This window comes from Eretmochelys imbricata, chromosome 25 (genome assembly GCF_965152235.1).
Source record: "Eretmochelys imbricata isolate rEreImb1 chromosome 25, rEreImb1.hap1, whole genome shotgun sequence".
NCBI lineage: Eukaryota > Metazoa > Chordata > Testudines > Cheloniidae > Eretmochelys > Eretmochelys imbricata.
The window spans coordinates 12,977,202-13,265,559 of record NC_135596.1 but is presented as its reverse complement, the minus strand read 5'-3'; the positions used below and the strand labels follow the sequence as shown (position 1 = coordinate 13,265,559).

General features: G+C 50.3%; 2 protein-coding genes across 6 annotated transcripts; both read right to left on the bottom strand.

Annotated features, from left to right (window-relative positions):
- Positions 1-70,826: 70,826 nt before the first annotated feature.
- LOC144280181 (ephrin-A2-like) lies at positions 70,827-268,861 on the bottom strand. The gene is made up of 5 exons (XM_077842007.1): positions 268,539-268,861; positions 266,527-266,643; positions 95,115-95,407; positions 78,016-78,081; positions 70,827-70,945 (listed from the first exon to the last, which is right to left on the bottom strand). The coding sequence occupies exons 1-5, from the start codon at positions 268,811-268,813 to the stop codon at positions 70,827-70,829; spliced, it is 870 nt and encodes a 289-aa protein (XP_077698133.1). The 5' UTR covers positions 268,814-268,861.
- Positions 268,862-278,425: 9,564 nt separating this feature from the next.
- On the bottom strand, positions 278,426-283,920 carry CIRBP (cold inducible RNA binding protein). 5 transcript variants are annotated; one of them, XR_013344550.1, is made up of 8 exons: positions 283,832-283,920; positions 282,526-282,634; positions 282,338-282,444; positions 281,705-281,846; positions 281,531-281,615; positions 281,272-281,339; positions 278,817-278,902; positions 278,426-278,568 (listed from the first exon to the last, which is right to left on the bottom strand). XR_013344550.1 is itself a non-coding variant. In XM_077805445.1 (7 exons), exons 2-7 carry the CDS (start codon positions 282,626-282,628, stop codon positions 280,828-280,830), a joined length of 522 nt encoding a protein of 173 aa, XP_077661571.1. In that variant the 5' UTR covers positions 282,629-282,634; positions 283,832-283,920; the 3' UTR covers positions 280,100-280,827. The 5 variants fall into 5 exon arrangements, 2 of the variants coding, with proteins under 2 accessions (XP_077661571.1, XP_077661572.1); XR_013344551.1 differs by having other exon boundaries at positions 278,426-278,565; XR_013344552.1 differs by having other exon boundaries at positions 281,272-281,336.
- Positions 283,921-288,358: the final 4,438 nt, after the last annotated feature.

Sequence of the window (288,358 nt, the reverse complement as noted above, 5' to 3'; positions counted from 1 at the left end):
ACCCTTGCTCCCATTGACTACAATGGGAACTAGTATGCTCACCACTACTCACGTGTCATATCCAATGGGGTAGCCCAGGAGTAATGTGATGCATTGACTTCAATGGGCCAAATCCTCAGCTGGACCTGACTGGTGTGAAACTCAACAAGCCTTATTGTTAAGCTTCTCACTGTGGAAAACACCACCACAAAAGATAGGCTTTGATTATGATCTGAAAATAGTCTTGAATAGAAGCTAACAGTGCATGTGTCAGCATTGGGAAAAAAAAAAACGTCTGAAGAGAATATTATTTTTAAGGTCCTCAGAGCTTTTTAACCAGTAGTCATTTAAACTGGCCTGCTGGGGGCGCAACTTCCAAGCTTTGCAGGCCGGGATGCACGCTCTGAAGCTACTATGCCATTGTATCATGGAACAATTAAGAAGAGTTTAGGAATTATAGTGGGCACTTGAAATTAATGGTCTCAATAAAGGTGCACATGCCATGTGATCAAGTATTATTTAAAAAACCGGGCATGGAGAATGCCGAGAGGGAAAGTGAAACCCCCCCAGGACCCCACTAGAAACTCTTTTAATACATTTCACCCAAACCGTTGATTTGTCCAAATTTAATTTCTAAGAATGATAGAAGCAGGCCTCAGATCCGGGAGCAGCTGCATCACTGGCTGTTTGTCAATTTCACCCTCTGTTTGCAGTGAGTTATTTATGTTTTCACTAGAGGGATTGCATTGGTGTCGACATGAGGAGATCAAAAAGAGCAGCTCTCTGTAGGCGTTACTCTGGGTGTCACATATTTACAGAATAAGCATGACACCCAAACCAAAACAACCCCCCTAGAGTGACTGAAATCCTTACCTGGTGTAAATCTATATGGAAGCCTTTAAGTCAGGATCCGACACTGCATGCATACACACAACAGGCCACGTTATCACTATTATTATGTATTTAGATGATCATAGCACCGAGGAGCCCTGGTCACAGACCAGGACCCATTGTGTCAGGCACTGTACAAATGCAGGACGTGCAATCTAAGGATGGCAAGAGACAACAGATGGATCCAGACCGGCAGGGCAGCCCAAGGAACCAGTGCAACAGTGCTGGTCAGCGTGAGGGGCAGTCCCTCAGCCCACCAGAGGTCTAAGTGTTGTCAGTTTTGTAGCATCACCTCCAAGGAGCGTTTTAAGGCGGGATCGGTGCGGATGTATAACCACCTCTAACACAGCCTGCTCCTGTCTAGAAATGCTTAGGACACCTGCTAATGCTTCTAATGCCTTTTCTAAACTGGGCCAGCACCTCAGCTGCTGTAAACCTGCATAGCTTCACCGATGGCAATAGCCTGTTGAAACCAGCTGAAGACCCAGCTGGCCTGTTGACGGCCTTGGAGTCTCTCCGTTTGCAGCCGGAGTGTAACTGAGATTGAGAACTTGCTCAGCACAGTGCTGTCTGGAGCCATGACTAAGGCTCCTAGCTGCTACCTCAACACAAAGAGCAGAGATGGTCAGAAGCACAGAAGGAGGAAGGGTGATAGATGGTAATCAGCCACCTATTGACCTGCTGGACTCCATAGGAATCTATAACCAAACAGTCGGCCATTTTAATTATTCATCATCACCCTTTGCAGGCATATGTCACCTTTCATCTGGGGCACGTCAAAGCACTTTCCAAACATTGATTTATTAACCCTCCTCCTCTCATCATGGGGATGCAGATTTTCTAGTGGGAGCACCCAGCACCTGCTGGAATTTGATTCCATCCTAGTTCGTGCTGCAGCAGCAGCATACCTAGATGCCTAGGGCAGCATTTTAACATTATTATTTGTTATTTCTGTTGCAGCAGCACGTATGAGCCCGGTCCTGGTCCCTGTCCAGAGGCGCTTTTCACACATCACTTCTCATTGGCTACACTAGGGTTTCAAAAATTCACACTGGGCAAAATAAAACAAACCCTCCCGTGGAAGATACACGTTCCCCCGTTGCTCTGCTTGCACGTAGCATTGTATCAGGAACCCAGCGTGTGAGTTTTCTGGGGTGTGAACTGTCTTCTTTGTTACTTGCCTGTACAACGCCTAGCACAGTGGCATTGATGGGGATTTGTAGGCGTTACTGAGACGTAAACAATAATTCACTATCCTGTCCCACAGCGCACCCACGACTAGCACCATTTCATTGTCCAATAAGCAGTTACTAGCAGCCATGTGGATTTTTAAATTTCAGTTTGCAGAGAGGGCAAAACAATCTAAATATGAAAGCCAATTGAGAGCAGGTCTTCAGCTGGTATAATATGGGGTCATGCCAGTGAGGTCTGTGGTTGGAAGTTGAAGCTAGACAAATGCAGACTGGGAATAAGGTGTACCTTGTTAAGAGAGAGGGAAATTAGCCACTGGAACAATTTACTGAGGGCTATGGTGGGTTCTCCATCACTGGCCATTTTTAAATCAAGATTGGATGTTTCTTCTAAAAAGTCTGCTGTAGGAATTATTTTTGGGCAGTTCTCTGGCCTGTGCTATGCAGGAGGTCAGGCCATATGATCACAGTGCTCCCTTTTGGCCTTGGAATCTACAAATCTACGTTTGCCAATTTATTACTGTTACTGATGACTTGTATTGGAGTAGCCCCTAAGTGCCCCACCTGGAATCAGGGCCCCATTGGGCTTCATGCTGTACAAACCCAGAGTAAGAGACGGTCTTGCCCTGAACCACTTACCAGCTAAATAAGCAAGACAGACAAAGGAAGGAAGACTACAGACGGGGAAATGCGGACCAGAGAGGTTAAGTGACTTGCCCAGGAAGCTGGAATTAAACCCAGATCTCCTGAGTCCCAACCCAGTGCCTTAACCACTCCCCCAAAAGCAACAAAAGGTTCCTACTGCAGCAGAACCCCCATGAATCTGTTGCACAGGAGGGGCCAGGTGCAGAGGTAGAGCTGGATGCTGCCAACTCTCCATAGCCAGTGTAGAGGGAAGGTTTGAGGAGGTGCAGAGGGAGGGTGAGGGGATGGTTTGTGGGTGGGCTGGTAGGTGTTTATAAATTCCCACCTGGGCATGGGTCTTGGCCAATGTTCCAGTCCAGGACATGGAGGGTTGTGGCATCTCACGCCCACAGCCTGTTGCCTGGGTGTGGAAAAATTCCACCCCCACGGAGGTGCCTGCCCAAAGCTCATTGACATGGGCAGTGGGGTAATTACACCTGTTAAGCAACACTGGGCAACGTCATTGACCCTGGAGGCTCTTCCCGCCCTGGATTTCAATGAGGAGCTCTGCTTTAAAACAAAAAAATCAATGACATGCTCTGGCCGTTTGCTCTTAGGAAGGGCAAACCAGTGGCAAGGAAATTTGGCTACAATTGTGCATTGGGAGGACGAGAAGGTGCCAAGAGGGAACTAGCTGGTTCGAAACATTAGTTAAAGATTACCTTAGTGGTTAAAGTCACTTTTCAAACCCTACAGCGAAAGACACAATAATTACTTCTCCCCCCCACACACACACCAATCCCCTGCCCTGCTCCCACTGTTCTCTCCCAAGCAGCTTGTCTGCCTTGTTAGGTAAACGACTTGTATTATTAATAATCCTATCTAGATGAAAAAGTGCTTTTGTCATCTCTGGATTCTGTTCCTTTCTTGGCCTCCCTGTTCTGGTTCCACACGCCTGCTCTGGGAGGCAGGAGGTATAAAGGAAACTAATTAAAAATTGCCAGTGTCTTATGTTGGAGCATTTGGGTGCGTTCGGTGGTGAAAGACAAGCGTCTTGTTGCAAGAAAATCAATTTTACAGTTACAGGAGCAGAATAAATAGAGGTGGTGCATTAAAGCAAGAGAGCAAAGGAGCTCGGAGCATGGCGGATGACAGCACAGGGCAGCCCAGCTCTGTTTGCTCTCATCAATGGGAGAAGAAAAGAAACCTTCCAAGAATAAACTGCCTCCCTCCTCCCCCTGCCACATCTCCTTGTTTGGAGCTGATTATGGATCTTCCTCCAATGACACGGGAACATTTCGTTTTGCATCATCCCTAATAAGGATAATAGTGTCTCTGCTCTGAGGAACACAGGCCTCACTGGACTGGATCAGCCCCGTGGTCCTGCTAACGTGGTAGCCTGGCTCCCACAGTGGCCAGCGTCGCATGCTGCAGCCCAGCTGCAAGAAGCCCTGCAGTAGGTAGTTCAGATGACCTGGTCCCAGGGGAAGTTTCTTCCCAGTTCCCAGTTCCCAGTAGTTGGTCCAGGCCATAGAGCGGGAGGGTTTATAGCCCTTCCTTTGTTAAACGCTTCATTATTAGACAATTCTAGAGAGGAAGGGAGGTGCAGCGGTTAAGGCATTGGGCTGTGACTTAGGCTTTGCCTACACTTATGCTGGTGTGGCAACATACAGGGCCTACCTGAGTATCTACCTGCCACGGTGAAAGGCTCTGGCAGGCGGCAGGGATGGGGGAGGCAGTTGGACACTACGCTGCTAAAAATATCAGTATAGGTGTAGGAGGTGCTGCTTGGGCTTGTTGAGAGCCAGGTAGGGTATATACCCTGGGGCCTGAGTTCCCCCTCTGTACAATGGGCATAATAGCAGTGCCCTGCCCCAGAGCTGGGGGGATGGATCCTTGTGAGGAAAATACATTAGAAGTTGTGACATGCCCAGATGCCATGGTGGCAAGGCCACATTAGTACCATCAATAGTTATTCTTGTGATCCATAGAAATGGCTAGCCTTTTTCTGAATCCCTGCCAAGCTCTTGGTTCCCCCTATCTGGTGGCAATGAGTTCCACAGGCTAACAGAGCAAAAATAGATTTTCTTTATCACTTCTATATCTGCTGCCATTCACTGAATGTCTCCTTGTTCTTGCAGTCTGAGGAAGGATGGAGAGCATCAGATCTGCCCGCTCTATACCAGGCACTTTGCTCAGGCCAAGCTCCCATTGGCTGGGGCCTAGGAAAGCAAGTGTGAATCGACTGTTATAAAGGATGATGATGGTGGTGAGGTTGATGGTGATGGATAGAATGCTCTACCATAGCAGCTTCCATTCAAGAATTTCAAAACACCCCACAAGCATTGATTAATTAACCCTTGTGTTGCTGGCCCTCACCTGTTCCAGATGGAATTCACCCCTGTGTAGCGAGGTAGCACAAGTCCCTAGGGCCTGGGGTGTTCATGTCTCAGTGCTTGAGGTGCTTGCAAGAGATCGAGTTGGTCTGTATCTGGTTCCACCTGGCTGTGCACAACAAGAGCTTCACAGCACCATGTCCAGACTCTGTCTGGGAAGCTCAGCCCTTAAAGTTACAGTCTTCAATATCACAGGGCCAGCCCTTAAATCCTATTTTGAGGACTCCGCTAGGACTTCAGTGAGGTAGAGGCCTCACGCTGGCCCCTCTGAATTGCATTCTGCAGAGAATAAACTACCCTCCAACTTCATAATTTAAAGATGTACTGCAGAAGCTTGAGTGCTGTGTGTTTCACCAGGGAGCTGGCATAACGCAGCTTTGTAACAGCACTCGGTTGCCAATAAGAAACAGACTTTCCTGCAGTAAACTTTACCATTTGCACTCAATGAATCACATTTCTGTAGTCACACGAGTAATGCTGTGATTCTTAACGGACTCCGATTTGATTAATCTCCAGAAGAGCCTCTCTCGCCTGCACAAGAAGGTGGCGGTAAATCTGGGAATACTTGGAAGTGTTTCACTGCACTCGGCATTGCGAGATGATGCTGAAACCCTTTTACATACACCTAGAAATCTTTGTCTAACCTGACCTCTTATAATAATATTTTGTACCATTGTAAACTAAGAACATTATAGCCTGTATCTACCTACCTGCCTATCTATCCAGCCTCCCCACACCCATCTATCTATCTGATCTCCTTCAACTCTGACTCACACAAGCAGTCTTATTTAAACCATGAGATTACTTCCGGGAGTAAAGACTACTCGTGTGATTCCTGTAATAAACGTGGCACAGAAATGCCGGTAAGAGACGGAAGTTTATTCCCTGGCCCTGGTTACCTGACAGCAGACTGGGTTACGAAAGGTTAATGCCCCTGTCTTATGGCAGAGGTCAGGACTGAGCTGCTGTCTCCAGCCCTGTGTGTGTTTGTGCGTAACAAATAAATGATGGGAAAAGACAGGTGGGGACTAGAAAGCACCTTTGCTTTGCACTGGTTTGTATATGGCCCGACGCTGTTCTGCTGCGTGGTGACGGATAGGTACAGCGTGGGCTGACACAGCCCCCTGACCTAGCAAATCTGGACATGGAGAATTCCAGGGGAACGATTATGCAAGGCACTCCATCACGGTGCCTCAGAGGAGCAATGCCTTACGCTAACTGTTGGCCTGCCCCTGCTTGAACATGCTGCTTTAGTCACTGGGTAGATTTATGGAGCTAGTTAAGCAGCCCAGGCAAGCCCTTTCAATGTCCTCCCTAGGTGATGTGTGGGAGAACAACACTGCTCCACAGCCAGGGAACCGCAGCGAGGCTCCACTCGGGTAGCCGTCCAAGTGAGCAGCAAAAGCATGTTTGCTAGCAGGCGCCAGGAACCCTTTTGTGCTGCTCGTGAATGCTTCTCTGCTCCTATTTCTATCCAGCCAGAGGGACCCTTGTTTATTACACGAAGGGAAGAGGTGGATGATTAACTCTCTGAACTTCATTTTCCTTTGCACACAGACGGCGAAATTCCCTTCTGTGGAGAGGGGCCAGCAAAAGGAATGTGTCATCTAAGCCCAGGTGTATGCACCAGCCTTATGAGGTTCAACTAGTCTTAGGCAATGCCTGTGCCCGGAGGCGAATGCCAGCCTCAGAGCCTTAAAGATGCATTTGCAAATAAAGACCCGAGCAAGATTTAGGGCAGAAAGAGGGCAAGAAGCACATTTGCCTCCATCCGTGCCCCACTCCTTTTTGGAATTAGAATTTTCCTCCATCCTCCTTCCCATTGATCGGGGCCACTCCCCAGTTTTGCAACATCAGTGGGTTTCATCAGCAGGCCATTGATATGTGAAGTGAGCAAAATTAATCCTTCTCGAGCCATATTTCACTCAACAGCCAAATCGCTGCTGGGGACATTCTAGTAGCATTCACGTCATCCCCCAGACATGTGCATGGGGCGGGGGGGGGGGGGGTGGTTTGTGATCCAGCACGTTGGCCCTAGGCAGAAGGCCAGCAAATGTCTCGGCAACACATAAGTCCCATAATCATCCACAAGGAGCTTTTATTTAAAATGTTTCGTCTCTTGACAGTGTCCCTTTGACTGTACAGATCGAGCGAGTTATCGAGCTTATCTAGTTCCATGCACACTCATCAGGCCCAGTGGCTCACACACTGTACTGGGATGTGGGATCCCTGGCTCTATTCCTAGCTGTGCCACTGACCTTGGGTTTAGCATGTCCCCTCTCTTTGCCTCAGTTTCCCCATCTGTAAAATGGGCAGTAATGATTCTGACCTCCTTTGTAAAGCTCTTTGAGATCAATGGGTGAAAAAGTGTTCCATAAGAGCTCTGTATTATTATTAATCTATCTAGTGCTGCATTTCTTTCTTTCTTCTAAGGTTCTTCTAGGTCCCTTGTTAAATATGAACCCATTGCATTACTTTCCCATCCTGCCTTCCTAACTTCAAACAGGCTTTAAATATATCCGCTGAAGAGCCCCCTCCCTCCCATCCTCCTCCCGAATTCTGTCAGTTTCAGACACTGTAATATCTATTTCATGCCGCCCCATCCTATCCTTCTCATTTACCTCCTTGGTTTATTACTCTCTGGTGTATTCCTAGCCTTCCCGCCCACCCACCTCTGAAAAAAACAACCAGGCACACTTATTTTTATCCTGGAGCTTTGCAGAGTGTGCCTATTACTTGAAGCTGCTTGTACCAGTCTGCTAAGAGGGGCTGGTGATGAAGGGCTTGGTCTCCTCAGCTGAGCAAAGGCTTGCGGCAACGGTCCCGTAAGGCCACCCGCCGTATAATGTCTCACGTTCAGGTCGTCACAGCAGCTGTCGAGCAAGAAAACGAGGTATTTCCCAACTATGGGGGAAAGGTGACTTGGCAGGGAGCAAACCTGATTGGGGATTTTTTTTTTTTTTTTTAAGGGCAGCAGGTAGGAATGGCTTTCTATACCCCTGGATGCTGCACGTAGCACAGGGCTGGCTGACTGCAGCTCTACCCTGGCTCGTAAGTCCGGCCCTCTGGTTAGCTGGGCAGTGCCTGTCTGAGAGCCAGAAGCAACACACACCTCATCAGAGAGGCCGGAAAGGTCATTACACTGCAAAGAGCTGAGATCATTCTTCAGCATTTACTGCAAAAACCAGCCTCTTCCCCCTTCCCCTGCCCAGTCACCTGGAACAAGCAGCGAGCCTTCCTCCAGCTTACGAGGAAGAGGAGTCATCAAGGATCATGAAGAGCCTGAGTGAGCCATTGTTCCTCCGGTCCCTGCCATCACAGACACACAGATCCCCAAACGCTGTGTCCGGCCCTGGCGCTGCCCTGCCCGGCGGTGGCTGTGAACATGGCGTGATTATGTATGAATATCAGGCTTTTCGGGCCTCTGCCCAGCCGCACAAGAGCCACTCCAAGCTTGAGTGCCAGCTAATTTGCTGCCACTTCTCCCCTCTGAGATGAAGGATTCAGCGGCCGGGCTGTTTCTTTTCTTACCTTCCTCAAAGAAAGGCAGCGAGAGCCGCTCACTTCATAGAATCATAGAATATCAGGGTTGGAAGGGACCTCAGGAGGTCATCTAGTCCAACACCCTGCTCAAAGCAGGACCAATCCCCAACTAAATCATCCCAGCAAGGGCTTTGTCAAGCCTGACCTTAAAAACCTCTAAGGAACACAGTACTCCAGATGAGGCCTCACCAATGTCGAATAGAGGGGAATGATCACGTCCCTCGATCTGCTGGCAATGCCCCTACTTATACACCCCAAAATGCCGTTGGCCTTCTTGGCAACAAGGGCACACTGTTGACTCATACCCAGCTTCTTGTCCGCTGTAACCCCTAGGTCCTTTTCTGCAGAACTGCTGCCGAGCCATTCGGTCCCTAGTCTGTAGCGGTGCATGGGATTCTTCCATCCTAAGTGCAGGACTCTGCACTTGTCCTTGTTGAACCTCATCAGATTTCTTTTGGCCCAGTCCTCTAATTTGTCTAGGGCCCTTTGTTTCCTATCCCTACCCTCCAGTGTATCTACCTCTCCTCCCAGTTTAGTGTCATCTGCAAACTTGCTGAGGGTGCAATCCACACCATCCTCCAGATCATTAATGAAGATATTGAACAAAACCGGCCCGAGGACCGACCCTTGGGGCACTCCACTTGATACTGGCTGCCAACTAGACATGGAGCCATTGATCACTACCCGTTGAGCCCGACAATCTAGCCAGCTTTCTATCCACCTTATCGTCCATTCATCCAGCACATACTTCTTTAACTTGCTGGCAAGAATACTGTGGGAGACTGTGTCAAAAGCTTTGCTAAAGTCAAGGAACAACACATCCACTGCTTTCCCCTCATCCACAGAGCCAGTTATCTCGTCATAGAAGGCAATTAGATTAGTCAGGCATGACTTGCCCTTGGTGAATCCATGCTGACTGTTCCTGATCACCTTCCTCTCCTCTAAGTGCTTCAGAATTGATTCCTTGAGGACCTGCTCCATGATTTTTCCAGGGACTGAGGTGAGGTTGACTGGCCTGTAGTTCCCAGGATCCTCCTTCTTCCCTTTTTTAAAGATGGGCACTACATTAGCCTTTTTCCAGTCGTCCGTGACCTCCCCCGATCGCCATGAGTTTTCAAAGATAATGGCCAATGGCTCTCCAATCACATCTGCCAACTCCTTTAGCACTCTTGGATGCAGCGCATCTGGCCCCATGGACTTGTGCTAGTCCAGCTTTTCTAAATAGTCCCGAACCACTTCTTTCTGCACAAAGGGCTGGTCACCTCCTCCCCATGCTGTGCTGCCCAGTGCAGTTGTCTGGGAGCTGACCTAGTTCGTGAAGACAGAGGCAAAAAAAGCATTGAGTACATTAGCTTTTTCCACATCCTCTGTCACTAGGTTGCCTCCCTCATTCAATTAAGGGGCCCACACGCTCCTTGACTTTCTTCTTGTTGCTAACATACCTGAAGAAACCCTTCTTTTTACTCTTAACATCTCTTGCTAGCTGCACCTCCAGGTGTGATTTGGCCTTCCTGATTTCACTCCTGCATGCCCGAGCAATATTTTTATACTCTTCCCTGGTCATTTGTCCAATCTCCCACTTCCTGTAAGCTTCTCTTTTGTGTTTAAGATCAGCAAGGATTTCACTGTTAAGCCAAGCTGGTCGCCTGCCATATTTACTATTCTTTCTACACATCGGGATGGTTTGTCCCTGTAACCTCAATAAGGATTCTTTAAAATACAGCCAGCTCTCCTGGACTCCTTTCCCCCTCATGTTATTCTCCCAGGGGATCCTGCCCATCACATCCCTGAGGTTGTCAAAGTCTGCTTTTCTGAAGTCCAGGGTCCGTATTCTGCTGCTTAACTTTCTTCCCTGTTTCAGGATCCTGAACTTGACCAACTCATGGTCACTGCCTCCCAGGTTCCCATCCACTTTTGCTTCCCCCACTAATTCTTCCCAGTTTGTGAGCAGCAGGTCAAGAAGAGTTCTGCCCCTAGTTGGTTCCTCCAGCACTTGCACCAGGAAATTGTCCCCTACCCTTTCCAAAAACTTCCTGGATTGTCTGTGCACCGCTGTAGTGCTCTCCCAGCAGATATCAGGGAGATTGAAGTCTCCCATGAGAACCAGGGCCTGCGATCTAGTAACTTCTGTTAATTGCTGGAAGAAAGCCTCATCCACCTCATCCCCCTGGTCCGGTGGTCTATAGCAGACTCCCACCACTACATCACTCCTGTTGCTCACACTTCTAAACTTAATCCAGAGACACTCAGGTTTTTCTGCAGTTTCGTACCGGAGCTCTGAGCAGTCATATTGCTCCCTTACATACAGTGCTACTCCCCCACCTTTTCTGCCCTGCCTGTCCTTCCTGAACCGTTTATATCCATCCGTGACAGTACTCCAGTCATGTGAGTTATCCCACCAAGTCTCTGTTACTCCAATCACTTCACTTCTCGCCTCCTTTTCCCTGTTTACACGGGGTCAGAGGCATAGGTGATGGAACTGGGGGGGCTGCCCCCCTGGCTTGAGGTGGTTTCCATCACAGACAGGGTTTAGAGTTTGGTTCAGTGGCTCTCAGCACCCCCCACTGTACAAATTGTCCCGGCGTCCCTGATCGGAGGTGCCCACAATCCTTCGCCACTCCTCCCGGTCCATGGCAAGGTTCATAGGTCTTGGAGTTCCAGTCCAGTTCTGCATTAGGTTGAGAGCTGCAGCTTCTTATAACCCCAGGACAGGTACAAGACAGCCAGCTGCAGGGTGAGTTTCACACACACACACACACACACACTAACCCACAAACACACACACACATGCACTGTGTCCCCCCTAAGCTGTGACTGACCCGCAACATGAGCACCCCTGTGGCACACCTAGGCCTGGGCCAGCTTTGTCTACGTCAGGAAAGGAGGTGAGAATAGGAGAGCATCTTGCCGATGGCTTGGGTGCTAGCCTGGCCCTATAGAGACCCACTTCAATGCTGTGTGACTGTGGCCTCTCTGTACGTCAGTTCGCTGTCGGAAGTGGGGCTAACAGCACTGCCCTGCCTCCGGGGGGGTTAGGAGGATAAACACATTGAGGACTCTGAGATACTACAGTGTTGGGGCCATACAGTCCCATCAATAGCCGTATTTAATCAGATTTGGCCTTCCCAACTCATGGATCCTTCTAGCCGACGGGGAAGCTCGTTCCCTCCCATGTGGCTTATGCCACAACACAGCTGGTCGCGCGCACGCCGCCCCGCCGCCTTCAGAGCACAATCCAGCTGTGCTGTACGAAGGCGGGTCGGTATTGTTATGCCAACATTACAGATGGGTCAACTGAGGCAAGGGCAGAACTAGCCATGGGACTAGAGCCAGGTCAGTGGGGCGGGGGAGAGATGTGGGACATTCTCCCCATCTGCGCCATGGCGTCAGGAGAGGTGACAATTGAGGTCGTGGGTTACAAATAAACGACTCCCCTGAGCTGGAGTTGAACGGGTGACTTAGAGCATGGGGTCAGGGGCCACAATCATCTTGCCCATCTCCTGCTCTTAGATTGGAGGAGATTCTCAATGGATGGCAGGGGAATCCCAGGAGGTGGGATGGGGAAGGATGATCTCGTGGCTAGAAGCACTGGCCTGCCAGTCTGGAGAGCACAGTTCAGTTTCTGGCTCTGATACGCACATGCTCTTTGACCGAGGGCGAGTCACCGGATCTCTCAGTGCCTGGGGAAAGGGCTGGGAGCCACTGACTTGGAGGAAAGATGTTTAGCCTGAACCATGCAGCCCATCTGCCCGAGTCCTGCTTTAGGGAAGTGATATGGAACAAGTTCCCTTTGATCATGTTTCTTGCTCCCCAGCTCTCATAGATCACAGCACACAGAAGGCTCACTTTCTCCCATCTTCCCACCCTCCGTCCAGAGTTGCCTGATTTTGTGCGTGTGTGGTTCCAGGGTGTTTTGTTTTGTTACAGTGGCCAGTTCTCTCTGTGGGACGCCAAGGGGACTTCCACACCGAACACTGCCTCCTCGAGTTCGCGCTGCTTCGCTGCGATAACGCACAGCGTCCCTGCCAGTTACGGTGTAATTCACCAGTGCTCTCCCTAAGGTCATGGGGACTCCAGCAGCAGATAATGGGCTGCACAGTGACTTCTAGCAAGTTTCCATCTGCCCATAGAGCCTCCCAAGAATGAAACTGATGCTATTAGAATAACACGGGCAGACACATACACGTGGATTAAATTAATAATGGCTCTTGGTCATCATGTTCTGGGAAAAATGTAACCCTCAGGGTATGAGATTTCACAGTCTAGTATTAATACTCCAGTCGTGCCCATATTTTGCTCTCTCTCTTCTCATCTGACCCTCATCACCTCACATAGATTAGCATCATTACTACAGCAGAGGTGCCATCTGAGATCAAGGCCCCGTTGTGCAAGGCGCTGTACAGACACAGCAAGGTTTCGGTTCAGAAAAACACGTAAGTGTTGGCTTAACTTGAAGCATGTGGTTAAATCCATCTCTATTCAGCAGAGGATTGTCCTTTAAGCTAAGCACATGCTTCAGTGCCTTCCTGAATCTGGGCCTCGGAGATGATCCTTGCCCTCAAAGGGTTTATAATCTAAATGGGTAAAGCAAAGGGGAGAGTATTATCCCCATTTTACAGAAGGGAAACTGAGGCACAGAGAGACCAAGCAACTTGCCCTAGGTCAAACGGCACATAAATACCAGAGCCAGGAACTCAATGCTGCACTGGAAACACTTTTAGCCATAAGACCATCCTTCCCCTCTGAGATGAGACTCTGTGCAGCGCAGATGGATATTGGTCTACTCCTCATCCGATGCCTTCATCATTAGCCACTGAAGGGGACAAGATGCTGGACGAAGTGGGTCATTGGTTTGACTCATCTGGAAAAATTTTTAGGTTCTTAACATTCTTAAAACCGTGCCTTTATAGTTTTTCAGGCTTACCCACAAATGTTCTCCAGCCAGCGCACAGGGACTTAGCTACATAATGGCCCGTGGACTCTAATAGGAGACAACACCAGAAAGTCCCTGTTCACTGCTTTGTAAGGGTAGGAGTGGGAAGCCAAAAAAACAAAACGTGCCAGGGTTTTTCCCTTAACAGTGTGTTCTATGAACAAGAGCGAGCAGCTAGAGCCAGGGAGGCAAATGTACTAAAACAATCAATAGCATGATAAAAAAATCGGATTTGCTGTGGATAGGAAGAGGAAACCAAGGCTAATTGTCTAACGTCAATGCTCTGTCTGTGGATTTCAGATTCATCCAACGCCATAATATCTCGAGCTGGATGGGGGAGAGGAAGGGAAAGAAATGTGCCATTCTTTTTCAAGTTTTCTTCCCTCAATTTCAAATTTCGAAATGTAGACACTTGAAAAAATCCAGCCAACTCTCTGGTTGGTTCTCCCATTGCTCACAACAAATGCTTTGCCTCTTCCCCCTGGAATTTCCTCAAAGTCCTGACTAGTTCTTGCAGCCTTTGGACACCACCTGTTCCTTAATCTTTGCTTGTATCTGCCTAACACGGTGTTGCTGAGGACCTAGCTAAGCTACTAATATGGCCCCCCATTACCAGAACACCTCACAGTCTTCAATGTATTTGTCCTCACACCGCCCTTGTGAGAGAGGGGGATATTGCCACGTTACAGAAGGAGAACTGAAGCATAGAGAGGCTACGGGTAGAATCCCCCAAGCAGCTAGGTTCTTAACTTCCATCCTAAGTGACTTGCCCAAGGTCCCACAGAAAGCCTGCGGCAAAGAGTTGAATCTAGTTGAACCACATCCCAGGCTAGTGCCCTAACCATCGGGTCTCCCTTGTTCCTGCTGCTGCCCCGAATGGGAGTGTTGCTGATGACTTTGACGCAGCATTGGGGGCCCTATTCAGGATCCTGCTGCTCTCACTGATGCCAGGTGCTCAGCGCCTCCCATGGTGAGGCCTTGGTCCCAGCAAAACACTAAGGCCCAGATCCCCTAAGGGGTTTGGGTACCCAGCTCCCATTAATTTCAATGGGGATTAGGCACCCAAATGCCTTTGGGGATCAGTCTCACTGCCTCCTGCAAGTAGGGTGACCAGATGTCCCGATTTTATAGGGACAGTCCCGATTTTGGGGGCCTTTTCTTATATAGGCACCTATTACCCCCCACCCCCATCCCGATTTTTTACACTTGCTATCTGGTCACCCTACCTGCAAGGTGCTGAGCACCCTCTCCTGCTGTTGAAGTTGATGGGTGATGTGGGCCTGGGACCTTACAGGATGGCACCCGGAGCATTTCCTGGAGCCGAGGAGCATCTTCGGCCCCCAGTGGGAGCCATCAGCACTTTGCAAGATAAAATCTCAATGGCCAGATTTTTCAAGTGCTCAGCCCCCATAAACGGGGCAAGATTCCCCCCAAGAGTTTGTCTGCTGTGTAGGCACCAACATAAGTCAGCTGAGCATCCAGCCACTAATGCTGATGGCGGATTCTGGGAGCTGAGTTCTTTGGCATGTCCACCCTTAAGCGTCCCCATCGGAACACCCAAAGGTGCACGAGGGGCATTCTCCCAGATGGCACCTCCAGCGGGCAATTGCTTCAAGGAGGGGAATTGTGCTGGGCAGCTAAGCTGACTGAAGTTCCAGGGAATAGACAGCTCTACCGACTGCCCCCTCCACGGCGAACATTATGGAGTCATTATCCATCCCTGCCGTACAATTCTGTACCTATATTTTATTTATATATCCACTCACACCGCAGGCATGTGGCTAAAATCTATTGGTTTCTTGCACAATGTTATTGTCTTTTTGGGGGTCAGGAAAATGGTAAACAAGCCGATTATCCTTGGCGGAGGGGGTCAAATGCGTTTCACCCTGCACAGCTATCTGCACCGAGCCAGTGGGTTTCATTCCATGTTCAAGAAAGTTATCATCCGCCTGTAAATAAGTGAGTAGCAGACAGGGGGCCTGAACTAAAATTACTTTTATGCTAAATGGTGCTGCTGAATGTTCTCAGTCAGAAAGCAAGTTTAGAAGCCCATGTAAGAGACCATGACGTACTTTTCCTTGGCTGGGCATTTCCGTTGCTCTCCATTAGCGGGTAGAAAGAACAGATTGAACGTGGATGGAATTAGCTTCAGCTGGACTGCCCTCTCCTCTTTCCATTTTCATCCCTCCCATCTCTGTTCCCCGGAAAAGAAGGGCGAAGAGGATTCGGAGCTCGGCCCAAAGTTTTGAACACTGAGGGGTATCCGGATGTGGGGTTTTATCTGAGTCCATTAAAGAACCAGCTGCAAAAATCCAGCCTTAGAACACCCAGATTTGGAACACCCCATGTTCAGATCCGGAATTTTGGTTCAGTCCATTTGAGAATTATGGGGCCAGCTGCAATATCCAGATCTGGAGCTAGCTTTGGCTTGACAGCCTTAAAGCTCAAGGGGTTTTGGTTCAGCCCATGACAGATAAGGGGCTAGCTGCAAACTCTAGATGGGTGTTCTGATTCTGGACACTTTCAAATGGTAGGGGTGGTTGGCTGCAGGATTTCAATTTGGGCCAGTTTTGGGTGACGAACTCTCTCCACCCCAAGCAAAGAGAATCCTCATGTCCTCTTAGGCCAATCAAAAGATCAGGAATGTGTATGTAGGGGCATTTCTTTAGCTCCTGAGGTCACCCTGGGCTTGATTTTGCTGGATTGGCTTTGAGCAACAATGCCACAATAGGTTATGTTCCTTGGTCATCACAAACAGACCTCACACATCCCACCCCATGCTGCACTGCAAGCCTCATGTTGTATTGCTGGCAGGTTTGTGCCACACGGCATCCTGTGAATAGCTCCTCAGGGCACAGCCAGTGATTTAAGATGCATCCGTCATGTTCCCCACTGCTGATGTCTTTACCCCCTTCACCAGTGCTTAATTTGTGCCAAGGCTTGCCAGGGCTGAGCCCCGACACCTAATTGCTTGAGCCCTGGCACCTCTTTCATTACAAATTAAGCACTGCCCTTCACCCTGCCGCTGACTTCTGGACCTCACCCCATCTGCCCTTCAATCACTGCTTTTGTGGACCAAGGGAATGATGGAGACGTTAGTCTCCTGTCCATCTAAGGACAACTGAGTGGCACATTAGTCAGCTCTGACACTTGATCCCCTTCCTTCACCACAGATGGGCACTGAAAGCGTCAGAGAGTCTAACAGATGGGGCAGAAAGTGGGGATGCATCTCGTACCACGTCCACCAAAGATTCTCCTCGGTCTTACTCCTCTGCCCTGCTTGGAGTCATCCTCTACCTTCCTCAGAGCTGCAGAAGCAGCCATGATCCTGCCTCAGCGCAGTGGGCTGGACTAGACGACCTCTTGAGGTCCCTTCCAGTGCTGCATTTCTATGAGTCTATGACTAATTGTTTACCCGTTGAATGGGCCCAAGCCTGACTGGTTTCCACAGGGGAGGAAAGGGAGCACTGGAGGATGGTGGCGGGTGTCTATGTCCCAAGATGGCCGCTTTCTGATTCACCAGAGATGGAGCCAACCTGGCTCATGTGCCTTGTCTGCCTCCAGAAATGGTTTGTGTTTGGGAATAGGTCGAACTGGACCATGGCTGGCTGGCCAGACCCACATAAACTGGACCAACCATGTTTCACAGCCAGTTCCACCCTGGGCCCCATACTAGGTCTTGAGAATGACTTGTGGACAAAGGCTCGAACCCTCACTAGGTTCCAGCCTACCCAGGCCAGCTAGTCATGGCCCAGTATAGTGCAGGGGTAGAGCAGGGAGGAGCTGTGCTTGGAAACTGTTGTCAAGGTGGGCTTGTTTCCAGGGGCAGATGTGGCCTCGTCTCCCCGTATTTCCACTTTGGAACTCAACAGCACACACTGGGAAGGGCTTTCTGCATACCTCATGCCTTCTACCCCCCAGATCCCTCTCTGCCCCACACTGGAAGGGGTTGTCTCTGTCCCTCTCACCCTCAGAGCTCCGTCTGAATCACCCCACAGAGCCCCCTCTCACACACGGCAGGTGGGTCTATATATCTGCTCCCTGCAGAGCCCTCAATATCCCAATGTGGGGTATAGGAGGCCCTGGGGTGTGAGGTACGGAGGGCAGGGGCTTGTGACTCTTTGACCTGTCACTCGCGCCTCCCCCGTCTTTTCTTTGTCCCGCCCTGGGCGGAGACCAGCTTCTCCAGTGCTCCGAGCGCTCTGTCCGGTGCTAGGAGCGGAGGTAGGGGCTGCTGCTCCGTTGTCTTTTATAAGGAGTAATTTCCTTCTTTGTAACCTCTCCTGAACCCTTCTGTTCCGCGCCAGAGACAGGTATCTCTCCTCCCTCTCTCACTGGATGCAATATTCCGCTTTTTATTCCCCCAGCAGGATTTTCTTTTCTTTGCTTGTCACACGTGGAAAGTTCAGCTTCCTAATCCCCGAATTGTCCCTGGCCGGTTTTACATACATTTATAAGCTCTTCATAATGGATTTATTTAAAAAAAAAAAAAACAACCCTCAGAGGGTTATTATAGGATATTTTCGTTTTAATTGAAAACTATTCCGAACTCAGAGGGGCTAGATCCGCAGCTGGAGTAAATCAGCACCGCTATGTCAGTTTCAATAGACCAATGCCCATTTCCACTAGTGGAAAGCGCGGCCTGTTGTGTCCGGCTCTGCCACTGCCCCTTTCCCGGCATTCTGCACGCATGAGTCTCGCTACGGCTTAACCGATCGGGAAGTTGGATGCCACTGAGCAATAGCTCAAGTGAGCTCAGATGAAACTATGTACAATAGCAGGATGTTAAGCGGCTCACCCCCTCCTGGCTGGCAAAAAGAAATAGAAATTTAAATAGTTACGGTGCACAGCTCTGCATGGGAGCCAGTGATCCCTCCCAGAACTGGATTCTTTTCTCTGTGATGGTGGTTAAAAACTGGATTAACTCCATTAGTTGGAATTCGTTTTACACTGGTGTCACTGAGATCAATATGGGACCCCTTGCGGTTAACAGGTTTTAATATATGTGCCATCGCGTTGGTTCCATGGTGACCCCTGGGGAATTTTCTCAGTGTCAAAGTCAGAAGAGTGGAGGGTTGATGGCCAGTCATTTCAGGAGACTTTTGGCCATAGACAAATGCAAACATGTCAAAGAGGCCAGACATAGCCTTTGCTCCAGATTTGCTTTTTAGCAAAGCAAGTCAATGGAGCTTGGTTAGATGTGAAATCAGGCAGGTGATGAGCCTAAAAGTACAGTGCTCTGAAAACTGACTGTAAATGTGGCATCAGGGGCTCCAGGTGTATTGTAAGACTCCAGAGCCAGTGTTCAATTTATAAATAGAAAGGTGCTTGAGCAGATCCTTAGCAGGTGTAAACTGGTATATCTCCAATGAGTTCAAGGCAGCTGTGCCCGTCTACAGACGCTGAGGATCCAGCCTGCTCTTCCTAATGGCAGGCCTGCTAACGTAGCCTGGGATCTGACATTCAAGCTGGTTCTTTCCTTCCTACACATCTCCTCCAGTAACAGAGGCTATGTAGCTCAGAAGATGTCTGCAATGACACCTGTGCGAGTCCATTGCTGTCAGTGGGGTCGCACAGGTATAACGGGCCGTAAGCAATTGTGCTGATGCACAAGCAGGACCAGATCCCAGTTTCCTGCCTCTCCAGGATGTTAATTCTGCAGGGATTGCAATAAAAATCCAGCAAAGTAAAAGCCACTATTTTTGTCACTGAAGTCAGCAGATCGGACTCCCATTCGCAAAGGTGCAGAATCCACTGAGTCAGAGGGGAGCATTTTTACAGTCACTTTTCAGAACAGAATTACCCTTGGAAAGGAAAAAGAAAAGGAGTACTTGTGGCACCTTAGAGACTAACCAATTTATTTGAGCATGAGCTTTCGTGAGCTACAGCTCACTTCATCGGATGCATACCGTGGAAACTGCAGCAGACTTTATATATACACAGAGAATATGAAACAATACCTCCTCCCACCCCACTGTCCTGCTGGTAATACCTTATCTAAAGTGATCATCAGGTTAGGCCATTTCCAGCACAAATCCAGGTTTTCTCACCCTCCACCCCCCCACACAAATTCACTCTCCTGCTGGTGATAGCCCATCCAAAGTGACAACTCTTTACACAATGTGCATGATAATCAAGTTGGGCCATTTCCTGCACAAATCCAGGTTCTCTCACTCCCTCACCCCCCTCCAAAAACCCACCACCATACACACACAAACTCACTCTCCTGCTGGTAATAGCTCATCCAAACTGACCACTGGATGAGTTTGGATGAGCTATTACCAGCAGGAGAGTGAGTTTGTGTGTGTATGGTGGTGGGTTTTTGGAGGGGGGTGAGGGCAGTGGTCAGTTTGGATGAGCTATTACCAGCAGGAGAGTGAGTTTGTGTGTGTATGGTGGTGGGTTTTTGGAGGGGGGTGAGGGAGTGAGAGAACCTGGATTTGTGCAGGAAATGGCCCACCTTGATTATCATACACATTGTGAAGAGAGTGGTCACTTTGGATGGGCTATTACCAGCAGGAGAGTGAGTTTGTGTGGGGGGGGGGCGGAGGGTGAGAAAACCTGGATTTGTGCTGGAAATGGCCCAACTTGATGATCACTTTAGATAAGCTATTACCAGCAGGACAGTGGGGTGGGAGGAGGTATTGTTTCATATTCTCTGTGTATATATAAAGTCTGCTGCAGTTTCCACGGTATGCATCCGATGAAGTGATCTGTAGCTCACGAAAGCTCATGCTCAAATAAATTGGTTAGTCTCTAAGGTGCCACAAGTCCTCCTTTTCTTTTTGCGAATACAGACTAACACGGCTGTTACTCTGAAACCTTGGAAAGGAAAACACCAGTGCACCCAGGACAGATATTTTAACCCAAGCAAAGACGAGCTATTGGCTTTCCAGTAGCAGTTTGGGCTGTTGAGTGCCTAAGTCTGGTCACTGTCTACCTATGGCAATAGCCTGTCCATGATGTCATGGAGGAAAAAAGGGCTCACCCAATCCCTGCCAAAACAGGTGGCCAATTGTGCACGGTTGTGTTCAGGTAGATACGGGGTGGGAAGCCAGGTGAACTAGACTGGGAAGGGTGGAAATTGCTTCATAACCCCCACTGCACAGCTGATGGCTTCTGTATTAGTCCCAGAGCTATTGTTATCGATTGTAAAGTAATAACACCTAGCTCTTACCTAGCACTTGTCATTCATGGATCTCAAAGCGCTTTATGAAAGCGGTCACTGTAATTATCCCCATTTTACATATGGGGAAACTGAGGCACAGAGCGATGCAGTGACTTGGCCAAGGTCACCCAGCAGGACACTGGCAGAGCCAGGAAGAGACTTCAGGTCTCCTGCATACCGGGCTGGTGCGCTATCCTCCAGGCCACCCCCATGTTTAAATCCAAGAGTCAGTCACTAGCAAAAAGATGGTTCTCTCTCGGACATGCAGTTTCAGTTGTAGCATTATGGTAACGCCTAGAGGCCCCAGATAGGCTCAGGTCCCCAGGGTGCTAGGCACTGGGCATCCACAGGAGAGCTTACAGTCTAAGACCCTAATCTTGTAAAGACTTAAGCAGGTGCTTAATGTTAAGCACATGCATAATCTCACTGAAGTCAATACAAGGACTCACGTGCTTAAATTTAAGCACTTGATTAGGTCTTTGCAGGTTCAGAGGCTAAATAAACAAGACAGACAAGGGTGCAGGGGAAACCAGCCCAGGGGGATTAAATTATTTGCTCAAGGTCACCCGGCAGACCCAGGAACAGAGTCTGAGTCCCGGGCCTGTGCTCTGTCCACAGGACCTTTAAAAACCATTCACATCCAAAGCCCTCATCTAGGCAGCCTGATGCTGGAGACTGGGACCCAGGCGCTACCTGAATGCAGGAGTCACTCAAGTTTGCAAGGACGGGTCTATTTCCTTTAATTAGCACTGTTAAATGAACCCAATATATTCCTCCCTCCCCTCAAAATAAGAGGCCTGATCCTGCAAACGCTGAAGCCCTGGGAGTAAGGACGATTGATGTCAGATCTTATGGGGTGCAGAGCAGCCTCAATTCCAGCCCAAGTCAAGAGCGCTTTGTACCTTGATGGAATCTGGGGGGTTAATACAGGTTTCCTTCCTGGCTGCACCAATGAGAGCTTTGCCAAGAGCCTGGATGGCGAAAGGACCCTTACAAAATCACTGCTGCTCCTAGTTAAAATTCAGATCTGATTGCAGTGAATAAATTACTGGAGAAGGGGAGAGCGTGTGGAGCTTGGGAAAAGTACTAGATAACCTGGGAACAAACGAGCCAGGAGGAGGGAATCGGATGAAATGGGAAGGGAGAGGAGCAGAGTGCAAAGGCAAAAATGGAAGGGGAGGCAGGGAGTTCCCTTAAGGCTAAAAATCGGAACCAAAAGTGACCTGAAGGAAGGAGCGATTGCTTTTGGGGAAGGGGAATTGTGGCATGGTACAAATTCGCTCTGTTTATAAACAGGGCCTAGTACAATGGGGCTGATCTCCAGGGGGGGCTCTGCCAAAATACAAATACATATATTACTGAGACTACTAACTCCGCGGAGAGTAGGAGAGAAGCTGGCAAGAGGTTTCCTCTCCTTTAACTGTGCATTTGAGATGAGTGTGAACCAAAAAACCACCAACAAACAAACAAAAAAATCAAGCCCCCCAGACATGAATAAGTCTGAATCTGGATCCAAATCTTGCAGCAGACCCTGGCTGTTTCAATTTTGCAAACTCCTGCGATTGTCTCACAAGGTGTTTTTCTTAAAGCTCCAGCTCCTAGAGCTTGGTGATGAGATCAGAATCTCTGCTTTCGTTTTTTTAAACAAGTACGTTTCTAGCCCTCCTAGTGTCAGAGAAAAACTTGGCAACGGGACTCAAGGGCAGCCTAAAGGCTCTGAATCCAGATGGCAAAGAAAAAGAACCAAAGTATATTATTAAAAAACAAAAGAATTCTTATGTTTTTAAAGCCAATCTCATGATATTTTGTGGCCTTGTGGGTTTTTTTTTAACGTTTGGGGCTGGCAACAGTTTCTCTACAGCAGGTCAAACCCTTGAGCCCTGGGCATTTCAAATCTATCTCTGTGTGTCTCACAGACCCCTGCCTTCCAGCAAGAGCTATTATTTAGAAAAAAACAAAAAAACCCCAAACCATGGATATAGAGTTTGGGAATTGTGGAAGGCTGCTTGCCTCTCTGCCAGCCGTCTGTCTCTTAAAATACAAGCTTGGAGAGCTCATCAATGGGTTTCATTTGCCTTCTTTCAGTTACGAGGAGCTTTAATGTTGCAGGAGATGCATAAACGATGAATGGTGTCTCTTCCCTTAGACGTTTGTCTTCTCTCAAACCCTGTAATTCCATTCATCACTTTCATACCCCGCGCATTCGTTTATCATGCCCGCATCTTTAATTTGAAGCTCTTATACCGTTGCTTTGCAAGGGACTCTGGCTGTCGGGAACACTGGGATCTCAACCTTCCTTAGGAAAATTTTTCCCAGCTATGTTTTCTCTGTCCCTGTTTAATAAAGCAAAATTGGAAGGCAGAGGTGTCTCATCAATCAAGGGCTGTGTTTTTTATCACTGCCCTCCAGTCCGATCTCAGTTTGCAGGTAGAAAATGATTGTATTTACGGAGGGGGGAAGAAAGACAAAACTAATTAACTGGAACACCTTGTTAGATGTCTTTATAGTGTGGCCACTAATGTACCTCTCAGCTTTTCTGATCGGATGGATCAAGAACAAAGAGGAACTGAGAGAGAGACCGGAGCCAGGAGTGACAAGTGACAGCTGGCCAGTTGCTCTCGGGCATATGGGGACCTGGTCTTGGATGAGAAAATGGCACTGGGAGACAGGATCCATAGTCTGGATCAAAACCATGGGTCTGATCCTGTCCCTACCCCTATAAACTGAGCCACCATGGGCAGCGTGAGATTTCCTTCTACCCCTGAATAGCATGGGGCAGATGTCAACATGGCCAGCCCTATGTTGTCACCACATAGGCTTCAATGTAGGGGCAGTGGCAAGGATGGTAGGGGGCATGTCCATAGACAGTCATGAGGAGGCTGTTGTCAGTGAGAGCAGTCCCAGAAGCTGTTTTCCATTTTGTCAGGCACCCTATCAGCCCCACCAGAGCAGCCCACAATCTGGTTGGGCCATGGTGGTCCATCCTTCCCCATCTCCTGCACTTCTGGCTGGGGGATCAGGAGATCTAAGATCCATCCCTGGCTCCGCCACTGATGTCCTCGGTGACCTTGGGCAAGTCACTCATCTCTCCATAAGAACATAATAAGAACATCAGAATGCCCACATAGGTCAGACCAAAGGTCAATCTAGCCCAGTATCCTGTCTTCTGACAGTGGCCAATGCCAGGTGCCCCAGAGGGAATGAACAGAACAGGTAATCATCCAGTGATCCATCCCCTGTCATCCATTCCCAGCTTCTGGCAAACAGAGGCTAGGGACACCATCCCTGCCCATGCTGGCTAATAGTCATTGATGGACCTATCCTCCATGAACTTACCTAATTCTTTTTTGAACCCCATTATACTTTTGGCCTTCACAACATCTCCTGGCAATGAGTTCCACAGGTTGCCTGTGCGTTGGGTGACAAAGTACTTCCTTTTGTTTGTTTTAAACCTGCTGCCTATTAAACTCCATGCATGAGTTTCCCAGATGGGGGTAGCAATCCTTCCTTTGTCTCTCTTGTCCATTTAAATTGTTTGGGGCAGGGGCCATCTCTCACCATGTGTCTGCGCAGCACCTGGCAGAATGGAGCCCGGATCTCAGTCAGAGCCTTTCAGCTCTACTAAGACTCAGATAAATAATGACTGTGAGATTCTACAGTGATAATGACATGCTGGTGCTGGAAGCCATGGCTTGGAGAGAAAGCTGACCTGTTAACTGCCCATCTAGGTCAGCCGCTAATTGCAGTGATTAGTTTTCCGCTGACCAGAGGCAAAAGCTGGCATATTTCATCCTGGATAGTCTTGTTTCTCCGTAGCAGACTGAAAATCAATACAAAAGAAAATTGAAAAATACATATTTGGGGGGCGTGGAGGGAGGGGAGAACTTCAACCAGAGCCAGACCCATGGGGTTAATTGCTACTGGTTTATTACACCCAGCCAATAAATAAGTGCATCACATTTTCTCTTCCACCCACCAGAAAAGTTATCCAGAAAGGAGGAAGCCAGGAAGTAAAAAGGAAGTAATAGATTGATGGGTTGATTGCAAAAAGTGGGATGAAGGCTATAAAGCATCCCTTTCCCTTCATTAGGATCCATGCCACTCATTTCCCTAATAACCCACCCTGAAAGCTTTTAAGCACTTAGAGCCCTGCTGAAGGCATGAGCCTGTTGCTAAGGGTCTGCTGCTTTTCCCCAATCAAATCCTGATTAGATCAGCAGTGGGCTAAAATTGGGTTGTTTTTTTTTTTCTCCTTTTACTCATCGGACAAGTCCACCTCCTTCCTTCCCTCCATTCTTCCCCTCTGCCTCTCCCTCTGTAGTGAGATAAACGGGTGTTTGAAATTCAGGCCCCGGTGGAGGGGATTTTTCTTCTTCTTCTTCTAACTGCTGTAAAGTTAAAAAACAAAAGACGAGAGGACAAGGCTGAGGCTGAGAATTAGCATGTGTCCGCAGTAGCAGACGCAGCTGTATCCAAAGGGAGTTTGCAGAATGCTGTCCGTACGAATGGTTTTGTTCTTCTAACTTCTTATTTGTATTGTGATGGTGCCTGGAGGCTCTAAGCAAGGGACTGAGTCCCATTGTGCTAGGTGCTGTATACTTATATACCATGGAAAGCACACGTTGATGTAGCAGAGAGAGATATAGCAAGACTCGATGGCTAGAAGGAAAAGCCAGACATATTCCCATTGGAACAGAGAGGAGCTGTTTACCACTGGAACAAGCTACTAAGGGAAGTGGTGGCTTTTCCATCTCTTGAAATCTTCAGATCAAGCCTGGGTGCCTTTCTAGACGATGTGTTAGCCAAATCTAAGCTATTGGGGTCAACACCGGGGTGACGGGGTGAAATTCTCTGGCTATACAGGAGCCCAGGCTACCTGATCTAATGCTCCCTTCGGGCCTTAAAATCTCTGACCTGCCTGCAGAGCTTGCAATCCTAATTTTAAGACAAGAGGGAGGCGTTTTCCAAAGCACCAGCTGATTTAGGAGTTCTATTGAACTCCCGTTGGACTCATTCTCCTACGTGACTTGGAGTCTTTTGAAAAACATCCCTTTCACCAAAGCAGCAGGTGAATGCAACAGCCCGCCAGGGCGCATCGGGCAAAGCTGGAATGTGTAGTCCTGTTTGAACACAACTGTAAATTCTAGGGTAGACGTGATATAAATGTTTGTTTGTAGTCATGTGGAACCCTGTTATTATCTGGATTATAGCAGCGCTTTGAGACACCCCTCTCCCCCCAGCTGTGCTGGGCGCTGCAGAGAGGCCTGGTGAGAGACAGTCCCTGCTCCAAAAGAGCTGACAATGTGAACAGACCAAGTTTGGGAGGGGAAACTGGTGCAGACTGGAGGAGTGACTTGCCCAAGCTCACCCAGAAGGTCAAAGCCAGGAATAGAAGCCAGTTTTTCTATCTAGGGGGGGCAGTGCCCTCTCCACTGGCCTTCAGCCTAGAGTTCAATGCAGTTAGCGGCAAAAGTCTATTTCCCGTCCACACTAGCGTTTACGCTCATGAACACACCTTACAACGTGAGCGTAGATTCAAGTGTAAGTCGTGCTCTATGTGAAGTATGGGCCGGGGAGCATCAGATCATTAGCCAGCCAGGCAAATACGGAGCCTGTGTGTGCGTGAAATAGATGCCGTGAGGCACACAGCCTGCACGCGAGACCTCGAGAGTCATCGGTCAATAAATATGTCAGCATGGCATGGCCAGGGAGAGAGGCGGGGAAGTGGAAGGGAAGCCATTTCCTGCAGCTTTATAGATCCAAAAGCTACAGTAAATTGAGGATTCTGTGACCCAGGCTCTGCTATTACCGGAAAGAGGCTTCGTAGGACCTGACTGGGTGCAGCCCTGTGCTGTGATTTGCTTTATAGGTCTTTCTAGAGAGCTACATCCAACCAGTGCGGCATATGTGTTTAGAGAGCAAATTTTATACTTGGAAGTATATCTTGCCTGTCACTTTCCGCCTCGTTGACTCCCCAGTCCCTCTCTCCACATCTCATGGATCTTTTTTCCCCTCTCTACAGCTCTTAGCTCTTCCCTCATTCTCCTAATGTTTGTTATTTAACCCCACTGAGTATTTTGGGAAATGATTATAAGCAACATAAGAGGGGAAATTCTGATCTGTGATATCCATGGCGCTCCAAGTGATGTCTGTCTATCTATCTAGCCATCCATCCATGGTTCTTATACCACTCCCTTCAGTGTGAATGAGATGCTGGGGGCGGGGGGTTGGAAAATTGGAGCAGATACACCACCTGAGCCCTGATGCTGGCTGCTGGAAGCTGGAACCAAGCTGCTAAGTGCCTGAGATCTTTCCTGCATGCAAAGTGGTGACCAGAATTTGGTCTGGCAGGACTTCAGCCTGTGGACCTCAGCATGGCCCTCAGTAGGGCGACTTGCTAAAAGAACCCTTCCGGGACTTTAAATGTATGAGTCAAATATGGCCTATGTCACTGTAATGTCAGGGGCAGAGCTGGAGCCTAATTATTCTCAGCCTAAAGTCAGCCCCCCAGGCCAACTCCTCTGCCCCCTTGAATACAGCTCTGTAGTATCCATGTGAAAGCCCGAGTGATGCTCTCCCTTGTCTTTCCATTGCTGCTTCCCGGTGGCCCTTTGGGGTCAATTCCTGACCTGGAATTTTCACTGCTGACCTCAGCAATCAGGCTGCTCAGCTCCAGCAGAGGAAATCCAGCCGGTCTGATGCCTGCCCCCTGCTCTCACTGGCACCCGTGGGAATCCAGGCGGACCCCACCAACGTTCCTGGAGTCACTGTGGAGCTGCACCAGAGCGCAGCCCAATGGCAAAGCTCTTTTTGGCTCCAGTGGGCAACAGTGTTTGGCCCTCCAGTCTCCAGAAGCTCCCACCTTTGCACCCCTCTCCTCTTTCTGAGGGCCAGGCTGCTCACCTAGCTGCTGCTGTTGTAACAGGCCAGCCTGGGAGAAGAGATACAGCACGAGCCATTAAGGGTGCTCCATTATCCCGTCCACAGGGCGGGGAAGGGGTGGGGTGGGGAATCTGCTGCATCCTTACACAAACGTAATTCAGTGGCTGAAATGACTTTGCCCCGAGTTTGCTTGAAAGTTGCCTTGAAACCTCCGTTCTCTGTGTCCTGGATAGAGAGGAAGGTCTCTGGGTGAATTAGCATTTATATAGCTGTGCCTTGCATTCCCAACCCCCACTTTGTCTCTATTAACACCTAATAGAGACAGAGCTTTGCGCTAATTCATAATTATAGCGCTGGATGGAAATATTTGTGTTTCTATTCCCAGGGAGTTTGCCTCGGAAGCCCCTCAGCCAATTTGGAGTGAAATTACCACCGGGCTTCCCCCACCTCTGTGCCGGCAGCCGAAGTCGCCAGAGGCTGTGTGGGGAGCTTACCGTGATGGGGGTCTGGGTCTGGGACTGGGAGGGATCCCAGCGGGTAGATCATGAATAGAGAGAGTCATAGCTGGTCAGATTCTGCCCTGGCTAAAAGCAGCAGGGTCCAAAGACCCAACATGGGGGAAGGAGGCTGGAGGTGGGAGAAAGTGGCCACAACTTTGGCTCCACAGGGGGGCAGCTGGAGAGGGAGCAGGCTAGTTCAGAGAGTGGGCGGTGCTGGACGGAAAGGGGGCCCGGCCATGGCTGTGACGACTCAGTGTCCTTCCCGCTGCAGAAGTCTCCGCCGTAGCATTGACTGTGACATGAGAGGTGCTCTGTCCTCCTGTCTAAAACCAGGCCCTGGCTGGTGCCGACTGGCCTATTGAGCAGAGGCTGAGGCACGAACAGAGACCGACTTTTCCCTCGCTGTCAGGTGAGTGCCGGGCGATGTCGCTTGGTTGCTGTCAGCGCTACAAGAAGGGGGTGAACAGAATAGCCCCAGCCCCAGCCCTGAAGCTCCTCATTGTCCCTGGCCCAGCATGCCAGACGGCACTGGGTGAACCCTGCCAAGGTTGGCCCAGAAGCGTGTGGCAAGGGTGCGACGTTGCAATGTACTCGTTAGCCGTGTGTGTGCGTTCGTGCGAGAGAGGGGGATGAAAAAAAGCACCCTCTTCTGGCTGGACCCACAGAAAACAGATGTGACCGTCTGCTTCTCCCCACTAAAGCAGCTCTCTAGTAGCTCGAAAGGGAAGAGTCAGCAGTGTGCCCTTGTTGCCAAGAAGGCCAATGGCATTTTGGGCTGTATAAGTAGGGGCATAGCCAGCAGATCGAGGGATGTGATCGTCCCCCTCTATTCGACATTGGTGAGGCCTCATCTGGAGTACTGTGTCCACTTTTGGGCCCCACTCTACAAGAAGGATGTGGATAAATTGGAGAGAGTCCAGCGAAGGGCAACAAAAATGATTAGGGGTCTGGAACACATGACTTATGAGGAGAGGCTGAGGGAACTGGGATTGTTTAGTCTGCAGAAGAGAAGAATGAGGGGGGATTTGATAGCTGCTTTCAACTACCTGAGAGGTGGTTCCAGAGAGGATGGTTCTAGACTATTCTCAGTGGTAGAAGAGGACAGGACAAGGAGTAATGGTCTCAAGTTGCAGTGGGGGAGGTTTAGGTTGGATATTAGGAAAAACTTTTTCACTAGGAGGGTGGTGAAACACTGGAATGCGCTACCTAGGGAGGTGGTAGAATCTCCTTCCTTAGAAGTTTTTAAGGTCAGGCTTGACAAAGCCCTGGCTGGGATGGTTTAGTTGGGGATTGGTCCTGCGTTGAACAGGGGGTTGGACTAGATACCTCCTGAGGTCCCTTCCAACCCTGATATTCTATGATTCTATGATTCTATAAGAGGCCTATAATTCTGAGGCTGCAAGAATCCGAAGTCCCAGCCCGACTCCCCAGGCACATCTGCTTTTGCCAGCAATTGTCTCTTTCTGCAACACGTGGATTCTTATTACCAACCCACGCTGAATCATGCTGGGGTCCTTACCGTGTCCTCCAGCCTGGCAGGCTTCTGCAGATGTCTTAGGGGCTGGTTTTCACCAGCTGGCTGCCATGGGCTTGGCATTCCTAGGTTTAAAAACAAAGAAAAGTGAGCAGAGACACAAAGGGACAGCTCTGGCGGGTGGAAAGTTTCCCCAGCGCATCGCCCGTCCAACATTTGCATCCGCAGCTGCAAGGGCGAGGATGAAGAAGGGAAGCAGCCACTGATAGATTGGGCAGAACAAAAATCTGTCGTCTTAATTTAGATGGAATTAAGGGACCCACAGAGTCAAAGCTGTTAACATGACTGCAACTGTCCAACCCTGTCCAGTGTTAAACGAGGTTTGGGATTTGGGACCTCAGCCTGCTTGGTACCATGGCAAACACATTCCTTTTAGCCTGTTATTAAAGATACAGAACAGAGTGGGAAACAATGAAAGCATTTGAAATGTAAAGTATTAAGGCAGGCTTTCATTTTACCAACATCCCTTGTTTCCTTTCCCTCTAGCTGGAGAGTTTTTAGAAGGAAAAAAACCCCTTGTTTGTGAATCTCTTACAAAGTATTAAAGATGGCAATTACTGTGCCTTTGGGAAAAGAGAAGAAGTTAGATGAGATGAGCTGGAGTGGTTGTTAAAATCCGATCCTGTTTCCTAGAAGACGAAACAAACCAAACATACAGAAGAGAAAAGAGCAGCAAAGAGAGAAAATGCAGCTTCTGTCTCTGGTGTTGATTCTCACTTGCAACCTCGCTGCTGGAAAAACACAGGCCCAGCACAATAAGGACAAATGCAAAGGACTCCACTGCGGAAGGAACAATCAGTTGCACACACACAAAATGGGAAATGACTGCCTACAGAGGAGTACTACGGAAAGGGATCTGGGGTCATAGTGGACCACAAGCTAGATATGAGTCAACAGTGCAACGCTGTTGCAAAAAAAGCGAACATCATTCTGGGATGTATTAGCAGGAGTATTGTAAGCAAGACATGAGAAGTAATTCTTCCGCTCTACTCCGCACTGATTAGGCCTCAACTGGAGAATTGTGTCCAGTTCTGGATGCCACATTTCAGGAAGGATGTGGACAAATTGGAGAAAGTCCAGAGAAGAGCAACAAAAATGATTAAAGGTCTAGAAAACATGACCTATGAGGGAAGACTGAAAAAACTGAGTTTGTTTAGTCTGGAGAAGAGAAGACTGAGAGGGGACATGAGAACAGTTTTCAAGTACATAAAAGGTTCTTACAAGGAGGAGGGAGAAAAATTGTTCTTCTTAACCTCTGAGGATAGGACAAGAAGCAATGAGCTTAAATTGCAGTAAGCGAGGTTTAAGTTGGACATTAAGAAAAACTTCCTAACTGTCAGGGTGGTTAAGCACTGAAATAAATTGCCCAAGGAGGTTGTGGAATCTCCATTATTGGGGATTTTTAAGAGCAGGTTGGACAAACACCTGTCAGGGGTGGTCTAGATCAGTACTTCTCAAGCTATCTGATGTGGGGGACCAGCATTTTTTTCCCCAGTGTGCGCGCAGACCGGCAGCTGATGGCTTGCGGACCAGCACCGGTCCGCAGACCACCACTTTGAGTAGCACTGATCTAGATAATATTTAGCCCTGCCATGAGTGCAGGGGACTGGATTAGACCTCTCGAGGTCCCTTCCAGTCCTATGATTTTATGATCTCATCAGCCACCCTGAGTGCAGCTGTCCTGGCTGGTCCATTCCGCCACCCCCACCCTCCCAGCCACCGCTGGGCTGTGTCAGCTGCTAGAAGGCTCTTTGTGAATTCACTGCATTGCTTAGCACAAATGGGTTTAAACTACCTTAAGTGTTTCAGCGGGGAACTGGCATTCCCAGTGTAACACTGTATTACCGCAGCATTAGGAGTGAAGTATTGATCGTAATCCCCTGGCTCAAAAATAGGATTATCAAAAAAAAGGGGGAGGGAGGGAGGCAGGGTGGGGCTTCCTGATGGAAATGTGGACACCCCAGCACCCCCCACCTGCCCCCCGCCCGGCAGAGATGCCTGCTCAACCGAGGCATAAAAATGAATGCATGGCCCTTTAAATCCAGTTTTCTGTTCAGGATGGGGTAAACCCCTCTCTTTGCAGCTGTGATGTCCTTCTGGGGCAGCGGCAAAATGATCCATAATTCGACTATAAAAGGGGGGGGGGCCTAAATTCAGCTCGGAAAGCAGGGGCGCATGTGCGTGTGCACTAATAACCCCTAGGAGCCATAGATCTCAAAGCACTTTACAAAGGGGGTCAGTATCATAATCTCCATTTTACAGATGGGGAGACTGAGGCACAGAGGGGGCAAATGACTAGTCCAAGGTCACCCAGCAGGCAGAGAATGCAGCTCTCGGGAGTGGAGAGCTAGATATTTGGAGCCATGAAGTATTGACCACCCCTGTGACATTGGCCAGGTCCTGAGCGCTTGTAGTCTAAGGCTGTAATCCTGCGATGGCCTGGGCGGGTCACACCCGTCTGCCAGTGCCCACTGCAAGACTGGGCTGAATACCCATGTATCTCTTATACCCACGTCTTGCTCACTCTCTGTCTGCGTAAGGGCCTGAACAAAGCCCACTGGAGTCAATGGGAATCTCATCTATTGATTTCAGCGGTGTTTGGATCAGGCTGTGGAAAGTTTTCAACTCCAATTATAACAATCATGCGGCTTTGCCACACTGAGGCTTGTGGTGTGAGGGAGGTTGGGGGCGGGGGGAAGGAGGCACCAGCTGAAATGGATTTTGGCTAAATGTAAAATATCATAACAGGATTTCTCCTCCTGCAAATAAGATCCTCATCTTCTCATATCAGTGATCTCGGTATTAGCTGTTCCATCTGACTGTGTCTCCAGATGCATATTTCCATTACCCGGCCCCTGCAAAGCCATCTTCCCCAATCAATACCGGGGCCTCTATTTTCCAGCTGCAGCTAAATTCCTATTTCCTGATTGACTGATTGACCGATATAATAAAACCCCATGGAGCCGCCCTGTGGTTTCCTAGAGCTGGGGACCTTTGTTCTATTTTTGGTTTAAATATTGTGTAGAACAGGCCAAGCTCCCAAGGCACCGTTCCAAGCACCTAACAGGATGGAATGCAAAATAATTGTCCACGCAAAGCAAGTACAAATGACAGCAAACACCAGAAGGTTCTTGCCTCAGGGATCTGCGGGGGAAAGGAGGAGGGATTTTAGCTACGAAATCAGCCCTCACAAGCTCCACGGAAAGCAGGCTGCTGTGTCCGAGCCAAAACGTTTTCAATTAAGTTCTTCCACCGGTTCATAAAGCGGTTACGGGGAATCAGAACCGCCGGCTCTCAGCTGATGGAAGGGTGGATTGCCTGAAGGGAGAGAGGCAGGCTAGGGGTGGAAGGCAGCCTGAGTGCCTCATTTGTCATGCAGGCAGCGGAAGCTGGGTGGAGGTGGAAGGGGAGGCCCGCCCGTTGGAAGACATGAGAAATAAGCAAGCTACCAAGGTCATGGCGGAAGAGAGAGGAAGGCACACAGGATGTCAGAGCTCCTGGGGTGGAGTAATTTTATAACACACAACAAAACAAGCTGTTGTACTCAGACAGAGGCTCCAGTTGTGGAATTTGGATCCAGGTCCAGGTGTGAAAAAGCCCTGTAGGGGTTCGGACTGGGGAGGTAGTGGGTTGGGTCAGGCTCATCACTTGTTACAACGGTGTAGTTATCTAGCAGTTGCCAGCCATGGCAACTCAGAAGCAAGCAATTCAGTCCCCATGAGAGTTGGGTGCCTAAATTCTTGGGCTCCTCTGAATGCCAGCTGATGTGAATTAGTGCTGGATTAAACTCTGCCCGGTGTGAATTGTCACTCAGAAATCAAACCCAAGCTTCCAAAACTAGGCTGAGTAACTTATGGCTTTCCCCCCTTTTTGGCCAGGTGCCCAGACTAGCCTATATTTCCTGGGGGAAGGGGCTGGATTTGATCTGCTTGTAAAACGCCCCAACCCCCTGGCAAATGATCCACCTTGATCATGTCAGGCTGCTCACTGGGCCAGATCCTTGAGCGCCCTGAATCCCTGGCTTCAAGTCAAGCCCGCTGGCAGTCGAAGGCCTGATCCTGCAATGGCCTGTCTGAGTCTGCTGAGAGAGAACCGCTCAGCGGCGACACTTGGAAACATAGGCACGGGGTGGGCAGCTGACTCTTCACTGTGCTGGCAGAGGTGCCAGCTTGCACCTCCCCTGTTTAGGTCTGTGAGGACCAGTGTGGCACCTGGCATAGGAGAGAGCTGCCCCTGTGACTAACCTACATTGCACCCGCAACTCTGGTGACCACTATGGGGCCACTACAGAGACACAGAATTGCAAGAACTTGGGTCTGTCCTGGCCACATCTTCACTCCACCTCTGCCTCAGGATGCCCCATGTGTCTGGACTTCCTGCAGAGACAATTCAGGGGCTCCATGCGCCAGGGGGTGGGTATTCCCCTGGGGAGGCCTTATGCTTCATCTACAGCCTTTCCACCAATCTAGCTGACGCAAAGGGGCCATACGACAACAGAGAATAGGGCCCTGGGTTCTTGAGCTCCTCTCCCCGGCCAGCTGGGTAATTCACCATTGGCCTGCACTTCACAGTCCTTTGCTCCACTGGGCGCAAAATGCAACCAGCTCAGACTGGTAGCGCTTCACCCATCACGTTGCAACTATGCAAACGAGGACATGAGGCCGACGGAGAACGAGCTGCTGGCTGGGGATGAAGGGGGACATGACTCCTCCCAAAAGAACTTTTATGACCTGGTTGACGTTCCTCTTGACATGGCTGCAGGCGTCAGCGCAGCCTCGCTCCTGGCCCCAGCCAATTTGTTTGCATGGGGTAGCGGCATGTACAGACCGCACATCATTTCCGTTCTGTTGACTGCCTGATGGCCCACCCCACTGCCCATCTTAGGAACCCATCTACCCTCCCTGCTCGGGGCTCAGTTCTGCAACGGTCTCCATCTGTGGCTGCTTCCTTCATGTTCTCAACCTGCCAAGCCCAGGCAGGAAAGTTAGGAGAAGCCAGAAGTTGGGCGCGTATTTCTCCCCGTGTGGTTCTTGGAACTCTGCAGCTGCAACGACCGCTTCTGAGCTGGATGAAACCTGTCATGCTTCATTACTGATTTCGCATTGTCAGGCTGTGACTAACAAGCGGGGAAGCCAAGAGCCACTGCTGCCAATAATATGCAAACGCTGAAATAACATCGTGGCTACAATAAAGCTCCAGGAAGGGGCGGGGTGGGGGGGGGAAATAGAAGATGAAGAAGAAAGAGGGGAGAACACAAAAAAGGAATTTTTTTTTTCTGCCTGCCAAAGCCGGGTCTTGTGCTGTTGACCTGCCCCCCACCCCCACCCCCCTTGCTTACTCCCGGCAGCTGCAGCCACCAGTGTAGGACCTTCTGGCAAGTCCTCAGCCGTGTCTCTCCAGCAGGAGCTGACTGCCTCTGCCTCCAAACCTCCCCAGGTCAGCAAGGTAGGGTGAAAATTACTAGCGGGGAGAGCGCTGGTGATTAGGGCACTGGCCTTGGCAGGGCTTAATTTGTAACGAAAGAGGTGCCAGGGCTCAAGTAATTTTTTTACATTCCTAACTGATGCAGCAAAGCCCAGAGGTGCCAGGGCCAGGAACCGCCAAGCCCAGAGGTGCCGGGGCTATGAACCACCTACGTGCCAAGGCTAGAAACTGCCAAGCCTAGAGGTTCTGGGGCTCAGCCCTGGCACCAATTAAGCACTGGGCCTCGGGCTTGGCAAGCTGGGTTAAATTCTCACCTCTAGCACGGTCTGCTGGCCTGAGCTTTGGGAGGCGCTTTCAAAAAATGCCGACGTCTCCTTTGAAAATTGCACTTCAGCTCCTAAGTCACGGAGGCGCTTTTGAAAAGGGCACCAGTGGCCTCTCTGCGTCCAGGGGGGACGAGCAGACTGCCTTTTCTCGGGTTTGGTGGTTTAGGTTGTAGACCCTTTGGGGCAGGGCCTGGCTCGCGCACCACGCTCAGTGTGGCGGAGTTCAGGCGTGACGGCCCCCAGGCAGAAGACATGATTGCTTCAGTCCTTAGATTCGGAGGCAGGTCTGATTTCGCCAGGCCAGCGTCTTGCCAGTCTTTGAGCAATCGGCATCCTATTTGCATTGTTGCCTTTCCATGGGCATGTGGAGCCTGAATCTCCTCTCACTCAGCCTGGTGTAAATCAGGAGTAACTCCACTGAGATTAATGGGCCTGATTCTCCTCTGACTCACCCCAGTGAAGTGTAACAATAATGCCAGGTAAGTCAGTGGAGTTATTGAGTAAGTGACTGAAATAAGTAAGTGGAGGTCCAATGCCTGCTAGATTGCAATCATGGACCACATACTGCTCTCAGTCACACCACTAAATCCAGAGTCACTCCCCAGTGAACTGAGTAGAGTCACTCCAGAATGAGAGCAGACTGTGGTCTTTAAAAAAACAAAACACTTCCCAGTCACACCCCAGTCACTGAAGCACATAGAATCATCAAATCGTAGGATTGGAAGGGACCTCGAGAGGTCATCTCATCCAGTCCCCTGCACTCATGGCAGGACTAATTAGTATCTAGACCATCCCCAACAGGTGCTTGTGAAGAAAAATTAACTCCCTTTGATCATCCCAGGAGGAAGGAGCGAAGATGCACCTCAACCTCCATGAAAAGAGAGAGAAAGAGAGAGAGACCTTCCTCCTTTCCCATCTCCGGGCGGAGGGTCACTCACACTGGGTTGCTCCTGCGGATTGCAAGAGGGGGCTGTCCTGTTCAGCTGCAAATTCAGCCAAACCCCAGGGTCCCTGAATGATGAAAATGGTTAGTCAGTCATGAAAGGGGAAAATGGCTTCACTCAATTTCTCTGTTGTGCATCTTATTGCAGCTGACACAGGGCAGAATGGCTGCTTATTATTATAGATTAATACGTACGACTGAGGTCGAGGCAGTATGGGGCTGAGGGTGGATTCAGAATTCTTTTATGCCAGGAAGAAAAAAGCTCCCAGGGCCGTGCAGCCTTTATCCATCCCACCAGCTGTGCCCGATCTTATCTTTGGGTGAGTGAATCGGATGCATCATCACATCAGAAAGTGACTAATAAATCCAGGCCGGGATCCATCCACTGAGCTGAGCCTCACCAGAAGTTGACTTGAGTCAGAATCCTACTTAAAAAACAAACATCCATCCATCAGCTTAAGACAGGAACAAAACGGAGAGTCAGATTCTGAATCAGCCTGGCTCCATGGAAGTCAGTTTACCCCAGCTGAGGCTCTGTTTTAGGCTCTGTCCTTGCTCCAAGCAGGAACCTGCTCATAGGGAAAAGGCTGAGACCTGAGAGAACTCATCAGAACTGATTCTGGGGCCTTGCCCTGGCTTTACACCAGTGTGACCAAACTGATTCCCAGTGGCATGAGTGTGATCAGAATCAGTCTCCCAGGAGATAACTTGGGGGCCCCCAGCACTGATGCTAGTGTAAGAACCCTAGGTACCAAGTGCTAAGTGGTTTCCCCTCTGTAGGCATTCTCCAAGCTCTCTAGCACGTGCAGCGCCAAGCGCAACGGGGCCTCCCGGAGCTCCCAGAATCCGAACAGCGGCACTGCTGTCACCGCTGTGCTTGGCTGATTGGCTGGTCTCCTGGCTCAGGTCTGAGCCTCATCTCTGGCACCCTGGTAACTTCTGCTGCCTTCCGGGGCGTTACTCCAGATTTACCCCAGGGTGCCGGCCGGGTCAGGCCAGGTATCTCAGTGAGACATTGGCTAAGTGAGCACATAGGATCAGGTCCCATTCCCCTGCCTGCCATGGGGATCTAGCCCTTGCCTGGTTCCACGGGGCTGCCTTGGCAATTCGGACGCAGTCCATCCCCACCCAGCCCCAACACGGGGGGAAAACGACCCCCCCCATCTCCGTTACTAAAAATAAAGGGGGCCGAATGAGAGCCACAAAAACCAAACCTGTGGCTGCCACTAGGTATCATCTGCACAACAGAGCTTTTGCTACCTGCAAAGAGCCCTTCGTGTGGCTCAGAACAGCTGTTGGTGGCTTAAGCCTGCCTTTGGCATTCTCCGAATGGCCCAGCCACCCCCTCTTAGATTTTCGTTTCCCCTGATTGACTGACTCTGAATAGAGTTCATATTTCACTCCTAATCTTCTCTCCTTAGTTTTAATCCCACTCACTCCTCCTGGGCTGGTTTTGTTTCCCTCTTCCTCCTCTTCTTCCTTTTCTCTCCTTCTTCCACCTCTTCCCCCCTCCCTTCCCCCCGCAAGTCAAATTACGCTTAATAATATTCTGAAGGCCATGACACCCATGTTGTTTCTTTGTCATCCTTCGCGGTGCGACGTGAAAAGATAATACAAACTGGGGCACTTATCTACAATTGAGAGCCGAGACAACTTGCTAATCCCTTAATAATGCCACATCACCAGCCTCATTGGCTGGCAGCTCTCGGGGCTCCCTCAGCTGCCTGTGAAATTGCTACTTGGCTTGCCAAAGTCTGTCTCGCTCTCTGTCTGTGTGTGCGTGTGTGCGGGTGCATTATTCCAGCTGCTGCTCTTTTGTCAGCAATTCCTAAGCAATGACTGGCGATGCGAGCCATTGTCTGGGCCTCCTGGGCCCGGCTCCCTGAGCACTGGGAGCAAGGACGGAGACAGCCGAGGGGACGCACCCACTGCGAGGGGGCCGAAGGAGATGGGTGCTGCGTTCTCTTGGGGCTACGCATCCGCCGTTTCTGCAGGTGACCGTCCAATCTAAAAGCAACGCACGCCGTGGCTTTGCCGCCCAGGAAGGACCTGCCTCTGACTTTAGCTACGCAGAGGTAAATCAGGAGCAACGCGAGTGACATCACGGCATTCCAGCAGTGCAAAAACCACCCGTACCGAGAGCAGGATCACACCCGGAGCCTGGTTTAAATCTGTGGTGAGAGGAGAAATAGGCCTGAAAGCCTTACTCCGAACTTGGTTCAGATCCCCCTTTCACACTGATGTAAATGCCAACTGGCTTGCTCCGGATCTTCCAGGCACAGATTTTCACCCTGGTGTAATTGCATTGGTGCCGGTAGACTCGCTCCTGATTTACACTGGTGAGAACAGGACAGGTCCTTTCACAAGGGTCAAATCCTGAGAAGAGCCAACAGCTCCCCGTTGACGTCACTGGGAGCTGGGGGCCCTCAGCAGCTCTTGGGACATGCCTGCAATGAAAGTCACCGGGAGTTTTGCTGGTGTGAAAACTGAATGAGGACTTCGTGGGACAGCTCTGAGCAGGTGCAAGGGCCCATGTCACCAGCACGGCCGGTCGCATCTGCTGATTTATCCAAGAAACAGACATAAGCAAGGCACCTGTCCTCTGCAGCACTCGTCCAGGCTCCGTTGAGGCACAAGAGGGGAGTTCATGCCCTGTGGCCAGTTGAGCACTGGGGTTCTCCGTTGAGCCTACCGGCAAAGGGAGCAATCAATGCCAGCCGTGGAGGGGAGGTGGCTCCCTGCTTGCTGGGAACTGGCTGATCTATAGCAACGGTCCCTCATGTCCCTCAGTCAATTCTTAGGACTCAGGGCCAGATCCTCGGCTGGTGTAAATCATAGTTGTTCTCAGAGCTCTCCCAGCCGAGGAGCCGGCGCCTCATGTCCAGCCCAGCCCAGCCCTTCCCCATCGCGCGGCCCCCCGCTGAGGCTCTAGCAGGCCCGGTGGTGGTCATCCAGCGAGGGGAGTCGCAGTGTAAAATCCGCATGATCTAACGCAAATCAAAACCAAACACCAGGCACACAACTGCGTAACAAATCGAACCCGCCCCCCTGGCTCCAGACCTCCCCCGGCCCTAACAGGCAATGGGAGACGACGAACGTCGGGCTAGTGGCTCGAGCACTGAGCTGGGGCTTAGGAGCGCTGCAGTCAGCGCTCGGCTCTGCTACAAGCACCCAGGCTCGTCACAGGCTGATCTCACAGGGCCTCCTTCCCCCCTGGGTGACATGGAGCCAGCAATCCTATTGTGAGCCTCTAAGGGACAGTGCCTGGCTATGCATCTGAGCATCGCCCAGCCCAGTGGGACCCTGATGCTGACTGCGGCCTCCGGGTGCTATGGCCATTATAGTAAATATCAGTGTTATTATTTATCGAGTGTGTTACCATGGCGGCTGGGAGCCCCGGTCATGGCCCAGGGCCCACCCCCCCGCTACAAACCCAGACCGAAGACTATTGCGTACATCAGTGGAGTAAGAACTTGGCCCTTAGCCTAGTTATTAACAAGCCAGCCTTCCCCTCCTGGAGAAACAAAGTGCTCCCTGGCAGTGGTGTAAATCAGGAAGCGCTGCGATGCCATCATCCCCACCGTGGGGAAGCTCAGAATCTGGCCCCTGCCCCCAGCCTTGAGGACTGTGACGGACAGAAGTTGCCACTTAATTTCCAGCTTTCTCCCCCCGCCCCTCCTTCCCCACCCTCACTTTGATTTACTGCTCCCCGGAGTCTCCCAGAAGCTGTAAACACACTTTTATTTGTCAGTTGTATCCCTGCAGCTTGCAAGCCTGTCCAGAAGGTAATATATGAGTCTAGTCCTCTTTGCTTGATGCTGTCAGGATTAGGAGCCCTACATATTTTATAGAAACCTCTACATGATCTTCCTTTATAAATCATTTAAATAGGAGTGTCTTTTCTTGGTGCGCGACATAAAATATTTACTGGAGTGGATGAAGGCTGCTCATCCGTGTTTACCCTCCCGCTTAGCAAACCGGCTACATTTACAAATAGCTCCGCTTGGCACAGCCCTTAGGTGTCCAGGCAGAAGACGTGGTTAAGTGGCAGGGCTCATCCATTAAAATCCCGGAGCTCCCTGCCTAGCCGGGGCTGTGAAGGAGAGGATATAACCCCCAGAAAAGGGCGGGGGGGGGGCCTTAAATGAAATAAACACAAGCTGAGGTGTAGCTTCCACTGCGAAGTGTCTGGAGGCTGCACGGGAGGGTGGCGGAAGCTGGTTTGCGTGTTGCGAAAGGAAAAATATTTTTGCTGTATTTTATTTTTCTTTGGGGGCTTTTATTCGGGATGCACGTACGCACATACTGAACTTTGAGCCCCGTTGACGTAACCCATCTGTTTGCTTATTTATTGTCTCTCTTTTGGTTGTATCTTTTGCTCTTTGTAGAACCAAGACAACGTGGGACAGTGTGTTTACGAAATACAGAGACACTTCAGCTGGAGCTACTCCCATAGAACACAGTGAGCACCACTAGAAGCCTCACAAGCTATTTAAAGTGATACTACCGTATTCCTGTAGCTACACTGTTCTTTAACTGTAAGGACGCTCTCACCTGCTCCGTTTTCACATTCTTCCCCCCCACCCCTCCCAATCTCCCTCCCGCTTTCCCCCACCCCAATTCAGCAAGCATTTAAGCACATACTTAACTTTGATCCCATTGACTTAAACGTGTGTTTGGAATGTAGAATTTGAGCGCGTGCTAGCTTTGACTCAGCCGGACATTCGAAGGACACTGTTGAGTGCAGGGATTAACTGGATTTTATTGTACCAGAGCAAACCCCTAGTGTAGAATTTGCACCAGCCGCGGCACTGGCTCGCTATCTTTCAAAATAAGCGAAAACAAAAGCAAAAAAAATCCCCAAACGGCTTTTGGCTCTGTCCCTAACCGTAGCCAAAAAACCTGGACAAATTTTTAAAATCCCACTCTCCTGTTCCCTGGTTTGTTTACCACTGTTTGTTTGCTTTTTGTAGGTCACTCATCTGGAATGATTGAAAGAGACAAGTCACATTCACTTGTCGTCAGTTTCACTTGCTGGTTCTTTTTCACTGGCACCAGGCTAGCTGTAAACCCTGCAAGGTGCTTTTTGATCTCTGTTTCTCAGGTTCTTATGAGAAATCTCTCTCTGGGATATTGGCTGGAAATGCAGATAAATTTCAATCCAGGCAAAAATTATGGAATTAAACAATAAAGTCATGGAAACACTTTTTTTTTTTTTGCTTTTTGTTTTTTTATTTTCACAAAACCTAATTTTGGGGCCAAACTTGACCCATTTCACTATCCTGTGCCCCAAATAGCATGAGAACTAAGCAGACAATAATATCACTTCATGCCAACTTTTTACCCAGAGATTTCCAACAGCCTTGCGAGGGTGAGTAATTATTATTCCCTCGTCACAGATGGGGAAACCGAGGCACAGAGCAGGGCCGTGATATGTCCAAGGTCACAGAGTTAGATAGCAACACAGCTGGGCATGGAACCCAGAAGCCCTGACCCCAGTCCCGTTACTCATTCATGGGACAAGAGAATAATTTATTGAATGGTTACAGAGGCTGGTTCTGATTCACTTCTCACTGATGCCAGGAGTAAAGCGATGGAAGTCTGCCCTTTCAGCACTGTGTGACCGGAGGTCAGCTGATGAGATATTGCCATTGATTTAACATCCCAGTGCTGCAGCCACAGCTGGATATTCTCAGTGGTTGACTCTTGACCTGGGAATCCTTGTTTCCCTTTGGGGCTGGCAGAACCATGAGCTCATTGGCCTTTGGGCCCTGGTAGAAAAACCATGTGTTTGCTCAGGACATGAGTCATGGCTCTGGATCTGGGTTCTGAGACCAGTGCGTGTGTAAATAAATACATGAGACAGTGAAAGGGGGCTCAAGCTGGCCCGGTGCGAGTGCTGGAGAACAGACTGCATTGGGGCAGCCTAACATTGGCCAGGAAAGCAGAGTCTAAACTTACACAGAGGGCCTTGTCCATCTCAGGTACATGTGATCCTAGGTTACTCTGTGTGATGAGGAGACAGGATCTAGCTCCCTGCATTGGGATGCAGTAAGTTTTGCTGACTCCCGTTGGCCTCCAGACCAGGTGGGTTCTTTGGAAAGGATCCTGTTGACTTCACCAGGGGCTGGCCATTAAGATTCCATCCAAGTCTCAATGGTTTGGATCTGGGCACTTGACTCAGGGCCACCTCCTGTCTGCATCAAACCTGTATGGCCAGGCCCTTGCCAGCTCCGTCATGCCATCCCCAGCCCCCGCCTTGCGACTGAATGCACCGGAAAAGGACCATGGCGGTCTCAGTTATTAGCATTCATTGCAATTCTTTTCACTTGTTACCTGGCAGTGAAATGAAAATACGTTGCTCTCCTCAGTGGGGTGTTTCCTATGGAGAGCCCTAGCTTGGTTCAATCGTCCTCTGCCATCGAGATGCCAGAGCGTTCCTTCCCCCCCACCTGGTTGGGTAGGAGACATTCCTATTAAGAGGTTTGCGCAGGGGCATGTATTTTACATAACACGCCGCGTCCATGCTGTGCAACTTTCATGAGGTTCATGCTGGAGCAATTGGTCCGAATATAATGCCGGTTACCTAGAGCGAGAGGAGCGCACAAAGGGAAAACGGAGGCTCGTTCTCTGACTCGGAGAGAAATCGCTCCCTATTAAAGCTCTCTGGGCTGGAAAAGGACTGGAATCAAGTACCAGCTCGGAGTCGTGGAGGTGGATACAAATGGGTCTTTGCGTCTCTCCAAAGCACTGTGGGCTGAGCTACATTAAGATTGTGGGCTGAAGGGAGCGGGTCACTCTAGCAGGACAGGCGGATGTGGGGGTGGAGAAAGAGAGCGAAAAAGACTCACAGGGTATGTCTACATTGCAATTTAACACCCGCAGCTGGCCCGGGTCAGTGGCTGCAGGGCTATAAAATTACAGTGTAGACATTTGGGTTCAGGCTGGATCCCAAGCTCTGGGGCTCTCGGGATCCCACATGGACCTGGGTTCTGATCCAGTCTGGCAATTTCTCCCAGCAGGCTCCATCTACACTAAGCTTTTGGCCAGCCCTGCCCACCCCAAAGTCAATGCATGACCCCATCCCCTGGGGAGAACTGAGTTCTGATGCCCCCTCTTCAAGTCTCCTGATATCAGCCAGGCTATGGGAGCAGGAGACCAAAAAAAAGGCCACAATGATCCAGAGGAGCCTCAACCACCCCACCCCTGAGATCCAGACCCGTCAGGAGTTGGGTTTGATCATAATCCGGAGCCAAACATTGTCAGGCTGTGGCAGTCTCTAGCTCCTGTGCTGGGCAAGCGTCTGCGGGAACATGACTTAATCACTGGGGGAAGAAATTCTCTTCTGTGCAGAGAGCCTGCCCAAGGTCTATGTGCCACTTACGTCCCACTTAACACCTCTGGGATTAAGTGGCTCTTGAGTGGTACATGGGCCTATGAGCTTGAGTGAGAGCTAATTGGCGGATAGGCCATGGGCTGCAGACTATCAGAGAGAGAACACAGCACAAGGGTAGGCTGTGAAGGGCCTTAAAAGCAAAGACAAGTAGCTGGTGTTTGAAGTGGTGGAGAAGGGGAGCCAGCAGAGGGATACACAGAGTGGGGTGATGTGGTCAACACATTATATACACCTAATCTGGTCACATTTTATGTTATGGACCCATTTATAAATAGCATAGTACAGTCGGATGAAGACCCACGAATTACGAAGCGTCTTTACCAAGGAATGGCGCTACATGGCCAGTGATCACATGGTTGCCAGACTTTTCAGTGGCACTATAGGATCGCCAATGGTGGACATAGACGGACCATCCAGCCAGACCTAAGGACCCAGCTAGAGATCGAGCCAGGACATGCTCAGTCTGCAAGGAAACTATGTCCCGCTGGGATTTGGCTTGATGAAGATAATGATGATAGTATGGCATAGTAATGGTATAAATGGTTACTTCATGAGTAAGAGACGCTTTACTACATGGTTAATACATGACTGGAAAGTGCTCAGATAAGCGCAGAATAGAATAGAATAGGTCAGCAGTTCTCAAACTGTGGGTCGGGACCCCAAAGTGGGTCACAACCGCATTTTAATGGGGTCGCCAGGGCTGGCTTAGAGGTGCTGGGGTCTGGAGCCAAAGCCAAAGCCCGAGCCCCACCGCAAGGGGCCAAAGCCCCAGGGCTTCAACCCTGGGCAGCAGGGCTCAGATTACAGGCCCCCGGCTTGGGGCTCAAGCCCTTAAGCTTTAGCTTTGGCCTCCCGGCCTGGGACAGTGGGGCTCAGGCTTCGGTCCTCCCTTCTGGGGCCATGTAGTAATTTTTGTTGTCAGAAGGGGGTCGCGGTGCAATGAAGTTTGAGAACCCCTGGAATAGGTCAATAGGTTGCTTACAATCATGGTTTATTTCAGAGTAACAGCCGTGTTAGTCTGTATTCGCAAAAAGAAAAGGAGGACTTGTGGCACCTTAGAGACTAACCAATTTATTTGAGCATACGCTTCCCTGAGCTACAGCTCACTTCATCGGATGCATCATGGTTTATAACCATCTATATAGCAACTTCTACTGAAGTGCTTAGAACCATCTGTAACATACTACTCACGCCCATAACATGCTTATAACAGCTATTAACCCTTTATAAACCACTTACATAGGGAATCTCCTATGAAGTGTGACCCTCCCCCCATATTTTTTAAAGTCTTTTCCCCCTGGATCTGTCTTTCAAGAAAAAAAAATTAACAGCTCAAGAAACAAAATAAATGTCTAATGGCCTGAAAAGTTTCATTTCCTGCAAGCGAGGGCCCTGCAGAATAGCATGTAAAAGAGGCTACAATATCTGCACACAATTACACACACGGCTGGGTTATTCCATGGAAATCAATGGCCGCGCAGGGAGATCGCATTAGGGGCTCTGCAGTATCACACACTGGCTGGTCTCCCATGATGTGTGAGAACGTCCTCGCCCCGCCGGTGCATATTTCATCTGCTTGCTGGCAGCACAGGAGACTGTGCATTCAGATCAGCTGGGGCTCAAAGGGGCTCTCGCTGCTCCGCCAGAGGAGCTGTGGCCCTGGCATTCATTATTGCCTATGACTTGTGCACTGCTACGCTCCCTGCTTTCCCCTCGCTCTGTTTTCATACATCATCCTACTGAGCTGGTGTTTTCTTGGGCGTTTAACAGCAGGCAGCTTGTTACATGAACATTTCTGGTTGTATCACTTGTACCTATCAAGAGATAAGGATGAGGAGAAAGAGAGAGAGAGAGAAGTCGTGGGATAAAGTATAGAATCAAAATGATGGAGACAATAGGCTTACAGGAAATAAAGGGAAGGGGGCAGTGGGTTGCCTTTCCATTAGCTTTACCAGTACTTACACACCAAGACGACAGTCTGTCTGTTTGTCTGTCTGTTTGGAGGAGGAATTAACATTTTATATTATAGTGGTGCTTAGAGACCAGGCAAGTCAGGGCCCTGTTGTGACACAAAGTGACAGTCCCTGCCCCACAGAGATGACAGGCTACGGGACAAGGCCCAACGGGTGGACGAGACAAGCGAGCAGATCGGGATGGTGGGGAGGACGGGGGCGGGGGGTGACACAAAGGGTAACAAAAAAAAGAGGGAGTGCAGAGTTCGCAGGAGAAGTGATCACAGCCTGGTGCCTGCATAGTCGTTACTATCATCTATCTATCCATCTCCACAGAGATCCCTCTGTATAGCTACCCATGCTCTTACATGGTTCTTATATGATCCCTGTTACCATAGCTGCCTACCCAAAGGGACAAAGTGGTTGCTGAGCTACCCGGAGGGCAAAGGCAGAATATCCCAGAAGGACCCCATCGTGACACTGTTGGATCCAGCAGTTCCTCCACGGATTTACGGATATTCACCGAGAGCCTGTCAAGGTGGAAACTGACCAGAGGGAGCCCTAGAGGTGCACATGGAACAGCACAGACTGGGCCCTGCCTAGTTTTGCACTGAGGCTGCGTTCAGGGCAGACTGCACCTGGCATAGGAAGACGGGGTGTGTAGTATACGAAACTACGGATGAGGAGCCGATAAGGGGAAAGAAAACCAATCCTCTATGTTCTTGATTATAAGACCATAAGAGCAGCCATACTAGGTCAGACTAATGGTCCATCTAGCCCAGTGTCCTGTCTTCTGACAATTGGCCAGTGCCAGATTCTTCAGAGAGAATGAACAGAACAGGGCAATTATCAAGTGAGCCAGTCCCAGCTTCTGGTAGTCAGAAATTTAGGGAAACCCAGAGCATGGGGTTGCATCCCTGGCCATCTTGGCAAATAGCTATTGATGAACCTATCCTCTGAACTTATGTAATTCTTTTTTGAACATAAGTTATAATTTTGGCCTTCACAACATCCCCTGGCAAGCAGTTCCACAGGTTGACTGTGGGTTGTGTGAAGAAATACTCCCTTTTGTTTGTTTTACACGTGCTGCCTAGTCATTTCGTTGGGTGACCCCTGGTTCCTGTGTTATGTGAAGCGGTAAATAACACATCCCTATTCAGTGTCTCCACACCAGTCATGATTCTATTGACCTCTGTCATATCCTCCCTCAGTCACCTCTTTTCCATGCTGAACAGTCCCAGTCTTATTAATCTCTCCTCCTACAGAAGCTGTTCCATATCTCTACTCATTTTTATTGCCCTTCTCTACACTTCTGCCACTCTGTTTTTGAGATGGGGTGACCAGAACTGCACGCAGTATTCAAGTTATGGGTGTACCATGGATTTATATCATGGCATGATGCTATTTTCTGTCTTATTGTCTATCCCTTTCCAAATAGCTCCTACCATTCCGTTGGCTTTTGGGACTTTTCTGATTACAAAGACCAGCTCTCAGAGTGTAACCGCGGACGTATAAATAGCTGCTTCTGCAGGGCTCCAGAGGACACTGAGGCGGTTCTCAGAAGTCGCAGCTCTGAGGTGCATGCTGAGAACTCCAGCCTAAATAGCCTGCAAAGCAAGGGCTAAACGATTAAACTGAATTAGAGAGACACCACGTCAGCCCTGCTCAGCCTTCTGCAGAACTGACAGGGCCGAGGCTGGGATGCGGGGAGCAGAAATGGGAGTTTAAGTGAAGGAAATTCACCACAGATGTTTAGGAATTGTTCCTTCAGGCACAGCTTCTTGACGGAGAACGGAGCTCCAGGGCTTACCCACAGAGCCTGTTTGAGAGAGCGTAAGGGGGCGTCCAGGGAAAGGAGTTGGGGCAAAAGGAGTGAGCTCGGATGGGAGCCGCGCACTGCTGGAAGGGGAGGGGAAAATGGGTGGGTGTGCACATGGGAGTGCGTAGTGTGAGAATATGCATGTGTACACACGCAACTGGGCAGGGCTAGGGATCAGGGTATAGGAGGTAGCAGTGAAAGGCATAGGAGTGACTGTTCTGACAATACACAGACTGGAAGAGTTAATTTCTCCAGGCCTCGGGTCCCCTTCTGTGAAACGGGAACAATGATACCTCCTTTCCCCCAGGCTGGGTCTGTCCTGTCGGTTCAGACTGTAAAGCTCTTCCGGGCAAGGACGCTCTCTTAACATGTATCTGGGAGGCCCTAACCCGGGCTTGGGGGACTCTGGCTTCTACAAATAATCAATAAGGCTTGGCTAAAAAAAGACCCCGTCCAAACTCCAACCGAGCCACGGCCCTGTTGGGAATCTGACCCTGTTCCTCTAACTTCCCTGCCCTCTTGGGTTTCATTTGCTACACGGGCTCCGCTTGTGAGCAGATGTGACAGCGAGGCTGACAGGCAGGATGTCCCGGAAATCCAGTGGTTATATTAATTACGAATCACAAATGCTACGAGCCCACAAACTGCAGCCAGCCAAACGTGCCAAGCCGTTTATTGTACATTCTGAGCAACCCCTGTGAACGTTATACACCACAGGCATCAAATGCCCCCCTGGAGAATTAGCATAACGGCTTATGCCATTGGCTGGCCAGCGTGAGGCTTAGGAACCAAACTTTTGGATTTAAGGGGGGCCTACACCTGGCATTGGGTCCTCTGCTTGGCAATGAAGGTCACCCTTGGGAAGCAAAAGGACATAAGTGGGGGGCAGGCCTCTCTGAGCAGGGATGAATTTCTCCCAGAGCAAGGATTGCCCCATGGCTCACACACACACACACTGGGGCGCATTAGCCCAGTGGCACCCAGGAGGGATCGTGGGTAAACGCCTCTCCCGCCCCGGCCTACGTTCCACGCTGCCTCTGTATGCCCAGGGGACTGCGTCAAAACTGCCTCCGTGCAAAGCTAACATCCGCCAGGGTTCAGCACAGCAAACAGGTCGAGGCGTGAATTCTCGCCACGTTGACTCCCCACCCACGCACCAGCATAGCAAGTGGGATTCAAAGCGCCGGGAACTTTGGGGATTCAAGCAGCCTGGATACAAAGGATATTTATAGCACTGAACAAAATCCACACTTTGGTCGGTGTGTTATACCCCCCGCCCCATCCAAACAGTTACATAAAGGAGTCAGGTTTGCTTTCTTTCCAGGCCCCTAATGGGCTGTTACAAGGGGCCTAGCAGCTGTGGCTAGGGGGAGTTGGAGTCTGTGCTTGGGAAAGGCAGAGGTACGCAATCACCGAGGGCCGAACTGGGAGTTCTTTACTCACGCTGAGAGATACTTTATGCTGAGGTTTTCCATGGGGCGGCTCGCTCGCTAAGCAGCTGCTCAGCACACGCATGAGTGTTAACAAACAAAAAGTAGCAGCAGCAATGCGTTCGAGTGAAGGGCTGGGAGTCAGGACTCCTGGGTTCCATTCCCAGCTTTGGGAGAGAAGTGGGGTCTAGTGGGTAGAGAATGGGGGTGGGGAGTCTAGGCATAGGGATTTCTGGGTTCTACCCCCCCCTTGTCTCTGAGAGGGGAGTGGTGTCTAGTGGTTAGAGCAGCAGGCACTGGGTATCAGGCCTCCTGGGTGCTGTTCCCAGCTCTGCCACTGACTTACAGTATGGCCTTGGGTGAGTCACTTAACCTCTCTGTATAAAATGAATCACTGACCTCCGGGGTGGGGGGAACTATAACTTTTCACAAATAGGTTTATAAAGTGCTTGGAGATCCTCTCCTGAAAGCAGCTGCAGAAAGGAAAGCTCATCTTTCTGTGAGTTGTGAGCCTTTCCATTATCATACATGGCTTTAAGAGCTTCCCTTCAGCCCTGCATTTAAACCCCAGCTTTCAAAAACTTTGCTCGGAGGAGGGGCTGAAATTTCATTCCCAGCCTTCAGGATTGGAGGCCAAATCTTCAGCTGGTGCAAATGGGCACTGAAATCATACATGGCTTTGCACCGTTGGAGGATCGGGACCACTGCTTTTATTTTGGTGAACGTCATTTAAAACTCTGTTGTTGATGAATTCCGACAGGCGACGGAAAATAAAAGTCTTTGTGAGCAGAGCACAGCCGCTGGGTCCGATCCTGATCTCAGTTGCCCTGGTGCGAATTGTAGCTAATACCACTGAAGTCGATGGAATTAGCAAGAGATAAGCAAGATCAGAATCAGGTTCCCTATGTTGTATGCACCTGTAATGCAAAACCCACCATCCTTTCATGCCAGACAGGATAGTCCTCCTGCCAGCAGAGCGTAATGTGCTTAGTTCCTTTAAGGGATTAAAAGGGTGAAAAAAATTAATGCCGAGATGTTGAAATTGACCAAGTAGCTACGTACTGTTCAAGAACAAACAGGAGCTGTTTCCTCTCAGAAAGGCGCATGGAGAGGGATGCTGCACCCGGAACACGCTCTGTGCAGGAAGACGCTTATGATTTATCCTGGCAAACTGTGATGAAGGGCGACTTGATATTACTATGATGCTGATTTACCATTTGTGTTGCCAAGGCGCCCCGGTCGCGGCCTAGAACCCCCTGGCGCGAGGTGCTGTGTGAACACAGAACCAAAGACCCGACAATCCACGTGTAAGACAAGAGTCAGACAGCTGCAGACAGTCAGGGAAGGATGAGGAACCAATGAGTCAATATTGGGCTGTAGGACTGACAGGCAGTGAGTGGCCTTGACACGTCAGCAGTCCAGCCACCGTCATGGCCCCAAATGAGACCAGAGCCTTGTTGTGCTGGGCTCTGTATATGCACAGGGCGAGAGGCAGTCACTGCCCTAAAGAGCTCACAGTTAAATTCACAAGGCAAGCAGGGAAACTGAGGCACACAGCAAGGGAGTGGCTTGCTCCAGGGCACACAGGCAGTGCAGCGAATCCAGCATGGCCCCGATCAGAGCTAGATCCATTCCTGCTGGGACTGGCAGCCCCAGGGTGGTAGCATACTCACAGAGCAAAGGGAGGGAAGGCCTCAACAGCTGCATTTCTCCCCACAGATCTGTCTGGAAACAGAAAGCTCTGGATTCCTATTCCCCGCCAGCCCCTTCCCTACAGATCCTGGTCAGAATGCACAAGCCTACCTGGGCATAATCCTCCCCTTCCTCCCCCATGGCCAGAGAGACGGTGCCTGGCCCAGCAGAACGGGTGTGATCTACACGGTGCGCGTGTGGGCGTATTTGTGTCCCTGTACGAGGCCTGCCTTGCAGAGCTACCGACGTCCATCCACCCATGAACCGAAGACACGTTTCAAGCCCTCTTCCCCTTGACGCGCCTACCTGCTAATTGTCCGGTGGCCGCTTGCCTGGCAAGAGGGGGGTGGCTGGATTATGTGCGGCGGTCGCCAGCACTTTCCATCAACAGCTAATAGGGCAGCCCCAGCAGCCAGACTTATTACTCACACGGGACACCCCGTCAATTAGAAGAAGATGAAGAGCGTGGAAGGCCTGGTACGTCCTCAGGGAGGGCGGGGGACGAGGGCACAGAACAGAGAGTGTTCGCTCAAGCCGGGCTGTGTTCAGAGAGTCCCTGTTGCCTATTAGAGGAGGATTTATGGTGCGTGGAGAAAGCAGAGGTCCTGGGGTCTAAACTGGCTTTGTTTCCATAAGCCTTGGAGACGTTGGTTTCGTTCTGCCGGCACCCTAACATCTGGAATAACAGCAGCGGGCTTGTCGGTCACGTACCGTACCGCCAGCAAGCTGAGCGGTGTGGTCCTGATTAATTGGCCCAGCTTTACTCCCAGCATAAATCATCGTTCATTGCGGCCAGAGGAGGTGGAAGCCATATATCCATCAGCCTTGAAATCTCCACCATGGGGCCTAATGGGAGTTGTAAACCTCCGGCGTTGCCATGGCTGGTGCAGCTGGAAACCCTTCCCAGGGTTTTTATCAGGCAACCAGACAGGTTTTGTCTGTGCAGAGCCAGGCTGGTGTCTGCCACGCAGCTGTGGGCACCATGGAGAGCGGATCATCCCAGACCAGCATCTCATGGGCAGAGCAATAGCCGTGGGGAGTTACCAGGTGCATGGCGGGATGGCAAATGGTAGAGGTGGTGCTCTGGGAGCCAGCACGCAGTAGGGAAGGGGGAAGCTAGAACACAGAACCAGTCCCGAAAGCCCTGAGTTACCAGATTGATTCTCCAGCACAGAGTCATAGAACAGGAAGGGACCTCGAGAGGTCATCTAGTTCTCGTCCAGTCCCCGGCAACCATGGCAGGACTCAGTATTATCTAGACCATCCCTGACAGGTGTTTGTCCAACCTGTTCTTAGACACATGTGGTCTGGAGGGCAAGAAAGTGGCTCTGGCTCGGCTCTGGGCACCTTGGGTCCGCGTCCCCCTCAGAACAGTCATTCCATGATCCTCTGACAGCTTGTGAGATGAAACGGACCAGCGGAATTCCACATCCCAGGTAACTGCTGCTGGTTAGAAGGGAGGGTCCCGATTAGGCAGTAAATCACATTACAACTGCCCCACTTTTCCTCCTACCCCAGAGCATGTCCCTGGCACTAACGGGATGCCTGCTCCGTGGGGCGGGGGCGGCCGTGTTCGAGGCGTCAGGATGCCTGGGTTCTCGTCTTGCCTCACTACGCGACCTCGGGTGAGTCATGTCCCTTCGCCGGGCTGCGCCTGGGCAACGGAGCACTAACCACGCTCCCCGCTGTCAAATGCTTTGAGATCTGGGAATGAAAAGTGCCTTAGAAGGGCCGATCATTATATTCCTCCCCAAATGCAGCCCTGCAGCGCTTTCAAAGGTTAATTCTGCCCCTCATGATAGAGCAGGGCAGGGTAGCTTCTAACAGGACACGGAGCCAGCTCCCCCACTGGCGAAAATTGGCACAGCTCAATGGGCATGACTTCAATGGGGCCAGGATTTCAAAGGAGCTATTGTCAGCTTACACCCCGTTGAGGATCTGGCCCATAGGCTTTGCTTGGACTGTGATCAAATCGGTTCCACGAAGCAGCAGCCCCCGGTTTCAGCTGCGTGGGCTCCCCACCGGGCCCAGGCTTTTGTGCACACCCATCAGGAATGAAGGCTGTCAATCAGGACGCTCTCTGCAGCAGGTCCACATATATGCTGCTCAGCCCACACGCGTCAGCCTCAGACCCCTGCTAGTCCCTCCTTGTCTCCTGCCATTACCGCTTCTGACTCACATCAGCCGGGCCCAGGAGCAGAAAGCCAGACAGATTTCTCTCCATTAAGTTCCCCCCCTCACCCCGCACCCCCACAATCCCACCATTTCTGCTATGTGCAGAAACTTCAGAGCCACCCGCTCACCTATCCCCACCCACCGGGGTCACAATCCCCAGGCCCACCTCTGTTTCTTACCATCTAGCTTCGGAGCTTACCTGGACCCTGTTGCCAGAGTATCTGAGCGTCTCCCAGCCTGCAATGTATATATCCTCCCAACCCCCCTGGGAGGCGGGGCAGTGCTGTTACCCCTCTTTTACAGATGGGAAACTGAGGCACGGAACCACGGTCACACTGGATGTCTGTGGCAGAGCAGGGGGTTAAAGCCCGGTCTCCGCAGTGCAATAACTGCAGGCCTGTCCTGCCAAAGGTCACCTGAAAGCCAGGGCCCGTCAAGCCTGCTGTCTTACAGCCTGAGTGTCCTGTGCAGCTGTTTGCCCCAGGAAAAAACGGGGTGTAAAACGCTGCCGTGTTAGAAGAGCACTTTACAGTGGTGTCAGTGACTGCACGAGATGCAGGGCAACGAGAATCAGGCCCGTGGCATTCACAGGGCCTGATCCGCCTCTCACTGCGGGCCGCATACCAGGCCTATTACTAATTGTTATTATTATTGAATTATAGTAGCACGGAAAGGCCCCAGCCAAGATCAGTGCCAGGTGCTGAACAAACCCAGAGGGCGAGACAGTCTATGCCCGGGAGAGTTTGCAATGAAATGGACAAGCTAGACAAAGGGCGGGAGGGAAAGAAGCGCAGCTGTCACTAGTGTCAATCAGGAGTGACTCCATTTACACTGACGGACCTGCACTTGGTGTGAGAGGAGAATCAGGCCCTTACAAATATGCTTCAAGCGCTGCCAGACACTGGATATGTTTCTTCTGCCAACCAGCCCAGGCTAGGGACTTCATGGTGATTGCTCAGATGGCTACTCTGGGAGCTAAGACAATATCCCAGTGCAACAGGCTAGAGCATTTTCAGCACTTTACGTTATCAGCTAGTCCCAGCACCAGACAGACAACTAGTCTCAGATGTTGAGACTCACCTATGTGGGTTGAATGGCTGCCCAATTCCTATTCACTTTAGTTGGGATGGAAGAGCAATTTTGGCCCCCGTCTTCCCTTCCAGCTTCTGAGAGCCAGAGGTCCCTTTGAAAACCTCAAGTGTATATTCTTGCACGGCTGTTTGCACGATCCCAGAACTGAGAGACAGGAGAGCCCCACGAAATTGCCTCCAATCCAAAGGTGCAAGACCAATGCAGGATCTTTTCCTCCAGAGCATCTTAGCCCCACGTTTTAAACATCCCAAGCATGGAAGCCTCCAGCTCTGGCCTTGGGAGAGGGTTTAACTAATAATCCCACATCCCACTATTTGATCACATGAACACTTAAAAAATGGAGGTTCCTCCCCCAGCTGGTAAAAATAAATAAAAAGAACTGGAGTAGATTTTATGGCCAGAGGAGACCATTAGATCATCTTGTCTGAGCTCCTCTCTAGCATGGGCCAGAGAATTTTGCCCACTTACCCCTGTTTTGAGCCCAGCAGCTTGTGTTTGACTAATGCACATCTGGGCCATATTTTGCAAAACAACCGCCAGCCTCCTCATGATAGAGCAGAAATGGGAGCATCTCCATGATGGGCCATTCCATCCCGTCATTCATCCTGGCAACGGTGCACTGCACAGGGTCCGCTCCAGCTTGCAGACAGGGTCCGGGGATATTCTGCCCTTGCCTTGCATCAGAGAGGTGTCCTAAATAAACGGGGGAGTGGCGGGGGGAGTGTTAGGAAGAACTAAGGGCAGAAGGATCAAAACGTACAAATCCCGGCCTCCCCCTCAAAAAGAGGAGCGAATGGCTCCTAAAAAGTCCATCTCACAAAAGAAGAGTTTTTAAAAGAAATCAGTAAAAAGGAGTTTGGGTTTTGGGGTTATTTTTTTTTTCTTTTTGGTTTTGCCTTCACCCTGGCAGCATTTCATCACCACTTCAAAGTGTAATTGCACTTTTCATCTGTCCCAGCTGAATGTCTCTGTAATGGGAACAGAGAGGTCCCAAGGATTAATTGTTGGGTTTTTTTTTTGGGGGGTGGGGGGGGGATTCTTTCTTTCTTTCTTGGCATGTCCTTGCAGAGACGCCGCTGCCCCTCACATCTGGAAGTCATTTCAAAGAGAGAAGCAAAGCTGAAGTCCCCAGAGCAGGAGTCACTGCTGATCCTCATAGTGGTCAGCCATCAGCGGGCTCTCCCCTAGGACCACCCGTGTTCTGCGCCCGCCCACACCTCTCCTTCCCTCATTTCCCCCGCCCGCCCAGCTGACAGCCCTGACCACCGCTGCTAGAATGAAATCCAGATTGGAGCCAGTGGTAATAATTTTCAGGGGTTCCTTTTGATCACATGGCTGGGGTCTAACACCCGCTGAGAAACATTGGATGAAAACTAATGCGGGGACTGAAAGAACTTCTGAGGCGTTTCGGCTCAGCTGTGCCTCACCAGAAGCTGCCGGCCCCTGTTAAGGTGGGTGTTTTAGTAGTGGGATGGGTTACCCATTTCTTCTGAAATGGTTGTCACTCCCGAATTCCTCTCCTCTGAGGAGCAGATCCGAGTGTGTGTTTGTGGGAGTGTTTCAAAGCTATTGGCACTTTGCTGGACAGATCTCTGTCTGCCTGGTTAATAGCTTACAAGCCAAATTTTGCCATTGGTTCCACCCGTGCAAATCCTTTGTAAGCCAGCAGGTCAAAAACCCTTGCTCTTGTCCAGTAAAACTTTCCTTCAAGTCGAGCACTGGGGGGGAAGACTGCATGGTGCACCCTGACAGGAGTGGAAGGTGTGGTGTCGGGGACTGAGCCTTTAAGGGCTGAGCTCCCCAGGCAGAGTGTGGGGCCGAGCACTGTGAAGCTCTGGTTGTTAGGCACAGACGCAGAACAAACCAGATCTCCTGAAAATAGTGGGGGATGGACTCTAGATACTACTTTGTCCTGTCTTGAGTGCAGGGCACTGGACTAGAAGACCTCTCAAGGCCCCTTCCAGTCCTACGATTCTATGATTCTGTGATCACTGAACATGACAGAAGGCGCCCAGATAGCACGGTGATGGGCAGCAGAAAACGACTCTGAGACAGAGAGATAGTTCTGTGACCAAGGACAAAATTTGGCCTCCCCATTAACCAAGGGCTTTATGGCAAAGAGTTTAGCCCCCTACCCTTTCATTTCCATTGCATCTGGGGGAAATTCCCCTCTGTGCAAAAGACCAGCCACCACTTACATCCCATAGAGATGAAAGAGGACTTAAGCAGTGCATACATTTCATACTGGCCCCTCTTTGCTAGGGGGGAGTTTCACCCCCTGTCTTGTAAGAAGGAGCAGATTCTGGTATAGAGTGCACCTGTTTAAATCTGGAGTGACTCTATTCAGCTGGTCAAGTCTAGATGGACAGCAGTGTCATTGAGAATCGAATCTAATCCCTTATGTTGAAATCGTCTGGGACCCGGTTCAGCAAAGCACCTGGAGCATAGGATGCAGGAAAGTACTCTAGTGTGCACCTCTACCGAAGCACGGGCTTTCGTGTTACGCTGAAGAGGAATGGGCTTACTCACATGTGCAAGGAGAAGCATCTGCTTAAGGACTTCCCTGAATCGGGGCTCTAGAAACAGGGAGTGATATTGATTTGACACTAGCTGAGGCTGTGGTCTCTCTAGGTTTAGTCACTGTTCTTATATATGGTTTGGCATTAAAGAGAAAACGAAATTTAAGACGTGTTTCATTTCGCCAGGTCGTTCCGGAGCAGAATTCTTTGTTTCCCAACAGAGCCAGACACCTTTCAATAAGGAACGAGAGGGACATGGAAACAGGGTCTGCGCCTTAAAAGTCCATCGGCTTCTGCTGTTTCTTCCCCAGCTGGGGTCGTAACAATCCTCAGTTTATGGGATGGCATTCATTTCCCCTGCAAAACAATCCCGATGCCACAGATGGGGGTGGAGGGTGCAAGGATTCAGGCAGAGGGCTACACAGAAAGCTAACCCAGAAGAAGGAAAAAGTCCGAGCCTCCGTCTTTACTCATGTGAGTCATTCTATGGGACTCCTCTCCTCAAATAAGCAAGGGCAGCAAGATTGGCCCCAATTATATCCCTTAATGTGATTTTCGAAGGGACTGATTCTGATCTTGTTTACACTAGTGTAAATCTGGAGTGACTCTGTGTAGTTACTCCGCCAGTGTAAATGAGACAAATTTTGGGGCCTTAATAATAAATAACCAATTAACTCAGTGCGAGATTCTGATTCCTTTATACCGAATAGCACTTTTCTTCCAGGCCTAAATCCATTAATGTGAAGGAGAACCATGTGCAGTGTAAGTTGCTACTCACAGCGAGTAAGCCAGTCAATCTCTGGAATCAGTGACAGTTAGGAGCCTAAAGGCCAGTGTGGATCTGGGCCTCAATTTTTAACCCAGCCTTTATTCAGGCCCAACTCTCCCTGGAACCAGTTGTCCTCTGGCACCGGTGTGGCCTCTGCATCAAGCAGTGATCTACATATTTGCTTTGCTCCTTTAAATAAGGGGACAATTAGGCTCAAATGAGAGTTTTGCCTAGATAAGGACTGAGTAAAAATTGAATAAGGACCATGGGCTGGTATAACACTACCGCCAGTGATCACCAGCATCGTGAACACCAGGAGGGAGGGGAGTAAATGGTGCAAATGCCACCCACATTTGAAGATGAAAAAACCCTAATTTAACACATAATAGGCTCTCCCACCTCCGCCAATGAGAGCTGGTTCTCCTGGGCACGTGGCTATCGGATGACCTGACCCCTGCGCGAAACTGGGCTTCGGTCAACTACAACTGGGCAAAAGACAGATTTTTTGCTTCTCTGGAAGTGCCACAAAATCGGGGGGGAAGCATTTCGGATCGACCCAGGAATGGAATTTCCCCAAATTTCTAACAAATCAAAGAGTAAAAAAACCCAAAGAAAACAAAACATTTCTGGTCAAACGAAATGTTTCATTTGCCCCAACACAAGAAATTTGTTTCGATTTTGAGGGGTTTTTGCATTTCTTTTCAATACCATTGAAAGACATTTCTAAACAAAAAGGTCGTTTCATCCCGAAAAACTGAAACAACTGTGACATTTTCGGCATTTGGTTTGTTTCTCCCCAGCTAGCCTGGCAAAACGGACACGGTCGCGCTCGCCAGGGCGGCGTCACCGAATCTGCATGGGGCTCCTCCAAAAAACATCGCTCAGCTGTAAGCTCAGCTGGAGCCAATGGAACCGTCCTCGTCTGCACTTGGTTTTGTCCCCGTCCGCAGCTACCCCTGGGGTAGGCAGCCAGTTTGGGCTGCGGCAGGGCTAATCCCAGGTATAAACAAGGCCCCGGAGCCGAAAGAACCAAGCGAGGCAAAGCTGCAGGAGAAGGCTTGGCAAAGAGCGTCTTTGTGGAAGGCTCCCGCGAGGTGACAGCGGATTTTAAGGCCAGGCGCGTGGGCTGCCCAGCAGCCGCGAAGAGACAAGCGCACAGCAGCCCACAGCTTGGGGCAGGCGTGTCCCTTGCCAAGCGCAGGCCGCTGGGCCTGCAAACGCCAGACGCCTTGGCCTCTCCTCTGCCCCCCTCCGAACCGTGACCCCCCCCTTCCTTCACAAATTCACAGGTACAGCGCGTTGCCGTGGTAATGGCTGTGATGCTGACCGGGGGGGTGGGGCTGGGGGTGGAGGGGGAGGGAATCCTGATGGGGATAAACAACAGGAGCAGGGAAGCTCTTTCGACACCAGCAGCCCAGCCTCTCCGCTTCATTTCTAGGGGAATTTGACACTGGGAATCAGGACTCTTGGGTTCTAGACAGAACCCCTGAGTGCTGGTAACTGCTACGCCCCATCAGGAGGGGGAGGAGAAGCTGCAGAGTGATGCTGCTGATTTGTGCCTCAGTTTCTCCTCCTGCCCTTTGTCTGTTTCTACCATGAGCTCTTCAAGGCAGGGACTGTCTCCCACTAAGGGACATCAACACTGCGATTGAAAAACCCACAGCACAGAGTCTCAGAGCCCGGGTAAGCTGGCTTGGGCTCAGGCTATAAAATTGCAGCGTAGACCTTGAGCCTGGGCTCTAAGACCCTGTCCCCTCATGGGGTCTCAGAGTCTGGGCTCCAGCCTGAGCCCAAGCGTCTACACTGTGGTTTTAACTTGCCCCACAAGCGTGAGTCAGAGGACCTGGGCTGGCCACAGCCACACTCCTGGGCTTTTATTGCAATATAGACATAGCCAAAAGATGTGTCCACACTGCACACTAAACCCTGCCTGTGGGACCCGGGCTTGTGGACTTGGTGTTTCCAGGCCTGCACTTGAGCGTCCACACTGCGTTGTTAAGCCGGGTTAACGATTGCCAGCCCCCAGGTCTTACAGCCGGACTACTGAATCCACACTGCCCTCCGCAGCTCTTCTGACTCAGGTCTGTGGCTTGAGCAGTGTCCACACTGCACAATGACAGGGCTTGGACCCAGCAGGACTCTAACTCTCGCCCCTCCTCCTAGCCGGATCCTAGGGCCCAGATCCCGAGTGCTTGCTGACCTGAGTCAGACTGAGTTGTGTGTGGACGGAAGTGGGGTTTGGGCTCCAACCTGACTCAGAGCCCAGGAGTAGTGTGCAGTGTAAGTGTGCCCTAAAGGTACGTCTACACAGCAAAAACCCACCCGCGGCAGTGCCCCTCAGAGGCGGGGTCTGCAGACTCGGGCTCCCACTCCAGCGCTAAAAGCAGCCGTGTAGCCCATTTGCGTGCAGGCTGGAACTTGGGCTCTGAGCCCCCCCCCCCCCCCCCCCCCGGGCTTGGGAGCCTAAACAGCTACACGGCTAGTGTTAGTGGTGCAGCTCAAGCCCACGAGCCCGAGTCGGAAGCCCCTCTGTGCTAGGCACTGTACGTAGCGCGCCCTCCCCTGGCTGTTTTCTTTCACTTTTCTAGCCAGCCCTCGATTCATTCGTATTGTCTCCGAATCAAGATCAGGGCCTCATTTTGCTAGCAGCTGCGAACGCACGTGGTGAAAGACGTGAAAGTTCCAGGACAGAGGCCTGCGTACGTGTAAATAGTTTGTTGATAAGGTGCCGGGAGATGGGGCTCAGTAAATCGACAGGTTCCTAGGTTTAGTAGGTCTGACAATATTTGCTGTGGTGCCTTTGCAGCGATGTCCTCCGTGCAGCTCTGAGCAACCCCAGTGGGAAAGATAAAGGCAGGCTGATTCGCCCCATTTTACACGGGGGAAACTGAGGCAGAGAGCGAGGCAGTGACTTCCCCAAGGTTACAGTGGGAGTCTGTGGCAGAGCTGGGAGTTGAAGCCAGGTTTCCTGAGTCCCCAGCTGGAGCCTGTCCCACAAGGCCACCCTGCCTCACACTGACTTGTGGAGTCAGCATCCCGCCCAGGCAGGGAGGCGGTCAGAGCTGCAGCACTGGCTTAGTCTCTGGCTCACCGCTGGAGCCGTTTGCCTTCCCACATGACGCCCATCAAGCCAAGGTCACCCGAACTCGACCCCTTCTCTGCTCCTGGTGGGTCCCTCAGCCGGGCTGCCTCCACTCCCGGAGCCTGTTAAAAGCCGGCCAAACCCCGCTCCTCTTGCCACATGTCTTGATTTCCAAAGATTTGACAGAGCTGCGACTTGAGCCCTGGATTGTCTGTTGGCAGCAGGGAGGAGCCCCGGCACAGAGCCAGCTGCACTGGGCTTGGAGCTGCTTCACTCACTGCCACGAAGAGCAAAAATGTGGCCCAGTCATGGTGAGACTGGACTGGACACAGCGGCAGGCTCCATCCCGTTCTCCACCAGCAGGTACCCTCACGAAGCGCCCTTTAGTGTTCTCAAGTACGTATGGCTACCACTCCCTCCTGCCCTATTGTCTGGCACGTCACACAGCTCCTTTGTGGTTGGAAATTAGCGAGAGTTTGGAGCAAAGGAGCCAGCCAGGTTCATTTTTTATCGGGCTCTCTGATTAAGGCCACTGGAGACCTGCCTGATGACACATGCCATTTCAAGAGGAAGCAATAAAGATAATACACCCCTGGGGGAATAAACGCACCCCACCCGCCAAAAAAACCCAGCCCTGGAGCCAGCCTCCATGGAGTGTGTTCCCACAGAGGGAAATCAATCTCAGCTGAATTTTATGGCGCTCGCCACAAGATAAGAAGCCTCTGAAATGTTTCACTGCAAGGGAAGCAGAGTTTGTTTGTTTGTTTTGCTCCTCGTCTACCATTCTCCATCAAGGCAAAATAGTTTAAACCCTCTGCCGAGAGGCTGCATTTCCGGGCCCTCCCCAGGCCAATCATTGTGACCATCAGCATATGGGAGCCAAGCGGCATTCGACCCTGGGCCCTGTCGAACCGTCCGAAACCAAGACTTCTGAGACAGGCAGCTCAGGCCAATGGGGAGGCACCATCAGGAAAGGAGGCCAGTTACACGGGCACCTTTCAAAGCACTCCCTGCCCCTGGCACTGAGCCATGCCAAGGATGCCTGTTGGCGCTCAGTGCCAGGGGGCGGGGGCAGGGAGTTCGCACATCTGGTGCAGGAGCAGGCCCCACGGCAGCGGCAAGGCCAAGCAGCCCTGGCCGCCTAACTGCAGGTTTGGCCCCGTGGCCGGGCACCAGGGCGGCCCCGCCTCGCCCCCTCCCCCAGCAGCCCACTGCTCTGCCCGCAGGACTCGCTCAGCAGCAGCCCCCAGACCTGCGACAAGGCGGAGCTGCGGTGACAGCCCGGCTGGGAGAGGGGCAGGGGAAGCCCGAGGGGGGGGCCTGTGCCCCTGCTCCAGTCCCTTAAATAAGGCAGAGGTCTAGGGCTCAAGGGGTCGAGTCCCAGCTGTGTCGGTGACCGCGGGCGAGTGCATCTGCCTCTGTTTCCCCTCCCTCTCCTGTGAGCTCTTTGGGGCAGAGGCTGCGTGTGCAGCGCCCAGCACCGTGGGGTCCCACACTCAGCCAGGGCAGCATCATATAACTTCCAGCGTTGGCTTGCCTCATGCCAGAGGGGGCCAGCGGGGCGGCTTGGCCACGGCAGGCTGGGCGTCACGCAGACGTGTTTGCTCCTGGCCGAGGCCGCTTCCACCTCTCTGCTGCAGCTGTTCCGAGCGATGCGTTGGGAGCACATGGGGCTGCAGATGGTCTCGGTGATTGACTCTTTCAGCGCATCAAAGAGGAGCTCGGGGGTGGGGGGGGGGGCGGCTGCTGCTCCGACAGTGACTCCCTGTAATCCAGGGCAGCGAGAGTTAAACAGTTCAAAGGAATTTCCCCCGCTGATGAGCGAGTCTCTCATAATTAAACATTTATTAGCTTGGGGTTTCATCAGCGCCACCAGAGTTCAGGCTTCATGACGCCCCTCCCCCAAGGCAGCCCACTGACGGGCAACCCCACCCCGACACCCACCAGCACCCTCAAACCCTCGCCCCAGGTGGCAGCCCTCAGGCTGGGATTAGTCAGCACCACCACCCGGCACTAGGTGCCAGGGACGTCTCAGGTCACAGATGACTGAGCAGCGCTTAATGCCAGCCCAGGAGAGGGGAGCCCAAAGACTGTATTTCTGGCTGGGAGACGATGCCTGCCGTGGGGAGGGGAGGCAAGGCAGCGGGTAGAGCGGAATAGCTAGTGCAGCGAAGGAGTGGGGTGGACAGGGCAGCTTTCGCCGCAGCCTCTCTCCTGACAGACGGCCGTGCAGGCCCTCGGTGGGGTCAGGCGAGGCACAACAGCCATAGGAATCCTCATCTTCACCCAGAAAAGTGGGTCCCTGCTGCCAAATCTGTGGGGCCAGGTGGTAGCCCGTGGAAGAGCCGGCAGGGACGCGAATAGCAGCAGAAGAGCGCGGCTGATGGGGCCCCAGCTGGTGCAGATGCGCCCTGTTCGAGAGCTAGTCTCTGGTCTGGGGCACTGAGCCATAAGCTTAGCCCACTGATGTCTGTTACCTGTGAGGCACCTGTATATTCTCTGCTATGCTACGGCCTTAAAGAGGGTGAAACCTGCTTCCTGAAAACCTCCCCTGTGGAAGCCCAGCTCCCCCATCCTGGCCTGAGGCTGGAGCGCACTGCTCTTTAGCAAGTCAATGCTTCCCAGGCCCCAAAGGGAGTCACGGGAAGCAGCATACGTTAAAGCAGCCCTGGGGCTGCTCTAAATTACACCAGGGGAACGGACAGGCCTCTGAACACCCTCCAAATGCAGGGAGCACAAATGTAGCTTAAAGCTACCTTAATTGCCGACCCTTGGTCCTTGTCCCAAGCACAGGATGCAGTCACAGAGAATCAGGGTCTCTTGATAGGGTGGAGACTGGCTATGTTTGGACTTGTAGCAAAACCCTGGATCATAATACCTCTGCATTGTGAAGGGTGCAAAATCTGGATCCAGCTCCAACATTTGCAAATGCCTCCCAGCTTCTCGCTGGACTGAAAGACACACACACATGGCCCAGCCTTCCCTGAACCTTGGGGCACTCGAATCCCTGAGCCCCAGCTGAATTTTGCAGCTTGGCCCCATCACTCTGCTCTTCAGAAGAGGGTGGGTTTTGGGGTACACCCAACAACAGCCCCTCTTGTGCAGTCAGAGTGCCCACCAACCTCCCCTCACGTTTATGGCTGGGTGGGCGCCAGCCCTTGAATTATCCTGTTTCCCAACCAGAGGGAACCTTGTTCGCTAAGTCACTGAATTACGCCCTTTGTTCTCACCCAGCAGGGCAAGGAAGGAGCGTGTGCTGAGCATCTGCTGCCATTGGAAACATGTGCTGAGCGGGGGTTCGGGTCCCAAGCGTTCACCCCTGTTTAGTCTGGGGATCGCTGTCTGCACCCCACCACTTCGCAAATGATGCTGCCACCCAGTTTGCAGCCAGCCCGAAGAGGAAGCGATCCATCAAGCCTGTGCGTAACCGTGCTGCGTTATTCCCTAAGCTTGCTGGATCCCCGAGGGCTAAAGGGGCGGGTGGGGGCTATCATGCTATGAACCCCCTCCCCGTCTCAACTCCACTTTGCATTGTGCTTTGCACAGACAGGCTCCGCTCCAGTCCAGATACATGGCAGCTTCCGAATCTTGGCCTCGGACCTAAACTGGCAGCTAATCCGGGCTTGCAAACAGCTTGAAAAAAACACTGAAAGAGGCTAAGAGCGGAATGAAACAGCAAACAAAAGCCAATAGTGCCAGCAAACATAGCAGGGGCAGCAAAGGCAGGAGGAAAGAGCCCGCACAGCGTCCGCCCTCAGAACAGGGCTCGGGCAGGCAGGTGAGCCACGTTTTCAGCAAGTCGTACCACCCTGGCTTTCCATCCGCTTGCTCTCCAGGCATTTTTATTATTTCTCACCACTCTTGGCGCACAGATGGCCCTCATTAAAAAGCAAAATTAGTCTTTCACCCTCTTGTGGCAAACTTCAGAGCCTCGGATCAGCTGTATTAGGCTGAATTAATTACCAGCGGATTGTTCCTATTCTGCTAATTATGCTGAAATATGCATTAAACACTGGAAATTAACATGGGCTGCACAAAAAAATTATTTAGCACTTAAAAAAAAAAACCCAATTTTTTTTCCGCAGGAGGGAATTGGCTGGAACTGGCGTCCCAATGCAAAGCAGGTTCTTGACGGTGCAGCTGGCTTTGAGTCTGAAACAGCCCTGGTTCTTGTGTCGTTATTTACATCACTGCATAGGGCTGTGTGACTTTGGAGGAGTCACGCCCCAGCTCTGTGCCTCAATTTACCTGCTCCCACCGTCTGTCTGTCTTGTCTATTTAGGCCTGGCCTACATGAAGAATTGCACCACTTTAATGAAGGGTGGGAATTTAAGCTGGTTTCATTCAAGCCCTGTGTGGACGCTCCTGTTTCAGTTGAAGAGTTGCTTGCTTTGGTTTAGCTTGAGTCGAATGAGAACAAGTTTTAGGTAAATGAAATAAGCTCTTTCTGAAACAAATCCAAGTAATAAAAGTCTCTGGGGGGCCGGGACTGCCTCTTACTGTGTCTGTACAGCACCTGGCACCACGGGGTCTCCAGCACTCGGTGCTGTCATAAACTCCAACGCCCACCCTCCACCCCACCCCATTGCAAAGATGTAAATGACAATGCAGGCTGGGCAATCCGGCCTGTCGACCTCTGTGGAGTGACTGCTGATTCACACCAGTGTAAACACAAAGGGAATTGGGCCCCTGGCAGGGATTTCGCCTGAGCAAGGATGGCAGAGCTGGGCCCTGGGTGATGGCCACTCCCGGCCCCAGTGTCAGGCAGTGGGGAGGAGACGGGGCACGTTCTGTGCTGCGTGACCCGGGCGTTGCAGGATGGCACTGTTCTCTGGAGTGTTTAATGAGGGCTAAGCAGCCTTGGATGGTAACTGACGTGTCAGTGACTGGGAGAGGAAGGAAAATGAGGTAGGGAGGCCACATGTAACCATGCGTCTGTGGTGGGGAAGGAGAGCTCCTTGTGTTTCTTTACCATATAAAACACGGGATGCCAAAGAGAACCAGGGCTCCCAGGCTGCAGGGACGCGTGTTGGAGCTCAGAGGCAGGAGGCTCCCTCAGGAGCCAAGTCCTGGAGAAAGCACCCCCATGAGGCAGGAGCCACAGCATTGGTATAGTTGCCTGGGACTGTCTTGTCGTTCGTACTGTTCGTACTGTAGTTGCCTGGGACTGTACTGTCGTTCGTACTGTTCGTACAGGGCCCCCTTGTGCCAGGTGCTGCCCTCGGTGAGAGACAGACCCTGCCCTAAAGAGCTTACAATTTCTGTGGACAAGACAGGAGATTAGCACTCTTTTACAGATGGGGAAACTGAGGCACAGAGCCACAAAGAAACTTGCCTGGGAAGCCTGGGGCAGGGTTGGGATTTGCACCTACATTTCCTGAGTGTGGACCCACTGCCTTAGCCCCAAGGCCACACTTCTTCTCACAGCATTGCGCCCATCAGCACGGGAGTTGCAGTCATTTCCTTTCCAGGTGATGGCTGCTGTCAGTGTGACCTTCACAAGCGTCTGCCTCACTCCCGCTTCATTGCCTCCCGCAATATCACTGGCTCTCGTGGGCTCCTGGTTTCTTTGATCCTTTGGGAATTTCGTTTCTTGGCTCATCCAGTGGCTCTGGCTTTCGAAGTCTAATTAACTAACTGCGCTAGCTCATTGTGACGTGAAGGGATCGACTAAAAAACAACAGCACTTTGCACTGCTCAAAGCTCCTCCCACCTGGGGATCTCAAAGCCCTTAACAGTCAATCATTCCACCCCTTTCCCAGGTAGGGAAATATTATCCCTAAATATCTAAGGAATTTATATGGCCCAATAAAAGCTGAGCACCTTGGGGGGAAGGGGAAATTGAGGCACAGAGCTTTTAAGTAACTTGCTCGAAGTCAGACAGCAAGTCAAGGGGTGGGTGGGAGCTTGGACAGTACCCAGGAGCCCCGAGTCCAAATTCCTTCCTCAAAAAAGTCAATTACACTCCCCTTCCAAAGCAGGGAATAAAACACAAGAATCCTAACTCCCTGTTCCCAGCTTTGGCCACTGGAGCGGGGAAAAGAGCCCAGGATGCCTGACTCCCACTCACTTACTCTTGGCCCTGGCAGATATTGTCTGTCAGCAAGTGGAGCAGAAAACAGAACATGCCGAAGAGGTGTGTGGAGGAAAAGGCAGGAGGCCTCAAAAGCAACGGACTCACACGACATTTATTTTTATTTTATTATAAAAAAATACAGACTCCAGATGAAGGGATCGGGTTTACCATCAGCACGACGTCGAGAACGAAAGCTGCATGTCTAAGAACCAAGCTAGGCTGAGCTGAGACCCACAAGCGAAAAACAGTTCCCGTAAGATGGATTCATCCCCGAATGGAAAACCAAAAACCCCCAGACCAAACCAACCCCCCCCAACAAACAAAAAAACCCCATTTTTTAAATTTAGAGCTTCACTTAAATGCTGCTTCCTTGTTTGCTTTTTCTTTATTCTCTCACCGTCGCTGTACTATATATATATATAACATATATACCACAGACCAAAGGCCCGATTTTGCCACCGTTGCACTGCCTGCGGTCCCAAGATTATTTATGTTATGAGAGCCAACCGAGATGGGGGTCTTACAGTGTTAGATGCGGGACATTCACCATCCCTGCCCCAACGAGTTTACAGTCTAAGCCCCTTGTCCTGAAAGCAGGCTCTGGGTTAGCTGGTCTGTCCAGGATCGAGCCCCAACAGACAAGATAGACAAAGGAAGTATTCTTACCAGCTTGGGGACTGAGGCTCGAATTTTTAAAGGAGGCACTGACTGTCCACGGGAGCTGGGCACGTAAAATCCTTCTGGCTCCTTTGAAAATCCCAGCTGAGTCAGCAAGTTATTTAAACACGGGCACATGAGTAGCTCCACTGGCCTCCAGGACCACTCATGTGCTTACGTCGCTTGCTGAATCCGGTCCAAAGGTCCCACCAGAATCTGGTCTCCTGGGTGCCAGGCCACCCTCCCTTCCCTCTTTACGCCATTGGCTGACTGCTGGGACAAGGCTACTCGATTTGAGCCAGGGAAGCAAAGCCTGGCCCCTACGGACAGGGAGGAGGGTGACGCTTGTATAAATGTGGTACTTTCGTCTGCCTTTAAGAAACGTTCCCTGGTCTAGATACAGTGGGGGGCCGGGAGGGAGGGGAAGCGGAGCTGGAATTGTTGATAGTCAAGATGAGCTTATTGCGAGTTTTTAGCTTCCTAGTCTAAAAAATAAAAACAAAATAAAATTAACATAAAACCTTCCATAAAATTCATTCTCAACGATACATTAAAAAAAAAAACCTGTCACAGTATAATGCCTGCTGGCCATATTTACAGAAGGACCAGACCTGCTCTGGTTCAGTCCCTGGGGCTCACGGAGAGATGCTGTAGAAACTGACGGTTTCCGTGCGCGTTTGAAAAAGACATCCGTAGAAAGACCATTTTTTGTACTATTATTAGGATTGTGATTTTAAATCTAAGCTTTATTTCCTGGAATGGAGGAGACGACTCGAGTTCTGCCCTCATGGTGGGGCGAGCCGGGCAGCAATGGAGACACCTGCAGATAGGGCTCCTGCTTTAGAAGGTGATGCAAATCTCACCCCCGGCCCCTTCTTCCCAGCCAAAGACTCTTCCCCCACCCCAAACCCACCCACTGCATCCCTTGGAGAGAGACGGTAGCATTCTGCCAGCACCTTGCTGGACTCCTCTCTAATGGGCACTGGTATGTGCAAGGAAGAATCAGCCATTCGCTTTCCCCCACCACTGCCACGACCTCTTCCATGTTCCTTTGCTTGTCCCGCTTTCTTAGTTCTTATTCCCTGGAATGTAACTTCCTTTTGTGACCAAAAGCCTCCATTAGGGGTTGGAGCACAGGAGAAGGGGCAGAAATTAGGAAGTGGGGTTTTATTAGGAGATGGGCTTGTGCCAAAACACTAGACGCAGACAGACTGTCCCCGGATGTAAGGACAGGAGAGGCTGAGATCCAGGCTTGGATGGGGATCTGAATTTTGCAAAATGGGCCCCATCTAATCATCTGAATTCCAAAGTGTGGGGCCAATCGGCGGCTTTATTTGAAAGCGGAGAAGGAAGCAAAGAAAGCCAAGCCAGCAGTTATTCCAAGCAAGTAACAGCGCAACAGAGGAACAAGCCATCAGGATGTGCAGGATCGAAGGAGACTCGTAAAGGGAAGGAAGGATCCCCAGGGAAAACTTCATAGAGATCCACCCCCTCAGGTCAGCTCCATTCTCTTTACTGCTGTCTCAGCCTGATTAGCAGCTCGCTTGCATGTGTAATACAGCCGGGGATCACTGAGCTGGGTGGTAAGGACAAGACAGATGGGTTTGCTCTGCTCCACATTTCTAGAAGCAGTTGCCACAGGAGAGGGAATTGGAATGGCAGCACTGGTGATGCGGATCCGTGTTGGGAATTTTCTGTGGTATCTGGCTGATGAATCTTGCCCATATGCTCAGGGTTTAGCTGATCGCCATATTTGGCATCGGGAAGGAATTTTCCTCCAGGGCAGATTGGAAGAGGCCCTGGAGGTTTTTCGCCTTCCTCTGTAGCATGGGGCACAGGTCACTAGCTGGAGGATTCTCTGCTCCTTGAAGTCTTTAAACCACGATTTGAGGACTTCAATAGCACAGACACAGGTGAGAGGTTTTTCGCAGGAGTGGGTGGGTGAAATTCTGTGGCCTGTGTTGTGCAGGAGGTCGGACTAGATGATCATAATGGTCCCTTCTGACCTAAATATCTATCTATGAATCTATGGATCAGCGGGGTTATGGAGGAAGGGGCACTGCTTTCTCAAAGGGACTTGCGGGAAGCAGGGAGGGGAGAGGGAAAGGTTGCCGTCAGTGCTGGGAGCGAATTAAAACCTAAGTACGGAGTCAGCGCTGTGAGAGGAGGAAGGTACTAGGCAAAGATTTGGGGCCAGATCCTCAGCTGGTGTAAATGGACGTAAGTCAGTGGAGCGATGCTGATGTCAACCAGCGGAATTTTTAGCTTTGGGAACCCAGGATGGTGACCTTCACCTGCACACGGCCTAGTTTAGTGGCTCGCGTGAGCCATGGAAGGGCTCTGCCCAAGAGTGAGTTCAACCCAGATGCCCTCCGAAGGCCCCAGGCTCCCTCTGCATCCCCTGCCCACTTAATTCCCCTTTGCGCCATGGGGAGGTGGTAACCAGCCAGAGCCTCTTCTAAATTCTAGCCCCACCCGAGACTGGTTACATTCCTGACATTAACACCCCCCCCCCCCCCCAAGCCTTTCTGCTCAACTTCCAGATGCCCCTTTCCCAAACTAGATTTTTGATCCTGCTCTCAGTGACCTCAGTGGCAACCCCCCTTCCCCCCGCATTCACCCACTGTCTTCACTGGGCCCAGTAACCCTTCTGCAGGCGTTGCTCCTTGGTTTTCCAAGGACGTCAATTGCAGGGTCAATTACATTTGGCTGGCTTAAGTGTATACCTGCCCATCCCTCCCACAAGAAAACCGACCCTCCCCCCGCCCAAAGAAACAACCCACATATCTATGAAAACAGTACAGTCGTCCCACAAGGTTCTGACAACCAAGCCAGGTCAGCGCTCCTCCATAAAGCTTTCGATGGCCTGTTTCCATCCTGGCCCCCTGCCTCCAAAACATAAGCCTGAAAGGAGCATTAAGGTATTAGCACCGCTCTGTCCAGGTGGCCCTGAGTCCAGCGGTACGAGCAACGGCAAACAGCTGGGCTAGTTTGGGAAAGACTCCAATGCAGTGTAAGCACTGCCGTTCTCGGCCTGCATCCGGCACGTCCCAGAGTCCGGGCACCTTGTTTGTTTGCCAGCCACCAGCTCCCCTGCTTGCAGCCAGGGACTGAATCTGTCTGAGCATCACGGAAAACCTGGGAAGGAAAGCCCAAGCTAGCCCCTCATCCTGCATTCCTTGACAGCTTGGAAGGGAACGTTGCTCATGGAGATTTCTGAACCACAGATGGGGGAGGGGGTCTCGTTGTGTGGCTAAGTCTCAAGAAGTGCGAGAAAAGCACTAAAAAAAAAATAAAAAATAAAATAAGGATTCTAATATTTGGTCTAGAAATTTCAAAAGCAAAGTCCTACAAGGAGGGTCAAAGTGAGCTGAGCGCCAGCACCATGAAAAGTGGGCCATCCCGGAAGCAGGAAAGCAGCGCCGATCCCCCCACTGCTCTTTTCCACTGGTATTTTGTCATTCCCCGCCTCCAAACCAGAGTGCTGGGGTGCAGGGCAGGGGTGTTATTTTGTACATTGGTAGAAATTTTGCAGCCTTCTTCCAAGTGAATCCACGCCAGGAACAAAAATTCTCCGAGCTGGGAATAAGGCCGGGATAGGAAAAAAATCCTTCTTCGTGTCCCTGCCCAACCCACCTCCCAGCTCAGGAGTCGCAGTTCAAAGGTTATTGTGAAAAAGAGAAAACTTTTTAAAAACAAAGCAAAAGGCTGGCTCAAGAGGGTTCATTCTCCCCGGAGGCAGAGAGAACGCATCTCTTCTCCTGCGTGTCCCCATCTCTCTCCTCCTTTCCCTGCCAAACCACTCCCCTCTTCCTTTGTTTTCTCCTCTCGGGGCTAGGAGGTGAGAATAGTCCAAAACACCGGTACCACGAGGATGAGGTGCGGGACCCTGAGGCTGCAGCAGGAGTTATTGCTGGTGAAAATAGGCTCCGGAGATTCGTACAGGGAGTCATCTGTGAAGGGGGAGGAAAAGAGACACGTCAGACCACAAAATGCCCACCTGGGAAGCTGTAGGGCCTGATCCTGCAATGTGCTGAGCATGATCAACAGGGGGGGCTTGGCACCTCAAAGAATTGTTTGGTTCTCTCCCAGGATCAGGCCCACCAGGGGTCTGAGCTGTGCTCCTCTTGCATTGGATCGTATCCGTGGTGCCTGCAGAGACCTGATCCAACTGCAAGGTTGTCAACCCCCTGGGTTCTGAAATGAGGAGTCAGCCCCCACCTCCCAACAAATCTTGAGATTGGCTTAGAAATCATGAAATTTTGAAGTAACAACTATTAGGTTCGTGTGTGTGTGTGTGTGTGTGTGTGTGTGTGTGTGTGAGTGTGAGTGTGAGTGAGAGAGAGACACATTTACAAGCTTTTTTCCATAGCTAGCAACGTGAGAACCGTACTTTAATAGGGTGTTTAAATGAGTTGAGAGCCTTGCCTAATCATATGATTCCAGGAACTGGGGTTTTAAAGAAACCCACCAAATATTAGAAGAGTGGCGATAAACGCAACACTGAGATTGCAGAATTGGTGTCTGAGATTGTAAAGCTCTTTGGAGCTGGGACTATGAGCATTTCTAGCTGCCCTGGGAAGAGCCTAGTACATACTTATGGATGTCGTGAAAGAATAAATCATCCTAATAGGAACTGCGAGACAGGAAGAGATCCAAGAGCCAACTAGCCCTGTATGTTGTCTCCCACAGCGGCCAACACCAGACAATAAGAGGAAGATGTAGGAACCCAGACATTGGTTAATGATGTGGGATAATCTGCTCCCTACATCAGGTGACTGGCTTAAGCCCTGAAGGCTGATGGTCCCTTCAGAAATTTTTGGCGTCATTAATCAATTTGCATAATCAAAGACATGCTCTTCATCTAGGAAGGTCAGTAGCTAGCTGTGTGCATAACACACTGTAGTTTCTAATCCTTTCTTCTTGGGCACATCAAAAGAAAACTTCTTCCCAACTGATTTTGTTGTCTTCAAGAGATCCAGACACATGGCGTTCCAGATCATATCCACACCGGGAAACTAAACTCACTTTAAAAAAGGAGAGAAAATACGGCTGCTGCATTTTAGAGCTGCTCACACCTTGATCCCTTCCCCCCACCCCCCCGCATTTAATTTCAATGGAGCTTCCCTCCTTCACCTGCCACTTTCTCCTGGCTTCGTTTGGTCAGTTATTATTATTCTTTGTTTCATTTGATTTATCATATCCATAGAAATACCAACAAAGGGAACAGGAACATACAACCAGCATGCGGAAAGTGATTAGGCTGTAGAGCAAGAATACAGTCAACCTCAAGCATTCAAAAATAAAGAGCGAGGCCTTCAGAAGTCATGAGACTGGCTTAACGCTCTTAAGATTTAAAAAAGAAGAACGCACGCTAGGCTCTTTTTTTATTTGGCCTCTTGTGCCGGAAACTTCACAGGTCCCGTCTTCTAATTTTCTTCTGCCACCACGGGGGCTGGAATTCTAGCTTCGGGTCTTTTTGTTTGTTTTTAAATGAAAGCCAACATCCTCATATAATCATATGACATCCGGAGTAATTTACCACACTAGCAACTTACCAAACAGGAATTAATTCAGGGAAGTCCCCTGGCCCGTGCTAGACACAGGAGGCCAGATTTTGTTATCACAATGATCCCTTCTGGCCTAGGAATCTCTGAATCAGAAAAACCTCAGACATTGTGAGCCTCGTGGTAAAATCGTGAGAACTGGCAGTGCTGGATCAAAGGAATGGAAAAGCAATTCCATAGTAAGAGCCCGGCACCAGCAATGAGACCCAAGAGGGGAAACAATGGGCCCAGATCCGACATCCTCGCTCACTGATTTCAGCCAGGAAAGATCTGTTGAGCTTGAGTAAAGGTGGCAAAATCTGGCCCACAGAAACAGAAAATCAAGGGGGTTGCAAACGTGTACCTGGCAAGTGCTAGCCCAGAAAATAGCTATGGCTCTGCTCTTGGGGACGCTTAAGCAGGTGAGTAACTTTTCTCCTGCGAGCAGTTCCCTTTAATTGAGACGCGGGTAAAAATGGCGTGAGGCACTGGAGCCTTGCCAGAGGAATGGGAGACAGCGTCTAGTCGAGACAGGCTCTGCCTAGCCCTTGGGCACCGTCACTGAATGATAACGGTTCCTTCCGCACCTTAGTCCCCGTGTTGGTAGTCAACCTCGCTGCTTAATTCCCCATGCAACCAGGTTCTGCAAAGCCTCTGAGGTGAGGCCTGATCCAAAGCCCACAGAAGACCATGGGCATAAGAGCAGCCAGGCTGGGTCAGACCAAGGGTCCATCTAGCCCAGGATCCTGTCTTCTGACAGTAGCTGGTACCAGGTGCCTCAGAGGGAATGAACAGAACAGGGCAATTATCGAGTGATCCATCACCTGTTGTCCAGTCCCAGCTTCTGGCAGTCAGAGGTTTAGGGACACCCAAAGCATGCGGTTGCATCCCTGCCCATCGTGGCCAATAGCCATGGATGGACCTGTCCTCCATGAATGTATCTAGTTCTTTTTTGAACCCTGTTATACCTTTGGCTTCATGACATCCCCTGGCAATGAGTTCCACAGGGTGACTGTGTTGTGTGAAATACTTCTTTTGTTTGTTCAACCGGCTGCCTATTAATTTCACTGGGTGAGCCCTGGTTCTCGTGTTATGTGAAGGAATAAACAACAACACTTCCTTCTTCACTTCCTCCACACCAGGCATGATTTTACAGACCTCCATCACGTCCCCCCTCAGTCGTCTCTGTTCCAAGCTGAAAAGTCCCAGTCTTTTCAATCTCTCCTTGGAAGGGCTTTGAATCGGGCTCTCGGTGCAGCGTGAGGACAGGTGCTAGCGAAGCAGAGACCCGGTCCTACTCTTGTGCAGTCCCGGCAGCAATGCTGGCATGCGTAGGAACCCCCAGTTCCAAGACAAACACAGGCCCTTGCAAAGGGAGTTCTGTGCACATTGGCCAGACGGGAGAGCTAAGCTAAACCACAGCGAGGAACTGCAGCTGCTGAGTTTGGAGGCTGCCTGGAGCCAGCAGCTACAGGACAGCGAAAGTGGGGCACTCAGCAAGGCCTGGAGGGAATGATGCGAAATGAAAATACCAGCTGGGCAGGTATGAAAGCTCAGCCCTCGGTGGGCTCTGTCGCTGCCTTTATGGGCTGATGTTCTCAAGGTGCGCGGTGCAGGATGTTTTTGTTCTGCTTCATTAAAACCAGGCTGACAGACTTATGGGAATATCTGCCTGCCTGCACAGTGAGCCTTGCGGAATGAAGTCCCCGACAGCCCCATGGAGTTCAACGCCAAAGATGTTGTTCAAAAGCTGGCTGGGACCCAGAGGTGTCCAACTGGGTCTTGGGTGCTGGACTGTCAGTCTGGTGATCTGAGGACTTGAGAAAAAGCCACAAACCGGACAGCCGTCAACCTCTCAAAACATATGAGATAACTGCTCAAGACATGAGGTGATTGTCCCGTATTGGTGAAGCCGCAGCTGCAGTCCTGTGTTCAGCTCTCGGTGCCGCACTTTTGGAAAGATGTGAGTAAACTGGAGAGAGTTCAGAGGAGAGCAACAGAAATGATCAGAGGTTTAGAAAACCTGAGCTGTGAGGAAAGGTTGAAAGAATTGGGCAGGTTTAGTCTGGAGAAGAGAAGGCTGAGGGGGGACCTGGTAACAGTCTTCAACTATGTAATAGGCTGTTATAAAGAGGAGGATCTGTTGTTCTCCATGTCCACTGAAGTTAGGATAAGAAGGAATCAGTTTAATGTGCAACAAGGGAGATTTACATCGGATATTAGGAAAAACTTTCCGACTGTAAGGAAAGTGAAGCACCGGAACAGGTTAGCTAAGGAGGTTACGGAATCCCTGTCCTTGGAGGATTTAAGACCAGATTAGACAGACCCTTGTCAGGGCTGGTCTAGGGTTATTTAATCCTGCCTCTAGGTTGGACTAGATGACCTCCTGAGGCCCCTCCCAGCCCTACATTTCTATGATTTCCATTATCTCTCTTCCTGCGTCTGTCTGTATTTCACACGCAGTACGATGCATCCCTGGCCATGTGTCTGTCTGTATTTCACACGCAGTACGATGCATCTGTCTTTCCCATATGTTTTATTGTAATATAAACAGCTGAACAACAGGTAATCGGGAGGCAAATTCTTTGAATCCCGGGGCATGCTCTTATCTGCTCTTGTTCCCAGCCTCCGTGCAGTGTGGGAGAGGGGGCCCGGGAACTCCCCGCACTGACCCTGGTGGTAGGGGTAGGGTTATTGCTCTGTAAATGGGATTAGAAGGCATTTCATCCCGATTCTCTCCTAAGCCTCTCCCTGACAGCAGGGTATGCCAACTATGCGGGTGGTATTGTGCAGGATGGATTAGATCCGACTGCTGTTGCCAACTTGTAAGAAGCCTGGGAGACTGACACCCTGTAATTCTGGCCAGAGCTGGAGTCGGACCAACGTTTGGGAGGTCAAAGGGCAATTGCTTAATAACACTCCAATAATCCAGCATCCAAAACCCTAATCAGGCAGCAAAGCGAAGTGCATTAAAGGGAATAAGTTAAATTATGACTAAAGCTGTTAACATGTTCCCTGGGCTCCACTCTCTTATGTTTATTACTGGATTAAGGATCTCACAGACCTGAAGCCAGGAAAAGCAGAGCTTTCCCCAGCCGTTGGTGCAATTTTCTCTTGCTCCTGGCTGTCTTATTTCCTTCCTCCTCTTGTGTCTCTTCTTTTCCTCTGCTCTTCTTCCTTTGCTGCTGCTCTTTTGCAGGGTTTTACGCACTTGTGCCATTATTGTTTGGGTTACAGTAGCGCCTGGCGGTTCCACGCAAGTGCAGGGCCCCCACGTGCTCGATGCTGCACAGACACCTAGTTACAGGTTCTTCCTCCATGAGTCTGCAGTCTAAGTAACTCAAGTCGGCATGCAGCGGGGTGCTGTCCTGCGAGCACTGAGTACTCCCCTTGCCCTGCGAACTCCCACTTAGTGGGGAGCCTTCAGCCAGGTAAAGTTTTGGGCTGCCCAGCACGTGGCCTGCTGAGCCCCCATAACGCCACCTGAAATCAACGGGAGGGGGAATGTTCAGGAGCTCAGCACCTCTTCAAAAATCAGGCCTGCTCCCTGCCTCAAGTCGGCCTCCCAGAGAACAGAAGCATTCAAAGACTTTGTGGCTGCTTCTGAACATACAGGGGCTCAGAATCCACCTGCTGGGATCAGGACCCCGTGGCACAAGTTGGCAGTTCAGATCCTCATTTGATCTCGCTTAACAATAACTAAAGGGTTGACTTCGGGCCTGATCCAAAGCCCACTGAAGTCAATGGGAGTCTCCGACTAAGTACTGGTCCAACGCCTAGCACGGTGCGGTCCCCGATCTCAGCTGGGGCTCCCTCGTGGTAGCATAAGAAAATACTAACAATATCGATTGAGATTTTTTTCATTCTACAAAGGTCAACCAAAAACGAGAATGTGTTTTTAGGTGGCTTCGCTATTTTGGGTTTTATTTTAAAGCCGCTCGAATGACAAAGAGAAACGATGTCCTTTTCACCAGGGCAGCCGGTCCCTCACTTCCCCAGCGAGAGCTGCTGCCATGCACTAATTACATGTTAACAGGAGAAGAAAATTATTAATTTGTTTTTTGAAACGCCTGAGTTATTCGATTCTGAAAAGTCACCACTGTGCCGAGATTATTGTTTTTTCCCCCTCATTTGGAACTCAGCGGCAAACGTCCATCTTGCAGGTTATGTGCCTGGCATGAATGAGGTACCACGCAGCCTCCTGCAGGCTTTGGCGGGGCTGATGTGCTGGGAATTCAGGTGCCATTCAGCTGGTAGAGGAGCTCCTGCGGGAGCGTTCTTCCTACACAAAAATCCTGGCAAAAGGGTGACATCAGTGCGCCTTCAGAGCTGTGACAATAGCCAGGGTTTTAACCTACTGCATCCGAGTGACCCGTGGGCACAAGGTCGATATATGGGGATGGCTTTATTCTCGCCACCACCTTCAAATGTTTTTAAGGCTGCCCTGAGGACCTGTGGGGATTTTTTTACATTGCAAATGAAACCAGGAAGAGCAAACGAATGCAGAGCAAAGCACCCATCGCACCTACACAGTGCCAAGCTCCTCAGCTGGTGTCAACCAGTGTAACACCACTGAAATCAGCACTGATTTACATCAGAGGAGGATCTGGCCCAGGAAGGCAGGATCAGGAGCTTTCCCTGCGCATCAGAATGGCAGGGAGGTTTATCAGACCCTTCTCAGGATCCTCTGAAGTATTTCCTGAGTGTGTTTCTGTGCTGGTACAAGGGGCCAGATCAACATCTCCACACTGCAGGGAAGAGACAGGGCTCCGGTGCAATGAACATGACAGGGATTCTTTTCTCGAGGGTGCTGGACACAGACCCACCATGCGGTCCCCTCTACTTCTCTAGCTCCCACCTGGGCTGCCCAATGTTACCACACAGGGGGTTGCCCAAGTCCTGGCGTGGATCATGCACCCCGCAAAGGGACAGCCCCCTACAGTATTCAAAGAGCCTGGGCAGAACAAAAGAGTTTACAAAGCAGGGACTGGAGGAGCCAACGATGAATTGGGGTGAAGTGGGGCAGAGCCAGAACGTTTGGGGCTGGGTCAGAACTTGCGCAAAGTTTAGGGCTGTTTAGATCTGAGCACTTGGCTCAGTTCCGTCTCTAGCATGGGGTTTTGCCAAATCTTTTTTTCCCTTCGTTTAAGCCATTGTACTTGAAGGGAAATTTAATTAGTAAAATCCCCACCCCCCCAGCGCTCCACGCTGGGCAAACTCAAAAGATCACTGACTGGCAGATTCCCACCCTGCTCCTAGCCTGGTCAGGGAAATACCATGAATAAACTCACAGCTGCTCAGAGCTTGCATTTCGCCCTAGCCAAAAGGAACGGGAAGCTTGGCAGACTCCGTGCCCGGTTCTATGTCGAGAACCCATGGGTTCTAAGCTCTGTACGACGAGTTCTCCCCTCCTGCATACACAGCTTCCCAGCTCCCATCGCCCACATGGGAGCAGGCAACACACTTGAGCTACTTACTCGTTGGTCGAACATAAACCTTCAGCTTTAAGCAGGGCCTGTCCACCATGTTAAGAGGAGGAGCAGCTGGAAGAAACACAAAGGAGAGAGAGAGAAAACACAGTGGTGTTAGAAGAGGAGCGTGACATCCCGTCCCGTTTGCCTTAACAAAAACCAGCACAGTGCTACCTATTAAATCAGCAGCATCTCTCACTGCAGCTCCCCCGGCTTGCGGCGGACTGAACATAACCCAGTTTATTGATGACAATATAGGCCAGAAGGGCACCTAACTCCCTTAGGCACTTTTGCAACTCCCAACCATCATTCCCAGAGGCACAACTCAGGGCCAGGGCCACGTTGAACTGGTTGTGTGACTAACACATATAAAGACAGAGCCTCTGCTCCAAAGATCTTTACATCCTAAGCAGACGAGCGACAAATGAGGGGTGTGGGAGGAGGAGGGAGATGGTCAGGCAGGTGCGATTTTTATAGACATACGTGTCATTGCAATTTTTAAACGACTGAGGGCTAGCGCCCCCCACCTGCCCCTCAAGCCAGTGTTGCTCGGCGGATTTCTTAGGGGCTTCGCACCAGAGCTGGGCGTGGGAGAGGTATCTGCAGAGGGCAGTAGCCTGCAGGATCACTGATCTAGTTCTAACCCCTCCGGAATTGGCCTATAATTAGCAGTTCCAGCTAAGCACACAGATTTTCCTTCTGTGGCACCTGCTGAGCTGTTGCTATTGCTTTGTACCCTAGCTGGGAGGTGGGGAATCCATACTCTCCTGGGGTCCCTTTTCTGTTCAATCTTTAGCAATCTGGTCGCTACGCCCGTATCCACGCAGGACAGCAATGTTCTCCCTGTCTCCAGTGCTGCTGGAGTCCCCAGGACAGAGCTTCCGTGCCAGCAGCCGGGGGCGGTGGGGGGGCCGTGCAAGGCTCGGGCGAGCAGCTCAGGCCAGCCCCACACACGGGGGGCTGGGAGGGGGATGGACCTCAGGCTAGCGCCACATGGTGTCCCATTTTCCCTTTTGGGAAATATGGTCACCCAAGCATGGCTTAGAGCACGGCCCACTTCCCTCACCCAGCCCCATTAACACGGCTCAGCCCAGACCTCAAAAAGACTGGCGCTGAGGTCTCTGAATGCCAACGATCCACCCTTTTCCAGCCCTGGCCTCTCTGCTGCGGGGGCCCTGTGCTCCTGTGTGTGCCGGTTTTTGCGAGGTGGACAGCTGGGAAATGGGCTGAGGCACCAGCCCATGGGGTCTTGGCAAGTGGGATTCAGGAGGCCTGGACCTGCCACCAATTCCCCTGTGTGATTTTGGGCAAATCACTCAATCTCCCTAAATTCCTCATTTGTCAAGTGGGGGTAAGCGTCTTTTCTTTCCCCAACCCCTTGTTGGTTTGGACTGCAAGCTCTCCTGGGCAGGCGCTGTCTCTCATTGTGTGTCTCTGCAGCACCTAGCACGACAAGGCCATGATCAGAGCTGGGATCTCTAGGGCCAGGATGTTTTTCAAATATCCGGCAGTTTACAGACCATCCAGGGACGCTGCTCATAATCTGAGGTTCTCGGCACTATACAAAACAGGGTGCAACTTTCCTTTAAAACTGCCACTTGCAAAGCGACTGCAAAGGGCGTGTGTGTAAAAAATGCCTTTTCTGTGGCTTTTTACTGAGTGGAGGAGGACATCTGGGTTCTCCTATTTCCTTTCTCCCAGCAAAGGAACTTGCCTTCAAAAGGCAACGAATTAAAAACTGATGAAGTCGAATACTTTATGTGTTCTACCCGATGCCTAATCAACCAGTGGAACTCATTGCCACATGATATTATGGAGGCTTAGAGGGATTCCAAGGGGGATTTGACATTTATACGGACCATAAAAACATCCACAATTATATTGCATAGCCTGAACATGTAAAATGGGACACAAACCCTCATGCTCAGAGGATGGGTCAACAACTGACTCACTCGGGCAGCCTGTCCCCTTGTGGGATTTCTTGCACCTTGCTCTGGTACTAATGGAGACAGGTCAGAGGGCTCAGACAGACTGACCGCTGGTGTGCTCTGGTAGGTTAGTCCCTGTGTCCCTGACGTGCCTTTTGTGCATGCAGCAGTGAAATCTTTCAGTGAGTTTAATTTTTGACTTGATCTTTTTTAGGCTTGGTGTCGTCACAGCAGCTGTTGCGTCTGCAGCTCCAGAGAGGTTCCAGGCAGTAGAAAGTAACACCTCACAGAAGTGCGGTCCGGTCTCCCTTGTGCTTTCCTGGCTCTAACCTATTTGGCTCTCAAGTCGTTGAGATAATGGGGCTTCCTACCGAGCTTCCATATGGGTTGGAATCCAGGGCTATAAACGGGGAGACAAGCTAGTCTGGGAGAGAGAATGCACACCCAGCCATCTCTGCTTGACCTCCAGCTGTTCCCAGCTCCCTTTAAGGAGCTTAAAAGTTTGAAGGCATCAATTGCATTATTGAAGTGATCCCCGCCACTTAAACCGCCTCTTTGATCAACACTTAACTGGTGTCAAAAGTTGCCCGACCCCGGGCTGTGCCTTTCTGCCGCACTGTCCCTGGATACATGTTCTAACTGCAAAAAAATGCCTGCCAAGCCAGATTTCATGCTTGTTACAGACTCCTTCAATCCGAAGGAAGGGAAGAGAAGGGGGGTTGTGTGTGAAACCCCTGCTGCGGGAGAACTACAGGTACAATGGATACAGGGGGCACCTCAAAGCCTCGTTGAAGTTGGTCTGAGTGGCTATTGAAGGGGAACAGTTTGCAATTAAAAGGGTGCCATGTGAAAAGCATGGGGGTAGGGGGAAGCGGAGAAGAGACTAGGTTAGGGAGGGGGTTAAGCCAGAGTGACGGGTAGAGAGCGTGTGTTTGGGGAGGGGCAGAATTCAACACGGTAAGGAGGGGTTTTAACTCGCTCTGAAACTGATCCTCTCTGACAGCCCCGACCCCAAGCTGTGCTGATGAGAAAAGCCTGCTGTCCCCCCCCTCTCGGGGTCATCTCAAATAAATGTTACAGCAGCTTGAGCCATTGATTGTGAGCATGTTCACCAGGGGGGCAGGCCCTTGAGTGTGGACATTCCTCCCACCAGCACCAGGACTGTCCTCTCTGCACCTGGCCCACACCCTACATACTATGCCAGCAAAACCAAGCAGTGTTTTTTCCATGGGAGAGGGAGACTCCCCCAGGAAGGGTATTATGATCCATTAGGAATTGAACCCCTCTGTTTCCCAGGTCCAGCCACAAGCAGGAAGGGAACTGTTTGCATAACACACAGCCAGAGACATGCCTTGTAATCCACTCCTCTGATCATTTTCACTGCTCTTCTCTGAGCACTTTGTCAATAACTTTCTGGAGCCCAGAAACATAAGAGTGGCCACACTGGGTCAGACCAAAGGTCCATCTAGCCCAGTGTCCTGTCTTCTGACAGTGGCCAATGCCAGGTGCCCCAGAGGGAATGAACAGAATAGGGAATCATCAAGTGATCCACCCCCTGTCGCCCATTCCCAGGTTCTGGCAAACAGAGGCTAGAGACACTATCCCTGTCCATCCTGGCTAATAGCCATTGATGGACCTATCCACCATGAATTTAACTAGTTCTTTTTTGAACCTGTTAGTATCTTGGCCTTCACAACATCCTCTGGCAAGGAGTTCCACAGGTTGACTGTGCATTGTGTGAAGAAAACAAACACTGTCCCAAGCGGGATCGCATTAATACCATGGGACTAACTGAAGATGATGTTTTTATGTATGTCTCTATCTACATTCACCACAGCATCTAAACGTTTCTTAAACATTGATCAGTTCATCCCTGAGAGGGAGAGAAGTGCTATTATCCCCATTTGACAGCTGGGGAACAGAGACACAAGTGACTTGCCCAAGGTCATGCTAGCAGTCTGTGGCCCAGCTAGGATGCGGTCTTGCACCCAGTCCAGTGTCTTAACCACAAAACCAGCCTTGGATTCTTTTGCAGCCATATCCCACTGCAACCTCCTGACTAACCTGCTCTCAGTTCTCCTCTTCACTGCTTCCCCAGTTCCGCTCTGCCTTCAACTCCATGTGTCAGGAATTCATTTTTCTCTGATGCATTTTCCCAAGCTACATCTCATTTGGTCATTGCCTGGCCATATTCCTAATCTCTCAGTGTCCCTTTGCACTTCATTGTTTCTCTGTCCTCATCAGCATTTCATGGATTCAGAGATTCCAAAGCCAGAAGGGACAACTGTGATCACATAGTCGGACCTCCTGTATAACACAGGCCATGGGACTTCCCTGAATTAATTCCTCTGAGCTAGAGCAGAGCTTTTGAGGGAGGAGGGGGGCAGGGGGCCTAATCTTGATTTTAAAATGGCCAGTGATGGAGAATCCACCCCAGCGCTTGGTACGTTGTTCCAATGGTTAATTACTCCCACTGTTAGAGATTTGCAACGTATTTCCAGTCTGAATCCGTTCAACTTCCAGCCAGTGGATCTTAGATCTTTATCTGCTAGACTGGCGAGCCCCCTCTATTATCACATAGGTACCTACATGGGGGGAAAACTATCAACTGTGATCAAGTCACCCCTTAACCTTCTCTCTGTTAAGCGAAATAGATTGAGACAAGGCAGGTTTTCTAACCCACTAATCTTTCTCCTGGCTCTTCTCTGAGCCCTCTCCAATGTACCACCCCCCTTCTGGAAGTGTGGGACCAGAACTGGATACAGAAGTTGCTTCAGGATCAAACTCCTCCCAATTTACTGCCACCCCCGGGTTTCATGGCAGCATAGTCACGCCCTCTCTTTGAGATCAGGTATGAAGAGGCATGAAAGGATCAGCCCTAAAGGGGCAGGTGGATTTTTTGAGAAGGGCACCTTTGCGTTAGGGAATGAGATCCATGCAACTGACTTCACACAGGGCATTGAATGGCCCCATCCAATGGGAACAACCTGCAGTTACTGCCAACGTGGGCAGGATGTAAACAAGTGGCCTCCAGCGGAACGGTCTCTCCACGCCTTCCCCCCCTCTCCCCAAACTCCCCGGAGCAGGCAGCCCTCCCTTCCCTTTAGAAACTGGCTCCCATCCAGCTAACCCTGGATTCCTTTTCTCTGGACCTTGGAAAAAGGAAGCAGAGAAACTCTAGGATCTGAATGAATGGCCAGAGCACAGAATGACATGCCACATAGGCCTGAAAGCAGCAGCGTCTTAAACACAGACCTGGGATCCAGGGACCCCTGGATTCTAACCCTACCTCCGTCGCCAGCTTCCAATCTGCGGCCGAGTCGCTCCCCAGGCTTCCCCCTGCTGTGAGGGCTCCTTGGCTAGCCCTGTACACATGAGGAGCGATATTACATCAGCACCGCCCCCAGGTCTACGATCCAAACGTGGAGAGGGCAGGCGGCAGCTGACTCTGTGATGCATTTTCAGCCCCTAATGAATGCCATTTCTCCCTCTCCACGTTATACCCACAGGCTCCCCCCACGAGCCGCGCTGCCAAGCCACCGCAGCCTCCCCAAGAGCTCAGCTAACGACGTGCGTGTGTGCTTTCAGTGCCCCGTGGGGACGCAGCAACGCCTTGAGCCTTTCCCCAGTCGCCCCCTCCATGGCAGGGGAGGGAGCTGGCATCGAGACAGGCAGGAAATGACCAACGTTTCTCCATTGTGTGGGCTCGACAAAGCCGGGAGCCAGCGCTGCACGTTTCACGCCGAGGGGAGAGGAACAAGCGGCTGCCAGGAACAAAATAATCAGAGCCCACAGAAAAAGGTGAGAGGATGGGGTCTGTGTGGGTGCTTGGCCCTGCTGAGTCACTGAGGCACAAAGTCACCTGGGCCTGGGGGAGGGGACGAAACACGCAGACCCCGGGTAGAGCCAAGCAGCCCAGTTCACAGGGGCAGGAGCTCCCCTCCATCTTCCCCACTTCCTCCCAAACCAGAGACTGGGAACTCCAGGGAGGTGCCCCAAAGGGGGCTCCTCTTAAGGGCCTGGGGAGTCAAATATTTTGAAGGCTTTAGCTCTGACTACAGACCATCCAGCTGCCCCAAGGTGCAGCCTGGGATATGCTTGTCCCACTTCCTCCTGGCACATGGGGATGGAAGCCGCCCCGCACCCCAGTCCCTCAGAATTACCGCCTCCCCCACACCCCAGAGAAGTCTGTGCAGGATGTTGTTACTCAGGGTATAGGAGTGGATCAAAAGACCAAGGCAGCAACAATTGAAACAGAGTTGAGTGAGGACCGGACAGCCCCCCTGCCCTCCCCAATCCCAGACAGGAGCATTTCAGGGGAGGGCAGCCCCCAAAACACAGGTTAGTCAAATGCCCCCTGGAGATCTTGGGGCAGGGTGGGAATGAAAGGCCCTTCTACTAACAAGGGATTAAGAGAACATCAGAAGGTAGGTGTGTTTGGGGCATGGTTTGCTCATCACTCCCTGAACCAGGGCTCAAGGGGCAGAGCTGAGACCCTGAAAATGCAGCTACCAGAGCTGCTGTGCAATGCCAGGAAGGAGAGGCACTTGAGTGTCAAGCTCTTCTTTGTTTGCTCTGGAAAAGGAAGGAGCCACGCTGGCTCCCATACAGCCTGGAGGGCAGCTCAGCCTGAGGTTGCAATGCGATCTAATACCCAGGAAACAGCAGCCAGCTCCTTAGGGCCAGGAACCCAGAGGAAACTCCATTTGCTTGAGGAAAAGCAGGAGTAGATTCATGGGCCCCAAAAACCTACCCAATTTCCAGAGAGAAGGCAGGACTGTTCATAGGAGACTATCTACCTACAAATTCTAAATAGCCACCCCTATAAAGCTAGAGGCCCTGTGCAAAGGCTATTATATAGGGAGGAAGCAGGGGGTGGAGTCATGCCTCAGACCACACCCACTCCCAGGAAAGCTATAAAAAGCTGGCTCTAGGTACAACCAGGCTTCTGCTGCTGGGTGGGGCTGTGGGCTGTAGTGATTAGGCAGGTATTAAGGGCTGTAGAGGAAGAGACATGAAACACTTCTCTGCTGGGGCCCTAAGGAAGCCTAGATGAATGTGGTTTGCTGGTTAAAGCTTTATTTCCAGGCTGAATCTGGTTAGCTTCAACTTCCAGCCACTGGATCTTCACCCTGTAGCTGCTAGGTTGAAGAATCCTGCACTATCAAATATTTGTTCCCCAGGTTTGTACTAACAGACTGTGATCAAGTCACCCCTTAACCTTCTCTTTGTTAAGCTAAATAGACTGAGCTCCTGGAGTCTCTTGCTATAAGACAGGTTTTCTAATCCTTTACTCATTCTCATGGCTCTTCTCTGAATCTCCTCTGATTTATGAACAGTCTCCTGGAATTGTGGACACTGGAATAGGCTATGGTATTCTGGCAGCAGTTGTCCTAGTGCTAAATACAGAAGTAAAATAACCTCTCTCTGCCTCCTCCAGATTTCTGTTTGTATGTCCAAGGATCACATTAGCTCTTTTGGCCAGCTTTGCACTGGCAGTTTATGTTCAGCTGATTATCCACCACAATACTGAAATCTTTTTGAGTCACTGCCTCCCAGGATAGAGTTCCCCATTCTCTGAGTATGGCCTATGTCTTTTTGTTCCTAGAGGTGTACATTTACACGTACTAAAACACACACTGTTTGCTTGAGCCCAGCTTACCAAGCCATGCACATCACTCTGCAGCAGTGACTTGTCGTCCTCCTCATTTATCACCCCCCAATTTTTGTGTCCCCTGCAGTGGAAGGAGGCTGGTGATGTGTGAATGTTGTGGTGATGGAAAAACTTAATCAGTCTGCATTTTTGCAAAGTATCCCGTTTAGAGCAGAGAGTGTGGGTCTGGCTGAGCTGACATGAATCCCTTTGCCCCCTTGTGTGACATGACCAAAGCCAGCTGTTGCCAGTACCTTTCAATATTGTTCAGTGGCCTGTGCGGTGACACTGATAATTTACAATGACACTTATTAACAATAGGAGAGTTCTCGTCATTCCCTCCCAGTCCTTCCGGCGCCTCTAGCAGGGAGGGGCTTCCCTTTAGGAGGTGAGAGAACTCGACCCCTGCAATGACTCCTTGGGGGCTTCATGCTGTTGTCTGTTACGAGTGGCGGTCTGTGTGCCCTTCCCCCTTAACAGAGAAAACGAAGATAAAAGCACCTAATAAAAATAATACTCATTGGGAGAGATAAAATGCGTAATTGCAATAATTATCTTGGCAAAACTCCCCTCTCCAAATGGAAAATGGAAATTTTTTATGTGCATTTTAAAAAGAACTTATTTATTTTTTAATTAAAAAGGGAAGGGGAAAATTATTCTCAATAAAGTTTAATTTAAAAGTTAAAGCAGATGGACCTAGGAGGTGTGATTCTCCCAACTGCTAATGTTAATGGGCCTCTCATGTCCCACCCCCTGCATACACACAATCCTCTCCTCTCCAAATGGGGGCGGGGGAAACATACACACCCCTCTCCAGATGGATCCCCCCATGTTCTTCTAGGTGGAGACATGTACAGCCCTCTCCAGGGCACACAACCACACCCCTCTCCTCTCCAAAGAGATTCCCCTGCTCCAACTTTGATGAGGAAAATACCTCCAAGTGCCCCTCCCTGTTTGCAAGGGTGAACTAACCTGGGCTCGGCAGCTACCCTGCAGATGCCAGCTGTTAGGGAGGGGACCTGACAACCCTGGCTGAACATCCCAAGCGTTGCACTCTTCGGGATGTGCCACTGGCCACAGCTGCCCCTCCACGTCTCGCTCACGCTGCAGTAGCCCATCTCTGGCAGGGGCAATCCCCAGTGTTCCTGCCCTCTGAGCTCTTTGCTGGCTGCCCACAAAGTGCTAGGTTGATTTTCATTTCTCCCCAGTGGCTCTGAAAGCTCTTAATAGCACAGGCCCCGCTCCAGCTCTCCTCCTCCTGCTCCATGTACTCAAGGCAATCCACATGCACGTACACCCTGACCCCGACTGCCAGGGCGTTTCGCCAGGGACCGGGCCTTGGATGCGAAGGGCTGAGGTTCTGGATCCGCCCCCTGCCATCCTGTCTCTGGGCCTGGGGTTGATCTCAATCAGCCCAGTATAATTCAGAAGCGACTCGACTGACTGATCTAAACTTGCGGACGGTGAGCTCAGAACTGGGCCCTCTGCCCACCTCCCTCGCTTTAGAGGAACTGCTCAAAATCATTACTACCCCTTAGTGGTTTCCATTGTTCAGCACCAGACACGCAGCCCCATCTTAATTCCCCTCCCTTGTTATGTCTTGCCAGGCACGCTCTCCATTCAAGCCACAATATAATTTTATGAGCAGTATCTTATTGCAGACATGACCATGCTCCCAGCCTGTTGTAGGGCTGGCTAGCTGGGGTGGTAAGCTCTGTGGCACAAGGACTGGTTGACCGGTTGTGTCTTGTGTGCATTGGGCATGCTTGCTGGGGCCTTGATAACTATGAATTAATAAATAGCATGTTCATGAGTAACCTGATGGGGAGAGGGAGCATTGTTTATAATTGTTAATGGTTATCATTTAACATCTGTTACAATACTGCCTGGAAGTCAGCTCGGTTGGGCCCCATTACGCGAGGCGCTGTAGATACTTATAGTCAATGGCTGTCCCACTATCTTTCACTCAACTGTTCAACAATCCTGAGTCGGGCTCCTCAAAATCACAAGACTGGTTTAAAAATCATAAGTTTTTTTTAAAGGTTGGGTTCCTTTCTATTTGTCCTCTGGATTTTATTGCCTTCAAGGCACCACGTTTTCAAGCGTTCGTCTGGAGTCATGACAGCTAGACACATACTTCTGTTGTAAAGGGGAAGCTGAGATTCTCACATGACCCCAGGAGCTGGAGTTTTAAGAAAACCCCCAAATTATTGCAAGACTTGGTGACCCAATGACTCTGTCCCAAAGAGTTTACAGTCTGAAAGACAAGATATGCCAGGTGGAGGAGACAAATGAACGGTAATGAGTGTGCAGATCCACCACTCTGTCCACACAACCTGGGGATCTGCCCACTCAGACACACCCATGAACATACTCAGAATATACACAGTGCCACTGAGGGCACGTCTACACTGCAATCAGAGGTGACTGCTGCACACGTAGGTAAAGCCAAGCTAGCTTTGATCTAGCTAGCTTCCTAAAAGCAATGGCCAAGCTGTGGCCACATGGGCGACAATATGAGCTAGCCACCTGAGTATAAGCCCAGCCCACAATGCTGGGTACTTACTCAAGCTGCAGGCTAACTAGATCAAAGCTAACTTGGGTGTGTCTACACATGCCACAATCACACCTCCCTACTGTAGTGCAGACGTACCCTGACAGCCCTGTCCAGCCATCTTCTCTGCCACCTGATTCTGTTCTTCCCTCTGGATCTCCTCTCATGCTAGTCCAGGTTCTGGTGCTCTCTTGTCTGATTCTCATCACTCACTTCACATCCATTATTATTGTAGTAAAGAGGACCTACAGGCCCCAGGTGAAATCAGGACAGAAGGGAAATGGAGGTACCAAGAGGCCAAGTGATGTGCCCAAGTCACCCAGCAGGTCAGTGGCAGAGCTGGGAATAGATCCAACTAGTTCATTCCTCCGCTGCTGCCCCCTGTCAGGGGGTGTCAGCTAAGAGGCATCGCAAGATGCTGTGGAGCCTCAAAAACCAGAGAAGGAAGGTCCAGGCGGGAGCCACATGCTGGTAGGTGGCAGGATGCATGGAGGGGGGCGGGGTCCCAGATGGAGTGTCCATAGCCTGCCCCAGCTGCATGGATAATCTCTGTTTGCTTAGAGTCCCACCATTGAATTCTGGGACTCGTGACTGTCTCTTTGATATGCAGCCTGAACTCCAACCCTGCATCCAAACTGAAATCGCGGACCGAGGGAAGGAGTAAAAGACCCTGCAGACTGAACTTAGCCCTTATTTACACTGGGAATTTGCCCTTGTCACAACCATTGGTAGCCAGCCTCTGGCATAGCAGCATCAGTGCAAACCTCAAGTGCAGACAGGCTGGGGCCAGACAGCACCAAGGCGAAATGTGGCTTGTAGCAGCTTTGTCTGGCCACACTAGGGATTTGCAATGATGCAGCTACGCTGACAACTGGCCGCCGATGGCTGAAATCCCCAGCGCAGACAAAGCCTCCGAGTCACTGGCTATTTCTTAACTCCACAGTCTAAAGGGACGCAGCCTAGCTTCGTAAGACACCAAGCGGCATCCTACTTGCCGTTCCTGTAATTGTGTGTGTGTGTGTGTGTGTGTGTGTGTGTGTGTGTGTGAATGCGTGTGCATGTTCCTGTCCACCCCCTGCTGGGCCTGTCTGCTCCACAGGCTTGTTTGTGGGCGGGAGAGTGAAATGTTACCAAGAGCTCCAGCTCTTAGTGCTCATCTGTAACATACCTGCCAGGCCCCCTGCTTGTTGCTTTCTTGTTACGGGGTCCAGCACATTTCATGTTGTTTATCTGTTTTCAGCAAATAAATTGTCTTTGCAGCTTCCAGTGGATTTGATCTAGTGGATAAGGGCTGGGACTCAGGATACCTGGGTTCCCTTCCCAGCTCTGCTTCTGACCTGCTGTGTGACCTTGGGTGAGGTCCTTCCCCTCTTTGTGCCTCAGTTTCCCCTCCCACCCATTGTCTATTCAGATTTGCTCTGCAGCAGAGATTCCCTCTCCCTATGTGCCTGTGAAGCATCCAGCACAATGGGGTTCTGATCTAGGTTGGGGCCTGTGTCTTACTGTAACACAAATTAACCATTTTAACCATAATGTTTAACTGAACGTAGCGTTGAAGTCAGGTCACACTTCTGGTCTCCCCCAATCTTGCAAAGTTCCCCATTAACTTGACTTTCCTATTTCAGCCCATGTATCGTTTTCTCCCCCCAGGCCCCCAAATCACCTTTCTTTGGCTTAGCAACCTGATTACTTCATCCAAGTACCTGTCTCCGACTGGGAAAGATGTGTCAGTCTCTTGGCCTCTTCGATAGTTTTGCTTTTCTCTCCTTACCCATGAATCTTTGTTTTAAATGGAATAACAGGTACCCTAAACTGAAACAAACAGGGGGCTGAAATTCTGAAGCATCTGACTCTTGCTCTCGACTCCACTCTGATTCCCATGCCTAATGATTTTTTTCCCAAGGAGTCATACAGTACATTGTCTCATTCATGCTGCATCCCAATCATGAACTAACCTCCTAAACTGGGGAGAGACCAAGTAACCCAGTTCCAGATCTTCTGACCCCTGCTGTAAATTCTGATCCAGTACGAATCGGCAAATGGATCTCACCATTTGCTCGTGTCCCCAGCGCCGGCTCTTAACCTTGACCCAGAACTGGGAACACAAAGCTTCATCTCTATGCCTGCGAGGTTAATGGAATTCCAATTTGTGAGCTCTAGAAGGAGGTAATTTCTTTTCTTTCATGTCTGCTAAATACGGTTCCTCAAAGAGGCATAATTTCTAATGTTCCGCATGACATGAATTCTAACTGGTTTAGCAATGATCAGTTTCACCATTTACTCCTGTGTAATCTGTCCCTAACGACATTAAAAAATAAAATAATAATAAAAAACAGAATACGAAAAGAGAGAGTTGTAGATGCAGTTATTTCACAAGTGACATTTTATGGGGGAAGGGAGAATGGTAATTTAATCTAGATAAAAGGAACAAATTAAGTGGTTTCCAAACAGATGCTTTAGAAAAAGGGGGAAAATAATAAGAAAGATAACGGTGCTGGTAGTTCCCACACAAAAGGAGAAGGGCGCCTGGCTTCAAATGACACCATCAAGTGCTTTTGGGTCACGATTTTTAATTTTTTTTTAATTTTAACCTTTAATTGCAAAACTGTTGGAATTGTTTCACTGGCTCCAATCAGCTTTGGCTCAGGCCCCATCATGCAACTCTTTTTCCCTATTTGATTTTTGTCTTGTGTACATCCACTCTGGAGGTTGAAAATTAAAAATGGGCCCAATTCTCCTCTTGTTTCGGGCCTGATCCTGTACACGTGTGCTTGGCTTTAAGAACGGGAGTCCCGCAGAGCATTTCAGTTAACTATGTGAGTCAAATTCTGCATGTGGTTAAACATTTGCAGGATCGGGGCCTTGAAGTGGGGCAAATCAGGAGTAACTCTCTGGGCTGTTTGTAAAGGACCTGTCAGGGTGCTAAATGCTGTAAACTGGGCTAGGCTGTAACTCTGGAGGTGGCCAGACCTCTAAAAAGAATGAGATTCACAAGAACGTAGGAATTGCCAGACAGGATCAGACCTGAAGTCCATCTAGCCCAGTGTCTTCTCTCTGACAATGGGTAGCACCAGATGCTTCAAAGGAAGGTGTAAGAAATCCTGCAGGAGGCAGTGAGGGGGTAACCTGCCTCCATAGAAAGTTCCCTCCTGATCCTCTTATTTAGGCTGGCTCATGCCGTAAAGAACGAGGATTTATATCCTTATCTAAAACTTTTCACACCTGGGATGCTCTATTGAAAATGGCCTCACTCCAGTCCCCAAGCACGTGCTTCCAGGGCCACAAGCCAACGTAGCTGCAGCTGATCTCAGCCATTCCTGTGGTGTGTAGGGCAAGAGCAGTCCCTAAATCAGCAGCGCTCTATATAGCGCTGGTCGGGCCAGAGGTGCGGGTGAGCTGAAACCTGCTCTCTGCTACGTGGGTCTAATCCAAAGGAAGCATAGGTGCTAGGACTAGGGGTGCTACAGCACCCCCTGGCTTGAAGTGGTTTCCATTATATGCAGGCTTAATGGCTCTCAGCACCCCGAAGGGAAGGGACAGGAGGAAGGCGAGGGACAGCCCTTAGTACCACCTTCTTGACGACAGATACTGGGGAGCCACATGACCCTCTGACTCTTCACCCTCTCCTGGAAACCAAGACCCAGCCTTTCTGTATCCACCAAAACTTTGCGGCTCTGGCCAAGGAGGAAGATCAGCCTCCCGTGTCTTCTCAAAGGCCAAATACGTCCCTTTGAGGCTGTACCCCCATCTCCTAGTCCTTGGAGACCCCACCAGCCGTGACGGCACTGGGAGATACAGATGGGGGGGACTGGTTTGGAACCTGACTCAATGGACGCTTTCGACTCAGACCCCCAATTTTAGGCCCCCACCGGTGCAGATGGAATTTCCCAGGCTGGAATCAATGGAGTTCCACCAGGGATCAGTTCTCCAACTGAACTAGGGACTCAACGGCTCCCCCCTGCGCCCGCCCCCAACCTGGCCCTCCGAATGAGGAGGCCTGGATGGAACCTTCTCCTCTGTCCTAGCCCCAAGGGCAGTGTCTTTAGTTTGGCTAGGTGTCCCTCTCCGCGACGCTCCAGCCTCCGTTAAAAGAAATGCAGGACAAAAGCCCTGCTTCTAATCAAGATAAGTGGGGCTCTGTTAAAACAGAGACGTAAACCAGCCTCCCCAATGGGTGGTCGGGCGGCTAATTACAGTCACTTGATTATTTTTGCTTGCTGGGAGCCCCCGGCAGGGGAGACCCCCCAGGAAGCTGGAGCTCTGAATTTTACAAGGCGAACGGTCCATTGGGCAGGGGCAGAATGAGCTCTGATGCTCTCATCCCTGGCTTCTCGGGGAGGAAAACTGACTCACCCAGGAGCCTCTCTGTGTGTTTGGTGTTTGGTTTACTATTTTTCAGAGCACTCAGCTGGCCCAGGTCTTAAACGAAGGCTCAGTTAATGCCAGCTTTAGTGTGTCAGATTCTGGCATGATCCGTGGAGAGTAAACGGAGTGGCTGCTTTAAACCATAATAAACCCTCCATCACCCCACAAAAAGGTGAGCTTTGTTCTGACCAGCAGCAGGGCCTTGTGGCTGGAGTGCTGGGCTGTGCCTCAGGTGACCTAGGTTCTAGTCTTGGCTGTGACCCTGAGGAATGCTTTCTTGCTCTGTGCCTCAGTCTCCCCATCTGTAATATGAGGCTAATGATACTGCCCACCTTTGTAAAGCATGTTCAGGTTTACTGATGAAAAGCGCTAGGGAAGAGCTGGGTATTATTATGGGCTGCACGGGAAGCTGCTGTGTCCCGGGAGAGGCAGAATGAAGGCAACCGAGGACCGCGGGCACGCTCACTCACAGCCGTCCCCGGAGTTAAGAAGACGGGGGCAGTTCACACCTCTTGGGGTTCTTGTTTCAGGACCTCGGCAGACCCAAGCAGACAGTGGTTACACTGGTCCCAGAGGCGACTGACCTTAGCACACCAACACAGCAAAGTCTGGTGCATGGAAATAAGAGAGGCCCCATCCTGAAGGGAAAGGAAGAGCCCCAGCAAGATTTCAGGTCTGGGGTTACCGTACAGCCAGCAGACCAGGGAGTCATTCAGAATTCCTCCTAGAATGCTACGGACAGGTCCATTCAAACCTGACCCTGGATCTTCTTCTGAGCCCAGCCCGTTGAAGTTAATGAGAAGGCTCCCATTGGACCAGCCCACTAGGTTTTCACTTGACCCAGATTTCTAGTCAGTGGGGGTATGAATGTTGGACTGGGGAGCCATTGATCCTTGACCTCTGATTCTGGCTGTGACCTTGGGTGAGTTGCTCTGCCTGTCTCCCCGTTCACCTTCCTCTAGCAGGAGTGCTGCAAAGGGCTATCAGGCAGTATTTAGGCTAAGTGCTCTGACAGTGAAAAGCACTAAGAGTTATTCCAGATTTCAGCTGAGACATTTGGAGCCAGATTCGCCCAGCACACTCCGGTTCCATTGCACACCTCTGGTATTGCAACGCAGCCATAAAGCAGGGTTTAGAAGAGGTTGCTTAAGATGGCTTCACAGCTGCTTTGCATCACCGGAGCGGCAGAGAGCAGACAGACCACGTCCAGCAGAACCTGGCTCCTGTTCAGACTGTGTATTTTCTGGTGGTGTTTTCTTTTTCTAAAAGGAATTTTAGCCTTGCAGGAGGGAAGAGGCCCAAATGACAGGATTTCACCACAACGCTGCTAGCTTCCCTGCCAACGCTACTCCCCATCCTTGTGCTCTGCCTCCATAGCTATGGCTTGGGAAGATCCAAAACTCCTTATCCACCCACAACGAACAGTTCCCTGATCAAGCACGGGCTTCACTTTAAGCGCTGGGTCCGTCACCCAAGTCCATAGGATTTCTCATGTGCTTGAAGTTCAGCATGTCTGTACATGCTTTGCTGGGACGGCGCCAGAGTGTTCAGCACTTGGCAGGATGGAGCCCTGAGAGCCCTATCCTGGGAGATGCTGAGAGAACTGAGTATCTCAGAGGAGGTGCTCCCAGGGGATCCGGGCCTGGGATTCCATGTGGCAGACAGTTCTCTAAGTGTCATTAGACCCAGAGCCAGCCCGTCTCCATATAAAAACTCCATGTGTCTGGACAGCACAATCAGGGCAAAGGTGACAAAGCAGAGAGTTGGAGACGCAGGTACGGGCCAAGCTTTCAATACTCCGTCAGCAAAGGAGGGCAGGTGGTCAGCTGACCTCTCATGGGGGCAGAGGTAAAGCGGTCTGAGCACCTGGTTTGACAAGAGCACCCTGGGTTCCTGATGCGACGGGGCTACTTACTGACTATTTGAACTCGAAGATTCTTGAACAGTATTATTCACTGAAGTACAGACTCGACTGTAGACCTACCGCTGCCTTACCGATGTGTTTTTCTGTTGGAATATATGTGTGTTTCAGTGGAAATTTCTACCTAGAGCAAAATGTCCCAGCCCTCCCTGAATCTTTGCATGGTTTATTTTGTGGATTTTGTGGCTTTACAAGCTATTTCATAAAGCCCCGAGTCAGCAAGGAAACAACATTGTAGCCAGCTTGCCGCGTCACGGCTGGGACTACACGGCACGCAGAAGCCGCCTGAAACATCACCGGGACAGCCGTGATAGAGCCCGAATTGTCCTATTCCAAAGCTACAGCCCCTGCCACTAGAGCTGCTAGCAGTGTCCGGGATGTGACACACAGCTGAACGGTTCTGACTGTATCCAGTAGCGGGCAGGGTTGCACATACCCACCCTCCAGCTCACTACAATGTGCTTCCACCTTGGTCTTTGGGTGGCTGCTAAGCGAGACGCTTGCACCGAGCTCTGTTAACAACTCACTGTGCAAATTTGCACGTTCTGCACCAGGCCTTCCACCGGGCTTTTCAAGTCACCCTCGCCCTGTTAGGAACAGGAAGTGCCACGGTCAGCAATGTGCACAAGGGTCGTTCCCCAAGAGGGTGCAGGGCACCACCCGTCTGCAGCGCGGGATACTCACAGATGTAGTAATACTCGTTCCCTGGCCTGAACTCAAATCCTAGCGAGAAGGGTGTGAAGAGCTGGAACTTCTCTGAGAACTTCAGGGGCCCGCTGGGGGAGTCGGGCCTGTTGCACTCCCAGCGCTTGAAGCCTTTCTGCCGGTGGTCGCAGGAAGCGTGGCCCTCGTAATTGACCATGTACAGGATATACCGCTCCATCTTGTCCACCGGGAAGGGGTCCTCATAGTGAGGGCAGTAGATATCCAGGTAGTCATTGATGCTCACTTCCACCGTGTAGTCCCCCCGATGGAACCTGCAGGGAATGGAAGGAGGAAGCAGGGGTGAGAAGCAGGGGTGAGAAGCAGGGGATCCAGGGAAGGACCGCGGCAGACTGGCCAGCCTGACATGTGTCAGTCAGAACATCAGGCTCTCTGCAAGATGACAGCTCAGGGGCCCTTGGCAGCAGAGCTTTGGATGTGCCTGCTTGGCACTGCAGATGCTTAGCACCTGTGACTCTCAGACCCCGAAGGGGCTCAAGTGGACCAACCCAAAGCAGTGTCCACTTCTGAAAGAGTTCTGAGTTAAGCCACATGCCCAGTGCTGCACAGCAAGCCAGCAGCAGAGCCAGGAAGAAGACCCAGGAGTCCTGGCTCCCACGAACCAGCGGACTACATGCCTTGCCAAGACTTCATTTTGTGGGGTCCATGCAATGAGTCATGGGATGCTTCGGGCATAAGAAATTCAGAAGTGACTAGTGACTCCAGGAGCCTGACTTGGGACACCTTAAAGGGCTCTGATTTCCAGACAGTGCCAAGTTCCCACCCTTTGAAAATCACTACCCTTTTCGGTGTCTCAAACTGGACACCAAAAAAATCACTAGCCACTCGTAAAAATCACTAGCCACTCATAAAAAGCTTGACCTTAAGGCCTGACTCTGCTACCCTTCTCCTTGGACAGCCACTGGCAGCTGTGCAAAGTGAGTGGAGAACACAACCATGCTGATTCATGTATAAACAACTGCACATGGGGCCAAGCCATGGAGAATCGGGCCCTAAATTTTTTCCCTCTTCCTTTTTGGTACCTGTAACAAGCATAGAGAACCTACCTCTTCTTTTCTGATTCTACTTTTCACTGTGTCAAACCACCCATCCCTTACACAGAAAAAAAGGGAAACAGACAGTAAAGGAGTTTTTCCCTTATCCAATGCTTCCTGACCTAGATTTCAAAGCGCTTTACAAGCATCAATTAATGGACCCCAAGAAAAGCCCCAGGAGGGAAGTTTAACTCACCCTATTTTACAGAAGGAAAACCGAGGCACAGAGACTTTCAGCAACTTGTCTGAGCCCATACAGCAAATTAGTGGTATATCTGGGAATAGAGTTTAAGGCTGGAAGGGACCCACCAGATCTTCTAGTCTGAGCCCCTGTATTTCATAGGCCACAACTGCCATCCAACCACCCCAGGATTTCTGACTCTTACTCCCCTTTACTTTAACCACTAGACCACGCTCCCTTCCAAAGCCAGGAGCAGAGACCAGGAATCCTGACACACAGGTCCTCTGCCCTAATCACCAGTCAAACACCCTGAATCCGCATTCACTCTACAAGATTAAATTCAGTACCTCATTGTTTTAAGAGGAATGAACTGGCAACACTTGGTAATAAGTAGCAAAAAATCATTATGCATTGCGATACCATCAAACCCTTTTGGTATTACTGCAGATGTGCGCTCCAATCCTATTGTAATTTATGTTTTTTGGTACTGATTATCTGAGAGATTAAGGGATTAGCAGAGCTAGAAAATGACTCCACAATACCTCAACAATTCCCATTTTAGACCATGATACACCACAGTCCCCTAAGACCAGCCAGCTCCGTTTGCCACCTTCCAAACCCATGCCCGCCTTCTGGGGAAATTTAAAATAACTTGCTGTGTAGATTTGATTGGCCCTCGTGTTTGACGAAGACTCTGCTGTCAAATGCATGAGCCCCTCAGGAGCGATCCTGACTTCTCCCCACACCGAATGGGTTTTCTCTGCTAATTAATTTGAAGTTCCTACAGAGGCACTTGCCCTCAAATAGAAATTCTCTTGCCGACATCAGCAAGGCTAGGGCAGGTGTGGGGGACTGATTCACTTCCAAGTTGCTGAGAGAGCACAGAACATCTGGAATAAAAGTTGGGGCCGTTGTGGATGCATGTGTGTGCGCGTGTGCACACGGGCATTCACGAGATGCCAGGAGACACTTAACGTAAAACTGTTCCTTCTTCCGCTTGTATTTGTCAGCGTGCTTGCGTTCTATCTACTGCTCTGTGACTCAGTCTCCCCACCAGGGACAGCAGGGCTCAAAGAGCTTTGAGAGCCACGAAGGGCAAGTTGCAGTCATCTGAAGCAGGCCAAAATCAGTGGCAAACACGACCCCCGCGGCTCTTTGCACTGACTGCGCGCGGTGACGGGCGACAGGGAACCAGGCCTCTTGGGCTCTCTCCCTGGCTCTGCCACTGCCCAGCTGTGTGACCTTGGGTGAGTCACTTCTCCTGCCTGGTCTGTAGTGTGTGTTGGGGTAGGAGTGGGGGGGAGATTTCCACTGAAGTAGCCACACCAGCGCAAGCCCCTCCAGTGTAAACACGCTGCACTGATGCTACTGAGCCCAAGAAGCGACTAGCACAGTGTGTCTCCATTAGAAGTTCGACCCTGACCTGCTACATCGCTGTCCTGGCACCAGTGAAGATTTCCCTCGTCAGGATGGTACCAGATACCAGGGTAAGGGGCAAGGGATACCAAGAGGCTCACACCTGGGGCACTGGCCGCTCAGCGTGATGCTGGGTGTGCCCCCCTCTCACAGAACCTCTAGGGTCCCCTGAAGCAAAGAGCAGGCCAAGAACAGTCCCCATTGCAGTTCCTCAGGCCTGCTCTCCTCCAGCCCCAGGACTCCCCATCTGGTGAAACTGACAGCAGTACACGGGCCGCCTGTTGTGGGAGGGACAGGAGGGGGCCGGGCACTACGGGAAGCCTTGTCAGCTGTCAGTCTCTCTTTAAAACACGGCAGACAAAAAAGCGGGCAGACACCCCTCTGCGAAGGCAGCAGGCAGGTCACTGACACTCAGGCAGCCAAAAGAGGAATTATTCATGAACGCCAGGTGGAGGAGCCTTAAAAGACAAACAACAAAAGTTTGGGGGGTTGTGAGTGGAGGGCAGCATGAGTGGCAGGGTGTGTGTGTGTGAGAGATTCCAGCCTGTGCCCCGCTGCAATGCATGCCGGACCTGGTGCAGCCCCAGGGCCGGGAGGCAGCCGGTGAATTGGTACTGGAACCGATGGAACATGATCAACAGCTGGGCCAGGGCCACCTGGGAACCATGTGTCCCACCGCTACTGAGCCAAGTGCTCGGCTGCAAAGGGGGCCCAGAGCTGTGGGAAACCAACCCAGATTATAAAACCCATATCCTCTGCCAGTTTCAATGAGCGTCACTCCACTGACCAGTTTATATCAGCTGGGGATCTGGCCCATAGTTCTTTAGGGGCTAACAACCCGGGTGTCTCCCTATTGCCAGTGGTAGCCAGCCTTTTCCAGACTGTATTCCTGTGGAACAACAGAAAACTTTCAGGGATCCCTCCACGCGTTTCAAGGACCCCACCCCTAGCTAGCCCTAAATACAGGGTGGTTGCACCCCCTGGAACCTCCCTGTGGCCTGCAATGTGAGGATCTGTGTTGGGGAGTCTGGCTCTATTACAGCCACTGTGAATTCAGCAGTGGTGGAAAGCACCCAGAGCCTGTCTGCTGGTACATGGGCCTCTTGCTGGGCATTGGAGATGGGGAGGCTAAAGGAACCGCGAGCAGGGTGGGAGTGAGGATGCTGAGCAGAGGCACATGAAGGCAGACTGCTTCTGTCAGGGGTCTGAGCAAAGGAGATGGCAAGAAAGTTTGTGGGAAGGGGCGTCCTGGAGGACCATTGGGTACTGATTCCTGTGAGTGGCCCTGGCTGCACATTCTCACGGCAGTTATCTCGGGCTAGCAACACGCAGGATGAGCTAACTCGGGGTCTGACCAGTAGCTCAGGGCGTGAGGGCTGCTTTGTTGTGGGGCAGGGAGAGAGGCATGTGAGTGTGTGAATGTAGAATGGGCTAAAGGCAAAGCCCATGTATGAACCCATGTTAAGTCTGCAGTGAAGATGAGGCCTGAGCCCTGGTCTACACTTAGCTACGCTGCTCAGAGGGGTGGAAAATTCACACCCCTGCGTGCTGTAGGTAAGCTGGCCTGACTCCCGGTGTAGATGTGGCTAGGTCCGCCACCACCTGGGGAGGTGAATTACCGACGTCATCGGAAAAACCCCTTCCGGCGCTGAAGGAAGCTGCAGCTGCCACTGTAGCCCTTGTGATGCAGATGTGCCCGGCGGCCTCTCTTCTGTACGGCAGAGAGAGGCCGAGCTATATGCACTGACCTCCATCCCTAGGTCCATATTGCCTCAAAGGAGCCCGTGCTGGGGGCCAGGAGGGAGTTCACTCTCCGTGGCCCACTCAGTCCGTAGTCTCTCTGCCACATCTGTCCACCAGGAACAGCCACTGAATGCTGAATGCAACAGTGGATACTGCGACCCGGCCCCTGTGCCACAGGGAGCTGGGCTGAGACCCATCAAACTCATCCCATGAGGGCCACCGAACCACACACACTGTTACTGACTGGGAGGTGGGGGTGGAACTGTCACGGAAGACGGGGGGCTGGGGGTCAAATGGTGGGACAGAGCCCCCAGAGCTGTTTACACACAGGCCAGGAGCTCTGCCCGAGATCCAAGCACTCCCAAGTCTAGGGAGGTTCGAAATTTGGATCCGGATACAGATCTGAATTTTGCAAGTGGCCTCCCAGCTTCATAATGGGCCTGAACCAAAACCCCAGGCCTCTGCCCCCCAAACCCTGGTGTATGAAGTTTCTCCTTCTGTCTCTCCTGCACTCATCCCTGCAGTATCTGAGCTGCAGGATCCGGACCTCGTTCCGAATTTTGCATCTCCACTTCCCGCATCTCCCTGAGCTTCCCCCATGCTGTGCCCCGGGGTGTGTGTGGTGGGAGGTGCAGGAAGGTGGCCACTCTGCAGCAACTGGGTAAAGAGCCTCGGTTTCAGAGGATAATTCATCTCTCCCTCCCCTGCCCAATCGACAAATTGCTTCCCCTCTCCTGGGGGGAAGATGCAGCTGCATCTCCATTTAGATGGAGATGGCCCAGTGGACAAACAGAGCCCCACGGGGTCTCTAAGTGGCAATTCAGCGCTGTGGGATGAGCTTCCTTCTCCAAGCCCCTGGCCTGCTAGTGAGCCAAGCACACACTGCTGTGTGTGTAATACAGCCAGGCAGGGGGAAGGAGAGGGGCTGCATGGTAATGGGGCCAATGAGTGGGAAGGTTTAAAGGGACAGGCCGTCCACCCTCCCACAGGGCAGGGTGTGGGGGAGATGTTGGCCCAGCGGTCAGCCTGCAGCAGGAGGCGAGTGGAGCTCCCCTGGCTGGCCCTGCTGTCTGCACAAAAGTGTGTCTGGCTGATTTGTGTGTGTCATGGAAATCCAGGCAGTGGCAGGGGTCAGTTCTGTGGGGCAGCAGGGAGATGCAACACACAGACACTCTCTGACACACACGCACTCTCCCATTGTTGTGTTGCGCACACACACACAGTCACTCTGACACTCAGAAGCATATACACACCCATTCTCTCCCTCCGATGCGCGCACACAGGTACACACACACACACAGAGACACTTTCACATGCTCATGCACAATGCACACACACACACACCAGACTATGCACATGCTCAGGCATACACACACGCGGGCACATACACACACTCATGCACAATGCGTGCACAAAGACACACACAGAAAATGCATACACACACTCCATAACTCTTGCACTCTCTGGCATACACACACTCAAAGGCATTTTCAAGCTCTGCAACTCAGACAACTAGAAAATGTAAGTGAAAGCTGAGGTTCTTGTGAAAATCTCATGACTCCAGGAGGTGGGGCTTTAAGGAAAGCACCAAACACCACGTAACTACTGATAGACTGGCAAGATAGTTGGTGACACTGTGATTCCCACAGCCTTAGCAGGGTAAGAAAAAAATGAAATGTACGGACAATGATAGGGATGTGTGTGTGTGTGTGTGTGAGCGCAACCCCCCGAACCACCAGGAAATGTATCAGGGGATTCAAGAGGATGACATAAAAGACATGCAGTCATCACAAAGGGAAAAAGGGAATGAAAAAAAAAGGAGGAAGGAGAGAACAAATGGAGAGCAGGAAAGGGGAAGGCTGTTCCCTGAATATCACTGAAGCAGCTCTCTTGCAGTCTTTAAGCTACTATACACCTCATTACTCGCTTCATAAGCACTCTGATCACACAGTGAAATACGCTAATTAAGGAGAAGGGTTTTTTCTCTCTCTTTCTCTCCTTTTCCGATTCAGTCGTGCCAGCCCTGCCCCTGGCAAGGTAACATTTTAAAATGTAAAATTAATACCGAGGGCCGTGATTCACTGGGCAACAATTTTCAAATGCGCACACACAATAAAGGAAAAAAATCCCACCTCTCCTCTCTCCCTTTGTTTTTGTTTTTTTGTTTTAAGGTATTTATTTATTTATTTATTTTGATGATTGTTATTAAAGCCGAAGGAAGAAAGGAAGAAAACAGGATTATCAGGGAATAATTATTATTATGGGGTTTTTGGAAAAAAAAGTCCAAATAATGCAGAGGGCCTTTGCTGGATGACAAGCTACTGAATTAGAACCGATCAGCTGTGATAAATGGGGGGTGGATGAGAGGATTGATGGGTATGGGGAGGGGGTGTGTGTGTGTGAAAGGTTTAGCCTTCAGGTCTGAGGTGGAGGTGATGAAATCACCAAGTGAAAATAACAGTAATCCCTGGCTCTTATCTAGAGCTTTTCATCCGTGGATCTCAAAGGGCTTTGCAAACCAACTCAGTAGCATGATCCTCATTTTTACAGAAGGGGAAACTGAGGAATGGGGCGGGGACATGGCTTGACGAGGGCCATCCTGCAGCTGGCTCTGAGAAGTGGGGGGTCCCCCATGCCTGCGCAAAAATCCTTTGTTTTCAATGAGGCACCACACTGGCAGAGTTGGCAGCAGGAGTGGGCCCCCCTGCAATCTGATCGGTTTGGCCAGACCTCTGTGTGGGCTCCTAGAGCGTTCAAAAGGGTGACGAGGGCTGCAGGACGGGGAGCCAGGCTTAGCCAAGGATATTTTTTTCCCCCTGACATTGGTTTCTTGGACCATTTCAAGACTTTAAAAACTAAAGAGAGACGTGCCCCAACCTTAAAAACCAGGGAAGGGGTTGTTCATTGCCTGGAGACCTGCCACTCGGCGCTGAGTTTCCAAACCCCGGCTCCCTCGAAGCAGACAGTACCTGCTCCATCACACAACACGATATCTTTCTCTCTTCCCTGCAGCTCTCTGGTGTTTGGACAATGTACCAAGAACCGCCCCCGGGACTGGTGTTGCTCACTAATATAACACTCAGGGCTTCTCTAGCACGCTCCACACACAGGACTCAACGCACATTACAAATGGGGGGGTCAGTCTGCACATTTTACAGAGGGCGAAGTGGTGGCACAGACCGGGGAAGGGACTAGCCCAATGTCACATGGCAGAGCTGGGAATTCAGCCCAAGGCCCTACTCATTACACTGCCTTCCCCTCCCGCACTTTATAAGATTATGAGGAGGAGGATTTATTAGATGGATTACGGTAGTGCCTAAATGCCCCAATCACAGACCAGGATCCCACTGTGCTAGGTGCAAACAAAGATGGTACCAGCCTCAAAGAGCTGAGATAATCAAGAGAGGGAAAGGAAGGATCATTATCCCCATTCTACAGATGGAGAGACTGAGGCCCAGAGAGGTGGAATGTCTTGCCCAGGGTCACACAGGGCGTCCAAACCCAGATCCCCTAAGTCCCACGCCAGTGCTCTCCTTCCTCTCCAATATTAGAATGAGATGCTCCCTGAGAAGGAGGGATCCCATCCAGCAGAACAATATTAAATGGGGCAGTGAGCACTCTGGAGGGGGCAGGGTGGATTTAAGGGATGAGTGAGAGAGGTTGTTTGTCCTGGACTAACACAGTGAGAAGGAGGCTCTCTGCTCCTTTGCTGAGATAGCCAAAGGCTAGTCCCTCCCTGGATTCCCCTCCCCCTGCTTCTATTCTGACCCATTTGCCAAACACTCCCCACAGCAGGAGGCCTTCTGCCCTGATTAGTATCATGCTGTGTATTTTGGGCAAAGGAGGGGCCGCTCGGGGTCTTAAAGGGACCCAACTGCATTTGGAATGAGGCGGTTGACAAGCTTCATCCTCAGTCAGTTGCAGGCATCTGATCACAGAATCACAGGAGTGTTGGGCTGGAAGGGACCTCAGGAGGTCAGCGCATCCAGCCCCTTGCACTGAGGCAGGACCAAGTAACCCTAGACCATCTCTGACAGGGGTCTGTCCAACCTGGTCTTAAAAACCACCAGTGACGGGGATTTCACAACCTCCCTTCGGAGCTTGTTCCAGAGACCCCTTATTCCTAACATTGAACTGAAATCTTCCTTGCTGTAGATTAAGCCCATTGCTTCTAGTCCTAGCGACAGGGGACATGGAGACCTCACTGTCCTCTTGATAACAGCCCTCAGTGCATGTGCAGAAGGTCATCAGGTCCCTCCTCAGTCTTCTTTTGTCGAGACTGAACATGACGAGTTCTTTTAAACCTTTCCTCGGAGCCCAGCTTCTCTGATCCTTTGATCATTTTTGTTGCTCTCCTCTGAACCTCTCAAATTTATCCACATCTTTTCCTGAACCTGGGCACAGGACTCCAGCTGACCCTCACTAGTGCTGCTTAGAGGGGGGGACAATCACCTCCCGTGTCTAACATACGACACGCCTGTTAACAGACCCCAGAATGATATTAGCCTTTTCCCCAGCTGCATCACACTGTTGGCTCAGATTCAATGTGTGATCCCCTAGAAGCCCCTTTTCCGCAGTACCACCACCTAGTTCGTCCCCATTTGGTAGCTGTGCGTTTGATTCTTCCCTCTTAAGTGTAGTATTTTGCACTTGTCTTTATTAATGTCTAACCGTTAGTCGGCTGCATGCATCTAATGTCTGCCCTGCGCGCCGCTCCCCCCTCCACGCCGCAGGAGAGAGAAAAGGTGAATCTCTGAAATTTCCCAGCGCTTGGTAAGCTCTGTCCTTTCCCTCGCTCAGATTCTATTCATGTCTCTTACAACACCCCAAACTAGGATTACATTTCAGTGTAGCCAGCAGATAGCCGCCTGATAACATTCTTCCCCGCCTTGTATAGCCTGTATCTTGCAGCTGGGATCTGAGCCTGAAACCGCACTGACAACAGACAGCCCATTGTCTGGTTCTCCACACGAGCGGGTCAGTGGCATGGAGCCCTTGCTTGTTAGTTTTTTTTTTTCCTTTGCACATTCAAATTCCGGGGTGCAGGCCCCCTTCGGAAAAGGGAGCTGCAGAAACCCAGGGGCAAGCACACGGAGCCTGCGTCTCGCCCAGGGAGTCCAGGGGAAGGGGAGCACCACAACTGGGAAGCTGTGCTGATCCTGAGGCTGCAAGTGGGCTGGTGCTCCCACACCTGCAGATCTCTCCCAGCCACGCTGCCCCCAGCCAAGGCTGAGCTGGAAGGACCCCGCTGCATGGAATAGCATCAAAGGCTTCTCAGTCCCTTCTGCTAAGACAGGGCACATGGTGTGTGGAGGGGCAGTTCATGCCAAGTCAGATGATGCTTTCAGTGCTCACTAGAAGCTGGATTGAGACCCCCCCCCACTCTCCACAACCTGTCACCAGATGGGAACGGTTCCTGGTCACTCCAACCTGGGCAGGAGCTGGGGCAGTGATTCAGGGGTGAGACTCACCATCCCAACTATCCTGAGCCACCCCGTCCTGATCTTGGCACCCTGTTTCCATTTACCCACATCCGGCATCTGGGACGGACACATACGGCCCGCAGAAGGGATCTGGTCAGCCACTGTTCCCCTAGCCCCTGCCTACAAGGGGAGACGCTGTCTGTAGCAAGCTCTTTGACTTCCAAATGGCATAAGAACGCAGGACTCCTGGCTTCTATTCCTGGTTCTGTCATTGCCTTGGGCAGGTCGTCCCTCTCTGTGCCTCAGTTTCCCCATTCTGAAAACCAGGAATAATATCTCCCAACCTCATAAGGATATAAATCCTGCCAGTGCTCCGATAGGACAGTGAGGAAGAGCGAAAGGATGATCTAAGCCCTATACGTTAGGCATAAAAACGAGGCCTTGTCTATCATTCAGAACCTCACACAACCCAACCCATTCCCCCACCTCCTTATACTTTTTATTACCTGTCTCTGTTGCTGTTAGCTATTGACTTCTGACATCCCCTCGCACAACTAAAAGCCCACGGTCTGTCATGCCATGTGTGCATATATGCCAGGTACACTTGTGACTTACAACTGCACACGCTCCCTACACCCATGTGTTGCGTTTGGCCCTTCAGATGTCTCTCGCCAGGCTTTTTCCTCCGAGAGGCTTCGCAGAGCTATGCCCTTGCAGCGTGTGAATCAGCCAGCCAGGGGAGCACCACACACTGTTTTCTCTCCCTGAGTTTAAAGCCACCTGTGTTCCAGATGCCTCCCTCAGGTATGAACACTGCTCCTAACCTGGGTACCCTGCCCGGCCTCTCATTGCTACGGATCCTGAGCGTAGCAGCAGCTGTGGGTTATGGGATCCAGTCCTTCATCAAGGGGTGGAAGCCCTGGAAACCAGGTTCGCTGGTTTTCCGGCCATAGAAGGACAACCAAATGTGGGCGTTTCCATCCCATTCCAGCATGGTCCCTGTGAGGTCCCAACATCTAACCTACTGCCCTACTGATTTCATAGGTAACTGCCAGTCATCTGGTCCCAACGCAGTCCTGCAGCACTGGGAGCCTTTAAGCAAAGTCCCTGCCCTAACTTGGAACCTCGATGGGTTACAAGGTGGGAGCAGCCAGGATCTCCCAGGGCTAATGGGGCAAAGCCAGGGTGGGGACTTACGGAGGCAGCTGCCTAGCCTGTTCTACTGCAGCTCACTCCTTTCTTCTCAGGGACCGCGAACGAGGCCAAGGAATGCTGTACTTCTGGCTCAACACAGCAAAGAGAGCCTCTTTCCAGCGCTCCTGGATCTGGCTTCCAGATGTCAGCTGGGCTTCAGGAGTATTCCTTCTACAGCAGCGTCTAGAGGCCGCAACTGAGATCAGACCCCCAGGGTGCTAGGCACCCACCATGCACCACGTAAGAGATAGTCCCTGCCCTAACGAGCTTGCAATCGAGATAAAGGATGGGTTACCCCCATTTTACAGATGGCAAGTGGAGGCACAGAGAGGATAAGCAACTTGCCCAAGGTCACACAGGAAATCTATGACAGAGCTGGGAACTGCCCCTAACCCTTCAGAGCCCAAAGCAGCATTTTAACCACAAGCCCAGCCTTCCTATAGGCTTCAGCGTTGATCCAAAAGCTTCCCCCTTATGCTGGGGTTTGTCTTCCCGGGGCCTAGTGTGTGTAACTCACGTTCTCCTTCCCCACACCCTGGATCACTGCAGTGCTCTTCCAGGACACAGCCTAAATGCCCCAGCTGCTTTAGGGAAAGGTTACCAGGCTTTGGAGGCAGTGCAGTCTTCTGGTTAGAGGCAGGTTTCTATTCCCCGTGCTGCCCTGATCCTTTGGTGAGTCATTTCACCGCCACTGAAACATACGCTGGGGAGAATGACACTTAAACTTTACGTTACAGGAGTCAGGACCCTCCTGTGAAAGGCAGAATGGGGCCAGATCCCCAGCTGGTGTAAATCAGGCGAGCGCCAGTGGTGTGAAGGGCTCAGAACCCCGGCTGGCGTGAGTCAGCCTAGCTCCATGGGAGTCAATGGGCCAGATCCCCAGTTGATGGAAAACAGCATAACTCAATTGACTTCAGTGGCTCTGATCCAATTTACACCATGTAAGGACCCAGCCAGATGCATTATGATTATTTATTAAGTCCAACCCCAGCAGATATAACCCTCTCCGTACCCTGCCCCCGGCACCATCAGCCGTGATGCCCCGTTTGCTGGGGACTGACAGGCAGTATTGACCCGTGGCGCAGGGCTCTGAGTGGCAGATGGCGTCCAGGTGGTTTTGAAATGATTCGTATTGGTTTGGGATGTTGAGACACATTAATTGGCCCCTTGGGATGTCATGATAAAGTACAGTAGAGAGGATTGATTAAGCTTCCCAGCAAAGTCAACCTCATCCGCAGCTCCTTGGATCATCCCACCCTGCTGCAAACCAATTCCACTGGTTCCTGGGACGGTTCAGGTTGCATTGCCCAAAGCACAGCCCAGGTGGCCCAGCAGGAATCCATGGAGACGCAAGCCAAAAGCCAGATACCCAGCTCCAACGGGCACTCAGTCCCCATGAGAACAGATGCAACTTAAGACCCTAGAGAGATACAGAGAGGTCCTTAAGCTCAGGTAGTCATTCAGGCCAGGGACTCACCTGAACCATGTCCCCTCAGTGCTGGGAAGTCAGGCCACATCAGAGGCACCGCGATGTGAGGTGTGGCTTGGTGGACGCACAGTGCCCTCTCTCGAGCAGCCCTAGCCACCCTTGTTCTTCAGTTGTTAGCATGCCCAGTTGGACCATCAACCATTGGAATGACAGGTCAGATGGACAGCACACTCCAAAGGAAACGGGCCATGCACCAGACCTGCAGGGCTGCCCCGGGGCTCCCGTACCTTGCACATGCTCAAAGCTTATCACGGCCACTTGTGGGTCCAATCCACCCCTCCCAGCCCGTTGCATTAGAAACATCCTATAAGCAAGGAATGTGCTCCATTGTCCTCAGGGGGAGCTGCCAGGTGCTGAGCATCCCTGGAAGCCAGAAAGTGCTACAGAGACGAAAGATGGTCTCTGTCTGAGCAGGGCACCCCAATAGACTCATAGACTATTATGATCAGAAAGGACCATTATGATCATCTAATCTGACTTCCTGCACAATGCAGGCCACAGAATCTCACCCACCCACTCCTGCAATAAACCTCTCACCTATGTCTGAGCTATTGAAGTCCTCAAATCATGGTTTAAAGACTTCAAGGTGCAGAGAATCCTCCAGCAAGTGACCCGTGCCCCATGCTGCAGAGGAAGGCAAAAAAACCCCAGGACCTCTTCCAATCTGCCCTGGAGGAAAATTCTTTCCCGACCCCAAATATGGCGATCAGCTGAACCCTGAGCATGTGGTCAAGACTCACCAGCCAGATACCCAGGAAAGAATTCTATATAGTAACTCAGATCCCACCCCATCTAACATCCCATCACAGGCCATTGGGCCTATTTACCATGAATAATCAACGATCAACTAATTGCCAAAATCATGTTATCCCATCATACCATCTCCTCCATAAACTTATCGAGCTTAATCTTGAAGCCAGACAGGTCTTTTGCCCCCACTGCTAATAGCTGCAGGAGTTTTTGAGGATGGGGAGGCGACGTTCCTGTGGGGACCTCTGCCGCTGCAGGACCTCTCCAGGGTTGTGTGCATGCTCTCAGCGTGTCTGTCCTGACTTTTCTTTGCCAGCGCATTTTTATTTATGTATCTGTTTCCCCCTGCTGATTCGCCCCCTCCTATAAATATTACATTTCTGCCTGATCAAATATTCCCTCCCAATGGCTTTGCTGAACGCTGCAATAAGCACATTCCAGAGGCCCAATTGGTTTTTAAAAGCAGCTTCTCTCTTCGTGTGTGTGTATGTGTGGCCTGTGCCTGATCCTCGAGCTCAGCTGCTTCCCTGCTCACCTGGGAGCAAAGGGCAAACGTAAACAATGCAGCGCCCAGGCCTGGGGTCTAGCCCAGGCTGCCGAGCATGGCGCTGAATACAGATGTCACGGCTCCCCCAGAGGAGCCTCAGGAAGCACCAACATGCTTGGAAGCTCCTGTGGATGGAGACGATCCAGACAGTCAGGCTGGCTACTAGCTGCAGCAGCTTAGTGAGAGGCCCAGCTGGTGCTAACAGCCTCAGCAGGGAGGCCCTCCCGCAGAGTTGAGCAATCTTAGCACCACATGGGACGGTGTCTCCAGGGCAAGGGTGAGGCACCGAGGCAGGGCAGCACCAGGCGTGCCTCTCCGGTTCCAGGGATGAGCAGTCCCAGGGCTGCTATTTCAGCCAGCACTGTGTTCACAGGGGGGACCACTAAAGAGCCCAGTCACTCATGGTGTCCCCACTCCCCGACACAGCCTATCTGGGAACAACGCCTCCCGCTGGCCACTGAGAGGAGCAGCACATGGAAAACTAGAATCTCATGGGACTAGTGTCCATGCAGATCCCAGGCAGCTTGGAACCCAGCTCCCTCTGAGAACAGAACAGAGAGCTGGGGTGACAGTCAGTCATGAGCTAGCCTGCCCCCACCACCAAATCCAAATGAACCAGCGCATACCTGAGGAGACACTAATACTTCCTGTTACTCCACCTTCATCTACAGTTACACGTCACACTGCTCCAGCATGAGCTAGATCAGGCCAAGGAGTCCTGGGAGTTTCAGTGACCCTTCCATTAATACTCTGCAATACTGTGGCATTTAGTACCGTTAGCTGGGGTACACTGGAAGGCACATCAATACTCCCAGTTACTCTGGAATATACCAGAAGATACACTAAAACCCCATATTATTCTAGTATTAAGTACATTTGGCTAGAGTACACCAGAAGATACAATACTCCCACTTACTTTAGCATTAAGTACATTTGGCTGGACTATACTTGACGGCATGCTAATACACCATGCTACTCTGGCATGGAGCATACCGAATGATTCACTAATACCTCATGTTCCTCTGGCATTAAGCACCTTTATCTGGAGTATACCAGAGGTTTCCACTGAACGCATCCGATGAAGTGAGCTGTAGCTCACGAAAGCTTATGCTCAAATAAATTGGTTAGTCTCTAAGGTGCCACAAGTCCTCCTTTTCTTTTTGCGAATACAGACTAACACGGCTGCTACTCTGAAACTAATACTCTGTGTTACTCCAGCATTAAGTACCTTAATCTGGAATATACCAGAGGTTACACTAATACTCTCTGTTACTACAGCATTAAGTACCTTTATCTGGAATAAACACGGGAAGATGCACTAATACTCCATGTCACTCTGGCTGGAGCACACTGGAAGATACACTAATACTTTATGCCAGAGTAACATGGAGTATTAGTGTATCTTCCGGTGTATTCCAGCCAGACATACTTTATGCCAGAGTGACACGGAGTATGTCTGGCTGGAATACACCGGAAGATACACTAATACTCTGCGGTACTCTGGCATTAACCACTCTGAACAAACTCCCAGGGCCATTCGGCGCGGCACTCCCTAAGGTCTCACCGACGTCCAGTGTTCTTGCCAGGGTGCAGAGACATGAGGAAGAGCTGATATGGCTGCATTCATCACATGCTCAGCCAGGGCCTGTGCAGCGTGGACTCGGCAGGCTCTTCAGACTTTCTGATAGATCTCTGTGCCATTCCCATGTCAGACCAGTGGCTATCAGATCAATTTGCAACAAGGGGGATCATACCCTGGACTTTTCTCACGTGTCTGATCTCTGGGTCCCCCAGAGGACTGAAAAGCTTTCTTCTTCTTCAGCTCCACTCCCGAAACTCTCGGATTTATTACTCGGATTGTCTGCGTGTATGAAATAACCTCACTGCACTTTTGATTGCAAAGGCAGCTGTTTGGAAGGCACCGTCAGAGCTTGTTAGGGGAGCGAAGTCTGCAATGACACCAGGACCCTAACGCTGTAGTAACAGGGAGAAAGAATGTGATCCGTGTTGCCTGCCCAGAGCTCAGCGCCTTCCAGGCCACAGAAAGTCACACATAACCAGATGGACCGACACACACACGCCACAGAGAGAGAGGCGGAGACACAGACATGAATGTACAAACACAGAGAGAGACAGAGACACGGACAAACACAGACACCCAAACACACAACACACGCAAATGCACAAACACAGAGGCAGAGACACACACAGACTGACCCACAGAGATACAGAGGATCACAGACATACAAATGCACAAACACAGAGAGTGGCCCACATGCACACACATACACTGATTCAGAGAGAGAGACACACACCCGTAAACTGACACACACAGAGATACATACAGAAACACACACACATGTGCGTATATACATGTGGAGACAGAGAGAGACACACATACACAGAAAAAAACATAACCACACAGGGACAGACACAAACTCACATACCCAGCCACAAACACCCAGAGCAACAGACACAGAAGGAAAGAGACACACACAGAGACTCACACACAAGCACACAGAGACTCACACACAAGCACACAGAGACTCACACACAAGCACGCAGAGACACACACAGAGACAGACAGACACAGCCTCACCTGCACGCACGGAGCCGTCTGTTCATTTGTTATCATTTAAGTCATTCAGTTTGTAAAATGTCAAAAGCGTTTAAAATAAAACCCCCACCTGGCAAGCTCCCTGTCACCCCGTGTGATACCCACAGCAGGGCTGCCAGGCTGCGATAATTAAAATGAGTGGGATTTGAACTGTCTCAATGAGGCACATCACTAATTCGTCTGCTAAAAAAACTCATCTGCTTTAAAACTCAGCCAGAAGGAATGAGAATGGGGTGGGGCTGGTACTGGAACTGGCAGGGGGAGGAGAGGGGGAATTCCCACTCTATTCTTTCGCTTTCCAAATGTCTTGATCCAACTAGCTTGAAAACACTCCCAATAACAGCATTACAGTAGTTCCTGACCCAGGTCAGGGCCCTGTGCACAGAGAGCGAGAGACAGGCCCTGCTCCAAAGAGCCTACAGGCTAAGCAGACAAAGAAAAGGATGTTATTCCCATTTTACAGACAGGGAAACTGAGGCTGAGGGGAGCTACAGGCCAGACTTTCAACCACTCAGCAACCCTGCTCATTGGGACACTTACAGCTCCTGAGCCAACACCCGGAGCTCTTCTGAAAGCCTAGCCCTGTATCTTGGTGGAACTGAGCTATTGAAAACCGGAGCGGAAGTGGCTTGCCCCAGGTCCCCCAGAAAACGTGTGGCAGAGCTAGAACTTGAACCCCAAACTCCTGACCCCCAGGCCAGCACCGCAATGGCAAACCCTTCCTTCCTCTGCAGCATAACGAGAGTGTAATTCTCTGCCCTTCTCTTGCCCCTTTCAGCCCCGGCTCCCAAGGCCCTGTGCACTCATTGATTAAGCTGTACAATGGGGCCTAGGCCCAGGCTGGGGACACTGGGCACCAAAGGTTTGTCTCGATGTCTTGGCCAAGCACTTGCTGTGCCACGGGCTCCAGCCCAGAGGTGGCTACATCTCAGTGCCGTGGTGGGAAAGGTGTCGGAACGTGTTGTAAGCAAGACACGAGAAGTAATTCTTCCGCTCTACTCCGCACTGATTAGGCCTCAGCTGGAGTGTTGTGTCCAGCTCAGGGCGCCACATTTCAGGAAAGATGTGGACAAATTGGAGAAAGTCCAGAGAAGAGCAACAAAAACGATTAAAGGTCTAGAAAACATGACCTATGAGGGCAGATTGAAAAAACTGGGTTTGTTTAGTCTGGAGAAGAGAAAAACTGAGAGGGGACATGAGAACAGTTTTCAAGTACATGAAAGGTTGTTACAAGGAGGAGGGAGACAAATTGTTCTCTTTAACCTCTGAGGCTAGCACAAGAAGCAATGAGCTTAAATTGCAGCAAGGGAGGTTTAGGCTGGACATTAGGAAAAACTTCCTAACAGTCAGGGTGGTTAAGCACGGGAATAAATTGCCTAGGGAGGTTGTGGAATCTCCATCATTGAGACTTTTAAGAGCAGGTTGGACAAACACCTGTCAGGGATGCTCTAGATAACATTTAGTCCTACCATGAGCATAGGGGACTGGACTAGATGACCTCTAGAAGTCCTGCCCAGTCCTACAATTCTATATTGTTACCTCCAGTTTAGAGATGTGGGGGTCTGAGGCACCACTGCAAAAAGAACCCAGGAGTCCTGAGCTACCAGTGCATTTGCTAAGCACTAGCCCACACGCACCGCCCAAGGGCAAGAACAGAAGCCCAGGAGATGCTGCTCTAACCACTTGACCACTCTCCCCTCTTGGCATTGCAAATAGAATGCAGCTGTCCTGACTCACTGTTCCCTGCTGTAACTACTGGCCCATGTTCCTGCTCGTGGATGAGCGTTAGGGGGGACTCATACTAAGGAATTCTGGCCCCCTCACGAGGTGCACATACCCCTCCATTCACCTCACTGAGGGCAGACCAAGCCCTGTGTAGATGGTTGCATTTCAGTGTCCAAGGAGGAGCTGGGACAACGCGAAGGGAGATGCTGGAGCAAGGGCATAAATAGCGTTCATCCATTCCCCCAAGGCCCTATCACTGCTCTCCGCATGACAGCTCGCTTGCCGACCACGCCAGCTGTCGGCTCAGTGCTGGGATCTGCTCTAAAGGGTGGTGACCAGAGTTTGCCCCATTGAGGACAGGGCACAACACTCCCTGACCCCTCCGCTGCCAGGAGGAATGTGGGGGTCGGGAAGGAAGCGGGGGCCACCTCAATCCCCAGGGGAACAAGTGATTCCTGACACATCTTACCTCCATACACAAATACATGCATAGGTAGCCATGCGAACATGCATGAATGCCGATTTCCAGATATATGGACTCATGCACGCACAAAGTCATATATATGCACACATGTAATCATGTAAACGTGCACTCATACAGATTTACATGCCCATGCGGCCAAGCAAACAGGCATGTGCACCCTCCATTTATACACATGCATGCCCGCACACGTACCCAAAAAAACACGGAGGCTATGTTTGCACCCACATTCACCTACACGCGTGTGTTCACATGTGCATGCACCTAGGTAAACACACACGCTTTTACATGCAATCCTGCACGTCCACGCATGCACACGCCCCCGTGGGCACACGCCCATGGCCATCCCAGGCAGCGAAAGAGACTGATCGTGCCGCTGGGATTGCGGCAGCCCTTTGTCAAACGGCCCCTTTATTATCTGCCATCAGGGCTGGGTTAGCCGAGGCGCTGTCTCAGGGCTGCATTTTATCAAGCAGCTAAGATGCAGCCTCCTCCTCCAGAGCAGAGCTACAACCTGTGATTAGGGAGCACTTTGGAAGGAGCGAGGGAGAGAGTGTTCCCCTGTCTGGGCTTCATAAATCTCATGCCACTTAGCTCCTTTACAAGAAAAAAACAAAACCAGAAAAACACCCCATGCAGCAGCAAACCTCTCCCTCCCAGACGGCGACAGGAACGTCTCGGCTCCTCCCTGATGCGATGGATGTGAACTTTTCTCTTCCCCCCCTCCACCTAATAATTTCTTCTTCATTCTTTGTTTGTTTCCCTCGGTTGATTCCCACACACCAGCTCCTCAGCTCTGCCCATCCTTCCGAGACAGGCTGGGGGAGGGAAGGGGGCTGCTGACCATCCGGCGTTGGGATGGGCTTTCCCAGAGGGGTTGGAGCACATGTTGGTCAAGCTCCCCGGGGTGAAGGGAAAGGCAGCTGAAGCAAACACCAGATTTTGCTCCCCACCCCTCCCATGAAAACAAAATATCAGCCCAAGGTTGCTCCAGCCCCAGCCCCCCATTCTCCTGCCAATTGCAAACGGTGGGGGGAGTTTGGGTTATTAACCAAGCCTGGTGAGTTTCCCTGACTGGCCCCATGCACACAGGCAGGCTTCCCTGCAAGCACACTCATTCAAGGACCACAGAGGCAACCCTGAGCCCACGCCCATATGCACCCACAAACACACACCCAGTTCTGCAGGCACCCATGCAGGCCTGCGCCCCCCCCACACACACACAGGCACCATGCACACACACTCTGACCCCCCCAAGTTCACCCCCACACACTTATGCATAAGCACCCACATGCATTAGCCCATGCAGCGAAGGACGAACACACACCCACATGCACACGTTCTCACAAGTGCACCTTCCACACTTGCCACTAACCCGTGGTCCCATGGCTTACAGGGAGGGGGGCTTCTGGCAGGGGTCTTTGTCTCTGGAATCTCCTGCCCTCCCTCTTGGCCAGCGGCCAGGTCTGGTGACGCTGCAAAGGCGGCCCATTGTCCTGGGGTTTCCCAAGCAGGGTGGGGGGCTAGCGAGTGGGCTGGGAGAGGCCTTGGCTGGCACCAGGCTTTTTTGTTTCATCACTGTTTTATAATTTTGTGTAGTAGGGGCACCGAGAGAGCCGAGATCAGGGCACTTAGACATCTGCATGGGGACGTGGACCAGCATGGGCCTTCCTTTAGAAATCACTGTATCACAGACACATCCCCACGAACCCCCCCAACACACACAGGCCCTCCCCCCCCAGCATACATTCTGTGTCTCAGAGGGACACACAACCCGTCTCTCTCTTCCACACACAACTCCCCACACCCTTTTCCCCCAGCCTCCTATGAGACACTCGGCCGTTCTTTTCTGGTGCCGTGGGACTTGTGTAGGAGGGTGGGGATGGGGGAATGCATGTGCAGAGCCCATCCAGGTGCTGTTCTGCCCCCTCAACATTGCGTTTCTGCCAAAAGACTTTTTCCCAGCTCCCCAAGGAGACAAATGTCTTTAATTTTTAATAACAATGAATGTAACCGTGGGGATGGGGGGGCCAATCGCACCAACAGTCATGTCGGGGCGCTCCCACGGCAGGCAGAGAGCAATCCTAACTGCCACCCCAAATACATGAGCTACCAAATCCAACAAACAGCACCTCCCTTTGTTCTGTGCCTGGTCGGCTCAGGCTCCCGGCTCGGGCTCCCAGCTCTTGCAGACGGTCCTGGCCGGAGAATGGGGTCTGCCCGGGTTACACAAAGGGAGCTGTTCTTTGCCTCGCTGCTCAGATGGGGCCATGGAGAAGCTGGGCCTGGAGAGCGGGCTTCTTCTGACTGCACTCAGGGCTGGGGTAGCCACATGAGCTGGTAAAGTCCATTGAATGTGGGTGAAAAAATAAAACATGCAGAGGAGACTAGTCTGCACTCCATCCAGGACTGACCCCTATGGAGAAGGGTCTGCCTGTCCCCCTGTACGGTTATCTGGCCAGAATCCAGGAGTCCTGGCACCCCATAAACTGCTCTAACCGCTGGACAGAGGAACTCCCAGACCTGTGCTTTGCCCACTAGAGCCCTCGCCCTCTTCTCAGAGCTGGCATGGAACCCAGGAGTCCTGGCACCTAGCCCCACTGCTGCTCTTACCCACTTGACCACACTCCCTCCCCAGAGCTGGAAATAGAACTCAGGAATCCTGGCTCCCAGCACCCACTGCTTTATCTCTTAGGCCACATTCCTACTCAGAACTGAGAATAGAACCCAGGAGTCCTGACACCTCCCCCCAACTGCTAGAGAACATTTCCTCTAAGTCACTCTCTTGGCTCTCTCTGCTGGGGTGAGGCCCTTGCAGGTGTCTATTGATCGGGTAAGGGTGGGGCGAGTTCTCAAGTCCCACTCCAGGAAGTGGGGGGTGCTTGGCACCCCAGAAACGCACTAGGCCCCGGGGAAAGCACAGGGGCACATTCCCTACACGCCGTACCTCAGCACCCGCGGCCCCACGGAGATGCAATTGCTATGCAGGTCTGCGGAACTCCAGAAAGCGGCGAGGTAATTATGCCTTGCTCCGCCAGCAGTTAAGGTGTAATTACCAGCCCCTCAACGGCGCGAGCTAAATGCTCATGAAAACAGAAATAATGTGTGCTCCAGAGGATGTGCTGGAAACAGGGTTATAATCTCTCCACGGGTCAGCCTGCAACAACTCAAGGGGACTCTAATTGTTTTCCAGGAGCAATGCACTTCGTGCTCTGCCAGGAGCACTCTCCCACCAGCCCAGGTGGGGATCTCAGTTAGCATCGGAAAAAGCAGTCGCACCAGCTGGTGTGAAGGGAGCTCATTGTGGGACGCTGGTGGGACACCCGGGTTCTAGTCCTGACTCACCCTTTGACCTCGGACAGATCTCTTTCCCCATATGACTATGTGTAGGGAAGTAGTATCTAGAGGCCCCGCTGTGCCAGGCGCTGTACGGATGCATAATAGGCGCCAGTCCCTGCCCCAAAGAACTTACACTCGAAATAAACACAACTGATAGATGAATGATTATTACCCTCTTTTACACAGGGTGCAGAGCAAGAGAGTGACTGGCCCAAAGTCACACACGGAACGAGCAGCAGGGCTGGGAATTGAAGCCAGATCTCCTGAGTCCCAGCCCAGTGCCCTTCCTCTTATACATTCTTTCTCCAATTGGTTCCCTCCTCTACAAAATAAAGATGACGTTCCGTATCCTGGGAGAGTTGGGAATCGCGGGAATTAAATCATCAATATTTACCAGGCACTTTGAACTCCTTGGTGTAATTTGCTAGAGAAGGGCAAATTATTATATATTCATTCGGTTCCACTGATCACGAATGGCACGCACCTGAATTCTGGAGGGTCTGGACTAATAGACATGGGGCTGCTGGTTGAAAGCTTAGAGCTGCTCGGGTTTGTGGGGAGGCAGATAATGATATAAAGGATCAGGACGAAGCTCAAGTGCCCTGCGATAAGGCTAATGGGATCCCAGACGGTAATAACCTACTTAAGACTTTCAAGGTGTTTCTTCCTGCTACCTAGAAACCAACTGCACACTTCAATGGAGGGAATATTTAATCAGCAGAAAAGCAACATAGAGAGTTAGATCCTTAGCTGGTGTCAAGCAAATTGGAGCCAAATCCCCAGATGGCGTAAATTGGCCCAGCTCCACTGAAGGGCTATGTCGATTTACACCAGTTGAAGATCTGGCCCAGTGACTCGAGAGTGGAACCGTTTCCACCCTTCTTACAAATGCTCCTCCTCCCGGCCTTTAATCACAGCCCGGCCGGACGCGTGACTGCATCCTGCACTTTCACTTTCAATCATCGTTTTTTTGAGCATGTCCAGTTAAACTTGTGCCACCGCACCCCTGAATGACAAGATTTCTCGCAACGGTGAATTACCGAGCTGCTTGCTACCGCTGACCTGTTAACTGAACAGGAGAACCATGTAATTCTCATAGAGGAAGAATAAATACCCACAGCTCTCCCATCTATGGCTGCAGTTAGAGGCCGTGCAGTCTGCTGTTTGCCACCAGCTCTGCTACTGACTCGCTGTGTGACCTCGGGTCAGTCACATGCTCTTCTTTCTGCATGTTTCCTCATCTGTAAAATGAGGATAATACTATTTTTCAGTCTCGCAGTGGGGGGTCGTGAGGCTTATCCCATTGTTTGTAAAGTGCTTTGAGATCCTCAGCCTGGGGAAGGACATATTGTTATTGTAACAAATCGAGGCCAATTAAGACTTCACAGCTGTCACTCTGATGTATCCTGGGGCCACCACAGAGTGATAGCAGGGAAAGAACTCAAAAGAGTCTCCTTCTACAAAAGCACAAGCCCCTGCCACGTGAGCTGAAGGAGAATCTTCCTTAGTTATCAGCAATACAGAGCATATGACACACCATAGAGTAGTTCTGCTTCCCTCCAGCAGAGGGCAATGAGATCTACACATACACACCCACACACCAGTGAATTAAAGTATTATTTTTATGGCTAGGGTTCTGATAACACAAACCTCACAACTTTGAGAAGGAATTTTCTCATGACATCGTTGCATGAGGATATGCTATGGGGAAACACTGCCTAGTCCCTGCATTTCCAAGGAATCAGGTCCAGTCCATGGCTTCTTGGGATTTTCATTTGGCCATGGAAACCAAATTTTCCCTACAGCACCTGTGTGGGGATCTGTGCAGGTCACATTTGGAAATGGAACCGCTCCTGTGTTGTTGTATAATGAAGATGATTATCCCTGTCTTACACAAATAAAGTCAGAAACTTACAGGGGAGGTGAGTGGCCAGGGGACTGGTAATGGGAGAGGGGACGTTTCATCTCTAGGTTGCTGGTTCAAATCCAGGATAGGCTCGGAGGGTCTGGAATCTGTTACCTGTTTGTGGCAGCCTGTGCAAAAGGAGTTTGCGGAATCTCTGCCTGGGGCATTTTACCCGCACTTTACACAAGGATGAAGACGGGATGAGCACTTCCATGCAGGGTCTCATGCCCCCCCTTAGCACTCTAGTACTAAGTGCATTCAGAGGCACAACTGGCATGGAGCTTTCTCTGCTGCTGTGCCCAATGGCACTAGCAAGTCTGATGCAAAGGGGTCCACGAGACAAATGTAAGCTGCCCCTCGCCCCCTCTGCCACCTTCATAGGAGCCCTGAGGGGGCAGGCTGGTGGGAGCAGGGGGTGTGGCTGAGGCAGACCTGCATCCCTACAGTAAAGGGCTTTGCAGTAAGGGGCACAAGGGAGAGCTGCCCCCAGCCCGTGGTCCCGCCAACTCCGGGTTGCGATGCAAAGTGCAAGAGACCAGGTGGGGCAAGGTGGCCTTTGCATCAATGGGGTAGCAGCCATTGGTCTCCCAAGCCCTCCCCGTGGCGCCTTTCCCAAATGCTCAACTCACTTTCACCTCAATAAACCAGCAGTTTCTGAATGACGGCAGGACCTGAGCCAGGCCCCCTGTTACCATCCCAGTTACTACCTGTGCAAATGGAGAAATCAGAAGAGGAAAGGCTCATTGTTCCTGGCCTCACGCTGCTGGATCAGGACAGCGCATCACGGGCCCTGCAATACCAGCGAGGGGGAAAACGGGGCAGGCCATCCACTCACTGCAGCGCGGGACGTTGTCACGAACGACAGCAGGGTGTCAGATTGGACAGTTTACGCAGCACCCTAGCCCCTGCCGGGCGAGTGACACAACACACGGGGCCAAATGCACTGAGAAACAGTGTGGCCTAACGGACAGTGCACTAGACCAGGGCTGTATTCCCAGCTCTTCCCCATGCCTGCTGGGAGGCCTTGGGCAACTCATGTCTGCTCTGTGCCTCAGTTTCCCATCTGTCAAAGGGGGAGGAAATGATTCTGACCTCCTTTGTCAAGTGCTTTGCAATCTACCAGTGTAAGAGCTGGGTACAACAGTCACCTCTAAACGCATCTCTGTGAAGCACTTTCCCAGATGGGGATTGAAGATGGACAGTGGCTGTTATCCAGCCCGATGTATAACACAGTATCCCATGCTGGAATCGCCTTGGGCTGCCCTGGGGCACATCTGTTGCATGTCTTCAGCGCAGGGAAGCCTGGGGGCTGCTCACAAAGTGATATTCTGTCCACAGGAGAGGATGGGGAGAAAGGACCCCTGACATTCCTGGGCTGGGTCTCACTCCAGACAGTGTTTCGCCTGGGAACTGAGGAAGGAATTGAGAGTTGGGGCCCAACAGGGCCCTGTGTGCACGAAGAAAAGCAGAAGCCGTCACCCTGCCCTGGTGGTAGTCCCATTGGACCGACTCGTGGAGAGCAGGCCCAGACCACAGGGTGGGAGAAGCAGCCGAGCCTCATCTGCAATAGGGAGCCATGGGTCCCAACGTTGCTAGTGTTGTCACCCTAGTGTGCCTGGACACATGGCAGGAAGGATGGTCTGGGGATCAAATCCCATCAGGACCCCTTGGTTCTATGCCTGGCCCTGAGAGGGACTGCTGTCTAGTGGTTAGAGCAGCGAAGCAGCAGCCAAGGCTGCCGGGTTCCTAGGACCAGCTCTGCTACTGATGCGCTGCGTGACCTCGGGCAAGGCATTTGATGGACACTAGATAACTCCTGCTTGAGTCAGGGGTAACTGTGCTTGATTTCTGATGAGGTCTCATGATACAGGAGCCCCCCTCACTCCACCCTTGCAACAGGCAGCATGAGCAAACGCAGGGCTAGTCTGGGTCAAGAAGCTCAGGACAGACCCATACTAGGCAAAGCAGCCTGGGATCTTTAATGTCCACGCGGAGCAGACGGGGCCCTAACTTTTACGGTCTGAACTGAGACGTGGGACTCAGTCCGTCTCCCTGGGAAGGATGGGCCTTAGCTGCCCTCGCCTGCCGCAGCTCCCCAGAGCTCTGTTCCCCCACTCCTGATGGCCAGGCCCCCACAGCATCCCCTCCAGCAGGGCTTGGCCATCGCCAAAGGGGTTAACGTGTACTGCTTTGTTTTTTCCTGACAGAGATGAATGGAGCAGCCTCCACATTTCACTCCAAGGGGATGTTCCGCTTGACAATTGACTACTCGCAGCTTTCAGCTCTGTCAGCTACCATTAAGGCTGGGATCCTGGCTAATTGGGTGCTTCATTAGGGGCATTCTTTACTGTTAGTGCCGGCTGACAACCAGGCTTCTCTCCCTCCCCTATAGGGTGGAGACCAGGACCAGCTCCTGATCCTTTCAATCCTTCCCTCAATGCCCAGGTCCATTAGACGACGTCCCTCCGATACAGGCCAGGGCACCCAGGGGCTGTAATCTGGAGGAAATCCACCCCTCCTGACATCTCTAGACAATGCAATGCAACCCTGGAGCGTTCAAACTCTCCGGAGAGCCCGCTGGGTGAGGCACCTGGACGAATTCTAACCCTGTGCCGCGTGCGTTTCAGACAGCGCTGGGTCAGCATTTGGAGGACTGAGGGCAGGTAAGTCACTGTGTCACGTGTCCCTCCCCCACATCCTGCCCCCTGCATATGGCTGTTCAGATGAAGGAATGAAGCCATCCCTCCAGCCCCCCTGCACAGTTCTTATCCAGGAAGGAAGGGTTCTCCATCCATCTCACTGAGGCATGTCTGTGTCACCCCCCACTCCAGCCCCCAACTTTATGGTGCAACATGGTCTAGTGGTGAGAGCAAAGGATTGGGAATCAGGAAAGGAAACAGTCACTCAATGAGTAACTGGACTGTGGAACTCATTGCCACAGGATGTTGCTGATGTCAAGAACATAAGTAAAATTTGAAGGCAGGCTGGACGTTTCTATGGATAACAAGAATTTCCAGAACCATAATAGCTGATGCTCACAAAGTTTCAGGAAGGATTAAAATTGCCCCTCGTGCTTCAGGGCTTAAGCCTAATTCTAACTATTTGGAGTTAGATGAGATGGATGAGATTTTCATAGGAGCAGCTTATCCCACATCTGCCTCCTGCTGGATTCTAGACCTTCCTCTGAGACATCTGGTGAGGTCACTCTGGGATCCTGGACTTGAAGGACCAGGGATCTGATTCAGTCTGGCAATTCCTCTCTTCCAGTGATTCCGGGGTTCTTTTCCTGGCCCTGGAAGGGAAGGTGGTCTGGTGACAAGAACAAGGTGTTGGGGATCATGACACCTGGGTTCTAGTCCTAGATCTGGAAGGGAGTGTGATCACTGTAGGGGCAAGAGCTGGGGACTGGGTTTCAGGACTCCTGGGTTCTGTCACTAGCTTGGCATGATGTCTAGTGGTTAAAGCAGGAGACTAGCCATCAGGACGCCTGGGTTCTATTCCCAGCTCTGGTATTGATTCAGTGTGTGACCCTAGGCAAGTCACATCCTGCTCTGTGCCTCAGTTTCCCAATCTGTACAATGGAGGATAATGAAACTGCCCACTTCCCAGGGGAGATTGCTCAGCTGCCACTGTGACACTTCCAGACAGGCTTTCAAAAGAGCTCAGCACCCAGAAACCTCTGGCTTGAGGCAACTCGCCCAAATTCACGCGGGGGATCCCCTAGCAGATGTCCTGAGGCACAGTCCGTAAGAAAGGCTTGTCCGTCCCAGATTGTTCCTCCCATTGCTCCAGCTCTTCAGCCGCGCAGGGAGAGCTTGTCTGTTGCTCGGGCTGCACCTGTTGAGAGCAGAGGCTGCAGCACGCGACGAAGTGAAGTGCGAGCAGCGCGCAGCGGCTTTCGATCCAGATGAGAGCCAAATCGAAGCAGCCTCGGCACAGCCAGCCCCGGCGGGAGGTGGTCTCGGTGCTGGAGGTTGTTGGCAGCGGCATTGCAGCCTTTCCCATGGGGCCCGATTTTCCTCCCTTGCCTGGCTCAGGCGCAGGCTGCCAAGGCCCCTCTCGGGTGGGGTCGGGAAGGCATGAAGGACGCTGGCCCATGTGCCTCATGTCTTTATTAATGAACCCTCTCTTCTCTGCCCCCCTACCCCTTCCGTGGCAGTTTTCCAGCTGTCTTATTAAATAATCCCCAGCTTGGCCGTGGTGCAGCAGCCAGGATGTTGACATGCACTAAATTTTCTAATCATGTTCCTCCAGGTGGCTCGCACTTGGCCTCGGATCCCTGCAGGCCTGGGACCGGGATTGGGACTGGGGGTGTGTGGGGGGTGATCGCCGTGACGGGAGCAGACAGCGCAGCCTATCCCGAGGTCAGCATTAGCCCCCCCCCCTTACCCCTTATGCAGCCCCCTTGGTTCTGGCACAGTTACGCCAGGGCTGAAATATCCACGTTCCCCCTCCCGCTTCTGCCCTCCCCCTGCAGGTGCACCTGGCCTGGGTTATCTTGCCCCGGGGCTTGTGTCCTGGGAGTGGGCAGGGTGGCTGGAACCCACGTGTGGCCACCTGCAGGACATGGTACAACAAACAGAACGGTGTGGGTTACTTATTATCAGCAGGAAACCATCCAAATTCCTGGGACCCTTTTATGGACCCAGATCCTCAGCTTGTGCAAAACTGGTGTAAGCTGAAGTCAGTTGGAGCTACGCTGATTTACGCCAGCTGCGAGTCTGATGGGGATGAAAGAAACGATCATAGAATTCAATAAACTGGGGGGCATCCAACTTGCCAGAGTCTCCATTTAAAAATATCAAGCTGGGATGGAGATGGCAGCTGAGTCAGGTGTGGGCACGTCATTCCCCCACAAGGGGATCGGCTACGGATAGTTCCCTTTGGGCTTCATCTGGGCTTTTCGCTGATTTTAACTCTGGTCTCCCATGTTGCACTCACGTCAGGGGAGGAAAGTATTCAGAGTAAAGGCTGACTACAGACACAGAACACTGCTTTGAGGTAGATACAATCCTCTGAGTTTGACAGGGCTTTGTACCAGGGGACCTCACAGCACTTTACAGACATTAATGAATCCGGTTTTATGATCCTCTTCCCTGGAGTGGGGTCAGTGTTACTACCCCCACTTTACAGATGGGGAAACTGAGGCACGGCCAATCCATACTCAAAAAGCAAGTCTGCAGCAGGACCAGGATTGCAACTGGCGCGTCCTGATTACCTGTTCCCAGCTCTGCCCAGCTGACAAGACTTCATACCAATAGCACAGCCAGAGCTCAGATCTTCCTGTTCCAAAAGCACGGGCCCAGACCACCTGGGCTAAGGGAAAATCCATGCTAACTGCACAGTGTAGGGCTTAGGACACACAGCCGAGCAGTTCTGATTGTTGCCCATATATGCTAGTTTGCTACAGTACAAAGGAACTATGCAACCAGAAGACTGCATCAGAAAGAGACAGCAGCCATGAAATAACAGGTATTCCCACCTGGATTGACTCTTCATCTCATTTCTAATGACTTCTTTGGCTCCTGCCCACCGTTCGTTAACTCTCCAGGCCGTGGGGACACCCCACCCCAGTGCCACCTGTTAAGACACCCCTGGAGTGACACCAGGGATAAATCCAGCCCCCCCAGTTTGCACGAAAGACTCCCAAAGACCAAGGTTTGCATTATTAGGTATGCCACATCCTCAACATGCAAACCTCTCCCCCGCAGGCCTGCGGCTGTCAGCTGGGATGCTAACAGCACTCACTGCGGCTGTGGACCCTGTCCTAATCCATCCGGGGCAATTTCGGCCTGTCCCTCCGAGATAACTCCCTGCGCCAGGCCCAGCTGTCATGTGCCTCCCCCCGTTCGCAGACAAGAGCAGAAATCTATTGGACTGAAATGGCCTGGAATAAAATATTAGAACTAATGAACCGACTTTGCTTGCCCTTCCCCCCAACCCACCCCGCTACACACAACCTTTGACAGATGCTTCTTTATATGCCAGCCCTGTGTTAAACTCGGGGCAGGAAATTAACTCCTCTTCGGGGATTGCTTTGTGAGCTTTTAACTTCCAACGTTTTTAACTCTCAGATATTCACCAAAAAAAAAAAAAAAAAGTCTTCTAAGAACATTTCCTATTATACAGGCCCCTCGTGGGAGACTTTGCTCAAACTGGCTCTCTCTATTTTTTTCCACCACTTTTTTTTTTTTAAATACCCTGAGAAAATAAATATTCCATCTACTTCCAATTTGTTTGAAAGAACCCTCCGTTCTCAGCGGCTGCTCGCAGTAATTTTGGCAAGAGTCTGATCGCGTCTGACTCTTCCTCGGTCATAATAATGACGTCTCTGACTCGGCGAATGGAACCAAGTCTCCGGAAAAGCAACAGCTGTGATTTTTAAAAGGGGGAAGCTAAAAAGTATCACCTCGAGGGCCCGATCCCGCACCACCAAAGCGAGTTTTGTCATTGGCTTTGAGGGGACCGGAATTAGGCCACATGTGCTACTGTGATTGAAACAGGAAAGGCCCTAAAAAAATAATCCCATTCACTTTGCACCTTTGGTTTACAAAGCATGGTCTGGTACATAGGGCATTGGCCCACATTTTGAACCTAAAATGACCTGAGCAAGAGAGCGCCCATCGCACACTCACCAACCAGCTCAGGAAATGGAAAATGAAATGCACTTGTCACCAAGCGCTCCTACGGCCCCTGCAGTGATCTGCAGATGGAAGCCTCCTGTTCGCCCAACACAGCATTGGGTTTGCACTGAATCAGAAATGTTTGCGTGCGAAGAGAAAGAGGAATAAACCACTCACTTTCTAAACACAGAGCATCATTCTCATCGAACGAGGGACAATTCCACCAGGCACAGAAGAAATCAGACTTCCGGTGATGATGATGGGTTCACGGACAGCTGATCCATTCAGGAGTTTATCAATTACTTCTCAAAGCAGAGACAAGCCCAAGCCCCAGCCTGCTAGCAGCCAACAGAGAAGTTGGCTACACTGGGATCCAATCCCTGGGCTGGGGTTTAACTTTGCAAACTAAAAGCCTGACTGAGCACATTTTGCAAAACATGGTTAGGCTCATCTCCCTATCTAATGCTCTGCCCACAGTACGAGTTTGCCACCAAACTAGCTGCATCAGTGCAACCCACCTTAGTGCAAGCCACGATTTGCACCTTACGTTTTAAGCAGAGGTGCGCTTCGCCAGTGCAAACAGGGGTTTACCCTGTCTACACAGAGGGTCGGCACCAAAGCCTGGAATTCGGGCAAATCCCCAGGGCAGATAAGGTTTAAATCTCTTTGTTGATACTGCTTCCCTCCAAGCCCTGCTTCCTCCTCCCTTCTGCCACTAGGTCCTGGTTGTGTTTGGTGGCTTATTCCATATGCACACACACACATGGTCCCATTTGCTGTGGTCACTGTTAATCTGGAAGGAACCATTCTTGTTCAACAAAGGTGCATTCCCTTTCCCAACGGAAAAACGTTTGGGCTGAAAATCTCCAGCTGGCTCCAAGCACTAGGAAGCAGCTTCAAAACCAAACAAAGGGGCCAGAGAGTTGACGCGAACTCCAGTAAAGAACCTTTCTCCCAACACCCACAGGAAGGGTCAGTCCGCCAGCACCTGGAATTCCCTCACAATCAACAACTAGGGAGAAGGCATTCCATGGAGAATCAATGATTTCCCTACACACTCTCTAACCCTAATCCTCCCTCTTCCCTGCCACTGGCCCACCCTGTCCTGGGGATGGGGCCCCATCTCTCTTCCCACTAGCCCCACTGAATCCACGCTCAAATGTGAACCCTGCTTTGGCCATAAATCAGAGCCCTGCACCCGTGTCTGCTCCAGATCCAAACACAATCTCTTTGTCATAGGTCTGGAAGACGGAGTCGGGACACCTGGGTTCTGCTTCCCTTCTGCTGAAGGGCGTATGTGCTCATGGCTAAAGAAAGAGGGCAGAAACCTGTATTCTATTCCCAGCTCAAGGAGTATTCTTTAGCGGTTAGAATGGGAGCCTGGGAGACAGGATTCCAGGATTCTATCCCCAATTTTGGGAGATGTTAGAGCAGAGGGACTGGGACTCAGGACATCTGGCTTCTAGTCCTAGCTTCACCACTAACTCATAACAAGTCACTTCCCTTCTCCGTGCCTCAGTTTCCCCTTCTGGAAAACAAGGAATAACAAAAAGCACATTGGGACACTGAAGATAAAACATGATACCAGAACACTGGGTAGACGTCTCCTGGTCCCTAGTTAAACCTCACAGGATTAGCCAGTGTCCCAAGGGTTAAATAAGACAGTTTTTTCCTTCCAAGCGGCCCCCGCTAACCGTGGATTCTTCTATATCTTTCACTGAGACACTTAAAAATCTTACCTACACTTGCCTTTCCTGAAAACTCCTTCATTCAAATTGTCACAGCTTGATCGTGGGTAATAAGCCTATTGTAAAGAAAAATAAAACAACCCCCCCAACTCACTCTGACCATCTTTTAAACATGAAAATGAAAATGCGAGATAACACTCGCCCTCCCAGCTTATGTTGCATGTCCCCTTCCCCCCCCCCCCCGCCCCGAGTAAGTATGCAAAATCCAGCTCCTCATTTCTTATGTGGGACTGCACAGGAATTACTCCCGTGGGAGGAGGTATGTGCATGTGCTTTCTTTCAGAAATATTAAGGCTTTTTTTCTCCATTAATCCTGTTGCTCTGTTGGTTCCTGGCATGTCCATAGCTCGCAATGGACTTCATGCCGGGAACATTTAAGCTAGTTATCCCATCTGTTTCTTTTTCTCCTTGGACGGTCTGTATTAAAATGCCTCGGATTGGAGCCCTGTCCTGTGTGAAGCTAAATCCTGTGTCTGTGGGCAATGCTAATGCTGCTGCACAGACGACAGGAGGTGACCGGAACCCATTAAGGTTACACTGAGTCGATTTTTTTAATTTTAGTTCTGTATTTATGAAAATACCCTGGATACCGATTAATTTTCTTTGCTTAATAGTTAATTTTGCTTTGCCAGGAAAGGGAGGAGTGTATGGGCTAATGTTCAGAACAGAGGCTGGGAATCACCATTTCTTCCGGCTCTGGGAGAAAGTGTGGTCAAGTGGACAGAGGCAGAGCTGGAAGTCAGGACTCCTGGGTTCTGTCAGGGTGGGGAGTGAGGGGTAGTGGCTAGAGCAGGAACCTGGGCATCAGGACTCCGGGGTTCTACTCCCTGCTCCAGGAGAGAGTGTGGTTAGGGCAGGAGTCTAACAATCGGGGTTCTGATTCCCGACTTTGCCCTCTTCATGCCTCATTTCCCCATCTGTAAAATGGGGTGAGAACAGCGGCCTGCCTCGTGGGAACAGGGGGACTGAGGTTTGTTTTTTCCAGGGCAGAGGCACCTACACGAAATGCACCTTACAAAGGGAAAGCGTTGTTGTTATTCCTCCTACCTGGGACAGTTTCTCAAGTTCCACTGCAGCTCCTGTAAATGTTATTTTGTAGCTGTTGGCAGCAACGCACTTCAGTGAATTACCACCGTTATTCCTACACCTCCTACAGCAACAACGCAGTACGGTGGAGGCGAGGGGAACAGGACGATTTCCTCTCTTTCTCCCTCAGAGCAAGGACCCCATGAAGCTGGGTAAATGAGAACCCTGCCTCTTTCCTATTGGGCACTTGGAGTCCTGACCAAACAACATCTGTATCTTCTAGAAAAAATCAAGTTGCAGTGGGGGAGGTTTAGGTTGGATATTAGGAAAAACTTTTTCACTAGGAGGGTGGTGAAACACTGGAATGCGTTACCTAGGGAGGTGGTAGAATCTCCTTCCTTAGAAGTTTTTAAGGTCAGGCTTGACAAAGCCCTTGCTGGGATGATTTAATTGGGGACTGGTCCTGCTTTTGAGCAGGGGGTTGGACTAGATGACCTCCTGAGGTCCCTTCCAACCCTGATTTTCTATGATTCTATGATTCTAACACTGCTGCTGCTGGCTCTGCAGGGTCTTTCCCTGCCCTCAGTGGTAACCGGAGGCCCGTATCAAAGGACAGAAACTGGCTCAGACTGAGCATTAAAGACAAAAGCAATAGAAGTAAAAAAAGAAGAAGAAAAAAAGTGGGGGTGCTATAAATATATTCACTGTACATCTGGAAATGGCTCCTCTCCACCCCTAAAATCTCCAGTTCTCAACATGCCCAGGGTTTGGATCCACATCAGGACTCTAGGGGTCCCTGTCTCTTTAATAGACTGATCCTCCACTTGCACTGGGAGTTAATCAGGAGTAACACCGCGGAAGTCCGTGGGGCTGCCTCTCCATTCTCCTGTCGCTCGTGAGGTGGCTTATCCCGCCGCAAAGCAAGATGTGAAATGCTGCTCTTCTGAACTGCACTGGTGGAAATAACTACCCATGCTGCTGGGCACCAGAGAACGAGGCTCATAACAGAACTACGAGGGGTATCAAATTGGAGAGCAGAGAATCAGGCCCCACGACTGTATTTAAAGAGGCCAGGAATGTGGGGAAGCAAAGCAGGGGGGAAGGTGGCACAAAGCGCCTGACAACAAAAGATCCAAGGAGCTGTGGAGTGAAATTAATGACTGGTAAAGGTGGAGGGACCTAGCATATGCCTCAGCCTGTGGAATTCACAGCCCCAGGCGCTCGGAGAGTCAGATACTGGGGGTCAGGTTTGTAGACACGGCTGGGTGGTTACATGAGCAATAACCATGTGTGTAGCTGTCCGTGTTGCAATAGGGATGATCGTACTGCTTGCTGTATTGTGTACGCTCATTGCCTGAGGGATTGAATCACACACACACACTCACACAGTGCTGCACAACTTCCCTGTTAACCAGGGCCCAGGAGAGTTTCCTTGGAAACATCAGGTGGAGGCCACCATTGGAGGTGGGGGCGGGGGGGCACTGCACTCAGTCTGAAAGCCAGGATGAATTCTCCGGGCGCAGCCTTGTCCTTGGGGGATGAGGAAGGGGTATCGCTATGATGGGGCACCGAGGGCACAGCAGACAGAAATCTGAGGGCTCATGGAACTGCTTAGCAGAGGCTCTAGGAACCCAATCCAGATTCAACCCGCACCTTTCGAGTGAGGATATTACTCTCCTCCTTCCTCTCAGCGTGTGTGTGACACTGGAAGTGGAGTAAATATTCCTTCCAGTTTCAGTGTCCAGCTATAGATACACTTAGCTGCCAAGAGAATCCTCAAGGTACCAGCTCAATCAGCCGTGTTTACAGCTGTCTTTCACTATGTGTACGTACCGCACCTAGCACAGTGGGGCACGCCAACCTCGCTTTGGCCCTCCAGGCACAATAACAACACTGATTCTTGTTATTCTCTGCCTTGGGTTATGAATCAAATTGAGGCCGGGGAGGGGGGGGCAAACTTTGATTCCGGTTAAATGGGTGTCAATCTGGAGTAATCCCATGGGAATCCCAGTAGTTATTCCCAGTAGTTATTGACAGTAGCGTCACTGAGATCAGAATAAAACTGACGGCAGTTTATCACGTGTGTTTCGGTAGCACAGGCGTGGGCAAACTTTTTGGCCCGAGGGCCACATTGGGATTGTAAAACTGAATGGAGGGCAAGGTAGGGAAGGCTGTGGCTCCCCAAACAGCCTGGCCCCTGAGCCCTATCCGCCCCCCCACACTTCCCACCCCCCTGACTGTCCCCCTCAGGACCCACTGCCCCTTCCCGGGACCCCCCACCGCTAACCGCCCCATCCAATCCCCATTGCTCCTTGTCCCCTGACTGCCCCGACCCCTATCCACACCCCTGCCCACAGACAGCCCCCCCGGGACTTCCACGCCTATCCGACCCCCTTGTTCCCCATCCCCTGACAGCCCTTCACCCCATCCAACTGCCCCCTGACTGCCCCTGTTGCCCCTTATCCAACCGCCCCGCTCCCTACCCCTTACCATGCTGCTCAGAGTGGCGGGAGCTCACAGCCGCGCTGCCCGGCAGGAGTGGCAGGCCAGAGCGGGGGTGGTATGGCGAGTTGAGGCTGCAGGGAAGAGGGGACAGCAGGGCAGTGGCTGGGGGCTAGCCTCCCCGGCCGGGAGCTCAAGGGCCGGGCAGCACGGTCCTGTGGCCCGGACGTGGCCCACGGGCCGTAGTTTACCCACCTCTGCGGTAGCACCTACAAGTCCCAACCCTTTTTATGCTGGGTGCTGTGCAGGCATTTTGGAAGGGGCAGTCCTGGCCCCCGAGAGTTCACGCGCTACTATTGGGGAAAGGGGCTGAGATGCATGTCTCCACTGGAAGCCATTTCACATTGAAGAGGAAGGCTGGCCTTGTGATTAAGACATTGGCTGGGAATTTACGAGAGCGAAGCTCAGTTCCTAGCTCTGCCACAGCCTCCCTGAATAACCTTGGGCAAGTCACTTCATCTCTCTGATACCTCGCTTCCCCATCTGTAAAATGGGAACAATAATCCTTCCTTTCTGCCTTGTCTGTTTAGGCTGTGAGCCTTCCTCTATGCGAAAGCACAGCGCCTAGCATAATGAGCTCCAGTCTTGAGGCTCTATCGTAACACAAATGTCATCAAAGCCAAGGGATGGATTTAGTCCCGTGCCTCCAGGATCAGAATGGGGTGAATGCAGGAATTTCCCAGAATTCCACTCACCAGTCTGATGATCACCCAAGGATTTGCCAGACCAGCTGTCAATCAGCATGACACTGCCTTGCCTAGGCAGTCATAGGGTGAGAGGTGCGGCACAAGGGGCGGGGAAAAGGGGACGCTGGGGCAGGCGGAGGGAGGAAAGGAAATCAGTGTGCGGCTGGATCTCACAGCAAGTCTGTAATGTGGTCTTGAGGGACCTGCCATACACACTCCACGTAAATTATTTAATTTCTCCAAACTGCTGCACCTTTATAAATCATTAAAAGCTGCTTTTGATCTGTGTTAATGAGGTTTCCTGAGTGCAGTGCCTGGAAATGCAGTTCGACATGAGATAGCAAATCAGCTAATTAAAAAAATAAAGAATGAGAGAGCGTGTGTGACAGAGACACACAGAGAGAAAACAGGTGTCTGGATGGGGAAAAGAAATCAAAATAGGAGGACAGAAAGCCATGTGTAAAGTCCCCTCCTCGTGAAGGGCCGGAAGTAATGGAGGGTCTCTCACACACACGAGTTTAGGAAAAGCCTGCTAAGTTTGTCTCATGACGTTTCTTATGGGATGGGGGAATTTGCATTTGAAATTTTAAAAGCCATTTTAAAGCAGGTCAGCAAATCTGCTGGTTAATATTAAAAGAAAGAAAGGCCCATTTATTAAATTTTGATTTCTAAAATATTTTTAAAATCTCATGCCTTTATGAGCCCCTGCAAATATAAACTCATTAAAAAATCAAATGGGATAGATACCTGGATTAAAAACCCTCCTGATGCCCCAACAATGACATTCCTACCCTCCTCCTCAGTCCCACAACTCCAAACCTTCAAAAAATGGCGGGTCAGGCCCCCAAAATCACAAGCTTTGCTCAAAGCTCATGAGAATTTTTTAAAATAGATTTCTTTTTACTAGCCTTCTAGTGTCTGAGCCTTTAGAATGCCGCCATGTCCCATGTTCAAGCTTCCCGCTGCATGTAAGCTAGAAATGTACCTATTTTGTAAATGAAGGCCGAGATACTCATGCTGTTTCTTGATTCCAGCAGCTGGGGCTTTAAGAAAAACACTAAATCTCGTGAGACGTGGTAAAATCGCAAGAGTTGACAACACAGAACTTTCCCACCCCCTTGGAAAGAGACAAGTCTGGCAATTTTGTTGTATTTCGCTGTGTGACGTGTTTAGGCTTTAATGTTGTCCAGGGTACTATATCTTTAAATCTTTATGGATCCTTTCATCTGGGGAAGCCATGTAACCATTTTGTGTGTGGCTCAGTGCAGATTGTAAGAGAGGAGAGACACACACTGTGCTCTCACTCTCATGGAGACTTTACTTGTGTTCTGTCTGCTAGGCTTTGGATCCGGTCTTATAAAAAAGGATCATTCTGCTTTGTGCCTGGAGTAATACACCAGTGACACCAATTTCAGGCCATCACCAGGAAGCAAACGCCTTCCCGTTTAAACCTTAGAGGGGAGGAAGACCCTTGCTTCAGATGATCTCAGCAGCTGTGGGGTCACACAAGGGGAAAGGATGGGAGAAACAGGGGGCTGCTCTGGGAAGGAAGATGGGCCCCAAATGTCCCACTCCCTGTAGTTGGGGGGACACTGGTGCCATTCCGTCAGCTGGCCTGGAGGAAGCTGACAGGCAGGGTCAGGCGATTAGACACCTGCAGAACCCATGTCAAGCGTTACTTCGCCAGCCCTGACAGCTTTAATATCAATATTTATCTCAACTACAAAACTCTGATCCCAGCTACATATTCAGCAACTCGATTACAGTTATCTGAAATGATTGTGATGGCTTCTATAGATGGGAGGTTAGTTTAGGCTTAATGCTGTTTGACAGGCCTGCCTGCTGTAGCTCGTGGCCAGGAGCTCCGCTCAGCGCGACTGGAGCCAGACAGCACCAGTTCCAGGGAATCGCCGGGTAAATCAATATATAACCCTGGCCTGGGTAAAAGGGCTGCTCTGGAGCCAGCCAGAGACAGGCCTCTGTGTTCCGCCAGCTCCCAGAGGCTCAGGAGAACGGGGACTGGGCCACCAGGGCTCTGCTGGAATAGACGTCGGGGTGGGGCCTGATACTCAGTGATGGTGAGGCCTCCTTTGGTAGCCCGTAAGGCCTGAAGGGGCCTTAAAATGGATGGAAGTGGCCCCCTGAAAATCCGCCCTGTGCAGGAGGCTTCCCTGGCCTGCATGGAGCTACACACCCACCCTCCAGAGTAGAGGGGCACCAGGCAGGTGAGGGGGTGTCCACGGTGCACTGTTCTCTGGCTATGCTCTGCTGGCCAGTGCCCATAGGAGGCAATGGGGTGCAGAGAATATCTTAGAGCAGCCTGGAGGCTCTTCCAGTTACACCAGGCAGGTGTCTGCCCAGTCCCAGAATACAGGAGTGCAAAGGTAGCTTAAAGCCACCCTAATGTTCCCCTGATTCCTCCCCTCCATCACTTCCCCTAACACATGAACAGAACCACTGAGAATCAGGCCCTGGGTTCAGAGCAGGGCAGAACCCAAGGTGATTGCAGCGTCCGACTGCAAGGGATACTGGGTCCCATCCAAGAGCAAAAGAAGAGCCAGAATTTCTGTGCCCACTTTGGATGGACACGACTTAACGCCTCTGAGAGGAGGAAGGTTCTGCTACTGCAGTGGATTCTGGGAAGCAAATGGATCCCCAAAGCAAAGATCCTGACCTGAATTTCTGTGGCCACCACTAGAGTCCAGTTTGAGTTCTTGAGAAGAGGAGAACTGGAACGGCATTGGAATGGACCCTAGAGGGAGCAGGAAACACCCTGGGGCACTAATGCAAGGACGCTGCATTGACTTCCACTGTTGGCAAGTCATTCAGGTAAAGCTTTAACAATCCCACAGGGTGTAGTGTTCCCTGACGGTGCAGGATAAATCCACAGGCACAATGACTCGTCAGAATAACACCTGTTCTCCTCCCAACGCTTCTAAATATATGCCAGCCTCTCACCATCACAGCCACCTCTAAGGTCCAGGCGGGGGAAAGCACATGCACACTTACCAAACCCATGGAGGACACCTCTCCGCTCCTGTGGGCACGTGTCCTGGGCACTCAGCTTGGAACCTCAGGAGGTCGGAGGGGCCCTGAATTTTTTTGCCTCTTGTAACATGATGTCACACTAAGCAGATGGCTGAGAACCACTGGCCTAAGCAGTGGTGGATTCACAAAGGCTGAGAAATGATAGACCAGCAACATCTTAACTAGCAACCATTGCGGAACTAGCATTCGGTTGATGACAGATCGAATTCTGAGGTCTTTGGTATTCACTCAGTATCTGCACAGGTAGTTAGATACGCCTGGAATTCTGCTTCTCTCTCTATCTCCCTCCATACACATCTAGCTAGCTAGCTAGCTAGCTATCCTTTAATACTGGACCCACAAGAGCTACAAGAATGATATAAGGCTGGAAAACTTAATGAGAGACTTAAGAAACGTAGTGTATTTAGCTTATCAAAGAGAAGGTTAAAAGGCAACTTGATCTCAGCCTACGTAAGGAGGAGATGTCTGATAGTAATAGGCTCTTTAGCCTAGCAGCCAAAGGCATAAAAAGGTCCAGTGGCTGGTAGCTGAATCCAGCAAAATTCGAAGTGGAATTAAGGGCCAATTTTTCAACTGAGGATAATTAGCCCCTGGGACAGCTGACCAAGTTAGAGCAGGGTGGGAAATGATTTTTCTCCCCCCATGACAAAAAGTCAGAAAATATCATTTTGGTTTTGTCTAAATGGCATTCTTCAAGTATTTGTCGAAAAACTGTAAACAAAAAAATTTTGGTTTTTCTAGGAAAACCCAACAATATTTGACAAAAACAGATATTTTTCAAGAAAATGTCTGTTTTTCTCCAAAAAGCCAGTATCCAAAGCACTTAGAGGGAATGTTTTCAGCCAACTCGCTCCCTGGATTCCCCACAGCTCAGAGTTCACAAATCCAGGCTGGACGCCTCTCTGAGAGATACGCTCCTGTTCAGCCACGAGTTACTGGGCTAGTGGCAGAGATCGCTGGGTGAAATACAATGGGCTGTTGTGACAGGGTGTGCATACCCCGTGCTGGGCCGGAAGGGGTTAACATCACGCTATGGGCGGAGGAAGTCCCGCCCCTCAGACCATAGTGGGCAGGCTCCAAGTGCTATGCTAGTATAAAAGGGAGCAGCCCAGCTCAGTGTGGGCTGACTGCCAGAGGGGGAGGACCTTTGGTGGAGTCTCCAGCTGAGGAGCAATCACAGCACTTGCCTATGAGAGCTGGAGAGCCCAAGAATGGGACTGGAGATCTGTGGCCAATGACGCCCCAGGGAATGGCCCATGCTGGCGACCCTGATACCCCATGGACTGCAGCTTCAGGAAGCATGGAAGTGACCCAGGGAGGGTGAACGAGTGGTCTCTCCACCCGTGTGAGGTCAGCATGTTTCGGTGGGATTCTCTGCTGACCCAGTGGAGTTGCGTGGGCCCATGCCCCCTTACCTGGGCCGCCAGCCCCTTGGGTACTGGCCACTAGGCTGCACTGCCCTGTATCTGAGGGCTGTTGTATTGATTTTGGCCGCTAGGCCACGCTGCCCTGAACACCAGGGCTGCTGTATTGACTCTGACCGCTAGGCCATGCAGCACCAGACCCAAGGACCACTGCTTTCACTCTGACCCTTGAACCTCAGGGTGATAAGGTCCGAGACAGTCGGGTAGACAGTAACCACGGTATGCACACAACCACTATCCACCATAGCGGGTGACGGGGTGTGCATACACCGCCATACCTGTGCTCAGCAGGTGGTCAGACTAGATGATCAGAATGATTTCTTCTGTCCTTGGAATTGATGGATCCCACAGCTTATGGACACCTACGAATTTAATATGTTGTGCTTCCAACTCCAGAAGTTTATATCTATCACCTTGAGTTTCTTCTCATCCTTCTTGCCCTGCATAGAGCCTCTGGCACATTCACTCTCGAGTCCTGATCCCTTTCTCTCCTCCTCCTCCTCCATATCTCTCCCATTCTCTCTCTCTGCTCTGAGCTGGGTGGATGGCCTGCCCCAACCCTGCCTGCTACAACATGCTCCAGGGCCTGGACTCCTGCTCCCAGGGCCACACTCATCTCATTAGTCACAAGGGTCGGCCTGACGTGCCCCAGCTTGGCATCAGAATCTGCTTCCTGCCTTTGTGATTCATTCCTCGATCCCATCCTGTGCCACCCACCTTCAGTATCAGTAAATCACGAATGGATTCAGCATTAGAGTGTTTTTCCATCTGGCAAAAATGAGCTGTTGGCAGCAGGATCCAGGCTTCTTCCTCCACAGGGTCCCAGTGTCCTTTTAAAAACTAGTAACTGCGTCTCGCAACACCCCAGTGTGGGACTGGGCATCACTGTGTCTGCTCTACAGATGGGGAAACTGAGGCAGGAGAATGACTTGCTCAAGATCAAACAGTGAGTCAGTAGCAGAGCTGCAAATAGAACCCAGGAGTCCTGCCCCCCAACAATCTGCTTTAAAATCTAGGCAACATACAGTCGCTGCTTCCTGCCTTATCCTGCTTCCAGCTCTGCACAGTTGTGGCTTTTACTCCCCTAGGGCTGGCTCCTCCATATGCACATCCAGGTAGCTGGGGAGTTCTCCTGGGGACCAGGAGGTGAGGCCGAATCTTAGGCTGTTCTGAGGCTCCTCCTGCAGCAGTTTCCAAGGCTGCTGCGTCCCGTAGCCTGTATCCCCTGTGTGCGTGCAGGGGGCGAGAGTGTTACCCGTGCACCTGTGTTGTTGCAATGCACCAACCCGCCCGGGTTCCCCAGACTCTCCCACAACACGTGTGTCGCAGTGCAGACAGGTCTCCCGCGGCACACAGCTGCACAGTGAGGGGGGCTGCTCACCCTACACAGGCCCTCCGAGGCATGATGGTGACAAGGACTCAGCATCCAAGAATTAGCTGCCTCCTTCCTGGCAGTTGCAGAGGGGACCAGGCAGGAAGGAGGGATCTGCTTGCTCCAGTATCCAAGGCGAAAGCCTCTGGCTTGGTTCCTCTGGGCACTTGCGTATCAAGAAGATGCCACCAGGCTGCTGGTGTGAGCAGCATGTCCCCGTTGCCTCGTTAATCTAACTAAAGATGGAGTTTGCAAAGTGGTTCGGACAGACCCAGATCTAGGTCCTTCAGGGCCCAGGGCCATCACGACTTTCTGCCTGTTATCTGTATCACCTGCTCGCTGCCAGGATCCCAGCTGCCCTAGCCCCATGCCACATCTGCTCCAGGCACCGCAGGCAGCCCTGAGACTTACCCAAACTGGGGGGTTGCGCACAACATCCGGGAAGCGGAAGCGCAGGCAGCGCTGGGTGATTAAGTGAAACAGACAGGAGTCTGGACTCTCTGCAGTCAGCAGTTTTCACAGGCCCTGGCCTCGCACCCTCTCTGGTAACAAAGCATCTGCCAGACCACATCAAAACATCAGTCCATCTACCCTACTATCCTGCCTCCGACAGTAGCCAGGAACAGATGCTTTGGAGGAGAATAAAAACAACCCCTCCAAAATCCCATAAGCACTTGGATAATTATGCACAGGGGGAAAAGATTCCTTCCTGACCTCTGCAGCAAGGAGTTTATGCCCTGGTGCATGAGATTTCCATTCTCCTTGTTAGCTTAGTTTACGTAGCTAGAAATAACAGAAGGCTGCCTGCCACCCTAGGGGATCACTCCACTGAGACACAGCGCCCCCCTCTGAGGGGGACATGCCAGTGTGGGAAAGAGGGGAGTATTGATCCCCGTGTCCCCTATTCTTACAAACAGAGCCCTCTGGTTCATGCAGAAGTGTTAAGAAACTGACCCTCACACTGCCTGTGTCCCTGGTTATTCACACACAGAAGAAGTTGAAAAGACATGGCTGAGGCAGGATTTCGTCCATTTCCAGGCAGCATTAGGATGGCATACTAGACACTTAAACCACTAAGTCATACCCCCGGTTGCCTTGGTACTTCTCTTCCAGCATACTTGAGTTTCTCGAGCAGTCACGCCTCAGGCAACACCAGCTCTCAACATGACATCTCAAAGAGGAGAAAGGAGAGAGCGGGGAAATTTTTTTCCCTCTCTTCTTCTATGTTGCAATTATGGGCTGAGATCTTCAAAAGCAACTGGTGACACCTTCGAGGATCCTGCAGCCCAGACAGCAGGTGCTCTGCACTTCTCAGATTCAGGCCTCTTCCAGGTACCACCCAAGATCGCTGGTCTGCTTGGTGGCCAAAGAGACTTGTTCAAGGTCACTCATGGGCAAAATGAGGCATAGTCCCATGCCTTAACCACAAGCCCAACCGTCCTCTGGAACGGGCTGGAAACCTTGGCCTTGAAAGTCAAGCGTTAGCACCCTACCCAGCACAGATTCCCTAGGACAGCCACAGCAAAGGAAGCTTGCAATGCAGAGCTGGCGGTATAATGCACATATCCCCAGGCCAGCACCTTCAGGCAGTGGGTCACTCCTTGCACCACTCACACACTTGTGGCGAGGAATGGTTTCTTCTCCCCCCCCCCACCCCCACCACTTCCTAAATTTACTTTATTTTAAATTGCTTTTTAAACTTTCCAGTGGGTGATATAAATGCCATCAGCTATCTAGCACTGACACAATGAGGTTATGGCGAGCCTGAGCGCAAAAAAAAAAAAAAAAAAGCAGACGCACACACTTTCAAAGTAGAATTGGAAGGGGCAGGGTATTGTGGGTAATGGTATGCAAATTATCATGCAGAACTGACACTCGCCTGCTGGTGATTACTTTCCCAAGCTGAAGGTAATCACTTTCAGCCCGCCGTGCAAAATTTGCAGGGAAATCTGTACAAAAACTGCCACCAAGGGATCTGTGAGGGGGGCAATGAACCAGATGAGGGGACATTGAAGAATCTGGCGGCGGGTTGTGCTCTTCCCCCTCCACCACCCCCAAACAAGAAATAAAAAAGTGAGATCTAATCAGAAGATAGAAAAATGTCCCGATCCTGAATGAGGCCGGTAAAGTCCTGCCTTGCACTGGGAGTTCCCTATGAGAATTTGTTAATCATGCAACTTAGCTCAGTTTCTATCCCTTCATACCAGCACAAGTCCTGCTGGCACCTTCAGACCCCCTAAGCATTCCGTTTTTATCAGCACCATGCCAATTCTAGGCCGGATCGGCCGCACCCCCAAGAGGCCATTAGATTTTGACACACAGACTTTTCCTCTTTTTGTAAATGACTCGCAAGGAAAAGCAGGGCAAAGAAAACGAAGAACGAAGGCAACTTCACACAAGCTTTGTCCATGGTCCCAGAGGAGCTGGATGTTTTGGTTACAGTGCTCAGTGGCGGAACAATTAAGGCTGGAATTTAAATTGTCATCATTACACTCCAGAGCTAACGCCCCAACTTACACTTCATTTTCAGCCTCATCTTTTGGGGGATGCTTATATGCTAGAATAACGGGTACCACAATAGAAAGAAAGAAGCCCTTCACATCTCCCAGAGCTATTGTTGGCAGTCCTAGGAAGACAGCCCTGTATCAGTCATGCTCAGATTTCCTTCACAAACAAAAGGGCTAGAAAGTTACATTTTGTTTTAATGAAAACTTGAACTGTACACGATCTGTGGGGCCCACTGGGAAAGTCTGAGCGTCCCAGGAGCAGCTTGTTGGGCCCCGGACAACCAATCAGATTCACTCACAGGCCAGGTACCGATTCGGAATCTGTGACTGAAAGGCGGAGGTCTCGCTGCGTCTCAGTCGTATCCCCTACTCCCAACTCTGTCAGAGGAAATATCTATCCTGCAGGGGGAGAGAAAAGTGTGTGTTTTAACTCAGCTTAAAATTGCAGAGAAGCCACAGCAACTTGACTTTTAACTCGGCTCGGCTGCTTGAGTTCAAGCCTGCGCTGACCTGAGTTGCCGTGTCTTCACTGCTATTTGAACCGGAGTTCAGAACACAACTTTTTTGCAGTGTAGACATACCAAACGGTAAGGGGCTAAGTCGCTCATGGACGATTCCATCAGTGCCTTGTTCTCCAGCCCCAAGTGGCTTGGGAAACCTGGAACAAGGTACTCAGCACCTTGTTCCACCAACCCAGCTTAAGGCTATGTCTTCACGACGGACACAGCGTGCACCTACGTCTTCCCCTAGCATAGACACGGACAACACCATTTTCTGTTGGTGTAGGAACACCAACTCCCTGGACGACGTTAGCTACACTTAGGCCACATCTACTCTGCAAAATGATGTCAACTTAACTTACATCAGCACACAGCCGCCGCAGTAATGACATCGCTTGTGCGTGTCTACGCTTTGCTCCGTGTGTCGGCGGTGCACGTCCTCACCAGGAGCACTTGTATCGATTGTACCGTCAGTGTGGGGCATTGTGGGAAGGCTCCTGAGAGCCAGGAACGGTCAACAGAAGCAACGCAGGGTCTTCACTGACACTGCATCGACCTAACTACACAGACCTGAACACTACACCACTCCTGGAGGTGGAGTTATTACGTCGGCGGGAGCAAAATGCTAAGTGTAGACACTTTCATAGTTAGATTGACATAAGCTGCCTTGCATCAACCTCACTCGGTTGTGTACAGCAAGCCCCACAGAAGCCCTCTTAAGTGGACATAGCTGCGTCTACACTGAGGGTTTTTTTGGCTTAGCTATGTGGTGTATCTGTTTCACACCCCAACAATGTAGCTACGTCCATGTAACTTTGAAATGTAGACCAACCCTAAGCTCTTGCATTTCTTGAAGGCGTCACAGGTCACAGGTTCTCTTGCAACAGAAGAAAACAGCCCTTCCCAACCTATAGGGCTCTTTATACAAAAACAACCCCAAGGCAATCTGCGGTGATTGATAATAAGGCAGAATCTAAACAATTCCAGGCGGGTCCTATCGCAGCTTGGTCTCATTTGCCCAGAGAAGCACTCAGCCGTTCTCACATCTCAAATGCTCTCCAGACGACACACTTATCTGATAAGATGTGCCCTCAACCGTACATATTAATTTGGAGTTGAATCATGCAGACCAGCTCTGGATGTCTGAGACAAGCTACAAAGTGACTTGGATGGAACAACTCTTCCAATGGGCTTTTATACATATATTATTCCTCCTTCGATTCAGACACAGCCAGCATGAGGATTCCGGGCTGTGTGTTGTGTACTGATGGAGCAAGATTCCCCGGCCATAGTCCTGATCCAGAAATAAATCCATGGGCACCCCAAACCGTAATGGAGTCTCTTCCCTCATGACTGGTTTTCAGGCAACAGGAGGGAGCACAAGCCAGTGCTTAGAGCCTGGGCTACAAGCCAGGACTCCTGGGTTCTGTTCCCAACCCAAGCTGGAAAGTGTGCTCTAGGGCAGGGGTTCTCACCCTTTTTCTTTCTGAGCCCCCTTTGCCCCCCCACCCCATGCTATAAAAACTCCAGGGTCCAGTGTGTGGGCTCTGGGCTTCAGCTGCCGGGCAGGTGGTGGAGGGGTGTGGGGCTCACAGACCCTTGGTTGACAACCCCTGCTCCAGGAGCTAGAGTAGGGGACTAGGAGTCCTACATTTTATTCTCAGCCCTGGAAGGGGAGTATGTCCAGAGGCTCTTCTCTGGGGGCTGAGGCCCTGATGCAGCAAATGCTTTTGTGCTCATGTTTAACTTCCATGAGCAGTACCACTGATTTCAACGGGAGAGCTCAGAGCAGTGAAAGTATTTGCAGTGTTGTTGTAGCCGTGTGGGTCCCAGGATATTAGAGAGACAAAGTGGGTGAGGTAGTATCTTCTTGGTGAAAGAGACACACCTTTGAGCTTACACAGAGCTCTGAAGACCCTTAAGCTCTAAAGCTTGCCTCTTTCACCAACAGAAGTTGGTCCAATACCAGGTATTGCCTCACCCACGTTGCCTCAGTGGTAAAGTTAAGCCGATGCTTAAGTGTTTGCAGGATCAGGTCCTTCACGGATAAATCAAAAACCTCCTAGAAAATTCTTTATTCCTTTAGATCACTCTGTGTTACATAATAGCACTGAGAGACCCCAACCATGATCAAAGTCATGGGCCCTTTGTCCCAAGAGCCAGACAGACCAGAGCTGGTTAAAAAATGATAAAACAATTTTGTGAAAATTTTCAAAAAATTGAAGTCCCCCCACATCCTGATTTTGCATTGGTTCAAAACAGAACAAATGTTTGGGGGTGGGGGTTCAACATTTTTTGTGATTGTTTTTTGTGTGTGAAAAATTACAAATGTTCAGATTTTTAAATTTTGAATTTTCAAAATTACAGCATGGCTGAGTCACAGACTTCCCTTCTTCCTTTTGCCACTTTAAATTTGTCCAAGGCGGGGGAGGTTTTTGAAACGTGACACAGCAGCAAAAGGCAAAATGAAATAATGAAAGAGGGGAGGTGAAACAAAGCCAGGCATAACTCATTCAGTGGCATTCAGTGGGGAAAAGGAATAAAGGATAGAAGGGGGGAAGCGGGAAACAACAAAAAAAGAAAAATCTGAAATGTCGAAAATACTGAAAATTTTCAGTTTTGAAGAAAAACTGTAAAATGTTAAAAACCCAAAAGCTTTTCATGAAAATTTTCAGTTGCAGGAGGGGGAACCCCCCACTTTTCATAGGAAAACAGCGTTGACTAGTTCTGCTACACACATGCAGGCCTTGTCTACCCACAAAAGCTGGAATGTTTTTACTCCATCGGTATAGTTAAAATGATACAACTCTAGTGTGGATGCTGCCATACTGGTATAAATATGCTTATACCAGTTCAGCTAGACCCATGAGGGAAGGGCAGTAAGCTATACTGGTAGGAGGCACCCTTATAGAGGGAGAACTGCTTCCAAACTGGTTTAACTATTTTGGTTAAACACTCCTAATCAACAGTTATACCAGAACAAAAAATACACGTAAACCAGCCCATTGTGAGAGACAGTCGCTGTCCCAAAGAGTTAAGGCCCCCATTTTACTCTTGTGAGTAGCCCCCTTGAAATCAAGGGAACTATTCACAGCATAGGCGACGACTTCTTCTGGCACCGGTGGGTGCTCGACTCCACCCCTGGCCCGCCCGCCCCCATTCCAACCCCTTCCCCAAATCCCTGCCCTGGCCCCACCTTTTCCCCGCCTTCTGCCCCTCCCTCCTGGAGCGTGCTACAGCTGTTTGGAGGCGGCAAGCGCTGGGAGGGAGGCGGAGGACTGGGGAGGAGGTGGTGAGGTGAGGCGGGGCCGGTGGGTGCAGAGCACTAACTTTCCCCGTGGGTGCTCCAGCAGTAAAGTTAAGCAGACGCACAAGAGTTTGCAGGCTCAGGGCCTGAATTAACCCAGAGGGGGAAGGCAGACAGACTTGCCCAAAGACATACAACATTTTCATAGAAGGACAAGAACCCCTATCTCCTGACTCCCAGCCTAGTGCCCGGTCCACCAAACACTGGCTTCCTTGCCTGAGCTCTGATTATTAACCATGAAAGGATCTGCGAAAGCTAATGGTGTTTTTACCTGCTCATCATTTACATTTTTTAATCTCATGAAAACAGCCTCATTGGCCTCTGTTTGTTTGTTTTTTTGTTTTGTTTTGAAATCAGCCTCAAGCTTCGTTTCATGTCCTGGGCCTCTTGCATTAGTATCATGCTGCAGTATTTGGGTCACACGCTTTTCCAGGGGAATATTTGTTTTGGTTTTAGTTTTAAGAAAGAAAGAAAGAGAAAGAAATCCCTTTCCATTGGATTTAAATTCATGGAAATATTTCCATTGGTCTGAAGTCCCATAAAAACTTCATTTTTGTTTTAAACAAAACATATTTTGGGACCAAATTTGATTTGACAGCACAGATCCTTTAACACAAGCCCTGATCAGACTGTCGTCTGATACTGCTGTCATGGCACAGTATAAAATAGATGGATGCATGCACAGATAGATGGGTATATATTGCTAATGGCAGATAGATACTGGTTTTCCTCTGTCTCATAAGATTGCCTGCTTCACTGTGAGAGAATCAGAAACAAAACCCAAAATAATTTTTTTGGCAAAAATAATCAGCCTCCCAAATGCCAAACATTTCTCTCAAAACCCCAGACATGTCCAAGGTCCTTTAGCCAATCAGTGGCTTTTTAACCATTTCTCTCTGCCCTCCACACCCTACCCCCTGTTGCTGTTTTCTTCCCGAGAAGGTAGAAAATCTATAAGAGGCCACACAAATACGGTAATTGAACCTGCAGCCCCTCTCTGAGCTGAGCTATCATTAGCTCCCACAATCAAAGCTCCCTGGAATTGTACCAGCTGCTGTAATTCACACCACTCACCCTTCATTAACATGGATGCTCGTTAGTCAAGCACTGAGACTAATCAATACTGCCATTAACGAACTATCCTGAATTAATGCATTGTAACCTGGCAGGCCTTAGGATCATGAAAAAGGTTTATTTTTTCCCTTTCCCAACCTATGTTGCCATAGATTCCTAGGTCGGATTGCTGCCCTCTCAGGGTATGTGCACACAGCAACTCTCAGAGCTTCGGTCGACTGACTCGGGCTTGCAGGGCTCGCACTCTGGGGCTAAAAAGAGCTAGGTAGACATTCTGTTTGGGCTGGAGCCCAGGCTCTGAAACCCAGCAAGGGGAAACGGTCTCAGAACCGGGCTCCAGGCTAAGTGGGAATGTCTAGACAGCTGTTTTAGTCCCATCACACAAGCCCAAGTCAGTTGACCTGCACGCTGAGACTGGCTGCTGTAAGTTTTTTTTGCAGTGTAAACGTAACCTTAGCTGTGTGTGGTGGCCATATACCCATTCTGTTTGCCAGAGCTCTTTGCCGACTAACTTGGATGCTGTCATGTCCCCAAGTGCCTCACTGAGGCCCTGATTCAGAAAAGTTCAGCATGTTCTTAACACGCCCTCTCTGAATCGGAGCCCAAACCACGAGGCTCCTGCCACCGGGCAACTCCCTGTCAGATAGCACCTCATTCTCTCACATTCCATCTTCCAAGAGACTTGATCCCTGGCAGGGTGCAAAGAGGTGATGTGATGCTAAATTACCCCTGAATAAAGGGTTTTTTGCTCTGAAGAACCCCTTCCTTCCCCCACTCCATATCCTTCTCTGTAAAACACAGAAATTGCTTTTCAGCAATTTCGAGCTATGCGGCATCACCAATGTGCAGCCACCTCTGGGGTGGAACATGGCAGTAGCTTTCGCAGTGCACAACGAAACTGCACAGTGGTTTGAGACAGGAAGTGAAGAACACTTCAAGCTGAATGAAAAGGGTGGGGAAATGATAGTCTGATCTATTCGCATGGCCTCACTGCTGTAGTATCTGAGCCCTTCAACATCATGAATGGATTTTATCCTCATAACACTCTGGGAGGCAGGGAAATATTATCCTATTTGAAAGATAAGGCACTAACACAGAGAGAGATTAAGTGACTTGACTGAGGTTACCCAGGGAATCTGTGGCAGGGCTGGGACTAGAAAGCGTTGTCTTCACCACAGGCTAGTGTCTTCACCGCAAAGCTACTCTCCACCACTCAAGACTGGTGAGAGGCAGTCTCCTTTCCTTGCTACCACATTTCACCACTAACCGCTGGCATCTTCCCATTGCATCTGTCTTCCTGCTATGTGGAAAACAAAGCAAGCAGACACCCAGAGTTGATTAACCCCCCATGGAAGCCACGTGTATTTGCTTCCTTCGTGCCATGTGCCTTAGGTGCCGTGACGCGACACAAAACGTTTAAACAACATTCCCTTTTTGGAGCTGCGTCTGTTCCTGTGAGAAGCAGATGGGTCCCATGGCGCTTTCTGCGTGGCCAGGGGCTATAAACCCAAGCCAAACTCCCACATATGCAGTTGAGTTTTGCTGACCCACCCTGTGGATTTGTTTAGGGAAGCTGCTCTGCACTTTTTCCACGGAGCACTTGCCACTGGCGCAGAATGGCTGCCTCATGTTCCACCCCAGAAGTGGCTGATTTTCAGCTGTGGGTGAGCAGTTCTCTGTATCTTTACAATGCTTCGTCTTTCTCTATATATGGGTACCCATCTCTATGGGTGAGAGGTAGAGAGCCCTGGACCTGAATCGAACTCCCATGTCTGAAAGTGTTCAAACTCTGAACCCCATTACAAACCTGTATCCTGTGGCATCTATTTGTCCCCACACATGCTCATCTATCCCTATTCATACACATTTATAATAAGTATTATTATTTCCCTAAGAGCTTGCTAGGCACCTACAGAAATCTATCATGTCTAAGGCAAAAAAGGTACCCCAGGAAATGCAAGACACTTTCAATTCCCCCCCTAGAGGGGTGACACCAGAACCAAAGCTAATTAGGCTTTCTGGTCATCTATGCCTCCTCTTCCATACAAGACTAAAGTAAAGTTGGTTGAAATTCCCCCCTCCCCCCCCAAAAAAACGGCATTTCCAAAAAAAATAAACTTTTCATCTAAAATCAGTAACATTATCGAACGTTTCCGTTTTCACTGTATGTTTTACAGAACTTTTAAAAACTTTTTGCTATTTTTCTGAACGGTGCTTTTGAAATTATTATCAGGATTTTTCCTTTACCCCAAAAAACCCCCCCACCCAACACGGCTTCCAAGATGGAAGCACTGATTGCAGTCAGCAAAACATTTCAAAAATTATTTCAATCTATTTTTGGGAGAAAAATAACTGTCACAGAAAATGATGTGAAAAATCGGTCTGGTTTGAATCCCACGAACCAGAAACAGCTGCGAGATTTGGATATGTTTTGCTACATCATTCTCCCATTTCCCTACCAGGTCCAGACTAATGGTTTCCTGGGGTCTGTAAGCTCTCTGGGGCACTCTGTAGAGCACCTAGCACTGTGGGGTCCTGGCCCACAACTGGGGCTCTGCAGTACAAAGGAGGAGGAAGAAGGCTCAGACAGAGATTGTCAGTAATGATGACGAAGTGCCTTAGATTCCACAGTCAACCTGTGGAACTCCTTGCCAGAGGATGTTGTGAAGGCCAAGACTATAACAGAGTTCAAAAAAGAACTAGATAAGTTCATGGAGGATAGGCCCATCAGTGGCTATTAGCCAGAATGGGCAGAGATGGTGTCCCAGCCTCTGTTAGCCAGAAGCTGGGAATGGGAGACAGGGGATGGATCACTTGATGATTCCCTGTTCTGTTCATTCCCTATGAAGCACATGGCATTGGAAGACAGGATACTGGGTTAGATGGACCTTTGATCTGACACAGTGTGGCCGTTCTCATGCTCTACATTCTGAGTTCCAACATCTGCGTTGAAAAGGTCTCAGACATCTCCCTCTCTTGGGGAGTCATGACACAACTTCAGCCCAACTTGCAAGGCACCGTTCACGTAATGGGTTCTCAATCCAGCCCTGCATCGAAACTGTACAGAGGAGCTCTGCAACCTCTGTGATACACATGGAATCCAGGCCTATCCTGGAGGATCCCAACTGTTTCGACTGCGACACAAATCTGGGTGGTTTTGTCCCTCTCTGGCCAGGCCCCCAGGTGGGCGGCAAGATCCAAGGATATCTGCTCCCAGTTCAGTCACTGATCAGTAACCGACAGTCGGCAAAAGGCATTGTAGGATCCAGGTTAGCCGCAGCACCAAAACTCGTCCCCCCGTAGCAGGCAGCGTGCCGGCCCCTGTCTGCTCCATAGGGTAGGACAGGGCAATAGGATGTTGCACGGATGTCCTATTGCCCTGATTCATTCCCCTTTCACTCCTGATTTGTGAGCAGCTGGGGGTGGCACACCATCCCACTTCTCACAGCAGGCTGCCCAACATGGGAAGGGATCCGGAAAAAGGGGAAGCTGCATCAGACTGAGGGGAACCCTCTGCAGACCCCAAGAGGCACCAGGATGGGGAGTGTGTGTTGGTGCATATAGAGAAGCCAGCTTCCCAACACAAACCCAGCTGTTACCTTCCCCTCCCAAGCCCACTCTGTCCTCTCGCTTTGCCCAAACTGAAAAACGACCCCCCTCGAATTTCACACGGGTGCTGGCAGGCGAGGGAAGGACTTCCAGGAGAAGTCTGAGGTGACTCAGATGAAGACCATTGGTCCCAGGAGAGCTGAGATGTTTACTCATCTCGGAAAGGTCCAGGCTGCGTATTTCAAATGGAGCTAAAAAGAGCCCTCATCTCCAAATGCTTTGCTATATCCAGCTTTGGCCTTTGATCGCCAACTGCTCCTGCACCTCTGGGCACCATCCAACCCACAGACACCACAAGCATCCAAAAGCCAGGACCTCAGTTCCACAGCCAAGGGAGGAAAGTCCCAGTGGACACAGGCTCTGCAGCTGCTAACATCTGCCCTAGTGGGTAAAGCTCACGAGCCAGGACTCCTGGGTTCTAATCCTGATGTTGCCACTCATTCGCTCTGAGACCTTCTCCTCTCTGTGCTTCAATGACCCCCATCTATAAACCAGGAATAATGATGCTGTCCTGGGGTGAGAGTGGAGGTTGTGAGGCTTAATTCATTTATGTTTGCACAGTGCTTTGAGACCCTAGCCTAGGAACACAACACAGTAATACCCCCCGAGAGGGGCAGCTTTTACCCCTGCTCTGGAGGGTCCTGGGGAGAGGTCTTGCAGATCTGCCATTCCTCATCCTTCCTGTGCCAAGCCAGGCTGGCTCTTAATGAGCCTTTGCTGTGCCCCCGCCCCCTGGAGTGCCACAGACAGGGACCACCCACCCCAGCCCAGAAATCCTGGTACCTCCACCTCAATCCATGAAGGCACCAAAGGCAACAAGCTACAGAGTCGCCTCTCCCACACCCTCCCCTACTCCTCCCTGGCTGCCTCTTACAGCCTCTGGCTACACAGAGATCAGAAATGTTAGATCTTTCTTAACATCTCCTGCCAGTGCTGTCAGTGGCCCTCTCCAGAGTACCAGGGCTCTCTGTTATGTAAACACAGCACATCCTCTGTCAAAGATTACCCAAAAAAAGGGCTCATTTGCACATAAAAGCAGCCTCTGGACTAGTTTCGGGCACTGTGGCATGTAAGGAAGACTGTAGGTTAAACTCAATAATAAAGCAAGAGAGAATTTTTCCCCCTCCCCACCTAATCCCATCTATAAATATTGCTTGACTAGCCGACAATTGAATGATACGTGCAGTCAACTTTCAGGAGCAGGGGAGAGGCCGGGACCAGGCATGGTGCCCATCTCAATGGGCACAAAGAACGGACAGGGGTGGGCACAAACTGGCTTCACTGGGGAATAAAGGCCCTCCCCTCCCCCGTTTTTTGTTGATGTTGTTGGCGGGGATAGAAATAAGCAGCAGGGTCCACGACTCAGGCAACTCTCCCTGGGCAGCTGCCCCAGGTGACCACCGGGTCATACCAGCCATGTGATCAGGCACAGCATGGGCAAAGGGGTTTCCATTACACCACACTGCCCGCCCCTCGATCCCCTGTGATGCACTTCAATCCTGACCCGCCACCCCCCTGCTTGGCTGGCACCAGCTCTCCTGATGCCACTCTGTGTTATTCCAACCCTGGGCCCCCACAAGCCCACATCCACCACTGTCCCTCATTTCTGCTGCTGCATCCCAGGCTCTCCTGCACATAGATCTGCCAATGTCCCTTAACTGCGACCTGAGCCCCCAACCCCACCACACTAGTCCAGCCCTGGGCTCTTGGCCAATTCCCCAGATGCCGTGATAGGTCTCCCCGAACCTCTCCTCCCATTTGATATCCTCCTGGGGCACTTTCTTCCCATCTTTTCCGTATTTTTAACCATTCAGACATGCTCCGTTCCCAGATCCCCTGGGAGCTCCGAACCCGAGAACAGTCTAAATCATTGCATCCGGTTCGTGGCCAGTCAATTCTGTGCTGCTTCCCCCCACCTCCGCTTTTACTGCCCTGCGGGTCGATCCGCTGGATTACGAAGCACCAGTTATATCAGACTATGGGTATTTCCACGGCTCACCCGTAAGGCTCAGGTGGCTGCTCCTGCCAGCAGGTACCTCCACCGGGCAGCTCTCCCTACACAGCTGGCCAAACTGATCTCACTCATGCTTACTGCTGACTTGGAATAACATCAGTATAATTACACACAAGGAGTTGCTTGTATCTTTAATTGTAAACACAGTGAAATATTTTGTTGCTGGCCCATGTCAGCCCAAATCACAGAGGAAAACGTTTATTTTCCTCCTCTGGATTGAAAGGCTTTAGGGATTACAAATGCCATCCCATCTTGCCCATCTCCCTTGCTGACACCCCACTCCACCATGCCCGTAGTCCAGGGACGGGGCCAGGCTCTGTTGATAATGCTGAGGGAATCCAGGCTGCCTTGCTCAGAGGATGGCATCAGCCATTTGTATGTGAAGTCGGGATCCATGCAAATTGAATCAGATCAGAAATTCATTGTCAGAAAGATGGCGGCTGGGAAGTTTAATGATAATTACGTTAGCGCTGTCAGCTGCGTTTCCTCGTCACTCTGACGTTCCTAGAAGGCAGAGATGCACAGAGGGATGGGACAAGGCACAGGACGAGAGAGATGTAGCTCCCAGAGCAGAGGCTGGAAAGCATGAACTCCCGGATCCTGATATTCCTGCGCAGGGGGACTAGACATGCAAAAGTGCAGCTGGAGACCCATGTGTCTTGCCGACCATCCCCTGGGAAAGGTGAAGAGGGGCGGGTGCATTGCCAGCGAGGGGAACAGCTCAGAGCATGGCAAGGGACGGGGGACAGTGTAGGAGGAATTGCAAAAGCAGGTGGCCAGATGGCTCAGGAGAAGCAGAAGGTGTTCACTGTGGCAGCTGACTGCAAGGGTTAGGGAGAGAGCTGGGCTCGGGGGGGAAGGGGCAACCTGCTTCGGTTTAAGTCTCCCTCCTTGCTTCAGGACACATGCCTCCATGTGCACGTGCACCCACCCATATGCATGCTCGCACACCGCACAAATACACTCTCGTATGTGTGCACGCACGTTCACATGTGCCCCTCGCATGTGCATGCTTGTACATGTGCACTGACCCACGCCCGTGCACGTGGGCTCACACCTGTGCATGGGTGCCCACAACCACATGCAGGCTCCCAAGGCCACGCGCACGCATACTCAAGCCCCCGTCCACACACGCTCACAGGTGTGGCGCTCGCACATGCACGCAACCTGGGTGTGCTGCAAGGGCACTGCTGCTGGACCACACCCGCACCCTGCTGCCTGAGAACACCCCCCCCCCGCTGCTCAACATGGAAAGGGGCAGAGGGCCTCACCCCAAGGAAGATCCAGGGGACAGAAAGCAGGACATACCAGTGACAGGACTGATCAGGCATTTCAGGCTTCACCCGTGAGATCTGGAGTAGCCCTGTATGGACCACATGTTCCACATTGGTCCCAGCTCTTCCCTGCATGCTGGCCCCCTCGTCTGCATCTAGGGCAGATAAAGGGTCTCGAGGGTACGTCAGATTCATGCCCGCCCCATCGCCACTCCTCCCCAGCCTCTGGACTGGCTCAGCCCAGCTTCTTCATGCTGCATGCCCTAATTAACGTGTCTGGCAACGCAAGCGGGTGTTGATAGCTGGCACCGGCTGGGAGCTGCTGGAGTTTATCTACCGGAGGCAGGCTGGGGACCCCTCCAGGCCACAGCTGCTCAACACCGAACAGCATCTCACTAGGAATCCATCAGGAAAGGGAGAGAGGGGAGCAGGTTTTGGGACTGTCCAAAAATGGGGGAGGGCCCACAGGTAAACAATCCCGCTGGAAATCAATAATTAGTGCCACAACAGAGGGGCTGCCCTCATTAATGCTGCTCGGATGGGCCCATCCCTGGAGCTCCATGGCTAGTGCCCTGTGCCCTGCTGGGATGATCCCTGACAATGCAGAGCCCCTTGGCTATTCGGACTCGCACCAACGTTAACAGGTGCAGGGCTCCTGGGCTGGGAGGGGGACGCAGACACCAGAGGAAGGATCTCGTGGACACTGGGCCACCGCTGGCCCTGGGCCACACACATGCCCCTGCCAAGCCATCTCCGATCTCCCCAGCAGGCTGGAAAAGCAAAGCGTCGCCTGGAGACATGGCCAAAGCTCTTTGCCAAATGCTGCAGAGACACTGAGCCAGAGATGCAGCGGCAGCCCCAGCATGGGCAGGGGGCATAGCCAGGGATGGTAGGCGGGTGAGGATGGCACACAACCAAACTGTAGAGTCACATGTGCATGGGGAAATGCAGCACTGCACCTAGGCAGCAAGATGGAGTTCCTGCTTCCTGGGCCTAACCTCCATCCCCTGGTCCCCACCGCTCCCCAGCAGCCCACCTACAACCCACCATCCAGGGCCCAGCAGATCCAGGGAGAAACCACTGCCCTCCCAGACACATAACGACCAAGATCCCCTCATTCAGCAATGCCAGTTCCCCCTTTGCCAGCGCTCTTGCTTGTGTTGTACAGAACCATGCCAGCTCCTCTGTGTTCGCTCCAACTAACAGCAGCGTTGGGGGACAAGCGGAAAGGGAGAAGCCAGGATGCACTGATCTGTCTATAGTCTCAGAGTGCTTGGGGCTGTACATATAGACAACCCAGAGACAGACCCTGCCCCAAAGAGCTCACAGTCTAGGATTTAGACAGTAGGCACCAGGGCCCTGATTCAGCAAAGCACTTAAGCCTGTGCTTAATGTCCAGCCTGTGCTTAAGCCCCTACCACACTGAAGTCACTTACGCACTTGCTGAATCAGGGCTTAGTGAACAACGCAGACAAGAGGGGAGAGATCGGAGTAGCCGGGGAGACAGGTGTGATGGCACAGGATAGTAGCGTAAGGGTCTCAGAAGTGGTCTGGCCATCCCACTGATGTTCTGGATCCTCTAAAGGAATTTTAAAAAATACCCTCCTGATGGGATCCCTGGGTAAACACTACCTCTGGCGTGGGATGAAGTGGGATTTGGATCCATTTATAGCAAAGAAAAGATATAGCTCCTACTCTGAACCAGGAGACGTGGGTTCTAATCCCTGCTCTGTCACTGACCTGCTGGATGACCCTGGTCAAGTCACTGCCCTGTTCTGTGCCTCGGTTTCCCCTCCCACCTTTTCTCTATCTCATCTATTCAGACTGTGAGCTCTTTGGGACAGGGACTGTCTCTCACTTTATGTCTGCAGCACTTGGCACAGTGGGACCTTGATCTTGGTTGGGCACTACCATAATATGAATAATAAGTAACAGTATACCATCTCGCTTTGTTTTAAGCACATAAATGAACATGGCTGAGAGCGTGTGGGATTTATTGAGGCTGATCTGATGGCCTTCTTCATACTTATTTGGCCTATGAGCTACTGATTGAATTTGGGTCTCTCCCTGAGAGTGAGCTATTGGTTTTCGTCCATGTTAGTGGATACGACACAGATAAGATGCTCCCATTACAGACGAAGCTGTTAGGGACGCACTGCGATTGCTCTCCACTGGCTTATGCTGCTTTTCATTTTTTACTATTTCATTTGCTGGTTTCTTTATCATCGGGAGGTCTTTTGTCACGGTTGGTCACTGTGGGAGGCGGAGGGGCAGCGTGTTTCACGGGTGACATTTTAACCTTGTAACACTTTAATTCGAAGGAAATTTCAAAGAAGCAACAGGAGTAGTTTCTAAATGTGTTGGCCATCAAATGCGCCCTGCGGTAACTTGATCGGCAGGAAGCATAGAAAGCGTCCCAGACCCAGAGCTTTGCAATCACGCTGATAATGCCTCAGACGTGGAAATCAGCTGCCTAAAGGTTCTGCCTAGCAAGGCGTGGTTATGTCAATGGGAGTTGATGGAGCTAGATAAATGGGTAGTTCAGTGGATAGATAACTGGATGGACAGATAGTGGGGTGGGTATGTATGACAGACAGACAGACAGACGGTAGTATATGTATGTATTTAAGATAGATAGATAGATGCGCATGTATGACAGACTGATGGTCTGACTGTCTGTCTGTCTGCCAGACAGTGGGAGTTGGTAGCACTCGGAGCCTATCAGGAACGGGCTCCAATTATGCAATTTTCTCCCTGGGCGCAGGTACTGGCATCCCTTCCTGAACTGCCCAGGTCTACGCCCTGCAGCACGTGGCTCCATGCAACCCTCTTGCCAGCCCGGCTGTTGCCCCTTCTTCTCCTGTCCAGTCCAGCTGTGTTTTATGGAGCAAGGCCGATGCTGCTCAGTCCCCTCCCCAGCCCCTGACTCATCCCCTAAGGTCACCGCCATTGCAAGTCTCCCCGCAGGGCACTGTGGGAAGAGTAGGATCGCTCCTCCTAATCTCAACACCCCCTGCTTGGGCAGAACAGACTGTGTCCCAGCCAGGCCTCTTGCTTGGCGACTCAGAGGTCACACAGACTAAGACAGGAGGGGGGTGCACACCATTCCAGCCGGGAGGGGGAGCTCTGGGGCAGCCCCTCCTACCGCAGCTGAGGAGAGGAGGGGGAGCTTCCCTCGACTCAAAGCAGAGGAGTGGCCTCTGTGCTCCCCTACCCCCCTTATGTCTCCCCTGGAGCTGAACCCGCACGATCCCTCCTCCCTGCTCCCTCCCATCACAGAGCCTGGCGGCCCAGAGCTGGGCTCCCACTCCTATCCCCCCATCTCCATGCCACGCTCCACCCCAGCGGCACACCCCTCAGCTGTCCCTCCACCCCACCCCACCGGCCTCCCTTGCATCTTGAAGGGGACGCCGAGGGGAAGTGATCTGAGCCCGGATGACCCCCAAATCCAAAGGACAATGTGAGACTTGCTTCCAAGCTCTGATGTTGATGGACTGCACAGTCAAAGGAGCCATAATTTGTCAGGCCAGCCCCTGACAGCTCCCTTTGACAGGGTCCCCCGGGGGGGGGGGGGGGGTGAGCAATGCCTTTTGTCTGCCCGACAATTAATTATTTCCTGGCTAATGATGAACTCTGACTTGCAAAACAGGTAGCGGCTGCGTGAAGGAACTTTGCCTCTCTCTCTCCCCCCAGCCTTCCTGCCCACACATGCCCTCCCACACCCATACTTGGGGGGTTGTCTAAGGACTGGTGGAACCGATGTGAGGGTGGGGTTGTTGGTAAGCAAGGGGGAAGGTTGGCCATATGTCACTGGAGTTTGCAACCCGAACAACACTGGATCCTAGACTATTTCCCCTCCATCTGTACGTCAGCCACAGCCTGTCCCAGAGACTCACTGGGCACCCAGCGCAGCAGGAGCTGAGCCCTTTGTTACTGACTCCAAACCACATTGCTTTCTCCTCTTACTGCCCGGAAAGGAGGGAAAACAGACGCCACCTCCCGCCCCATCGTCCCTGTCAGTCAGCTGGTCGGGAGCCAACACACGGCCCTTTGGGGTCAGCCGCTGTTCCTGTTACCCCCAAAAAAGTCAGCTCAAAATGTGCTGAATGGAACATGTGTACAGGGCCGTGTGCACGAGAACATCGGCATTGGCATGTATGTGCTTCGCTGGGTGTGTGTGAGCGTGCACAGGTGAGAACGTGTGTGTCTATATATGTCGGAGACTGAGCGTGCGTACCGGTGTGACATGAGCGTGTATGTCCGTGCGTGGGAGGGTGCACGAGTGTGCACATGTGTGATCCAGTGCATTTATATGGATGAACCAGGAGAACATGAGCGTGTGCACGTGCGGGAGAGAGGGGGGCTGAGTGTGGACATGTGTGAGAACAGGTGTGTGCAGTTGTTTGCTGTACCACGGCAGAGTGCTTTAGTGCCAGCCATTCAGCCCACAGGTCTGGCGCGCTGCACTGAGGAGCTGATAACTGGATGATAGGTCTGTGTTAATGGAGAAAATCCATTTAGGTTCACTCGATACTCTCCCCACAGGCTTTCATTACACCTCAGGGGTCTGCAGTGCACTATACCCTGATATGGGTAAACTGTGCAATCCCAGATCAAATCTCCACCGTTTATCTGTCTCTCTGCAGAGACTCGAGAGGGAAGCAGAACCTGCCTGTTGTGGCAAAAGTGGTGTTTTAGCCCTAAACTCGCAGCCACAGGAGGCAAAAGCAACATTAATATCCCACTGGGGTTTGGCACATGCCCTGCTCGCCTGAAAGAAACACAAGACCTGGTCCATTACAGATGGCATCTGGCTGGTAACCTCAGCACCTTCAGCAGAGGGTGGGTGGGTGCAGGGAGCAAACTGCCTTGTCAGGGAGACAGACTCCCGCTTCTGCCCACAAAGGATACCCTGGCCCTCCTGGGAAGAAGGGTTTCCCACAATCTGAACAAGAGGCCTGGATAACTGGGGGGGTCAATAACGACGAGAATACCAGAACCCTGGCTCCAAACACCCTGAACCTCTGGAGGAGTCTGGACCCAGATCTGAATGTAATGGCACTGACCACAGGACTTGGCTAGGGAAAGGGTAATCAAATGGCATGCTTCCGGGCTCAAACCCATCACCTGTAGCTGTCAGGAAGGAACACCTCCATTGGTCAGGTGCGTTATGTGTGGGTGGAGTGAGGGAACGCAGCTTGTCTCTTGCTAAAGCATCGGGTGTTGGCTGGATGCAAGATGCTGTACGAAAGCCATTGAGCTCTGATGCAGTTCAGCAATCAGCATGCCTTGACATGCACAGGGATTTGGGAACATCCTATGAGTCACACATGTTATAGTCTAGCCCCCTGCACTGACATCCCATGCAGGCTCTGGGACCACACAACACACTCGTGGTTTTATTTCACCTACCCTCTGTCACGCAGCCTGCCCCCACAGTGCTCCCCAGCGCTAGACAACAACAGCAAAGGGAAACAGATGAGACACATAAGAAGTTGGAAAAGATAAAGAGAGGGATCATGGAGGAGGGGTACAGCAAGGCCATTCCAGGGGTCAAGGGGCTGCAAAGGAGAAGGCTCTTGCACCCAGAGCAGGAAGGCACAAGGAGAAGGTCGCTGCTAGGTGAGCAGAGGGGGAGCAAGGAGTGACAAGGCAGCTTGGTTCCTCCTGCCCCATACCCCGGTATAAATCAGCAGCCAATCCCCCCCAAAGCCAGTAGAGCAAAGAGAGAGGCAAATCACACCCAGCACACATCCACGGAGGGGTGTAAAACCAGCGAAGGCTGCTCTGAAACAGATCTGACCCGTAGTGGGAGCTACGCAAGGATGGAGTGGGTGTGAACTCTGCTTACACGCAGGGGGGCCACACCCCCAGAGGGAGCAGACAGTGGTCTCTGCAGAAGGCCAAGGGACCATTCGGCCCCTGTTGGGACATGGGGAAGAAAACGGGTTGATGAAGCAAACAGCTAAGGAGCAGTGAACAAAAGTAAAATAATTACGGAGAGCTCCCAGCTCATCTTCCCCCCCCCACCCCCACCCCCTTGTCCTTTCTGTTTAAGGCTGGTTAATAGCTAGTGTTCTCTGGTTAGGCCTGAATGACATTTTCAGAGTTATAATAACTGAGCCATTACTTGGTGTATTGATGCATTCCCCCTGCCGGCAGCCTGCTCATCCCAGCCCAGCGCAGAGCAGCCAGTTAAAGCTCCTTTAGTCAATATCAGTTCTATTTTTCATTACTCCCTGGAAATGTGGCTCTTGGAAGCTCATCCGTCATTCAATTATGCCCTGGTTCAGTCCTATCATACACGTGTCATAAAGTTCCTCAGATCTGAACTGCTGTTAATTTTCTGCGCCTTCCCAAGGGGATGCCCGGAACGTGCTTGGAAAGTAACCAGTGAGCCCAGGGCATGCCGGGTACGGAGGGTGGTTTGGGGGAAGGAAGGGAACTCAGAGTGGGAATGCCAGGCACGGAGAGGGGCCGGGGACAAGTGGGAAAGGGGCCAGTGTAGAGCGTAAGGGATGCGGTGTTTTTTTGTCTGCCGGCTTGCAACCAGGGGCAAAGGTGGTTAGCAAGCTCAGAACCCCCGCTTCGCAGAACAGCAGAGGCATCTCGAAGCGCGTGACCTTGGCAGTTCAGGCAATTTATTCCTCTGGCTGGTTTCTTCTTTTATCAGGTGTTGGTTTAACAGGGTGGGTTTTTTTTCCCCTCCTCCCTTCCCCTTTAATCCTTCCAGCATCTGTGTACAGCACGTCTGTACACAGAATAATCACCTGCTTGGCAGATTTGTCACTTCACCAGATGTAATCGGGGACCGTATTTTTTTTTTAAACCTTATTTTCTGTTTCTTGGAAGCTGAAGCTCCCGGGTAGCAGGCTGATGTCACTGAAGGTTCCTGCTCTGGGTTATTTCTTTCCTAACCCAGGGGCCTGTTTTGTTTTGCTTGGTTCTCCAGCTGGGTTTTGACTAAAGAACTAGAAAGAATTGCAGGGCAGCAGCATGCAAGGTGGATTTTGAACCCACTACCCTGCTGGTTCCACGCCCCTTCATGCATGAAGGTTTATTGTCTCTCTGGTTCTCAAGTATGTTTATTTCCGCCTCTGCTGCCATGTGTTCCACTTAATATCCCCTACCGTGTTTAAAACGCCATTCTAACTCATTAATCCGCACAAGAGGAACTTACCAAGCCTGCCTTATAAGGGGAAACCGAGGCTCGGAAGGGAGAAGTGACTTGCCTGAGGTTGACAAGTCAGTGGTAGGGCTTGGGAGCAGAATGCAGGATTGTCTGTATCAGAAGCCATTCCTCCAGACCACATTGCCTTCCATTTCTCCCGTTTCATCCCTTCTGTGCTTTAACAATCTGCACTGAAGAGGTGTAGAGTGTTCTATTCTTCTTATCGTAGCACTCAGTCACAGCCCAGGCTCACACTGCGCTAGGCGCTGTACAGACACAGAACAAAAAAACAGTGTCTGCCCACAAGAGCGTCCAGTCTAATCATAAGACAAGAGACAACAGATCTGCGGGGGAGTCCAAGGAAACAAAGGGACTGTCCTGGTGAGCATGACAGGCAGGGGTCTCCATGCACAAGCAGGGTGGATAAAAATCGGTGATTTGTTCAAAAAAATCCATCCAATTTTTTAAATTTTATTTAAACGATCGTGAGTTTTTCTTTTTAAAAATCAGCCTGCTTAAAATGAATCTGAATTTGATACAAAACATGTGAAGGCCTAAACTTAGTATGATTTAGTTGTAAATGTGAAACATGCTTTGAGAAGAGAAGTTTATGTATCCAAAACATTTGAGGTTATTTTGTTTAATAAAAATAAGTTTTATATGCGGTTTTGTGAGTTGAATTAAATTCCAGTTACCATCCTAATGCAGCGTGACACAGATCATGAGGAAAGAGTTAACTAGCTAGTAAGTAAACAATATATCATTCACCATCTTCTAAAAATGTACAATTCAAAGAATCTGAAAATGTTAAGCTATATAATTGCTTAAACAGACCTATATAGTTATAGTGTACGCTCCTAAATAGCAAATAGATGTACCAAATCTCGTGAAAAGGCTCTATTTAGTTATAAATCAGCATGTTTTAATGATTATCTCAACCCATGAGAATGCACCTTTCTTGAGAAAATAACTGAAGTACAAATGGAAAAGTTGATTCAAATCCTTGGTTTCAATCGAGACTTTCCACTTGGTGATTTAAATCGCTTGGACTTAAATCAGTCCACCCAGGCACGCACTGGCAAACCGCTGCAGCTGAAGGAGGAGGACTGGGGGGTCAGGACTCCTGCTCTCTGTCCCAGCTCTGGGAAGGGGCTGTGTTCTAACGCAGGGTTTCTCAACCTGTGGGTCACATTTCAGAACTGGCTCCCCAGAATGTGTCAAAGGGTGATGTGGGAAGTTGGGGTCCATGTCCTGGGGAGGGCAAGGCACTGGGATGGAGGGGAATTGCAGAGCCCACCCTACATTCACCCTGCAGAGGGCTGCTGCAGCTCTGGTCCCTCAAGGCTCTCAGCTTTGGCCCAGCCACTGCTCCATCATGATGATGGGGGCCAGCTGGGCCAAATTTGGTGGAACGGCATTGCAACCCCACGCTCCAGGTTGCAACTCCACACACACACATTTGGCCCAGCCACCCCTCCCTCGTCATCATGGGTCCTGAGCCTGAAAAGGTTGAGAAGGGCTGTTCTAGGGTTCGAGAAGTGGACTGGGAGTCGGGACTCCTGGGTCCAGGAGTGCTGAGGGGGCTTCTGCAGCTTACTCCCCTGCTCCAGTTCTACTGCGACCTGACTCTCATGAGCCCAGGGTGTAACGTGCTGTGGGTGTGAGAGATCATGCTGCCCCCTAGTGGCTGGTTCGCAGGCATGAGATAAGCCCTAATACTAACTGCTGCCAGAGAGTCCCAGTAAAACCAATTGGTTCAAAACATTGGGGTTCTGCTTTTTGACCCTTTCTTTCTTTCCCCTTTTTCCATCCGTTTTGCCACTTAAAAGAGGGGAGAGAAAGGGCTAAAAAGGAAAAACCAAAACCTGACGATGTTTCCGTTTTCATTGCAAAAATGCTGAAAGTTTGGAAAAACAAACAAACATTTTCCATTTTCTGAAAGACACCACTTTTCAACAACAAAATCTATTCAAAAAATCCCAACGGGTTCTAGTCGGGAGCCTCCTCAGTGAAAGAACACTGCAGATCAAGCCCTCAGCATGGTGCTGTGATAGTCCAGGCCAACATACACAGGCTGAGCACCTGGGTCGGTTAAAGCAGATCTGGATAAGTAATCACTGGTGAGAAGAGTCCTTAAAAAAATACTACAGCAATCCGAACACCACAGCTCACATTAGTGTCACTGCAGGATTTGGGCCACTAGTGCAGCATTTTCACTATATATTGTACCCTGGTTTATTCTTTTATTATATACTGAATACTCTGTATTTTTAACTACATAACTAGGCGGTATTTTTACTATATACTTAACAAGGTGAGATTTTGCCACTATGAAAGTCAAGTGCTTAAGTGCTATTGTGATCTGCACTACAGAAAACCCTCGGGTAACAGATATTATTATTTGGTAGTGACATTAACAGATAACAGATATTATTATACAGTAGTGCACAGCATCTCAGACGGAGATGAGGAACCATTGTGCCAGGCGCTGCACATACACATAATATAAAACCCCCAAACCTCTTCCAGAAAGCAATTACAATCAAAATAGATTTCAGAGTAGCAGCCGGGTTAGTCTGTATTCGCAAAAAGAAAAGGAGGACTTGTGGCACCTTAGAGACTAACCAATTTATTTGAGCATAAGCTTTTGTCAAAATAGAATGGACCAACAAAGCTCCTCCAGGCAGGGACTGTTCTGTTCTGTGTTTGTACAGCACCTTGCACAGTGGGGTCCTGGACTGAGGCTCCCAGGCGCTACTGCAATACAGATAATAATAAAGGAAGGGTCACGTTGTAGATGGGGACCTGAGGTCCAGAGGGATGCAGTGACTTCACCAAGGTCACACACGGGGTCTAGCAGGGCCAGGAATGTGCGTCACTGGAGCCCTCACCAAAAGATCATCTTTCTTGTAATACATGCATGATCAAAAGTACAGAATTAATTCTACAGGGTTCTTTTTTTCTCCTTGCTAACTGTTTCAATGTGCATTAAAAATCCGACAGGGTATTTACTACTGTAACCTTGCAGAATCATTGACTGCATATGTAGCACTCTGGTATTTTTAACACAGGAGCATTCTTAATAAGGGAGGTGCATCTGTCCTCGCAGAAATGTTAGGAGCTTCCAGCCCACCTCTGTTTTCAGACTGAAAAAATAAAACCCTTGAAGATGACACTGGTCCTGTCTCCCCTCTAAACTTTTTATTGTTTTTGCAGTACGGGAGTGTCCAATCCATGTTGCAAATCACTGCATTCCCCATACCTACCTCATGTTCACTGTGGCCCAGTGGACTATGAACTGCCTTGGGATACAGCACAGACCGGTTCAATTCCTGGACTGTGAGAGTGGGCTCAGCATCCCCACCTATTAAATGGGGCCAATGGCACTGTCCAGTCTTTGCAGAGTGCCTGGAGCTAAGTGGTGTTCTTATTCCACAAGCCCATGGCCAGGTCAGTGTTCATGTAGGCCCTGAACTACAAACAGGTGGCAGACCTGCTGATCTTTACTGGGCACATGTCTGACTGTGAGCCGCATCAGGCGTTAATTGTCAACTCCCGCTATTAAAAAATCGGAGAAAAAAACGTCTGGTTGCCATCCCTCCCTGCAGCTCTGCAGCTGCTGTAATCATAAAAGTTACCTCTCAGTGATGCAGATCCTTCCATCTGCACAGCTCCCCAAGTGCTTTCTAAACACTATTGATCATGCACTTTGCCCATGCGGCAGGGCAGCCTCCCCTGGGGCGGAAGGCAGCCAGAGTTTAAGAGCCTCACCCATCCTTCTCTGTAACTGCAGGGAGAAACTAGCTCGGGAGAATGGGATGATGTCGAGTGGAATCTGAAGGAGAGGCCAGGGCTCACACCCAGCACGAAGTGCCACGGATACTGGCGACGTCTATCCAAGTGCCTAGGCAGCACCTGTTATCGCAGCACCTGCGCACCGCACACACTCATGCATTTAGAGGCAGGGCAGTGATGTTAACCCCATTGTACAGGTGGGGAACCGAGGCAGAGAGAAACTAAGGGACGGAGCTAAGAATTGAGCCCAGGGCTCCTGAATCACAACCTAGCCCTCTAGTCATCAGGCTGGCCTTCCTCCCTGAGGGACCAGAACCTTCATTTAACAACTCTGAAAGAGGGGGGGAGGGAGAGCTCAGTGGTTTGCGCTTTGGCCTGCTAAACCCAGGGTTGTGAGTTCAATCCTTGAGGGGGCTATTTAGGGATCCAGGGCAAAAACTGGGGATTGGTCCTGCTTTAAGCAGGGGGTTGGACTAGATGACCTCCTCATGTCCCTTCCACCCTGGTATTCTAGGATTCTATGATGTTCCTGCCTTAGAGGTTTTTACGGTCAGGCTTGACAAAGCCTGGCTGGGATGATTTAGTTGGGGATTGGTCCTGCTTGAGCAGGGGGTTGGACTAGATGACCTCCTGAGGTCCCTTCCAACTCTGATCTTCTATGATTCTATGGATGCAGCATTGTTATAGCCATGTTGGTCCCAGGACATTAGAGAGACAAGGTCGGGGAGGGAATATCTTTTACTGGACCAACCTCTCTTGGTGAGAGAGACATTTGGGCTCCATGGAGCTCTTCTCAGGTCTGGGAAAGGTAACCAGTGTCACCGCTCCACACAAGACGGAACAGATTGTTTAGCATTTTGTTTTTAAACGAAATAAACGTTGTATTGAGTGGTGACTCTCTGAGTCCGTTTCCCAGACCCGAGGAAGAGCTCTGTGGAGCTCAGAAGCTTGCAGCACATCCCCCCGGACACCTTGCTGCCGAGTCGGCACAATACAGGTTTGGGCCAGAGCCTCAACTTAGCTCCCACGAGCTGACCGGAGCTGTGTTGATCTACGCCAGCTGAGAACCTGGCACATTTACCTTGCCAGCCACAACGGCCAAGGTCTGCCTTAGACGTCTCCCAGTCCCTGTATGGCTAACAAAAGACAGAGCCAGTCACCCATTCTCCCATCTATCCAGCCCACCCAGCCGCCTCCCCTTGCCAGCTGGAGTCCCTCCCACATCATCCATCCCTTAAACTCTTTTTGCTCTCTCTCTCTTTTAAAACACAAGCAAGACTTATGGTTCCACATTTGGACACGGCTAATGACTGGCCTAATTGATCTCCGACGAGCTTCTTCTCTCGCCTAGTGATCGATGCTGGAACTGGTTCAAGGCTTTTTGAAAAGTCATTTCTCACTCACTTCCCCCCCTCGACCCTGGCTCCCCATCCCTGAATAGAAAGGCTCATTGATCAGGGACGGGATCCATACAATAGGAAATAATTAAAGGGAGGGTGGAAACCCCGGCATAAATTTGAACACAATCGCCAGGGGACCCTCCCACACCCCTGGGCTCTGCTGCCCTTGAGCACTGACACTTGGCTGCCTGGGGGGCAAGGGGGAAGGCGGGTGGGCAGGCTGCCAGGTTTGACATAGCCTTAGGAGAGCAAAGCCACCAGCACCCAAACTTGGTACAAGAGGTACAATGCAGCACTCCCTCCAGCTCTGGCTGAGTGTTTCCATGGGAAGAAGCTATGCTTTAGTCAAACACAAGCTATTGGGCTCAACACCCTGGCCCGTGTTATGCAGGAGGTCAGACTAGACAAGCAAATAGTGCTTTCTGGCCTTGGAATAGATGCAATTGACCATGAAACTAAAGCCAAGCCCTGCCTGGCTTCTCAACCCTGGTGGATCTGAAACCTCGTGTCCGTAGTATAAAACATACCCCCTGCCAGCCCCAGCGCAGCTCCCGCCATGGGAGCAAAGGAAGGAGTGCAGGCAGAGGCAATGCCCTTCACGTGCCCTTATAACAGATCAGTCTATTGTAAAACGAGTCATAAACCATAATGGGCTACTGGATAAGGTGCTATTCCTGGCTCTGCTGGGTGACCTGGGGCAAGTCATTTCCCTGCTTTGTGCCCCAGTTTCCCCTCACCACACCTTTGCCTGTCTTATCTTTTTGGATTGTACGCTCTACCAGTACGTCTACACTGCCGTGACTGCAGCACATGTGGATGCATCCGAGCTAGCTTTGATCTGGGTAGTTCGGGTACCAGGAGCAGGGACGCCGCAGCAGCCCTGGGAGCCTGACTATGTACCCAGGCTCCCTGGCTGGCTTGTGTTGCTTCAGCTTCACTGCCGCTCGTACCCAAGCTAACTAAATCAAAGCTAGCTCGGGTCTGCCCACCCATGCTACAGTCACGCCTCTGACTGCAGTGTAGACGTACCCTTTGGGCGGGGCCTGGCTCTCCCTGTTCGTCTGTGCAGCACTTAACACTACGGGGAGCTGAGTCAGTTTGGGGCCTCTAGGCGTTCTTGTCATATGAATAATAAAAATATGATGTTACAGATCCATGTGGCACAAAGAGCGCTCGGGCAGCGGGGTCAGGAGGCTCCTTATTACAGCATGAGAAATCAATAAGTGGTGAGCAGATACGCGGTTTGTTTTACCAATTCCCCAGGCTGATCTGTGGCTGGAACGTTCCCTGTTCAAAGCAGCAGCCTGCCGAGAGGGGAAGGGTCTGTTTCATGCTTTCCTGACCACAAGATCCTTCCTCATGGAGCAATCTGCTGGTTTGGTTTTTACCAACCGATGTTCCTCTCCAGTAGCAGCAACTGCTCTCCTCTCTCAACAAGTTCCTAAGGGCACGCCAACGGGGCTCAGAGGAAATAAAATGCCAGCCACGACTTTGGCTCTTAACTCTCCCTAAAACTCAATTTCCCTCCTCTCCAACTTTTCATGACACTCAAAAGATTGTTTCCTTTTCCTGCAGCTTCTGCCCAGATCTGGAAACACTTAGCTTGGTGTCAACAAGCCCTAGCCCCGCTCCCACTGAAAGTCAAAGAGCATTTCTTCCATAGCTTCCGCGGGAGCCGGAGGGGGCCTGACAGCGCTATCAGCTCAGTTACTCTGGCATGGCTGTGATGCCTATGTTCCTTTTGGCAACCACTGGACTGGGGATCAGGGCTGGGAAGAGGGCGAGAGTGAGGGAAGCCACTCCTCTTGTTCCAATTAATTAATGGGTCTAATAAATAGGGGGCACAGACAGAGGAGAAGGGGAGTTTCGCTCCTTGCAACGTCGGCCATTCAGGGCCTGAATGAGCAGCAAAAACCCTTTCACAGTGTGGCACTGTGGACACTGCTTGCCAAGGCAGCTCCCGTTAAGGACAGAGGCAAGGCAGACCCTGTTCACAATTCCTACCCCACCACAAGAGAGATGCCAGTGTCTCTGTTTGCACTTTCCGTGCTGCTCCCTGGCCCGGGCCACAGCTGGGGGAGGTCAGCAGGGCCAACAGAAACACACTTATTTCTTCTCCTGCCTTTTTCATTTCTTCCCCTCATGATCCCCCAGCCAAATCTGACCTAATTTGGCATGATCTATCGGGGTCTCCACTTCACAGGACACAACAGCAGCCGAGCCCCCCTCCCTGCTTCTTTCACTGGGGTTTAAGTCTTTTCGCTTTCTTCATTCACTCAAAGGCTAATCAGATTAAAGACTTTCCAAAAGGTGCGCTCTCGCTTACTCTGTCTTTGCGCCCCCCGCCCCCTTGGCAGCCAGAGCTCCCTCAGCTTCGAGGTGCAACTTCATCCTTCCTTACAGTGTTTGCATCCCCCTTGGCAACAGGGTCCACCGTGCAGCATGCCTGGGCTGACCCCGTTGGGGGTGGCAGCAGGGCTGGGGGAAGCAGCCCTGACTGCAGGGGGAAGAGAGTAGGAAGCTGGTGCTTCTTGGAATGGGCCGATGCCAACCAAGATGGGCGAGAGACGCTGAGGATGGGCCATGAGTGCCCAGAGGGCATCAATAAAGTACGGCAAAGGGAGGTAGTGACAATGAGAAAAAGAAAACAAAGAAAGAAAGAAAGAAAGAGCCAGGCAGCCAGCCCTCTCCTGAAGCCTAACACTCTCTCTTTGGGGAATACCTCCCCTCTTTTCAGCGATGTTTCACATTTCAAGTCAGGCTAAAGGATCATCTAAGAACAGAAGAAATGTAGTAAAAAGGATGTTTTTTTCCACCCAAGAGGAGTTTTCTCCAGACAGAAACTCCCGCTCCCCAGCAGCTGCCCTTGACCAAACTGCTCCGAGCTGAAGGCTACAGGCAGCTTCCTTAGAAGCAGAAATAGCTGAGGCTGTGACCTTAACCCCGCCAACTTCCTCGCGGTTCTGCTCTTCCCTCACCAGCTGGGACTCTGGCACCATCAGCAAATAAATCAACCCACTGGCGTTGGGAGTGGGGGGGTGATGCTTCTGTTCTAACAGCTAGACAAGCCGACTGGGTTTCTGACCTCCAGATTCCAGTCCTGAGGCATGACGGAGTCTAGGCTTTCCTGGGCCAAAGCGAGAAGGGGTCTAATGTTGGGGAGAGACCAGGTTAGCCCCATCCCTCTCCGCCTGCTGGGCTGTCTCGCTCCCCTCCCATCTCTCTGTCCCTGGTTCTGTTTCACCTAAAGGTCCCTTCACCAGGACCCAAAAGGCTCAACTTCCGAGGGGCTCAGCAGAGGAGCGATGCGCATGGGGGGCCTTTCACAGCTAAGCGGCTGGCTCGGCTCCAGACCAGGGTAAGGGCGATGGCTGCTTGAAAGCTGGACATGGCTCAGGGCCAGTTCAGTGGCCAGTGCCCCAGGTGAAGAGGCGGAGGGTACTCTTGCTGCCATGAGGAATTTCTGGGGAGAATAACCAGCCAGATAGTGGGAGATCCACAGACACCCCAGACTTTTGGTTTGTTATTTAAAAGCCCAGGGCCTCTTTTACAGTGCCCACCTCCAAATCAATATTCCCAGGTCACACCCCCAGTTTATCCCTGGGAACCCCAGGGCTTGTATTTTATCAAGGAAGTTTTCACGTAAGGCCAGCTAGGCTTTGCAACTTCCGATTTTTTTAAAACAAGACCCTATAGAAGGGAATCTTTAGGGTGGGAATAAAACTGTCTCTGGGAAAAGGAGGGATCCGCGGGATGGGACGGACGGACGGAAGAAAGTTGTGCATTAAATTCCACCGTCTCCAAACTTCTCGACTTCTCCCCCACTCTACTGCTTTAAACCCCGCCCCCCCCCCCATGCCCATGTCCCTCCTTACAGCAAATACCCACCACCAAACTTACAAAAATGATTGAAATTCAACGGGGCCCTGCTCAGCACACAAATGCATTCGACACGGGCACTCTCCCCAGCCCGGGATTGTATGCAAAGGCAGTTAGGGGCCAATGAATAATTCATACTTCGCTGTCTTTCAGAATTATACTGTGGAAAAATAAATCAGAGACTATATATTAGAAAAGAGAAAAGAAAAGAAAAGAAAAGAATGGAGCTGGGGAGGAAGGGGGTGTCAGGAAGGGTTGAGGGGGTTCCGATCTCTCCCCACTTCACCCCATTGGCCAGTCTCCTGTCAAAGGATGAAAGAGTTCCAGCTTGAGAGACTTTTTTTCTTCCCTTGAACAATCTGATATTCAGGTCTGTGCGGAAACCACCTTAAATCCTTCCTGTGCTTTGTTCTGGTCGCCTTTTCACTGAAGTCTTAAGGAGGTGGCGTGGGGGGACAAGGGAGGCAGGCGGGGAGGGGAGGGAGATCTTTAAGGGGGTCCCTTTGAAGAAACCCACTCATCCATTCGGCTGGTTGAGTTCAAGGAGCTGGTGTGCTAAGGCAGCCCAGGGGAGGAGGAAGCGTCTGTCAAAGCCACCAGGCCCTGCAGGGTGCATGTGTGCTGTTTCTTCCCTGCCACAGTCCCAGGTTGGGGAGGAGTCTGTCTGTCTGAGCCATCCATCAGTCCTATAAGCCTCATGTCAATGGACAAGCCGTGGCTGGGCAGTGTGGCGTGGCAATGGCCGGATGCTGACAGTTCAGGTTCCACCTCAAGACAGGACGGGGGGTCTGGTCTTTGGAGGGGGCTGGGTGGCGAAATCCAGAATGGAACCTGGCTCCAGATTTTGCTGACAGCCCCTTGGCTCCGCCATGGAGGAAAGCAAATCCAGGGCTGATCCCAGCGTATTCGGGGAGGGGTCTGGACTCCAGCTCTGCATTCCTGTGCTTGGGCTCTGCGCCCCCCCGCCGCACCTGACACACTACCCCCCACACACAGCCAGGGCACCTCCTACCTCACCCACCCCTGGACAGGCCCCTGGGCCCCGCCACCCAAACCCCCTGGGGTCCCACCAGCCTTAGCTCCTCAGCTGGCTGAGCCCCTTCCAGCTCTGTGTGCAAGGACCTGCAGGGCACATCTCCGCTGTGGAGAGCCTTCCCTGGCCAACGACCCCATCCCACTCCTCATGACCCCCCTTGCCCCTAAAGAAAGCTGCAGGGGCCACCAGAGCAAATCCAAGCCTGCTTCCCTCAGGGGTGGGGTATTTATAAAGGTCCTTTGTCTTTATACTGCCCCTTCTGGCCAAGGTTCTCAAAGTGCTTTACAAAGCTGGATCAGTACCACTATCCCCTACCCTCCGACCCCCAGCACAGATGGGGAAACTGAGGCACAGAGCCAACTGGTGACTGGCCCAATATCACTCAGTGAGTCAGCAGCCAAGCCGGGAAGAGACCCCAGACTTTATTATCATCAATTATTTATAGCCTCGTAGCTCCGAGATCAGGGCCCCAATGAGAGTGAGAGCCAGGCCCTGCCTTTGACACGAAATAGACAGGCTGAACAAAGGGTGGGCAAAGGGAGAGTTATCATGCCCATTTTACAGCTGGGGAAGTCAGGTGCAGACAGATTAAAATTTAGCCTTTCAGAGAAGTTCACCTTCCATTTAAGCATCTCATTCAACTTCATTTTGGTGCCCAAATGGCAGCTGAGCAATTAAAACCCTGGTGCTAAGTGACTGGCTAAAGGTCACCCAGGGAGGCAGTGGCAGAGCCAGGAATCGAACCCGGAGTCCCAGCACAGTGGCTCATCTACCCAGCCAGCCTCCCTCTCCCCAGTGCTCACCACTGGGCCACGCTGCTCTCCTAATGCCAGCCCTGCCCAGCAGCCGCCTCCATGCCAAACGTTGCCGCCGCAGCTCGCCAGGGCCGAATTCCCCGCAGCTCGCTGGGGCTGCACACTTAACGCGTGATTTGCTAACGGGAAGGAAAGGAAGCCGGGAGCCTCTTTAATTTGGCTATTTAAAAATAAAGCAATCACACCAGCTTTGAAAGCCTGGAGGGGTCCCAACAGAGAGACCTCCTTCTCCCCTTCAAAGGCTGCCTCGGCTTTCTTCCACCCACTGGCAGCACACAAAGGTGCATAGGGGCTTTCGTCTCTGCGGAGAGACCTTTTAATTGGGTCCAGGCAGAAAGTCACAATTTCTCCCCTTCCCTGTCCATTTTTATGAAGGGGGGAGGGGGGTTAACGAGAGAGAGAGAGGAACCGCAGCGCTAGGCCTGCCAGCACTGGAGACTGGCTGCTGGTACCAGGATGCATGTGGCCCCAGCGGGTTCACCCAGCACTGGGGGACAGGAAGAACAGTGACACCCACTCTTGTGGCATGACCCCCAATGAAACAGAGCTGGGGGAGGCACGGGAGACCCCCCAAGAGAAGGTGCAGGAGTGATTGGGCTCTCACAAGCATCTCATATGGGAAGGCCTTTGGCTTCCACACCAGGGGTTAATAACTAATCTGAGTCACACCTGTCCCCTCCCTGTCCTCAGTGGCTCTAGAGTTAATGTTCTCTCTAGAATCTATCCCTGTCTCACTCTGAACCAGAGAGGTCTGTAAGGAACAACACATTAACACTCAGCTACACAAGGCAGACATGCTCCTCCTGCTCTAGTTATCCGTCGATCCCAAAGCATTTTGCTGAGGAGGGTCCCTGTTTAGTGGATGGGGAAACTGAGGCACGCAGGAGGTCAGGAATGCAGTCACTTGAGGTCACACAGCTAGTGTGGGCCAGTGGCAAAGTCAGGAATTGAACCCAAGAGTCCTAATCTCCAATTCCGTTCCACTTTGATATACACTGACAGTCTGTTAATAGTTTCACTGGAAGTCCCCTTAAAAGAGCAGCCTACCATGGAAGGAGCGGAGGGGGTCAGCAGGGATGGGTTTAGTTACGCCACTTGGCAGATCTAGCTAGAAATATAAAAGCCCCCCCCACACACACATACACCCTGTCCCAGTCCTCACTGTCCCCCTTGGGCCAATTACATGTTCTGGGGTAGGGAGCTCTCCCCACCCCAGCGCTGGCAGGTGTCCACAGAGCTGGGTGTGTTAACACTGCAGCCAGGGTCCAATCTAGCAGCCATCCTGCTACAGCAGTCAAAGGGCTGGGGCATTTGCTTGTGCGTGTGCACGTGTGTTCTTGGGCGTGTATCTGCACGTGTGTGCTTGTGAGTACATGCACGTGTGTGTGTGCAAGTGTGTGTTCATGCGTGTACGCATGTAGGTGTTGCGGGCTAGGGGAACTGGGGACTCCCCTAATCCTGGAGCTGTCTGTCCGCAGAATGCCACTGTTTGGGAGGGGGCCCTAGACCCTGGCTGACCCCCTTAGCCGCCATTCTGGATCCTGGCACATGGTTTGTGGCTGACTCCCTTGCCAGCCTTGCTACAGCAATGTCCCCTTGCCTGGCAACATCTGGTGAGCAGACGGCCCATTCCCAGCGGCATCACTCTGGTGCCCAGCCGATAAGACACCAGCCAGCCCCGATCTTCTCTCCTCTCCCCCTGCCCAGGAGCCATGGCCCTCGAGTCCTTTCACTGTCCTTTCACAGAAGGGGGAGCCAAGAAAACACACCCATTCCTGAGCAGGAGCAATGTGTCCCCCCTTGCTAATGCCACTCAGGTAGGGTCTGCGAGAAGCTGCAGTCAGGCACCTCCGAACGTGATTAGCTGCAGGATCTCTCCAGCGAGCCTCAAGGTCAGTTTCTCCGAGGCTGAGAAGAAACAGGGGCGATGCCCCTTCGACCCAGAAGGGCAGCGGGGCACTCGGATGGGGGCAGGGCTTTGAGACGGGTCAGGGGTGGGCTCAGCATGGTTAGAGAACAGAGCTCCGGTCCAGCTGACCAGGTGAGGGTACCACTCTTGGGGCTGAGGACATGGTGCGATCCTGTCCGCAGGACTGATGGGGTCCCACACTCTGGCTGATGGGTCCCCATTGTATGCCATTAAGGAGAGACCCCTAACCCAGATGCCTCCATCAGACAGCAGAGGAGGGACATGGGGGATGTGGCGATTCTATTACAAAAAGCCTCTCTGGCCCATAGAGGAGGGAGACATGATTCCTCGCCCCACCCAGCCCCACCCCCCCACAGCCCAGCACCTGAAGTTTCCCCACACAGGGAGCCAGCGATTGGATCCACATGTTTTCTCCATCAACTAGGAAACTGCTCTGCCCCCCCACCCACGGGGGAACCGTTAAACAGCCACCACTCAGCCCCCTTCCCAGAGCCCTTTCGACCAGCCTTGATCGGAACCAGATGCCATCTGATCGGTCCCCTCAGAGCCATACGGAGCCAGACAATGGAGAGTGGGGGGAACGATGGGGGCCACAGCCAGTCCCAGGGCACCTGGAGAACCTGCTGCTGGGGGTGATGGGGGGGGGAGGAACACCCCAACCCCCTTCAGAAGGGGGGGGGCACAGCACGTCAGCAGTGATTTACCACCCCCCAGTGGCCAGTTGCAGAGAGGCACATCGCAGCTTTGTCTGACTCCGACCCATCCTCCATCACTGCTGCAGCTGGGGAAAAGGAGGGGCAAAAGCTTCCCCTCGGAGACGGCCACAAATGCAGCTGGGCGATCAGAGGCCTTTGGGCCTGTGCCAGAATCACCGTTCCTGCCGGCCACCGACGTCTTTGGGGGTGCCCCCACGCCAGCTACGGATGCGCTCAGCCCTGACACACTCCCTTTACAGCTTCCCCCACAAAGGCATGTGTGTTCCTGCCCCAGAGCCCTCTGCCAAGGCGCTCTGGCCTTGGGGCTCCTGCTGTTCTGCAGCCCTGATGGGCTGATACGTCAGCACAGGGCTATTCTACACCTGTCAACATGGGCCGGTGCGAAACTAGCAGCCCCACCGACAACCAGGACTCCCAGCCTCGGGGCCTTCCAGGAAAGCAAGTCTCAGGGTGGCTGATCGCTCGACTGACGGGGTGCACTTGTGAGATGAGCTGGCAGGCTCCCCTTCAGCATCCAAGGACCCCAACCTTCTTCACCAGCCCTCGCTGGTTCCCACGGCTGGCCCATGGGGGAGGTGAGCATCAGCCGGCCCCTTTGCAAAGAGCCAGAAAACCAAGGCTTGGAGACTTTCTCCAACTTGCCCAGCAGGAGAGAGTAGCGGGGTCAGAACCCAGGAGTCCTGTCTCCCAGTCCCCCCAGCCCCGCTCTAACCACTACACCACACTCCCTCTTATTGGAGCTGGCAACAGAACCCAGGAGTCCTGACTCCCAGCCCCTCTCCCGCCAGCTCTAGCCACTTCACCTCTCACTGTTCCTTCAGATTCTCCCTTTGCCCCAGCAGCGGGCTGCGATGACAGTGCATTTCAGCAACCAAAGGCCAAGAGCAGAGTGGCTGGAGAACCCCATCCCCTCCCAGAGGTGGGGCGCACAGGGCCTGGCAAGGCAGGAGCAGGGGGCTCAAGAACCTTCCAATTAAGCTGCCTGCTTTTGCCAGCTAAATGAAGCCAGATGGGGCTGAGGGATCCACTAAGCCGCGGGGGGCAGTGGCTGCTCATCAGTCCGTGATGACAGCCCTGCCCAGCTGCCTGCGGAGCTCCCCTCCAGAGAAGCGGCCAACGGAACCTGACAGAATGGCAAGTGACACAACACAGGCCTGGGGCAGGGCGCAGGGCTGGGCAGGGCACATGCTGACAGCGCTTTGAGGTCAGGAAAGGGATCGCTGGAACCCAGGGGCTTTCCCCAATGACCGTAATCCTGGGCGCTGGAGACTGGCCTGAGATTTAAGATCCGACGCCCAGACTCTCCACAGCTTCAGACCCAGCCCCACAGCCTACAAATTCCAGGCTGCAATTTTGGGGCCCTCCCTGCTCCCGGATCTGAGTCCAGCAAATGAGGCAGCCGTTGCCTTTGCAGACGGGACGTGGCATCTCATAGCCACACAGCCACTTCTTCCTCCCCCCACCCACCCTGCCAACCACACAGAAGCACCAAACCCTGGAAACACCTCCCATCGAAGGGGGCTTAGCCCTTGCCCCTCTCAGCCCCTCAGGGCTGCAACGCCCTGCTCCTGGGAAAGCCAAGCAGCGGGGCAGTGGGTGGAGTGAGACAGGCAGATTAAAACCAGCCCGAATTGAATGCAACTCCGTCTCAGGGTGCTGCCCCATTAAACGAAGCTTGGCAGTTCCCTGAGATCCACGGGCTGGCGTGAGAGCCTCACCTCACCCCCGGCAGAGCCGTAGGGCAGGTTAGAGTCCACAGGGACCCACTGCAGGGAAAGGCCAAAAACCAGGACGGGGGGCGGTGGTAGGACAGTCCTCGCTGCCCGGTAACATGCAGCAGGTTCCAGGGCTGGCATCCTCTCTCCCGCAAAGACGTCACTGTGCAGGTTGCGCCCCGCTTGTCGTCGCGGCTGAGGCAGGGGGAGCAGGGGACTTTCCCATCTCCAAATGCTACAGGTCGAGTTCCCAGCTGGCCTGAGGCCGAACAGCTTCACTGACAGCCGTGGTTCCGCTGGAGCCCACGGGCCCAGGGCGGATCAGCGCACCTTGGCGAGAGCTACCCCTGGGAGCGATGTCATCGCTGCGTCACGGGAGGTCACCTGAACCCCGGGGAAGCACAGCGGAGGTGGGCAAGCGGCTGGGCCAGTAACAGCCTGCAGCTCTCCAGACCCAACCCGAGCATCCCAGCCCAGACTACCCCGGCTCTCTGCTGTGCCCCAGGGCAGGGTCCTTCCCGCAGCTGACACAGCTCCTCCCTCTTGGGTTGGGGTGCAGCCTGTCCCGCTCCGCTGGGACTCTACAATTGGCTAGATCTTCTCCATCCCTAATGGCTCCGAACCTCTTCAGGCAGGAGGGGGACACAGCAGGCTCTGTCGGACCCTGGAAAGAGGTGAGCAAGGCCAGTGGATTCAGCTGCAGCTGACGCCTGTGCACTCATGCAGCTAGCTCCTAAACCAGGGTTAACAAGGCAAACTCCCCCGTCTTCCCAGCCTGGCCCCTAGGAGATGCACGGACCGTGGGGGTGACTTCAGAAGGACTTGTCTAGGACGCCATTAGGAACAATGCAGACACAATGCTGCACTGGCCCGGGGGCAAAGGCTAGTTAGTTAGTTCTCGGGCCACATTCCCAGCCAGTGTAAATCGGTGCAGCTCCACTGGAGTCACGGACTGTCACCAGAGCCAATGGGGTTACGCCCATTTACCCCTGCTGGGGGTCTGTCCCCTTCACTCCTGTCCTTCGAGCTCTCCTCACTCTGCTTCTCTCTATCTCACTTGCCTGGCCTCCCACTCCTTCAGCCTTCCTTTCCTCTCGCTCTCGGCCTCTCCCTTCCATCCCTCCTCTCTCAGGTAGAGACAGCCGGCTGGAGCCCTCTCTCCAGAAAATCCTACGTAGGACCCTGTCTGCAGGCCCCTCTCCCAGGTCCTGGCATCACACCAGGGCCATGGGTTCTTCTGGCCGGCACTGCAGAGGTGGGGGGAGGCGAGTTATTAGTTTGCCTTTCTCTGTCACCTTCCTCGCTCACCTTTTCTGCCTCCCTGATTTCTCCCTCCGACAATTCCCTGGTCACTTTGCAATGTAAATTTCGATTAACCAGCCTAGCAGGCAGCCCAGCCACTTGGCTTGCCCCAACCAGCTGTTCCACTTCATTTGCTGTTCAGATCTGCACACACTCCACTTCCAGAAAAGCTCCCAGCTCACAGGGCTGAGGACAGAGTGATCTGCCAGCCACCTAACCCTGAGACGCCATGGCTTTCCTCTCTCAGCTCCTCTACCCAGAACCAGCCTCTCACCCCTTAAATACTCACCCCGGCTCAGGAGGGAGTACGGAGGGCTGAGGACTGGGATGTGGGAGGGAGGCTGTCCAGTGAGGAGGGCAAAGGACAGGAAGCCAGGACTCCAGGGTTCTATTCCTAGCCCTGGGACAGAGTTTGTCTAGTGGGCAGAGCTGGAAACTCCTGGGTTCCAGTCCCAGTTCTAGGAAGGAGGCGCTATCGGGTGGATAACGCACAGGACCAGGAGTCAGGGATTCTGGGTTCTGTTCTCAGCTCTCCCACTGAGTCAGCGCATGCTGTCCCACACGACCTTCTCATAAACAAACTAGGGAAATGCAACCTAGATGGAGCTACTATAAGGTGGGTGCAAAAGTGGATGGAAAACCGTTCCCAGACAGTAGTTATCAGTGGTTCACAATCATGCTGGAAGGGCATAACGAATGGTGTCCTGCAGGGATTTGTCCTGGGTCCAGTTCTGTTCAGTATCTTCATCAGTGATTTCGATAATGCATAGAGAGAACACTTACAAGGTTTGTGGACGATACCAAGCTGGGAGGGGTTGCAAATGCTTTGGAGGACAGGATTAAAATTCAAAATGATCTGGACAAACTGGAGAAATGGTCTGAAGTAAACAGGATGAAATTCAATAAGGACAAATGCAAAGTACTCCACTTAGGAACAATCAGTTGCACACATACAAAATGGGAAATGACTGCCTATGGAGGAGTACTGCAGAAAGGGCTCTGGGGGTCATAGTGGACCACAAGCTAAATATGAATCAACAATGTAAAACTATCGCAAAAAAAGCGAACATCATTCTGGGATGTATTAGCAGGAGTGTTGTAAGCAAGACATGAGAAGTAATTCTTCTGCTCTACTCCGCTCTGAGTAGGCCTCAGCTGGAATATTGTGTCCAGTTCTGGGGGCCACATTTCAGGAAGGATGTGGACAGATTGGAGAAAGTCCAGAGAACAGCAACAAAAATGATTAAAGGTCTAGAAAACATGACCTATGAGGGAAGACCGAAAAAATTGAGTTTGTTTAATCTGGCAAAGAGAAGACTGAGAGGGGACATGATAGTTTTCAAGTAAAACCAGGAAACTTGCCTGGAGTCCAATCATCGCTTGAGCTGAGGGCTTGTGGGTTGGGCTGGCTCGGTGGATGGCTCCATTCCAAGTCTGAGATCCCATGTTTCCAGCAGCCCCAGGGCCAATATCTGCCTGGCATACTCAGTGGATTGGGCAGAGCTAGTCTCAGTTAGTGTGGGTGGGAGCCAAGCCAATCCAGAACTTGACGTACAGCTCCATTCTCCGGGGCCCACACCTCATGTGGTCATTCACGCCAGAGCCGAGCGAGTACAAATCACTGCTGAATCAGAAGTAACAATGGCATTGGCTTTGCCCTCGTGCCACCAGCCGCACAAGGGGCAAGGTGAGCATGAATCTGCCCCACGGACCGTGAGCCGTGCCCGCTGGCCCATCAGGGCTCCAACCTCAGCTCACATCCTGACCAAAGGGCGCAGAACCAAGCATTTTGCAGGAGAAAGACAACCGCAAAGTCATAGCTGAAGGGCCGAAGCTTCCTCTTTGATTCAATATGCTCCAGGGACCTTTTCTCTCAGCATCTCATCTCCTATTTCACTGAAGTCCATGGGACTCCTGCCTCTTGCGTGTGTTTGTGTTTGCCACAGGCCTTGGCTGGGCCTCCCGAGCAGCAAGATGAGCCATGGGGCCTGCCAAGATTCGCTCGGATGGATTGAGGCTCGTTCACTCGCTCCGGAGTTTAAAGCCTCTCCCTCTCCTGATGAAGGGTTTTCTCGCTCCGCATTTTTTTGCGGGGGGAGGGGCGGGGGGGAGGAACGGAGGGAGGGATCTGGCTCATTTAAACAATCACAAATTGGGGCTCTCCCACAGCCAGGAAAAGTGAGCGTTCCCAGCATGCCACATTCCTTCTCCAGGTCTATAGTGAGTCCCCCGTAACCCGGAGAGAACTAGGGGCCCCAGAAGGAGAGGAGAATGCCCCTCCAGTCACTTATTTATTTGGTATCAAGTTCCACTTTGCTCCAGAAATTCATTCCATCGGTGCTCACGCTGCTTCTTGCGAGTCGCCTTCCTTGTCTGAGCCTTCTGGAACAGCCCCCTTCCCTGCATCGGTGAAAAGCCCCACTTCGTGCTGATGCTAATAACAGATTGGATCCAGTCCCTGCAGGGCGTGAGCTGACGGGGCACTGCCATGGGCTGCGGGCACGCTGGCTTTTGGAAGGTCAGGCCCCCTCAGTAACTTGCATATGGGAGCCCCTCAAGGGAAAGCCAAAGGAAATGCTGCTTGGAGGCTCTGTATTTCATAGAGAAGTCTATGGCCTGGAACGCTCAGTCATCCGAGACACCCTGGCATTTTTGGGGGGTTCAGCCTGTTGTCTGGCCAAATTCCACTTTGGGCAAATCAATTGCGAGGAATTAAATTCGTCACCTGTGTCGCTTTAGTAAATGCAACACTTCCTTCCTGTGGGGCAGCTCTGCTTGGAGGTGTTGAGTTAAGTAGCTGCTGCTTTCCACCGCAGAGAGGGTGAGCTAAGTGACCCCTAAATATGTGTGGAAAGGACTCAAGGCAGGTGAACGGTGAGGCATAAAAAAAATCAATACTAATACATGAGCAACAATCACAATACAAAAGAATACTAAACTGCCTTCTGGATCTCACACAATGAAACTCTGGTTTTACCAAGGCTGGGTGGAAGATCTGAAGCCTTTGTAAAATATTCCAGTTTTGATACGAATTCTGGGTGAGAAAGAGATTTGGATACTGGGGGGAAGGAATCTGGAGTTCTCCATCCTAACGACGATCCTTCCTGGCCTTCGAAATGTATGACTCTGCCTGTCGAAATCTGCATCATGCTGCTGTGCAAAACCACAGGGCTGAATTTTCAACAGAGCTTGGCAGATTGAATGCTGAGCGCTTCCAAAACTCTGGCCGTAAGTGCCAGCGCAGGAGAGGCTGGGCATCGAGCACGTCCGAAAATCCACCCCGGCCGTAGGTGCAGATTCCGATCCTTACACCCGCTCCGCACTGGGCATAAAAGCCCACCCAAGGTGCAGGGCAGCTGAGAACCAGGGCAGCCACTGACCAGGTGAGAGAGCTCTCCGGAGAGTTTCCCTGGCTGCTCTGGAGCCCCTGGGCGCTGAGAGGTAACATTCTCGAAAGGCAGAGATGGAATCTACCTGTGTCCACGTTGTTACAGGGCAGCTGGCATTGGCAAAGGGACATACGTGGTCTCACAGGGTGACTCTGCGTCACAACTGCTGGAATGCCACATTGCAGAGCCAATTGATTCCCCTGGCTGCAAGGGATCCCGACGATCACTATGTGCAAAAAGACAAGGAGTATTAGTGGCACCTTAGAGACTAACCAATTTATTTGAGCATAAGCTTTTGTGAGCTACAGCTCACTTCATCGAATGCATCACGAAAGCTTATGCTCAAATAAATTGGTTAGTCTCTAAGGTGCCACTAGTACTCCTTTTCTTTTTGCGAATACAGACTAACACGGCTGCTACTCTGAAACCGATCACCATGCGTTTTGCCGAAAAACAGCACTACTTGTGTCATGTGCATAAATGGCTGGAAAAACCCAGGGGCCCCTGTGCAGACAGAGACCAGTAAAACCTCAGTCCCAGCTCAAGTGCCTTTGGGTACTTCTACACAGGGATAAAAAACTGGCTGTTGGCCCAGATCAGCTGACTCAGGCTCCGGGGCTGAAAAATCGTTGTAGAAGGTCAGGCTCGGGCTCGCATCTGGGATCCTGGGAGGAGGGAAGGGGGAGGGTGCTCCAGCCCAAGCCCAAGAGTCTACGCAGTGATTTTTAGCCCCGCAGCCCAAGCCCAAGTCAGCTGACCCCAGCCAGCCTGGCCTTGTGGCTGATCCCAGGACACCTGAGTTCTATCCCCCAGCTCTGCTGTTTCCATGCCCTGCACCCCATCTGAAAATGAGGGCAAATGATAGTGCTATCACAGTGGGCAGCCAGTCTTAGTTCACTAACCTCAGCAGAAAGGCTCTGAGCTCCTCGGATGGATGGGGCTGGGGAAGTGATTATTAACTGAGCTGAGAGATGGGAGGTCAGGAGAACCAGCAGTCCCGTTTGCAGCTGTTATTAATAGGCCTTTGTGCACTGCAGATGCATTCTCAGTGGCCCCGAGTGGGAGATGCGGGCTTGGATACTGGAAGTTCCTTCGTTCTCTGAATCCATATTGAGGCTTTGAAGCTTGGCCCAAGGACTGCTGGAGCCATCCTTCTCCCTGGGATCCATAGAGAAACCCAGCTGCCGCTTGCCAGGTGCCGGCCCATGCTCCCTGACCCGGTAGAGACCTGAGCAGGAGTGCAGGCAGAGGAGAGAGCTCTGCAGAGCCACAGAAGCGGCTGTGAAACCATCTCAGAGGAAACAAAACTTGCCTGTCAGCGATCTAGCTAATAGCATATGGGAATTAAGACACCAGAAAATACTTTCTTGTCCCTGCCAGCAGCTTCCCAGGCAGGTGTGTCTGCAACAGCGTGTTTTCACAGGGAAGGACGACGGATTCCTGCCTGTAAAAGCTGATGAGCTGGTTTTTTCCTTTCCTAGTGGCACAGGACAGAGATACAGGCCAGAGCACACCAGGGTGCAGGGTGCGACCCACCACACCCCAGTGAGGTACCCACCACCACACTGGCACCACACAGGGAGCCTCAGAGCCTGGGCTCATCCACATCCCAGCATTTCAACCAGAAACAAACACCCGGGAGCCCTGGACGGAGAGAAAGCATTCGCCGTTCGGCTGTGCCTGCCATAAACCCCACAGCAGGTCGGAGATTTCTCAGGACGGGCTCTGATCTCTCTGGGCTTTGGGTGGCACTGCAGAAGCCCCGGCTGCTGGAGACACGACTGCGAATGCAACGACGAACAGAATAAGATGGTTGCTGCAGGTATCCACAGCCACGCCACCCCTCGAACTCTAGCAGAGTCACTCAGAGGCAGAACCCGAGGAGTCCCTTATTTGTGAGTTGTAATTTTTAAAGGTCAGAGGAAAGCCTTGCAGGGAAGGAGGATCAGCCCAGAGGAAGATCTCAGGGAGCCAGGACTTCTGGGTTCTAGGCCCAGCTCCGTGAGGGAGCATGGCCCTGCGCTGACTGGGGGAGGGCAGCTTCAGGCAGTGTTTGATAACTGGGCCGTCCTGCTGTTCAGCCCAGTTGTTCTCCTGAGGCAAGGCTCTGCCTCTTTCACCAGCACCAGCAGCCTCCCAGCTCAGCACCGCGGAGATGATGCAACCCAGGGCAGAGAGAGAAACGAAACCGAGCTGCATTCAGCTCCTGCCGAGAGGCAAGACCCTCTGTGGATTCGCTTTATAGGGTCAGAGCAAACGTATCGTCACTGAGATATTTAAACTGCATTTTACCATCGGAGAAATTAGAGTCACAGTATTAATTAATCCTCAAAGCACTTTACGAACATTAACTAATTAAGCCTCCCAACCCCTCTGCGAGGTGGGGAAGGTAGCACTGTCCTCATTTTACAGCTGCAGAAAATGACGTGCAGTGAGTTTACGTGTCTCGCCCAAGGTCATAACGCAAGACGGAGGCAAAGCTGGGAAGAGAACCCAGGAGTCCTGCAGCCCACTCCTCTTCTACTCCCGAGATCGCGCGCCCTCCCAGAGCTCAGAATAGAACCCGCGGGGCCTGTCTCCCACTCCTCGGCTTGAATTGTTAATGCTCCCAAAAGAAGAAAGAGTTAAAGTGGATGGCTGGAATAAACAGGACTAGGGACAGTAATAACATTCCATGGGAAGGTGCCTGTGAAGTCCAAGCACGGGCACAAGTGATGGCTGGCGCCAGGCAGATGGGGCATTAATGAGCTGGGGCACCTCAGCATGCTTTTTGCAGACACTTTTTAAATTAGCCACCGCAATCCCTCCTGTGGGGTAGGTCAGTGTTATGATCCCCATCTTACAGCTGGGAAACTGAGTCACAGCAATGAAAGCGACTTGCCTAAAGGCACATACTGAACTCGTAGGAGTTGGGAATAGAACCCAGGAGCCCTGCCTATCAGCATGCCCGGCTCCCCTCCCCGAGCTGGGGAAAGAAGGCAGGAGGCCACGCTCCCAATCCCCTCTTCTAGTGCCTCAGAGGACTGATCCCAGCCTTGCAGAGGACCCAGAAAACTCATCATACCGGTGAACTGCCAGGCAGAAGGCAAAGCAAGCCCCTCAGGAATATACCAGGGACGCTTCACTCGCAGCTCTCCTGTCTCCTTGCAACAGGAAGCGCTTGGCTCACACACAAGGAAGTGGCCATTATCAGAGCTGGGCTCAGCGCTCCTGACCCCTCCTTGTTTTATGCCGTTATCCTGCATCATGTTTGCCTCCCTAGGCGGGTCAGGGACATAACACCAGGAAGGGCCCATTATCTACCCAGGGCAAACAAGTGAGTAACGGAGATAGTAAACAGGGCCAATGCCCTGTAGTCCAGAGGGCAATCCAGGATCTCCTACCCTCTCACCGACCTATTTCCATCTACACGCACACACCCCCTATGGGAGCACAGAGACCCACTTCTCCACACCTGCCTGAAACCCCAGCCCAGCAGCTTGTGGTTTTGGTGGCAGAAGCAGGAGACTGTCAGAAAATTAAAACAGAAGATGCCGAGGGGTTTTAGCAAAAGTGAAAATGACCCTGTGCCGTTTAACGGCAATTAGGGGCCTGGCCGGATGGTCTCAATCACGCTGCATCGATCCAGATAACAGCAGGCAATTGCTCAGCTACAATATCATAAAGCCACTAGAACAACAGTCATAAAGCTCACATGCTCTTACTGGTCTCTACGCAAACGGCAACATGGCCCATAACTCACCACCGGTGGCAGCCACAGTGGCCCAGGCACGGCTGCTTCCTCGAGCCACGCACTGGAGAACACGCCCGAGCGCTCTCCTCACACTGCAGCTTCCACCGCCGGCAAGTTACAGGCCCCGCGTTTCCCAGCCACTCAAATGAGGCCCCTCTCTCGGTGTTAATGCCAAGGGCACCGCTGAGGGCTCAGGCCCCGGTCCTGCAAAGCACTAAAGCACGTGCTTAACGTGAAGCCCCGAGGTTCTCAGGCGCTTACGCGCGTTGCTGGATCAGGGTCTGTGCATGAATAGAGACAGAGAGGCCTTGTCTGAGCCGGGGAATCCGTAGTTCAGCTCAGAAGCTTCAATGTAAACCGACTGCAGCTCCTCAGCGAAGGAACCACTGGTCCCTTCCCTCTGACCTCTCTGCATCCCAGTCAGGGAGAACTTCAGGCTCTCCATGCTGGCTACCGCTCTGCCCTCCCTCGCTGTACTGCCCCTGCCCTGCAAACTGGTCGGAGAGCCCTCCCCAACACCACGCAACCCTTAGCTCTGCCCTGTCCCCCTCCCCCTGGCTGCAGGTACTCCCCTTGCCCCGTCACCACAGCCTTCACTGGGCCCCAACCAATGGGGAGACCCCTCCCTCCCCACACCAGACAGACACAGCAAGCTAAATCCCCTCTCCTTCCCTTTAGCTACTGAGGTCTCATCTCCCATCAGTTTCCCCTTTGTTCCCTCTGTCTACAGGCTGTCCTTAGTGCCATGCAGACAGCCCCCCAGGTCCCTCTCCTTTCTTGGCTCCGCCATCTCCCCATCCTATTCCCTCACCATTTCCAGCAGGCGAGTGATGTTCCCACACCCACCAGGATCCCTCCAAGCTTCCCGAGCTGCTAAGGACACCTCCACCCAGTGGGCTTGGAAAAATAAAGCCCCTCCCCAGCCCTGAACTGAGACTTCCGGAGCAATTCCTTGGCTTGGCGCGAACAGAACAGGGGCAATCTCTCCCAGCTTCGCTCCCCAGACCTGTAGCTCCCTCCTCCGCCTTTCGGGCCAGATCACCCAGACTACACAGCACCCGCAGCGCCGAGAGGGCAGACTGCAGGCCTCAGCCCCTTCTGGAAATCAGGCCCTGTTTCTTTTTGTAAGGCAGGAACCAGATGGGACCAAGAGGGGCTACTGAGCTCTCATGCGTCCCCTAGACACCCCTCTTGGAGACTAGCAGCAACACATGCCTGGGTTGGAGGAGTTCAAAGCTGGTGGCTGAGAATCGCCGTTTCAAGTTTTAATCCATCGGCTTTATGGTAGTTAGGAGAGAGCGCTCAGTGACAGCCTGGGCCCCTCAGCCACTGACTTTGAAATCCGTCCGCTCTAGCCCCTGCACCTCCCCTCCAGCCCTCGATTTGATTCCTCACACTTTAACTCCACAGGTGCTGCACTGCTGGGATGCTTAAAATCAAACCAAAAAACCACCTCCCCCCCCCAGTCCCCCCCACACACACAGTAGCACAGCTGGGCCAACGGCGCTTCGCATTCAGCAAATCAATTGACTGACTGAGCCGCTCTCATAGTTCGGCTCATCGGGATTTTTTTAAGCTCCCAGACTGGACCCCACTTCAGAGATGTTCTCCCACCAACCTCCTCCAGCAAACTCAGCTCCCATCTTAAAACCTGGCAAGCTGAGGCCTTAAAGATCCCCATGGTGCCTTCCCCGGCACCTGCGAGCCAACCCCCCCACCCTTCTGAATGGCTGGGCAGCAGGGGATGTGCTGTAGATATTATAAGGGGTTCCGACAAAAATTAACCCCCCTTAACCTGTGATGAAGCCCTGGGTGCGAACGGAGGAAGGGCTCTAGTCATCTGGTTCCCAGTCAGAAAGCACTTTCCCCTAACTGCAACCCAGGAGGGGAAGCAGCATCACTGAGCAAACAAACTTCTGTCCCAGTGACTTGCTGGGAATGTGGAGACTTTTGTTGGCGAGAAGAATTCTGAGCTATTGACATGTGGTTTTCAGTGTGCCTGGCTTGCGGAGGAAGGGAAAGTTTACAGAGCCCAAGGGGAGGTGATCCTCCCCTCAGGAATTTATTTCAAAATACCTGACACTTGGTGCAATCTGGCCCATTCCACCCGCTTCAGACAAAATTTTTTTTTAACAAGGCCCCCAGGGATTAGTCGCCTCCGGCAGCGGGATTTCAACAGTATCCAGAGAAGGAAGGGCAAATAACCAACCCTCTCTGTGTCCTGGAAAGCAAGAAAGGAATCACCATCCGCTCCCACACTCCTCGGAGTTGGTGATAGGATTTTAACATGGGGCTCCCCAATCTCACTCCCTCCTGTGCATCACAGCTGTCTGCCTAGCTGCCACTCTCCACCCCAGAGGTAGCTGCAGGAATCCTCTCTGCACAGTTAGTGTGGTGCTTTGAGACCCTTCCCTTCGGCTCAGGGGTAAGTGCAATTTGCATATTGCCATGCATTTAAAATCACCCCAGGACTTTCACCCCACAACCCGGCAGATGGAGCTGCAGTGGCTTTGCACTCGCTGCCACAGGTTTGCAATTTTCCAGTCCACCAGCTCCCACCCAGTCCATTCCCAGGGTGCAGGAAGGGGGAGACCTTCCCCCTTCTTTCCTCCCCAGCCTCTGCTCACTTTGGACAGGGCTGGCTTTACCATCAGCTGCTTCCCACTGTCTAATGAGCACGAAATGTTACAATTTCGTCAATTACTTGGTTCGTTTGTGCTGGTGTAGGAGCTACTTTTTGCGCAAGGGAAATCCCACTGAGCCTTTCTCCGCCCTATCGGAATTTTGCCCCTTTCTGGTTTGGTTTATTTGGTGTGAGACTCTCACTCCTGGGGTCCCAGCCCTCCAAGCAAGATCCTAGTCATTCGCTCCCCGTTTTTCAACCACACCCGCAAACATGCCTCTGTCCATCCATCCACCCTCCCCAGGATATTTCTGCGGCTCCAGTCACCGTCACAACCCGCATGTTTTTAGCACAACCGCTTCTGAATCAGCTGTCGTTGAGGCTGTTTTAATTCACAGAGCCAGACCCGCAGCTGGCGTGAACTGGCACAGTTCTGCTGATTTACATCGCCTGCGAAGCTGGAACAATTTGTAAAGTGGGGGGGCTGAGAGCAATTGAACCAAACTGTAAACCCTGTATATGATGGAAATCACTTCAAGCCAGGAGATGCAGCAGCACCCCCGGCACCTCTACTTCCAGCACCTATGCGTGGCTGGTTCTTTAGTGGTAACGCAGAGTTCCCAACAGTCTCAGTCCACGGTTAGTAAATATAATCATCATCCCATTTGGATTCCTGGTACCATTTGACAGAGCCAGTCACATTGCCACTTCCACTCCACTTATACACCAGATCCTCAGCTGGTGTGAACTGGTGTCGCTCCCAGTACAGACAACGGAGCAATGTCAATTTACACCAGCTAAATTCTTTGCTGGGAAAGTTGAAGCCATTAGGAAATCCTAACTGTCTAGGCACTGATGGGTCATAATCAGCATGAGATCAGAGTGTCTGTCATCCCTTTCTTCATAACCCCAATCAGCACAGACAGGTTCCCCCTAAATTCGCCATTTTCCAGCTAGCGGACAAGGCTGAGGGGAGAGCGAAAAATACAATTAAAGGAGACGTTTATGTCTGTTTCCCCCTGGATAAATGTCACAGCTTGCGGGGCAGTCTGCTTCAACATAGCTACGGGTGAGAATCTGGCCCCCAATGTCACAGATATGGGGATAAATAGAGACACACTTAGGAGCAGGACTAACTCAGAGGGACGTTTGAGATTTTGCAAATCTACAGCAGTCAGGGTGCCAAGCCAAAAACAACCCACCAGTGCCGGTACTGATCCAGGGACTGTTTTATCCAAACCCCTAAAATGGAGGGTACGGGAGTCGGAAAACTGGCTCCGTTTTTGGCCCACTTCAAATCTATGGCCAGATGCCCCATGCTGTCAATCGGTGCAGGCCCCGTTGTAGCTATCCTGATTGACACCAACTGGGGAGGTGGCCCAGAATCCAGAGGAAGGTGGGAAGCCGGCTTTGGACAAGACCCGACAGCCTCATGCTGTGTCCGGGTGTCAGTTTCGTAACTGGTTCCAGCGCAGAAACAAACCCTAAGTGCAAAACCATACGGCCTGGTGGATTTCACTCTGTCCTGCCGGGGCCCGTCCCTCCCCGTGAGTCCGATTCTTATTCCTTTCACACGTTCCCTGGGCAGCTGGCAGTGCCTCCCAGCCTGTCTGGGGAAGGATTTATGGCCAGGAGAGACCTCTCGCTTAAACGAAATCGCTCCTGCAATGCCATCATTATAAAAACATTAAACCAGTTTGGTCGCCAGCAACCGAGTTCATCTCCTTGCAGCTACACCTGGGCCCATAAATCCGAGCTGGCTGGGTGGGATGATTTATAAGGTGAAACAAATATTAAATGGTTTAAAAAAAAAAATCAGACGGATGCCTCTCCCCTGCACCCCAGAGGCTCGACTTTAGTAACTGTGCCCTCCTCCCCCGTTGGCACATGGGCATTTCCTGGTGACCCTCTGCAATCGGATACCTTCATCCACTAAACAGACAGCCCAGATTCTTCCCTCCAGGATCCAAGAAGATCCCGTCTACAGCATAGAAGCAAGAATGTCGGCCGGGCTGGGGAGTTCTAATAAAGCTGAGCCCCGCTGTTGTTAAAACGCGCCCGGCCGTGCAGCTTAGAGAGGCTCTAACCACACAATCTGTCCCAGGCAGCAGCACGGGAATGGGGGTAAAACACAGTTAGGGCCCAGCTACACTGACCAACGTTCTAACCACGCCGGAAGTTGTCCCTGTGTTGTAACTGGCTCCCCAGTTTTACAGTGTACATGGGCACCGGAGGCTGCAGGGATCACAGTGGCGGGGAGGGGAGCATGCCGTTTACAGAGTGCATTTTTAAAAGCATGTCAGCAATTTTCACCAGCCAGCCTTCTCCCTCCGGCTGGGAATGGTGGAATTCCTGGAGCTGCAGGTGGGACTACGAGCCCAGTGCTTGCAGCTGGAGATTCCAGCTCCCATAAAGGAGTTCTCCCAGCCAGGCTTTGTGGAAAGAAGCGCCACAGCCCCCCTGGCTCCAGCTTGAACCCCAAGTGCTGACGACAGAATCTAGGTCTGGCCAGCGTCTAAATTGTGGGAGGACATGATACGGAACAAGACACCTACACCGCTCAGGAAGGACCATCTCTCTGCAGCTGATGCAGTGCTTTGTACTTGGATAGCAACACCCAGCTCCAGCTCGCCACGCGCTTTGCAAACGTTAATTAATTGATTTAGCCTCCTGCGAGGAACCCTCACTCTCTCGGTGGGGAAACGGAGTAGAAGTGACTTGCCTGAGCTCATGCACTGAGCTGGGAATAGGACCTTGGAGACCTAACTCCCAGCCCTGTGTCTTTATTAACCAGGCGAGCATCTTTTCTCCTTGTTTGAAAGTCTCACTTTCTGATTTGGTTAGAAGAGATTATGATGATTTTTAATCAACTTAAAAAAATTCTCTACAGCACAGACACAGGGCCGAGATCTGCAGCTGGTGTCAACTGATGCAGGTTTGTTGTGACCTCTGCCAGCGAAGGATCTGTCCCAACGGGCGGCTTTCCCTGAAGTTCATGGTTCGCAGGAAATCTGCAAATCAGTGAAGTCCCAGAGTGAAAACAGAAATGAAGATTCTAGACGGGGCTGGGCACTGGGCTCATGGGGCGTAAAGAGAATTCAGACCAGGCGGAAACCACACTGGGGCTTGGAGCTCAGAACCGCAGCCCGTGAGAACCTAACATCCAACAGGGACAGCAGAAAAGGGGGAACAGAGTCCAGTTTGGGCAGGCACAAAAGGTAATTATACAAGAAATTTAAAGAGTAAATGAGAATTCCAAAACGTGTTGGATCGACAGTAACTGGTTTATAAAAAAGAAGCGCGAGAGCGCACGCAAAATCCAACCCCGTAGAGCCCGACTTCCCCTATGAACATGACCCCCCATACCACATTCCCATGCTGTGGAAACAGACCTGCCCTCTATGTCCATCTGTTTACCCCACCCCAAACGCCATCCCACAATACCCACTAAACTTGTAGGGTTAGTCTCTGCTCGAGAGTTTGCGGCTCATCCTGGAGCCAGGACACCGAGATAAGGAGACAGGTTTCAACTGGGTTTAACCAGGGTTCCAGCCAAAGTGTCTCTAGCGCAGTATGGACAGAACCAAGAGGTGCTCCAGCTGGGTCGGACAGGCAAGGTACCTGACTGCTCCTACAAGACAGGTAGAGAACCAGGCCCTGGGGTTTTTAAAGGTCCGAATGGCACACACCTGTGTCCGGCACCAGCCAAACCAGAGAGTGTCAGAACCAGGAATAACAGAGTCAGATTTAGTTTATGATCCCAGGCAGAGGACTGTTTGGACCTGGGGTTCTGCTTCAGACCGTTTCAGGCCCAACAGCTGAAAGCAAATCCAGGTCCAGAGCTGGGTTTGGATTCCACTGCCCTGCGCCAAATAAAAAGCCAAACTGGGGCTGGCCTGAGAAACAGTTTTAGCTGGCACAGTATTTAAGGGGAGTTCCGGGGGCCCAGTGCCCACAGGACTTTTGCGTTACTCTGCACCGGAACAGTGATGCTCAGCTCAAAGGGGCTCAGGTATTTACAGACGATGTCCCTGGAGAGGACAAGCCACAAAGAGTGAGAACAGGTGTCCAAACAGGAGCACTTAAATCATCTGCTTCCAAATGCCAACCTCTGAGATGCAGTAGCATGCAGCACAACTGGGATACAGCTTCATTCCAGATCCCCAGTGCTTCACCGCGCCGGGAAAGGCAGTAATGGAGATGCAGGAAGAGAGGGAGTACGAGGTAGGCTCCAGGCACAGGAGAGGTGTAATGTTTCCGTAACTCCCTCTGTCTCAAGGATCTAGAGAACGGGAGGGACTATATGGACAAGCCCAGGAACCTCTCCTGGGGAGAGAAATATTGTGATAAATGCACTCAGATACTGCAGAGGAGAGAGCCAGGAAAGAAATTTTTTTTTTTTGGTGCGGGGGGAGGGAGACACTCCATTTAGCTGTAAGTCGCGGCACCCTCTAAGTTCGAGGAAACTTGGAATGGAAGGAGGAAGTTTGGGGATTTTCAAGTTGGCCTCCAGTCCCCAATGCGTGAGGTTGCTGTCGAGACAACAGAACCGTCAAGATCAGGAATAACAGTCATTTATTTTAATAAAATACCTAAAAAAACCTCCACTTCTAAGAATTCATCCCCTGTCCAAGGCCCCAAACAATGCAGAGCAGAGGGATAGTTCACATCAGTATCTAGGCTGTGTGACTGCAGAGGCCAGAACCCAGCTTTGGGCTGTCAACTCACTTCTGTTTGACAGGTGAGACCGGCAAGTTCATCCCGGCACCTGCTCACCCTCCAAAACACTCTCCTCATCTATATCTGGAAGGGGGCTGGGATCTAGCCCCCATCCCAAGAGGACCAAAGGAGTTGTGCGGGAGAGAAAAGCAACTGCCAGGAAGGATGAAGGACGGAGACCCAAGGATGCGGCTCGGAACAGAGGGCAGAGAGGATCAAGGCGTACATATGGAGGGAAAGACTGTGGGACAGGGAGTGGGGTGATGCGGGGAGACTGGGATGGGGTTGGGGAGGAGAGGAAACACTGGAAGATAAAAGCTGACCAAGCAGAGGGGAGAGAAGAAAAAGAGGAGAAACAATAATACAGGATTAAAAAAGGACGGGAAATGACAGAACTGTGAGTCTGACGGAAACACAGTTGCCGAGAAAGACAGAAGGAGAGAGCCCATGGCGACAGAGCAGTGCAGGGCAGGGAACACAGATGTTTCTTTCATGAGACAGAGTCCACTTTCCGGGGCATCTAGAGCCAGGGTCTCGGGGGCAAAGGCCATTTCCATCAACCACAAAAACCCTAGGCTGAACTTTTCCATCCCTAAAGCTCCGCTCCTTCAACCCGCGCTTAGGCACTGAAGAAAAAGCGCCAGGCTTTTCCCAGAGGTGCTGAGCCCCTCTTGCTCACACTGGCTTTGATGGGGTCAGCAGGAGCCCAGCTCCTCTAGGGAAAAAAACAAACCCGGCCACTTTGACTCGGGGGTCTAACATGGGGATTTACGGACCCTGACTTTCGGCAGCCAGTTTGAAATCCTCCTCCGCTTTCGGGCGCAATCTGGAGAGGTGCTGGATGTCCCCAGCAGCTGTGCCTCCCACGATCAGGCCACACAGGTCTAGGACTATTGACCTCTTGAGTCAATAGCCCAGCCTAGGGTCTAGCAAAACTCTGTGCTGAGCGGCACCAGCAGCCCGGCTCGCCCCAGTGCGAGGTGCCGATTGCAATCCAGCCAGTGCTGTAAATGAGTTGGGCTAAGAGGCTTAGGCTGCATTTGTTGCCATGCTGCTAATCACGTAATTACACTCACCCCGCGCCCGGATCGGTTCAGGGTTTTGGGGCGCTTTGCTCTAGTTGGTTTCTGATCTGGCCGTGAATCGTCAGCCTCATTATTACGGGCGAATGCACAACATTGTTGATTGTGTTTTGGAATCCCAGCTGCCAGAAAAAGGTGTTTTAGGGCTAGATCTCCAGCAGGTGTAAATCAGCGTCACTCCACTGAAGCCAACGGGCCAATTCCCCAGCAAGCACTGACGTTTACACCAATTCACACCAGCTGAGGCTCAGGTCCTTGGTTTTTCAGTGGAGCAGGGGAGGGAAATTTAGATTTATTTTCAAGTAGTAAACTTCATAGGGAAAACTTTTCCAATTTGTACCATTTCCCTCAGCAGTGTTACCTGTCCCCTCTGTGGTCCAGTCACTTGGACTCAGCCCTTTGGGTCTGTAAGCCAGCGCTGCAAATGTACCACGTAGAGAAAACTCGCAGATGGAGAATTAGAGGTGAGTCAGAGGATGGGACCCAGGGCCCTTGTGAGGCAAAATAAATGGCTCAGATTTATAAAAACACATTGCCCTGCAAAACTAAAGTCCTGCGACCAGTCATGAAATGAATCCCTTATACTAATGAACAGAGGGGAGGGGTCCGATGCATGCATTTGAAAAAAACAAATCATAATGTAAGGCGGGGGAAATAGAGGTTGAAAACTCTGTTTAAATAAAAATGTTTAGGGGTGTTCTCTATTGAAAGAAAGAAAGAAAGAAAGAGTATAGGGTTATTTGATAATTTCATCAGTGAGGGCGAAAAACTTTTGAGAGAGACAATGTGAGGAATAATATCTTTTATTGCACTACTTGCTGCTGGTGGAAGAGACAAGCTTTCAAGCTACACAGCGCTCTTCTTAAGGCCACTTTTTACTAAGTTTTTTAAAACTTTTTTCAATTTACAAATTTTTAAAAGAATCTGAAATAAAACTGTTCCTGATTACATAGCTGTAGGTATCTATACACATATTGCTGTAAGTCTACAGACACACACACATTTCTATACGTAGACAGGCACATACAGGAATACAAATACACACGTACATATATTAACAGAGATACGTGTGCACAGACAGGGCCTGATTCTGTTTCACCCCTTTTGCACTAGTGTAAATAACTGCAAGAAGAAGCCGGGCAGCCGAGAGTCAGGCCCATAGTGATGTGGTTTTATGCACACACACACACACGTGCACACGCAAACATTTTAGAGCTTTTTCCTCCCACACCATCACCAGATCAGCTTCAATTGTCACTTCAAAAGAGGAAAGCCATCAGCCCCAAATTCAAACACCCCTCTTAACTCCCCCACCCCAACCCCCGGCCACTTTTTCTCTGCTTACTCCAAAATACCAAGCATTCCTGTGGGGCACTGGTTTTTTTCCACTCAATTTCCTTCCTGAATCTGTGGGAGATAAATCCATTCCGAGCCCTTTGCTGAGGCAGGCGGCCGGAACAGCAAATCCAACTGTGCCAGGTTTAATAAGAATCCTGATCTAGAAACCAGATAATAATTGGGATTATTGAGCTGGCTGGGAAACAGCTTCCCCTGCTCCTGATATCTCTTGGTTTTTTGGCAGCTGGCTTAGTTGTATGGCTTAGGCATCTCCACGCCAACCCCAGCTGTGAGGCTCACGGGGAGAGACACCTCACTGGTACCTAAGATAACTGCAAGCTTGGTTTTTCACAGTGGGAACCCCCTGATTCAGTCTCTTCCTTCTCCCCCCACAATCTCAAGGTCACAAGGCTAAACCCCTAGTTAAACTGCCCAGTACGGGATATTTCCTAAGCCCCAAAACTCACCGATCTAAGCAGGGTGAGCAGACAGAAGGGGGAATGGCCACAATCTATACAGAGCACGATTGGGTTCTTTACCGACCTCTCTACCCCAGATTGGGGTGGGGTGGTTGTGGGGCAGAATGAATCAAAGGAACCTATGTGGCCACTTCATTTAAAAATCACACATGCGAGAGTTTCTTTTACAAATATAAATGCGTCTGGGGGAAGAAAGCTAAAAGTACGCAGGACTCCTGCCTTCTATGCCGGGGCAGGGTTTTGGAGAGCTCTCGGCAGAACTGAGGGTGCGGGTTTGTCCATATGGAGGAAATCTATGTTCCCCCGTGCCATGAAATACCTACTCTCCCAGCTCAATGTGCCACAACTCGCCCGCCGGGGAATCTATTGGGACTCCCGCAACTCCTCAGTCGCTTTGTGTTTTCTCTGTGCTTTGCACTATGGTTTGGTAAGTGTATTACGATGCCCTAGTCACCTTGGTCTATGGCTCAAAGACCTTTATGTGGCTGCCTGTTCCACATCCAACCCACCCCGCTAGGAATTTCACAGGCAGATCGGCGAGATGGAAAGTAGATCCTGAAAAGCCCTGCATATTCCCCCCAAGAATCCTCCATGTCCGCACCTCCCACAGATCAGGAGACGCCATTCTACCCCTCCAACCGCCTCCTGCAACACACACGCACCAGTTCCTTTGACTTCAGAAATCTCAGCCGCTGAAATAATTCCACTGCGGTTGGATTTGGTGCAGGGCATGAGGGCTGGTGGCTTTTCTCAGCAGAAACGAGATTGAAAAGAGGAAGAATTGCGATTTTCCAACTTCTCTACAGGGTCAGGCTTGGTGGATTTTATTTCACTGCAAACATAAATAGGGCTTTAAAAAAATATCCCAATCCAGCCTAAATAAAAACCCACTAGAAAGCACAGTAAGAAATCCCACTTGGCAGGGAATTTCAGTAGCTGGACCAATTGATCAGAAATATTTGTATTAGTAGTCCAAACACTTGGTCTATTTCCTAGCACATGGGGAGGTTTTTACTGGGGTCTGGTTTGCTCCTCAGAGAATGTTAAAGAGCAAATAAGATTATACAAATTTTTTTCCCCTTTTGCAAAAATCCTACAACATTTGGTTTCAAACTTGTTGGGAAACAGCAAATATTCTCTCTGAAATGAGACTGGACAATGCGCTAATAAAACACACTTAGGAGACAATTCTGATGCATCAGAAGGGAGAACCGACCAAACAATCTAATAGGTCTTTTCCATCTCTGATTGTTACAAATCAGCTTGGCCGTTTATATGCCTTTGGTATAGATCCTACAATAACAGAAGCAGCTGATCTCGGACCCACTAGAAAATAAAATCATAAAATTCAAAGACAGGGATTTTTGTTTTGTAAAATAACCAGAGATAAAAAGGTTTCATCCTTGGGGGAAAGGGAGTTTGGGAGGTTGTTAACAAAGGACGGAAAAGAACGCTCTCTTCCTCAAATAAAAAGTACTGGAGGCGTGAGCAATGCTCCTAAAAGCTACCACTTACAGGAATGCTACTGCAGTATTCGGCGGAGATAACCTTCATATTTACAGATGGGCTCTGGTGGGTACAGCATGTTGTCACTTTCATAGTGCAAGACGGGTGGAATCTTGAGTGTAAGCAGAAGCCTGGACTGTTCGGAAGGGCCTTTTGGAGCAGCCAGATCAATGCCCTTCAATACCGTACACCTCCGAGTCACTGCTGTAGCACGCCCGAGCCAGGCCCAGGGGGGAAAAAGAATTTAGAGGGGCAGAAAAAATCGGAGCGTCGGGTGGAGCAAACGCGCTGAAAGAGACCAAGGCTGCCTGACTCTGGGGAACAGCTCCTGCTTGGAGGAGTGGGGGATTTTCAGTGACCAAAGTTTGGGGGGACTTTGCTAACACTGTTCCTGAAACAGCAGGGGAGGACAGAGAACAGCATCTTGCTCCCAAACCTGCCTGTAAGTGGTACCGCGCCGTGTCTCATCTAGCATGTCGGGGAGATACATGGTGCTGGAACGCCAATCTTGGGGCGGGGGGGGTGTTTAAAAAGTCTTAATTTCCATCCTCCCGCTGCATCCCACCTTCCTCAATTAACAACCTGAACGGAAACATCAAACCAAATGTGAGCAGAGCTGGGAAAGGAAAGCTCAGATCTTGCTGGCCCCGATGTTGATTTGGCTTCACTGGAGGCCGTGAGATGTCAATAGCCTTGTTCTGTGGCATTTAAATCTCTCTCCAGGATCAATACAGCCAGCGATGCTGAGGGCCCTGCTTCCCGGCATCAAGATCTGCTCTTGGCCAACAGCGCAGGAGCTGGGTGTGCCAAACCTTCAGGGGGTCTTTTGGACAGCACTAGGTAAACCCAGGGAACTGGGGATCCTCCTTGCCGCCCAAGGGCCTCTGGACTTGGGATCTCCGTTATAGGGTCAGAAAGCCCTGTCCAACTCAGCAGCTCTGCTTTCCCCTGCCCCCACCCCACCCCACCCCATCTCCCAGGATGCATTCATTAACATGCTAACTGGGGAAAGATCAAACGCACACCAGGCTCCGCCCTCTCTCCTGCACACCCTTCCTTGCTGCAGAATTCTGTCAGATCCACACACAGCAGGACTCTCCTTTACCTCCCCTGGCCCTCCACCCATCTCCGCAGGGCTGTCCGTCACCGGACGAGAAGCATCAATGGTGGGAAATGCTCCCACAATCCATCTCCCACCCAAGGGCCTGGGGGAGGTCAGGGCTGTCCCATCACTCTCATGCTCCGTCCAGCCTAGAGCCAGATCCTGCACTGGCATAAACTGGCCTGGATCCACTGACTTCAGCAGCGCTTTGCCGATTTAACCCAGCAGATGATGTGGCCCTTCAACCCACCGTGCCACAACGAGTCAGGAAAACGGGGCTAGAAAGAATCTCCTGAGATTCCCATCACCCCCAGATTAGGGCCTAAGTCTGGTCTTGCTTACACTGGTGTAATTCCATTGGTGTAAATAGGGTCACTCCTGATTTACACTGGGCTGACTGAGAATAGGGTCAGATCCAGGAGAGGCAAGGTACACCCTCCGCACAGCCCGACCGCAGCACTGGGAGCTCCCCGCGCTGTGCGGGGGGATAAAAAGTTGTTCCCCGTCTTAGTTATTATTCTAGCAAGTCAATGTCCACCCTTTATTTTTCCATTGTTGTTGCTTGGCCACCTTCCACCCCCCATCTGATGTTTCGGAGCCTCCTACCCGCCCCCAGTCCGGGGCACAGCAGGACACAAAGCCCAGCTTCAGTCAGACCAGGAGGTGGGTGGGGAAGGGGGGTGGATTCCGAACTCGCTTTGGAGAGGACCCTTCTTCTCATCAAGTCTGCCAAGCTTCAACCCTGTCCGCCTCGCCAGCTGACTCATAGAGAGAGGAGCTGCGTGAGCCGCTGCAGGCGTGCCACGACTGAGCACCCATGGCACCCGCTCCCAATCCCCAGCCGCCGGAACAAGCTGGGGAGAGAGGAGTTGGGCTGAATGGGGCCGCGATGTGAACATACCCAAGGTTTGCTCTTCCACATCCAATGAGCAGAGAGAAGAGGACTCACTCCATTCCTTCCGCCACTCTGGCGATCTGGCCAGACACTTTCTTCTATGGCTAGGAAGCGGCACCCCTCAGCGCTAGCCATCTCTTTCCAATGAGTGCCAGCTCTTTTCCTGAAGCAGCACAGGGGAGTCCCCTGGGCACAGTGGAGGGCAGCATGCTTCAGATTCAGGGATCTCGGTACATTCGCTAGCAGAAATATACCACCCTGGCCCCAATCCTGCCTCCTTTGTTGGCGCAAGTCGCATCACTGAAATCAAAGGCCCCCACCCACCTCCCATCGAAGTCAATGGGATAATGCCTGCGTTTCCTGGTTGTGGGATCAGGCCCCCTTTGGCTGCTATTTTTAAAAGACAACGGGTCAGACCCATTCAAACCCGCAGGGAGCTCCGGTGGCTTGATCCAGCTCCGCGTGGCTAGTTATGGGGTGAAAGGAACACAGCAAACATTAAAAACCTTATTTTGTTCTTGCCTTCTTCCATTTGGTAACAAGAGTGAAACCGCTAAGAAACTGGTTCAAATACCCAAGCTAGATATGACACACATGCACACACACAGAGAACATGCGTTCTCATCGTGTGCTGCAGAACCGTCTAAGCCTTTATTTCACACGCAACCATGTTACCCTATACAAACATTGTCCCATCACCCTACTCCTCAGGACTCACAGCGACTGATTCTACTTCCCCATCAACGGAGCTTCGCTATGGGCCACAGCCCTACTTGATCTTCTCCTGCCAGGATGGCTCGGCTTGGCAACGTCAACCAAAATAGGGTTGGGCTGAGTGGACTTGGACCGACTGAGGATCTGCCCTGGTATGTGAGGCTGCTGTAAGCAAGTTATTATTATTGCTATTAATTATTTATATCACCATAGTGCCAAGGACCACTGGTCATAGACCAGGCCCTAGTTGTGTTAGGTGTTGTACAATCTGCTTAGAACATCCTGGACAGCTGCACATATGAATGAAAATGGATCATTTTAAAATGATTGTCCTCGATAGTGATACATATAAATGACGACCATTGAAAATGTTATTTTCCTCACAGCAGACCCAGTCTGTCCTAGATTCTTAAGGTCAGAAGGGATTGTTAGCAACATCTAGTCTGACCTCCCGCGTAACCCAGGCCAGACAATCTCACCCTGTGATTCCTGCACACGTTTTCTGAAACCCACTTTGGAGCTGAGAAGTTAAAACAGAAACGAAAATTCCCTAGTTCAAGCCCAGGATATGACTTATCGCCAGGTTGTTCCCCTCGTTACCCTCTGAGAACAGGCTCTGAAGCAGTGGGAGCAGAGGACATACAGCGTAAACACCACAGATATTTTAACTATCACTAGTCTAGGGAGTGGAGCTTTTCAGTCCTGGATCATTGCAAAATTAAACCCCTTCTTTTTAATGATGAAGGGCGTGATCTTGGGGGGTGATGCATGCCCCTCTTTGACTTTCAACTGGGAGTCCGACCGAGCCCCCCGGCCCTTCCCTGGCATCCCTCTATCGATCCCTATGCTGCAGTCACTCACGGCCTGCCATGCTTTCTTTCAGACACGCAGTTTGCCCTCAACTCTTGCGCCTGGAAAAAACCCACAGCACACCCTTCCATTCCTCTCTGGCTTTCAAGCAAGGAGGTTCATTAAGAGCTAATTAGCCCTTGAACAATGGCAAGCTGTTTAGCAGCCTGGCAGCAACAGCATCAACAACCAAAGGGGAGAAATAAATAAATAAATGAAGTCACTTTTAACACCTACTAATAAATGCTGATTAACTGTCTGGATGGAGCTGGGATGACTCAGAGCAAGGGAAGCAGGCCAGGGCAGTGCATGCAATAAATCCTATCCATTACTCTAACACAATTCCTCTTTCTTTCTTTCCTTTCTTCCTTCTTTCTTTCATCGGTCTTGCCCGTGCTAGGCTTTTTCCTTAAGATTTCCCACCCACCGCAACCGCAGCATAGAGCAGCACAACTGCCAGGTCACCCCTGCCCTGTCTACACTAACACTCCTGCAGTTGCTAGCACTGCCCTGGTGATAGTGCAATGGTGGGAGATTTTAAGAGGAGTCGCAGCCTGTGGGAGCAGACCTTTCTAGACTGGCCTTTCCAAACTGCACTCCGCTGGCAAACACGCGGCTGAAGAGTTCAGATTTCCCCACCGCACCCCATAGTGAATCACCACACCTGCTCAGAGAATGTCACTGATTTTAGAAAAAAGAAAAGGAGGACTTGTGGCACCTTAGAGACTAACCAATTTATTTGAGCATAAGCTTTCGTGAGCTACAGCTCACTTCATCGGATGCATTATGCATTCCTATGAATGCATCCGATGAAGTGAGCTGTAGCTCACGACAGCTTATGCTCAAATAAATTGGTTAATCTCTAAGGTGCCACAAGTACTCCTTTTTCTTTTTGAGAATACAGACTAACACGGCTGTTACTCTGAAAACTGATTTTAGAGATGCTCCACAAATTCAACTACTAAATATCAGCGTGTCATACGCCGCAGGAGAATTCTGCTTTCTCTCTCTCCCCATTTTGATACATTAGGACCTCACCTCCCAAGCTGTGTCTGCACGGCGCCAGACAGCACCCAAGCAGCAAGGGGCTTGAATGTGCAGGATCAGCTACACGACGCTGCAATTATATTAATATTTTACCTTTCTAGAAGCGCCTCTCATCCTCTCACCCAAGAAGGCACAAAAGGCTGTGGGGGTGGCGGGAGGTGGGTTTGGTTGTTTTTTTTTTTAACAAGCCACGGGCACATGAGAATGGTGGAATTCAGGGCTTGGAATGCGGCTGCCTCTGGGATAAGATGTGATGAGCTCAAAAATGTTAAAACACTCATCAGTGCTGAGGGTGACAATGCTCAGATGTGATCGCCTGCCAAAAGATTCATTTAATTCTACTGGCGGGAGGCAGTCCCTAAAAACCTGTTTTACTCCTAATGCAGAAGAGCCAAAATTTTCACCTTCTGAGACCAAGGGCTGTTTTATACAACATACTATTTCTATAACCATATACACATGTGTGGGAAAGTATCACCTATTTAGAGAAACATAGATATGATGTGTACCTATAGACAGACAGTTATAAATATGTGTTATACACATTACAGATACATACAGATGTATGTGTGCCTATAGATATACGTGTGCACGCATTATATATACATACATGTGTGTATATTATAGATAAATATAGAGATGAGTGTGCACCCATAGATAGCTATAGATAAATGTGTATATATTATATATCAATGCAAAGAGATAAATTTATGTGTGCATGCCTCTAGACAGATTCTATATGCATGTGTATTGTATATAGATGTAGATATACGTTTGGCTGAGATATAAAGCCCTCATGTCTCAATTCAAAGTGGCTTTTTCCCCACCGTTCCCACTCTGGCTCCTTTCCCTATTGCTTTGCTCTCGCACTAAGACCAGGTGGATGGCTTAGAGGATTTAATGTGTGGAGTGCATAGGTGAGTAGTGAACCTGCGAACAGTTTCACTCCACCTCAAACCTCCGAGCTCCAGCCTTATATTAGGATTCTGTACGTAGCCAGCATCTGGATACCAAATGTGCAACCAGTGGGGAATGTAATTGCAATCCCTAGAAAGAGAGAGAGACAGGTAGAGAGAGAAAATCTTGTCAGAGACATTGGACCTGTTTGTATCTGCTGTTTATTAACTGTGCTTGCTACAGATCTCGGTAAGTGAAGAATAGCTAACAGGGCTTAACGGCCTGGAAAGGAGAGAGCAAGGGGTGGGGGCAAGGTTTTAAACAATCTTTGTACCAAAGGAAAATAAAATACATGAAAACTAAAAAGGGCTAATAGAGGAGAATGACACGTATATCAGAGGGGAGCGGGGCAGTTCGGACGGTCGCGTCTTGCATCTCAAATCAGCATTCCCGAAAAAGCCTTTTCACACACATCCCCAAAAAATACGACAGCCTGCTGCAGTGCACGGCATTAATGGAGTGTGGGGGCAATTATCTGCACTCTGTCAAGGACTCTGAAATTAACTGGGCGCTGGTGCTGATCTTTAAAAGAGGTCTGAGCGTAGAGTTAGACACTTTCCTTGGAAAGGTTGGTGCAAAAATCCCAGTGCGATGCTTGGAAAAATCTGTGTGGGGCGTGAGCTGGAGATATTGGAGAAATTATCCAAAAGGACCATCGCCAACCCCAAGGTCCCACGGAAAGTGCTGGCAAGCAGAGGTCTTGAAGACAAGGCCAGCTGGAAGCCTGGCACTGAATGCATGCGCTTTCCCAGTGGGCTCTAACTCCCCTGTTCAATCCCCCATCATCTCTACCTGGCATCGACCGCTCCCCAGAATAATAAAGACGTGTGCCCCTTGCTCCTCTACTTTAAATAAAAGTGTTTTCACTGAGCCAGATTCACCTTTGCTGCAACTCCACTAAGTCAGCAGATCCTGGTGATTAATTTGGCCCATCACAGTTTAACCGTTGCCACCTAAGTTGTGTATGAGCAAAACCATCCAGATCCCAGACTAGCCAAAAGAACCTAAGTTTCTGGGGTTTTGTTTTGTTTTTTGTCTCCTTCATAGCTGCTATGCACTGAACTCCTGGGTAAAGCACGACCCATGCCAGCAGCCAGCGCCCTGGAGTACAAAGAAGTGCCTCTTCCAGATGCCTTTAGCTAAAGCTTTTCAGGTAGGAGACTCCACCGTTTATGGGGAAATAACACAGACAACAGTGTGTGCACGATACGTGGATTGGGGGAATTTGTCCCCACTGAGGGACAGGGGAATGCGGATCAGCCTTCAAACCTGCCCTGTCTGGAAGGGAACCTCCCACTCACATCCAAACAGCAAGACGAACTCTGACATCTCACCAACTCATCTGCGAGCACCTGAACCCCACTCTGGACAGGGCTGAGATCGGTGCCTGGACAGTCCCCAGAAAGCTCTTCCCATTGGGGGGAGTGTCACTGAGCATCACCATGCAGTTGGTCATCTGCCCCGTGGCCTGCCCCATCCTAAGGGTTTACCTCCCTGATGGGGACTATTTGTCCAGCTTGCTGATCCCAGACTTCCACAAAACTGGGGGAGTGCAGGAGAACAGAGAAGAAACCCCAGAGGCGCTCACACAATAAAAATCAAAAAAATAAATCTTCCGAGGCAAAGAAACAACTTGGCAGGTAAATACAGGGCATGGGTAAACGTTAGACCATTTACGGTGTTTGTCCCTCTACTGGGAACAGAGAGAGAAAATACGTAATACGCTGCACATTTCTTCCTTTCTATATATATAAATATATGGCTGCATACACAGGACCTGCATTTGCTGCAGGAAAGCTGTCACTCTAGAATTACTATAACCTGCCTATTACATAGTTGCAGGTAGAGTGGGGAATGGAGACAAATATTAAATCCACAGTCCTCCCTCTGCCTTTGTAGAGATTTTCAATCATGCACAGGACAGTGCGGGCTTGGTGGGGTTTTTGGCCGTACAGTATCAGAGAGCCCTCTTGAAGTGAAGTCGTTCCTTCCCACTAAACAGCCGTACTCCGAATGCAGCTACCAGAGTTCGTAGAGGTGAGTTCCAATCGACGGACATAACGTGAGCCAGCTAGCTGGAGGACAGATTTTGGAAGCGTTTCAGTATTGGTTCTAACTGATGGCATGAGATACATACATGCCACACGCACAAAACTCTCTCAACTCCCCACGCTCCATCGGTTTTGCCTTGCCTGTATTTTTAATTCATCCCAAACAATTGGCTCACAAGCCCTACAGATAAGGGTTCCCTGCCAAATGGATTAAAAATATATGCAATGTCTATGCGGGTGCTGCATAAGAAAACCCCCCCGCTCGGGACCTTTAAAACTCTACGGTACAGCACTCTAGAAAATATACTGGAGCAAACAATCCTGCATTGGCCGAGCAATGGACTGGAGTTCCAAATCAGGGTCTTTTCCATCACTAGAAATTAAACATTCATGGTTTGTACGTTGGGGTTTGCATGCAATCATATAATGGCTTGAGTGAACCAATATGAAAGTCCCTCCTTTTAGATATTATAGTCAACATGCATGTAACATAGTATGACATAGATTTGTAGAGATACATCTATGGATGGGAAACACATATGTCCATTTTACGCGGCTTGATTGGGGTGTTGACAGCTTCATGAGAACAACTGCTACCGCCATCATTTAAGCCTATATAAAAGTATTATTGTGTATATATTACACACACATACACACGCGCGCGCACACAAATAAATGTGTGTATATAAGTACATATATGTTGTATGTAAGTGGGTGTATATATAGAAAGAGAGCTAGAGCTAGATATAGATATAGATACATGATCTAGCTAATCTCTCCTACAGGTATTTCGATACTGCCCAATATGAGACATATTTAATAAAATTTATCTATCATTTTCCAAATGCATGGTTTCAATACCCTTATAAATACGTCTCTCACAATCTATTGAGACTACCTGTATTAAAAACGTGTACAGAACGGGTAGACCATAGTGTCTCAATTTACAATTCATTTTTAATTTGGTCACAATTATCGAGTGTGGAATTACTGTGCAACTCGGACAAATCATGTAGACCGTGAGATTTAACATTGGCTTCTATGGAGTGTAAATTATAATACAAGTCGAAAGGAAAAACATGTATTGCAAAGCCAAGCGGGCGGGTTTTAAGGATTATGGTTTTGTTCCTTTTCTTTCTTTCTTTTTTAATATTTCTCATTTCTCCTTTATTAAACAAGACGGAAAAGAACATAAATCAAAACGGAAAAGGACAAAAAATAGTTTTTTTAAAGGTTGAAGCAAACCTCTGCCATCTCTAGAGGTAAATAAATAAAAACACCACTTGTTGGTTTTTTAAAAACCGAACAGAAAACTCAACAGAAATGTCTGTGTTTACTACATCTAATAAACTGCCCTAAATTTCCTGCACTCAGTCACGCAGAATGGAGACATACACGTGTGGCACACCACAATGCGGGACAGAACCGCATCAGGAAAATTCGGCACCTTTAACTGGATCCAAATGCTACTAATGCATCTCGCTAAAATCCACTGACGCTGTTCATTGTTCGTTTTTCCTTTTCTCCTTTTGCTTTTTTTTTTTCATTTTTCCACCCCCTTGCCCTATTTCTTTTCTTTACAGATATACTTTCCTTGTGAAACATTATTTTAAGTGGTAAATACCCCAACTCTCTCCTATATAACCCCACCCCGGGGCTTGGACAGAGGCGCTGTGGCAAAAAGGGCAATTATAGTGGTGTTTCATGAAGTTGGGAGGTAAAGGTCACGAGCCTTATAACAGAAGGTGAGCATCATTACTGAGATCTTTATATCAAGGGGGAGTGAAGTACCATCAATTAATTTCAGCTTTTAGTACTATTGTAACAATACTTGAGCACCTAGTAACAGAAACTGACCCAAAATAACTGGCAATACTGTCCCCCAGTTCCAACGACCTTGATCCTAAAGCTGGATCGGTCAGATAACATATGTTAAAGCCACATCCATTCTGTCTTGTAAGGGCCCTCGCACATGTTTGGCATTTAACAGAACAAAAGAAAAGAGCAAAGGCCGTGGAAGCTGGGAAGGAATTGAAGCTGTAACCAAAAACTTAGTAAGGGTGGGTGGGGGGGGAATCTCTCCTTTCCAACCCCCCACAAAAATGCGAGAGAGATAATAAAATCCATATGCAACAAAATCGGCCCATAAAGAAGCCATTACAGGGATGCACGCACAAAAGGATGGGATTCCCAAACTTTAGGGTTATCGTATGAGCAAAGCAGACACGACGCTGGAAGAAACTGTACATTTTAGGATCCTGTTTATCCCTCCAAGAGAACATGTGATGGCTGAATAAATAAAGCTCGTAAGAAGACTCTTAACATTCTCCTAACCCTGTGTGCACCTAACAGTCTATAGGTGACTATAGATACATTATGTAAGTGACATACTAGTGAGACAGACCGACTTGCACCACAGACCCATGTACAAGTTGTCTCACCAGCACCCACTTCATACATCATGCTATGCTCATTTGGACAGAGATCCTCACTGAAATACAGTTGGGAGAGCTCTAATAACATGTAAAAATTTCACTGGAGATCAACTCTAGAATGAAGAGTCCATTCAGACTGTCAGGAAGCAAACTGGAAAATAAAAAGTTCTCTATTAAAGGTTCCCCTTGGAGCTTTCCCACAGCAAGAGGGGGGGAAATATCTCTAGCACTGGAAGCGCAAAAGGTCTCCCCATGTCAGAAGCAACACTTCATCTATTTTGCTACCTATTTGTCTATTTCACGATTACAAGGGGGGCACAGGTCTTTACATAAGGATCAGCTAAGGTTCATGTTTCCATACTTGCACGGATTTAACGCTCTGCAGGTTCTGAAGATAGCCGAAAAATACGCTTTTTACCCAAATAAAAAAACCAAGATCTAAAGGAAACAGCACATATAAACCATCTAGTGAATAAAATTAGTACAGTTACTGTTCCTCCAAACTCAATGATCATTATATTTAGTTCCATATAGAGAAGATTTCTGTGATTAGCGGAACTTTTGTTTTTTTGAATTGTAAAAAGTAGGCTTTCTACGGAACCGTCTACTTATTTGTCTATTTCAAGTAGTTTGGGGGGGCGGGGGAAATCCTTATGGTCTTAGTCACCTGAGTTGTGAGGGGGACGATGATTTCATCTTGATTTAAAACTCAAACTATTTTGTTTTCCCAAAAAATTCAGACTTAAAAGAATTACAACAAACCTGAAACTTTGTTTTGTTTAAATTAACCTCTGAAAGAGCAGAATTAAATTCAAAGACAAATTAAAGTGACCAAATACCATTTTTTTCAACAGCAATGAAAAGAGAAAAAAAACTTTAATTTTTTTTCCTCCTTTACAGTATTTGGGAAATCTTGTTTCCCAATTCTCAGGTTTCCACACCACATGTAATCACTGTTTTGTGGTCTATTTATTAGACACTGGTAGACTGAATAATATTTCGCAAAAGCCATTATGAGCCTCTGAACACAGATAACCCATTTTCTAGTCTCACCACTGAAGCAGCCATGGGAGTTTATTTTAAATAATCATGTGGCAGTACAAGATGCCTTTTGTTATATATTTCGGGTTCTCACAGAGTACGTTCATGGCTCCACAGTATACATTTCACACAGTTAAGCTTTCTTTTAAAGTCAAACTGGAAGGTCCATTCTGTTTTCAAGAGCCCCAAATAGTACCAGCTCAGGATCTTGCATGGAAGGGAAAACTTTAATTTACCCAAAGTTCATCACCAAGGAATATGGAAGAGTTTAAATATCTCACAACAGAAATTGGGCAAATTTAAGAACACACACCCATGGGTTGCAGAACTCCTAGGTATGGTTCGTAGAGCAGGGCAGGGCGATCTTATTGGGCTTAATATGAATCTCTAAAGGTAATGTGGCCTTTTTAGGTTCTGACTTCCTGAGAAATGGAAATCCTCACTACTGAAAAATACACACTAATCTGCAGCCCTCCTGCATTTCAGGTAATAACAACATTACTTGCCCACACAGACCTCATCTTTATACCTACTGCAGCTCAGACCAGGAGCGAGGCTTCTTCTTCAGCCATTTGTAAACTTTAAAAAGGCAACTGAGAAAAAGATTCCTGCATGAGCCATATTTACCTGCATCCAATATATACCTGAACCAGCAGGCAGTAATCAAAGAAAGATGAACAACTGTCATCTGAGGAAGGGTGTTTAATTCAACAAGAAGAGAGTTCCAAAGTGACGTGTAATTGATTTTACAGTCTGCAGTGGTTCTGAAAACTGCTATAATTTGTTCACCTTGGCTAAGCAGACTCACAACTTCCCAGAATTGGCTTCTGGGTGAATGGGTATTTGGTGCCAGAACCATGTCTGCCAAAAAACAGAACTGTAAAATTAATATCTATATCTATTGGGTTTGCATCAGTTTTGTTTCAACAAGGGCTTACAAGTTTAAAAGTGAAACTCTCGCAAAGCCCCTTAAAACTAGCAGCAGTAAATAAAATAAAATATAATGGTTGGGTTTTTTTTTCCTGTTAAATATGAGACTTACTGGTAGCTGCAGTCTATTATATATATAAAAGAATCCATTATTCACTGCAAATGGATATTGCCCAGAATTGCTTTTTTTGCAACAAATACTTTTATTAATAAAACATACTGATTTCCTGAGGATATCAAATCACTATGCAAGCAAAGCCAAATAAAATAATAGCTAGACCAAATCTATGTCTATATACACATGTATGCATGTGTACTTCTGCCACTCCCAGTTTTACAACAGAGGAGACTGAATGAGCAAATTGACACCATTCATTATTTAGGAATGCTTTGCTTTGCAACAAGTCAGCAATAAACACCCACCCACCCACATACACACAAACACTAGACAAATAAATTAATGTAGACTGTTTGAAACTCTCCAGGTAGGCATCTCTCTCACTTCTTCGGGAAATCAGGCCTTGGCTGAGCTGAAAAGTTGGTGGCAACTTTCATATAAAATAATCACCCCAGTGTCTATGATAATCCTGCCCTTTCTGCTCCCACTCCGTGAACAAACAGAAAAACCCAGGCACCATCTGATTTGCACCTTTCACCTTATTTGCCTCAGCCTGACTCAGCCTGAATGGATCATTAACTTTGCATTCTGTCCTGATCACCGCCACTGGGCTTTTTAGAGGAGAGAGGAAGAAGAAAATGTGTGTGTGTGTGTATATATATATATCTATACCTACATGCATACATAGAGAGAGATCTATCTCCCAAGAGGAACTGCTCTGTTGCAGGCTTGGCGCATCCCTGGAGAATAAAAGACCCTCTTGTCCCAGCCAACACAACCACCCACCAAACAAACACATGTACAACAGCAAAATGATGATGTGAGCCAGATTCTCTCTCCCACCTCCACCAGCCCCCTCCCCCCAGCACAGCTCTCTCTTTACTAGGGCTGCAGGAGAACACTGGGATGTTGGCTCTTTCTCTGATGCTGCCCTGGGTTTGCATAGAAGGGGGGCGGGCGTGGAGGGTGCATGCATTTGGCTTCTGTCCATCTTACCTGGGGTTGCTCTTGTTCCAATAAACAGCATAACGATCCGAGATAACTTTCCCAGCATCATCAGTCCAGACACAAACCCCGACAAGGGCTACCAGCAGCACGGCCACCTCCAAATGCACCATCGTATTTTATCGTCCTTTCTTCCTTCTTTTCTCTCTTCCCCCCTCCCCCCACCTTCCGATGTATCTGCAAGGCTTCGCTTTACCAAGAATGCAACCGGTTCATTTATTCCCAGAGCCTCTGGCTGCCCTTTCTCTTGATGCAACTAAACACTCCTGATTCATTCAGAGCAGTGAATCCCCTTTTGCAATCATTGCTAGGCAGCATGTGCAGTTCCTGTGTGCAGTCGCCCCTTGTTGCAAAGTCTGTTGCAATCGGATCTTTTGGAAACAAAAGTATTGACAGTCTTCAGTATGATCTGGGTGTTATTGGTGTAGGTGGGGCTGTGGGAATTTTTGTTTTAAACAATCCAGCGGTGGATGAAAGTCCGATGGGGTTGGGGGGGAATTCACGGACAACTTTCTCCCTTCGCCTTGTTCTCGTGCATTCCCTCTGCACCACCAAAGTCCCTGGTTCTCCAACTCTTTCGGTGGTTTTCCTGCAGGAGAAGTGAAAGGATCCCACGTCTTTAAAAACAAAAAATCTTCAATCCAACCGGTGCAAATGTAAAGGAAAATGAGAGCTGGGAACAGCAGCAGTCGGCAGAATCAGGCGACAGGTTGCAAATGATCCCCTTCCCATTTCTGAGCAGTCATGGTCCAGCCCTCTCCAAAGGGGAGCAAAGTCAGCAGGCAAAGTGTTCCCGAGAGCACTGCCACCCGGACACAGCCCACGGCTTCCGAGGAGGGAAAGAAACAGAGAGCGGGCACCTTGGCCCTCAGCACTAGCGGTGCAAAGGGGGGAAGGGGGTTCCTTCAGAGCCTTAGCGGCAACCCATCCTCCCCAGCTCTTCCACGGCCCAGCAAAAGAGAGAAAAAATATTTCCAAGAGTGAATAATTTCTCCCCCCACCGCCAAAGCAAACTTTTATCCAAGTTCTTCTTCTCTTAAAGGGCCCCTTCTTCCCTTTCTTTCCCCATTAAAAGAGTTGCTGGGTTGTTGGTTTTTTTTCCTGGTGCCTTCCCCACACCTGTAAAAACAGAATGGGAGGAGATCTGGGGAACAGGCTCTGAAAGGCGTGTGCCAAGATCAGCTCCAGCCTACAACAGGTTACTCCCGCGCAGTCCCTTGCTCACAGAAATATGCAGCTTCCCTCTTGCATCCAGGATCCTCCCCCTCTTTCACTTCAGACTGAACTGGGCAGAAACCAAGCGACTCAACATGGCAACGAAATGAAGTGCAAAAGGCAGCGGCTGGGTGTGAGGGCTGGGGGGCAGGAGGCCTCTCCTCATCCCGTCTCCCCCCCCCCGACCCCCCCGCCTCGTATTTTAATGCAAGAGCAGCATGATCATCAATTATGCCCCCCCCATCCCTCAGTCCAAAGTTGCAGGGATGTGCAGGCGAACGGCTCCCCTTCTTCCCTGCCCCCGCGGCTGCTGCAGCGCCCGCCCGGGCCGCCCGCTGCTCAGCGGCTCCTTGGCCGGAGTCGCCGGGTGCCGGGGAATCGAACCGATCTTTTCACATTGTTGCCACTTGCGCTCACCCTACCCGCGGCTCGGCCCCCCACTCGCAGGGGCGGGGCGCCGGGCTCAAGGTTGGTTGGCCGGCACCAAGCTCACCCGGGCTTGGCCCCACCTCTGCCGGTGGGGGTCTCTTGCCGAGTCGGTCTGAGCTCTGGGGGGCGAGCGGGAAGGCTTGGAAGTGGCACTCAGCGAGAGCCGGAGCGGCTGGGCTGGATGGACCTGGGCTGCGCTTTTCACGCCCTGTCTCAAGGCTTGGGTGGGTTTAGTTAGGCGTCTGTTCCTGGGGGTCTTTTGAGTGACCCCTGCAAGGGATCAGCATACAAAAACACAGTCAAAGGGCCCAAATATGGTGTAGGAAGCCAGGCCGACTACCTGGGGTGATAGATCAGATACAATACTGTGCGTTTATACAGCCCTTTTTATCTCTAGATCATCCATGATCAAATCAAATAGTAATCTAATAATATGAGAGTTTGCATTGATAGGTCACTTTCATTCGTAGATCTTGTAGACGGACAACATGTATAATAATACTTAACACTTATACAGCCACTGCAATGCCAGTTGGCCCTTTGCATTCATAGCCCTATCCCATTATACCCAGCACCTTTCATCCCCAAACCCCGCACAGACTGTATAACACAGGGGTGGCCTGCTGGCACGCAGTCACCCACCTTCAAGCAGAGACAGAGCAAGACGTGCCCCGAACCCTGCAGAATCACTGATGTCAACTGCGGTGTTTTCGACCCACTGCTGCAGGATAATTTTCTAACACCAGTGCAGGGGAGGAGAACTCTTAGCAAGGAATGCAGGAACAAATCCGTATGAAAAACACCTTGGGATCCTTATATTCCAAGCAGGCAGACAGGAGCTTGGTTATTTAAGGTCTCTTCTAAAAGACCCACACACAGTAAAGTATATGGTGAGCCACTTACAGGCCTCAGATGAAAGCCTGATACTGCAAAGTGCCCTCACCTTCCAATGACTTCAAGTGAGAGCTGAGGGCACGCAGCACCTTATAGTTTCAGATCCCAAAGCACAAATCATCACCTCAACAGGATAAGCTGATGCTGGGGGGGATTTGAGCCTGCAGCTCCGTCCAGTCTAATCTAGCCACTCAAATGACAAAGCCATGCCCTCACTCAAATCTAGTATTGCTGAAGCTCCAGATTTACAAAGGTGTTTAGGCACCTAAAGCTGCAGATAGGCGCCTAGTGGGCTTGTTAAAAATGACGAGCTGCCCACTGAAGTCAGTGGGAGTCAGATGCTTTTGTACATCTGACGAGGTGGCTAGCGGCATGTTTAGGCACCTATTTACCTCTTTAAATCTGGCCCTTAATCTCAGCTACTGCTTTAGTTTTGGAGGAGGGGTGGTTTTTTTAACACAAAACAAGCTCTGTTAGAAAGCACCTTGGATACATTCTCTGGATAGGTGCAGTATGAATACAATACGGATTTGCATAATTATTTAGCAAATCTCAATTGAAAATGCTAGTGAACTGTGGGTGTTACACCCCCCAAAAATAAAGGCAGAATTCTTCCTCCTCCTGTGCAACTGACTTCTCTGTCATCAAGGTTATACATCTCTTTATCTGACTCCCATCAAGATATTTCTCTATCAAGCCACTGTCAACCAATCTTTCTTCCTGTCAGCACGAAGCTATCATAAAGCTGTCCACTTGTCCATCAGTTTTACTTGTTTTCATTCATCAAGCCCAGCCACTAAAAGCCTTTTCCCCACACCAACGGGGCTCACACGTGGTCCCATCATGTATGATCACAGCGGCAATGGCCAGCAAGAGAACAGATTTGGGAAGAGGGGACCGGCCGCTGTTGGTGTAGTGTCAGGCTGCTGTCAGTTGGGCTGTGTAAAACTGCAGCCTGCAGTGCAAAGGAGGGGAAAATAAACTAAAACCAAACAAAAACATATTTTGTCCAAGCAGCAGAGCAAGAGAAGTGAGCTGGAGGCTCAGTAAAAACTAGAGAAGTCCCCAAGTCAAGCTAGAATGGAGATTTTTCCAAGACCTTAAAGCACCTAGAATTGGAATGCTGGGAACCAGGAGAGGACTCTTTAAAGAACAGTGAGTTACTCTGGCCACTCATAAATTCATCAATAGCTTAGCATGGTCTGAGGTGCCCAAAATGAGCTTATGAAGCAGAACTATTGGGAATAGGTTGACTCTGGCCTCGAGCCTCTGGAATGGCATTCACGTGATCCATAATGATAACAAGCTTTCCGTGACAAGGGGAGAGGGGATTTCATACTGGAGAAAAGCTTCTCATGACTTTGACCTGTCAAAAGCTGGAGCCAAACAATGGCATCTGTCCCTAGGAAGAAACAACCTAGGATAAACATTATATGTTTGGACAGCAGGCAGAAAAGGTACCCAGGCTGAGAACTTGCAAATGACCTTTGCCACTTAAACAGTCTCTGATAGAAAGCCTCTCATGTTTGTGCTGATAAGACAGGTCAAAGTGGCTCAGAAAGCTCGAGCACTTCAGGATGGCTGCTTGGTATATAGTATATTACAGATTCTGATGTGGACCGGAGAAGGAAGCATCTGATCATACGGGAGACAACTTCGTTATACCACTTCCAGGGTATAATTTCATGGCTGGTAATCATCTTTCTGATTGTGTTTACGGTAGCGCCTAAAGGTCTCAGTCAGGATCAGAGCCCTACTGTACTAGGCACTGTACAGACACATAGTGAGAGATGGTCTCTGTCCAAAGAGTCTAACTAAATCAAGGAGACAAAGGATTAGCATCCCCATTTTACAGATAGGGAACTGAGGCCCAGAGAGATGCCCAAGGGAGTCCATGGCAGAGCTGGGAATGGATCTGAGCTCCCCTAAGTCCCATTCCATAAGGTCATCCTTCCTCTCAACTCCCTTTGGTTTCAAAACAATTTGCACCTGTTTACGCCAGGGCTGTATTCAATCCCTTTTTTAAATCTAAAAGGGGAAAAATGCCTGGACCTGCCCAAGCATCTAGCTGCAGCACAGAGAGGTGGCCCACAGAAATCAGAATTTGGGACATCCGAGGACAGGGGGAGCCTCGTGTTCTTGGAGGATCCCCTTCCAGCTGACTGATGGGACAGAGAGAAGATCCCCCGTAACATGGATGGGATTAGTGGGACCATAGGCAGAGAAAAAGCACAGTCCCTCCCATGGTCAATCCCTGACACTGGGCTGCCTGGCCATGTTACTTCCCAGCTGGATGGTGGCTGCTGGCAGGAGGCTTACAAATGCCAATTAAGATCAAAAAACTTTTAACTTCAAACACAATCGAGAGAGCAGAAACACAGAGAGAAATGTTTTCTCCCCCACGGGAGCTTTCAGAACGATGAGAGCGTTCTTTTAAATTCACGGCCAGCTCCCATCCGGGTTACCCCTGTCCTTGCTACACCATCTTCTAAAAATAACAACAATGACACAGCTCACATTTTTGTGTGGGGCTCCTGATCCTGAAGGATCCCAAGCTACACGTACGGGGAGGGACACTTCGCCAAGGACAGAGGTGCAGCCTGCCCTGGGGTGGAACACAGCAACTGAGAACCTACAAGCCTGCCCACAAAAACGTACAGACAGAGGGTAAATGGCATATCACATAGCACAACTGGAGCAAGAAGGAGAATTCTGAGAGGCTGAATGTAAACTCCAACTCGGATATTCAGTCTAGCTGCCATGTTAACACCTCTCTTGGGGCTACCACACAATAGTCAAGGGACCAGAGATCTGGCTCTGCTATAGACTTTCTAAGTGACTGCTTAGTTGCTCTGTGTCTCGGTTTTCTGTTCTGGACAGAGGGATGCGGAGGGACAAGGGCAATATCTACATGGATCTGAGGGAGAATTGATTCATTCCTGTTTGCAAAGCACGTTGAGATCCTTCAGCGGAAGGTGTTAAAGCAGAGCAAAGCATTATTAGCTACAGGGTCAGTGACAGCTACAAGTGGGGAGGATCTGGGCTGTACAGCTCATCCAAAAAATAGCCCTCGTGCCCCACTGGCTCAGTATTCAGAGGGAAGAGCGCCATCTACTGAAGCACCAACCAAAACTGATGGGGGGGTGGTCTCCCATCCAACAACTGGATCCAGGCTGACTTTACTTCAGTTATGCAAAGCAATAGGCCGGCAGCAAGCAGAGGGCCTGGCACAGCTACAGCCCAAAGAGGATGATGCCCTGTGTGGCAGCTGAGGGGATCGCACTCAGACCAGAAGGACAAGTCCCAGCAGGGACTGAGCAATAGCCTTCCCTCCGTCACCCTGCGTTCCTAAGCCCGCCCAGAGCGGGCTCAGAGGAGATTGCCAAATGCTGGACACAACCCCATCTCCCAGCAGGGAGCTTGGCATCAGGAGGCAGCTGGCATTCCCTTCTCACTACCACTCCAATTCCAGCGCTGCTCTGGGTCCATGGTGCTGGTGGGTCCCACCTCAAGACATGGACAGGGGGATCAAAAGCTATTGGTGGCATTGGGGCCAGTGGTTTCCTGCAGATATCCTTCCACTGAGCTGGTCTGGTCCTTCCCGTCTTCCTGGTGCTGGCTCCCAAGGAAGCCCTGCATTTCTGACCCACCCCCCATGACTATCCCACTTCCCATCCCCGCTGGATCCACAGAACTGCGAGCCACACATGCTAGTGCCCCTCCCAGCTCAGCACCACTGAAGGCTGAACTGAGGCAGCTCCAGCAGAGGAAGATAAGAGGGACGCGGCAAAGTAGGTGAAACGTCTCTCTCAGCACATCAGCTGAAGGACACATTTCCCTACCGCCTGCAGTCACAAATTTAGGCCTCCTCTTATGTTCTATCACACTTACAAGGTAGAGCTGAGCTCGGAGGGGGGGTCAGGCAGAGACTTTTCCCTAGGCATTAGAAGAGAAACTCCATGCTCCGGCAGCTTTAGATTCCCCAGCTGCTTTGTGTGTGTCTGTGAGACATCCAGGATCTTAATCATAATCATTAACAATACCATACATTTTCATGGCACCTTCTTCCCCCATCTCCGCACCCAAAAACTTATCTACGGACACTGGCTCAGGCAGCAGGTTTCAGGTGTGGATCCAGAGTTCAAACACCCCAAAGTCGCTGGCAATGGGATCTGGAATTTGGACTCAGCCCATTATTAAGGCAGGGGTGTGTTTGCAAAAATTGAGACCTGACCCCCCACACACACATGTATGATGTCAGGGATTTAAGATCCATGATGTTGGGGTTTCTGATTCAAGGTTGGATGTGGAATGTGTTTTGCATTTGGCAAATCTCCTTTAAGTTCAGGAAGCCCTGGAGACCCAGGAATGGACACTCTCTCTCCTCTCAGGTTTCAGAGTAGCAGCTGTGTTAGTCTGTATCTGCAAAAAGAAAAGGAGGACTTGTGGCACCTTAGAGACTAACAAATTTATTTGAGCATAAGCTTTCGTGAGCTACAGCTCACTTCATCAGATGCATCCGATGAAGTGAGCTGTAGCTCACGAAAGCTTATGCTCAAATAAATTCGTTAGTCTCTAAGGCGCCACAAGTTCTCCTTCTCTCCTCTCAGATGCCCTATCTATAGCATACACAAAGCTACATTAAAGGAACTTTATTAAGGTTGCAAAGCCAAGCCCTCGAATGTTAGGAAATGCCAGAATTAAGGTTGTGGGAGCAACATTAACTCAGCCCACTTGTGGATGTGCATTAGGATACAGTCTTCAATTAACTGATCCCATGTATTATTTTTCCCACAGGGCCCCTGCCCCATTCAGTGCACAGAATGGACAGTGTTCACTTAACGAACAGCTGGTCAATATTTCGTTTTCTCCTCGTACCTGCAATTTTGTTGGCATAGCTCATTCCAACCCTTTCCCCCCACCTCTGCGTGAAATCAGCTAAGCCAGCATGGGCAGTGGGTATCCAAGGCCAGGACAGGCTATGCCTTCCTTAGCCCAGGCCGTGGCCCTGCCCATGTTTGCTACGAGGCCCCACCTCCCTCCCCCATCCCCTGAAACTGGTGTAATCCACACACCTCCTGGGGGTGGTGCTCTGTCCCATCTAGTGGCACCGAGACCACTTAGAGATTAATGAGTCTGCTCCATTGCCTTAGCTAAGGGCCCTGTGGCTTTTAGCTCCTGCAGTAGAGGCTCATGCATTTAGCTCCAGAGGTCCCAGGTTTGAAGGGGCCCACCGACAACTGGGGTGTGTCGGTGTTACACTGTCAGGGGCGCCATTCCAGGGCCATGTAAGCCAGCCAAAGCGCAGTTTTGCTGACGTAACTGCACTTACACCAGCTCTGACACCTCTTCACACCCCTGGCCGACACAGCTATGCCAGCAAAACTCTACGGTACAGACCTGGCCCTACTGACACCCACATGGTTCACCAGCAGGCTTGGAACCTTCAGAGCCGCCACACAGAGCTCTGCTACTGGCACTAACGAAGCACCCGACAGCGAGGGGGGGGGGGACACTTCGCTGGTGAGTTACACCAATATCTGCTGACAGCAGAGGAATGGCGAGTCTCAGGAATCCTGGGTTTCGTTCCAGGCCCTGGAGGGGAGCGTGCTCGAGTGGGCACAGAGTCTTCTACTCATTCCCTCCAACGTTGACCCGTCCTGCTGTGTCTCCGTTACCCTGTCCTTGTCCCAGTCCCACTTTCCACTCCTCCGGCATCTCATCCCAATCCCGGTTTCCTTGTCCAGCCAGTCCTAATCTCTGACCCCTCCAGAGTCCCCATTCCCCCACTCCCAGCTCCTCATGTTATTTGTCTTTCTCCCCCATCCCCACTGGCTTCCAGTCCCAATTTCCCTCCCCAGGATTTTTGTCTATGCTCAGTTTGTTTCATTTCCCGACATCTCCCCCCCCACCCCCAGCTCCTTGTCCCAGTCTCTTGTCCCACTCAATCCCAGTTCTTTCCCCTCATCAGATCTGCCTCCCCCACTCCCTCCCCTGCAGGTCCAGCCTTTGTCCCCTCTATATCTGAATTAAACAGCTTCTTCCTCCATGCTGCAGGGCCCAGCAGGAGAGGCATCAAGAACACAGGATAGACAGTCTCCCTGCACGCAGTTCAGGTGCCGCGACTCAAACTGAGACCAGCATGGCCTGAAGCAGTCCAGAGATGCAACTGCAGGGAAAGTCCTGCTCAGCCCTGAGCTGGAGCATGCCCTGTGCGCTACAGACGCAATCTTTGGGAAACTTAGCAGCTAAAAATCTAGGAAGGCTCTGCTGAGCATGTGCAAACTGCAATTTTTCAAAGCTTTATAACTTGGCCAAATCTGGGCAGGTTTTCACAGAGATGGTTAAAGGCACATCCCTGACACAACGGCCACTGCCTGGCAAATTTCAAGTCCCTGCTCTAAAGTATGGGGACATTAAAGCTTTTCAAAGGAAAGGTTGCGAGAATTTTTTAGCATGGGCAAAACAATGTATTTTTCCCTAGGCAGATTCTTTGAAATGGCTTAATTGTTTTGACTGAAATTTTCCAGAGTAATTCGGCCTCAGACAGACACCCAGCAAGGAAAATGTCAGCCCAAATGGTTGAAGTTTGGCAGTTATAAGTGACGGAAAACAGGATCTTATAATGGGAAGCATTGAGCCACCTATTCACGGCTTTGCTACTGATCTGCTAAATGACTTTGGGCAGCTAACTACATTTAGATTGCAAGCTCCTGGTGCAGGAACTGTCTCATGCGAGGTGTTTGTACATTGCCTAGCACCATGGGGTCAATGATCTTCATTGGGCCCTCTAGATGCTACTATAATATGAACAATAAAGGAATGGGAAAGGGAGGAGACTTCCCATTCCAAGCCCTATGGCTCTAACGGATAACACACGTGTACGTATTGTTGTGCTGAGCATCACCAAGTGACATCAGATTTCTCTGGTGTATTTTCCTTCTATTCTTTTGGTGTATTCTTTCTTTTTAAAAAACAGAGTGAGCCAGGATCCTCAGCTGGTATAAATCAGCCTCAATGGTGGGATGCTGATTTACACCAGTGGAGGATCTGGCCCTGTGCTGTTAATGTTCCTACAGGGGGAAGATGTTGTGTGCTGGGAGAATTTAGCTCCACACGCACTTGAGTGCTGGGAGGAGAGAGGGGAGGACAATATGAAGGAAACAATGATCCAAGATGCTTTGTCCCTATGTATGTGGCTCATGTGTGGCAATGGTGTGGTGCAGTCCATGCGGTGCCTCTAATAAAATAATACTTAGGTGCTGGAGAAGCAGAAGTGGGGATGGGCTTTATACCCTTTGTGCCTGCAACATTCTGGGCTGCTCTAGCGTAACCATGTCCCCTGCATAAGTTAAAGCAGCCCCCCGGGAGCTCTTGGGTACAGGAAGATCCCCAAAGCTGGCTACAGGTCACTTTGCAGTTTGGAACAGCACAGAAACTCCAGGACAGCATGTGCTACGAAGACTCCCCCTCTCACCTTTAGCACCACCCCTGGCATGCCACCTGTGGCAGGGCTTGTAAGGAGGACAGCATAGGGCCCTGCCTGCCCCTGGCCCTTCATGGCACAGTTTTGCCCCCTGTAAACCACCAAAGCAACATATGGGGATAACCCTGGAGACAGAAACCATCCACTAGCTTTTCTATAGGTGTTTTAAATCCATAGGTCTTTCACATGCTCTCCAAAGCCAGTGGACTATTATTATCCCATTTTGCAGATGGGGAAACCGAGGCACCGAATGATTAACGGCCAGCTGGCCAGAACAGCTCAGTTTCCATTTAGGCACTTAGTTGAAGCAGCCAGATTTTCAAAAGTGCTCAGCAGCCAGCACCCCCCATTGTCCAAACGTTCCAAACAGCTAACAACTTTGGGGGTCCAACTTGAGACCCCTTGTGGGGGCCTGGTTTCTGGAAAGTGCTGAGCACCTGCCCTCTGACAATCGGGTGACTTTATGGTACCTAAAGTCAGGCACCCCAAACCACTCGTCACTGGTGAAAATCTAGGCCAATGAGAGCTCCTGGGTGCTGAGCACTTTTGGAGACCATCACTGGCTCGCCCAAGATCACACAGTGAGTCAGTGGCAGAGTCAAGAAAAGAACCTAGAAGTCCTGGCAGCATCTAATATTTGAATAAAGCAATGAAGCCTGAAGGGGTTCAGACCAGTGTTTTCAAAAGTGGTCACTGATTCTGGACACTCGACGGGAAACCCCCAGGGCCTCGTTGTGGAAGGGTTGTGCTGCCCACCCGCCCCCAAGCCCCGAGTTCCACTCGAGACGTGGGTGCTGAGCAGCTTTGAAAATCAGACCTGGGGTGAATCAGGCCAGGCCACCCAAAAACGAAGGCACCAAAACAGCCAGCTGGTGCTTTCGATAACGCTGCTGTTGATAATAACTCTTTCACTTTCCAACCGCTCCAAGTCGCAGCCCAGTGAATAGTTACTGTTCAATCCAGGCCAGCACTGATTTCCCGTGCTCCGGGGCCAAAGCGGGGGCGTCTGCTCAGTTCTCACCCAAGCAAACACTCACTGACTTCACACTTCAGTGGGAGGGTCACATGCGTGGAGACTGACAAAGAATGCCAGGGACCCAGGAGAATAAACTGGCTGTGTGTGAAATCCCATCAGAGCGGCTTGTTTTTTCTGACCTATCGGCAATTTCCAGACATCAAATAGAATACAATGATACTACTACTCAGCTTGTCTAGGGTGCTTTTACATACCCAGAGCACTGAATCAACATTCAGGTCATAGCACCCCCTGTAGGGGGGGTAGGTACCATTACCTCCATTTTACAGATGAGGAAACACTCACATGGAGGGCCAATGACCTACCTGAGGATGCACAGTAAGTCAGTGGCAGAGCTATGAATAGAACCCAGGAGTCATAGAATCATAGAATATCAGGGTTGGAAGGGACCTCAGGAGGTCATCTAGTCCAACCCCCTGCTAAAGCAGGACCAACCCCAACTAAATCATCCCAGCCAGGGCTTTGTCAAGCTGGGCCTTAAAAACCTCTAAGGATGGAGGTTCCACCACCTCACTAGGTAACCCATTCCAGTGCTTCACCACCCTCCTAGTGAAATAGTTTCCCAATATCCAACCTAGACCTCCCCCACTGCAACTTGAGACCATGGCTCCTTGTTCTGTCATCTGGTACCACTGAGAACAGCTGAGCTCCATTCTATTTGGAACCCCCTTCAGGTAGTTGAAGGCTGCTATCAAATCCCCCCTCACTCTTCTCTTCTGCAGACTAAACAATCCCAGTTCCCTCAGCCTCTCCTCATAAGTCATGTGCCCCAGCCCCCTGATCATTTTCGTTGCCCTCCGCTGGACTCTCTCCAATTTGTCCACATCCCTTCTGTAATGGGGGGCCCAAAACTGGATGCAATACTCCAGATGTGGCCTCACCAATGCCAAATAGAGGAGAATAATCACTTCCCTCGATCTGCTGGCAATGCTCCTAGTCATACAGCCCAATATGCTGTTAGCCTTCTTGGCAACAAGGGCACACTGCTGACTCATATCCAGCTTCTCATCCACTGCAATCCCCAGGTCCTTTTCTGTAGAATTGTCGCTTAGCCAGCCAGTCCCCAGTCTGTAGCAGTGCATGGGATTCTTCCGTCCTAAGTGCAGGACTCTGGATTTGTCCTTAGTGAACCTCATCAGTCCTGGCTCCATACCCTGAGATGAGCCCACTAGACCATACCGCCTGTCCCTGCTCTATATTGGTTAGCCCTAAAGGGCCTGAAACTTGTACTTGAAACCCCCACAATCACCATTGAACCCGTGGTCTGTGGTCTAGGAGAAGCCCACAGAGATGGTCAGCCACCATGTGGTTTGGATGGGGAGCAGGGTGAGGTCTAGGAGCACGGGTCTGGCCTGGAGCTGGCTGGGTGGTGCTCCAATTACAGAAATGCTAATGGGATGCAGAGGAGAAGGGTTAAGTGCTCTGCAAGCAGATGGGTAAAGAATAGTTGAGTCCACAGCAAACTGCTCACAGCTTGCAAAGGAACCTAATACCCAGTGCAAAGGGGGGAGAGGAAACAAGTATGTGTGGTAGCAATTTCCCACCAGCCAATGGGTGAGGGAAGCGGATGCTGGCAGGAAGTACCCGAGGGGGAGGCCCCAGGGTTGCTGGGGTGTATGCAGGCAGCTGAATCAGGAGGACTGTAACTAGGCTGGTTTTGAGGGACTGGGGTCCTGAATAGTTCAGCCTACTCACTTTGTTGCCCCTGTGTATTCCAGGCCCATCCTGCTGGGACATTTGGGCTGAGTGGGCTAGGATGTGGGATGAGGGGCTAGTGCTTCTGGCAGATTTCAGTGTGGAGGTGTTGGCAGAAGGAGTGGGGGGTTTGGTGGAGTCAGTGGGGCTGGGGTTGAACAAGGAGGGTACTGCTGCTTTATAGGTCTGGGCAGGTTTAGGGGCATCTGAGCGGAGGTGTTCCCTTGGCAGGAGGACTGGGGCCACGAGGTCAGCAGGAAGCTATTAAGAGAGGAAATGTTCGCTCTGGCGCAATCGTTCCCTGGGATACAGGAGAGTGGTCTGCAGGGCTGGCTGCAAGGGGAGCTGGTTGCTTGGTCTCGTTAGGTCATGTCTGCAGGGGGAGCTCACTTTGCGGAGTGGTCCCTAAAAGAACAGTTCCGTGTGGAGGTGGGGCGGGCGGGTCTGTTTGGGCCTCTGTCTCTGTACGATGGGGACTAGCGACTTTCGGTCTGGGTCACGCCCTAGGGACTGGGGCTCAACGCAGAAATCACCAGGAGACATTCCCTGGCTCGGGGAGGTCAGACGAAATGAGGCCAGTTCATACCTAACCCTGCCCTGGCAGAAACGCAAGGTCTCTTCAGGGTTTGCTGAGGGCAGGAGACCAGCTGCTCGAAAAGCTGAGTCACCTACTGGCCTTGGTGCAGCAGATCAGCCCTTACCTGCCCCATTTCCCCGTCCTCCAGGGGGCTACAGCGAGCTGGAGGAAAAGGACATGGAGCCCAACTCTCATCCACTGACGTCAGCAGGAGTCTGGCTAATGGTTACAATGGGGAGTGGGGGCGAGGACAGGCCTTAGTCTTGTTTCCATACAGAAAATCCAGCAGTGATGCTCAGAAGGTAACCCGAGCCCCTGAAGGAATAAACAGCAGCATTAGCAACTGGGAAACCCTGTCTGGAAAGACACAGGAGCGGTGGAAAGACCCAGGTCTTGCTGATAGCTGCCCGCCTTTCTACAATATCTTCCTCTCCAGCATCTCCAGCTCCGCACTAACGTTAGCTATGCTTGGATAAGCTGGCCATTTAATAGCCACCCCGAGACCTTCATTTCCTCCTCAAGACGTGCCTGCTCCCAACCCCAGAATTCCAGCTATCAGGATCACACACACACACACCCACTTTGTCCAGCTTCACAGGACTCTGCCTTGTGCCAGCTGGTGCCTTAGATGGGAGCCAAATTCAGACCTGGGGTGTGAGGGTGCAACGCTACAGAACATGCACAGATTTGAACCTACTTACAGCAGCTGTGGTTTGTCCTGTAAATTCTCTGGGGCAGGGACTCTCAATTGTTCAGCACATTTTCACTTCCTATGGTACCAGCTGCAGTTACAGCCTGATCCAAACCTCAGGACATCAATGGAAAGACTCCCATTGATCAGGCCCCTAAACAGAGACATTAATAATGACACTTAATACACTTTTAAGCCTCACAGCATCCCTTGGGATTAATCTGTTTTTTTGTGGCTGCAGAAACAGAGGCACTGAGAGGTTTACATCAATATTTTCAATAGTGGCCACTAGTTTTGGGTGCCCAGCTAAGACCCCAAAATTAAAGCTTGCAAAATTAATGGCCAGTTTTGAAAATTTAGGCTAACCAGCTTGTCCAAGGTCATGCAGTGAGTCAGTGGCAGAGTCAGGAATAGAACTCAGGAGTCCTGATGCCAAATCTCCTGCTCTACTAGACCAGGGAACAGGGACCCAGGTGTCCTGATTCCCTGTCTCTTGCTCTAACCATTAAACCCCACACTGTCCTCCCAGAGCTGTGAGTAGAAGCCAGGAGTCCTAACTCCCAGTCCTTTTCTCTAACCACTAGACAACACTGGTTCGGAGAAGCTCTGCCAGGTTGCACCTGGGCAGACAGGTTACCCAGCTCCGCCAGTGTTCAGGAAAGTCATGGATCAAATTTACTGGAAAATGACTTGTAAGAAGAGAAGCATTGAGAACACAAGAAACAGCCCTGGTAATCTTTTCTCCTTGTTAGCAGTCTCCCCCGACAGAGACGAATGTTTACTTTATTCTGAGGTTCTGTTTTACTTTCTATGTGTCCCCTCGTCAGGCCCAAAGCTCAGCCACAGCTTTTCATATCTTGATATTTTTTCCCCTCTGCTAGTTCTTTGTAATTGGAAGAAAAACATGTTGTATGATTTTTTCTTTCTTTCTTTGTAACGATGCTAATTAAGAAAAACACCCCCTACTCAACTTAATTATGGCAGTTCTCAAATCTCCAACCTTCTGCTACTCTAGGGGCCAGGGCTGGTTGTAAGGAAGTGTAATTTACACCTCTTTGCTCTAGCTTCATCAGAGCTGGTCCAGAGAACAGGAAAAATATTTGCTAGTGGGGAAAAAGAAAAAGAGAGAAAAAAAGGAAGAAAGAAAGTGAAATGTGGCACAGAAACGAATCTGTCTCTTTAATAACACATATGGCTACTGCCTGTTAGACGCAACAGTTAAAAGAGGGCTCTTATGACTTGCTGGGAGTTTTTGCAAACCTGGATTCAAATCCTTAGCAGGACATGAGTATGTCTGAGTGGGGGAAGGGGGAGCCTCGGCCCCTAGAGGAGTTGATCTGCACCATAAAATGACTGCAGATTTGGGACGTGATTGGCAGCTCTGCTCAGGAGAAATTCAGGACTGCGAGAGCCAGGGCTGCAGAAGGTCAAGAGTGAGGTGCGTTGGCAAAGCTGCGTTGGGAGGGAAAGAAATGGAATGGCAGGGGGTGCTGTGGGTCAGGACTGAGGGGCATTGGCAAAGCTGTGTGTGTGGGAGCCTAGCATGGGAATGACAGGGGTGAGGCAGGTCAGGTTTGAGGGGCATTTGCAGAGCTGGCAGGCCGGAGGGGGAGATTCAGGACTGGTACAGCAGGGGGGCTGCAGTCAGGACAGAGAAGCTTTGGAAGGAGTATTAGGAACGGGCCTAGCACCGGAGTAGCAGGCAAGGGGGACAGCAGGTCAGGACTGAAGGGCATTGGCAGAGCTGGGTATGCGCAGCAAACCCAAGATTGGAATATCAGGGGGGACTAGGGGTCACGACTGAGGGGCATCATCAGAGCTGGGGGAGGCAGGGCAGGACCAAAACAGCAGGGGCTTGTTGCAACTGGCAGGGCTGTGTGTGATTTGGGGCAGTGGGGGAGTAGCTTTCCCAGCATCTGCCCACACTAGGCTTGGCTTTAATCCAATGCTCTTAGTCCCTCACTTTCATGAATACCAAACTCACCCAAAAATGTTTACAGGGCGGGATGGAGTTTGCTAGTTAAGTGAAGACACATGTGGGAAATTAAGGGCTAATTTACAACTAGGCCAGGCAGACACTGGAGGGGGAGGAATACAGAGAGGGAAAGAGACAAATCCATTAACTCACCCAAATGTCAGGAAACCCAAAGTAATGAACAACCACAAGTACATTACTGCCAGCTTATTAGCATCCCCTGTCAGCTCAGGCCTGTCCGCTCCCCTGAGCCGCGCCGGGCTGGGGGGCCAGTTGTCCTGAACTGTAACAGCTTCGCTCCACACCGGGCAGCACGAGAAGTGTCTGCACTCCCAGTTCAAGAGGGATCAGCTGGCACAGAACCACTGCCCCTCCTCTCCTAAAGGCAAATAGCAATAAGGCCCACACTTTTAACAAGCGGAACCCGCTACCGAGAGTGGCGGTGGATTCTCCATCTCTTGAAGTCTTGACATCAACACTGGCTGCTGTTCTGGAAGATGCTTTAGTCAAACAAGCCAGTGGGCTCGATACAGGGATAATCGGGTGAAATCCTCTGGCCTGGGTTATGTAGGAGGTCAGACCAGGTAACAGTCTGGAAAACACAGCCAGCCAGCGGCAGACGCTAATGCTCACAAGCCTTTTTTGCCCATCACACGTGGTTGTGAGCGGTCCCTTCCTGTCTATGACAGCTGGGTGCCAGCCTCGGGAGACTCCATATGGTGACACTAGGCAGCACAGGCTGGGAACTAGAAACCCAGAGAGAGCCACAGGATCTGTCTCTCTCCTGCAGTCTGGAGAGAGAGATTCCCTTTTCCAGTTGGTACCCGTGCTGCCACAAGGGACCTGGCACACAAGGGGCTAGCAGCTGCTGAGACCCAGAGCTGCTGGCCCGGATTGAGATGTGTAATGCACTCAGCAAAACTCCCTCGGAGACACATTTGCACTGATTGTTGCATAGGAAGGACTCAGCAGTAGGGAGCGAATAACCCCAGGCCATTGGCAGCGGAGCTTTCAGAGGAGAGTTCTGCTTAAAGGGCAACAGCAGGATGCAGCCAGCAGTAAAAAACACCTGGGTGCAGTTTGCCAGGAGAAGCCATAAGAAACAGATCTTCCCAAGGCAGGCTGGGTGGGCAGCCTCCTTCTCTCTGTCCCATCCCCCTAGAGAGAGTTCACACCCACCCGCTGGGGCTGTGATTTTCTTTGTATTGATGAAACTATTTCAAGTGGTCTGCACAAAATGTGAGCCACAGGGGTAGGGATCTGCCCCGGTGCAAAACCCTGCCACTTACACCACCGCAGCATGAGCTGCAATTTAAACCCTGGTCTCCGGAGTCCTAACTGCAAGGCTGTCCTCGCCCTCCTGAAGAAAGGCGAGCCAGACTGGAATGCCCACAAAATACAGCTCTGACCCAGTAATCAGGGGGCAACCGGCCTGCCTCCATGTCAGAGGAGGGAAGCAAGTGAAACACACTGCTGCTGTCCTAGTGCAGTGGGTGAGGACCAGGCTCTCTCTCTTAGTTGGGGATTGGTCTTGTTTGAGCAGGGGGTTGGACTAGACGACCTCCTGAGGTCCCTTCCTACCCTGATCTTCTATGATTCTCTCCTCAGAATGCAGCACCTGGAAGCAACTGTGCTGCCCGATGCTCATAAAAATGCCAGTCTTAGGAATCCAGCTACATATAAAACCTTCCGTCATCTGCTGAGAGAGACCATAGGCCAGACTCAGCAGGCGCAAGAGCATAGCTCCCCTTGACTTCAACGGAGCAAAGCTGATCTGTGTCAGCCAGGGATACGTTTGACCCCATGTGCTCCCCGAGGGGGGCGATTGCTGTGGAGGAAACCTCCAGGCAGCAGCATCAGTGCATGCCCCAGTGAAGGGGTTCACCACTATCCCATCCCTGTTGTGGTCAGTTCCTATCCCAGACTAGGGGCTTCCCAGCAAGAGCACCAGCTGAGAGAGTGGATGGTGCAGAATGTCTACAGGCAGCCAATGGGCAGGTGGGAAGTGGGTTCTTCTGGGAGGAGAAGGTGGTGGGGCTTCCTTCCAAGCTGGCAAATTCAGCCTCTCTCTGCTAAATGGGGGAGCTGGAAGGCTCAGCAGGAATTCAGTTTAGTAAGGGGTAATGTAGGTGGCGTTGCCATCTGTTATGAGTCTCATGATCATTCTTGTTTTCCTTAAAGCCCCAGCTCCTGGAGTCAAGTGATGATTTCAGCCTTCAGTCTTAAAGAAAAAGTACATTTCTAGCCCTCATGGCTGTGGAGAAAGCTTCAAAATGTGACCTGGGCGCACCCTAAAGGATCATGAAGCAGAAGGGAAATAAAAAGATCGCCAAATCCATTATCTTTACATCATCTCCTGATTTTAAAGCCAGTCTCATGATTTGTGGTGAGCCCAACTCATGGTTTTTTAACATTGGGGGTTGGCAATGCTGTGTCAGGTTCCCATCTCTATGGCAAGAAGGACAGAGTCTCATGGACAGAGATGGGGACGGCTGAGAGGAGCCTCTGGCAGAAGATCCCCAGACTTACCTACCTTTCTAGGTGAGGGGGGGTCAGAAGTTCTAGGTTTCCCTCTTCCAGTTTCCCCTTCCCTCACCCCCGAAACTCTGCAGCCAGCCCCCTGCCTCGTAGCCCCCTCCCAAAGCTTTCTTAGCCAGGACACCTGGAGGGTGGTCCCTTGGGAACTGATCAAGATCACCCCTTATTTGTCCCGAAGCTCCTTTTCCATAGGGCTCAGCATGGTGCCCCCACGGTGTGCAGCGAAATTAACCAGTGTTTTATCTCCGTCTGAGCAGATGTTCCTGCAGAAAAAGCTTTGCCATTCACAAACACTGCTAATATCCCAGGCCCTCTTAGCAGCAGTTCCCCAAGCAACTGGCAAACATTAATTAAACCTCAGCCCCTTCCCAGGGAGGTAGGTAAGTTATCCCCCCATATTGCCTAGCTACAAAAGTGACTGACGCCCTGTATGTGCAATTCAATACATAATCCCTCTGTTACAGAGGGGGAAACTGAGGCACCGGGCGGTGACTCCTCCAAGGTCAAACAGTACCAGAGCTGGGAGTAGAACCAGGAGTCTGGTGTTCAGTTCCACATCATGTATTAGTGTGTTCTCCTGCCCCAAAGCTGACTCCCTGCCCCCTGCTCTAACCCTTAGAGCACATGTTTCTCAGGGCTGGGAGTAGAACCCAGGAGTCCGGCTCTCTAACCACGAGTAAATACCCCTTCCTGTGTACGCTGCTGCTGTCCATCAGCCATGCTCAGAGAGCCCTGTGTGGCTTTATTTATTTATGAAAGTCACTTCCATTTCTTCAATGCTCTTAAATCTCCTGCCCCTGTAGCATTGTCCAGGCAGCCGGCAAACCCCCTAGAGGGGTCAGTTACTTTCAGAATCTAAAGCTTCATTTAAGAGCAACAATTTCCCAACAAAGTGACAAACCCCAGACCATTCCTTATCGGAGCTGGGATCAGATCTGCTCATGAATCCAGCCCCATCCTAACAGGAAAGTCACCTGGGGGAGAAATCTGGGCTGCTGGGTACAGATTGGCTGCCCGTAGGATGCACACTCTGGAGCCTTTCCTGTTTCTATACACCCAGGTTTGTTTGTCTTGAGTTTCTAAAGGAGCCATTGAGAAATTCCAGGGCTGGCTACAGAGGAAGGAAGGTCTTGTTGTTACCAGGGTTACACCCCCTCTCTCCCACAGCTGAGGGAGCTCCAGCCAGAGGAAGGGGCTTGTGAATAAAGCAGCGGGCTGGGACTCAGGAGAGTTGGGTTCAGTTCCTGGCTCTGCTACAGGCTGCCTGGGTGATCTTGGGCAAACCTCTTAGGCTGGCTCAAAGGAGGTTATGGGAGCTAAGCCTGAAGAGCCCGAGGGCTAACTTTGCAAGAGCTCAGCACACAACGGTCATATTCTCATATAGGCCCATAGATAAACCCCAGATTTTCAAGCATAGAATCACAGAATATCAGGGTTGGAAGGGACCTCAGGAGGTCATCTAGCCCAACCCCCTGCTCAAAGCAGGACCAATCCCCAACTAAAGCATGCTCAGCATGGGGTAAAATCTCGCCAGTTACTTTGGTGCCTAAAAGGGAGCTGAGCTCTTTGGGAAAACCTGTCCCTTGATGTCTCTGGGCCTCAGTTCCCCTCTGTGAAATGGGGATAATAAACCTCATCTCTGGTATGATTACAATGCCCTCCGCTGCATCTTGGGCCCTGCATCAGCCTCCTTTTCCAAAACTGAAACTCACCTAGGTTGTTACCTAAGCTAGCCCTGAGCACCAGACTTTGTTCAGAGTAGGCGCTGTGCCTATCCACCGGCTAGAAGGGAGGTCACAGACAGCCATCTGCAGTATGCCAAGCCAGAAGCACTTTCTTTGAGGGAGTTGCTGGGACGACACCATTTCCTCCCAGGTGCCCAGAAAAGACAAACACGTCCTCCCACAAACCACTGCGAAAGAAATCCTAGGGCAGCCTCATCTGTGCCATGCTACAAACCAGGGGATGTGCCCCGCAAGCCGTGCCTCACCCCCAAGGGGGGGCAGTAACTCCAGCTAAGCTTGCAGCAACTCGCGGGCTGTTGCGCAGTGTGGCTCCCAGCAGCGAGCGAGGCTAACACAAGAGGAGCCACTTGAGTGTAGATAACTCAACTTAACGCTGAGTTGGCAGCAGACCCACTGGGCGTCTGTGCAGCACACAGCGCAATATGGCTGCAGTTTCAGCTGGGCCTCTAGGTGCTACAGTAACACACAAAAACAGCAGCTGCAGCCACGTGACACCACTACACACAAGGTACCTAACTCCCACAGATATGGATTGTGCTAGAAGGCTCTATCCATACCATGCCAGCTCCTAATCCAAAGGCTTCCTGCCAGTGGAAGTTTATAGCAGTCTGAGGTCTATTTTCCCAGGACATAAAATAATGCATTAGGGATAAGGTGGACAGTAAAAGGCATTTTATTGCACATACTGACAGTCTACTCCATGCAATAAGGGATTTCCATAAAACACTGAAGAGGGTTGGGGGGGGGGGGTGTTCCCTTTAATTCAGAGATTTTATAAAAAGTTCTGTAAAAGGGATTATTAAAAGATCAGCCTCCCTGTTTTTATGGGCGAGGATGGAAGGGAATTCAAGAGTCACGTGTTGTAAGGGCTGCAGAGAGGAGACTGTAAGGTGGGGAGGTTGGGGGTCAGGGGTTGCATGCAACCGTCTTACTGCCAGAGACAGGGATTCAAATGAGGCTTAAATTACAAGTGAAACTGTTCTGGTAATCTTATCTAGTGAGCATTAGTCCACATTGCCAAACCACAGTAAGACAGACCATGTGGACTTTGCAGAGATGCCAGGGCTGGAATAGCAGAAGGGGCCACAGATGCTGGAACTAGGGGTGCTTATCAGAGCTTCTGCTGCACCCCTCTATAAAAATTGTTCCACCACCCATGGGAGGGGCTAAGGGTCAAGACTGAGTGGCATCAACAGAGCTGGGAGGAGTAGCACAGAACTGAAATAGCAGGCTTGAGAGAGCTACTGCTCAGGAACAAGGTGCAGAGCAGGGTACGGACACTTAATTTGATCCCAAAATATAAAAGCAGAAGGAAAGCGTAGCCATGAAGCCAGCACCAGGGGACTCAAGAGACTTGGGATCTCTGCGCTAGCAATGCCTGTGTGAGCAGTGAACGTGCCAGCACTCCAGACTGGGGCTCCCTGCATCTACCCAGATTAGATGGGGCGGCTGCTTCAAAACCCGCAACAAATGTGTCCTGCAGTTTCTAAGACAAAGTGCTGAATGGTGCATGTTGGGAGAGAAGAAACAGCAGCTTCTGTCGAAGCTGGGAGCCACTGAAGGCAACTTTTTAGACCATCCTTCCAAGCTGTTACAAAGGGCAGAGGGGTCAGCTCAGACTATATTTCAACAGGGAGACAGAGGCACTGAGCCACGCTCTTTAGTCAGTGCTGCCATGGTGGGTCATTAATGCCTGATGGGTGCCTCTCATTCTCCTGGGTGAAAAAGGGCCCAGGACCGGAGGCCCTAAGGAGGGCCAAGATTCAGACTCAAACGTGGTCTAATGGCGAGAGCATGGGGCTGTTACTTTTGTGATGAAGTTTCCCTTTTGGGGGAGCTGTTGTAAGCAACAAGAGCATTTATTCCCAGCCTTAATCTCTAGCGAGAGTCCAAGACAGTTGCCTCCTGGGAACTGGGCATTGGTGTTTGGGCGGAGAGTTCAGAACAAGGGGCGTGCCTAAGGGGTGTTTGTGACCAGCTCTGTCCCAGGATTCGTGTAAATCAAACAAGTTATACTAGGAAAATACCTGACTCCACATCACTGTTTTTTTCTCCAACAGAAAACAGACCTGCAAGGCCACCTCAAAATGACAACTACTTGCAGAGGGGTGACATTATTCATTATTGGGGACAATAAGGAAGCCTAGGACAAAGGGGTGAGGCTGCACCTGCATGTCCTAGATGGGATGGAAGTGAGAGACACTGGTTCTAAATGTGTAAGAAAGGCTTGTCCCAGCTCCTGGGTAGGAATCTCCAGCCTCTTTTTGGGAATCTCCACAGAGGTTTCAGAAGCTAGGTAAGAATCCAGGGCTCCCGGTCCCGTCCTGCAGGGTTTGGTCACTAAGGGGACGTCTACACAACAGCGAGTCTCAGAGCCTGGGTCAACTGACTCGGGCTCAGGCTGTGGGGCTAAAGATTGCAGCGTAGGCATTCAGCCAGGCTCTGAGCCCCACCCCCCTGGCTGGATTTCAGAGCCAGGGCACCAGCCCAAGCCTGAAGGTCTGCACTGCAATTTTTAGCCCCGCAGCCCAAGCCTGAGTCAGCTGATCCAATGTGCTATGGGTCTCTTATTGCAGTTCAGACATACCCTACCAGGCTTGTACGGGGTGATGGATCAGAGCCAAGAGGCTTTGATCCATAAGTTCCTCAAGGTTCAGGGGTGCTGGGGGGGGTCAGTGTTACGCTTTGACCCATTCATTATAGGATGAGTCCAAAGCTGCAAAGTGTTGATCGGTCTCTAGCTTAAAACTTGCTCAAAGTTCAAAGTTGGGGGTTCAGATAGGCTGCTCCAGTTTAGGATCAAGTTGAAGATGCTAAAACACGTGCAGTCAGGCTCCATGGCACCATCTCTCAGGATCATTACAAGGCAGGAGCAGCTATCAAAGGCCAAGTAGCAGATGCACTGGGCCCACGGTCTGACAGACATTTCCTGCACTCCATTTAACGCCCTGCTCACAGCTTCTCTTCTCCAGCAGGCTCTGGGCAGCTCCCAGGGGACAGGGGCCTGGAGAACGGGACGGGTGAGACCTCCGCCATCTCAGCCTTCTTAGACTCACCTCTTTAAAAAGGTTCTCTGAAGGGGGAAGCAATAAATCCTAAACCAAGTGGAGATTTTATGAGCGTTTTACTATGAATATCCACGGCAGAAGAAACCCAATTAATTTTAACGACAGCAAGAATTATGAGGCCTTTCCTCCCTGCCATGCGGAGGGAACCAATGGCTATCCTTGCTGTTTAGCGAGCATAACTCAGACCAACGGCAGACAAGCCGGACGCTTTTACAGCGGTGTGTGACGCTGCAGGAGCCCCTGAAAGGGAGCGGCACCAAATGAAGCTTGTCAGGATAAAATACGGTGCCTGATGGTAGGCAGGGTGCAGAAACACCTCCCTTGGGATTTAGAGGGTCCCATATCAAGTTCTGCCCACTGTGATGAACATGGTCTCTAAATGAGAGAGGTATGTAGAGCTCTAAATTAACAGATACGGTGCCAGTACAGGGTGTTCAAGATAAGGGGTTTGTAAGACCAATCAAATGTGCTTTGCCAATGGCTTCATGAAAGCAGCTCTTTACATGACGCTCTTAACAGCCACTTAGAACAAGCAAAGAGCAGAAGTAACAATCCCTGAGCTATACCCGAACTGTCCCATCCTCTGAGACCCAAATTTACTGAACAAGTCTGGGATTCTCACACTTTTATTCTTCTTCACTATACACAGCAGAAAAGGTGGAATCAAAACACTGCGATTTGCCATGCCGTCATTAGGGGAAAACAATTAATCTCGCCTCACAAACTATGACTTTGCGATACTTCCCTCATTCCGCAGCAACACATCCAGATCTTAGTTCATAAGAGGAGAGGGGTGTTTTAGTTATATATAAAATAATGTATTAGGGAAAATTTGAGAGGTATACGACAAAGAAAGAAAAAGAAAAAGTTAAATTTTAAATGTACTTTGCCAAGCTGAAGTGATTCCCTGACTAATGTTAAATTGTTTCAAAAAATAAAATACAAAGTTATATTCTTCTACAGTTTTGATTTCATTTTTTAACCAAAGCTGCAGCTGAAGACAAAGAACCTGTCCTTGGTTTTCTGCAGGGGGTAACTGATAGATACACAATCGCTTAGACAATACTTCCCCCTAGTGGAAGCTCTGTGTTATGTTCCCCCTTGTAATAATTGCTTCACTGAGAGAATACCCCACCTCCTGCTCAGAAGGTAGTTTCTCTCCAGTCCAGAGGAGCTTTGTAAACACACATTGGAAGAGACTGGAATCTCTGAGGGGCACACATGGGGCTTTTTGCATTTATGGATGCAAATTTCACCCTCTTAAGCTGAGTTTGTCCCTGGCAAACAGCCCATGAAGTGCAAACATCTGCAGATTTCGTTTGTTTGCTGTGGAAACCTGAACTGAAAGTTATGGGGAAAGAGGATCACAAAGTTTGGGAAGCGAGCTGCCATGCTGGCGCTAACAGTCTTGGGTGAATGGGGATATTAACATTTGAAACCTACATTGCAGCACTCCGGCAGGGGGTCTGTGGTAGCAGTGGCAGAGCAGAGGACAGGGAGCCAGGACTCCTGGGTTCTATTCCCAGCTCTGCCTCTGACCTGCAGTGAGACCATGAGCACTTGAAACCACTTCCTCTCTCTGCTCCTCACCTGTCAAACGGGGATAACACTGATCTACTGTAGCACACGGGGCATTGTCAGAATTAGAGTTCTGGTAAAGAACCTGGAGGGCCTTCTTAAAGGAGGCCACAGAACAGCAGGATATGTTGGAATCCATGTGACAAGGATGGCTGAGACCTGAACCCCACTTTCTAAACACCTGCCTGCCAGTACAAATCCATTCTATAGATTCTTCTCCAGCACCCATTCCTGAACTATCTGAGCACCTTCCACTAGTATATATGACAAACATCTGTCATGTGTCTGTCCCCTCCTCCTCTTGCAGGGAAGGGGGGGGGGCAAGGAGGGGAGAAGCATATGCAGTGGAGTGTTTTGATTTTATTTATTTGGTATAGACACACCCCTTGCTATATGTTTTTGGCAGAGAAGGCAGGTCAAAGAAATGCATCTTGCGCTTGGAGAGGAAGGTGGTGGGGGGGGGGAGGTTTGCGATGGGCCTTAGTGCCTGGGGAGTTCATTGCACTGGCTCGGACAGGCCCCAGAGGAAGTTCTGGGAGCTTCCCCAGTATCACCAAGAATTCCTTTGTGGCAGAGCAGTGAAGTTGTCAACGTGGTCTTCATCCCTGAGCTTTAATTGATCTTTTAGATCTCCTGGGCCCAAGCCATGCAGAGTCTTGAAGATAAGGACAGAGAGCTTGAAGTTGACTCGCTATCCTACAGGGAACTGGCACAGACCACGGACAATGGACGCGATGCGCCTCAGCATTCTGCACCAGGTCGGGTTTCCTAAGTACCTAGGTGTACTGCATTGCAGTAGGCCAGCCAATATATATCCAAGGCCAGGTCATCATCCGCCAAGATGGGACGGAGGCTCCTAGCCCACCGGAGATGGTAGGAAATGTTACTTGTGGATACTGCTATGTGAAAGCCCATGAGGAATACACACACACGCACACGCTCAGTGGCCATGATCTTTTCCCACCCTCTCAGCTCTTACCTAGTCAATGGCTGGGATGTGCCTGTTAACAGGCTAGGTCTAAGTCAGATCTTGCACTGATGGACGCAGTCTATGAACCTGGACAGACCCAAACGCTGCATTGACCCCAGAAGCCTGAGGGCCCCTTTGAGGCTGCCTCCCCCTATCCATCCCCACACCAAATGCAATCAAGTTTGTGCACCAAGAACTTTTTAACTGTGTGGTTGGCTTCTCCAGGAACGACGTACAGAGGGAGGGATAGGAACACGGGGCCAGATGCTCCGTTTGTGTCAATTAATGCACATCCATTGTGTCCATTTACACCATTGGAGGATCTGGCTCAACATCCCTGTAGGAGGTGAAAGGCTCACCGTCATGTATCAGAAGAGGAGGGGAATAGTAATCCCAGCGTTCCAACTGAATTCTTATGGTCCATGGAGTTGGATGGGTGTGACTATGGCAAGATACAATGGGCAGAATTGATGCTGGAGTGAAGCTGCTAGGGCTCAATTTTGCTCTCACTTGTGCTGTTTTCACACTAATAGGGTTGCACTGACTGCTGTGGAATCACTCTTGATTTATACAGGCGAGAGCAGAATCAGCCCCTCCGGTGTCTAACTCTGTGCTTCGGCCTCTTGAATATGGAAACCGCGAAAGAAAAACCACATTCTGCTTGGCCAGAACCCACCCAAGTGGAATTGGAAGGGGGGGGCGGGAGGCAGCCCAAACAGTTAATCCACTTTGAATTGCAACTTGGCTTCAGCCAAAGCGCAAACGTTGCATCTGACAGCTTGACAGAGATGGAGTGGCAGCTCCTGAGGTGAAACATCCAAGCCCGAGACATGGAACCATATTAAAGAGCATCCTGATGGGACAGGTTTCATTATTTCATTTTCATGTGGGGGGGGGAAAGGAGGGAGGAAATGGGAGAGCAGAGACATGGAACAAACCCTGAGTGAGGGGGGGCATGTCCCTGGGGGGCCAGGGTCCATGCACTGTGGGCTCACCGGCTGGCAGGAATGTGCTTGGTGACCCAAAGATATGTGGGGAAATGCAATCCCCCTCTCTCCCAGACTGACACAGGGTTTGTACAAGCCCCTGACAAGATTTTTCATGACTCTTAGGACCTGCATGTCGCATAGACATCCGTGCATTTGGCACCTTATAGGATCAAGCCCAGCGGGACATCGGAATTGCCACTCTGGATCAGAGGAGGGGTCTATCCTCGCCAATATCTGCCTCCAGCACTGCAAGAAAACCCAACAGCTCAGTACTTTCACAAGGGCTCTGCACCCAGGAGAGAACAATGGACCATCCCCCTCTGCCCTCAGTGGGAATGATGGAAAATCCCCACTGCCCCCTCCCATGAGAACCAATGGGAGCCGCAAAGTGTTGAGCATTTGGGAAAATCCGGCTCTCATTGCTTCTACCGAATACTTTTGAAAGTCTGGCCCCTAGTGGACGGCTATGGAATAACCTACCCACGGGCTGTTTCTTCATAGTCCCCACCCAGGAGGGGTCATAGCCTCTTTCTTTCTTTCTCTTTTAACCCTTTCTGTTGTAACTCTTCTTATCCACAGAAATGTCCAACCTTCGCAGACCAACCACCTCTATTATGCATCTGATTTTTCCCTTCCCCCTTGGAGGCAGATTTGCTCAGAATAAGGATCAAACTACTTTGCTGTTGATAGTCCAGATCAGAGAACTTCCTGGCGCTCTAGAGGAAGTAACTTTTCTAGCAACACAAGGAGGGGCACAGGCGCCTTCTCTCCAAACAGCCTAGGGCGGAGCGTCTGTCCCTTAATTCCCAACGACCACATGAAACAGAAGGGTAATAGTTTGTTCTTCTATAGCAGTGGTCCTCAACCTGTGTGTCGGGAGCCCAAAGTGGGTCACGACCCTGTTTTAATAGAGTCACCAGGGCTGGCGTTAGACTTGCTGGGGCCTGTGGCTGAAACCAAAAGTCCGAGCCCCACTGCCCAGGGCTGAGGCCAAAGCCTGAGGGCTTCAGCACTTAGGTTACAGCCCCCACCCACCCAGGGCTAAAGCTCTCAAGCTTCGGCTTGAAACCCCCCCCGGGGGGTGCGGGGCTCAGGCTTCGGCCTTAGACCCCCTGCCCAGGGTGGAGGGGCTTGGGCTTTGGTCCCTCTTTCTGGGGTCATGTAGTAATTTTTGTGGTCAGAAGGGGGTCCGGTGCAATGAAGTTTGAGAACCCCTGTTCTATAGCAATGAAGGATCTCAAATGCACTTTGCAAGCAGGAGCAGATTTAGCCTCACAGCATCCCAGGGAAGTGGCAATTATTCTCACCATTTTACAAATGGGGAAACTGAGGCACAGAGCGACAAAGTGACTTGTCCTCCAAAGTAACAATTATAATAATCCTTCCTTTTTCCCACCCATTGCCTGCCTTGCCGATGCATAGTGTAGGCTCTTCAGGGCAGTCTCTTACTCTGGTCTATACAGTATCTAGCACTATGGAGCCCTGATCTTGGTTAGGGGCTCTAGCTGCTACTGGGACACAAATAAATAATACAACAGCACATGACCATAATTTGCACCATGCTGGAACACCATGAGTTTGCCACGGTATATGAGATTCCACCTCATGTTGTGCAGATAACTCGGGTGCACTTTCGCAAGCAGAGCAGAGTGTGCGGTGGGGGCTGGAAAATGCAGCACCAGTCAGGTACTTAATAACCTTTGTTTAGGCAGAAAATAAGTTTTTAAAAAAAAGAAAGAAGAAGAAAGCGAGCCAGCAAGTGAGAGTCCTGCTTCTCCGCTCTCCACTAACCTCCCTGCAGCTCTGAGCTACTGCCTGTCAGGAGCACAGAATCACTGGTGTACAACTGATGTCTCTAGGGGATAGTAGGTCACTGACCCACATATCTTCTGCCAAGCTGCCTTTGTGTTGGAAAAACTTGGAATGATAGGAATTCATTACAGTTCCCCCCCCCCGAGGGGCTATTCCCAATGGAGGAATCTGCAGGCTCTCTCATACCCTAAAGGGGATTAGATTATTTTCTAAATGCTGAAACCTGAGCCAGCCACAGAGTTCAGAAGGGCCCAGTGCGCTCAGCCCCAGCATGCAGCCGGTTCTCGCTGAAATCAGTGGGGTTGGTGAAAGTGGGGAAGGAGGGGGGATTATTCCAGATTAATGATCACCTCCAAGTCCTTGATCCAAAGCTCACTGAAGTCAATGGGAGTCTTTCCATGGATTCCACTAGCCATTGGATTAGGCCATAGGTGCTGAGAATCTGCTGCAAAACTAGCCCTGGTGCATCCACAGCAGTAAAGAACAGACAACTGTAACAAATATAACGGGGATTCTTTATATAAGCTGTTGGACACGGACAGACCCTGTGGTCCCCTCTGGTTCCCAGATTTACACAGCCTATGCTGCCCAGTGCCGCCATGCTAGGTATCTCTAAATCCTGGCCTGGACCAAGCACTGAAGCAAGGACCATGTTACAACCACATCCCTGGCTAGCTTATATAGGGCTCATCACTGTAGTTTCTCTGGCTTGTGCTCCCCTGCACAACAGCTTAATGTATACAGCCCCCCAAGAACGAGTGTCAATGGAAAACAGAAGCTGCAAGTGGATTTCAAGGCAATCCGAATAACCATGTGGACTTTAGAGCACGTAAAAGAGTCGTGCTTTAAACAGATAGTAGGGTTTAGCCTTAACTAGAGCAGACCTGGTGGTTCGTTATAATCCATGGGAGTAAATTTTAGCTGTAGCCTCACCTTCTTCCAAGATGCTCCTCACTCTATCACAGTGTATCCTAGCAAAGGGATTTTGCCATTTGCATGTTGTTTGTGTCCCTCCAAATCCCCACTCCCCAGGCTGACAAGGAGGGGAGGAGATGATCTGGGAGATGGCACAGACTGGTTATATTAGACGGGGTGGGGGAGGGTGGTTGTCATCTTTATCTCCCAGTACAGGATTGCTCTGCCTGTGTGGGATCCTGCAGACCAGGAGCATATCACTGTTATCATCCTACTGGCCACTCACATTGCTCCTTCTCTCGGTACAACACCCCTGGGAGAGATCATCTTTGCTTTACAATATGGGGAAACTCAGACACAAAGAGGTCATAGCAGTCTCCTGAGCTCATACATGTCAGTGGCAGATTTGGGAACAGAACCCAGGCATCCTGACTTCCAGGAGCCTCTGCTTTACTCACAATAGAACACCCCTTCCCAGAGCCAGGAATAGAACCCAGGAGCCCTGCCTCCTTGTTCCCTCCTGCTCTAAACACTAATCCCTGTTCCCCTCTCAGAGCTGGGAGGGAACCCAGGAATCCTGACTCCCAATCTCCTCTCCCCCAGATCTCCCTATTAGACCCCACTCTCTTTCCTGTTTATATTTTTTAGTGAGAAGCTTTTCCTTAACAAACGTAATGCTGGTGAACGGTGGCCAGCCGACAGTTCTGAAGACTGAAGCCCTACACTTAGCCACTGGTCTGGGGCTCCCTCGCCCACACCATCCCGCCATCATGCTTCAACTCTGAGCTAGGGTGACCACCTCTGTGGATGGGAGAGGAGCTCAGTCTTCGTAGCCCAGGCAGCCCTCGGCCTTTTGCTGAGGCGACCAACCAACTGGGGGGGATCTTTGTGCGCGATATGGACACTGGCCCTTGAGGAACTGAGCTAGAGCCACCAACCCCTTATCCAATGGTAACTTTCAGTCACTGCCCTGGGCTGGAACCGGACTGGCCACCTAAAGGCACTATGACTATTTCCCCAAGCCATTCAGTCCCTGTCCAGGTCTCCCACTTTGTATCCCCTGCTGTGATGCGGATGTCACCATCCCTAAACAGCCTCTCTTTCTGCCCCTCTCTAGGAGCTAGTCCATGTGTGCAGGGGCATGACCCTCCCACAGCCTTTGAGCTATGGAGCATGGGTTCAGGCAGTAACAGCGCCTGCTCTTAGATCCAGGGTTCAATCCCCGACACCAACCCACCCAGGGACGCTGCGTAACAAGTGCAGCATAACCTATCACTGCAGTGCCCCTCCGATTCCTTACCTGTCTAGAGATGAACCCAACCGCAAAACCTGCCTCCACACCCTCCCAAATTTGCGGGTCTGGATCCAAACTTGGTTCAGGCCCAGCCTACCGTCATCTCTTGTATTGATCAGAGACGGTGACGGAATGTCTCTGCCCAATGATGAGATGGCTGGAACCCTGCAGATGGGCTGATAACACACACAGCAGGACCAAGTTCCCTGCCTTTCATTGACTCCTCCAGCTGCCTCCCACCATGGGGCCTGATTAAGGAATTGTAGTCTTGTGTTTAAAGGCACCGGAAGGGGGACTTGGGAGTCCTGGGTTCAATTCTTGGCTTTACCATGGACTGCATGTGACCTGGATCAAGTCACTTAGGCCTGGTCTTCACTGATTAAAAAAGGGGTGTCCTTACTTCATGTTAGCTAAATTGAGGTAAAATCCTAGCAAAGATAAGGCAGCTGGTCAGTTTCACAGGAGTGAGCAGTTTGAGACAAACCCCAAGGATCCCCCTCAGTCCTTACCTAGACCTCAGTATATGTGAAAACTACGAACTGCTTCATCTTTACTGGGATTTTACCAGGTGTATGGCTAACTTGAGTTAAGAACACACCTTCTTTCCTGGTGAAGCTAAACCCCTTAATCCCTCTGGGCCTCAATTCACCATCTGTAAAATGGGGATAATCAGCCCCTTTTAGGGTTTTCCTTACTTGTCTCGATTGTAAAGTCTTTGGAGCAGGGACTCTGTCTCTGCCTGTCTGTGCCGTGCCGAGCCATTGCCACTCCCCATCCCTTCTCCCTGTCACGGCTGGGGCCACTACCATACCATAAACAATGGTGATCCTGTGAGTTCCTAAGCACCCAGGGGTTAGGACACTCCAAATTGGGCCACAAAGCATTCCAGGCACACACCCCACGTATAGCCACACGCCAGCAAACCAGCTGCCTGGGTTGGTTTTAAGCATTCCCGTGTTTACAGCTGTCTTCCCCCCTTCCCACAGCTGCCAGGTTCTCTCTCAATCACGTCAAACAAATCCAGAGAAAAACATGTTTGACTGCACCAAAGTTCAAACCTCCACCTGGCTTAGCCCCCAGTGCGGGCCCTTTAAAGCAGCGAAGATGTAAACTCCCCCAGGTCTTCATTATGTCTTACAGACCCAACATTATATCAGATTATGGAATCATTAAACAAAAAATTGTACTCCTCTGTGTCCAGAGGGGCCTCTAGTTACCTTGTCTAAATATAACAGCATCATTTTTAACCAAGGAGCTGGTACAATCCCTTGGGCCTTCATTATATTTCATGGACCTCGACTGGAATATCTTCTCTCACTCAGTGCTCGAGAACTCACTTTGCACTTGTGTCAAGGCCAAGCTGAATAAGCCTCCAAACCGCACCCCTATCCCTCCCACGCACACTCTCGCGCACGCGCACGTCCCCCGCCCCATGCTCTACAATGCACCTCCTTGCACACTCACCAATCATAAACGGATTCAGTGATTGCACCTGGTTTAGAGGGCTAAAAGGAATAAAGAAGGGTAGGGGGCGTGCGTTTGTGTGATGCGTTGCCAAGATGGAATGAAAGCATGAAAAAGAGCAGATGAAGAGAGAAGGGGAGTGGGGGGAGAAATCAGACCTAGGTACGGGCCCAATTATTTTAATTGCATGTAGGTGCCGTTTAGGGATTAGTGATGCATTGCACATCATTGTTTACTGCTCCGAGCAGAACCAATTATGTTTGAACACAGAGGGTCCAACAGACAGCAAATAAACAAGTAGGCGTGAGTTAGAATTCACTGTATGTAAGTTTGCACCCATCTGTCAGAGAGCAGTCAGCCATGGACTTAGGGGGTGAGGGACTAGAAGGGAGATTCCTCCCCCTCCTTAGCACCTCACCAGGACTGGATTTTATCATGGGGGGGGACCCCAAGGTACAGCTCACCTGTCAAAGGTAACAAGACAAAGAGAAGGGGGAAATATATCCGACTGTTTGGAACAGAGGGGGAATATATATTTTGTTTCCTGCGGGGTTTTGACATGAAATGTCAAGGTTGGCGGTGCATGCGTTCCTTTCTTTACAGTAAATAACTGTCAGCAATTAGAAAGTGTATGTGTTTATAGACGGGAGTCAGGATTGCTCGGGGGTGTCAATCAGGGAGAGAGAGAGAGAGGCAGCGAGCTCTGGACCAAGAGGACTGCACCTCTGCAGCTGCCTCAAAGGGAGGGGAGTGACAGCTGCCTTTGGATTGCAAGCCCACCAGGGCCCTGCTCAGGGCCCGGTCTGCCATCACAGGGTTTGAAGTATAGCAGAACTGTTCAAGACATGGAAGGGGAGATTATTAACTGTCACTAGCAGGAATCATCTGTATTACCATTGTACCAAAGGTCCCAACCAAGATCCGAGCCCCACTGTGCCAGGGGCTGTACAGACACATGACAAGACAAAGAGACAGCCCATAAGAGCGTACAGTGTAAATAGACAAAGGGGAAACAGAGGCAGAGAGATTTGCCACGGTCACACAGTCAGGTCTGGAACCCGGTCTCCTGAGTCCCAGCCCAGTGGCTCTATCCACTGGACCATGCTGCCTCATTTAGTTAATGGATGGAAAAAATTCACCCCCTCTACTGCCAATATTATTCCACCATCTCTAGAGCTTGGATACTACACTGCCAAAGACCATATATATGTACCATGATACACAGATTATTATTATTATTATCATCATCATCAATGACTTGTATGGTAGCGCCCACTGAGATTAGGACCTGATTACCTTACTAAGCCCTTTATGGGAACTAGAAGGGGAACCAGGAGATATGGGTTTTATTCCCAACTCTGCCACTGATTTCTGGGTGACCTTGGGCAAGTCCCTTTCCCCATCCCCTTTGTCTGTCTTGTCTATTTAGTCTGTCAGCTCTTTGGGGCAGGAACGTCTCTTATTCCATGTCTGTGCAGAACTGAGCACAGCTTGGTTAGGGCCTCTGGGAGCCAGTGCAAACCAAATGGGCTCTGGTTTTCAAGGGCATCCAAGAGAGTTGGGTGTCAAACAGCCACTGACTTCAGTGGAAGTTGGGTGCCTAACTCCCTTAGTTTAGTCACAGTTAAATACACGTAGTAGACAGGGCAAAGGCTGTCAAAGAGTTTACACTCTAGGCAGACCAGATGGACAAAGCGGGGGAGGATGGATCATTACATCCATTTTACAGGCACAGCACTGACGACTCAAGAGAAGCAGGGACTTGCCAAAGGTCACACCTCTCTGGCAGAGCCAGGCACTGACCTCCTGAATCCCAGTCCAGGGCCATGACACCACCCTGCCTACTGTAGATCATAACTCATCACCTTCCCCTGGCGAAGAACTATCCAGCCTGAGGAAACGGGCTCTGGCTCCAGGCTGCTGGGCCTCGCTGTGCGAGCTCTCCCCCTCTCCCTCCCCGCCCCATAGTCAAGAGAATATTATAGCAGTTTAGCCTCTCAATCTGCAAGTTCTCTGACGCTAATAACCTCTGCCCTTGTGCCGCTCTGCTTAGAAAGGAAGTCTACCTTTCAGGTTCGCAACAGCCTGCTGCAGAGCACACAGGCCTCCAGGGCCTTGTAGCCAGGCCTTTATAAGCTAAACTTCACAGGCTCATTACAGCACAGCCTCAGGAGCTGGGCCACGAGAGACCAAGGCACACGGGAGCAGGAGACTCTGGTTCCTATGGCGACCGCGAGGTTGCTGATGTCGCCGCCTTAGGCTGTACTTTTGGTACTTACAGATCAAACAGACGGGGCAAGTGGTGCTGTGGAGAAATACACAGAGTGCAGGAAATTTAATGACTTGAATTAACAACACAAGAGCCAACAACTCCCCTCAGTTGCCATTGGGAAGAGACACAAACTTTACCTTGTTAGATTAAAACTTTTCATCTTTTTCCTCCCACCCCCATTCTCCACCTTTTAAATGTCTCTGTTCTAAAAAAAATATGCACCCAAAATAGCCCTGCCTAGCAGACAGCTCCCGAGTCCCTGAGCAAGCAGGAACGATACTGTGTTGTACTATGGGCCAAGCATCCCAACAGCTCACCGCACTCACCATGCAGAGATGGAAGCCAAGGCACAGAACAGGGAAGTGACTTGCCCAAGGTCACAAGGCCCAGGTCACCATCGCTCAAGGGTAAATCTACAGCCCTGAGCGCCATAGTTAAGCTGCCCTAACCCTTGGGGTAGATGCGGCTAGGTCGGCTAGAGAATTCTTCCATCCAGCTACTGCCATTTGGAGAGATGGATTAACTACAGCAACGGAGAAACCCCTTCTGTCGCTGCTGAAAGCATCTACGCTCTAGCAGCCCTGCTGGAGTGCCTGTAATGCTAGACATGGTTAGCAAATCACTGCCAGAGTCAGGATAGAACCCACAAGTCCGGATTCCCAATTCTCCAACTCTAACCACTTGCCCATGCTCCTTCCCAGAGGCAGGAACAGAAGTCACTCCCTCGTTCTAAGCACCAGGAGATGGGTTCTCAGCCTTAGGTTCACAACCTTCCTCCCTTCTTTTATGACTGCACAGGAGGAGGATCCCAAAACTTTCTTCTGCCATAACATGGGGTCCTGGAAAAAGCGGGGAACCAGTGGACTAGAACACTCCTCTCCCCGAGTCAGGTATAGACCCCAGGAGTGCTGACCCTCACTCCACTGCTCTGCCCACAAGACAAATTGGTTGGCTGGTTTATTTAAACAGGGAACGGGAAAGGAAGTCCCTTCCCGTTTTAGTCTTTCCCCACCATCCTTCCCCTCTATCTCTACCTCTCTTGTGCTCATTTTTCATCGATTCCCATTTCTCTTGCTTGCTCTGCCCAGCTCTACCGCATTTGCAGCATGACTAGGGCATTAAGAGACAGCATCTCAGACTATTTAGTGGCGCGTTACAGGGGCCATGAAAACACTCAGACTGCATATCATAGCATCTAAACCCCCTGGAGCATCCTTTAAAAAAAAAAAAAATCACCCCACCATCTAATCCTACAAAAGAAAATATACATGAAAACCTCTTAGCACTAGGAAACAACACTTGAGCTTTCAGATGCATGCAACCCTCCCATCTCCACTTCCAGACTGGCCGTTGGAAGTTTAATTAACAGCTTCTGCAGTCAATTTCTCAATATTCCTATGGCTAGATTGCTCAGATCATTTGGGCCATTAGCAAAAGCAGCTGCCACCTGCCAAAACCCAACCCCCACATGTAGTTTAACAGAAAATCATTCTGCCTTGAAGTCTATACCCAAGACGGGAGATTTATATAAAATATAGATTCTTTTTTAAAACCATCACAGCCTGACTACACAAAAAGAATCAATTTCCTACCCTTCACCCCCCCCCAAAAAAGTTGAACCTTAACTATCTCAAGCTATTAAAGGTAAATCTTCCCTCCTTGCCCTTTTCACTGATTATACAGTTCTGACTTAAAACCAGGAAGAAATGCGCCTTGCTATATATGTACAAACCATGCCCTAGGGTGTGGCTCCAATTAGGGCCTGTCTCTTGCAGCACAGGGCACTAAGGTACCTCTACAATGAAGCTAGGAGACAGTCTCCCAGCTCGAGCTAGTGCACTAAAACCAGCAGTGTGAACAATGGAGCATGGCCTCCCAAGCTTGGACCCAGGGGATGGGATGGGCTTGGATTTGGGCAGCGAGCCAGAGTGGAGCTAGCCCGTGTCCGTCTACCCAGGCTGGGAGGCACAGCTGCAGTGTAGACAAACCCAGAGGCAACACACAGGAGTCCCCTGCCGGCTCCTGAGCAGGGTTGAGAGTCGGTAAGATTAATTTTCTGTGCTTAGAAAATGCTGTGCTTTTGACTCTGTTCAAGAACCACTAGGAAGAGTCAATGCTGCTCCGTCATCCGCTGCCTCGCCTTTCCCAGTGAAACAGTAAAAACGACTTTTCAAGCTATTGCCTTTGGACTGCTTTCCAAACATTAATTATGAAGCCCCAGAACACCCCTAAGTTGGTGGTGTTATCCCCGTTTGACAGACGGGGATACCGAAGCACAGAGAGATTACGAATATTGCCCAGCATTACACAGCAAATTGGCAGCAGAGGCATGAAAAGAACATAAGGCGTTCACGGCTATATCACACTAGTTGGTATAACTTATGTCATGCAGGGGTCTGAGTAGCCACCCCCCCCTTAGTGACATAAATTACACCGACCTAAGCACCAGTGTGGACAGCGCTATGCCAGCGGGAGAGCTTCTCCCAGCAACGTAGCTACCACCGCACACAGGGGCTGGAGTAATTAAGTTGAGGGGAGCGCTCTCCCGTTGGCTTACAGAGAATCTGCATGAGCAGCACACGATGCCCATGGCTCAAGTGAGTAGACCCACCCCACTCCCCTCCCAGAATCAGGAATTGAACCCAGCAGGAGCCCTGGCTCTAACCACTAAACCTCGACAGCGACTGGCAGCGGCAGGCTAAGTGTGCTCGGCTGCAGAAGGAGCAGGTGCTGATTCCATCGCTCTGATGCTCAGTGTGGTGAGGGAATGCCTGGGTCGCCTGGTTTAGCCTCTCCTGGCCAGCGGGATCACTCCCAAGCACGGCCTTTGAGCGAGAAAAGGGACAGACCGAAGGACCCTGCCCCAGTGAAATGGCCGCCCCTGGTGGACACTAGCAGAACCAAAAGGAAGACATCTACCTTAAAAAGCTATGAGGAGCTGTCAGGAACCATCCGGTGGAGTCTTAGCAGCAGGTCAAGACTAAGGTTCATAGATAGGAGAGTTGTATGGGGAGGTCCCAATCAGGATTGAGGGGCATCATCAGAGCTGTGTGTGTGGAGAGCCCAGGACTGCGACTTGAAATCGAGGGGCATTGGCAAAGCTGTGCGTGTAGGGAAAGCCCAGGACTGGAACTATAGGAAAGTTGCAGGTTGGGATTGAGGGGTATTTGCAAAGCTTGGCGGGGAGGTGAAGAAAGAGCCCAGGACTGGATATAGCAAGGGCAGGGCTGCGGGTTGGGATTGAGGGGTATGGGCAAAGCACTGTGGAAGTGGGGGAAGCCTAGCAGTGGAACAGCAAGGGCAGGGCTCCAAACCAGGTGCTTCAGCAAACCTGTCCGCAGAGAAGCTGCTCACGTGCCCCCCACCAGCCTCAGGTCTGCTCCAAATCAGCGCTACGAGCCCTGCCTTTCCAATCGCTAAATTAGCCCACACATGTCAGAGAAATAAGACAGGACTGGCGCTGTTCTGGGATCTATCCCGCCTCCCTTCCTCTGGTGGATTTGCATCTCTTTTTGGGGCAGCTCCTGTTTCCAACACAGAAAGGGCCCTCTGTTCAGGTCCTTTTTTCCCCCTTTCCCAGCAATTGTTATGTTAAAATCCCCAGGACGCATTTCTGCAAAGAATTAAAAGAGGGTGAGGAAGAGATTGTTTTCCGTGGTGTCTCGCTAAGTCTCTGACCTTGAGCATGTATAGAAAACAAGAAAAAAGGGACTTTATGCTAATATCACTTGCTAAGCACAAGGGGAAAAAATAATCATCCCAAACGAAGATTATGAATGCAAATCAACTCACTAAAGCAATGTGGTCTGAGCAGCAGTCTTGCTTTGCTGTTCCAAAATATTCTTGCATTGCCTGGCTCTGCTGTACCCTAAGTCTAATAATTACAAGTTCTATCCAGACAGCAAAAGGATAAGTAAGTTTTAATTTTCTAATTATGACATTGTTTGTTTCCCCCTCCTCATGTTTGATCCTTTAAAGAAGCAACATGGTGCAGCAGATGGAACCCCCTGACGAGGAGTCAGGAAACCTGGTTTCTTCACTATTTCATAAGATTTATAGGGTGAAATCCCAGCCCCATTTGACATCCGTAGAGCAGGATTTCACCCGTAGAGTTCAAAGCCAGAAAGGCCCATTATGATCATCTAGTTTCACCCCACAGGGATTGTCAGCTCTTCAGGGCAGGGACTGTCTTTTATTCTGAGTTTGTACAGCACCTAGCACCGTGGCAGCCTGGTCCCTGACACACTAATACAAATAAAAAATATTAGTAATTCCACAAAGTGATTCCTGCATCTCTTATAAAAAGCTACCCAGTCTTGATTTAGAGGCTTTTAGTGATGGAGAATCTACCCCATCCCTTGGTAAGTTGTTCCAAAGGTTACTGATCCTGTTTAAAAGTTGAGCCTTATTTTTGGTCTGAACTTGTCTAGCTTCAATTTCCAGCCACTTAGCAATGTTATGTCATTATACACTGGACCAAAGAACCCTTTACTATCAGAAATCATCTCACGTAGATATAGACCATGATCGAGTCACCCCTTGAACTTTCAAGAGAGGAAGTGCCTTGCCAAAGTCATGTGGCAGGTCAATGAAAGTGCCTACTGGAGTCCCATTGTTCTGGGTGCTGTATGCACCCACAGTGAAAGAGTCTCTGCTCTGAAGAGCTTACAAAATAGACAAAACGTGTGAGGGAAAACAGGCACAAAGGGTACATCTACACAGCAAGAGAAACCCTGCAGCCACAAGTCTCAGAACCTGGGTCAGCTGACTCAGGCTGATGGGGTTCACGCTACAGAGCTAAAAATAGCAGCAGAGACATTCCTGCTCAGGCTCTGAAACCCAGCAAGGGAGGAGGGTCTCCGGCATGAGTGGGAACATCAACACTGCTATTTTTAGTACCCACAGCGCAAGCTGCAGGAGCCCAAGTCAGTTGACCCAGGCTCTGAGACTCGCTGCCACTGAGTTTCTTTTGCAGTGTAGACGTACCCTTTGTGCCTGTTTTCCCTCACACGTTTTGTCTATCTTGTAAGCTCTTCAGAGCAGAGACTCTCGCACTGTGGGTGCGTACAGGACCCAGAACAATGGGAGTCCAGGAGGCACTTTCATAATACAAATAAATAATTTAAAACCCAAATCCACCCCCCACCGGCGCTGGAGTAGCCCCAGAGTCCAGTCAAACCAGACTCATCCCTGCTTAGTTCACCAGCAGCTCTGAAAACGTCTGCTGGTTTAGTTTTGAGCACGTGTTCGTTTAAATGAAGGGGAGCTGCAATGGGGCTGTTTGGTAGCATGGCACTTTGGGGTCTCTCTGTGTTGTTTTCATAGACCCAATTCTTTGGACGATCCAAAATCCACACACCCCACAGCTAAAGTGCTCCCAAGAAAGCTGCATTTTCATATAGGTACCTTTCTCGTAACACGTCGAGCTGGTCTTCGGTGTTAGCAATAAATCTGCCGTTGAACTGGGAGACCGCTGCGGACCACCCGGCGGCTGCAGCAGGAAAAGGTGATGGTGGCTCAGCAGGTGGTGCCGTGCCCTCCACGTTCCAGCTGCCCCAGCCCCCACCACAGTGCATTTAGGGGCAGCGGGGCTGTGCTCTGGGAGACAGGGCACAATGCTCCAGTCATTCAGCACGGTCACCTGGATTTAAAACCAACAGCATTAAACTGGCCCAAGAGGGGAGTTGGGCCCCAGTGACATTTAAAACTGAGGCCCTGCTCACTGGAGCTGCCCACTGGGCTCAGGTGGCACCCATGTGGTCTGTTTTCAGGGTTAATTAATGCAATCCAGGGCCCTAGGCACACCCCTCTGCCTCCCATCCCTGCCTGGGCCCCTCGCTCTTTGGGGCAGCAGCATATTGCAAAGTACAAATAAATGGGGCAGTTCACACTTATTGGAGCCATCCCTCTAGGCTGTCTGCAAACTCAGACAGGCATCAAGGTATCCTCGGGTCAAGTTTTTAAGCTTTGCTTAATTTTGCATCCATGAGGGCTAGAGAACTTTTTTTTAAATTTACTCTGTAATGAAAGCTAAGATCCTGCAATGATCATGTGGCCCCAGGGAGCTTTGGGGTCCGGGGGGAGCCATGGGCTGAGAGAGCCTTAATTCAGCTCTGAGTCTGCTTCTGTCCCTTGACACTGCTGTCAAATACTTTGGGTGGCTTCACACAGCACAAACCAACGCTGCTATTATCTTCATCTTCCCATCCTCCCTACACAACACACACAAGAGAGTTTAGGCTGGGAACGCAGCTCTTTAATCTCCAACAAGCCTTTGACAACCTGTCTCTTCCTGGCTTTTAGCTGTGTGAGAGCTGCTCACTAATGGAGCATTAACCTTGGAGAGCTTCTGCAATTACTCCAACACTAATTCTGACAGTTTTTGGTGTATCTGTTTGTTCTTTTGACAGTCAAAAGGAATTTCTTTTTAAAAGCTGTTTGATACATTTGAGATCTTCTGTCCATAGTTTCTTTTTTTGCTGGAGATTTGGAGATGGGGGAGTTGGGGGGAGAGTTGAAGGCAATGCGTTATGAGATACAGAGAGACACAATCTTCTTATAGATAGATCTGTTTGGGCAGAAGTCAAGATATTCTTTCCCCCCTCCTCTTTTAAGTGACAGAAGCGTTTGGTCTCTCCTGACCTCATTAGGGTAATTAGTAAACCTTTTGAAGCTGGGAGAATGGCAGTGGGAAAGTGAGGAGAGCAGAGTGCTTTTAAAAACAGTGTGTATGCATGGGGCGGGGGGAAGGGGTGAAAAATCATCTCCAATTGTGTTAACGGTGACCTGCAAAGATGGGGGAGTGAGGAATATCCTAGTGCTTTCTTTGTCCCCTGCTCTGTGATATGAAGTTGGCCTGAATCTGTCCCCAGACTACCCCTCAAAAAGAGGATTTTACATTAGAAAGTCGGGTGTTGGCTTCTCTCGAAGGCTCCGCGGGTGACTGGAGAACTGGAAAGAGGAAGAATGGCAAAGGCACTGTACTGGGACTCAAAAGATCTGGTTTCAATTCCCAGCTCTGCTGTTGCCTCCCTGCGGAGGCTAAGGCAAGTCACTTCATCCCTCTGTGCCTCAGTTCCCCATCTATTGTAACAAAAGGATAATACTGCCTTTGTGAGCTCCTTGTAGTAGGGTCTGTCTCTCATGTCTGTACAGCACCCAGCCCAACTGGGATTCAGTTTGAGCCGTTAGGTGCTGCCACAACATAACCCTAACCGAGAAAGGAAAGGATTTTATTCATAATCAGAACGGTCTTTACTGAAATTTATCTACCTCAAACACTTGGGAGGCAGGGAAGGAGGCTCTTAGTTAAGGATGCACCATTTCTGCCTCTTCTAAGAACAGCTGAGAGAGCTCCGAAAGCACTTAAGTCAGCTAAGAAGCCATCCACCAATAAAAGGGAACATGAGACTTGACAATCCTGACGTTTACGATGGGTGGGAGCCTAAAAACCCTCTGAGAAAAACTAACCTTTCCAGCCGTCTGTATACATCACAAAGGGCAGGAACCCAATCACACCCCAACCCTTTAAATAGGAAGTGTTGGGTGTAGAAGAGAAAAACTGGTCCGTCTGCCTTCTGCTATGAAGTGGGTTAACACAGTGACTCAAGTACCCTGTAAGAAAAGGTCCATGGGAGAAACTAGTACCTGGCATTTAAACTGATCGATCCCTGGTTCCTGCTGTAACTTCTACATATCGTTCTTGACATTGATATGACAATGGTGCCCAAAGACCACCCCCAGGTCCTATTGTGCTATAGCAACAGACAGTTCCTGCCTGTTGTAGGCACCACCATGTTAACATTTCCTCCCACTGGGAGTCCGCTGCTTCTTGTAATCTCTTGTAAACTTCATGCGGAAATGTTCCCAGTTAAGTTGAATCAGGAGTCGGTGTGAAGAAAGGGATCCCCACCCAAACCATTCTCCAGTTCTGTTTGCCAGATGAGATCAAGTCCAAAACTTCGGACAGAACTGTCACCTTGACCTTGCCGTTTATGTTGCCCTTCTCTGGTGAGTACATGGAGAGAAGCCAGGCTTATAGGCAGCGAAGATGAAACCTGAAACCTGGCGAACAGCACCGCATGTGTGCATGATGTTCTGTGGCCGAGAAGAGAAAGACAAATTCTGATGGATGTCCTGGCACTGACAGTGACCTGATGTAGGAGAGCACTCACGGCCTGAAACCGCTCAAGGGGGAGATATATTCTTATTGTAGTCGAGTCCAGCGTGACCCTATAAAATATATGACCCTCATGGGGGCCAATGTGGATTTTTTGTGATTGACACAGACAACTAGGGAAGGCAGAAAGGCTGAGAAGAACACTGGCTGCCCACTGGACCTCCCTGTAGGAACCGCCCATCAGAAGCCAGCTGAGGTAGGGGAAGACTGCAAATCCCTCTCTTCTCATCCAAGCTGCCACTACTGAAAAAGCCTTTGTACACATCCTGGGAGCTGTAGCTAGACCAAAGGAGAGGACTCCAAATTGGTAATGTTCTTGATCATAGAGGAACCTGAGGAATCTCTTATGGGCTCGGTGGTTGTCTATGTGAAAATGTGTCTCTTTCGTACGAAGAGCCACAAACCACGTGCTCTCCTCTAATGAAGGAATTATCTAGGTGATCATGTGGAATTTTGGTTTTCAGCTGTCTCAGATAGAGAATTGGCCTCCATCCCCTATTCTTCTCAGGGTTCAGGAATTAAGGGGGATAGAATCCCTTCGCTTGATGTTGAGGTGAAACCCTTTCTATGGCCCCCCTGACGTTTACCTCTTGTCATTGAATCTCCTCATGAGATTGGTCCCTGAACAGGAACCAGGAGGGGGGTTTGTGGGTCGGACGAACCAGAAACTCGATCAAATAGCTGCCATGAATAATCTCTAATACCCATGTATCTGTAGTTGGGGCCCACTGGTTTTTTGCAAATTGGGTAAGCCAGTCTCTGAATATCAGCGGAGGGGAATGAAGCAACATCAATAAAAGGATGAAATAAAGGTCTCAACAGTCCCATCCAAAGACGCTCTTCACATGGGGTTAGAGCATGATGTGGTGGTGGATGTTGCAGAGCCTGGGTTCCTGGGTCTAAAAAACCTCTGTCTCTTGCATGGCGACTCCTAAGGACATTGGAGGTAAAACAGCTGAGGCAGTAGTCTAACCCTCTACCCTTCTATGGTGTTTTCTCTTCAGAGAAGGGATATAAACGCCCACTTAGCAAAGCATTGTCCTTGAGGCTTTGAGGGAGTGGAGAGACACATCCATCTTCTTGTGGAAGAGGCTGATGGTATCAAAGGGCAGATCTTGAATAGCACTCTACACCTCTCTAGGGAAATGTGAGGATTGTAACCATGAGTATCCCCTCATAACAACAGCCATCCCCCTAGATGCAGTATCTGCTGTGTCCACCATGGCTTGGAGGGAAGTTTTGACCAGCAATTTCCCACATCCACTAAGGCCTGGAAGCAGCCCTATCCTTTCTCAGGGAGCTTGTCCTTAAATTCCAAAAACTTATTGTAATTAGTAAAATCATCTTTGGCCAAGAGGGCCTGATAATTTGAGATCCTGAACTGGAGGGAGGTGGAAAAGAAGACCTTTTCTCCACAGAAGGTTGAGTGGTTTGTGACCCCTAACAGAAGGAGTAGCCTTTGGATACCATTGCTTGGACCACTCTGTAGCCACCTGCACCTAAGTGGTGGTTGAGAGAACAAAAACTTTTCTCTTTGAGCAAATCAAAGTCGCCCTTCTCAGCCCTCTTGGGGAGCTGTCTTTGCTGGGTCCATGATGTCCTTGTTGATGTGGAGGGGCAGCTCGACTGGGACCGGAAGGCTGCAGAATGTCTAGTAGACAGTGCTGAGGCTCCTGGATTTCCTCAAGCTAAATCTGTAGCTTTGCAGTCACCTCTTGATATTGTTTAAAGTTGTCCAGCGGAGACAGAGAGGCTGGAGGAACCGCCTCATCTGAAGATGATCAGACTGCTCCCAGAACTATCAGACCCAGCTCACCTTCCTCTTCCGAACATTCTGGCAGGACCAGTTGTGGGTGTCCAGGCGATAGCAGATAGGACTCCAACGCTAATCCTGGGAATCTAGAGTAAGGCTCCCACAGTCCCCAATATTGCCAGTAGGATGGATCAACTGGTGGAGAAGAACCCCATGGCATAGGTTACCATCTGTCTCTTGGCCAATCATATCTGATTGAGACCGGAATCCTAATCTTCTGGGCTCCTGTCTCATGCCATTTCCACCCACTGCCACAGAGACTCCTGCAAGGCCTCTGGCTCATCTGAAGAGAAAGCCGGATCCCTTCTCTCTGGTGGAACCGATGGTACCAATGGTTGCGCCTCAAGGCTGGCAGGCAGGATGGGAGAACGACTCCGCCTCGTCGGGATGGTCTCTTCCTCTGGTGTCACAACACCCCGGAATAGATGATCCCAATGGGAGGGGTGATTGCAGATAGGGAAGCGTGAAGATGGCCTCCAGAGAGACGTAGGTCTCTGATCGCCCTGGGAAGAGTCCACTGGCAGAGCCATCAGAACTGGCGCTCCCCTGGTCAACAGGGCAGTCAGCGCCCTAGGAGAACGTACCACATCGGCTCTAGAAGCAGATGGGAGCAGTAGGAGCTGTTTATCCCAAGGCTTCCCCATCTGACCCAACGTCAGAACCATCAGATCCGTACCCATGTGTGTCACCTTCTCCTATCCAAAAGATTTACTCAGGCCTATGTCCTTAGCAGCCTTGCACGCCTGCTTGCTTTAGGAGGGTTGGGAAGTATCCTCTCTCTTCAGGGCAGTTTTAGACGAAGACGGCTTGTCCTTATGTCTACGGGAGTGTCCACTGCTCTAAGTGAAGCCCTCTCCTTGGGTTTAACAGTCTTCATCTCCATTCGCAAGCTCATGCTCAGAGAAGTGCTGTCCGCTTGATGAAACTGATGTAAGATGGGGGCTGGGGGGGGGTCTCCAGCCCGGATACGATTGGGGCTTCATTGTCTTCTCCATGAGATGTTTTCTGAGTCTCAGTTCCCTATCCCCAAGAGTTCTGGGGGGAAAGAGCAGCAGATACCACACTTGGCAGAAATATGAGCCTCACCCAGGCAGCACTGATGTTCATCCGTCACTCACTGAAAAGGAGTATGGCAGGAAACACAGTTTTTGAACCCTGAGACCACGGGCATAATTCCGGACTTCTTAGGAGGGTATGGGGCGGGGGGTGTTCCTGAGTGAGGAAGAAAGAAAAGGTGGGGGGGAGGGGGGAGACACTAACTTCTAAAACTAACTATATAAAATATCTTACAGCAATGATAGCAGTAAAAAACAAAGCTGAGGACACCAAAGATTCTGACTCAGACCATGCAGTGCTAAGAAGGAACTGGAGAGGTGTGGGCCTGCACCCCCTTTTATGCCCTCAGTTTAGAGCACAAGGAGAGCTATAGCCCATGTACAGGCAACAGACAGGGCTTACAAACAATTCCAGACTCAGGAGTACCGTGTACATGCATGTCCCATGTGCGGAATGCACACAAGGACCATCACTTGAAGAACAACCTAATTTTTACTTATTTCTTAACCTAAACCATCCTATAAGCTACATCCTAAATCCAGAGATTTTAAAACCTTCTGAGGCAGAGATTCGGGGCCAGATCTTCAGCCGGTGTATATCCGGGTAGCTCCAGTGAAGTCACTGAGGTACAGCAGCTGAGGGTCTGAGCCTCCATCTTTCTCTGTACATTACTCAGCACAATGAGGCTCTGAGCCTGACTGGGGGCTTTTGGGTGCCGAAAAACATAAATGTTTATTAAGAATAAGGCTAAAAATAAGGCAAATCCGCAATTCAGAGCAAAAAGTGCCAGTTCTGGAGAAGCCATGCAGCTGGCAGATCACCAGCCCAACCATGTGGAATACTCAGTCACCTCCAAAACAGTTTCATGAAAACCTTAATGCAGCCACAGTGACAACAGGAAGAGATATCAACAAGCGAACCCAGACACCGCTTTGAATACGGGCAAAAGATTTAAGCATGACACACATAAAAGCTTTAACAAAGACTACACTGACATGAGAGGAATGTATTAAGGCACCAGCACAATACATATCCTAAATAATTGCAATGGAAAAATTGTATTTGCTGGGGAAGAACACCACAACCTATGCAACTAGATATTATTGGAGGGGTCACTGCTTTTACAAAGGGGGCCACTGTCAAGTTAAAAAAAATCACTGTAATTTATCGAGATTTTTAATCACCCATCACCACGGCATCTGAGCACCTTCCACAAGAAGTAAAAACCCCAACTCCATACCTGTGTTAACTAATGCCACATTAGAGTACTATAGCTAAAAGCACCCAAGGAGTTTAAACAATGTTTTGCCATGTACCGTCCTTATGTTGTGCACCCGGACAAAGCTACATGAGTTACAAATGCAAATTTTTAACAGTGAGGGTAATTTACCACTGGACCATATGACCAATGGATGTGGTAAATTCTCCATCACTTGAGACTCTAAATCAAGGCTGAAGTTCTAACAGAGATGTTCTATTTTAACCACAAATGATTGGGCTCCAGGCAGGAATCACTGGCCTGTCTGCTGGGGAGGCTCAGACTAGATGAACAGCCTTAAATCTACAAATCTAGGCAGTTTCACTTTCTGGTGCTCATGACCTAACAGGAAGTTGGAATATTTGGGTTGCAAACAGGGCAGGGGAGCGTTTAAATGCCAACAACAGAACCACCACTGGTTTATGACTGACCTATAAAGCGTGGCACACAAGGGCTAGCATGAGTTTAACTAAATCCATCTAAACCACAATTTTGGCTAATCCAGTGTAAATTCAGTGTGTGGCCCCGATCCTGTAACTAATTCCACTTGGGCAGGCACCCGCGCCTGTACGCTGCCCCAGCACAGCCAACAAGGACCACCATGCAGATGCAGAAGTCTGCCCACATGCAGGACTGGAACTTCATTATGCCATTCAGTGGTCTGATCCACAGGCCCTTGAAGCCAATGGAAAGACTCCCATTAATTGCAATGGGGTTTGAACCAGGCTCCCATTCCAGTTGAGTACTGGATTTCACTACCTGTGAGGTCTACTGGATGTTTCTTCCCCCAACAGGTATTCTCGGACGTGGGCTTGGGCTTGTGCCTTTGATCCAGTGATGTAAGAAATAAAAGACTAAAATGTAACATCTGAGCCATTCATCTCGAGTTTAATTTTAGGGGCATCTTCTCTGTTCTGGGCGCACACAAACTCATTAGCATGCATCAAAAGTACAGCATCCCCTTTAATGTTTACTCCTCCTTAGATGGCAAAAATTGTTGTGTGAATTCCTTCTCCAATTAGCGATGGTGCTCACAAAAATATTGTTCTGTTGCCAGTGGAGTTAGGTTCATGTCTTTCCTTTATACTCTTATTCCCCAGTGCGCCTTAAGCAGGGTGGAGGAGGGGGAGAAAAGCACACACATGCACGCACACACTGCAAAACCGCCCTCTTTACAAATTTTTTTAAAAACAACAATTAACATTTCTAAGGGAGAGTCCTTCCTGGATGAAATGCCACTTCCACTCACCTTTCCATCCTGTAAGGAAGAAAGATAAAGATCAGAAGGAGAATTTAGACTAAAAGCCAACTAAGTAAAGTTAATTTTTTACAGAGAATCTTGCTAGCTGTAGAGAGGGGCTTTGTTGAGTGGCACAGAAGAGACGACAGAGAACCTACAGCAGACTTTAAAAATATTTCCAGCTATCTTTATGCTGAACAGGAACGTGCTGTCTATATTACAAATGCATAGCGAGCCAACATTTCCGAGCAGATTTTATACTCCCCGTTCATTGCAGAAACAATGTTTGCAGCTGTGAACTGAGTAAATACAGCTACCCCAAATGGCTCCTGCAAATATCCTCTGTACCTTGCCATGTGGGGGTTCATGCACAAGTGAAAATGGTTACAAGCACAAAATGTAGAAGGTGCATGTGGAAGTGCAGCCTGCAGGGGCACTAGAACACCCCAAAGCTATGCATTTTGTTTGGCCTTAAGGGTGTGTGGTAATAACTTAATTGGAGCAGCAAGCACAATATTTTAGCATGAAAATGCAGACATTTTCCTGTTCAGTGTCTGAGCACTGTCTTTTATTCAGTAACACTGTAACATCCAATTCGAGGAACTCAGAGCACTTTACAAGTATTAATACATTTACCCTAGGCACTCCTGAGAGGTGACTATTTTTATTCTAGTTTTAGCGAACCGGAAACAGGCATAATGGGGATGTGACTCACCCAAGGTCACGCACTCAATCAGGAATAGAACCCAGGTCTCCAGAATACACGTCCTAAAAACTGGACCATGCCGCTTCCCTTCACCAGAATAAAACAAGACTCCAGAAACCTAAGTGGCAATGCTCACTGCCGGGCTGTGGGGGCAGCGAATAGGGACAATGGAGCCAAAGACTTGAGCATCATTACCTGCTCTGCCACTGACCTGCTGTGTGACCCTAAGACAGGTCACTTCACCTCTCTCTACCAGAGAATATGGGAAATGACTGCCTAGGACGGAGTACTGCAGAAAGGGATCTGGGGGTCATAGAGGACCACAAGCTAAATATGAGTCAACAGTGTAACGCTGTTGCCAAAAAAGCAAACATCAATCTGGGATGTATTAGCAGGAATATTGTAAGCAAGACTTGAGAAGTAATTCTTCCGCTCTACTCTGCGCTGATTAGGCATCAACTGGAGAATTGTGTCCAGTTTTGGGTGCCACATTTCAGGAAAGATGTGGACAAATTGGAGAAAGTCCAGAGAAGAGCCACAAAAATTATTAAAGGTCTAGAAAACATGACCTATGAGGGAAGATTGAAAAAATTGGGTTTATTTAGTCTGGAGAAGAGAAGACAGAGGATATGATAACAGTTTTTCAAGTACATAAAAGGTTGTTACAAGGAGGAGAGAGAAAAATTGTTCTTCTTAACCTCTGAGGATAGGACAAGCAAATGGCTTAAATTGCAGCAAGGGCGGTTTAAGTTGGACATTAGGACAAACTTCCTAACTGTCAGGGCGGTTAAGCACTGGAATAAATTGCCCAGGGAGGTTGTGGAATCTCCATCATTGGAGATTTTTAAGAGCAGGTTGGACAAACACCTGTCAGAGATGGTCTAGATAATACTTAGTAGTGCCTTGAGTGCAGGGGACTGAACTAGATGACCTCTCAAGGTCCCTTCCAGTTCTATGATTCTTTGGTATATACCCTCCCTCACAGAGTGCTTGGAGATTTATGAACAAAAACCCCTTCGTAAGAGTTAAGTATTACAGTAGGGTTTGTTTTTGCTAGCAGACCACATTCACACACACACAAACTATTGTTCATCTCTTCCCTACGCTTGATACATAAGCATCATGAAAACCATGGCTAGAGCCCTGCCATACAGACTTCTGTAATTCTGCCACCATGGAAGAAAAATGAAAAATAGTTTCCCCTCCACTCTATGAAGCGCTGCTGTCAGTTTCAACAGCATTCCAGCAGTGAACAGATGACAGTACAGCCAGGAGAGTTTACAGCCATTCAGAAAGTGGCTTGCAGTTCCCATTTCAGGCAGCGAAAGTTGAATCCAGATCACTTTAACGGACGTTAATATAAAATCAGGGCAGACCACGGCGGGCTGGTATGTGTGAACCAAATCCCGCATCAGACAAGCTCAGGCTGTCTCTCTCCCCATCCAGAGAACATACCAATTGGCTCTTCCCACCCCAAGGCGGTGTCTCACTATTTTAGCACTCCCATGGATATGTAGGAAGGGTGTACAGAGATTTCATCCACTCCATTCTAGCTCAGCCTTCCCTCTACTACCCTCTCATCTCTTATGTAGGCGTTCTCTGCACTAGAATTTAAAGGTGCAGTTAGCACTGTTCTGTCCCATACACGTCCTTATCCCACCCTCATCACTGGAGTATCTGAGCACCTTCCCTTAGTGCATCAACAACATGACTAACCTTGACACTTGTGGTTCACTCTCTTCCCCAGGTGGGAAACTGCACGTGCAGTGTAGTTTTGCTAGGGTGATGTTATGTCCACGTTGCCTGGGCTTGTGGTTCAGAAGGCCCATGAGAGAAGCACCCCGGCACTTGGAGAGGAAGTGGGAAGATGTGGGATGACCCTTAGCTCCTGCATGAGTTCCTTCCATAGACTGAGCAGCCCCCCAGCTCAGTCTCCTGCACAGACAAGCTTTACCCTTGCTGTAAAAAGTCCATATAGCATGTATGAGCAGGGAGCCCAGGGCTTAACTCAAGCAGTTTAGCAGTTATTAAAAGCCATGTGGCTTGTCTACACTAGACTTAAAACATGTTAGCTAACATCACACCTGTAAACTCAGTCTGGGTAAGGCCACACTGGCTGCAACAACCCCAGCTTATACCCAGCCATTACAAAATTCAACTCACAAAATGGGGCCCACAAGCCTACTTCGCTCTCCACCATAGAGTCTCTGTCTTGCCATAATTAACCGAACGCTATTTGGGGCAGGGAGTGGTCTTTGTGTGTTTGGAGAGTGCCTGAAGTTACTGATACCCAGTGGCACCAGCATGTAACAAACTCTCAAGGGACCCCCCATTAACAGCTCTGTGTTACCCCCAAAGCTGGTCTCTCTCACCCACAGAAGTTGGTCCAACACAATATATTCCCTCCCTGACCTCATCCCCCTATTACTAGGCACACTCAGTGTGAGACTGCCACCTAGTGGACTACTGTATTTTAAAAATTCCATAGTAATTTCAGCTTTTTTCTGGGCCTGGATTTGGACTAATTCCTATATTTGGGCTCCATCAGGTGTCAAATAAGCAAACTCCGCCGTTGAGCTATGGGAAAAAGGACCAGCATTGCATTTAGAGGTACAGGTATCAACTGCCCTGTTCTCACTGATGGGGAAAACAGGTGGCTTGCTGCTGAGCTGATGGAACACAAAAGTATTCGAAGAAATAAAGCTGGCACAAGGAGCACTGTGAGGCCTCTCTTACCTGAAGCGGGGACTAGATATGCATGAAGGGGGGAGTGGGAGAGAAGAGGGTAAGTGTTAACCTGCGGAAAAGGAAAACAAGGTGCAATGTGGGAGTGAGGATCTTCATAATGCGGAAAAAGGTTAAGTTGAGACATGCAAGGAAATTCCATCAGTGGAGAGGACCAATGGGCAAGCTAGAGCAGGGCTTAAGCCACAGGGTCTGCATGAGGGACACTGATAAAAGCAGAGCACAGAGCAAGGAGTTGTAGTAAAGGGACGCTTGGTAAAATCGTAACAAGCAAAACACATCTATAGCCTCTATACCATTTTTGGTGGTTAAAAGGCAGCTGGGGATAGGAAGGATAATCTAGTGCACTGGTTCTCAATCTTTTTGGGCTCAGGACCCATTTGCAAATGTTTATAGTCTGTCATGACGCAGTAAATAGTCTGGGGGTGGAGGCACTGGGGTGGTTTTGGTCAGATCCTGCATACCGATGAAGTGAGCTGTAGCTCACGAAAGCTTATGCTCAAATAAATTTGTTAGTCTCTAAGGTGCCACAAGTCCTCCTTTTCTTTTTGCGCATACTTCTTGGGGTGACACGTGGATAAAAATCCATGTGTGATTGGGAGGTGCTATGTCATGCTATGGAGATGACAGCTAGTAGCTAGACAAGACAGCAGTGCTCTCCCCTGCTTTAGCACATGCAACTCACTCTTACACTAATATATATCCCTGGGCCCTCTTGCTTGCAAGACATCTTTTAGCCTTAGAGTACCCAAGCAGAGAGAGAGTTTGAGAACAGAGCCCCTTGTGGATCAGCACAGCACTGGGCCCTTGGTACTGGGCAGTCTTTCAGAATAACCAAGGTCACAGTCACCGTCGCTACAAAGGAGGAATCTGTTGAAATGGAATGTTTTATTTTATTGGTTTGAAGATATGAGGGGTGGAGACAAGTGGTGACCAAAAGGAAAATGGAAGATCAATACAGGATTGGCTGCTGTTTAAAAACAAGCACACTCCAAGGGGGAGGGAAACCACTGTGCACTAGAGTGCTTTTTTATTGACTGCCAAGCAATCTGTTCGGACCACAGGTCTCTCTCAGCACCTCAGTGCTACAGATCACATTCAAGTCATGTGCAAATGCAACAAAACAAGAATACAGTATTAACAGTAGAGCGCTGCAGCCCGGTATCACTTTTAATCAATCTCATTAACCGCAGCAAAAGCCCCAGACGATTTGCCTATTAGTTCAGCAGTGAGTAGTTCGATGCCAGTACTAGACAACTCGATACAACCCCCCCAAACAGATTAGAGAGAATTATGTAAATTTTGTTAATTAGCCTTTGGCTTAAACAACCCTAACAGTTTCAACTCTATAGCGGTTACCTGGAGCACACGCTGGTCAATGTCTGCATGAACATTAAGAAGCATCACACAATCTTGGTCCTGATCATCCTCAGCTCACATCGACTTCAGGAGTGCTCGGTGTCCTGAGAATCAGGTCCTTTGGCAACCACCGTGTCAGGCTCTGAAGCTCAAGAGTCTGGAGGGAGCAGACTGGGAAGGCCCATGGCAAGAGGCAGCAGCCAGAGCGAGTGGCCCCTCACACCCAGAACAACAGGAAGTAGGACACACATCAAAACCATTTTTCAGAAGAGGGGGTGTTGCCAGAGGCACTTTAGCAGGGCCCCAAAAGCTTTGCCGGAGGCATACTGCAGAGTGATCTACCGGGGTGTCCACATGGAACTCAAAACATGCTTTAAAAAAAAATTAAAATAACCACTGAAGGCACCTCCCAGCCTGAGCTCCTCTCTTTGGGGGAAATAAGAGCCAGGATTTAAAAGCCACCATTATTAGTAATAGTCCTGCAAGGGCTATGCTGGCCTCACTCCAACCGTCCATTGCCAAGACGTCTCCACCGCTCTCAGAAGCGGGTCTCGCCACAGTGCTGACTCTCCCACTCTTCTTTTGGGTCAGCTTGGGGAGGCACAAAAGCCACATGGAGCAATAGATCTGCACTGAAAGGAGTCTTACCTTGTTGTCATCAATTTTACTTCTTCCCGCAAGGTACATTAATAATTTAGAGCAACCAAAAGCCTGAGAGCAGGAATGTGAGGAGATAATCTTGGCTAGTGACGTGCAAAGCCAAGCTGATGTAAAGACTTCAAGACACAGAATTTAAGGTGCATTCCCCATTCTTAAGAGAAAAAATAGCCTACACAAGTCAGCTTTTAATATGGAATTGGCCAGAGGTCAGGTCAGTCTCCAACCAGAACAGACTCAGATCAAAAAGTGCAAGAGGCTTTTCCTAGGTAGCAAGCGTCCCCTTTACACCCACAGAAATATTGCTTCTACTCTCCAGGGGGCAAAATTCACCAATGCACAGCTTATTTTGAGGGTTTAAAGAGGGACAGAGGCATCATGCCAGCCTTCTGCAATTGGGTGAATTTAGGCACCTACTCAATACCAGCAGAACTGGTATCTCACAGGTTACATACACTAGTGCTATCCTCACCTAGATTTTTAATAATTACTAAGGGGACATCAAACTCCACTTAGAACATTTTCATAATAGGCCCCTAGTTTGTACCTGAATAATTGAAAAAAATTTTATATATAAAAATAAAATAGGTCCCATCTTCTTTCACCAGAATTATTAAACCATTAACACATTAAAATCAATACGGTCTTAGAATCGTTCATTCCAACAGACCCAAGAAAATCAAAGATTGCAAACTCACTCTGTCCAACAGAGAAGCAGAACTTAAGGAATGAAAAAATAACTTGCCTCAGCTAATGCAAGGCCGATGAACATTACAAAACCTGAGCCAAACCGTTAACTAACTGGCCTGCAATGCAGCGTCTGACTTAAGTGACCTGTGAATGATGCTTTACAGGAAAAGAGGTGTGATGGGAGCTGAAGGGTTAAGGCAAGCATTACCACGGGTGTTTATGGAGTACCGCCCTAGAAGGGATGAAGACACCACCATTCTAATGAATCAAAACAAGCTAACTCTCTGCATCACCGGCCAAACTCAGCTATTACAGCTGTGCTCGGGTAACACAGAAAGCACACTGTCATCTCTGCATCAGTTAAACATACAAAGGTGCTAAAATGGACATTAACAGATACAAATTAGATGAAATTTGTGACTATCAAGGTGCTCTTTGATCATACGGAAGTCGTCCTTTCAAAAATATTTTGTTTTTCAATCTTAAACAAGTACGCACCTCTTTCAGCAGGCTGGGGAGCCTACAGCTAAGAGCTAAGGTCTCTGGGGTGGTAGAGGAAATCAACACTTCTAATCAGGATACCTTGGTATCAAGAAATACTGCCTGTTGCGTAGATGACCCCAAGGGACATGGTGCTCTCTACACTGTCTTGGTTCAGGACTTCAAACCATGGCTCAGCTCCCAGAGATCACTTCTGCTGCCTGGCTGGCAGCAAACCCATTTAAGCATGGTCAATTTTTAATCAGTCTCCTTGGAGCTCTTTTTGTAACAGGTCAGTTTCTCCCTCATTAACAAGACAGAATTCATTTCCGAGAGAAAGGAGCTGCTATCCCATATTTCTCTCCCAAAGATGCTTCATGTAGCACCCAATCTGTATTGAGAACAATACAGTCCTGTAGCCTTAAAGCTGCACCTCTCCAGTAGGGTATTTTCTAGCTTACAGGCTGACTGTGCTGGGATTCTTGTAGCAATGGCACCCGATCCCTAGAGGAGAGGTGGGATCTTCAGGATTGCAGGGCTGTATGGCCCTTAATTTTCAAATAAACTGCACCCTGCATCTGCATTGTGGCTGAAGCCACACGCTTGCAAGAAGTGTACTTTAAACAGGATTGTTGCTAGCAGTTTCCATCACAGTACAAGCAGGGTCTGTACTTGATGAGGGTACAGGGAAGGAGATATTTGCTGCACACTTCTAGTACATTCACATATGACCCCTTCACCACAGGTCACTGACCATCAACACAACCAGGCTACAACGGGACATTTCTGCGGCTCACTGGGCTTATTCCATGGCTCAGCCCAGAGCACTAATGCATGGACTGAAACTGCTCCCTACACACAAGAGCAGCTATTTTTGAACCAGCACTGCCTCAGTTTAAGATTTGCAGTCAACAGGGATCCGGCTTCAACTCCTCTTCAAGGTTATTCTGCTTTTTCCAGCCAACAGTTGTTCTTGGATGCGTTGCATTGGGAACAAGTACTTCCGACTTTCTATGTCTGACGACAATGCCATCTGTACTGAATCTAATAGCATGGTAGATATTAAACAACTCTACGGCAAAGGGGTCTTTTGCAGGTACTCTGGTTTGCAACTATACAAAATAGTAGAGTTTGAACATGTGTTGATCCCACAGTCTAGCCAAACAAGTTATTACTACTTCAGACTCTCCTCCTGGCTCAGTGATATCCCTTAGCTGTAAACACATTTCTTCATTCTGTAAGTCAGGTAATGACTTGTATTGTCACTGCGTCGCTTCCATCTTTAGGTTGCAGCATTAGCCCTAATAGCAACTGCAAGAACACTGATGCACTGAACCCGCTCCCTCCTCGCCCCACAGCCACTCTCCAGCTGGCTGAACTACAGTACAGATCCATTACCTAATGCAAGGGATAGCTCCAGACCTCAGAGACTGATATCGCTTGACGTGGAGTCAGTTATAAAGGCAATAAGTAAAAAGTAAGAGCATTGTGTGGGCAACAAGCAGAATCCAACTGCCTGATACCACTTCAGTTTCACTGCAATAGTTGCTAGAGGGTGGGATATAAATGTATACAGGATACTGACTAGATTTCGTAGGCCGGCTGATGTGGCTGCAATACTTCAGTCCATCACTAGGAATGTTAGAAACTGAAAGCCCACCTTAGAGAGTCACATTTTCGTTATCAAGAGAGTTACAACGGTTCCTGCATGAGCAATAACACCCAGGGCAGTAGGACTTATCGTTTTACCACTCTGCCTTCTCCTACATAAGGGAAACAGGTTTAGATCCCTCCCACACACACACCTATAAAACTGTGTGCTGTTAGCTAGCAGCCATCTTAAGCAGTTAGAAAAAATAAACCCAAGAACTGGTGAGGCAATTCTGCTGGTGGACTTGCACCTTCTCGGTCAGTCTGTGGAGTTGGAGCCATTGGTCCCACATCACCTGGAAAACAGAAGACATCCAAGCACCAGCATGAGCGTTTACAGCTTGACAGTTCTTTAGCATGCCTTGAAATAGCTGTGGGGGAGGGAGATGGAGTGAGGGGGAGATGAAGGAGGGCTGTGTGCATGTGATTCTCTTCCTCTTTGAAAACACTTTGAAGGAATCAAACCCACTTATCAAGACTCCACCGCAAAAAAGTAAGTGCTAAAATTAACACGTGTCCTAATGGGATAAAGACAGCTCTGAGTTAGGACACCATTGGTTCCTCCACATAAGACTGAGAAAGGTTTTAGAATCTCTAGCAGAAGCAACTATACGGCACACGCTTCTGACTCCCTGAAGGACAGTGGGGTGGGAGGAGGTATTGTTTCATATTCTCTGTGTATATATAAAGTCTGCTGCAGTTTCCACGGTATGCATCTGATGAAGTGAGCTGTAGCTCACGAAAGCTCATGCTCAAATAAATTGGTTAGTCTCTAAGGTGCCACAAGGACTCCTTTTCTTTTTGCGAATACAGACTAACACAGCTGTTACTCTGAAACCTGAAGGAAGTGTGTGTTTGGGCTATCGGACTACTAACTGCTTCCACTCTGTAAGGAGGGAGTGTGGTCTAGTGGATGGAGCACTAGACTGGGCACTCAGGATACCTGGCTTATTCCCAGCTCTGCCACTGCTCTGCTGGGAAAGTCACTTCACCTCTATGTCCCTATTTCCTCATCTGTAAAATGGGGATGATACTGGCTTTCTTTGTAAAGTGTTTGGAGAACTCCTGATAAAAAGCTAGGTATTATTACCCCCCTGTATGAGATCAGAACAAAACATAATGAAGAGAAAGCGATATCTGAACGAAGCCAGAGGCGCCTCTAAATGTAGAATTGTGCAGAGCTGAGTTCAGTGTTAAAAGCCAAGTTTGCTTTATTAGGTGTTCAGTCAGCCATATTCTAAACGGCAAAATTCCAAGTACCAGATTAACACTTAACTTCAAAGTGCTTTACAGACATTAGCTGATTAAATGCAAAGGAGTCTGAAATGTTTAATTTAGATGCAGCAAAAAGATTGCTTGGTTCTCAGAACAGGGAAGGTAGGAGCCAAAATGAGGAGCAGATTCCTTGAGATGGAAGGAGACTGGAGAACAATGCACAGACGTCAGGAGGGCAGGGAAGATGATTTTAGGACATGCAATGCCAGAGCTGTGCAGGGAGAAGTTCACACGCAGTCCGCCCACAATATGCCTGCCTCTAGCTGCTGTTCTCAGTCTCCCACTTTGTGTGGGAGCATGCAGCACTCGTTACCCGCTTACATATTCTTGCACACCACCTGTACTCCAGACACTTCTTAAATACACCTGAACTTCCGGGGGGATAAGTCCCTTCATCTTCTTTAGTCTTTGGGTCTTTCACTGCGTTCCATATGCTTGGAACTGAATCTGAGAGATATGCATGCCAAACCCCCTCCCTTTTCCTTCTTTATAAAGGACCGTTCTATGATAAATTCCAGTTCTAAGTGACCTTGGGTCCTTGTGTTTGTTCTGAATTGCAACCTCTCTAGGAGAGCGACATAACTATCTAACACAGATCACCTATTGTACTGCACTGTGTCCACTGCAGAAATAACCAAAATAAAAATGATTACAGAAGAGTCCATTCAGTATTGCAGAGTGGAAGGAGGAAGAATTAAAATAACTACGAGATGCAGAGGAAAGGGAATTATCACATGAAAAATAATTTGAAAGAGTCTTATCTTATAAAAAGCATTTAGTAGATTCTTAAAATAAAGGATTTGAAATCTGTCTACTATCTGTGTTTCACTCAGTCTCAGGAAGAAAATAACCTAGACATTTTCATTTAGGGAAGGTGTTAGTAAGCTTCTATTCAGTTTCACTTGCTGGTTTTCATGCATTAGCAACATGCTACAAAGCCGAGGCAAACAATAGGAGAAACCTTGTTACAGAAAAAAAAAATCCCATTTCCCTCCCCCTCCCGCCCCCCATTATTGATCTCAGGTTTTGTAAAAGCTAATTTTTAATCCATGTCTCTAATAATTTCACATGTATAAAGGCCCTTTAGTATCCCAAGCAAGACCATCTATGCAATGTCGTTCTCTTGAGACTGTTAACCCAAATGCCTGACACTGCAATTGGATCCATCCACACAGCTGGACCCTTGCACCTGCACAGAGTTTCACCTGTATGGATCCAGTTGCAGATTCTGTGCCCAAGCGCCAAGCATCTTTTGAAAGCAACATTTAGCTACTTGTAAACATCCACCTACCGTCTCAGATTTCTTGTTTCAAACACTGTGTCTTCATCACTGTCCAGAGAACCCAACTCCATATTTTCATCATAGTTTGAAAGGAGACCATACTTCTTCCGCTGAGGTTTCTTCAACCTGAAATCAGTTTTGAGCTCATTCACAGGTACTTCTGATCTAGAACTTTCATTCACAAACCCTGATGTAGGCTCCCTTTTGCATACAATGTCATGAGCTCATAAGGACAGGAGAGGCCTGGTTAGCCAAAAGGACAAAATGAACAAAAACAGGGAATCGGGATGTTTTGTCTGTGGACTATTTATTACATACTCTCGGGTTTGCTCCTGGATAGCACATAGTTTGGCTGAGCTGTAGCTCACGAAAGCTCATGCTCAAATAAATTGGTTAGTCTCTAAGGTGCCACAAGTACTCCTTTTCTTTTTGCGAATACAGACTAACACAGCTGTTACTCTGAAACCTGTCACCTGTAGAGTAGCTCAAAAATATCAGCCCTATATTTGCATACCATTGCCAGTGGGGGATATTAGTCAGAAAGACTGTATCGGAAACAATTTAGTTGGTGCTTTTGATGGAGTGAATTTTGACCAGAATAGTAATACTAGTATAACTCCCTGTGTGGGTACTCTTATTCCAGATTCAGAGTGCCTTTTTTTCAGTTCAGTTTCCATGTCACTTTGACCAGGTCTATGCCTAGGACTTTTGCTGGCACAGTAATGCCAGTTAGGGATGTGATTTTTTTTTTTGACATTTCTATACCAGTAAAAGCTATATTGTAGACAATCATAACAGAAAAAAGTGCTTTTATGGGTATATGCTGTGTCTACATCAGTAAGGCTTGCTAACAGAGCTATACCAGCAGATCTGATAGCTCAGTGGTTTGAGCATTGGCCTGCTAAACCCAGGGCTGTGAGTTCAATCCTTGAGGGGGCCATTCAGGGATCTCGGGCAAAAATTGGGGATCAGTCCTGCTTTGAGCAGGGGGTTGGACTAGATGACCTGCTGAGGTCCCTTCCAGCCCTGATATTCTATGATTCTCTTCTATGATTCTCTTCTAATACAGACAAGCCATCCAAAAGGGGCTTAAGCGAAACCAAAAAAAAAGCTACTCTCATTCCAGGATAAGAATGTCCATACAGGCAGTTAGACTGGTAAAAAAAAACTTTCCTGTGTAGACAAACCCTTATTAAGGCAGGAAAGGATTTCACACACTTCAGAGGGTGGAATGCTGGACTCTGTCTCTCACTTCAGGGCCTGAGGCACAAAGAACAACTACTCTGTCCCTGCTACACCAGCATGGGGATAAAGGGGACGGCAGAGTCTCAGGGGACATTTTTTCTACCAATCTCCAGACTCCTCTCAGCTTTTACAGCAGAAGTACAGAGCTACCTTCACTGAACCCACACTCATCAGAAGAGGGTGGGGTTTTGGAGAAGCCGCTTTCTCAAGCGACAGGAGAAAGATTTCAGAGTTCCCAAGAGAAATAGAAGAATGCAGGCGTGTTTTAAGGGCATGGCGTAATCTTTCTAGGAATTGCAAAAGGCTCCAGCATTTCCTCACTCTTTCTAAAGCGCCCCGCGGGAAAACAGAGAATCCACAAAGGATGACAGAGGCGTGGGAGACCGATGGCTCTCCCAGAAGCCTCCCGAGGAGGGGAGGGCTGGGGGTGTTTATTCCAGGGGAAAGTGAGTCTAGAATGTTCCCATGTCTGTTTCCCAGGAACGGCGGGGGGGGGGGAGAAGCAACGGAGGTTCCCAAGCCTGCCTCCTGGGGAGATGGGGGTAAGGACCCCACCCCTGTTCACACACACACACCCACAAAGACACTCCATGGAGTGAAGGAGATGCTCCAGGGGACGGGGGTCTACAGGGGACCCATCCCCTTGGAATATAGGGGAAAGGAAGGGAGGGTCTCATGACCAGCTTCCTTCCATTGGGATGGGTCCCTAATACGGAGAGCTCCATGTCTCCGCCCCCCCCGCGCCTCTCCCGGCCCCCCGCGCGCCCGCCACTCACCGCAGCGCCCGCACCAGGAAGTAGAGCGCGGCCAGCACGCAGAGGCCGCTGAGCACGTAGAAGCCCCGTTGCACCGCGGGCAGCCGCCCGCCCAGCAGGTCCAGGCCCCGGACCCCGCTGTCGCTGTGGTTCCCGGCCGGCCCTGTCCCGTTGGCGACGGCGGTGGTGCCCGGGGGCGGCGAGGTCCCGCCCGGCCCGGGGGAGCTGGACACCGCGCAGGCGCCGAGCAGGAAGAGCAGCAGGGGCAGGAGGCCACCGAGCTCCCGCGGGACCATGGCGGGCGCACGGCAACTACCGGGACACGCGCGCCTCGGCCTCAGAGAGAGGCCAACGCACCGGAAATGGCCCGGCCCGGCGCAGCGCTGGCTGGGGTCCGGCCGGGGACTGTAGAGCCCGCCCACGGGGTTCCGGGAACGCAGGGTTCCGGGCAGGCTACAGAGTAGGGTAGGGGTGTCGGAGCAGTGGGGGCCCGCAAAGGGACTCTAGGGTGCAGAGGGGAACAGGGGGGAAACGGTTCAGAGGGGAGCAGGGGGTATCAGGAAGCAGAAGGAAGGTGCAAAGGGACCCCAGGGTGCAGAGGGGTATGGGGCCATGGGGGAGCAATAGGGTTTCCAGGCTCCTGGAAAAGGGACCCTAGCGGCTCTGGTGGGTGACGTAGTGGGGGGCCGGGGTTAAGGCAGGCACCCTGCCTGCCCTAGCTCCGCGTGGCTCCCGGAAGCTGCCGCCAGGTCCTGCAGCCCCTAGGTGCATGGGCGGCCAAGGAGGCTCCACACGCTGCCCTTGCTCCAAATGCCAGCTCCACAGCTCCCATTGGCCAAGAACCCCGACCACTGGGAGCTGCGGGGATGGCGCCTGTGGCGTGGGGGCAGCGCACGGAGCTTCCCTAGCCACCCATGCGCCAAGGGGCTGCAGGGCGTTTGACAGGTGGGAGGGACCACGGGTATCTCCTGGGCACTCTACGGGTGTTCGGTTTGGGGCCCCAATTTGTGGGTTTTCTCCAGGGGCTGTACGCCACCGTGCAGTGTTTGGTCAGGCTCAGCTGGACCCTGACGGAGCCCGTCAGCTTCAGGCAGGGGGTTCATCAGTGGTGTCCACTGTCAGGCCAGCTGTATACTCTGGTGATCAAGCCCTTCCTCTGTCTCCTCCGTCGGAAGTTGACGGGGTTGGTGCTCCATGAGCTGGAGTTGCAGCTAGTCCTGTTAGTGTACACCAACGCGCTCCTCGTGGTCCAGAACCCAGGCAACTTGGTGCAGGTGGAGTCCTGCCAGGCGATCTACTTGGCGGCCTCCTCCGCCCAGGTCAACTGGGTCAAGAGCTCTGGCATGATGGTCGGGGATGGGTGGGAGATGAGCTCCCTCCCACCTGAACTTCAAGCCATTCAGTGGCGTGCGGGTTCACTGCTCTATCCTGGTGTTTACCTTTCCACCACGCATCCTTTTCCACCGGAGAACTGGTGGGATTTGGAGGCCAGGGTGTGTGAGCGGCTGTGGAGATTGACAGGATTGCTCCAGTGCCTCTCCCTGAGGGTGAGGGCGCTGGTGCTGAACCAATTAGTCCTGTCCATGCTCTGGCACTGGCCCAACACCCTGAGCCCAGCCCCAGGGCTCTTGGCCCTGCTCCAGAGGGTAGTTTTGGAGTTCTTCTAGCCAGGACTGCACTGGGTCTCTGCAGAGGTCCTGAGTCTTCCCCTGGAGGAGGGAGGACAGGGCCTGGTCTGCCTCTGCAGCCAGGACCATGTCTTCCCCCTCCAGGCCCTGCAGAGAATCCTTTATGGTGCAGGTAGTCCAGCGTGGAGCACGTTGGCACACGCCTTCCTCCGCCACCTCCGAGGGCTCTGATACAACCAGCAGCCCTTTTTTTCTCCACCCGAGGGGTCTTCCACAAGATCTCGCCGAGCTGCCAATCTTCAACCAGGACCTCTTCCGGACCTGGATGCTGTTCTCGGCGACCAGCTCCATTGTGGCCACCAAGGGGGAAGACCTCCTCATGGAGCCCCAGCTACACAACTCCTACCTTCGTATGCAGGTGGCAGAGTCCCCCTAGGTGCACCGGAGGTTGTCCTGATAGAAACCACCAGAATCTGAGACCTCCTGGACTACGACGGGGGGGACTGGATGGACACCCGAGCACTCGGTCAGTGCATGGGGCTCTCCATCCTTCTGACCTCCCTGCGTGTACTCCGGGAGGTGGGGGCAGCTTTGTTGCCCACCTCTCAGGTTTTACTTAAGCGGGTACTGCGAGAGGGTGCTCCCCGCCTGCCCCTCACCCCAGGCCCTCCAGGCCTTTTCATCGGGCCCCCTCCCTTCCACAGTCTGAGCCAGCTGCGTGCCCTGCAGCCAGTTTCCTTTGAACTGTGCCAAGGAAACAACTATACACACTCATGCTCCACACATTTCACTTCCTCACCTTCATGTCCCGCCCTGATACCAAATGGTGGGACTATTTATCACCTGTGGAGGATGAGAAACCCTGGTGGGCCAGTCTCTATTCCACCCCGGTCCCACGGCCACAGGGACATCGGTTGGCAGCTCCTCCATGGAACCGTAAGCATGGGCATGTACCTGGCGTGGTTCACCCATCCCTGATGCCTGCCCCTTTTGCGGCGTGAGGGACAACCTGGCACATGCCTATCTTGAATGTGCCAGGTTGCAGCCCCTCTTCTGGCTCCTCCAGAACCTCCTGTTGAGGTTCTGGCTGCACTTTTCCCCACACCTGTTTATATTCGCACACCCTGTCCGTGGCCCCACAAAGTCACGAGACCACATCAACCTCCTCCTGGCCCTGGCCAAAGTGACCATCTTCAACACCAGGAGGAGGATGCTGAACGAGGGGGTGCTCTGCGACTGTGGGGCCTATTTCTGCTCCTCCCTGGTCTCACGCATCCAGGCAGAGTTCCTCTGGGCGGCATCTGCTTGCTCCCTAGACACCTTTGAGGAACAGTGGACACTGTCCGGGGTTCTCCGCTCTGTGTCCCCTTCTGGATCCCTAGTTTTGCACCTTTGACCTTCACTCTTGACCCTGTTATTTCTTAGTTGTCCCCTGAACTCGTCTGAATCCCGGGTCCAGTGGTCCCTCCTGCAAGGCTGCGGGAGGGGCCTTTAGAAGCAGACACGCTTGCACCCGCCCGCTTCCCTGAGCTTTCCAATAAGGCCTAGGAGCTGCAGGGACCTGGGAGCCACAGTAAGCGCTGCTGGGACCCTGCACCCCAACCCCTTGCCCCAGCCCAGAGCCCTTTCCTGCACCCAAACTCCCTCCCACAGCCCACACCCCAGAGCCCTCACCCCCCATTTCTGCACCCCAACCCCCTGCCCCAGCCCAGTGAGAGCGATGAGGGAGGGGGATGGAGTGAGTGGGGGCATGGCCTCAGAAAAGGTGCAGGCAGGGGTGTTCGGTTTTGTGCCATTACAAAGTAGGCAATCCTAGGGAGCAGGCAGGAGCAGAGGGGAGGTGCACAGGGACTCTAGGGTGCAAGGGGGCACTGAGATAAGGAACAAGGACAGGGGAGATCAGCCACAATTCCTGGAGACCTCCGGGCAACCCTGGAGGGTTGGCAACCCTAATTAGGACCCCCATCCAGACCATTAGGATCACTCACATGCTTAAAATTAAGCACATGACTAAGCGTTCGCAAGATGAGAGACTAGGATGTCCATGCAGCACAGGGAGACAGATTCTACTCCCGTGTTTTAACCACTCTCAGCAGAGCAATCGCTGACTTTCTGGTGCAATGACTGGAATCAAGATGACATACTTTCTGCCTAACCTCAGGTTTCATCTTCACGCTTTAAAAATCATTCCTGATTATGCAGGCCAGAAAGAGTGACCGTCTGTCACTGGAAAATTTCCTGTCAGCTGGATCTTCCCCTTTCCCTTACAGTAATGATTCAAAACTTTTTCCATACTGTAGCCCCGTTACACAAAGTTTCATGACTCCCCCCCATCCTTCTAGCCAAAATGAGAGGGGTTTGTACACAGCCCCTGGACCAGTTAGCAATCTCCAGGTTGAGAAGCAAGGCTTCACAGCATTATTATTTCAATATTTGTTAACATCAAATGTTCTCCACATATTTTTGAATGTAATGTGTGATTTTAAAACACACAAATATGAAAACCTCTCCACAGTTCCCTGGAATTCTGTGTAACTATTGCTTAAAGAACCCACAGATTAGTTTGTCTTTTTAGACCCAGTAAATAGTTACTAACCAGGAATAAGAAAAGGAGGACTTGTGGCACCTTAGAGACTAACCAATTTATTTGAGCATAAGCTTTCGTGAGCTACAGCTCACTTCATCGGATGCATACTGTGGATACTGCAGAAGACATTATATACACAGAGACCATAAAACAATACCTCCTCCCACCCCACTCTCCTGCTGGTAATAGTTTATCTAAAGTGATCATCAAGTTGGGCCACTTCCAGCACAAATCCAGGTTTTCCTCACCCTCCACCCCACCCCCAACTCACTCTCCTGCTGGTAATAGCCCATCCAAAGTGACCACTCTCTTTAAAATGTGTATGAAAACCTGGATTTGTGCTGGAAATGGCCCAACTTGATGATCACTTTAGATAAGCTATTACCAGCAGGAGAGTGGGGTGGGAGGAGGTATTGTTTTATGGTCTCTGTGTATATAATGTCTTCTGCAGTATCCACAGTATGCATCCGATGAAGTGAGCTGTAGCTCACGAAAGCTCATGCTCAAATAAATTGGTTAGTCTCTAAGGTGCCACAAGTGCTCCTTTTCTTTTTGTGAATACAGACTAACACAGCTGTTACTCTGTAACCAGGAATAAACATTCTGGTTTCACATGTGCGTACACATGACGTACGTGGGTACACACTCTAAGTCACTGGTCTGAATTTGACCAGGACCAGACTAATTAAAAGTTGTTACCAATGACAGCTTAAAGGAGTTCACAGGCTCAGCCCAGCTTCTGCTGAACAAACAACCACATCACAAAAGCCACCACTTTAATCTGCATGAAGCACCGGCAGATCCCAAGATGGCATAAACTGTCATAGTTCCATTGTGCGGCTATGTCAGTTTACACGAGCTGAGGATCTGCCCACAGGTTTTCAAAATAGCTCAGCACAGGCTGTCGGTGCTAGATTTTGAAGAGCTCATCAAGTTTAAGATGCAGGTGTCTTTTGGACATCTGGGTTTGTCATGATGGCAAGCTGTTTAGTGCCGAGCTCTTTTGGAACATCTGGCCCTAATTGTTTTATTGGAAATCTCAGTAAAGTCCATTGAATGAATAAACATTTCACTTTAGCAGTGCTTTCCCCCCCCAGCAATTTTAAGAGATTTTGCAGGCTGGTGGTGGTAGTAATATTGCATTGTCAATAGTCCTGTTCTCTGTAGAGAAACCTTTAAAGGATACACACTTGAAAAGAGTGGGATGTCTGGAAGATTACAGCGTGCTCTTTCAAAATGCCCTAATTCAAGATTTCACTTCCTTTTCACACTGGCCATTAGGTGTCACTATAGTTCCACATCTCAAAACCACTTCCTGGGATTTCTTTGAACAGGGGACTTTCTATTAAGTCCTTTCAGCCAGTTATTCTATTTCATCCCAAAGTGATTCTGGGAATCATTTCATTAATCTGTTTGCTGTAATCTGTGAAACCAGTTATGCTGTAGATCAAATTTAGTCAGGCCTCCATTTTTGCACCTACAATTATTTGCATAAGTAATTTAGGGCACAAAGGCCTCTTCATATCAGGAACTTAAGACAGGTTTTTCAAATCATACTTTATGTGTATTTAACTTCTGAGAGGGTATTTATCATGAAGGCTTCCAAGCTGTTTAGGGTTCATATGCTGCACTAACCGCAGTGGGCATGCAGAACTCCTACAGTCACCAACAGAGAAATTATTAAATACATCAGGCAACATTCTGATTGAATGTTTTTTTCCGCTCTCGTTGGGTTCAATGAGTTTGACGGGGGTACAAGATAAGTAGACTTCAGGATTTGCTCTGCTGCGTATACACAAATCCTTTAATTGTTCCTGTAAGTTTTCATATCTGTCCAAGATGCAGACACAGAAAAGTGATTTTCTCAAGGTCAGACAGCAAATCAGTGGTACAGTCAAGAATAGAAACCATATCTCCTGGCTCCTAGTCTAGTGACCTATTCACTAGCCCATCATGTAGTACAAACTCTTATACACTTTCTTAGAAAGGCAGATCTCCAATGGAATTTAACAACTGGCACTACCATAAATCTCATAATAGAGAGGTAGATGAGGCAGCATGCAAAGAAAGGCTGGGATATGATCAAATGCATTGTTTATTAATATGACAAGGGGAATGGGGTTTCCCCGTTAGCACCTTTGTTTGTAAATCTGGTGTATGTACAGAGGTTCAGGAACCCTCTTCCTTCAATTATCACCTGCACACAGCACTCTGCTCCCTTTATCAAGTCTCAGAAACCTACTTGGCAGCTGTAAGCTTACAGAGCTACATGGTTTTCCAGGAGTTAAACAAGGAGCATAGGGACAGATTTTCAGTGTGGAGCAACCCCAGAACCAACTGAAGCCACTTCGGTAAGTGCTCAGCACACCTAAAAAAATCAGTCCCCTGGCTACTGAAAAGGAATTTGAAGTCAGCATAGCAGAATGAAATTCTAACACATTCCAAGAGTATGGAAAGTGCACAGCACAAGGGAGCTTCAGATCAATACAGGTAAAACTCAGCAAACAGCTGGAAATAAAGAAATGCACTCAGCTTTAGTTCTAGTTTACGACTTTTAAGCATGACAAGGCACTGGTGTAACATCAATGACAGCCACAAAGGCAGAGACTTAGGTGAGGTTTGAATTAAAGGGATGTATTGGAAACATTCACAGCCAGCTATTGGATATCAAAGTTTTGAAACCAGCTGAGGACACCTCCTTGTTCCAGCAAGACAAGACAATAAAATGAGGTAAGGCAATATTTAATGGAAAGGAGCCTTTGATATACAGGTAGAAGCATCTTAGAGCAGGAAATAATAAACTAAGAATTTAACTCAAGGGATTAAACAAGGGACCTGACTTAATTAGCAAGGGCTGTATTAACACAGTGGAAGAAAATTAAGAGGGGAACAAAAACAGAAGCATGCACTTTACATCCAGACTGCTCACTAAGACAAAAGGGAAACAAAGACAATGTGGCTCAATGAGAGGAGTCAGCCTCTGGGACATCTCATTGTAAAGGTGGACTTGTTTTCTGTCAAGTTCAAGTTGGTTTAGTTCTAGAAGCTAAGAGTTTGGATTCACATATTTGAAAAAATAGTATGACTAGATGAGGCACATTCTATGAAAGTAAGGCAATTAAATCTACTTCAAGCAACTTTCATCAAATGGTTGGCACCCAGCTGCAGATTAGAAAGTGTAATTACAGTCTGATCAGAATGCTCAATGTTAGGGTAAGTATGGGACTGAAGATTTCAGATGTAGGGGCGTTCAACGCCAATGCTCTGCACTGTGTGTTGTCACCTGTGCAAGGTGGGTGAAAACAGTACCAATTCTGAGCTGTGAGCATTTCACATCCACTTTGCACTGCTGTAAATAAATGCACATGGTGCAAGGCACTGGTAAATCAGAGTCAGTAAGCAGAGTAACCAGCATAAGTTCTTCAAGGATGAGGAACAAGGTACAGAGCAAGCTACGAACTGGAGGATTCACTTAAGTTTCAGTTAGGGAAACCACACCTGAAACCAAGTTCTCAGAGCAGCACCAGCCAGATGAAGCTACAAGGGAAAGAGTAAGTTGTAGTTATGTTCATGCAGCAGAAGTAACTTTAGCATGCAGATCAAATGGAAACAAGGCTATGTTTTTTACCCCCACAGGGCTTTAATTTTGACCTTTCTATAAAAAGAAGTACAAGGAAACAAAAGCAATGAGGGCATAAGGTAGCCCTTTCCTGGAATTTCGGAAAGACTGCTGGGAAAGACTAATAGAAAAGCACAAAGCTAGTAAGAGAAGTTGAGTCAACACATTTGAGGAAAGACAGGTATTGGGTTGCCTGGCTTTAGGGGCTGGAGTCAAGAAGTCTTCAATATTTTGTTCAAGGTGGTGTTTATTACTGGCTGTAGCCAATGTATTCCTTTTGATCCTATTTTGAGATACTTTTAGACAAATGTTTCTAAAGCACTTGTACATGCTAAGTATAAAAACTGATGCACTTGTAAAAGCTTTGAAAGAAATGGATAGTTAAATCAAATCCTATGTCCATTTCTCCCACAAACCTTCAGGCTTTTTGGGGAGCCACCTCCTATGCATTTAATGTCCTCCTGGAATGCTCCTTTAGGAAGCCATTAAAGCCCACCTCTATGCCACCTATGGCAAGCTGGCAGAAGGCAACTGCCAAGGTGGCCACTGGCATCTTTTTATTTATACATTTTAAACCGTTCTGAAACATTTTTCCTCACCCTTCTCCTACCTGTAGGATTTGGTCCTTCATTAAGTTAGTCTACTTTTTGTACCACTTTATTTAGATAAGGGAATTGCACTGAGGGAAAAGCTTTAATCTATTGTACGTCTGTGTCTTTATAACAGCAACTACAACTGCATTAGGTTGTACTGTTTTATACAAAATGAATAGTACAAAACCTCTAGATTAGCCCTTATTCTAAACTTTTGTACAAAACTAGGCATTTGTACAGCACCAAAACTACGGGGCTTCAAAGTAATGGAGGCTTTTGAGCACTATTGTATTAAGTCTCTTCCAGCATTAAAGTATTTCTGAAAAGCTTCCCTGACTGCAGTACTTCAATGTAAGTTAGTGGGTCAGTATTGCTTCAACATACTAGTTTCATTATTAAGTCAGTTTAAAGCAGCTAGTAGGTCTTCACTACTAGACAACTGCCATGATAGACAATTTCCTATTGTGGATATGGAGGATTGGCAGAAAGGTTTTGCTAGTGCTGAGTCACCTTCAATAGCCCAACTGCTAAATGACAATTTACACAATAGGGTTTGGAGAGATCTCTGAACATAAACTCAAGTTAGAAATATTTAATCAAACCCAAATGTGAAATTCTCTTCACAGTATGAGACACCTCGAACAGCTGCTACAAAGAAACACTGCTTTTACAGTTGAATCTGTAGAAGTAATAGCACTACTTAGGTAGAACTTTTTGGATGCTGGAAATTGATAAATAGCAAAAAATTAGTTGCAAAATACTTAGCTCTGATTTGCCACCCAATATGGAGGTTTGGTAGAAAAGCTTTTAGAAAACTATTTAGTGCAATTTTGACACTTTTCCCTAGAATTTTTAACATTCATCAGCAGAGGGTACAAACCACCTGTAGACTAATGTACATGAACCTTAATCTAGAAGGCAAAAATTTCAATATGTAAATCTGATTTCTAAAATTCCAAGTTTTATTAGAGTAATAGGTTTGGGACAGAAACGAATACTGACCACTAGTGTTTATGTAGTTGCTCAAATGACCATAGGGCCCCTTCAAACTCAAGTTATCAGAAGATAGTAACATTTGTGAATGCAAAATAGATAGAATACATTTAGCTAAAACAACCATATACAAGGTTCCAATGGTGTTTCAGTGACTTTAGGTTTTTTTTTTGAACTCTGACTTGGTCATGAAGGGATAAGCCACCAAATCATTACCCCCTCAACAGCCATTAAAACAGACAGATTCTAAAGTATTTTAGGAGGAGCCTTCAATCCCCCCAGTCATAAGCAAACCTCTTAGAATCCTACACAGGGGCTCACTCAATGATCTTTAACCCTTTATGGATCAACTGGAACTTCATAAGTAGGGACAGATTTCCAGTGCTAAAGCTTTAAACTATACATCATATAACCCAAAATCTGTATCAAATCGTGCCTTGACTAAATCCATCTTTCTTGCATTTATAAAATTATTAAAAAATCATTGCTTTTTCCAGTCCAATTCTTTATTCTATCAGTTATAACAAGTCAGATTGTTCACTTGATCTATATCAGATATTATACACTGCTCAAAGCTCTTGAACTCCACTGGTCAGTCAGCCGTATCAATCCTCTTCAATGCAGCTCACTGCTGAAATAAAACAAGACAATGAGTTCTACAAATAGCAGATCCATACGTATATTAAATTATCTAAAACTGCTACTGACCAAGCGTTAGCCAAGTTATCAACCCACACTTATTTCTCACAGGATATTAGCACAAGGCAAAACGTTCATTCTGGTACATGTACATATGCCAAACCTAAAATCAAATTTCTCCAAGAGGAGCTCTCCTCTACTCCAGTAATTTCTTACAAGGGAATGCACTGTAGATGGTACCTGCTTAGAAAGTTGATTGTTGGTACTGCTTTCATGAAATGCTCAGGAATGCTGTTTCAGGCTCAACTGTCCATCTTCTCTTCACCCTGGTAAAGCAAATGTGTGTTACTAGCCATATCCAACCATGGTGTTTACACTGCCACCCACCTCCCCAAACACAAGTCACATCATATACAAGGGTTTCACAAGCCATTCGCTGAACCCTATCACATCACAGAAGCACAGTCTGGGAAATTCCAGGGCTGGCTGATGCCTTTGATATACCAGCCAATATATATCTCATTTGATCCTTAAGCAGAAACAGTTAACCACTTTGACATGGCTGCTTAGGAACAGTGTGGGCTATGGGAGAAAGTTAATGGCAACAAGATGGTAAAGAAAGCTACATTAAGTGACTTAATGAGTCTAGGAAGAGTCTCAATAGATGAACACAAATCAAGTCAGGGAATTCTGCTTCCCATCTTGCTTCCATACCTACTAGGCAAGACATGACTGTGTGCCCAACTCTGACCTGTGGAACTGAAGTTGTGCCACAAACCAAAGATTGCATAGGCATGGATTTAAAAATTTTCCATTAGTTGACCAAAACTGTCAGAGGAATATTTCACAGGTACATTAGACTTTCAAATGAGCTCTCAACAAGAGGAAGGATGCGGACATGAGCAAAAGGAGTTACCTCGAATTACAGGACTATTTCCACATATGAACTAGCCCAGAAAGCAGCTTTCGTCTCAGAGGTTTCTGTTGGAGGCACAACACTTCTTTTCTCCAAGGACACTGCAGTTTCCATACGCTAGCAGAGAATTCTTAGAACTTGTAAGGCAATGACAAAGCTAGCTAATTAAGTCAATTTGTCTACCTTGGAACACTGTGTCAAACCAGTAACTACTTGTTATCAAAAGTCTGATTCAGACTACAAATTTCAATGTCTGCTTATTTTATGAAAATCCTGAACTGTCCTCTGACTAAACTGGCCAGCTGGGTTTTCCCTCCACTTTTGATGATTTAAGTATAACAAGTTAGTGATTACAATTCCCTAGAGTATACTTTTAGTAGTCTGCCACTAGACAATTTGACTATTCTTATGTGAAAACATCTTGACAGTATTCACATGTCAAGACCAGTTAAGATTACATTCTCTCCAATGGTCAGTAAGTCTAGCTTGCTTTAATACTCCTATCACTAGGCTCTCTTCTCTAGAGTCGTCCTCCTTATTACTTAGCTTGTTCACAAGATCTTCAAGGACTGTGTTGTGCAATGAAATGTAAATGTCAGGAGCAGAGTTCATTTCAGACGGTCTTTTAATAGGCTTCGTAAAGCCAAAGAAAACTGTATACAAGAATCCTTTACCACTTCAAATACAATATCAACGGAATATGCATATTTCTTCCAGTAAAAAAAGGACAATATAAATAAACATTTTCAAGAACCTCTTTTATGGTAAGTTTGCGAGTCTATTTCTGGGTAATTTACATCATACAGTAAAAATACCGTTATGCAGGTTGAACATACAAGCAAGTTTCTCTTTAAGTATATCAAGGTGGTTTTGCCTTCCAATTTACACCCAGGCTGCATGCCTACCTTGCTACACTAAAGGAATGTTACAAGAGACGAAGGTAATGCACTTTAAAAAAAAAATAAAGTCCACAGCTTGTTCAGCTTCCAGTGAACATTGAATTAAAGGTCCTTTTCTATCTCAAAAAACTGAATTAGGGCCCCAACTTCACAACTTTTAAAAAAACACCTTGGCTTATCACAGAGGATAAAATAAAATCTGTAGTGCTTTCAAAAAAGATTAAAAACACTTTGAAACAGAGCTTTCTTAAAGAAAAGTCTAATCAGACCATCTTATATCAGAAGCTGTCAGGCTGTGTTTGACAAGATCAGAACTGATAATACTACAAAAGTGAAAATACAAGTAGATGTACTACACAATAACGATTTCAGCGAAGCTCCAAAAATCTTTATAAATACAGCCATTGGAAGGACGATCTTGAGTCAGGAAGGATTTTTACTCGTTGTGTGTAGCTGAGGACAAGAAGCAGGCACAATTGTAAAGGCACCGAAGCATAGACAAGTTCCAGCATTTTACTCCCTGTATTATTTCAGAGGCTAGTGCTAGTTCACTAGAGCTTAAGAGAACTTCCCCCACCCTTGATTAAAGTTTGTTAGAGGGCATTTGGAGTTTTGCCTAATTCTCGAGCTTCATGAATGAGAGAATTTACTACTTGCTTTGCCTTAGATCCAAGCAAGTCCTACACATGCATTAAAATTAGGAATTTAAGTGGCAAACATTTCCAAGGCCTGGTTGCAAATAGACTGGTTCTTATGGGCAAGAACAGAGTGTGATATGGTCCAACTGAGCCTTACAGTATTTCCAGACTTCAACAGGTCAATCGATTTAGAGAGCTCCCAAGGCAGTGTATTCTTCGTTCCCTTTTGAACTAAAACTTACCGTAACTGTCATAGTTGTCTCTGTAGGACCCTCCTGAAGACCTGTCACCATAGCCACCTTGATTCCTGCTGGTAAAAGTAACAAAGGTTTGTTTTATGAAACATGCTGTGATCTATACACATTACACTTTTGCTGTGCTATTGTGACTGAGCCAATTTACATCCCAGTCAAGTTGTTAACAGTTATTTCAGGACTGTCGCGACAAAAACCTCAACAGTCAGCAATTTGAACTCCTGCAGTCTACTTTAATCGTGTTTACCTGCTGCTATAGTAGTCTCTAGACCCATTATATCCCCCACTTCTGGAATCAAATCTGCTTCCTCCATAGCCTCTGTCTCCACCTCCTTGAATGGACACAATAAAGGACCAATTAACACATTGAAAAACTTCTCAGTGTCAAGTCAGTTATTGAAAATCAGTTAAACTAACTCACCTCTAGAGAAGCCACGGCCCCCCCGACCTCTGCCTCCACGGAAAAAGCCTCTGCCACCTGATGAACCCCCTCTGTATCCACGGGATCTGTTTTCGGATGATTTACCTGCCTGGTCAACTCTAATCTGACGCCCATCAACAGACTAAACACAAAACAGAAAAAAAATTAACTGTACCAGTATTTACATGCTTTTAAAACATAACAGGACAGCATTTGCCAAATAAGCTGTCCAAACTGAAGGTACAAATTGGAAGCAGTTTTACTCATTTGTGTCCACAATGATTTGCCCTCATACCCAAAATCACAACCAAGTCACCACCATTAACTATTTACAGAGCATTCAAAAATAAAAATATTGCTTGAAATAAGGAAAAGGGCAAGTCTGCATATTTAGATTTCATTCATATTTTTAGATATATACATTACTTTAGCTGCTCCTAGAAATTTTAATATTCCATTATGTTGCCAAAGTATTTTAATTCCTTAATCATGTATGATTTCAGGATTCTAACTATCCCCTATGGTTAATTCTGCTTAAGAAAAACACAAAGCTACTATTCTAGAAATGATAGTACCATGATTCTGCAGCTCTATACACTGTCTCTGAAGAAATGGAACACAAGATCTCTTTACCTTTCCATTCATAGCCATCATTGCATCTTTAGCATCATCTATGTTCTCAAAAGTGACAAACCCAAAGCCTCTGGACCTCTGGGTCTCTCGGTCTTTCACCACGACAACTGAAATGCAAAGACACCATTGGCACATACTCACTATCACAAAAAGATAAAACTCATCACAACCACTTATTTTGTTCTTACCTTCAGATATCTGGCCGTATTTAGAAAAAACTTGCTCCAGTGACTGTTCGTTGGTATCAAAACTCAGTCCACCAACAAAGAGCTTTCCCTCATCTGATGCCATTTTGTTCTGTAAACAAAGACATTACATCAACTGTTAAATCCCACAGGAAAAGTTATTTTTTGTTGCTTCAGTATGTAGGACTCACACAGGACCAAGGGATTAATTCACTAGACCAGTGTCAACAGGACCATAATACTTATATACCAATACCACAACTGCTAGTAGGAAGCTGCCATGTGTAATTCACAGAAGAGAATCACAGCTTTGTATCTAGAGATATCCATTTGGTAGTCAGCCTCCATGTAAACACAGGGTGATTAAAAGTGTTTATTTCAAGAAATTAGCCAGACTACATAAATGAGGAGACCAAAGAGAATGTAATTTATCCAACAGCATGATTTATCCCTGCAGCCAAGCAACATTTCCCCCCAAGACCAGCACCCCCCCCCCAATATGTTCTCCAATACACAGTATCACAGCAGGCCTGGTGCTATCACCCAGATCCATCTGCATGGTCCATTTCCTTAGTCTCCAGCCGTAGCGGGTCCATACCAGGCAGCGCCCTGCCCACCCCGTTCAGGCTTTGATTATCTAGCATCAGGCCCGATACCACTCGGGTGCCGTAGAGTGGGACCCAATGGCACAGCGCACCACGCCACTTACGGAATGAGGCCGCCTTTGAATGGGCTGTGGCTAGATTCGGTGAGCCTAACGGCTCCCCGCGCCTCAGGAGCACGACGCCAGGCCAGGACCCAAGCCCGAAATGAAGATGCTCTGCCGCACTACGCCCACTGCGTTCCCGCGCACGCGCCATGGAAGACCGCACGAGCTTCTCGGCATTGCAGGCACCCAGGAGGGCGCAGGCGCAAACACTCCACCGGATGCGGCAAACGCACATGCGTCCTGCGCCAAGGACCGAAGCCTCAGCGCCTCTCCCCTTTGCCCCGCCCATTCCGCGCATGCGCGCTACACATATGTGGGAAGCCATTTTGCGCCGGCCGTGACCGGACGCCATTTTGTTTCCGAAGGCGCGTCGTCGATAATTGATCGCCCTTCCCCCTAACAGCAGCCCAAGCGGGGCGCTTCGCCCTGTTGGGGACTCCAGCGATTGAAAACGTTGAATACGATGCTAAAGGCGGGCGGACCGACCCTACCCACTTCTCCCTGTAAGGGAAGCGGGCGCTCCCATGGGACACCGCCTTACAGAGGGCGCCTCCGCCTGAGGCGATATTGCCCTCCCCTGCCTCTCCCCGGGCTCCTTACCGGTCCTCGGTGAGTGCAAGGGCAGCACAACGTTTCAAAATCCCAGCACGATGTACGCTGAGAGCTGGCGGCGCAGCTGCTTATATAGCCCGTCGTCTGGCCCCGCCCTGCTCATGAATATGCAAATCACCATCGGCCTGAATGAGATAACTGCGACTGTTCGAGGACCGCCTCGCCTCCTGATTGGTCGCAGCCTGGTTAATATTCATAAGATGCTGAGAGGGAGGTGATGCACGCTTCGCATTCCCCACGTGGGGTGGAGTGCGGGGGGGCAAAGTGCTGATTGGATGGGAGGGGGAGAAAGTTAGGGGACGTGTTCCTGTGGGATGAGAGATTGGAAGAGGTTGATTGGCTGCGGCCTCCCCAGCCGCAGCCCGGCGCAGCCCACAGGCTCACCCCAGGCCGGGAAGGGGGCGGGGCCGCGGCCGCGGCCGCGCTGCCCTAGTTTCGCGCCCTTCGCAGCAATGCGGCGCCCGCTGCCGCTGCTGGAACAAAGGGGCCGCCTGAGGCGGCGGCGCCATCTTGGGTGGGGGAGGGACGGTCCGTGCCGCTACCCGTTATGCCCTGCCGGGCGAGCCGCGTCTTGCTGGGCCTGCCGCTCACGGGCCCCCGTGGGCCGCTTGGTCGCCCGCAGCACAGCCGAGCACGCCCCCCCTTGCCCCCAGACACTGCATGTCCCCCCATAAGCCCCACATCCCCCCAAACACAGCCCCTGTGCCCCATAGCGCAGCCCAGGACAGCCCCCCCGAGCCCCCAGACACTGCATGTCCCCCATAACCCGCAAATCCCCCATAGCCCGCACATCCCCCCAAACACAGCCCCTGTGCCCCCAGACACTGCTTGTGCCCCCCATAGGCCGCACATCCCCCCCCAGCCCGCATATCCCCCCCAAACACAGACCATGTGCCCCCAGACATTGCATGTGCCCCCCATAGCCCGCACATCCCCCATAACCGGCACATCCCCCAAACACAGCCCCTGTGCCCTATAGCACAGCCCAGGACACCTCCCTGACCCCCCAGACACTACATGTCCCCCCATAACCCACACATCCCCGCAAACACAGCCCATGTGCCCCCAGACACTGCATGTCCCCCCATAACCCGCACATCCCCCCAAACACAGCCCAGGACACCCCCTGTTCCCCCAGACACTGCATGTCCCCCCCCCATCACCCGCACATCCCCCCAAACACAGCCCATGTGCCCCAGAGCACAGCCCAGGACACCCCCCTGTGCCCCCAGACACTGCATGTCCCCCCTATAGTCCGCACATCCCCCCAAACACAACCCATGTGCCCCCAGACACTGAATGTACCCCCATAGCCCGCACATCCCCCCATAACCTGCACATCCCCCCCAAACACAGCCCATGTGCCCCCAGACACTGCATGTCCCCCCCACCTGCACATCCCCACAAACACAGTCCATGTGCCCCACAGCACAGCCCAGGACACCCCCCCGTGCTCCCAGACACTGTCCCCCTCATAGCCCGCACATCCTCCCATAATCCGCATATCCCCCCAAACACAACCCATGTGCCCCCAAACACTGCATGTGCCCCCCATAGCCCGCACATCCCCCCATAACCCGCACATCCCCCCAAACACAGCCCATGTTCCCCCAGACACTGCATGTGCCCCCATAGGCCGCACATACCCCCATAACCTGCACATCCCCCCAAACACAGCCCAGGACATCCCCCTGTTCCCCCCCTCTGTGCCCCCAGACACTGCATGTCCCCCCCATAGCCCGCACATCCCCCCAAACACAGCCCCTGTGCCCTCAGACACTGCATGTGCCCCCCATAGCCCGCACATCCCCCCATAACCCGCACATCCCCCCAAACACAGCCCCTGTGCTGCACAGCACATCCCAGGACACCCCCCTGTGCCCCCAGACACTGCATGTCCCCCCCATAGCCCGCACATCCCCCCATAGCCCGCACATCCCCCCAAACACAGCCCCTGTGCCCCCAGGCACTGCATGTCCCCCCCATAGCCCGCACATCCTCCCATAACCCGCACATCCCCCCAAACACAGCCCCTGTGCCGCACAGCACATCCCAGGGCACCCCCCTGTGCCCCCAGACACTGCATGTCCCCCCCATAGCCTGCACATCTCCCTATAACCTGCACATCCCACCAAACACAGCCCTGTGCCCCCAGACACTGCATGTGCCCCCCATAACCCACTCATCCCCCTAAACACAGCCCATGTGCCCCACAGCACAGCCCAGTACACCCCCTTGTGCCCGCAGACACTGCATGTCCCCCCATAGCCCGCACATCCCCCCATAACCTGCACATCCCCCCAAACACAGCCCATGTGCCCCCAGACACTGCATGTGCCCCCCATAGCCTGCACATCCCCCCAAACACAGCCCAGGACACACCCCTGTGCCCCCTGACACTGCATGTCCCCCCCATAACTCACACATCCCCCCATAACCCACACATCCCCCCAAACACAGCCCCTGTGCCCCCAGACATTGCATGTGCCCCCCATAGCCCGCACATCCCCCCATAACCCGCACATCCCCCCAAACACAGCCCATGTGCCCCACAGCACAGCCCAGGATAACCCTCTGTGCCCCCAGACACTGAATGTCCCCCCCACAGCACAGCCCACACATCGCCCCAAAACACAGCCCATGTGCCCCAAAGCACAGCCCCCACATAACCCCCTTGTGCACCCAAAACACAGCCTATGTGCTCCCTGACACTGCATGTCCACCCCACAACACAGCCATCTATAACCCCCACAGCACAGCCCCCTAAAACACAGCCCATAAGCCCCGACACCCAATCTGCCCCAAAGTACAGCCCCCCATAACCTGCACATCCCCCTAAAACACAGCCCATGTGCCCCCAGACACCCCATCTGCCCCAAAACACAGCCCCCATATGACCCCCTTGTGCACCCAAAACATAGTCCCTTCACTCAGCCCATGTGCCCCCAGACGCCTGCATCTGCGCCAAAGCACAGCCTCCACATAACTCCCTTGTGCACCCAAAACACAGCCCATGTGCCCCCTGACACTGCAGGTCCCCCCCACTGCACAGCCCCCCCATAACCCCCACAACCCCCAAAAACACAGCCCATCTGCCCTTTGACACCCATCTGCCTCAAAGCACAGTGCCCACATAACCCCCTTGTGCACCCAAAACACAGCCCCTTCACTCAGCCCATGTGCCCCCTGACACCCCATCTGCCCCAAAGCACAGCCCCCACATAACCCCATGTCTCCCCAAAACAGCCCATGTGCCCCTGACACCTCATCTGCCCCAAAGCACAGCCCCCACCTACTCCCCACGTGCCCCCCACAGTTCCTTCTGCCCCAGCAGGCCCTGTACCCCCAAACTGCAGCCTGTCAAACACGCTTACACTGTTCATATCTCACTTGTCTGTTGACATTGTAAGGAACCCTGGGGTGTCTGTGTATATGCAGGGTGCAGCACAGTGGGGCTGGATCCTGATTTGGGCCTCTAGGCACTACCGTAATATAAATAATAATAACTGACTAGACTACAACTTCCCTCCGTGCGGGACTGGGAGGGTGGCTGAGAAGAATCAGCAACAGGGTGGGGTAAAAAGAACAGGAGGACTTGTGGCACCTTAGCGACAAACCAATTTATTTGAGCATAAGCTTTCGTGAGCTACAGCTCACTTCATCGGATGCTCAAATAAATTGGTTCGTCTCTAAGGTGCCACAAGTATTCCTTTTCTTTTTGCGAATACAGACTAACACGGCTGCTACTCTGAAACCTGTCAGGATAGGGTAAGAGGATGATCTCCTAAGTGCCCTGCCCCGGCTGTCATTTTAAATCACCATAGAAATTGGGTGTTTTTATGTTGATGCCTGTGGAAGGGAGACATAATTGCTTTGGGTTCACTTTAAACATCATGCATCTCCCACACTGAAGCATGGCACAGGGAGCTGATTTATAAAGCAGTCCTGTGTCTTGGTGTTGTCCCCCGACCCCATCACAAACACACACACTCTGGTGACCATACATGTCTGAAAACTGGGAGTGTCTCTGTTTTCAGGGCATGTCCTTGTGTCCGTATCTAAGCTCCATAGAGCACGTCCACCTCCCCAGTCCCATCCTGTTAGTGCCCAGGTAGATAATTTATAAAGCAAGTCATCCCCCTACACTGAAGGGTTATGCTGATTCATAAAGTGATCCTGGGCCACGTAAAAAACAGAGCGGAGGCAGAGACATACAAGCAAAAGGAAAAAAGAGAAGGTGTTCAGATGAGCTTTAAATGAGATGGAGATTGTTATGGCAAAAGAAAGACTCAAAACCATTTTACTTTGCTGTTCAGATCAAGACATACACACAGAGTTCTCCCCACTCCCCTAACCACCTTCTGTTTGTAATGTTAATAGCATTCCCAGTCAGAGCAAAGAAAGGAGAAAAACATCCGAGCGGCTTTCTACTTTACATTTAGATCAGGGCTGCTGTAATGTGGTTGATTTCCTAATGGACGTGGAAACAAAAGCAGCAATAGGAACCACGATCAA

Coding starts and splice junctions, on each gene's coding strand:
- CIRBP (XM_077805445.1), bottom strand. CDS start 282,628: ATGGCATCAGATGAGGGAAAGCTCTTTGTTGGTGGACTGAGTTTTGAT. Junction 281,847..282,337: donor TGATGGCTATGAATGGAAAG/GTAAAGAGATCT, acceptor TTTTGTGTTTAG/TCTGTTGATGGGCGTCAGAT. Junction 281,616..281,704: donor GGGCCGTGGCTTCTCTAGAG/GTGAGTTAGTTT, acceptor TGTCCATTCAAG/GAGGTGGAGACAGAGGCTAT.
- LOC144280181 (XM_077842007.1), bottom strand. CDS start 268,813: ATGGTCCCGCGGGAGCTCGGTGGCCTCCTGCCCCTGCTGCTCTTCCTG. Junction 78,082..95,114: donor GAACGAGTATTACTACATCT/GTGAGTATCCCG, acceptor TGTTTCTTCCAG/CTGCTCCTCCTCTTAACATG. Junction 70,946..78,015: donor GGTTTATGTTCGACCAACGA/GTAAGTAGCTCA, acceptor CCCCCTTCACAG/ATGACTCCCTGTACGAATCT.